The sequence below is a fragment of the Giraffa tippelskirchi genome, chromosome 3 (genome assembly GCF_054371585.1).
Source record: "Giraffa tippelskirchi isolate mGirTip1 chromosome 3, T2T-mGirTip1v1.2.pri, whole genome shotgun sequence".
NCBI classification, from domain to species: domain Eukaryota; kingdom Metazoa; phylum Chordata; class Mammalia; order Artiodactyla; family Giraffidae; genus Giraffa; species Giraffa tippelskirchi.
In genome coordinates this window covers 191216314-191495726 of record NC_137277.1, presented here as the reverse complement: position 1 = coordinate 191495726, position 279413 = coordinate 191216314, and the positions used below count along the sequence as shown (strand labels likewise).

The following is a 279413-nucleotide window of genomic DNA, read 5'->3' as shown; positions in this document are numbered from 1 at the left end:
AGGAGGAAAACCATCCTCGGGCTGATTAGGGTGCTCTAGGAGGACAGAGGGACACCAGCGTCAAGTGGAAACTGCCCAAGTTCACTGTGAAAGGCAAGAACAAGCCGGAGCACCATTTCTCCACAAACATGAGGGGCCCGGGTGGCCAGCGCGTGCAGACCCCGTGAGTTCCGGGCCCCTGCACTAATGCTCTCGGGTGCTGGACCGGGCCCGGTACCCACCATGGACTCAGGACACCCCCTGTGGCTCGTCCCCCCCCCGCCCCACGGTGATGAGTCTGCTCACGGGACACGTCTTTGTTCTGGGGCCTGGTCAGATGCACAGCTTTTACAATCCTTCTCTGCCCGCAGGGTCAAGAGAGGGGACGTTTTCAGAAACACAAGTGAAATTCAGCAAAAAGATGAGAAATAAAGGCACCTGAAGTTGGGGACCCCGGAGCAGGCGACTGCACCCAGCGCTGGGGACGGTGAGCGTGAGGAGGGTTCTGGGGGAGACAGACCTTGGTGCCCACCAGGAGAAAATGAAAACCGTGGCACTGCCATTGTGTCACCAAGAAACTATAAAGTTTAAATTTGGGCCAGACACACTGCTTAGCTTTTTTTCAACAGAATTACAAAATTAGCAGAGTGCAGGGAAGACAACAGATGTTAATGTATTTGGACTTCGGTACAGCCGCTCATGAAATTGCAAAAAATGGTTCAAACAGCCCAAAATAAAAATGCAGTCATATGGACTCAAAGCTAGCCAAAGGGCCAGAAACAAAGGGTGAGGACAAATGCCAACACCCCCAGCAGAAAGAAGAGTCCCAGAGCCAGCTGAGGGCATGGAGGAAGCAGAGCTGAAGGCAGAGCCTGCACGGAGGGTCTGGAAGAGGAGGCCCCCTGCAGGGGACCCTGAAATGGGAGGGAGGCGGAAAGCAGCGACAGCTGCCCCAGCACCCAGGCCAGGGCGCCCAGATGACTTTGGGAGAGTCAACTCAACTGTCTGGGCAGGCGGGGAAGCAGCTGAGGGACAGCACTGCAGAGGCTCGGGCTGGCGTGCCCGCGCGCGGGTGAACGCTGGCGGCGCCTAGAGCGGCAGGCACAGAGGTCTGCGTCACACCGCGCTGGGTGCTGAGGGACCGCACGCCTGACATGGAACAGGACTCAGCTCTAGGCCCCTCGATATCAGAAAGCCACAGGTTCAGTCAGAACGTTCAGGAGAGGGCTGCTTAAAGAGGGTTCCAAGAAAGCAGGGGCGAAGTGTTCAGAGCCAGGCAGGAGGGCAGAGACAAGGGGCGAGCGCCGGGGGCGGCGGGAAGAGAGGAGCACACGGCCCCGGGGGCAGGTGAGGGGCGGAGGAAGCAAGCCCCCGGGGGCCCCGCTCCGGGAGTCGCCGCGACCCCGAGGTACTCACCCCAGCTCCACAGCTTCCCTTCCGTGGTGATGAGGAGGCTGTGGGCGGCGCAGGATCCCGACACCACCGTCCGCACCCGGACCCCGGACAGGCACCCATACCTGTGGGGCCCCCACAAGTTCTGACCAAGGTTGCGGTAAGCAGCTGTGAGGAGTGAAGGACCACCGTCAGACAGCCCCGGAGCGCGGACGACGGGAGAGCCACCCTGAGGTCACCCGCCCCTCCCCGCCCAAGGACCCCCTCGGGGGCTTCGGGGCGGCCATCGGGACAGGGCACCCGGCTCACTGGGGACAGCCGCTGCTGAGTGCCCCGCGCTGGCGGCCAGACGAGTGCCCTCCCGCGGCCCCCGGCGGGCGAGGGCCGCCCCAGAAACGCGGGTGGCAGACCCGGGTCTCCCTGAGCCTGCTGGCCGCCTCCTGGGGGTGGGGAGGCCCGGCCGCTGAAGGCACTCCTGGGGTTAGCCCTGAGCCTGCCCACTTTGCCGCCTCTTCCTCCAGGGGCCGCGTGCGGACCGGGCCACCACCCCCAGCTTCACGCTCGGCTGTGCTCCCGGAAGGCCCCTCCCTGCCCCCTGCTCGTTCCCCACACCTCAGGTCACGCGTACCCTGCTCTGAGAAGCCCTCCCGGCCCACTGGCCCCTTTTAACCCGTCCCTTTCTGCGCCCCAGGGGCCTGTGAGTCCGGTCAGACGGACCCCACTGCCCTTTCCTGCCTCCCTGCCCTGAGGGTCTCCCATGAGCTGCTCTAGTCACAAGGCCCCCTTCACAGCCCCACTTCACCTTATTAGTGGACAGGGTGTGGCCAACTTTTGGCTTAATTCTCTCAACTTGAGGCTCTCAAAGACAGAAAAACGAGCTCGTTTCTAGGCCTGTGGTGACTTCTATGAAATACTAGCTGCTGCCAAACCAACTGTGTCAGAATGACCTGGATGCAGAACTGACTGAAAGGTCAACTTCGCCATCCAGCACCTGGCTCCTGGGGGCGAGTCTTGACCTGCCCAGTCAGTCCCCACCCCGAGGCGCCCTGCCAGCAGAGGGTGCCAGGCACGGCCTCATATAGTCACACGGGGCCTGGGGCAACTCACTCCGTCCTCCTGCCTGGAGAATCCCCGGACAGAGGGGCGGGACAGGCCGCGGTCCATGGAACCGCAGGGAGTCGGACACGACTGTGCAGCCAGCTTTCCCTTTCAGGGCGCGTGGCGTGGCGTGTGTGCGCTCAGTCTGACTCTGTGACCCTGTGCGCTACAGCCCACCGGGCTCCTCTGTCCATGGGATTTTCCAGGAAAGCAATACTGCAGTGGGTTGCCATTTCCTTCTCCAGGGGAGTCACACGGGGAGGGTCCCACAAAGGTGGGAAGTTCCGCAGCACGACTCAGGACCCCTTGGGCTTCTCCACCTGAAAACACTGCTCTCCTACTGAAAGGTGAGAGAAGACCCAGCAACTTACTGGGTAAAAGCAAATCAGAAACGACAGCCTTCGCACCTATGTTGAGGGCTGCTCATCATGGCAGCCTGAGTGCTGGGCGCCACGTCTATGGACCACACAGTGCCGGGGGCACCACGGCTGACCCAACGGCCCAAAACGGACCCCTCACGGTTGACACAAGATCTGATTGCCAGAGCGTCTTCCCTGTCTGAGCTCCATAAATGTCAGAGGCCAAGATGTCATCAGTTCATGAGAGGCAGAAATTCTCAGGCCCCCCAAGGAAGCTTCAGAGGAATCCTAGTCAAATGAAAGGAACAGCAACAGTCCCCGGCGAGTGGGCCAAGCTGGGGCCCCCTAGTGCCCGGGGCCCGGGCCCAGTCAGAGGTGGAGCACGCCATCCCCGTGTTGTCTTGAAAAAGGAGGAAGCGGCTGACCGTATGAGGTCCAGTGATGCGTACCCGAGGGCGGATGGGCTCTGGAGGGAAGGCCGCTTTGAGGGTGGGGGCAGTGGGAAAGGCTGGGGCAGGCAGGGAGATCCTCCTTCCCTTGAGGTTTGGCACGGGCAGGAAACCTAATTCTCCCTCCCTTCCCTTCATGTTTACTGGAAAGGTCATGGCGGCCGAAAGACACGGAAAGACTTAAAAAATTTTTTTGTTTCATTACATAAAATTACATTCAGAGGGAGAAACATCTGGGAAGCAAAGGCAGGCCTCGGAGAAGACAAAAAGGCACTCTTAGAGTGAGGCCAAGCAGGGCGCTATTCCTTCACCCAGACGCTGCCCTGCTCCGCCATGGGCTCCCCTGTGGAACCTACTTCCTGCTCAGGGCCCTGAGCGTCTCTGGTAGCAAACACGGACCTCTCATTTAAAGAGCAGCTTCGAGAAACAATGCAACACCTGCGCCAGAGCTGGCAGGGGGACTGATGCTATCACGCCCCGGGAAAGGTGCCAGGTGCCACCAGCCGCCAGGCAGCTCGGGCCCAGACAGCTGGGTGCTGGCCCCAACAGGAAAGTGGCTCAAACCCATTTCTAACTCAGCTGGACCCTGAGTGCCACCAAAGCCCCCGCCTGCTGTTTTCATGGACTAAGACCATCTCCGATGCCTGCCCTGAGGCCCCAGGGAGTGTCAGTGTGCAAACATTTGTTCACTAGGCAATGCTGGAAAGTACTTTGGGAATCTTTCCAAGTGAAATCAAGAAGCCATAAGACGTGGCAAAGCGCCAGCATCACTCCTCTTGGATGGGCTGGTATTCTCCCCAAGGAAATACACCACCTTTCAAAAAACATTTGGGGACCAAGATACTTCTAGGGACCTCTCCACTCTCCCAACTCCAGGTTGTTCCTTGCTCTGTCAAACCCAAACCTGTTCCTGCAACCATCTGGTAGTTTCCAAGGAAACATGAACTCTTCTGAAATGTCTATCAAGTTTGACATTTGACACGTGACCCATGTTGAGGACGCTTTGACATTCCACAGCACCAGCCTCTCCATTTTAATGAAGCTAAGTGACATGGAAAGAAAAATGGGAAAAAAGTGTCAATGCTTATTTGAGGCTAATATTTACATTTTTGTTTATCTCAAGGAAATTATCAAAACTACAGTTGTGCCCGAGTGCGAGTCCTGCTGAAGACGTGGGGTCAAAGCCAGTCCCATTGCTAGAGCGGCTGTGTGGCCCTGGGCAAATCACCTGGCCTCTCTGAGCCCCTCTGTGAGCAGAATACCTACCTGGCGGGCGGTCACACAGTCACACTGGGCACCAAGCGCGCGGGGGGCACGCACTCAGTCACAGCAGCTTCTAGTTTCAGACGCGGTTTCGCATACCTTGTTGTTTAGGCACTTCTTTTCGACCAATCAAGTCCCAGTTGGTTGCCCCAAAAATCAAAAGCTGCCCTTTGCACTTAGACCCTTCAAGTTTCTACAGAGAGAGAGAAAGGGGGAAAAATTAGCTTGCAATGATGCTTCTAGCTTCCCAAATCTGTCCAATGACAGCAGGAAACAAGATAATAATAATAATGCAACATTAATGCTTGCCCCCAGAGGTCTGAACCGCGGACAGACACAGGGCTCTGGCACGGCCGTCACTTTCCAAGTGGAGACTGATGAGCACCCAGCAGCGATCAGTCGCGCCCAGGCTCGGCGTTATCCTCTGATTTCCCTTTCAAATATCTTTGGCCAAACACTGCAGAAGAAGCCAAAGGACATTCACCCTCTTGGCTCTGCAGACTGCCACACAGGGATCTGCAAGAGGTCTGCCACGTCACGCAGGGAGCGTGTTAGAACCACTGTCCTTGGGGCCAAAGCGGCATCTCCCCGACACTGGCACAGCTGGCTGCACATGGACCTGCAGCCCTTGGGGCCCGAGCGCTCTCCCCATCCTCCCTGGGCGTGGCCCTCGCCGCAGGAGCTTTCTGCGGGGAAAGCAAACAGCAGCACCCTGGGTTCACGGCCCCACCGGGGGGAGGAAGAGCGGGGTCGGGGAGCGCTGGGCGGGTTTGACAGGCGGCCTCCCACAGGCCCGTCCTCACTGCCAGCCGAGAGCCAGGGGACTGCGGGGCCAGCACACCTCCGTCCCAAGGGCCAGACGTGCTCGCTGTCAGGGGAGCATGTGCCACCCGAAAAGGCTACTGTCCAGTTTCAGGTGGGATTTGCTCTGTGCTCGGCCCAGGACACTGGTTAAGGCCAACCGTTCGTCAGAGTCCCTTCTGAGTCTCTACTCGGCTCCACACAGGCCAGGGGACCAGTTACTTCCTGTTCTGCTTTCATCCTTCACACCGTCATCGTCCCAGGGCGTTAAAGGCAAAGGGGTTTTCCTTCAGTTTAGAGAAGTGTTCTTGGAAGGCTTTGAGAAAAAACAGACCAAACAGCTGCAAGTCCAGTCATCTAATCCCTAAGCGGTGACTGCCCTGGCGAGACATCCTGGCAGCCCAGCGTGTGTGTGGCTCGGCGGGGGGGGGGGGGTTGGGGGGGGGATTCCACTTCTTGGGGAACTCTGTGACCAAAACCTGACGTCACAGGCAGCCCCCCTCCCCCCCGCTCCCATCATGCTTGCTGGCCTGGCCATGTCAGGGCTGGAGGCAGGCGCTCCATCTGCAGTCTGTGTGCAAAGGGCCATGAAGCAGCCAGGGCTGGAGAGCGACTCTGCCACATTTAAATTATTCAAAGAATGACCTTAATCGGGGTAGTCCACCCTGAAGCACCCAGACTCCGATTACTTGAATGGGAGCCAAGTTTCCCCTGGTTATCTCCCCTTCTTTGTTTAATTGGCAGGCCTGGCTGGAACATTCTACAGGTCTACTGCAGGAGACCAACAGCATCAGGGGACTGTCAAACTCCCAGTGGATGGAGCAGCCCTGGGTCTCCACCTACATTATCAACTTGCTCTCCACTGTTCCTCAGGTCCGTATGGAGGGGCATCAGAGACTCAGGATGAACCTAAGCACCATGGAATGAGCTATCAGACCAGACCAGAACAGTGGAGAGAAGATACCGGAACTGACCATGACCCCCTAGGTGGGCAGAGACCGTTAGACCGCTCCATGCCACGACACACTCAGCACACTAACAGGTCGCCAGTGCTGGCGGCCGCGGGGGGACCCGCAGCCCACCTGAACTAGCTGCCATCACCCTGGGCACAAGTGTCTCCCATGGCCCGGAGATGCCAGCACCTGCACGAGTGGTCAGGGGCTTGTGGGCACCAGCCCACTGAGCCAGCTGAGCGCTTACACAAACCCCCAAGCCTCCGGGGACACAAGGTGCTCTGTGAGAAACCGTGACGAACTGGTGACCCGAGTCTCCTCCAGCGACAGTGGTCTGGGAAGGATGGTAAGCAGCACCTCATCCGGGTTCTTAATGCCACGGGCCTCACTCCCTCACATATGAGACGTTATATCATCTACCTAACTCTCTGCTGTAGGCTGCCTATCTTTATTTCTCTATTAATTCAATTCTTCTCTCCACCTGACATGAAATAAGAAATTCAAGTAAGGACTGGAACTCCTCTAACATCCCTTAAAGATCACAGCCCAGGTCCCGCTTTGCCAGAGCTGAACCTGCGCACTGGTGGGAGACCCCAGATGCGGGAGGGCTCCATGCAGGGCACCCCAGGGATGGCTGCCAGGGCTGTGAGCCCCAGAGGCTCCCAGGCTGCCCAGGTGTAACCCGCCTTCACCGCAGGGCCGAGACTGGTTTTTAGATGACATCAGCAGCCATGCTGCCAGGGTCTACAGATCATGTGGTAGAAAACCTAGGAGAACAGTCTCCCAGCAGGATGGGTGAAATTTTGCAGGCCGTGGAAGAACAGCCATGGCAGACGCACGTACTGAACTTCTTCAGTCAACAAAATGGGGTTTCTGGTCCAAAGCGATGTTCACTGCCCAAGTGCAAGAAGCCTGTTTTCAGGACCGAGAGTCAGCCTTGCACTGAGAAAGCTCCGCTCCCGGCAGGGGAAGACCATTCACAGAGGCCAGCAACAACTCCCTAGTGGGCCAGCAACTAAAACAGGCTCCAAGCTCAGTTTTCAGTTGCATTTATCTGGTCCTTTCAGACGAGACAGAGTTGTCTCAGGGTCCACAAAACCTGAGCAACCCGACACTGAAGAACTACAAAGACCTGGACCGCTCGCGACACTCACCTGTCTTCCAGGAGTCAGCCAAGGCTGCTCATTCTACCTACAGGGCTGTGAAGTTCACAGGGAATCCAGGCTGCGCCGACCCCGGAGGATCGGAGAATGCTCATCTGATACAACCACGTAGAAACCTGAGGTCCTTGGAGAGAGCATTTTCCGAGACTGAAATCCTAAGAATGTTTTATACAAACACACAGCTTCTCCTCAAGGCGACTCTGTCCCTCAACCATGCAAGTATTTGGGGTTTATCTTTCACAGGCCCAACATATGCAGCTTTGAGTTAACTGAAGGCAACATGGGCTTCGCACAACTCCTGGCAGCTGCCCTCACGCAAACCTCTTTCCAACAGCCCTGGAAGGCAGCGAGGCTTGTGAAAATCTCAGTAAAAAGCCTCTTTCTGAAACAAGCTGAGGACGGTCATTGGCTTGCAGAAGCAGTCAGGATTCCCAGGACTGCTTCCCGGGTGCTTGCCCTGGAGTCCGGGAACACCCAAGAGGGCCGTGCCCACCTAGGGCAAGGCACCAGGAATGCAATGGGGCAGCCTGGCCCTGGCCTTGACCTTGGACCAACCGATGCTAAAAGGAACCAAGGCTGAGCTGTGAAGCACTGAGGAGCATCCCTCGTCGGACCCTCAGTCTCCTGCGTGCCCTGAGCTGAGGACAGGGTGCTGGCCAGCTCACTGCACGCGCTCTCCCCGTGACTGCCTCCTGGGGTCAGTCTCAGCAGCAGGGCAAGAACCCTTTCCTTCGGCATAACTAAACCCACTGCTCTGAAATGCCCTCTGGAAACACTGGAGAGACCCTGCAGCAGCTGGCCTTTCTTTTCAGTTCCCTCTGGGCTGGAGGGAAAGCGTCCCGAGTCCCGCAGAGAGGACCGCGTTTGCTAAAAGAAGCAGTCCCCGTGCTCCTTCTCTCAACACACCACCCTGGGCTGGCCCCAACCCGAGGTGACACGTTTCAGCCACACAGGCTCCTTTACATCACCCTCCTCCACCATCCAACACACTGATCCTTCCCACGAGATGGCCCCTACAGAGCATCTCTAACAATTTGCAGAGGTGTTAAGGATGACATCAGGAGAAAAAACCCCTGAGCCCAGTGGAAATCCAGCTCCATGTGATCTTGGGCCAGGCCCTCAGACTCTGTGCCTCGATTTTCTCACCTATAAAGTGGACCTAAAAGGGCACCGTTGTTAACCATTTAAATACTGCCTGAGCTTCCTGGGGGAAAGCACGCTGCTTGGGGCTGAGAAAAGGATCCCTCCAGACGGGGACTCTATACCGCAAGTGCAGGTTCGCACTATTTGGAGTTATCTGAGCATCTGCGGAAAGCTTTGACCCGCTCCCTAAAAACATGTCCCCCTTGACACTAGATTAAGACCTCTGGCTCCGCAGGGGTTTGCAGGCCTATGGACTGGTCACAACCTTAACTAAGACTGGAAGGTCCAACTCGAACGAGCAAATTAAAGCCCATTCAGGCCACGGGAGGTGGGGGAGAACCCTGCGCAGAGCCCACACGGAGCGCCTGGGCCCTCGGACCACAAGCGGCGAACAAAGCTCAGACACCTCTGGGGGTGGGGGGTCCCGTCCCCGACCTCCGGGAGGGGCCGGCCTCTCCGGAGCATGCGCCCTCGCGCCAGGGCCCGGAGCCCGCCACCCCCGCCGGCCCGGCGGCGCGAGACCGCGCGGGGCTGCACGGGGCATGCGCCGCGGCCGCCAGGCCCCGCCCCCCCGGAGCGCCGGAGCCGAGGCGGCGGGAACCTCAAAGCCCCGGCGAGGATCGCCGCGCCCCGGGCGCGCCGGCGGGCCCCCCTCCACCGCAGCACCCGGGCGGCCGGGCGGCCGCGGGGGCCCGGGGACGGCCGAGGGCGCGCATCTCCGCGCCCGGCGCCCCGCGCGCGCCTCCGCGCCTCCGGCCGGAGACAACTTGCATAAGTCCCCTTCCCGGCGCGGGGGAGGCGGAGGGCGTCCGCGGGCGCGGCGCCGGGGGCGGGGCCCTGACCCCCGCGGGCGGGCTCCGGCCGCCCCTCCCCCGCGGGCCCGGGGCGCGCGCCCCAACGGCCAACGGCCGCGCGGTCGGGTAGGCCCCGGCCCGCGCCCTTTTGTTGCGCGGCGGCGGCGATGATTCAGCCCGCGGCCTGCGCCGGCCCCGCCGCCCCCGGCCGGGACGCGCGGTGACGCGCCGCGGCCCCCGCCCGCCGCCCCCAGGCCCGGCCCCGCACTCACGACGCGCTCCTTGGTGTGCTCGGGCTCCGTGATGACCGCGGCCGCGCCGCCGGCCTTGGTCGCCGCGGGCCGCGCCGCGCGCTTGCCCCCGCCGGGGGCCCCGTCGAGCTCCAGGCCGTCCTCGTCCCCGCTGCTGCCCCCGCCGCTGCTGCTGCTGCAGCGCTCCGGCCGCTCGCGCTTCCTGCCGGCCGGGCCGCCGCGCTTCCTGGGCCCCGCACGGGCCGTGCCGTTGCCCGAGCTCGGCTCCTCCCAGGCCGCCGCCGCCTTCTTCCTGGGCATGGTCGCGCTGGAGGAGACACGGGGCAGCGGCGCACAATGGACGGGTTATAAACCGCGCGGGGGGAGGGGAGCCAGCCGAGCCCGCGGCCTCCACTTCCTCCCCTGCCCGCCCCGAAGTGGCGGCCGCGGGGCGGGCGGAGAGGGGGCGAGCCCGGAGGAAATCGCGCCGCCTCCGGGGAATCCCGCACGGGAGCCCAGGTCCCCGACTGCAATCCGCCAAGGAAAGAACAAACAAATGGGAGGCCCCCAAGGCCCATCCTCAAGTTAGCTTTGCCCACATCGCATCCTAATTGCAGCCCGGTGCCTAAAAAAGTAATGGGAGAGAAAAAGGGAGTCTCTGGTCCACCAGGTTTTCATTACAGAAGGCTTCGGGGCACTTCGGGGGTCCCCTTCCGGCACCGGGGGGGTGAAGGAGCTTACCCCCCCCCCCGGCTGCACCACCTGCTGCTTTTGTCTCCGCACCCCCCTCCCCAAGCCCACTCAAATGACTTCTCTCCACCGCGCGCCCGAGTCCCCAATTCCGCTCCAGCCAGGGGGTTCCGACCCGGCCCTAAGGAGCCGAATCCCTCGGGGGGTGCTGTCCCCCGCGGAGAAGTGAGGGGCGGCGCGAATCAAGCCGGCCCCCAGCCCCGAACACCTGCTCGCAGACACGCAAAATAAGAACTTTCACGGTGCTCTCCTGTCTCCCAGCCCCTCCCGGGCGTGCGGCTCGGCCGGTCCCCCGACCCGGCTGCCGAGCCGGCTCCGCCGCTACCTTCCCCAGCGTCCCCGCGCCTCAGCCCTGTCTGCCCTTCTTCTTCTTTTTTTTATTGATTTTGAACAATGGGATCTCTGTCTGTCTCCGATTAAACCACGTGGATCCGCCTTCCTTCCCCTTCTTATTCATTCAATTCCCCCACTCCTTCCCCATTTTTTTTTTTTACCATTTCTCCTCTTTTAAAAAAAAAGAGGGAGGAGGGAAAAAAAAACAACAGCAAACTTTCCCAGACGCCGCGAGCTGACCGCTGTCGGTCTCACCGTCAGCCCCTACCTGCTCAGAGTGATGGAACCGGAGAGAGGAAGGAGGAGGAGCGGCGAAAAGGCGAACCGGAGGGCGCTCTTTCCCCCCGGCCCGGAGAGGGCTCCAGCCCACTCTCCAGACACACTTAAAATGTAAATACGGGCTTCCAGAACAAATGCTACAACACAAAACAGAAACACATGTGCGGCCGGGCGGCAAGCGAGCGCGGCGGGGCGGGCGGCGCGGGGCCCGGGGCGCGCGCGCCCCCTGCCGGCCGGCGGACCCGGCGGCCCACCCGCGCCTGCGCCCGGCCCCCGCCGCCCGGCCCCGCCCCGGCCCCGCCCCTGCCCCGCCCCCGCCCCGCCCCCGCCGCCCGGCCCCGCCCCTGCCCCGCCTGCGCCCGGCCCCCGCCGCCCGGCACCGCCCCCACCCGCCCCGCCCCCCGCCCCGCCCCCGCCGCCCGGCACCGCCCCCCGCTCCTGCGCGCTTCGTGGCGGCGCCGCGTGCCCCACGCATCACACATTACTTTGGGGGTTAGGCGAGTGTTGGACTGTTCTTCCCGGGCACGTCTAGACAGGTCACCTGAGGACGCGCGCTGGAAAATAGTTACTTTTGTTACGAATCCGCCAACAAGGGACGTGCCCTAATTGAGTGATTGGAACGAAAGATGAATACAGTTTGAATAATTTTCTCCAGCGCCAAGAGAAGTTGTATATTTTACTTGCCTATGAATGTGCCCCACTATGTAGCAAGATGCTGTTAACATGGTCGAGTTACATACATAAATGTTTCCTGTATTAGCGAATTAAGGAGTAAAAATTTGGAGGCCAAGGAGGCACTGGAATTCCTGATGGAAAATTTTCACTTAGAGACCAATGCTTCCCGAGGCCCCGGTACACGCAAGACCCGCAGTGCGAGGCGCAGGAGGCTCCAAGGCTGAGAACTAGGGTTCTGCCCTGGTGGGATGGACGGTGTAACGGGAAAGATAAAACAAGTGCTTGCAAGGATGTGATGTGGTTCAAGACACGCTATCCCGAATTATGCCACCTTGGCATACTGAATAAACTGAAGAAAAGATTAGAAAACAGCAAAAATCAGAAGGTCATGCTGACCTTCTTCCCAAAAACCAATCATAAAACCCTCAGGTGAGAGATGCCCTTCACATTCCAGGACAGGAACATCCTTATCTCTGAAGACAAAGGGAAACTCAGAAGAATCTTGATAAACAAGACTTGCTAAATTGCCTCCAGTTTACTACACTTAACACTTAACCTCACACCGGTTCACCTCTCCCATTCCTCGAGACTGTCTGCTCTTCATCACACCTAGCAGTAAAATACACAGCTCTGTTTCTTTGGGACTTCATTTCCTTATGAAGTCTCCTGTGCCACATAAAACTTAGGTTAAAATAAGTCTGTATGCGTTTTTCCTGTTGATCTGTCTTTGTCAGCAAAATTTTCAAACCCAGCCAGGGACCAGGTGGAGGAAAGATTTTCTCTCCCCTCCATAAGCGTTGCAAAGTGATACTTATGTAGGACTGTCCTGGCAAGGGAATCCATCCTATTCTGGGTCAGGGAAGGCATCCCTGTAGCGAGATCACCTGAGCTGAGTTACTGACAAGGTGGGTAAGACTCACCAGATGAACAGGGGTAGGAAGACTTCCAGGGCAGGCGGAGGGGACAGTAGACACAAAAGCCTAGGGACCTTGGGGCTTCACTGGGACGATGGCTAAGACTCGGCGTTCCCAATGCAGAGGGCCCAGGTTCGATCCCTGGTCAGGGAACTAGACCTCATATCAGTTCAGTTCAGTTCAGTCGCTCAGTCGTGTCCAACTCTTTGCGACCCCATGAACTGCAGCAGGCCAGGCCTCCCTGTCCGTCACCAACTCCTGGAGTCCACCCAAACCCATGTCCATTGAGTTGGTGATGCCATCCAGCCATCTCATCCTCTGTCGTCCCCTTCTCCTCCTCAATCTTTCCCAGCACCAGGGTCTTTACAATGAGTCAGCTCTTCGCATCAGGTGGCCAAAGTATTGGAGTTTCAGCTTCAGCATCAGTCCCTCCAGTGAACACCCAGGACTGATCTCCTTTAGAATGGACTGGTTGGATCTCCTTGAAGTCCAAGGGACTCTCAAGAGTTTTCTCCAACACCACAGTTCAAAAGCATCAATTCTTCACTGCTCAGCTTGTATAGTCCAACTCTCACATCCATACATGACCACTGGAAAAACCATAGCCTTGACTAGACGGACCTTTGTTGACAAAGTAATGTCTCTGCTTTTCAATATGCTGTCTAGGTTGATCATAACTTTCCTTCCAAGGAGTAAGCGTCTTTTAATTTCATGGCTGCAGTCACCATCTGCAGTGATTTTGGAGCCCAGAAAAAGTCAGCCACTGTTTCCCCATCTATTTGCCATGAAGTGATGGGACTGGATGCCATGATCTTAGTTTTCTGAATGTTGAGCTTTAAGCCAGCTTTTTCACTCTCCTCTTTCACTTTCATCAAGAGGCTCTTTAGTTCTTCTTCACTTTCTGCCATAAGGGTGGTGTCATCTGCATATCTGAGGTTATTGATATTTCTCCCGGCAATCTTGATTCCAACTTGTGCTTCTTCCATCCCAGCGTTTCTCATGATGTACTCTGCATATAAGTTTCAAATCCTGAAAGATGATGCTGTGAAAATGCTGCAATCAATATGCCAGTAAATTTGGAAAACTCAGCAGTGGCCACAGGACTGGAAAAGGTCAGTTTTTATTCCAATCCCAAAGAAAGGAAATGCCAAAGAATGCTCAAACTACTGCATGATTGCGCTCATCTCACACACTGGTAAAGTGATGCTTAAAATTCTCCAAGCCAGACTTCAGCAATACGTGAACCGTGAACTTCCAGATGTTCAAGCTGGTTTTAGAAAAGGCAGAGGAACCAGAGATCAAATTGCCAACATCTGCTGGATCATCGAAAAAGCAAAAGAGTTCCAGAAAAATATCTATTTCTGCTTTATTGACTATGCCAAAGCCTTTGACTGTGTGGATCACAACAAACTATGGAAAATTCTGAAAGAGATGGGAATACCAGACCACCTGACCTGCCTCTTGAGAAACTTGTATGCAGGTCAGGAAGCAACAGCTAGAACTGAACCTGGAACAACAGACTGGTTCCAAATAGGAAAAGGAGTCCGTCAAGGCTGTATGTTGTCACCCTGCTTATTTAACTTATATGTAGATCCCCCATGCCACAACAAATAAATACTTTTAAAAGGTCTAGGGATCTTGAGAGACATGCCTCCTGGGCATCCCGTGGGATTGGTGTGTGTGTTGGTCACTCTGTCGAGTCCAGCTCTTTGCAACCCCATGGACTGTAGCCTACCAGGCTCCTCTGTCCATGGAATTCTCAAGCAGTGGGTTGCCATTCCCTCCTCCAGGGGATCTTTCCAACCCAGGGATCAAACTCGGGTCTCCTGCATTGCAGGGGGATTCCTTACCATCTGAGCCACCAGGAGCGCTTACAGGGTTGGTAGAGAAGAACAGTGTGGTTTGAACTGAAGAGACAGGCAACTGCTAGTTCGTGTAGAGCCTGGTTGCCACATTAAGGGTTGCCTTTTGCTAGAAGGTCTTGTTACCTCATTCTGGGAACAGGAGGAAAAAGGCTTGCTTTCCTCCTACTGGTCCGCCTTTCCACATTTTGATTTCAATATCACTCAGTCTCCTACAATGATTTTTACCTGATTTCTTTTTCCTTAAGCATTCTGCACAAGGAAATTCCTATTTTAGGCAACTTCCTGAAGATGGCTAGAGTACTAGAATTCTTTGCAGTCAATTCATTTCCTAACCATTATTGCAAGAAGCAGGATTCAGGAGGCAACACATGTTTAAAGGAAGACAGAAAAAGCAAGAGGCCTAAACCTAAAGTATTTGATCAGACTCAAAAGTCTGTGTGTCCAGGAAGCCAAGACCATTTATGTAAAAGAACTTGGGAAATAAGAAATCACTGGTGCATTTCAGAGATTTTCAGAAAGGTCAAGACAGGCCGTAGAAGCACCCTTTGAAAGCCTGTTCTTAATAGTCACGCCTTTAAAAAGATTTAGGAGATTAAACCCTGATATTTTGATACAAAACATAAGCAGAGCCAACCAGACAAGAATTTCGCCTGAATGTGCCATCGAGGCCCCTCCAAGAAACGGCTTGCCAGTGCTCGCCAGGCGGAGGTGGGTGGGTGTGTGGTTATCTGCCCAACAACCTGTGTGGCCAATTAGGAGCAGTACAGACAGTACCTTTAGATGTCAGCCAGCGAGTCTTTTTCTTTTTTCTATTTCTCCATTATAAAGCTTTTTGCCGGCTCGAAAGACACCGGCGTCAGAAACACTGATGCAATGAGACGCTAATATCAGATGGCATCATTCAATCCTAGGTGTGGTGCCCCTGAAACTGGTTTTTCTTGAGGTTGTGCTGCTGTAGAAAAGCGCTTTGGGTAGAACACCCGGGAACTGGCCCTACTTGTCAGATGGCAGAAGTAATTTTTGCAACTACATGCCTCAGTCCCACACCAGTCTTCTCCCGGGGGAGCCGGCACGGCTTTCCTCATGGGTGAGCTGCTGGCAGTCATCAGGTAGGTGTGGCATGCTGTGGCTTATGCAACGAATGTCACCCAGGGAGCTGCACCTACCAGACAGGCTGGAATGACAATGCCACCTCCGAGATGGGCTCTGATTGGATCTCACTTGAATGGAGCCACTTCTCTGGGAACAGACCAGCTTGGTGCAAAACTGGAAGAGGAGAAAGGAGAGAAGACGGCTAAGGTTTCTCAGGCATTTGTTTGGTGGCTGGTAGTGCGTTGTAAGCACTGCATGCACAGAACCTCAGACGTGTGGGTTCCACCTTCCAGCCTGCCATCACCAGGACCCAAGGCGGACTCGCCGAGTGTTCGTAAAGTCATACCTCAAGTGAGACTAGGCTACGATTGAGGCCCCTCCCCAAACTGGAATGCTATCCTGCTGGGAGACTGACTTTCTGGCCCAGTGTCTGTAAAACTGATCAGCGTTCCTGGGCTGAGCAACGATGCTACTGCCCACTGAGAAATCCATCTCTGTGCGGTTGGGTTAGGCTAAGATAACACAGGGCTTCCCTGGTGGCTCGGATGGTAAAGCGTCTGCCCACAATGTGGGAGACCTGGGTTCGATACCTGGGTTGGGAAGATGCCCTGGAGAAGGAAATACAACTTGGATCTTTACCATCCAACATGGGAACCATACTGGGAAAGTGACCGGTGCAAACTGAGATGCACTGTCGGTGTACTTACCCTGAATTTCTAAGTCTTAGGACAACATCAAAGAGCATGAAATCTCTCATTGCTAATTTTATTGTATCGATCCCATGTTGAAGTGGTAATAGTTTTGACCTTTAGGTAAATGTAGTATTAAAAGGAACATCACCTGTTTCCTTTTCATCTCTTCAGTGTGGGCAGCACAAATGTTTAAATTAACCTTTTTGAAATTCCGTGGTTCCTCTTTTATTTCTATTGGAGAACACTACCTTTGAAAGCATAACTGGAGGACTCCCCTGGCAGTCCCTCGGTGAAGACGTCTGCTGCAGGAGTGGGATCGGCCCCTGACCCGGGAGCTGAGATCCCCCACGACGTGTGATGTGGCGGAAAAACAAACAGACAAAACACAGCCTGGAAACCAGCAATCCGCCCTGGACCTGGCACTTTCTGCCTCTGTTCTCTAGCTTCCTTCCCCATCAGTAAAATGGCAAGAAAGGGTCTGGGCTAAACTGAGGGGGTATTCCTTCTAGATTAAATGTTCTCAGATTCTGAGAACAATGGTTGCTGGGGGGTCCCTGTCATACTGTTTGGAAAGATGTTTTCTAGGAGGGGAAGATCTTTTAAGCCTTTTCTCCCATTAAGCCATGAAATTTTAGAATCCAAATGGTCTTTAAATATTATCATTGGATCTTTAAGCTCCCCAGTCTGTAAGCTTCTCCTGGACTAGTCTTATGATTCATTCATCTTTGTTTCTCCAGCAACCACCCAGGGCAGCCTGGCATGTAGTCAGCCATCCATATACGTTTGTTGACCTATGTAATATTCAGATGAAGAACCAAAGCCTAGAGAAGGCACGGAGACTCCCTCAGGCCACACAGCTGGCTGGGAGGAGAGTCAGGAAGAATTCAGGCCTCTTGAATCAGTTTGGGAAACACTCGGTGTGGTCCCTGGAGCAGCAGCAGCTGATTCACTCCGGCGTTTGTTAGAAACAGAGAATCTCAGGCCTCAGCCCTACTGACTCTGAACCTGCATTTCTGTTAAGATCCCCCCGGCGGCTTGTATGCATCTTAAAGTATGAAAAGTGCTGCTTGAAGTCACGTCACCTTCCTCAAGGAAAGCCTCCCTGTCTATGCCCTGCGGAAGCGGTTCAAAGTCTATCTCCAGACACTTCCCTAGTGGTGCAGAGGCTGAGACTCCATGCTTCCAACGTAGGGGGCCTGGGCTCGATCCCCTGTCAGGGAAATAGATCCCACATGCAGCAACCAAAGATCCTGCTTGTCACAACGAAGGTTGAATATCCTGCGTGCTACAACTAAGACCTGGCACAGCCAAATAAACACATAAATAAATAAAAACGTCCCCTGAGAGGATAGGATGTTATTACTGTGCTCCGTAGTGCGCGTGTCTTCGTCACAAAGTCGTGTCCGACTCTTTGCGACCCCTCTGTCCATGGGATTCCTTAAGCAAGAACACTGGAGTGGGTTGCCATTCCCTTCTCCAGCTATGCCCTATACTCGAGTCTATTACTAGAGAATAGAATGCTAGTCATCAAGACTCCATGCTGGCTAATGAAGACTGAGACTTAAGGACATTCAAGTAATAGTGACTGAGCCTCTGCTGTGTCCAGTACCTGGAGTCAATGCACCTGCTTTTCTTCCTGAGAGTTTGAGGGGGTCACGATCTTATAGCACCTCAAGGAAGAAGTTACCCTTCACATGATCCCACTATCCCTGCTTTCATATAAGAGAGTCCAAGAGAAACTTGAAATCCAACCAGGTACACCTTGGGAGTTCAATCTAATTTTTCAAATCCAGGAAAAACAAGATCAGAATCAATTGCGTCAATGTCTGTATGTTGTTTGTATCTTCCAGTCGCTCCCTTCTCCGCTTCCGCAATGATGCTTACAATTCAAGGTGCATTCCCAGCCTGTGATAGAACTCCAGTTTGCAGAATTGGTCTCTAATCAATAGCTCTCCAGTCATTTTTTAAGACTATCCCTCATCCAAGCTTGCAAATAAAAGCCGTCTACTGCAGAGATTCCATTTTTCTTCGGCCATGGGCAGGATGGATATATGGCTTTGAGATTAGAAGCAGAGGCAAAAGAACAAACAGTTTGCAGGCCTTACAGATGTTTGCCTGGTGTCTATCGTGTAATGGAGCCAAGAAGCCAGGCGACTTTCTGGTGCGGTCAAGAAACAGTTTGAATGGCCAAGATAAACCGGGGCTTTGGGATCAGCTACAGAACTGGGTCATGTGCCTGGAAGGTTCGTGATAAAGCCAGAAGGTGTTCAGCCTGATGAATGTGTCAGGTGGCCCTGCTGGCCGGAACCACTGCGTTTCAGGCCATGTCGTGTCGTCCCGAACTATGAAAACCCTTTGGAAAATGAGCAAACCGAGCTAACAGGGACGCCTCTGAGCCAGCTCCCTGGACTGTCTGATTCTGCCTTCACTGGGTGGACTCAGTTGGCCGGAGGGAAGGTGGTCAGTGCTGTTGTTCAGTCACTAAGTTGTGTCCGACTCTCTGTGACCCCATGGGCTGCAGCCTGTCAGGCTCCTTCGTCCATGGGATTTCCCAGGCAAGAATAGTAGAGTGGGTTGCCATCTTCCAAACCCTGAGGTCGAACCCGTGTCTCCGGCATTGCAGGCAGATTCTTTACCGCTGAGCCCCTAAGGCGAATAGGTCTTAAATTGAACCAAGCCCTGGCATTTGTTGAACACCTATGTACAAGAGGTTGTTCTACATAGAAGAAAGCCTGTTTAATCCTTGTGACATCCGTGCAGCCTGGCTTCTACTGTAGGGCCCTGTGTGGAGACCCCTGTACGAGTTTGTTAAGGCTGCTGCAACAAAGCGCAATGATCTGGGGGGTGGGTGGTGATTACACCACAGAAGTTTGTTTTCTCCCGATTCTGGAGGCTGGAGGTCTGACATTAGGGTGCTGGTTTCTCCGGAGGCCTCTCTCCTCGGCGTGTAGACGGCCCTTCTCCCTGTGTTCACCCATGTCTTCCCTCTGTGCATGTCTGTGCCCTAATCTCCTCTTCTTATAAGGAGACTGGACATCCTGGATTAGGGTCCACCCTGGTGACCCCATTTTAACGTAATTACCTCCTTAAAGAACCCATCACCACATACAATCAGATTCTGAGGTACTTGGGGTTAGGACTTTAGCATCAGAATTTTCAGAGGGTGGAAGGGAGACAATTCATCCCCTAACAGTCCCATTTTACAGATAAAGAAACTAAGGCCAAGTGGTGAAGTCACATGGTCATGGTCTCGCCGGTGGAAGTGGAGATGCCAAGATTTCAACCCAAGCAAGCGCCTCCCAACCCTCGCTTCCTTGTCTGTCGACAGACCCAGCCCTGGGATCTGGCTGCAGGCAACTGCTGAGAGCCCCAGGCCCCTCCGCGGGTGGAGAACAAAGCTCACGAGAGGGGAGAGGCCTCTGGGCAGGCTGTAGGTCCAGCAGACACGCTCCCCGGCGGCGCGCGTGGAAAACGAGTGATGGAGCCGGTTCCGGCCCCTCCCGGTCTCTCTCCGGGGCCCCGGCTGCCAACCATCCTGCCCGGCCCCTCCCCGGAGTGACTCATGGAAGGGCTTCTGAAGCTGAAGGGCTGCTCCCAGGGCAGGGAACCCGGGCAGCAGGGGACACTGTGGCTTTAGGGTGATGGGAGATGCTGCTCCTAAAGCCATCCAGTCTCCTGGACCCTCCCTGCTGAGGCTTGCCAGGAAGCCACCTGATCAGGCCTTCTGGTCATCAAGCCACCCTTCCCGTCTCAGTTTCGGGTTGTGCGGTCCTTAGAGCAGCTTAGCTGAGGGCCTTCTCTTTGCTTTAACTTGGAATCTAGTTGATTGGCAATGTTGTGTTAACATCTGGTGTACAGCAAAGTGATTCAGTTACACACACACACACATATTCTTTTTCATTGTATGTTCTTATGGGATATTTAATATAGTTTCCTGTACTGCATAGTAGGACCTTGTTTGTTTAAACCAAGCACTTTCTTTTCATTTCTCTGATTTGTGGCTGTGCTGAGGCTCTCTCTAGTCACGGGCCCAGGCCTCTCACTGCAGTGGCTTCTCTTGTGGAGCACGGGCTCTGGGGCGCAGGCCTCAGTGGTTGTGGGTCGCGGAGTTAATTGCTCCGCGGCATGTGGGATCTTCCCAGATCGGGGATCAAACCCGTGTCCCCTGCATTGGCAAGTGGATTCGTAACCACTAGACCACCAGGGAAGCCGCTCCTTCATTTTCTTAAACACCTCTTCTTCCTAATGGATGATGAGTTTATGTGCTCCGTCGTGTCCGGCTCTTTGTGACCCCATGGACTGACCCTATGGACCCCATAGACTCTCTGTCTATGGGGTTCTCCAGGCAAGAACACTGGAGTGGGTTGCCATTTCCTTCTCCAGGGGATCTTCCCGACCCAGGGATCAAACCTGTGTCTCCTGTGTCTTCTGCGTTACAGGTGGATTCTTTACTCGCTGAACCATTGGGGAGGCCCAGTCTTCTTCCTGTTAATTATAGACCCCTTCTGTTAATTATGACCCCTTCTTAATTTCTTATCTTGCTATCTCCACAGGGCTCTCACTTGGGCTCCGACCAGGGATAGAATTCAGGCCTCAGCAGTGAAAGCGCCAAGGCCCAACAACTGGACCGCCAGGGGACTGCTCACTAATGTTCAGAGGCTGGAGACAGAAGGGCCGTCTTTGGAATGAACAGCAATAGCACACTCCGACCTGTGGGTTTTGAGTCTCAAGCAGAGGCAGCATCTTGAAAGATAATCTCTCCTATGGGCAGCCAGCGGTGACACGGGGCTGGCTGCTGCTGGAGCGCAGCCTCTACCCCAGGGCTGCACAGGCTGGCACGTCTTCAGTGTGGACAGAGTGCCTGCTGTGTGCTGGTCCCGCCTCAGACCAGGAGTGTGACCACCCTGGTCAGACAGGATGTCATCACCCTGTCATGACCTTAGATGGGGTCCCTCCACGGACCCCCAACCACCAACACGGAGGCGCACGGCCACTGCCAACACCAAGGCGGGGGCCACAAGCCTTGGCTTCCTCTCTTCACTCGGCAGCTCAGGCAGTAGGAGCAGCTTGTGCAAAGGCCCTGGGGTAGGAGTGCAGTCTGCTCCTCTGGGCAAAGTGGAGAAGGAGGAAGAGGATGACTGTAGACCAAGTGCTCTCAGGGTGCCTGTGAGATGTGCCCCGTGGAGCTGCAGCGGTTATCTCTGCAATGGGCGTGAGGGCAACTGCGGCCCGAGGCTCAGGGTGCTCAGCTAACTTCTAAGGGACTGGCTGGGACTCTGCGATTCTGAAACCCACATCCTTGATGCCACCCCTCACTGCCCTTCAACCCTGGGACCTGGGCCTCTTCTCAGAATTTGCCTCAGTGGTGTCAGGCCTGGGCTGTGGGCAACCCTCCTGGACCCCAGGTATCCTCACTGCAAAACAGAGGGATGGCTCTGGGCTCCGTGAACGTGCCTGTGGACATACCCACAGACACACGCCGTGGACGTGGTCCGTGGATGCCCAGCACACACAGGCACCATGGCTGTGCACCCAGAGGTTTTGGCTGGGACACTGATGAACATTTTTAAAAATACCAATTGCTGCCCATTTATTTCAGTGCATATTAGAAATATGTATATGTGTGTTTAACTAGCAAGTAAATCCATGTTTTCAATAATAAATGATAATTTCCTTTTCAAAATGATTCATTTCAGTTTAAAATAGGTGCTTATTTAAAGAGACAGATTTAATCAGGTGTTACGTGCCCTGTGGGGGTGCTCAGTCACTGCAGTCGTGTCCGAGTCTGTGTGACCCCGTGGACTGTAGCCCTCCAGGCTCCTCTGTCCACGCGTGGCGTTCTCCAGGCAAGAATCCTGGAGTGGGTTGCCGTTTCCTTCTCCGGGGCATCTTCCCGACCCAGGGGGTCGAGCCCTCACTGCAGGTGGGTTCTTTACCGCTGAGCCACTGGGTGAGCCCCCAGGTGTTCCATAGACCTTGCAAAGATGGGGAAGATGGTTCACATACAGCCTTGGCCTGAGAGACCCGGATCCGCTGCTCTGACACCTCTCCCAGCTCTGACGGTCTCAGGTCTATGATGGACCAGACTCTGACGGTCTAGAACAATCCACCGTGAAAGGGGACGTGGGTAGCGGACAAGAATGCAGGCTTATTCAGGTGAACACGCGGGATCACGCAGGCCTGGACCTGAGCCATGAAGCACTTCTTGGCTTTGAACGTGTGACCAGGTGTGCAGCCTGTCATCGAGAGCCAGCCTGATTATGGGGTTTAGGAAGCAGGAAGCTGGCCTGAAGGAGGCTGAGCCTGGCCTGTCGAGTCTTGTGTGCATGTGGGAAATAGCATCATTCCCGTGTCCATCAGAAGAGAAGCCTTTTCCAGCTGGAGGCCAGCCCCCTCCTTTGAGGAATGAGAAAACGAAGGGGCTAAGACCCAGGGGAGCTGAGCCGTCCGGAGTCCGGGCTGGAGGATGGACGCCGCGGTGACTCCCAGTGCTCTACCAGGAGCCACCCTGACCCCTAAACCACTCATGACTTTTTATCTCCTGGGTAGTTTAAATAACTATCATTATGTGCACGGTTTTCAAGAGCGCGCTTCTTCCCAAACCTCTTAAATTGCCCGGGTCGTGGGCTGATTCCCCTTCCCTGCCTTGGGGGGAAGGAAGGAGTTTGGCTGGACACAGGCCTGTCCCCCTCCACGCCCAGTGCTCTGTGTCTAAAACAGGGCGCTGGGGACCTCTGGGTGACCAGTCTGGCTGGAAAGGGATTTCCAGTGACCTGCAGGGCAGCAGTGAGCACATGTGACTCCAAGAGGGACTAGGGGTTGGACGGGGTGAGAGACCATGTGGGAGAAGATGGAGAACTCCGACTTCAGAAGTGGCCTGTCCGGGTTCAAATCCCAGCTCTGCCAATGGCTGTGTGATCTCGGACAAGTTAAGTAACCTCTCTGTGCCTCTCTTCCCTCCTCTCCAAGTGGAAATGATGACACGGAAGCTACCGTGGATCCACATTTGGTGGCCTAAGTGACCCAGTCTTAGGATGGCGCTGGCAAATGCTGTCGGGTTGCTATTTTCCTAGACCTTAGGAGGGTGGCCTCGAGACCCACAGGGCCCGACTTGTACCGTGACCCCGGGCCCCTTGCTATACTCCCCTGGATCTCCGTTATCTCAGGGATAAAATCAGGGTGATGAAGCTGAGCCTATTCCTGGGGTTCTCAGGCAGCCAGGACTTGAGCCCAGAGACTGGCCCAGAGGGAGCCCCCGAGAAAGAGGAACTCGTGTGAGGCGAGGCTCTGGCCCATGCATCACTGGCACCCTGTTGCCTCGCAGTTGGTGCTCAGGATGGCCCTCAAGTGTGAATGTCCTGGGTGTGTGGGCGAGAGGGGCCGCAGAGGAGTCCCGGGGGAGGAGCCCAGGCTCGGGGGGCTGGGAGCTCTGGGTCTGAGTCTCCCAGAGCCAGGGAGAGCCCTGCTCCCCCAGCCCCTCTCTACTCAGCGTGTGTTGTTGTTGTTCAGCTGCTCAGTTGTGTCCGACTCTTTGCAATCCCATGGACCGCTGCCCGCCGGGCTCCTCTGTCCCTGGCATTTCCCAGGCAGGAACACTGCAGTGGGTTGCCGTTTCCTTCTCCAGGGATCTTCCTGACCCAGGGATCGAACCCGCGTCTCTTGCATTGCAGACAGATTCTTAACCACTGATGCGTCAGGGAAGCCCAGTCAGAGCATATTCCTTTTTATAATAACAACAAATCAGTTGGGTCCTTGCTAAGTACCGGGTACTTCACAGGAGTGCAGTGAACCCTTACAAACTCTTGGGATGGTTCCATGCTGCAGAGGGAGACAAGAAGCCTAGAGGCAATGCAAACTGCTTGAGGTTACACAGCAAGTTAACAGTGGAGCTGGGATTTCAACTCAATTCTGAGTGGCCCCTGAGCCTGGGTATGTATGTATGTATTTGCTTTTTATTAGGAAATAAATCATTATAGCTCCACAGGAAAGAACCTGCCTACCCAATAAAAGGAGACGTAAGAGACACTGGTTCGATCCCTGGGTTGGAAAGATCCCCTGGAGAAGGTAATGGCAACTCACTCCAGTGTTCTTGCCTGGGAAATCCTATGGACAGAGAAGCCTGGTGGGCTACAGTCCATGGGGTTGCAAAGAGTCGGACACGACTGAGCAACTAAGCACACATTTATTTATTTGCTCTTCATTGTGAAATCATGATAGCTTCACAGGAAGTTGCCAAATAGTATAGAGTGGCCCTGTGTACCCTTCACCCAGTTTTCCCCGATGGTTACATTTTACGCAACTGTGATACAATATCAAAACCAGGAAATTGACATTGTTACATACACATATTGTACAGTTCTGTGCCAGCTTATATCCTTGGGTAGAATTGTGTAACCACCACAGCAGTCAAGATAGGAAACTGCCTCAGAATCAAAAGATCCCCTGTGTCAACCTTTTTGGCCATACCCACATCCCGCCTACCTGCCAGCCCTGATCTGTTCTCCACCTGTATAATTTTGTTCCTTCAAGAGGTTATGTGTTTTCTGAAAGATCTTACAGAAAACCCCGAACAAACCTTTTGCCCAGTGAGTGGAATCATTCACTTTGAAGCTGACATTTTTACTCACGCACCCCCTTGACATTTCATTCAAACTGCCCGGTGCATCAGCAGTTTGTTCCTCTTTTTTACTGAGTTGTACCCCACGGTACAGATGCCCCGAATCAACCAAATAAAGGACATTCTGCTGATTGCCAGTTTGGGGCTATTACAAATAAAAGTGCTATAAACATTTGTATAAAGGTTTTTGTGTAGACATAAGTTTTTGCTTCTCTGGGATAAATGCCTGGGAGTGTAATTGCTGCATCGTAAGGTAAGAGTATTTTGGTTTTTTTTTTTTAAAAAGAAACCACCAAACTCTTTTCCCGAGCACTGTACCATTTGACATTCCAGCTAGCCATGTCTGAGAGCCCGTTTCCCCACGCCGTCACAGCGTTTGTCCTTGTCACTGTCTTTGTTTTTAATTGAAAACTATCTTTCTTATTTTAGCTGTTCTAGTAGGAAGAAGGTGGTGACGCCCATAGGAATCTTCTTTTATGTTTCCCTAATCGCTAGTGACCTCAACCATATTTTCATGCTTATTTGCCATTTGTAAACCCTCTTCAGAAATGTCTTTTGGGAATTCCCTGATGATCCAGTTGTTAAGACTTCGCCGCAGGCCCAGATTCGATCCCCGGTTGGAAGACTAAAATCCTGCATGGCCAAAAAGAAAAAAACAACAACCCAGAAATGTCTCTTGCCCATTTTCTAATTGGATTTTTTTCTGTTGAGTTTTGAGAGGCTTTTCCCACCCCCCCCCCCCCCCCAGCTATGAGTCCTTTGTCAGGTCTGCGGTTTACAAATATTTTCTCATTTTGATGAAGTACAGTTTATCAATCTTTTTCTTTCATGGATTTTGCCGAGGACGTTAGTCTTGGGTCTGAAAGACAGTCATCTATGCTTCTTTTAAAAGTTTTATAGCTTAATGTTTTACCTTTAAGTCTGTAATCCATTTTGAGTTAATTTTTGCATGTTTTTTTAAATTTATTTTTTTATTGAAGTATAGTTGATTTACAATGTTGTGTTAATTTCTGTACAGCAAAATATTTGCACGTTTTTATATAAGGTGTGCAATTTAGGTCAAGTTCATGGCTTCAAGGTCATTTGTTGAAAATGACATCTTTTTTTCTAACCTTTTTTAAAATTGAAGTTGTTTCATCCCTACCCTTTCCAGCGTGGATTTTAAAAAAACCACAACACTCCACCACCTCCTGCCTGTATTTTGATCCCTGCAGGATTTTGTTTGAAGAAAAGAGAGCGCTGCTAAAATAATTTGAAAACGATTAAACAAGAAGATGCCAATGTTCTCCTGACTCTAATTACCTAATTAGTTAGTTCTAAGCTAACAAGTCTTGGGTCATGCATGAAGTTCAGCAGGAAAAGGGATTCCTGGGTTCCTGGCCTCTCCGGTCTGGGGCCTCTCTCCCTAGAAAAGCATGTTCTCTGCCTGGAGGTTCATTAGTGGGACAAAGGACATCCCTGGCCTGGGGCAAGAGGCAAGCAGCCCCGAGGAGAAGAGCAGTTAAGAGCTGCAACTTCAGCTGCGGGGGCGGAAGGAGATCAAGGGAGGAGCCAGCCTTGAGAACTGGGGTGTGGGGCTTCACAGCGAGAACCTAAATACTTGCCTCCGCCCACCAGCTCTTTCAAGCTGGAGACAATTCCAGCCACTCAGGGCAAGAGGTGAAGCATCACCGCCTCAACGGGCACGAATTTGAGCAAAGCCCAGGAGACGGAAGGGCGGGGAAACCGGGCGTGCTGGAGTCCCTGCGGCCTCACCGAGTGGGACACGACTCAGCGACTGAAGAGGGAGACCCTATTGGAGGCAGCAGCATTTACAGAGAGCCAGAGGGGCGTGTGGGACCACATCCTTCCGCATCCCCTCTCCCCAAATACATGGGATGTTCCAGGGTTAGCCTCATACCAGGAACAGTCCAGACTCCCCTGATAGCTGATATCTCTCCCATTCCTTCTCTGCCATCCCTACCAACTGCAATGAGATCTTGAAGGTTGCTGGTCAGAATCTCTTGGTTTCAACCAGTAAAAGGCAGCTAAAAACCATAAACTCGGAAGGCCCCTGTTCCCATCAGTAGGATGCTTTCAAGTTTGCCAGGCATGTTGATCTTCTGTCTTGGATCTCACCAGCATCTGGTGGGGGGATTTGTCACAGGTTATTATGCCCGGTTTAGAGAAGGGAAAGCTGAGGCTGGGAAAGGTCAAGTTAACTTTTCTGTCCACTAGGCCAGAAGCTTGGAGAGGGAGGGCTCAGGCCTGCCTTTCTCCCTGCTGGGTCCGCAGGTCTAAGCACAGCTTCCAGAACCTGGTCAGTTCAGTTCAGTTCAGTCGCTCAGTCGTGTCCGACTCTCTGCGACCCCATGAATTGCAGCACGCCAGGCCTCTCTGTCCATCACCAACTCCCGGAGTCTACCCAAACCCATGTTCATCGAGTCGGTGATGCCATCCAACCATCTCATCCTCTGTCGTCCCCTTCTCCTCCCGCCCCCAATCCTTCCCAGCATTAGGGTCTTTTCCAATGAGTCAACCCTTCGCATGAGGTGGCCAAAGTATTGGAGCTTCAGCTTCAACATCAAACCTTCCAATGAACACCCAGGATTGATCTCTTTTAGGATGGATTGATTGGATCTCCTTGCAGTCCAAGGGACTCTCAAGAGTCTTCTCCAACACCACAGTTCAAAAGCATCAATTCTGCGGCACTCAGCTTTCTTCACCGTCCAACTCTCACATCCATACATGACCACTGAACCTGGTAGCCATTCAGTAAATACTGTGCAGATGAACACAGCAATGCCCAAGGTGATAAAGCTAATCAGAAAAGCAGCAGAGCTTGGATAACAGTCCTGGAGGTTCTCTTTTTGCAACAAGATCCAGCCAATAACAAGAGACAGGAAGGAGTTGGTGAGAAATGGTCCAAGACCTTCAGAAAAAGGAAAAGCACTGGGAGAGATCAAACTCAACCTGGGAGTTAGGAACTGGTTCTACCTCTGAACCCCAGGTAAGCAAAGTATTATCCCCTTCCCTGGAGGATTTTGCTCTGTTCATTGGTAGATCTGTGTTTAAAAAATTCTATTCAATTACTACTTTAGAATTTGTAAACCAACACTAAAGCATTTGTGAAAATCTATCTTCCCTCATCATATAAGTACCCACATAGGGTCCCCAAGTGTGCCTCTTTGCTCACAAAGCCGAAAATACTTACAATCTGGGCCTTTACAAAAAAGAGTTTACCAACCCCAACTGCAGAGAAACCTGAGCTTAACGCAAATGTTGGAGGAGCTGGGAGAGCACCCAGGTGAAAGAATGAGGACGTGGTGACAGATTCGTGTCCCCGGGCAGGGGAGGGTGCTGTGCCGGGGGAGGGGGGCTTCTCGAAGGAGTGGGCACAGCCGTGCTGTTTCCCCCAAGAGCCTGTCCCGGAGAAAGCTCCAGGTCCAAGGTGGCATCAGTGACACTAAATAAAGCCTATGGTACCAGACCTAGACTTCCTACCTGGTCAAGCTGCAGTTTCAACCTTTCCCAGAAAGGTAACCTTCATCCCCCACCCTGGGATGTTCCAGTCAGCCCGCTGAGGTCCCCTGTCCTGGGGGACCTCTCCGCCCCCCGGGGGAAGAGGCATCTTCTTGATGAAACCCCTGCCCCTCCCTCCCTCCACCCCGGAAGCCGTCCTGGCCTGAAATGAAGCCCTGCTCTCCTCTTGAGGCACCGATAGTTCCCTCGCTCCGCCCTTCTTCCCGTAAAAGCCTAGTATTTGTTTGCTGCCCCGAGTGGCCTTCTAGATGCTGGATGAGCCACTGCCCCATGCAGGAATCCTTGACCAAAGCCAATTAGGTCTTCAGATTTACTCGGCTGAACTTTTTTTAACAGCGCTTTCACAGTGGCTGTCACCTACAAAGTCCCCATCACGCACGTTCCACAGACTCCTGACCTGCAGGGCTGTGTTGTCAGGATCCTGCTTTCCTGCCAGGAGACTGAGACTGAGCAAGTTCTCACAGCCAGTGAGAGGCAGAGCCAGGATCCCGCGATGGTTAATTTAATGTGTCAGCCTGACTGGGCTCAGGGATGCGCAGATAGCTGGTGAAAACATTACTTCTAGGTGTGGTTGTGAGCTTGTTTCTGGGAAAGATTAGCGTTTGAATTGATAGACTGTGAAAAGTGCCCTCAGCCTGGTGAATGGCTGTCGTCCAGACCCTCGAGTGCTGAACAGAACAAAAGGGCAAACGGCTGTCTCTGCAGGAGTGGGGACCGCTCAGCTTCTTCCTGCCTCCGTCGTTAGCACCTCTGCTTCAGACTCAAACCCAGACTTACACAGTTGCCCCCACTCAGGCCTTTGGGTTTGTTAGTCACCGGTTGTGTCCGACTCTCTGTGACCCCCAAGGACCGTAGCCCATCAGGCTCCTCTGTGCACGGAATTCTCCAGGCAAGGATACTGCAGTGGGTTGCCATTTCCTTCTCCAGGGGATCTTCCTGACCCAGGGATTGAGCCTGGCACTCTCCAGCTGCTTTCACGAGCCTCCAGCCTGCAGACAGCAGGTGGGACTTCTCAGCCTCCAGAACCAAATGAGCCAGTTGTGTACAATAAATCTCTGTATTTTATGTCTGTATGTCCTATTGGTTCTGATTCTCTGGAGAACCCCAATACAGATTCGAACACAAGACTGACCAGTCTCACTCCTGGACTCCAGGCTGTCTCTCGGAGGTGGGTCTGGGCCTTCCTGCCACCGTCTCCCCGCCGAGTTCTGCAGAAAACTTCTCGGGTGCTTGTGCTGTGCTCAGCGCCATTCTGAGTCCTTCGAACTCCTTCCCACCCTTCCAGGGTCACGCTTTTCCAGAAGCCGTCTCTGATTTACCAGAAACGATGGTGATCGTGGTGATGATGACGACACGACAGGCCTTGTCTTCTCATGTAAATATTTTTGCATGTATTACTCACAACAGCCTTTGTGACTTGGTGCTATTGTTACCGACCTTGGTTTACAGATCGCCCAGAGAGGCCATGTGAGTGCCCCGAAGTTAAGCGTCTAGTGATATAGGGTCGGGACACAGGTCGCACTGGTTCAGAGTCACTGATCTCAACTACACCCTCCACTGCTTCTGGAAAACAACGAACAATTTCTCACGTGTGTGTTCGCAAGTTTCAAAGCCTATCAGGTGCTTCACAAATTCTGTGACATCATCTTCAGCACAGTCCGAGGAGCAGGTCTTATCATCGTCCCCCCTGTGGTTTTTCTGATGCTCAGAGAGCTGAACAGAGTTTTCAGAAGTCACACAACAATTTCAGCAGAGGGAATCCCCTGGCGGTCCAGGGGCTGGGACCCCGCACCTTGGTCCTCCTAAGGGCCTGGTGAAACCTCCCTGGGAGAGTTGCCCAGGTGTGCTGCGTCCCAGGGAGTCCTCCACCCTCCGGACAGTGGGTCCCCGGTTTGCCACCTCCTCTGCAGCCAATCAGCTTCCCCGAAGCCACTGCCTTCCTCCCACCCAGCTCAGCCCAGGACACCTTAGGTCCTGGGAACCGGGAGGACCATGGGTTTGGGCGTGAAAATGAAGAGGAGAAGCCTTAGGAAAGGCACCCAGTTCAAACTTGCTTTGCTGGGCCCGGCCCTCAACCCAGGGTACCATGGGCTGGCGGGCATTCCCAGCTTTCCAGCTGTCGGCTTGGCCATGCCAGGGGCCAAGAAGCATGCTTCAGGCAAAATACCGCCTGCGAGAGTGGGCTTCCTAGGTTCCTCTGGGGGATACACGTAAGGCCTGTACCAGGGGCAGCAGCTCAGGCTCAGAAAGGCCTGGGGGACCTCCCCCTCTCAGGAGTCAAGCTGAAATAAGAACCTCAACCGGAAACACAGACTTCCTTCAATCCTTACTATGCCTTGCACTAGAGAACGGCTCCTTTCCAAACCATTTCATGCATGTGTTAAAAACAAGTTCTGAATCAATGACTAAACAAAATCGCAGACCTTGTTTGCACTTAGAATTATTGTTTCAGGCGTATTCCCAGAAGGAGAATTACTGGGGCAGAGGGCATACCTATTTTTAAGTCTCCTGATGCAGACTGCTCCCCGAAAGAACAGCAACGCTGCAGACCCGGCCAGAGCAGCATGGGTTCCTGGCATCACCACTGACTGTGAGCTCCGTGCCCCGGTCGCGTCCGACTCTCTGTGACCCGTGGACTGGAGCCGCCAGGCCCCTCTGTCCATGGGACTCTCCAGGCAAGAGGACTGGAGTGGGTTGCCATGCCCTCCTCCCCCACCCAGAGATCTAACCCAACTCTCCTGCATTGGCAGGTGAGTTCTTTACCACTAGCGCCACCTGGAAAGCCCCGTCATCACTGGTAGATGCACTTTAAATTCCTAACACCAAATACTCGGCACAAGGGAATACCAGACCACCTGACCTGCCTCCTGAGAAACCTGGATGCAGGTCAAGAATCAACAGTTAGAACCAGACATGGAGCAACGGACTGGTTCCGAATCGGGAAAGGAGTACGTCAAGGCTGTATGTTGTCACCCTGCTTATTTGACTTCTATGCAGAGTACATCATGAGAAATGCCGCGCTGAATGACCCACAAGCTAGGATCAAGATTGCCGGGAGAAATATCAATAACCTCAGATATGCAGATGACACCACACTTATGGCAGAAAGTGAAGAAGAACTAAAGAGCCTCTTGATGAAAGTGAAAGAGGAGAGTGAAAAAGTTGGCTTAAAGCTCAACGTTCAGAAAACTAAGATCATGGCATCTGGTCCCATCATTTCACGGCAAATAGATGGGGAAACAATGGAAACAGTGACAGATTTTCTTTTCTTGTTCTCCAAAATCACTGCAGATGGTGACTCCAGCCATGAAATTAAAAGACACTTACTCCTTGGAAGAAAAGTTATGACCAACCTAGACAGCATATTAAAAAGCAGAGACATTACTCTGCCAACAAAGGTCCATCTAGTCAAAGCTATGGTTTTTCCAGTAGTCATGTATGGATGTGAGAGCTGGACTATAAAGAAAGCTGAGCACCGAAGAATTGATGCTTTTGAACTGTGGTGTTGGAGAAGACTCTTGAGAGTCCCTTGGACTGCAAGGAGATCCAACCAGTCAATCCTAGAGGAAAACAGTCCTGAATATTCATTGGAAGGACTGATGCTGAAGCTGAAACTCCAATACTTTGGCCACCTGATGTGGACTGACTCATTGGAAAAGACCCTGATGCTGGAAAAAGATTGAGGGCAGGAGGAGAATGGGACGACAGAGGATGAGATGGTTGGATGGCATCACCAACTTGATGGACATGAGTTTGAGTAAGCTCTGGGAGTCGGTGATGGACAGGGAGGCCTGGCATGCTGCGGTCCATGGGTTCACAAAGACTCGAACATGACTGAGCGACTGAACTGAGCTGAAAGGGCAGACATGTGGCCCTTAGCACATGCCGTATAAAGGTTTTGATGCTTCTGCACATTTTAACTTGGTTATTTAAGGCTCATAATGGTCTTATGAAGTCAATGGTCTTTTTATCCCCGTTTCACAGATGAGGAAGCTGAGGCACCAAGGTCGGAGGCTTGGCCAGGGAGAATGCCCCTCTGGCGCTTCCAGACATTTCTGCTGCCCCAAAGGCAGGCCCTCGGGGCTCCGCCCAGGTCCCGACTGCTGTGTGGTGTTTGGGGAACTGACCCCAGGAAGAAGGGAAGTGGTGAAGGGCAGGGGCCCCTCTTGTGAGCCTCTCTCCTCTCTCGGTGCTGCCTGTGGGTCAGTCCTGAAGCTGCCGCCGCAGCTGCCCTGTCCAGTCATCCGGGTGCTCCCAACGGGAGGGCTTGTGGGGCACCAGCTCCGCCATCACAGCCACCGTGGGGCTCACCTCGTGTCCAGGATGCTGTCTTTCCGCAGTTAGAAGTCTTAGATGGTGGTTACACACACACATAAAACGTAACATTGACCATTTTCATCATTTTATTTTTTAAGAAATGTTTTGTTTTCCTGGGCCTCAACGAGCCACTTGTGGGATCTTGGTTTCCCAACCAGGGACTGAACGCAGGCCCTCCTCGGAAATGAGAGTGGGGGGTTCTAATCACCAGACAGCTAAGGAGTCCCTCCTTTAGCCACTTTAAACTGTTCGGAGCAGCAGCGTCACGTACATTCACACTGTTGTGTAGCCAGCACCACCTCCCATCTCCCCAACTTTCGCATCTTCCCAAACCGAAACTCCAAACCGTAAAACAGTAACTCCCCATCCTCCACCCCCAGGAAGGGCCATCTTCCTTCTGCATTCTGTCTCCGCAGCTTTGACTACCCTAGGACTCTCACATAAGTGGACGTGATGGACAAAAAAAAAGTCATTTTAAAATAGGAATACAAAGATCACTGAAGCAAAGTAGCAAGTACAGGAAAGAAGGAAGAAGAGATGATCTAATGACCCATCTCTCTGTAAATTTTTTTCCATTTACAGAAGCACTTCCTGGGAACCATCAAAGCCAACTGCTATTGTAAGTCAACTATACTTTAAAAGAAGAACAACAAAATTGCTGTATTTCATGGCAAGGGGCTCTAGCAAGCTGAAGGTGATGAAAGATCAAAGGGATTTCCAGCGGCTAAGACTCCGTGCTTCCACTGCAGGGGACTCGGTTTCGACTCCTGGTCAGGGAACTAAGATCTGGCAAGCCAAGCAGTACAAGCAAAAAAAGGGAAAAAAAAAAAAGATCATGAACTTGGCGTGGCCTGAGACCAGACTCAGTGGACTTAATTGAAGACATTTTCCCGACCTGTGAACGGTGAAACTTTTTTTCTTTCAGTTTTATGGAGATGTAATTGACCTACATGGGCTTCCCCGATAGCTCAGTTGGTAAAGAATCCGCCTGCAATGCAGCCCGGTTCAATTTCTGGGTCAGGAAGATCCCCTGGAGAAGGGATAGGCTGCCCACTCCAGTATTCTTGGGCTTCCCTTGTGGCTCAGCTGGTAGAGAATCCACCTGCAATGCAGGAGACCTGGGTTCTATCCCTGAGTTGGGAAGATCCCCTGGAGAAGGGTTCCCCACTCCAGTATTCTGGCCTGGAGTGTTCCATGGACTGTACAGTCCGTGGGGTTGCAGAGTCGGACACGACTGACTCTCACTTCACTTCATGGTTGACACAAGCGCTGGGTAAGTTTAAGGTGCGCAGTGTCATGATTGACTCACATCCGTGGGACTTACTTTAACCAACCAGCTACAGACCCAGCGCCTCGCTTGGGCCTCTCCATGGTGGTGGGTTTCCACAGTTCTCCCGTGAAACACTGCGAAGCCCCTTTCTAGCACTGAAAGCCCCTGACTTCACATTCAGGAGCCCATACGATGTGTCTCTCCGCTGCCCTGTCTTCCCCTGCCCGGCCAGCTAGTAACTCAGCCAGGCGATGATCCCTGAAATCTGGGCCCAGCTCTTGGGTGTTGAGCCAATAGACACAGCCAAGCCAAAAATCGGGAGAAAGAAGGATTTACTCCTCAGAGCAAGTAAGAAGAACCCCGGGGGTCTCTCCCAGAGCAGTGTCTCCCCAAACAGCGAATTTGGGGACGTTTTAAGCTAAGGGCAGATGCCTATACTGAGCGGGCTTGAGGAGAGAATTCAGCATAGAATTGGGGCAAAGGTCGACAGAGTCCAGGCTCAGTTGGTTGAAGTCAGGAGCATCAGCGGCCTCGTTCCATCCTCTACCTGGGTTGGGGCCTTAGTTCCCGCAGAACTCGACCGTGTATTATTAAGTGGGGCTTCCCTGGTGGTCCAGTGGTTAAGACTCCACTCTTCCACTGCAAGGGGCATGCCTCTGATCCCCGGCTGGGGAAATAGCATCTAACAGGCTGCTTGATAAGGTCAAAAAAAAAAACAGAAAAGGTGTGTTATTATGTAAATCCCTTGAGGAGTCAGGACCCTACTCCAAGGCTGCACTATTGTTTCTTGACTGCACCTCCCTTCTTCCTGCATTTTCTCCTTTGAGAATTCTAATTACTGAGATGGGTTACTGGGCTAGCATGGTGGAATGGCTTAGGCCAAAATGGGTTCTCTTGTGTCAAGAAAGTCTTTCCTGGTTCTCTTTATCCATGGAATCCCCTACCTCACCTTCTTACTGTAATGCTTTCCCTCTGAAAGCCTTTATTTTTAAAAGCTTAGAGACAGCCATTTTGGCTGATTTTGTCGTGGTGATGACCTGGAGGATGGATCAAGGAGCAGTGGCTAAACCTCAAATTCTCATTGCTCCGGGGCCGGGCCCTCAGAAAGCAATTTAGTTCCTGCCCAGGAGGGATCTAAATGCTAAACACAGATGGACGAGGGGCCCAGAAAGGAAGCCGGCAAACAAAGGCCAGCTGTTTTGAGAAATCATCATAACCAAAGCTACCTTTCTTGTGTTTTTTCTAGGAAATGTTGAGTACTTAGCACACATTATTTTATTGGAATAAGGCATTGTTCCTTCGAGAGACTGAAGCTCAGAGAGGTGAATTGATTAACTTAAGCTCACAAATGGTAAAGCAGAGAAAATGATGATAATGATGATAACTATTATGGATGGAGCAGTTACTAGGTGCTGGGCTAAGTTTTATGTACTTATATGTATGTGTGTCTGCGAAGTCGTTTCAGTCATATCCGACTCTTTGTGACCCCATGGACTGCAGCCCACCAGGCTCCGCTGTCCATGGGATTCTCCAGGCAAGAATACTGGAGTGGGTAGCCATGTCCTCCTCTTGGGGTTCCTTCCCAACCCAGGGATCGAACCGAGGTCTCCCACTTTGCAGGCGGGTTCTTACCGTCTGAGCCACCAGGGAAGCTATATGCATGCATGTATCTGTATATGGCATGTGCATGCATGCATGCGCGTACTCAATTGTATCTGACTCTTTGCAATCCCATGGGCTGTGGCCCGCCAGGCTCCTCTGTCCCCGGAATTTCCCAGGCAAGAGTACTGGAGTGGGTTGCCGTTTTCTTCTCCAAAGGATCTTCCTGACCCAAGAATCGAACACAAATCTCTTGCATCTCTTGCACTGGCAGGATTCTTTACCACCTGCACCAGCTGGGAAGCCCCATATGTGGGCGTAATTTGATACAATTCTGTGTTTCTGCTCCCTTTGCCATCAGATCATCCTGCTGCAGAGCTGGGCCTGTGGCTGACTGGCCCAGGGCAGTCCAGAGAGGGCAGGACTCCCCAGAGCCCAGTGGCCAGCCTCCAGGAAGGGCAAGCCTGAGCTTGGGTGGTGAGCTCCGTGTTCCTGGAGGCATGCAATCTGAGAGTGGGGGCTTCTGCTGGAAGGGTGATCAGAGCCTATGTGCCTCTGCTTTCGGATGTCCTTCCCTCCCACCCCCTGGTCTTCATGGCGGGTGAATGGGTATCCATCCACCCAAGAGGGGCTCCACGCTGCCTCTCCCACACCCTGGGTCTACACCTGATGGGGAGGCTCATGAGGTGGGAGAGATTTTTATCATCGTCCTCCTGTTACAGAGGATGAAACGGAGAAGCAGGGAGGCCCTCTCTCAAAGCAGCCTGGGTGACCCTGGGCAGAGCCAGGACTTGACCCTAGGTCCTCCACACCACCTGTAGTTAACCTTTGGCTCACCCTGACCCCTGACCTCTTTGCTGAGTCTAAAGCCTTCCCTCTTCCCAGCCACTCTGTACTTGTATAACACTATCCATTTTTTTGTTTATATATATATATATATATATATATATATATATATTTTTAAATCTATTTATTTATTTGGCTGCCTTGGGTCTTAGTTGCCGCACTCAGGATCTCCCTTGCATCTTGCAGGATCTTTGCTTGTGGCCCACAGACTCTCTAGTTGTGGTGGGCGGGCTTAGATTGCTCTGCAGCATGTGAGATCTTCGTTCCCTAACCAGGGATCGAACCCTCGTCCCCCGCATTGTGAGGGACCACTGGACCACTGGGGAAGTCCCAACACTGGCCGTTTGTTCTGGGCAGACGTGAGTGCTCATCTCAGTCTGGAGCTGGGATGGGGGCCTTTGGGATTTGGCTCCTACCCCTGAGAACCTCGGGTCCTCCGTGACTCCACCAGGGACGGCCCCTCCCTCCCTGTGGCAGAGAGACGTTCTCTGGACAAAGCCTGAGAGACGGTGCCCGGCTCCTCGCAGGCATTTGTAGGTTTGGCCACAATCTCCACGCGTTCAGGATGGTGGGGAAAAAAGGCCCCATATGTGAATTTTACACCTGCTCTCTCTTTTTAAGAGCAGTTTCAGCATCTTTTGGAAACTGCTTTTTCTACCTTCCAGTTCACTCAGGGCAGCTGGGAGGTTAACCCTTTGCTCTCCCCTCCCTCTCTTCCTCAGATGGAATCCTTCCCTCCCTCCCCTGCTTGTTTCCTTAAGACTCTCTCCACCAAGGGGACGCTTATGTGCAGTGAAAGGCATCGATGCTAAGGTACAGTCTGATCAATTTAAAAAAATTTTTTAATTGGAGGCTAATTGCTTTACCATGTTGTGTTGGCTTCCACTGGACAGCAGCGTGAATCATCTACGTGTTAGTCGCTCAGTTGTGTGCGGCTCTTTGTGACCCCATGGACTGTAGCCCACCAGGTTCCTCTGTCTAGGAAAGTCTCCAGGCAAGATTACTGGAGTGGGGAGCCGTTCCCGTCTCCAGGTGATCTTCCCGACCCAGGGATCGAACCTGGGCCTCCTGCATGGCAGGTGGATTCTTGACTGTCTGAGGCACCAGGGAGGCCCCCAGTCATCCGCAAGTACACATGAACACCCTCTCTCGAGCCCCCCTCCACTGCCCGCTACCAGTCTGATCAGTTTTGACAAACGTATATGACAATGTAGGTCTCACCCTTGTCAAGATATGGACCATGCCAGTCACTCCAGAAATTCCCTTTGGTCCCTTCTCTCCTTCATGAACCCTGGAGGAGAACTCTTACCAGACGCCTGGCCAAACACCTGGGTGGCTCAGTGCCTGGTCCTGGGCTGGGCGCCTGTTCTCCAGAGTCCTGGGGCGAGGGTCCCCCAGCATTAACCTTCACAGAGCTGCCTGGATTCAGAGTGGGGACCCAGGTAAGGAGAGGCTATCGTGAGATACAGAAACAGCCCAGCAGAGGGCTTTGCTGCCAAGGGGCAGGTGCCTGGAAGAGGCCCGCAGCCTAACCCCTCAGGAGTGCGTGAGCCTGCATGTGTAAACCTGGCCGCTACAACGCCCGCGGCTGAAGAGAAGGACCGCCCTGCTGCCGCTGCTGCCAAGTCGCTTCAGTTGTGCCCGACTCTGTGCGACCCCACAGACGGCAGCCCACCAGGCTCCCCTGTCCCTGGGATTCTCCAGGCAAGAACACTGGAGTGGGTGCCATTTCCTTCTCCAATGCATGAAAGTGAAAAGTGAAAGTGAAGTCGCTCAGTCGTGTCCGACTCTTAGTGACCCCATGGACTGCAGCCTACCAGGCTCCTCCGTCCCTGGGATTCTCCAGGCAAGAGTACTGGGGTGGGGTGCGATTGCCTTCCCCAAGGACTGCCCTGGATGCAGTTAAAAACTGTGAGGAGGATGAATCAAAACTATTGCAGTAGGGATGTCCCTGGGGGTCCAGTGGCTACGACTCCGAGCTCCCAACGCAGGGAGCCCAGGTTCCAGCCCTGGTCAGGGAACTAGACCCCAAATGCCACATTGAAGATGCTGGAGCAGGCAAATAAATAAATATTAGAAGCAATGATGGCAATTGGGGAGAAACTATTGCAATATGGAGAGAGACTGAACCTGACTCTGAATACATCACGATGGGGTGGGGGGGGAGGGGAGGGGAGGGGCTTTCAGGGAGGGATTTATAGCCGATGGATGGGTGAGGCCGGTGAATCATCTTTCTTTAACAGTGACCCCTACCAGGAGGGGGAGGCTCACCTGACTCACTCAGGACTTTTATTTGCCCCTGGCCCAGGAGCATTTCCACAAACGGGAGAGGAAGTGGCCCTACATGTAAATTATTTTTGGGGGGAAGTTGGGAGGTAGAGATGGGGGAGGGGACAGTGGAAGACAAAATTAAAATGTAAGCAATGTTCAGAGTTGAGGTGAATATCTGAGAATTAACTTGATCTTCTGAAGGGGAGCAGAATATCCTACCCCCAAATATGACATTTAGGCATATTGATTATTTTGAATTAAACTTATTTGAGAAACAGCCAGTGCAAGAAGGACGCCCTGCCTTTCTTGGTCCCTGAAAGCAGGAGATACATCTCCCAGGTGAAGTCTGCTCCCTCTGCGAGGAGGGTCGACGGTGGCATCGTATCTCAGGAGGGAGTTCAGGGCTTAGAAGGCCGTATAAACAAACCTTGTGGACTTCCCTGGTGGCTGAGTGGCAAAGAATCTACCTGCAGTGTAGGAGAGGCAGGTTCGATCCCTGGGTTGGAAAGATCCCCTGGAAGAGGGCACGGCATCCCACTCCAGTATTCTTGCCTGGAGAATCCCATGGACAGAGGAGCCTGGCGGGCTGCAGTTCACAGGGTCGCAAAGAGTCGGACACGACTGAAGGGACTGAGTGTGCACGCATGAACGAACCTTGTTACTTCATCACTAATTTACCAGCCCAAGCCCGAGCTTCTGTGTCTTGTCCATTGTTCACAAGTTGTTTCTTTGTCTAAAGGTATAGAGGCTTCCTGCTTTGGTCACTGCTTTGAGTCTCATACTTTTATGAGTTCCTGTACATATGGAATTAAATTTGTTTTTCTCCTGTTCATCTGTCTTATGTCAATTTAATTTTTAGACCAGCCAAAGAACCTAGGAGGGAAGAAAGGAAAAGTTTCCCTCCCTACACTTGCTTTCCTTCCCTTCTTCTGAAGTACCACCTGTTGGAAGTATTCCTTTGACCATGATTTATTGAACCCCGGGCCACGCACTGTTCCTGGCACCAAGGATACAACAGTGGCCGATGCAGACACAGACCCTGTCCTCCGCGGGCTTCCGTCATATCGTGGGGAGATGGACAGTATACAGGGCTTCCCTGGTGGCTCAGTGGTAAAGAATCCACCTGCAAAATCCTGCCAATTGCAGGAGACATGGGTTTGATCCCTGGGTCAGGAAGATCCCCCTGGAGAAGGAAACGGCAACCCACCCCAGTATTCTTGCCTGGAAAACCGCACGGACAGAGGAGCCTGGGGGGCTACAGTCCACGGGGTCACACAGAGTCGGATATGACTTAATGACTAAACAACAATAGACAGTAAGCAAGATAAAGATGTGAACTGTGACCTGTGTTAGGGAAGGATGCCAGTTAGGGGAAGGGGAGAAACAGTGCCAAGTTGGAAGGTTTATACTGCAGACGGGGCTGGGCAGGGATGATCTCACGGGGAAGGAGACGTCCTGGCTATGGAGCCAGCCAGGCAACAGGAGGGTGCCTGTGGGAAAACACTGGAAAAGGGAAAAGGAGGCGCAAAGGCCCTGAGGCGGGCGCACCTGCTGTGTTGAGGACCCACAGTCAAGTAGGCTGGTGTTGCAGGAAGGGGGGCCCCCTTCCAGGGCCGGAGAGTGGGCTCGTACATACTGCAGCCCGCCAGGCTCCTCTGTCCATGGGATTCTCCAGGCAAGAATACTGGAGTGGGTAGCCGTTCCCTTCTCCAGGGGTTCTTCCTGACCCAGGGATCCAACCCGGATTTCCTGCATTGCAGGCAGACTCTTTACCGTCTGAGCCTCCAGGGAAGCCCGAGAGATGTAGGCAGGTCATCTAGGGCTTCAGCTTGTCCTCTCAGTGACAGGGCAGCTCTTGGAGCACCGAGCAGAGGAGGGACGTGCTTCTCTTTTTCAGTGGATCCCTTTGTATGTTGAGGAAGGGCTGCAAAGGTCCGTCTAGTCAAAGCTATGGTTTTTCCCGGAGTCATCTATGGATGTGAGAGTTGGACCATAAAGAAGGCTGAGTGCCAAAGAATTGATGCTTTTGAACTGTGGTGTTGGAGAAGACTCTTGAGAGTCCCTTGGACTGCAAGGAGATCCAACCAGTCCATCCTAAAGGAGATCAGGCCTGTGTGTTCATTGGAAGGACAGATGCTGAAGTTCCAATACTTTGGCCTCCTATCCGAAGAGCCGACTCATTAGAAAAGTCCCTGATGCTGGGAAAGATTGAAGGCAGGAGGAGAAGGGGATGACAGGATGAGATGGTCGGATGGCATCACTCAGTGGACCCAGTGGACATGAATCTGAGCAAACTCTGGGAGACAGTGGCGTGCTGCAGTCCATGGGGCACTGAGTGGGAGGTACAAAGGGGTACTCAGAGTCGGACACGACCGAGAGACAGGACGACATCAAGGGGGCTGCAGGGAGATCAGTTAGGAGACCGATGTGGAATCTCAGGGAGGACTGTGCGCAGGGAAGGTGGAGAGACATGGGCGCGTGAGATGCTGTTGGAAGGTGACGCCATTTGGGCTCACCGACTACGGGGTGCGGGGGAAGAACAAAAGGATGTCACTGGAAACACGGAGTCACTGTCATCAAAGGGCGGGGGGAGGCCCACTTGGTAGAAGCAGGTTGAAGCGGTGGGGGGCGGTGAGGGGAGCAGACTGGAAGGGGGGCGCCTCCTGGGAGCTCAGGTTGGGACCTGCTGATGTGAGATGCTGTTGGACACCAAGTGGAGAGGTTGAACAGGCAGCTGGCTCTCAATCCGGGGTTGGGAAGAGGCTTAGAGGTATAAACATGTGAGTCATAGCTTCGGCGTAGGCACACTATTTAAAGCCTTGAAATTACGTAGGAGCTTCAAAGGAGTAAAACCTCGGATAATAGCATTGGAAAGCCTCTCAAAGTTCTGCCCATCTGAGGCTCGAGTTTCACAAGGAAAAAAGTGGAGCCCAGAGAGGCGAGGTTCCTGGCCTAAGGTCACACAGCGAGCTGATGGTGAAGTTAGGGATAAGACCTTGGTTCCTTGACTGCTAAGCAGAGCCCTTTTCCTATACCCAGTTTGTCATTGCACGTTGTCTGATGGAAAAGGTTCCCAGCCTCCAACACTTTGCCGTTTCACTTCATGGCAAAGCTCATGAGGTCATCAGAGAGCTGAGATGCTAAGATGCCCCCTGACAGCCACCTGGCAAGTGGGGGATGAAGGGCTTCTGCCTCCTGGTCCAGTGCCCCCTTCTGTGCCGCGTCCTCCAGGAAGCCAGCTGTCTCTCATGCCTGGACCATCCCTGGATCCTCTTTGTCTTGCTTATCTTACCTCGCACTGGGTTCCGGGTCTTTGTCATTTCATATCCGTTTAGTGTTGACAAAGGTTCCGTCCTTGGCCAAGCTCTGCTCAGGTCCCTCTGAATCGTCTTGTCGAGTGGGCTCTGACTTTGGGCTTCCACGTCTGTCTCTGCTTGTCCTGCTTTCTCAAGAATCCTGCCAGGTTAGTTCAGCCAGAATGTCCCCCGATACTTGGTCACCCTCTAGAGCTGATTGGGTTCCTTCTCCTCCACCTCCTCCTGGTGATGTCCGATCACCCTGACCTGCCTTCAGCAGGAATCCTGCCAGGTCTGTGTCATATTATGATTTATAATAACAAATATACATTAGGTTTTTCTCCTGTTTCTGGCACAGAGCTCTAAAACCCTGGTCATTTCTTATAAAAGAGCCATGGGGGCATCTTTTGTTATAATATTTACTTTTGTTAGTTCCTAAAATATTGAGTAGCTCCAAAGGAATAAACCCTGGAGAAGGAAATGCAACCCACTCCAATATTCTTGCCTGGAGAATCCCATGGACAGAGGAGCCCGGTGGGCTACAGTCCACGAGGTCGCACGAGTCAGACACGACTGAGCGGCTAAACCACCACCAGAGGGATAAAGGTGAAGTGGAAGTCTTCTGTTGCTCATAACAAGCTCCTTTCAACCATACCTGACGTGATGTTAATAAGGTGACGTTTGGAAAGCCCCTGAGGATGGGGCTGGTTGCCAGGGACACCAGCCAAGGTTAGGAGGGCAGAGCTTCCAGGCCCACCTCTCAACTTCCCTCCTGGGTACGGAAGGGGAGCGATTCGGGAGGCTGGGTTCAGTTACTAATGGCCAGTGGTTGAATCAATCATGCGTATGTCATGCAGCCTCCATAAAAATCTAAGAGGATGAGGTTCAGAGAACTGGGTTGGTGAACACAGGAAGGTGCTGGAACCATGGTGCCCCCTCCTCACATATCTCGCTTTCTGCATCTCTTCCACTGGGCTGTTCCTGACCTGTATCCTTTTATAACAAATCATCAAGCTCCGGGAGTTGGTGATGGACAGGGAAGCTTGGCGTGCTGCAGTCCATGGGGTCGCAAAGAGTCAGACACGACTGAGCGACTGAGTAACATAATAAAAAAGGCATTTAGTAAGTAAAGTGTTTTCCTGAGTTCTGTGAGCCATTCTAGCCAATTAAATCCAACCTAGGGAGGGGGTCGTGGTAATCTCTGAGTTATAGTCTGTGGCTCAGAAGCACAGGCACCAACCTGAACTTCAGTTAGTGTCTGAAGTGTGTGTGAGTAGCTTCGTGGGACTGAGCCCTTACCCTGTGGGATCTGATGCAAATTCTAGGTGACCAGTGTCAGGATGCAGTTGAATCAGTGGACGTGAAGCTGGTGTTGCTGGTGTTGGAGAATTGTGTGGTTTGGGATCCTCCCCCCCACTCCTAACACACACTCACACCCCACATTTGGAGACAGGGTACAGAAGTGTTCAGAGTATTGTGTGTGGTTGGGGGGTGGGAGGGTGGGGGTGTCAAGGAAAACAACAGTGTGTCTTTTCTTTATAGTCCTGAATCCCCCCAAGCCCTGCTTCCTCTTAGGAATTTTCTATCCTCGGAGCCCCCCGCCCCGCCTTGGCTGTACGTCCTCACCTCTCCTGGCTGTGCTCTCAGTCCAGAGTTGGGCGAGTCCTCCCTCGCTGCAGGTGGTCCCGCCACCTGTTACAATTGTTTAGTCACTAAGTCGTGTCTGACTCTCTTGTGACCCCAGGGACTGTAGCTGCCAGGCTCCTCTGCCCATGGGATTTCCCAGGCAGGGATACTGGAGTGGGTTGCCATTTCTTTCTCCAGGGGATCTTCCCACCCAGGGACTGGACCCAGATCTCTTGCATCTCCTGCAATGGCAGGCGGACTCCTCACCACCGAGCCGCCAGGGAAGCCCTGTATCGCAAGAGCCCCGGAAAATCAGCCCGTCTGCCCTGCAGCAGCTGCTCTGCAAATGTTTCCTGTGACAGGAGGAGCCGTCTTGTAGGAAGGGCGTCTGTGATGATCTTCTTGCAGGAATAACCCCCCAGGGCAGGACTCTGGTGGGTGATCATGTTTGTAAACTGCACGAGGCCTAGCCCAGCACCAGGGATGCGTAAGTGGCCCCGTGAAGATCCAGAAGGCCGAACTGCCCGATCCTGCGGTCCACATTCCTGCTTTTGGGGTGACATGTCTGTAGCCACTGGTGAAGGAGGACGTGCCCAGTAGCCTTCCCTGTCCCTCAGGCCAAGGTTTGGTGTGAGCATAGGAATTTTGGGGGTATTTTTAAAAATTGAAGTGTAATTAATGTATAATTTTATGTTAGTTTCTAGCGTACAGCAAAGTGGTTCAGTTATATATATACATATACATATATTCTTCTTCATTATAGTTTACAGTAGACGTTGCATGCCGTTCCCTGTGCCATGCGGTAGGACCTGCTTGTTTATCTATTGTATATAGCAGTGTGGTAGGTGAGCGGTGTATCTCCTTACCCCGAACTGCTAATTTATCCCTCGCTCACCCCCTTTCCCCTCCGGTGACCATAAGCTTGTTTTCTATGTTTGTGAGTCTGTCTCTGTTTTATGAATAGGTTCATTTCTGTCGTATTTTAGATTCCACACATAAGGAATATCATATGGTGTCCGTCTTGCTCTGTCCGACTGGCTTCACTCAGTGTGATAATCTCTAGGTCCATCCATGCTGCTGCAAATGGCATAATTTCATTTTTTTTTTAATGGCTGAATAGTATTCCTCATCTGTAGGAAGGCATGGCAACCCCCTCCAGTGTTCCTGCCTGGAGAATCCCATGGACGGAGGAGCCTGGTGGGCCACAGTCCCTGGGGTCACAGAGTCAGACACCACTGAGCGACCAAGCACATGCTATGTGCACATTATATGCATATATTAGACTATCTATCACCTATCTCCCTCCTCTTCACCTATCGATGGGCATTTAGATTGCTTCCATGTCTTGGCTACTGGCCGCTGTGCACACTGAGGTCATGCATCTTTTTGAATGAGAGCTTTTTCCAGATATAGAGCATAGGAACTTTTGCCTCTCGTGGTGAACAAACCCAGATAAGCTTCCCCCCCTCAGCACCACGCCCTTTGCTAAAGAGTTTTCCTCCCCACTTAGCTCCTGTGGTTTGTCATCCTCCTCGGGTCCATGAGGAGCTCTTACTCACGTGCTTGGGCCGATGCAGGGGGTTTGCAGACACTGCTGACATCTGGGCCGGGCAAGGTTTGTCGTGGGGACGGTCCTGTGCGTTGCGGACACTGAGCCGCATCTCTGGGTTCCGCCTGCTAGATGCCAGTAGCACCTGCTCTCAGTTATGACGACCGAACTCGTCTCCAGACTCCGCCAGCTGTTCCCTGAGAGTAAAATCCTCCACTTGAGAGCCCCAGAGTTACTGGAAAGAATTGTTTTCAGCTGTGGGAGCAGGAAGAGGGCTGGCGTGGGGCCCCTCCAAGGGGAGGTGACCAGACCCAGATGTATCGCTCTGATCGTCACACTGCAGCTCACTTGACGGCCATGTGTTTTGTATCTAGAGGGGCCCTCAGAGACTGTTTCCCATTGTCTTGGAGGTACTGACAGATACTGAGAATGACCAGGCTCCTCCGCGCAGTGAAAGGTGATGACATGTGCGGGATGTCTCGATTAGTGAGAAGAAAGGGCCACTTCCTCAAAGGGAAGGGGAAGAAGGGGGAGCCTGGGGCCTGATCCTGGCCCAGCTCTGGACGGCTGTGCGCCTTCAGGAGAGTCACCTAACCTCTCTGAGCTGCGAGAATCAAGTGCACCCAGGGATGAGAGGTGCCCAGAAGAGTGAATAGTCCGCGTTGGTCTGCCCAATACATGCAGATTTTCCATTTTAACTCTGAACAATGCTACGCGTGGTGGCCAGATTTCCTAATGGCTTTGTGATGTTGAACTCGGTAAAACGGAAACCAGACGCAAGGGTCCTCTACCCAGTGTTAGATGTGAGGGCAAATGAACGTTCGGTAATTGTGCAGTGTGGGCAGCAGTGGAGCCAGGACCTGCCTCTTTCCAGGAAGGAGAAGAATCGAAGCACCAGAAGAGAGCCGGAGAGCTCGTTCAGTGACTCCATGGTTCGCGCTCAGCTGACTCAAATGTTCTTAGAAAATTTGACGTTTTCTTAAAAACATCGGGAGAGATGAAAGAAACACAGATGCACAGGGCAGCTGTTAAAGAAAGGCTTGACAGCTCAATTCCCTGTCCTTTGTTAGCAGTGCCGGCCCACTGAGCCCACCTGGCCCCGTGCAAACCCCTAGTAAACAAGCCTATGTAATTATGCTGGAATGGGGCTGGAAATCGCACCCAGGTTTGCAGGAGGCACAATGACCATAGAAAGAGTGGAAGTTACTTTGAACAGGACCAAAGAGAAAATAACAGGTTCAGTTCAGTTCAGTTCAGTCGCTCAGTCGTGTCCAACTCTTTGCGACCCCATGAACCGTAGCACACCAGGCCTCCCTGTCCATCACCAACTCCCAGAGTCCACCCAAACCCACGTCCATCGACTCGGTGATGCCATCCAGACATCTCCTCCTCTGTCGTCCCCTTCTCCTCCTGCCCCCCATCCTTCCCAGCATTAGGGTCTTTTCCAATGAGTCAGCTCTTCGAACTTGACTAATATCGACTGAGAAAAGTGAGCCCAACCTACTGAATGATTGGTCATCCAGGGAGGCAATGGCAACCCACTCCAGTATTCTTGCCTGGAGAATCCCAGGAACAGAGGAGCCTGGGGGGCTACAGTCCATGGGGTCGAACAGAATTGGACACGACTGAAGTCACAGCACAGGGCTGATCAATTTGAGGCTCTTTTCTTTTTGGGCTCTGATTGGATGGTTGAGAATTTGCTTCTGGAGAGTCCTGGATTTGAAGATGTGAAAGAGCCTGATTCTCTCCCTCCACGGCTTTCTTTCTCCCTCCTTCCCTTCTGCCTTCCTTTCCTTTTAAAAAAAATTTTATTTGTTTATTTGGCTGCTCTGTGTTTAAGTTGCAGCATGTGGGGCCCAGTTCCCTGACCAGGGATCGAACCTGGGCCCCCTGCATTGGGAGTTCGGAGTCTCAGCCACCAGACCTCCAGGGAAGTCCCTATCCCTCCTTCCTTCATTCCATATTTATTCCTCCATCCATCCACCCAGTGGTACTAACCTGGCAAAACCCTAAGTAGTTAAATGCAACCCTAGTTGCTCCCACCCCAGCTCCATGAGTGAGATGAAACTTAAATCACCTGGATTCCCAGGACACAATTTACATTAAAAAATTGAAATGTAGTTGATTTATAAGGTTGTGTTAGGCTTAGGTGTACAGCAAAGTGATCCATATATATTTGCTGTTTTTCAGTTGACAAGTCGTGTCCAACTCTTTGTGACTGCACAGACCGCAGCACGCCAGGCCTCCCTGTCCATCACCAACTCCCAGAGCTTGCTCAAACTCACGTCCATTGAGTCGCTGATGCCATCCAACCATCTCATCCTCTGTCGTCCCCTTCTCTCCCGCCTTCAATCTTTCCCAGCATCAGGGTCTTTTCCAATGAATCAGCTCTTCCCATCAAGTGGGCAAAGTATTGGAGCTCCAGCTTCAGTATCAGTCATTTCAGTGAATATTCAGGGTTGATTTCCTTTAGGATGGACGGATTGGATCTCCTTGCATCCAAGGGACGCTCAACAGTCTTCTCCAGCATCACAATTTGAAAGCATCAGTTCTTCGGTGCTTAGCCTTCTTTATGATCCAACTCATATATATGTACGGAGAAGGCAATGGCACCCCACTCCAGTACTCTTGCCTGGAGAATCCCACGGATGGAGGAGCCTGGTAGGCTACAGTCCATGGGGTTGCTAAGAGTCAGACACGACTGAGCGACCTCACTTTCACTTTTCCCTTTCGTGCACTGGAGAAGGAAATGGCAACCCACTCCAGTGTTCTTGCCTGTTGAATCCTAGGGACGGCGGAGCCTGGTGGGCTGCCGTCTATGGGGTCGCACAGAGTCAGACACAACTGAAGCGACTTAGCAGCAGCAACAGCATATATATGTATATGTATTCTTTTCTTTTTTCAGATTCTTTTCCTATATAGATTATTACAATGTATTGAGTGTAGTTCCCTGTGCTGTGTAGTGGGTCCTTGTTGTTTATTTCATACGTAGTAGTGTGTATCTGTTAATCCCAATCACCTAATTTGTCCCTCACTGCTCCCTGTCATCTTTGATAATCACACGTTTGTTTCCTGTGTCTGTGAGTCTATTTCTGCTCCGTGAATTAGCTCATCTGCCTTGTTATTATCGGTATCACTGCTGCTGTTATTCTGGCTGCGCCGCACGGACTTGCGGGCTCTTGGCTCCCTGACCGAGGATTGAACCTGCTCCTTGGCAGTGAAAGCATGGAGTCCTGAATACTGAGCCGCCAGGGAATTTCCTGTATTATTTTTTAGATTCCACATATAGTGATATCGAACGACACTTGTCTTTGACCTATTTCACCTCGTACGATAATCTCTAGATCCGTCCATGTTGCTGCAAACGGGATTATTTCTTTTTTTATGGCTGAATAGTATTCCATTGTGTAAACTCATCTATCCGTGGACATTTAGGTTGCTTCCATGTCTTGGCCATTGTAAATAGCACAATTTATATTTTAATATAAGAATTATTTGAATCACTGTCAATTTTCTACAGTTTGCAGAGCTGTAAGTTACTTTAAAGACTAAGGAAGGTTGTGGGCAGCTGGTCAGGACACCTGTCACATTTCAAAGTCTTTCACAAGTTCCTCTGTGCTCCTTGGGTCTCCCCTCTTTCCTGCCCTCTTGGTCTCTGTGGTCCAGGCACAGTCTCCCTGCTGCCCTCAGGACTCTGCCCTCTGGTCCCGCCCCCCTGGAGCGGGCTGGCCTGAGACTCCGCAGAGCTCTGCAGACCTCGTCCCTCTCAGGCCTTGCCCGGGGGTCACCTTCTCAGGGAGGGCCCCCCCGGCCCCTCCCCTGCTTTATTTCCCCTTCTAGCACGTACTGCAAATGGTGGAATTCTGTCTCCTCCGCTGCACATCTGTTGAATGGAAAATTAGAGTGACTACCAGGTCCCAGGTACTAGGAATTATTTTTAGAGTCATAAGTCTTAAGTCATAAGATTTAAGATCTTTTCAGCACTGTGTCATTATTTTTTTAAAAGCTGAGTTTCTTACTTGAAATAGAATTAATTTACAATATTGTGTTGGTTTCAGGTATACATCAAAGTAATTCAGTTTTATATATTTATTTATATATATGCACTTTTCAGATTATTTTCCATTATGGGTTACATTACAGGATATTGAATGTAGTTCCTTGTGCTGTTCAATAAATCCTTGCTGCTTCTGTGTTTTATGTATAGAAGTTTGTATTTGTTAATTCCACACTCCTAATTCGTCTGTCTTCACCTCTCTTTCCCCTTTGGTTACCGTAAGCTTGTCTTCTACGTCGGTGTGTCTGTTTCTGTCTTGTGGGTAAGTTCATTCGTATTAATTTTTAGATTCTACCTATATGATATCATATGGTATTCACCCTTCTCTGTCTGACTCACTTCACTTAGTATGATAATCTCGAGGTTTATCTGTGTTGCTGTAAATGGCAGCATTTCCTTCTTTTTATCGCCAACCTTCTAACATATATATATATGCACATGTATGCACGTGTGTGTGTGTATATGTGTGTGCTAGTCTCTCAGTCACGTCTGACTCTCTGCTTCTCCATGGACTGTAGCCTACCAGGCTCCTCCGTCCACAGGATTCTCCAGGCAAGAATTCTGGAGTGGGTTGCCATGCCCTGCTGCAGGGGATCTTCCCAAGCCAGAGATCGAACCGGGGTCTCCCGCATTGCGGGAGGATTTTTTACTGTCTGAGCCACCAGGGAAGCCATCACCACATCTTCTTAAACCAATTATCTGTTGATGGGCACTTGGTTGTTTTCACTTCTTGACTATTGCAGAGTGCTGCTGTGGACACCTGGGGCGGCACCCCCGCTGCTTTAAGGTCAAGGAGACCGAGCACAGGCAGGAGAGAGACCGGGGCCGGGGCCGCGGCGGCGGGAGAGAGACCGGGGCCGGGGCCGCGGCGGCGGGAGAGAGACCGGGGCCGGGGCCGCGGCGGCGGGCAGAGAGACCGGGTCCGGGGCCGCGGCGGCGGGAGAGAGACCGGGTCCGGGCCACGGCGGCGGGAGAGAGACCGGGGCCGGGCCACGGCGGCGGGAGAGAGACCGGGTCAGGGCCACGGCAGCGGGTGTCGTGATGCAGGCGCAGGCGGGCAGAGAGACCGGGTCAGGGCCGCGGCAGCGGGTGTCGTGATGCAGGCGCAGGCGGGCAGAGAGACCGGGTCGGGGCCGCGGCGGCGGGAGAGAGACCGGGTCGGGGCCGCGGCGGCGGGAGAGAGACCGGGGCCGGGGCCGCGGCGGCGGGAGAGAGACCGGGGCCGGGGCCGCGGCGGCGGGAGAGAGACCGGGTCGGGGCCGCGGCGGCGGGAGAGAGACCGGGTCGGGGCCGCGGCGGCGGGAGAGAGACCGGGGCCGGGGCCGCGGCGGCGGGAGAGAGACCGGGGCCGGGGCCGCGGCGGCGGGAGAGAGACCGGGTCGGGGCCGCGGCGGCGGGAGAGAGACCGGGTCGGGGCCGCGGCGGTCGGGGTCGTGATGAAGACCACGTTCCAGACCAGCTGCTGGCCTCAGTCCTTGCGGTGTCACACCGGACCACCGCCCTTCACCTCCCCGACAGTCTCCTCTCCACTAGAATGGGCGTGCTGCTGCGGCTGGCGCTTGCCGGAAGCATGTGGGTGAGCTGCCCTGCCCAGCAATACTGAGCAGCAGATGTCAGCGTGTTAGGAACCCACAAAACCGTGACACAAAGCCACGTGGCCCTCAAACCTGTGCAGACAGCGTGCCTTCTCTGGGCTCGCCTGGTTTTGAAGGGAAAGAGAAATGCAGCAGGGATTGCCCATCCTCAGGGACTGCTTAGAGCAGCGGTACTCAAATCTTAGCATCACTTGCGGTGGCTGGGGTGGGGTGGGGGGAACCTTATTCGATAATCTGCTTTTCTAGCAAGTTCCCAGGTGGCAAGGTGCTACCAGCTCCCCCGGCTCATAGACCAGTACGACTTCTCTTTCTCCACAGGGTTAATGGTCTCCTGCAAACTTGTGGCTTCACTTCCGCCTGCTCAGCCCAGCTCCCGGCCCCTCCACGCGCCCCCGCACCTCAGTCTGGCCTGGGATTTCCTCTTCTGTCCTTACGTACATTTCCATGTGTGGTTCTCATCTTTCTGGCCTCACTAATACCTTATCATTCTGTAAGATAACAGCTCGGATAACATTTTTAGTTTTTTTAAGAAAAATTGTGGGCAAGGTGGCCTGTGCCAATTGCCCTGGCCAATTAGACCTAAATTGTTTTGGCCTCCTGAATCAGGCTACCCCATTGCTCTATTCAGATCACTTCCTTCAGGAAGCCTTCCAGGGCTGCTCAGACCCAGCAGGTGTTTCTTCTGAGCTGTCTGCTTACCACTCTCATCAACGGGCCGTTTCCTCTGAGGGGACTGTGGATCATGCATTGTCAGGGCAAGAAGATGCATCCCCAGTCCTCTCGGCATTCTTTTCATTTCAACCAGCAGAGGGCGGCTCAGTACCACAATTCTACCCAGCTGGGTTCAGCCTTAGGGGTGAATAACCCAGATCTTCCTGTCCTCAGGAGGCCTTGAGGCAAAGGGGAGGCGGTGAGATGACCTGGTTATCTTATCTGTAGTTAAGTGCTGGGACTTGGGTCCAGGCATTTCTAGCAGTTTGAGCTTGGGCTTTGTGACTCGCCCACCTGACCCTCAATTTTCTCTCTGTAAATCGGCTATAATAATGCCCCATGGAAGTTTCTGAACGTTGAATAGATTGGTCACATGAATTGCTTAACCCAGAGCCTGAATCAGGTTTAGCATGCGCATGGGTGACCGTGGACTAGTGATTGCACCTCAGTTTCCTCATCTGTAAAGTGGGGATAATTTAAACTACTTCCTTATAGACTACCTGCTCAGTTCCCTTTATTATTGTTATTATTTGATAATGATGATGATCAAGCCTCAATATTGACCTGTTCCATTGTTGCTGGTTGTGGGTCCAGATTAAAGATTGTTCCACCCACTTTCCTGGCTCCTCCTGCTCGCCCTGAGCTGTTTCTCCTGGTGGGGGCAAGGTCAGCACCCCAACTCTTCCTGGGGAGGGTCTACTGAGTTCCTGGTATGAGCTGGGGCGCCTGTTGGCATCTGGAAACTAGGATTCCCTGAACGTGGCTGCAGCTCAGACAGGAGTGGGAGTCCGGGGTACTCCCAGGGCGCCCTCACACCCACCCGACAGAAACCGCACTGGCCCTGGGTCCTGAACAGGCCCTGCTCTCTGTGATGGGCCGGGGGATGGGAGCAGGCAGCCGGGGGGCCAGTGGCTGGGTCAGATCTGCAGCCAGCGTGGGAGGCAGGGGCAGCCTGGACCACCACTCTCTTTCTCCATCCACATGGGGATGATAAGCCCCGTCTTCTCTCTTCCTTGCAGGGCAGGCTGGCGGAGCAACACCCTTATCCAGATGTGGGGGGAAAGCCCACATTCTAGAGACAGATGGCGTGGCTTTGAACCCTGGCTCCAGTGAGCCGTGTGACACTGAGCCAGCGACTTTGACTCTCTGGATCTCGATTTCCTCACAGTGGAGCTGGGAGGATGGAAGAGGTTATGTTCGTGTTGTATGTGTTTGTTTTGCTCTTGCTTTTGTTATTACTTTAGAAACCACGTGTACTCCTGTATAATCTTCAGTTAAAGAGTACAAGGCCATATTCCCCAGGCCAGCGCCTGGACACTAGTGGTGTCCACCGCCCTTTGTTTACATGATTTCACTGAATCCTCACAGCAACATCATCGTCCCAATTTACACATGAGAAGACTGAGGCTCCAGGAGCTGGAGTGACTTGTTGAAGATCCACGTGTGCAGGACCAGCTGACCCAGGGATAGGGGAGAGGGCCTGAGGCCTGAGCACAGTGCCTCCCTGGGGCTGGTCCAGCCCTTGATACGGTCCTGCCTGTGCTGCTCAGGGCAGTGCTCAGCACCCAGGGGCGCCGTCCACCGGGCAGACCCCTCTGGTGAAGCCTGGCCCCCAGGGCTGTCCCTCTGACTGACACAGCAGCGGCTGACCACTGACTTCTGGGAGGAAAGCTCTGTAGCTGGTAATGATCCATACATGCCCATCCCTGGCCTCTTGGGAACTGGTTCCCCTCAAGCCTTTGGCTTCGGTCCCCCCTCTGCCTTGCTTTCCATTTCTACAACATCTTGAGTGTGCCCCAGCTGTTTGTGCTGTGAATTTAATTCCCAGAATGGCCTTGAGCTTGACAGAAGAGAGGCACAATAGGAATCTAATAAATGCATGGGTGGCCAAGCAAATAGATGTAATTGAGTTGTGCCACTGAACCTCTTAGGAGGGGGTAAGATCCTTAGAATACTGTTCGAGGGCCTGAGCTGGAAAGGGAGAAGGCTCAAGTTCAGCACTTGATTTGAGCTGAGATTAGAGGTAAGATGGGCTCCCTGGTAGCTCAGATGGTGAAGAATCCGCCTGCAACGCAGGAGACCTAGATTCGATCCCTGGGTCGGGAAGATCCCCTGGAGAAGGGAATGGCTACCCACTCCGGTATTCTTGCCTGGAGAATCCCATGGACAGAGGGGCCTGGCGGGCTACAAAGAGTCAGACACGGCTGAGCAACTTTCAGTTTCCCTCAGTTTAGAGACAGGATGGCATAATGTCGAAGTACCAGGCCTGCATTCAAATCCTGGCCCATGAGGGCCACCACGCTTTGATTCCCCGTTGGCGTGGATCTAGTTTACACTCCTGGTCTTAACCTACGGAGAGTGAGGGCGTGTGGCTGCCGAGCCGGGGACTCAAGAGGCCTTGCCCCCGCGTGTCCTCTCTCTCGGACCTCTGTAACCTCCACCTGAGACCAGCATACGCTGGAGGCTGGGGCCGTGGAGAGCGGCCCAAGAAAGGCTGCCCTAGAACGGAAGACAGCAGATGCAGGAGCAAGTCAAGTCTAGCTGAGATCAAGCTTGGTCCCGGCCGGGAGAGCCACACAGCTGACCACCGACGGGGGCTTGTCGTTACAAGCCGCCGAGCTGGGGTTGGTTTGTGGCGCAGTGACAGGTTACTGTCGTGATCAGACTGCTTGCTCTCCCTGAGCCTCAGTTTCTGCCTTTGTGAGATGGAACAATAACCTTCTGTGCTCCAGAGGAACGATGGGGGGCGGGGGAGGGGTATGAAATGCACATAAAGCGGTGAGCACAGTGCCCGGTGTGGCAAGGGCCCTGGAGTGAGCTCAGCTGCACTGCAGGGGCTTACTTCCCTGGCGGTCCAGTGGTGAAGACTCTGCACTTCCGACACAGGGGACACAGGTTCGACCCCTGGTCAGGGGGACAAGCATCCCACCTGCTGTGCAGCAAGAGGCCAAAAAAAACCAGACAAAACAAGCAACCTCCAGATCCCAGCGACTGAAAACAGCAAAGCTCCGCCTTTTGCTGCTCGTTGATGGCCCGTGGGCTGGGGCTTGGGGCATCTTGGCGGTGCGGAGACCTGGGCTGCTGACGTCCCCGTCCTGAGTGGCATGGCGCCGGGACTCGGAGTCTCACGCTGGTGACGGAGCGCTCAGCCCAGAAGTGACGTGCGGGGCGCTCACAGCTCCCGGGCCCCACCCACCCAGGGGTCAGGAAGCGATCCTTCTTACCAGAAGGAGAGAGCCGGAAATATTGGCTGAACCAAGGTCGTCAATGACAGCTATTGTTTCCTGCTCTTCAAGGCCAGGGAGTGAAAAAGTCAAAACAATAAGAGAAGCGATGCTAACAGCAGCTCTGTTTACTGAGAGCCCCCTGCACGCCAGGCAGTGTGAGAGGCCGCTAACACGGGTCATCAAGGCGCATTTGCACGATGGAGCACGCGGCTCCAGGAGCTACACAGCCGGCCTGGTGCTCCAGGTTGGTGGCGGAGCCTGAGTCCAGACCCAGGACTCTAAAGCTCACCGTCTTTCTAGCAGACTGTGTGACCCCTTTTCAAAGTCCCCAGAGGTTGACCAAGGGGCGTTTGAAAGAATGCCCAGAGGCAAGGCAAGGGCCAGACCAGGCTTCCATAAACAGGGCCGGCCAGGCAAGGCTGTCCCTGACCTCCCACCAGTTCCCACCAGAAACCCAGACGCCGTCTGTTTCTGCACTTTGGTTCCCCCTGCCCCTCCTGGCCTCGCAGCTCATTGTCTCTCTGAGGAATCCCAGATGAGCCCCGCTCAGGACTTTCTTACCCATCAGACTGGAGGCAGGCTCTTCCCCTTTGCAGAGCCGTTTGTAACAACTGTCCTCAGTCACCACACTTGTGCTGTTCACCCATGGATGGCGACTGCTTCATGAGCGTTTTCTTACGGAAACCTCTCTGCAGCCCTCTGCTATCAGCTCCATTTTACACAAGTGGGAGCAGAAGCTCAGAGAGGTTAAGTGTCCTGTCCGAGGTCACACAGCCGGTGAGGAACCGCAGGCCAGGCAGTCTGTCCACACACCCTCATCCTTTTGTTTTTGTGACTGTGCTGGGGTCTTTGCTGCGTGCGTGGGGCTTCTCCAGTCGGGTGTGAGGGCTCTAGAGCTTTGGGCTCAGTAGCCGTGACGTCCTGGCTTAGTGCTTCAAGGCATGTGGGATCTTAGTTCCCTGAGCAGGGATCGCACCCTTATCTCCTGCATTGGAAGGCATGTTCTTAACCTCTAGACCCCAGGGAAGCCCTCCGACATCCTCACTTTTAACCACTAAGAGGGCTTTAACATCCCTGAACTCATCTTCCCCCAAACACACACAGCCCCCAAAACTTCATGGTATAATGCAACTGTTTTGTGATGCTAACAGGCTCAGGGACTTGGACAAGGTACAACAGGGAGAGTGTGTCTCTGCCCTGTGGTGTCTGGGGCCTCGGCTGAAAGACCTAAAGCCTGGGCTGACTCAAGAGCTGGGCCTGGCAGCTGATCCCAGCTGTGGCTGAGACCTGGGTTGTTGACTCCGGACCTCATTGTGAGCCTGGGGCTTCCTCACATCATGGCAGACCTTTGGTCATTGGTGTCTCACGTGGTAGTTTCAGGGGCGAGTGGGAGCTAACAGGACTGAGGGCACGCACCTCTTCTGAGCTGGCAGAATCACTTCTGCTGCATTCTGCTGGCTGCACAAGGCTGCCCAGATTCAGGCACAGACCCCATCTCTCCACGAGAGGAGAGTCAGAGAACTTGTGGACATGTTTACAAACTCCATGTGGACGGCATCGATACCCGGGCATGCCCCCCCAGGCCATGGAAAGCTGGGACACTGTGTGTGGAACCCTGACGGGACAATGCAGAGACTCAGGTTAGCGCTGACCTCCAGCAGCCCATCACTGCCTCTTGGCAAAAAAAAAAAAATTTTTTTTTCCTATTGATTTATTTAGGCTGTGCTGGATCTCAGTTGGCGCACACGGGCTTTTCTAGTCGTGGCGCAAGTGCTTAGTCTCAGTATGTGAGGCCTTAATTCCTTGCACAGGGATTGGACCCTGGACCCCTGCACTGGGACCGCAGCGTCTCAGTCACTGGTCAGCAGGGGAAGCCCCTTGGCGGGTGTCTGGGGTGTCCTGGCCCTGGAGGACACGCTCCTGGTGGCCAGCAGGGGGCGCCCAGCAGCCCTTGGCGTCCCCAGGTTAGCAGAGGGCAGCAGAGGGTGCCTCTCTGGACACCTGCCTCCACTGCCCAGCAGGGAGCCCTCGAGGGGACCCCAGCTGTGTCCACCCCTCCCTACAGACTCCAAATAGGCTGTCGCTGGTTTTTCTTTGCTTCTCACCGGCTGCGCCAGCTCCACGAACCCCCTGGGGCCTCACCCTAGGCAGGGCTCCAGCACTGGCTTTGCAGCCTGGCGGGTCGTGAGCTCGGACAAACCACGCCCCTGGTCTGGACGTTGGGCTTCCCCAGAGGCGAGACCGAGGGGGCTGGGCTCCGTCACCCTGTGGTTTCTAGGACTCCAAGGAGCACCTGCATTTCTTAGGTGAAAGCCCCCCTCCCCAGACTCCTGCAAGCTCCTTGGGGACAGATTGTGTCGTCTTGACTCCCGGCGAGGCACTATCCCAGGCTTCAGTCTTCTCATCTGGAAAATGGGGATGTTAATGACGCCTGCCTCAGGGAGTCACTGGGAGGTAGACAGGCACCTTAGTAGGTGGTCACTGACAGCTTCCTGACTTCTTTCATTCCTGCAAGAAGGGCCCAAGGAGGCGGATTCATGAGTCACAAGTCCCCTTGGGTCTCCTGGGGGCTTGGGGAGAGTGTGGATGGTTGAGTGCTGGCTGTCACAGCGGCTGGACACAGGGTTCCAGGAGCAAGCCTCCTGAGACTGCCTTCCAGTGGCTCCAAGAGGGATCTGAGTGAGGTCGCTGAGAATACCTCTTGTCTTTACAAAATGACTTACCCTCCCAGGCCTGTACCCAAGGCCCCCCTGTGTGGGCATCATCTTGGATTGCAGGTGGGCATCAGGCCTAGGCCCACAGGATACACTGAGGTCCAGGGAAAAGACTGGGGACCTCTGCTAGGAGCAGTAACAGCCAACCTTCCCGGGAATGGGCACCTACGATGCACCGAGAAGCCCACCCTCCAAGTGTGAAGGGCATCGCCATTTGTGGGGGGTGAGGAAGCCCTCCCTGCCTTCACGGCTCTGCCAGACGCGAGCCCCGAGTCCCTGGGTCTCCTGGAAATTCCTGCCTGCCCCCCCACCCCACCCACTGCCCACCCCCGGAGGCTGGGCCTTGCTCATCCTCCGTCTCTCCTTCCTGCCCGCCACAAACCTCTCCACGTCCCCAGGCAGGGCCAGGGCAGCCCCAAGGGTCACGTCTTCTCTTCATCGGCAGCTGACGTTTGCCTGCAGAGTGGAGCTAAGTGTCACGAGACTCCAGCTGAGAATCTTTCTTGGTAACACAGGTCACTTATCTTTTCTCACCATTCTTTCCTCCCAGGTTTGGGCTGTGACCCCGAGGTCTGTCTGCAGGTCTTTGAAGACACAGCCGGGAGAAATATCAAGAACCTCAGATATGCAGATGACACCACCCTTATGGCAGAAAGTGAAGAAGAACTAAAGAGCCTCTTGATGAAAGTGAAAGAGGAGAGTGAAAACGTTGGCTTAAGGCTCAACATTCAGAAAACAAAGATCATGGCATCCAGTCCCATCACTTCATGGCAAATAGATGGGGAAACAGTGGAAACAGTGGCTGACTTTTTTTTTCTGGGCTCCAAAATCACTGCAGATGGTGATTGCAGCCATGAAATTAAAAGACGCTTACTCCTTGGAAGGAAAGTTATGACCAACCTAGACAGCATATTGAAAAGCAGAGACATTACTTTGTCAACAAAGGTCCGTCTAGTCAAGGCTATGGTTTTTCCAGTGGTCATGTATCGATGTGAGAGTTGGTCCATAAAGAAAGCTGAGCGTCAAAGAATTGATGATTTTGAACTGTGGTGTTGGAGAAGTCTCTTGAGAGTCCCTTGGACTGCAAGGAGATCCAGCCAGTCTTTCCTAAAGGAGATCAGTCCTGGGTGTTCATTGGTAGGACTGATGCTGAATCTGAAACTCCAATACTTTGGCCACCTGATGCGAAGAGCTGACTCATTGGAAAAGACCCTGATGCTGGGAAAGATTGAGGGCAGGAGGAGAAGGGGGTGACAGAGGATGAGATGGTTGGATGGCATCACTGACTCGATGGACATGGGTTTGGGTGGACTCCGGGAGTTGGTGATGGACAGGGAAGCCTGGCATGCTGCGGTTCATGGGGTCGCAAACAGTCAGACACGACTGAGCAACTGAACTGAACTGAAGACACAGCATTGGTTCTTTTTCTTTGGCTGCACCAGCTCCCAGTTGCAGCAGGCGGGGTCTAGTTCCCTGACTAGGGATCACACCCAGCCCCCTCCACTGGGAGCTCAGACTTGTAGCCACTGGACCACCAGGGAAGTCTCGCGGCCTCAGCTTTTGAAAACACAGCCTGTGGCAGCCATCCAGACCCAGGGGCTTCAGAGACAGCGGGGAGAGGGAGGCCTTGGGAGGTGGAGTTGCCTGGAGGGACCACTCTTCAGGGAATCGGCCATTAGACTTTTCAGGACTCGGGGGAACCTTGCCTTGGGTGCAGCCTGGTGACCTGATGTCACTGGCTTGTGGGCTGAGTGCTGTGTGACACTGCGGGCACCAAACAGGCTGTGTGACGGCACCCCTGGGGGGGACCCTGGCGGCTCAGCCCTTCTGTGGCCCCCTTGCCTTACCCGTCCTCTGTACCTGGGCAGCCCCTTCAGTTTCCCTGGGCTGGACCTCTTACCTTGCCTGTCTCCTGCAGTAGTGAGGGGCTGGATCCTCCTTTCTGGGCCCAGACAGTTGAAGAGACGGCCACAATTGGCAGTGCCACCAGCTTTCTGATCCGGCAGAATGCCACCACCTGGATGCCACTGTCCAGACCCCAGCCTGGGATGGACCTCTCATGGGCTGGCATTTGCCAAGTCAGGCCCAGACTGAACAAAACTGAAGCTTCAATCCCAACTCTGCCTCTCTCTCTCTGTGTGATCGCAGGCAACACTCAAATCTTTCTGAACCTCAATGTTCTCATCTGCAAACTGGAAAGTAACACTAACAAACCTATAAGAAGCCATGGGGGTGAATCCTGGCACAGTGCTGGGGGTGGGGCAGGCGTTTAGCAGTTGCCAGGTGTTAGGTCTGACCCTGCAGCGCTGCCGTAAGGGGACACCCTCCGCTTGTGTCCTACCTGGAGCCTCCCGCCTTCTTGTCAGCGTCGATGGGGCAGCTGAAAGCCTGAACTCCAAGGAGAGAAGTTTAATCTAGTACATGCATTTTTAATGAATTGACCTGAGATTTTCAGTAAGTCTGTTTAACTGACACATAAGAATCATCTGGGGCTTCCCAGGTGGCAGCAGTGGTAAGAACCCACCTTCCAATGCAGGAAATGTAAGGAATGCGGGTTCGATCCCTGGGTGGGGAAGATGCCCTGGAGAAGGAAATGGCAACCCACTCCAGTATTCTTGCCTGGAGAATCCCATGGACAGAGGAGCCTGGCGGGCTACAGTTCATGGGGTCACAAAGAGTCAGACATGACTGAGCGACTAACACACACACGCACACACAAACACACACACACACACAAATGCACACACACATATGCATACTCTTTTTCATATTCTTTTCTCTTGTAGGTTATTACAAAATGTTGAGTATAGTCCCCTTTGCTATATAGTAGGTCCTTTTTGTTTAAATATTTTGTATACAGTCGTGTGTATATATTGATCCCAAATCCCTCGTCTACCCTCCCTTCTCCCCCTTGGGTAACTCTAAGCGCGTTTTCTGTTTCTGTGAGTCTCCTTCTTTGTAAGTAAGTCAATGTGTATCTATTTTCTTTTTAGATTCCACATGTAAGTGACATCGTATGACATTTGTCTTTTTCAGTCTGGCTTACTTCACTGAGTATGATAATCTCCAGGTCACTTTCTCAGATTTCTTACATTTATTTTTCATTCACTCAATGTTACTTAAACCCCTGGGATGTGCCAGGCTCTAGGCTGGCTGCTGAGGGTGCTGGTAAACCAGACAGGTGGGCTCCTATGTTCATGGAGTTTCTAACAGAGTGGAGAGCACAGATAAAATCTGAGCAAACACAAATACGTTACGTATTAATAGTTACAAGTTGCATAAGTTCCCTGGATGGAACAAACTCCTTTGCTTATTAAAGCTTAAATAATCCAAAGGTAAGTTTCAGCCTAGCCCATGGAAAGTTTTCCTGGGGTATTGCAATAAAAATGTTAATAAGCACGACAGCGTCCATAGACATCAGTGGCTTGGTAAGGTTAAGTATGTCAGTGAGGGCTTTACATAAATGAGCTCATTCCCTCCTTACGACCGCCCTCCTAGTTGCGTCTCATTATCCCCATTTTACAGAGGAGCAGGCAGAAGTCGAGGGGTCCAGTGACTTGCCCCAGGTCGCAGGACTTGCTGAGGAAGCTGGATTCCAACTTGGGCTTGTCTGACCCATGCCTGCTGTAATTATAGATTCACCCGTGTGGGGCTGGCTGGGACTTGGGCTATGGTTTGTCTTGTTGGTAAGCCTGGGCAGGGAGCTTTAACGCTCTGTGGCTGGAGGGCTGGGAGAGCGACAGGCGAGAACTGACTGCTGGGGCCTGTCCCCTTCCTCGAGGATGAGCTGGGAGAGGGGACCACAGCGCAGTGAGACCTGGGGTGCGGTTGCTAATGTCCAGGCTCGGTCCAGAGACTTGTCTCTCTCTGGTTTTTGGCCCTACTATGTGGCTTGTGGGATCTTAGTTCCCCGACCAGGGACCGAACACATACTGCCTGCGTGGGAAGTGCAGAGTTTTTGTTTTTTTAATTGGAACTGCACTGGTCTTTGCTGCTGGGCACGGGCTTTCTCTAGCTGTGGGCAGAGGCTGATCTCCAGTTGCAGAGCACAGGCTTCTCACTGCAGTGGCTTCTCTTGTTGCAGAGCTCGGGGGTCTAGGGCCCACGGGCTCCGCAGTTGTGGCCCATGGGCTTAGCTGTTCTGTGGCATGTGGGGTCTTCCTAAACCAGGGATCAGACCGTGTCCCCTGCATTACCAGGTGGATTCTTAACCACGGGACCACCAGGGAAGCCCAGAAGTGCAGTCTTAACCCCTGGATCACCAGGGAAGTCCCAGAGGCTTGTCTCTTAACAAATGGGAGTAAATGATGTCCGTTTCCGAGATGCACCATCCCTCCCTCCTGGAAAAGCACCCCGGCCTCAAATCTGTTTGCAACACCTGGGTGGAGATCATGGGGTTGGGAGAGGGAGCCCCAGCGCTGCCCCCATGCAGCCCCTGATGGCTAGTCTGTCTCACGACCTTGACCTTTCACCCTTTCAAGGCTGTGGGCAAGTGGTTTAGGTGGATCGGGAGCCAGTATAGAGGAACCCAGGCTCAGAACCTGGACTCCCCACTTCTAGTCCACTCTGCCCTCCACAGCACCAGTCCTGTTCCCCTCATGGATGAGAGCCTGGGCCGTGGATATGAAAACAAACCTAGATTGAAATTCCAGCACTCCCCTTTCTAGTTGTGTGACTTTTGGCAAGTTGCTTCACTTTTCTGAGCCTCAGTTTCCTTATCTTTCAGATGGGCATATAAGATCTGCCTCTCAAGCTGTTTGAGAGATTAAATAAGATGATTTATGTAAGAGTATTTCATCCAGGTCCTGGTTGGCTATGTAGTCTTAGACAAGGGGCATAAAATTGAATCCTATTCCTCTGGGAACATGGGGTGTTGGCATCTCCCCACCTGATGCAGAGTCTGCAGAACAGAGCATGATCCACAAATGTTCTTTCTCTGACTTTGTTTTAACTTGTGAGTGCTTCTCTCAGCGCTAGTGGTAAAGAATGTGCCTGACAACGCAGGAGATGTAAGAGACGTGGGTTCGATCCCCGGGTGGGGAAGATCCCCCGGAGGAAGGAATGGCAACCGACTCCGGTTTCCTGCCAGGAGAGTCCCATGGACAGAGGCGCCTGGTGGGCTACAGTTCACGGGGTCACAGAGTCGGACACGACTGAGCGACTTAGCAGGCACACGAGTGCTTACCCCTGTAGGAGATAAGAGACTACTGTCTCTTCAAAGCGGTCGCCGGTCAAAAGGCTCTTCAGGGAACTCAGCTGTTGGAAATGCCCCAGAACCTGCGACATCACTTTGGACATGCTAGGCAGAAGCACATTCATCCTCTAAGGGTGGGTCTGGTGTTTGGAATTAGCAAGGAATCTTTTGGACCCAAGACTGCTGACTTTGGGTGGAGATTTGAACTGGGAAATGCTGACAAGGGAAAACTAGAATTAAAATGCAGGGCGCGGGGGGAGGGTGGAGGGTGGAGAAAAAAATTCTATCAGGGAGGGCTGTGGATCTAATTTAAGCAGTTTTAAAATAAATGTGTGGAGGATGGTTCTATGATGGGTCAGGAAGACATGCTTGGGGTATGGAGGCCTTTTTGGGGGCTGACCTTGAGCAGAGGATGACGCCCCCCCAGAAGTAACTGTCCCCTGATACTTGACTAAGATCCTTTCATCTGCAGGTACAGAGCCCTGCCAGAGTGCGCTTAAGCAAAAAAGGAACATATATTCTGAGAATTCACGGGTGTCTTAGAAACCCAGAGAGCCTGGCCTTATGGCAGCTGACCCCAGGAACTGGACAGGGGCTGGGAACCCAGGCAGCACTGCCTGTCTCTGCTCCCACGGTCTCTCTCTGTTTTGAGACTATGGTGAAATATGTGTAACATGGGGCTTCCCAGGAGGCTCAGTGATGAAGAATCTCCCAGGAGGCTCAGTGGTGAAGAATTCGCCTGCTGATGCAGGAGCCGCAGAAGATGTGGATTCCATCTGTGGGTTGGGAAGATCCCCTGGAGGAGAAAATGGCAACCCACTCCAGTGTTTTTCCTGGGATAATCCCATGAACAGAGGAGGCTGGTGGAGTCCATGGGGTCATAAAGCGTCAGACGCGACTGAGCAGCTGAGCGTGCACACCAGTGTGGGTAACTTACAGCCCGTTTTTGTAACCATTTTGAAGTGTGCAATTTAATGGCCTCAGGTGTGCTTACAACGTTGTGCGGCCATTACCACCATCCATCCCCAGAATGATTTTTATCACCCCTGACGGGAGCTCGGCACCCGTGAAGAGCAGCTCTCCATGCGGCCCTCCATCCCCTGGGGACTGCCGTTCTATTTGCCTCTTTCCGATCCTTCATAGAAGTGGTCCCATAATCATATGACCCTTTGTGTCTGGCTTACTTCACTTAGCACAACGTGTTTGAAGTTCATCTACTTTGTAGCGTGTGGCAGAATTTCACTCCTTTTTAAGGCCGAATAATACGCCTTTGTATGGACGGACCACATTTTGTTTATTCACCCACCCGTCTGTGGGCATCTGGTGGTCTCGGCTTTTTGGCTGTTGAGAGTAACACCAAGAGCATTGTCTCATCTCTGCTCCCCTCCCTGCATCTGGGACTGGGTTTCTCAGTGTCGCTGGGCACGTGGCAGAGGGTGGCTGCCCTGCAGCATGTGAGTTGAAAGTGCTCAGTTCCAGCCACCAGGAGAAACCCGGTTCCAAATTTCCGAGGCAGAGGCTGGGAGTGTTGGATGTGTGCGCCGTGGGGTACATGGTGAGCATCTGAACCCATCCTTGGGGGTGGGGAATGGTTGTGAGAAAGGAAGTGGGAGTTGCTGGGGGCGGGGCAACTGCCCCTTCAATGAGGAGCTCAGCCGGAACACCCAGAGATGGGAACGTCCCCCCTCTGATGGACCCACCTGGGATTCAAAGGTCCAAAGACTTGGAAAGACACGACGGCAGTGTCTGCATGCTGTGTGTCAGCTGGCTTATTGTTTGTGGGGGTCTCTGTGAGTGATCCTGGACCCTGGTTAGGCTGCCGCCTTGACCTGGCCTGGGGACCTGCTTGCCTTGGAGGCCCGTTGGCTGTAGGTGTGGGAGGAGGGAGTCTCATGCATCTTCTCTGGGGCCGGTGGTCCCTGATCCAGCCCTAACTCCACTTCAGCATCCTCACTCATCCTTCAGCCCCTCTGTAGAGCGACTTGTACCTTTTCCAACTTCTGTTTTGTGAATAGGAACCACTGACTAGTTGACATGGGGGCACATCTCTTGAAGGGTGGCTCGGCAGTAAAGAATCCACGTGCAATGCAGAAGATGCAGGAGACCTGGGTTTGATCCCTGGGGGGGGAAGACCCCCTGGAGGGGGACATGGCTATCCACTCCAGTGTTCTTGCCTGGAGAATCCCATGGACAGAGGAGCCTGGTGGGCTACAGTCCATGGAGTCACAAAGAGTTGGACACGGCTGAAGTGACTGAGCACGCACTCGCGCACATCTCTCGATATGAAACCTCAGTTTTCCTAGCAACACCGTGGCTAATAACAGTGGTCTTTATTCTTTCGATGTTGGTGCAGGTGTCACAGGAAACTGATGACTACAGGACAGGGGTGCTCCACCCGGGCAACTGGCCCCCCCGAGGGCAGCTGGTAACATCTGGAGTTACTTTTGGTTGGCACACCTGGAGGGAGTGGGTACCACCAGCATCAGAGGAGCTGCTAAAGTTTCTGCAGAGCACAGGATGGCCCCGCAACAAAGAGTCAGCTGGTCCAACACGTTGGCCTTGCCAAGGCTGGGAAATGCTGCTTTAGAGCCACGAAGGTCCGTCCATGCAGCAAAGCCTTTTTAAATATTTGTCTCACTTATTTATTAGGCTGCGCTGCGTCTTAGCTGTGGCACTCAGGATCTTTAGTTGTGGCGTGCACAGTCTTGGGCTTCCCTGGTGGCTCAGACGGTAAAGAATCCACTGCAGTGCAGGAGACCTGGGTTCGATCCCTGGGTTGGGACGAGCCCCTGGAGGAGGGCATGGCAACTCACTCCAGTGATCTTGCCTGGAGAATCCTATGGACAGAGGAGCCTGGTGGGCTACAGTTCACAGGGTCGCACAGAATCGGATACGACTGAGTGGTAACACTTTCATTTTGCACAGTCCTACTTGCAGCCTGTGGAACCCTGACTGGGGATGGAACCCAGGCGCCCTACCTTGGGAGCACAGAGTCTTAGCCACTGGACAACCAGGGAAGTCCCTGCAAGCCTTTCTGAGCATCTTTCGGTGCCGAGCTTTGACTGGGGGAGGAGGGAGGTTGGTGAGGCTGTAAGAACGGGAAGGACCCCGCCCCTCCCTACCGTAGGGGGGCAGAGGGTCTGGCAGGTAGTGGGCACTTAGAGTCTGATTTTAGCCTCAGTTGGTGGAAAGCTTGGCATGGGGCTGTTCAGAGCCTGCACAGATGACGGCGCAGACTAGGGGTAAAAGGCTCGATGGGGCAGGGGGTCTTTGGAACACTGATCAGCGAATAAATCAGCTGCTGTGGGTGAGCACAGCTCATGTTGGAAACAGGTGCTTCCAAATGCTGCCCTGCAGCCTCACCTAGCGTTGCCTAGGTAGCCGGTTACCATGTGGATGGCAGAAAGCAGACCTTCCCGAACTTCTTGGGGGACCAGCAGTTTGGGAAAAAGAAGTGGAGGTGGATTCATTGAGTTTTTTTCTGGACTCATGGCTTTTCGTCAGCTAATATTCAGCCCCTCCTCGGCCACTGGGCCTTAGAGATGGGCTGGGAGAGGAGGGGCCAGAGAAGACCCCCAGAGAGCAGGGGAGGGAGTTAGTTCCAGAAGATGGGCGTGTCGGGGGGGGCGGTCAGGTTTTCAGACAAAAACACCGGAAGCAGCCCTGGCCTCTCCCATCCTCCGTGACCCTTGGTGCCACCATTTCTGGGGGATGAGGCCCCCCAGCTTGTGGGTGAAGGCAGTGCCCTCTGGGGTGGGGCTCCGGGGCTGAGGGCACAGCCGCCCGGTGGGGCAGCCTCTCCCGGGCCAGTGCTGAGGGAATGTGCTGGAATGGAGGCAAAGGGCATGTAGGAGACGGTGCCTCCTGTGACCCCAGATCCAGGATCAGGCCCTCCCAGCCCTGGCCAGGCCCTCCGGCAGGGAGACCCCTCCTCTTTTGCACGTCTGTGGTGGAGGGGTCTTGCCTTTTGCTCACACTTTAAATCCTAATAATAATAAGGAAGCTCTAACCGTAGAGGCTTCCCGCTGGGCGCTTTCATTCTGTATTAGTCCCCTTCCCACCTTACAGCTGGCTCCTGCTGGAGCCAGGACACGAACCCAGGCCGGCTGACTCTGGTCCAGAGGTTGGCAGCCTCCCAGGTGGGAGTCCAGTGAACCAGGCCTGTTTATTCTGTCCCATGGGGCAGGATTTTTGATCCTTCTTGGGTTTGCTGAGCCTTTTGTGCCCCAAGCCCCTGTGCTCTCCAGAGGCTTCTGCTTCCGTCAGCCCATGATTCAAGATGTTCATCTAGGGATTTCCCTAGTGGGGAAGGACTCCACGCTCCCAATGCAGGGGGCCCTGAGTTCGATCCCCGGTCAGGGAACTAGGTCCCACATGCCTCAGCTAAGACGCGGCCCAACCAAATAAATAAATAAATAAGTAAATAAAATAGTCCATCTACTGTGCTCCGCACGTGACCTTGGACAACCGACTGATCTCTCACAAGCGTGTCTCCCTCTCTGTAAGAGGGCAGACGCTTTTGTGAGGTTCACAGGAAATTATTCATGGAGGGGATAAAACATTTAAGAGCAAAACCCAGGGTTTTTGTTACCATCCTCTTCATCATCTAAGGCAGGAATCAGCGAACTTTCTCTGCAAGGCCAGATGGCAGCTCTTTTTGGCTTTGCAGACCCTGCTGTCTCTGTCACCACCCCCTGTTTGCCTTTGTGTCTCCCAGGCAGCCATGGACAATAAGCCAATGTGCACGCCCGTGTTTCAATAAAACTTTATTTACAAAAACAGGCGAAGGGCTGGATTTGGCCCAGGGTAGTTTGCCCACCCCTGATCTAAGACCCTGGACCCTTGATTGTCAGTGTCCTGCAGCAGAAGGTGGAGCAAGGTCCAGGTCAGGCTTGGAGTGAAGTGCAAGCTCTCCATGAACATGTCACGGGCAGGGGCTGATCTCCTTTGAGACCCCCTTCCTGGAATCTCAGGAGCACACAGTGGGGGCAGAGTGCTTGTGGTTAGGTGGCCTTTCCCTCGATGACCAGATACTCATGCTGTTCATCAGCTCAGCAGATGTCTGACTAAAACCTGGGAAGTGATTAACACGGACAGTGAGAGCGCAACCAGGGCCAGCCCTGAGCGTCCATCCTGCTTCCGGAGAATTCATCCCTGGCTGGTCGCTGTGTAGTCTATCACCTTGCAGCTGGGACTCTAGAGCCTCCATTCCTACAGAGTTTCATTTAATTCTCATGAGCATGCTGCCATATCAGGACTATGACGACTGTTCCAATTGACCAAGGGGGAAACAGGCTTGAGAGACAAGGCTGCACAGCTGGAGCGGGTGGGGATTCAAACCTGAAATGCTTCGACTTCAAAGTCCTGCTGGTTCTGCACACGTCTGTGGCCTGTGCCCCTTTCCGAGCACGCACACCACTGCCAGGGCCGGCCCTTCTGCTCAGAGCCCCCTTTCAGAGGCAGCCCCCGCTCTGCTCACGCCCTGCCTCCCTTCTCTTCCTGGCAGCTTCCTGGTCCTCCCAGCCATGCCCAGCCCTGTCCTGCCCTGCCCGGCCTGACTCAGTCTAGCCCTTCCTTGTGGGCTGCCAGGGGCCGCCTCTCGTCCTCCCACACGCCCGCCCGGCAGGTCTGGCAGGTGAGTGAGTCACGCCCCGCGCAGGGAGCTGGCAGACGTGACCCCTGGGTGCTTGCCAGTCCAGCCAGCCTCTGCGACGGACGAGACCCTTCCCTGCCACCGGGGCCTGCCCCCATCACCCGCGGGCCCTCCTTCCTCGGTCGGAACTGGGCTGCACAGAATCCAGGTCAGGCTTTCGGGCTGTAAGCATCTCTGTCCCTTGCTGAGTAGGAGGAGGACGCTCTGGAGGTCAGTGGGGGTGGGCTTCGGTCTCTGTTGCTGTTGACACCCCTGGGCTCCGGGCTCGGGGACACCCCGCTCCCTGGCAGGTGGCAGCGGGGCTGAGAATGCCTGGTGCTGGACTCAGGGAGGAGGACTCTGCTGAGGGCCTCAGTGGACGTGACCCTGACCCTCGTGGTCAGGTTGGGGGGAAGCCCGGCCCACGTGTGCGCAGTGGGAACCTTCCCCAGCTCCCTCCTTGGGGTCACGGAGTGGGACCCTTGCAGCTGGATCCGACCCAGTTCAAAGGCATCAACTGCCTGCTGGGTAAACTGGGGTCGGAGGGGCGGCAGTGACTCCAGGCCACACTGTGGGTCGGTGGCGGCGTAGGGGCCGGATGCCTGAACGGCCAGGGCTGCCCCCGCCCCGGGCAGTGCCTGCCCCTCTGTCTGCGCCCCGGCCTCCGCTAGCCCTCTGCAGCCTCTCCCGCCTCGTCCCATCCTGGCCGCCTTAGCAGGGAGCAAGGGGTGATTTCGTGAACTCACAGTTGGAAGCCTTTTAAAGGTCACCCCGGGCGGCCTGGCACTGGGTCTCTGACAGGTGGCCGTTTAGCCCCCGCTTGATGATCTCCGGCGGTGGAGAGCTCACCGCCTTTGGAGGTGGCCTTTCATCTGTGTGGCCGCTGTCCGGCGAGGGCTGAGATCCTGCTTGCTGGGCTCTTCTTTGTGCCAGACGCTTTGCTGAGGGAGTGTGTTACATGGATGAGCTCATTTCATCTTCCCAGCACCCCATGAGGTAAGTTTTATTATTATCATCCATGTTTATAGCTGAGGAAACAGGCACAGAGAGGTTAACTCACTCAAGGTTTCCAGCTTGAACAGCTGAGATTTGAAGCCAGACAGGCCTAGTTCTAGAACCCAGCTGAGTCCTCAGCTCCATCACTTGGCCGCTGCCAAGTGATGAGGAGGCTTCTCAGGGTGGGCGTCCGCTGAGCAGGCATGGGGAGACTGAGGTTCGGCCTGGGGGCTTCAGATGACTGTGGTCTCCCTGGCTGACCTCTCGGGGAGGGGCAAGGCTCAGAGAAGTGAGGTGACCTACTTGAAGGCTCAGACATGGCGGAGAGTCAGACCCTCCCCCCGACTTCAACAGAGCATACGCCTCCCCAAGCCAGCCCCTCCACCGGGGGGCTTTTCCTCCAGAAGATCCTGGTATGTCTGAGTGAGCCTGCCTCCCTGGCTTGTGGCCCTGAACCAGCGTCTCCTGAGGCTCATTCGGGGAACAGCCCTCTCTTCCATCTCCCTGAGTGCTGAGCTCCTCTGGGATCAATGCCACCAGCCCTCCCAGCCAGGTCTCCTCAGTCACTGGGACTTTAGGGGCTTCAGGGGGTGATCCGCCCAGCCCCATTCACATCCCCATCACCTAGAAGGTGAGGAGAGTCCCTGGTGTCTCCTTTCAGGGCTGGGACAGTCACACGGGTAAGAGGTCCCCAGGGTAAGTCCTTCCTGTCCTCTCCTCCTGGTCATAATAATAATGGTAACAGCAGTATTGACTACTGGTCCTGCCACCGCGGCTCCATTTCCGTTTATCTGACACCTAGCATATGCTAAGCTCTGAGTCAGGTAGCCTCGATGTCATAGCTTGTTCAGGTCTGAAAACCCCCATCTGACAGATGAGGAAGCCAAGGCTCAGGGAGGGGAAGTCGCCTGGCCAGGGCCGCACCGCTGACTGCTGACCAATGGCACTGAAGTCAAGAGCAGAAAGTAGGAGGCCCTCATCAGCCGAAGTTGCTGAGTTCACCCGGCAGCCAGGGCCAGGGTCTGGCATGGTCGACTTCAGATTTCAAGCTTCTCCTACGTGGCGCCTCTGGGCTGGGCTGCGCTGTGGCGGAGCTTGAGAGCCATGGGTTCCGGTCGCGTTCTGCTTCTGAACAGTACAGGGCCTGGGGCAAGCCACCCAGCCTCTGGGGGCAGGAGCTGGTCATTTCTCTCCCGCGATGTCACTGAGCACGGCGGATTGCAGTCACGGCTGAGAAAGCCTTACGAACCCGGACGCAGGGAGTTCCTTGGTTGCCTAGTGGTTAGGATTCTGGGCTTTTATTGCCCCGGGCCCGGTTCAGTCCCTGCTCAGGGTACTAAGATCCCTCAAGCTGCACGGCGCGGCCATAAACAAAGAAACAAAACAAAAAAGCAAATCTTGACCCAATACACACGCAGAGAGTGAGTGTGAGGAGAGGTGGTCACCAGAGCAGCGTCTCCCGGCCCCTCTGTGCCTGGGGAATTCTTGACACCGAGTCCCCACAGCCACCTCGGGAGGCAGGACACAGGCCCGGCTCTACAGCAGGGGAGCTGAGACTCAGAGACGCGAAGTCACAGGACCAGCAGGCGAGGAAGCAGGGCTTTGTCCCCAGAAGTGAACCCCCCATCACGATGAGAGACAGCTCCTTGGGGAGGGGGATCTCCCAGGGTGCCCAGGCCTGGAGCGGTGAGCGGGTTTAGAGACACCAGCCCTTTGGTCTCATGGAGATCAGACTCACAGGAGCGGGTCCCGGGAGCTTAGGGGGTGGGTCCAGGTGGGCAGGCGGGCAGGGGAGGTGATGCTGAGTGAGATGGATCCCTGCTCAGGCCTCTCCCGTCTGGCTCTTTGGCAGAATGAGGGGGACCGCCCTCCCCCATCCTTCCTGCTCTCAGGGACAGAGGTGGCCCTTGTTTCAAGGGGACAGGAACGCAGGGAGCTCTCCTGAGCTGTCCGGACCTGCCCTACAGGGAGCCCTGATTCGGCCTCCAGGCCCAACTCAGTCCCTGCAGAGCCGGGAGGGGGGCCGTGGAGTTGGGTTGCCTTCAGCCCACTTCCTTCCTCCCCACCTTTCCCTGCCCTCTGGTTCTCCTCCTGAGCAGTGTCGTCATTACATCTGATAAGCAGCCCTCCATCCTAACCGATAAGAGGGATTCCAAGGCCCTGGCTTGTTTGAGACCGCCTAGGGTGGGGGGGCACCCAGGCTAGGAGCCACGAGGCAGCCACTGCACCCACTCCGCTCATCAGGCCCAGAGCTGCCTTGAGCAAAGCCTTTGCCCTCTCTGGACCTCAGTTTCCCCGTCAGTGAAAGGAGGGGTTTGGCTTGGAACATCCCAAAGGGCCCTGCCAGCTCGGAAAGGCTCTGACTTGCTTGAACGGGGGGCTTCGAGGGGCCGTCCAAGCTCCCTGCCAGCTCTCCCTCGGCTCTGCATGGTCCAGGGAGCACGTGGATGTGGGGGACCGTTCACATCTGATTCAAGGAGGACCCGAATGCGTGTGTGCGTGCTAAGTCGCTTCAGGCTGTGTCTGCCCCTTTGTGACCCCATGGACTGCAGCACGCCAGGCTTCCCTGTCCCTCACTGTCTCCTGGAATTTCTCAAACTCATGTCCATTGAGTCGGTGATACTATCCAACCATCTCATCCTCTGCCACCCCCTTCTCCTCCTGCCCTCAATCTTTCTCAGCATCAGGATCTTTCGCAAGGAGTTGGCTCTTCCCATCAGGTTGGTTATATGTATACATAAGCCGATTCACTTTATTGTGCAGCAGAAACTAGCCCAACATTGTGAAGCAATTACGTGTGCCGTGCTTGTTCGCTCAGTCATGTCCAGCTCTTTGCCACCCCGTGGACTGTAGCTGACCAGGCTCCTCTGTGCATGGAATTCTCCAGGCAAGAATCCTCCTCTGGGGATCTTCCCCACCCAGGCATCGAACCTGCATCTCTCTCCTCTTGCATTGGCAGGCGGGTTCTTTACCACCAGCACCAGCTGGGAAGCCCACCGGGGGCCGGAGTGCACGCCATCGAAACCCTCTCCCACTCTGTCCAACTGAATTTTTCCAATTAACCCAGGGTACCAATGTTTGACCACAGGGGAGAGGCTGCCTGAGGCTCTTCCCATCTTGTTGTTTGTAGAAAAAGTCTGCCCTTTGGGGTGAGAAATTGAGTTCAAATCCTAGCTCTGTCCCTCCTGATGGTGTGACCTTGGGTGAGCTGCACGGTCTGTTATTGCATCTGAAGAGAAAGATGATAATACTGAACTCACTGAGGCCTTGAGAGGGCTACGAGTTCTCCCAGGTGGAGCACTTGACCCAGTGAATAGCAGATGCTCACTAAAAGGGAGGGCGCGTTTGTGGCATCAGAGCCATCTGGTCCCTCGTGGCTCCAGAATGACAGGCCGCCCAGGGCGCTGTCCGGGATCTCAATCCACATGCCCTACAGACGAGCAGGTGTCTCCAGGGGTGGCAGCGTGATAAGGCCCTAGTTCTGGTCTTCCTCTTCCTCCTTTTTTTAAAATATGTATCTGTCATTGGAGTAGAATTGCTTTGTTGCCTTTTCGTAATGCTCAGGGTGTTCTCACGGCGAGAGTGTTGGAGTGATCTGCCATCTCCACCCCCAGTAGACTGTGGCTTTGTCAGAGCTCTTCACTGTGACCGGTCCGTCCACGCACAGCATGGCTCATAGCTTCACTGAGTTATGCAAGCTCTTTCACCACGACAAAGCTGTGATCCTTGAAGGGGTCATGAAAGGTAAGAAAGGCTATGACAAACCTTGAGAGTGTATTAAAAAGTAGAGACCTCACTTTGCCAACGAAGGTCCATAGAGTCGAAGCTACCTTTTTTCCAGTAGTCATGAATGGGTGTGAGAGATGGATCATAAACAAGGCTGAGAACCAAAGAATTGATGCTTTTGAACTGTGGTGTTGGAGAAGACTCTTGAGAGTCCCTTGGACTGCAAGGAGATCCAACCAGTCCATCCTAAAGGAGATCAATCCTCGGTGTTCATTGGAAGGACTGGTGCTGAAGCTGACACTCCAATACTTTGGCCACCTGATGCGAAGAACTGACTCATTGGAAAAGACTCTGATGCTGGGAAAGATTGAAGGCGGGAGGAGAAGGGGACGACAGAGGATGAGATGGTTGGATGGCATCACCGACTCAATAGACATGAGTTTGGGTGGACTCCGGGAGATAGTGGAGGACAGAGAAGCCTGGTGTACTGAATCCAGGGAGTTGCAAAGAGTCAGACACGACTTAGTGACTGAACGACCACATAATTGTTTACAATGTTGTGTTAGTTGCTGCTGTACAACAAAGTGAATCAGCCACATGCATGCATACATCCCCTCCCTCTCGAGCCTCCCTCCCAGCCTCCCTGCTCTGGGTCAGCACAGAGCACCAAGCTGAGCTCCCTGTACTTACAGCAGCTCCCCACTAGCTGCCTATTTTACACACGGTCAATGCCACTTTCCAGTTCATCCCACCCTCCCCTTCCCCATTGTGTTCCTCTTCCTCTTTCTTAAAGCTGCTCTGGAAACTACAAAACTGCGCAATAGCGGGGAGGGGGCAGCCTGCTGCACCCCTACCTCACCCCACACACGGCTGACTCAACGACTGATCAGAATTCACAAGGTGTGCGGACCTGTGGGTCAGGGTGAGATCTCCGTTAACTAGAGAGCAAGCCACCTACAGCTCAAGGCTCCCCAAGGGGCTCCCGAATTCTGAAGGCAGCACCAGGGCGAGGGTTCCGGCTGCCTTCACTCAGACCCCTGGGTCTGGCCCAGCCCTGGAGCCACAGGGCGGGCAGCTCACTGCAGGGGGCGCACTGCATGGCGGCCCGATGCAGAGACACGGGTCTGGGGATGGAGCAGATGAAATTTCCTGGCCGTGGGTGGCTTCTGGGAAAGGGGGAACGTGCCTGATCAGTTCAGATAGTCGCTCAGTCATGTCCAACTCTGCAAGCCCATGGACTGCAGCACGCCAGGCTTCCCTGGCTGTTATCTCAAAACTCATTATCGAAAAGACATTTTTTTCCCCTTCCCCTAAAGATCAGCATATTCTTTTCCGCTTTTCCTGGAATCCTGGCTAGGGGATTTTCCAGTTAGCAGAAAAACCACATCCACCTTCCTCCTGCTTCACTGAGTGGGTGAGTGGCTGGAAGTGGAGGAGTTATTGTCCACTAGTTCTTTAACCGCACTCATCCCTCCATTGTCCATCCATCCAAAGACTCCTTACTCAGTGTCTCTCTGTGCCAGACACTGCATTCTGGAGATACAACTCTGCAAAACAGACATCCTACCCTTAGGGAGATGATGGTATGGCAGGGGTGACAGACAGTTTAGAGAATTCAAGACCTGGGGTGCTATGGCCTATCTGTTCATCAGCTTCCCTATCTGTTGCATGGGATGATAGTAGTCCCTGCCTCCTGGTATTACTGTGGCGCTCTGGTGAGATGATACATGTAAAGAGCTGGCCCAGTGCCTGGCATGGAGTAAGATGCTCAGTAAGCGTTAATCGTGAGAACGAAGCTCATGAGCGTGATGAAGGCGATGATGACTAAGCTCATGGAAAACAGTGCCTGGCACTCACACGAGCAACCGTGTACATCCGTGAGCTGTTCTAGGCAGGCTGGCTTTCCTTGGCAGCAGCAGCAGGTAATAGGGGAATGGTAAGCAAGGGCAGGACCCAAGCCAGCTTCTCAGGGTGGGGCAGCCCATGAGTTAGTCTTCTCAACAAAGGAGCCATAAATGCTGGCCATGCCATCCAGCGGCAGGGGGTGGGGTCTGAGGGCTTCTCCGGGAGCTTGAGCCAGTGCAATTGCCTGTCTGGTTGGTTCAGTTAGGAGTTGCTTGTGAAGCACCTTAGGGTGAAATCAGCCATGAGACCAGGAGCTGGAGACTGCCTCTGCAGGGCTGGGGCAGACTGTCTGGAGAGTTCCCAGAAGCTGAAAGGGGCAGGGCAGCCAGGGCAGCAGAGGTGGGGATGAACCCCAGCGCTAAGGGCTCAGCGGGGGGGAGGGAGGGGGGACTGTGGATGCCGTCCCAGGGGACAGCCAGAGACGGTCAGGGGGTCCCAGGGGCCCCCACGGGACTGACAGGGGCTGAGGATGGCAGTCTTGCTCACCGCTGTGCCCCGAGCTCCCGGAACAGCGGCTGGAAAATCCTGGGCACCTAACTGGGGAGCATGAGTCGGATGCACGCTGTATGATCAGGCCACCCATGATGGCTGCTGTCTTGCTCCCCGTGCACCCCTGGCTTGGTCCGTCCCTGCTTCTCCTGCGCCCTACTCGCATGGCCGGCTTTTCCTCTCACTCCCAGAGCCTGATCTGCCCGTGTCTACCTCCTTGGGCCCTGGCCCCAGTCAGTGGCTGCTCTAATCTTCAGGTCAGAACATCTCCACCACAGCTTAACAAAGACACCGAGGCTCAGAAAGGGGGAAATGCCCCTGACAAAGGGGCACGAGGGGCGCGATCCTCTGCTGGTTTCCGGGTCATCGATGAGCCATCCTGACATCAGTCCCCCCATAACTAGGAAGCTCTCCCTCCCAGTCCCGGGAGCGGGGCTGCAGCAGGTACCGCCTGCTGTCAGCCGCACACAGTGGGGTGTTGCTCCAGGATCTCGCTCCGGACATCTGAGATCGCCCATCTGTTAAGCCCTTAATGTTTGTCTCTGACTCTGGGCTCTTACTCTGGTCTTGAGGCTGGGCTGGTACAGGGCCTGCCAGCCTGTGGGGTGCAGCCCAGCACACGCCATGACTCTGTTGGGATGGCCTGGTTTAACCACCAAGCGGGTGTGCCCATAGGAAGCAGTGATCCTGGAACCCGCAGAAGTGGGTCAAACCCTAGCACCCTACTTACCAGCTCTGTGGGGCCATGAACAAGGCATTTCCCTTTCCGAGCCTCAGTTTCTTCATCAGCAAAACAAGAATTGCAGTATCAGCCTTGAGGGCTGTTGGGTAGACAGGAGATGGTGAAGGGATTTAGAAGTGACATCTATTGTCATCTTCCATGCATCTGGGGCGACACTCAGCGTTGTGAGTCAGGACTGTGGGACTGGGCTGGTGGGGATGGAGAGTCTGCTGAACCCCACATGATGGAGTTCTGGGGAGGTGTGGAGGCTGGAGTCAGATAGACCTAGAAGCCATTGCTTGCTTGCTGTGTGATCTTAGGTGGCTTGCCTACCTTTCTGTGCCTAAGTTCCTCATGTGAAAAAAAGAGGATCTTGAAAGCAGCCATTCTAGAGAGTTCCTGCAAGATTAAATGGGGTCATATGTGAAGGGCACAGGGCCTGGCATAGCCATCAGTAAAGGGGGATTTCCTGCTCTGTAAGGGGAGCTAGCTTTATCACCGGTGGCATCGGGGGGGAGTGGGGTGAAGGGGCTTTGCGAGCGTGAATGTGAGGCCCAGTGAGGGACTCTGGCTTCACCTGAGGGAGGGGCTGGCCCCTCCCTGACGTGTTGGGGATCCCAGCCCGCTCTGTCTCTGCTGATAGATGGGTAGGTGAACACAGCCATCCTGTGAAGGCTCTGAGGTCCCAGAAGACGTCCGTTTCCAGGCGAAACCCTGAGAAACGCATTGGACTTCATCTCTTGGGGGATCTTAACCCGAGCCCACAGGGAATGGGGCAAGGAGGATATTCTGAATTTAAACCCCAGCTCCCCACTCTGCCACGGTGTGGCCCTGGGCGAGTCACTTAGCCTCTCTGGGTCGATGTCTGTATTCACAGAACCGGACAGAGCCACCTTCCTTGCAGGTTCCCTGGAGGCTGAGCACACAGTGGGTTCTCTGTAAAGGGGAGTGATTTGTGCAGGCTCCACGGAGGGCGAGGGAGTAGACGTTAATGAACGCTGGGGCTGGTCCAAAAATCCAGTCTATGAAACTCCTGCCTGCAGCTTCTGTTGCATTGCTAATGGGAGTTTATGTGAAGGACACATCGGGATAAGGGCCCATTGTTCCAAGTGGGGATGGTTTTATGACTCTTAGAAAGCGTCTTTCATCTGGGAGACCAGGGAGCTTATGGAACCTCCCAGCCCTGGGCGGTGAAACTGGGGGATGCTGAAGGTTTCTGGGGCCGGTGCCAGGCTGCAGCCACGGTCAGGCCCTCCTGCTGGCGCGGGCCGAGGCCTCCCCGGAGTGTCACCGCGGCGTCAGGCTGCCAGCTGCTGCGCCTCCCTTTGCCCAGGCCCGGGACCGTCTCTCCTGGAGGCCTTCTGTCTGGCCCTCAGTCCACGGCCCGGTCTGCTTGGCAAGGCTGGAGGCTCACAGTTCTGCGGGTTCCCTCTCTGCTCCCTCCGTCAGTGGCCGGTGCCACAGCCTCTTCATCCGTGTGGCAGCTTCTAGAAGAGGCCTTGGACTCTGCTGTCAGCTGACCAGCAACGCTTCCTGCCTGGGAGGCTTGCCTGGCACCCTGAGCCCTGGGTAGAGGCAGTAACCTGATGCCAGGAAGCAAAGACCTTGCCTCTCTGTCCTTTCTGACTCCTTGGCCAGGGGCCAAGCAGAGAAACCCAACCTCCCCTTGGCTCAGCAGACAGCCCCAAGCGCTCTGCCTACTTCTCCCCTGCGGAGACTGCAGATACCAGGGCGGGTGGATGACGCTGCCTGCCTAGCTTAGAGCGGGTGGGCACATGGGGTCTGTGGGGTCTGGACTGACGGGCAGAGGGTCTTTATGAGTTTGTAGGTGCCTTTGATGGCCTGGGCTGGCACTTCCCCCTTTGTCTTTTCCCTTTCACGCGATGAAGAAAGGCTAGAGCTGGATGTTTAGCTATGCGAGTGGTCCCAGAATCCCCGCTCATCCTGCAGCAAGACAGTGGCCACAGGCAGTGGGCACCAGCCTCCTCTTATGATCGGACTAAAAATCCACTCAGGTAAGTGCAAGCAGAGTGTGTGTGGGGGTCTCTGTAATGACCCAACAGTCACTCGGATGAACATTCAAGGCTAGGGCAGAATATCAGTGTGCCTCCGTTTCCTCATCTGTAAACCAGGGATAAAAGTACCTGCTTTATAGGGTTGCTGTGAGGATGAAATGAGTTAATACCTGTTACTCGATTAAACAGAGGCCATAGAGAGTGTTATGGAAGTTTGCTATTACTGTTGCTGCTATTTTTGCTAGGGCTGGATGATCTCTGTCTCCCTGTCTTTTTCTCCAACTTTACTCTTTTTTTGGCTTTCCTATGGCATTTCTGGTCTCCCAGAAGCTCAGCTTGAACTTGGCTGTGGTTTGTCGCAGCGTGAATGCCGGCCCTGGCTCTGCCCCGTCTTTCAGGCTCAGCGCCCCGTGGTCATTTGCCTGTTAGAAACTCCTGGGTGAAATGAGCTGATTGGCCCAGTTTTGGTCAGCTGTTGGCCCTTTGGTCCAATCGGGTGCTCTGGGAAGGAGGGGGCTGTCCCGGCACGTGGATGCACATGTGTCCTGGCACATCGAATCCAGCCTCTTCAGAGGCTGAGTTGTAAATTTTTATGTGAGTTGTAAATGTTTGGCAGGAATATCATGAAGTCATGGTGTGTCTTTTTCACTGAATCACATCAGGAGCCTCATGACGTCCAAATCTCCCCAGGCTGGTCATGTTAACCCAACCTGACCACGGGGTGAGGGGGTGTCTGCCAAGTTTCTCTGCCGTGAACTGGCTCTTTCCCCCTTTGCTGTTAATAAATATTTCATGGGAAAGTACTCTGAGTATGCAAATAGCATCCCCAGCTTTCACTTTATTCATTTACTTATTACATCAGTGTGGACTCTTGGTTTCCTATTGTATTTAGTAGAATATGAATCCTTACAATCATTATTTATTTCGATGCTCAAATTGCCCTTGGTTTGGCTAGTGGAGGTCCGTCTAGTCAAGGCTATGGTTTTTCCAGTGGTCATGTATGGATGTGAGAGTTGAACTGTAAAGAAGGCTGAGGGCCAAAGCATTGATACTTTGGAACTGTGGTGCTGGAGAAGACTCTTGAGAGTCCCTTGGACTGCAAGGAGATCCAACCAGGCCATCCTAAAGGAAATCAGTCCTGAATGTTCATTGGAAGGACTGATGCTGAAGCTGAAGCCCCAATACTTTGGCCACCTGATGCAAAGAACTGACTCACTGGAAAAGACCCTGATGCTGGGAAAGATTGAAGGCAGGAGGAGAAGGGGACGACAGAGGATGAGATGGTTGGATGGCATCACAGACTTGATGGACATGAGTTTGAGTAAACTCCAGGAGCTGGTGATGGACAGGGAGGCTGGCGTGCTGTGGTCCATGGGGTCGCAGAGAGTCAGACACGACTGAGCGGCTGAGCTGACTGACCGCACGGAGCTCGATGGGGCCTCTTTTGAGTTGGTTTCTGTGTCCTTTTGCTGTGTTTCCATCACTTGTTGAGCAATTTATTAATTTCTGGCCCAACAATATGTTTCAGGCACAGCTTGTTCTTCCCCTGGAATCAGTCATCTCTCCAAGGAGCTTTGTCTCTTTTAGCAGAGAGTGGTATTTAGAATCCATGACCTGGCTGCAAAGTGTGTTCGTTGGGACTGGGTATCCCTGCTCCCAGGCTGTTTCAGGGTACAGAGCTCTGAACTCACATCAAAATCTCCAATTCCAGTCTAACACCACAGAATTCATTCTACCTTTTTCCCTTTTCATATTTGTCATTCCTTTAAACAGGGTTTGAAGTTTGAACTCTTGACTACCACTACACTAGGCTGTCTCTCATCTCTCATCAAAAATATCTTATGATATATGATAAGTATGCTTATGATACTATGGTATCAAATAGCATATGTATCTAATGCTGTCAGTGAGATGTTGAAAAATCTGTTAGACTGTGTTAGATTGATCCTTCAAAATCCTACGGGATTCAGTTCAGTTCAGTTCAGTCACTCAGTCGTGTCTGACTCTTTGCGACCCCATGGACTGCAGCACGCCAGGCCTCCCTGTCCATCACCAACTCCTGGAGCTTATTCAAACTCATGTCCATCAAGTCAGTGATGCCATCCGTCCTCTGTCATCCCCTTCTCCTCCCGCCTTCAATCTTTCCCAGCATCAGGGTCTTTTCCAACGAGACAGCTCTTCGCATGAGGTGGCCAAAGTATTGGAGTTTCAGATTCAGCATCAGTCCTTCCAATGAATATTCAGGACTGATTTCCTTTAGGATGGCCTGGTTGGATCTCCTTGCAGTCCAAGGGACTCTCAAGAGTCTTCTCCAACACGACAGTTCAAAAGCATCAATTATTCAGCGCTCAGCTTCCTTTATAGTCCAAGTCTCACATCCATACATAACTACTGGAAAAACCATAGCTGTGACTAGATGGACCTTTGTTGGCAGAGTCATGTCTCTGCTTTCTGATATGCTGTCTAGGTTGGTCATAACTTTTCTTCCAAGGAGCAAGCATGTTTTAATTTCATGGCTGGAGTTACCATCTGCAGTGAGTTTGGAGCCCAAGAATATAAAGTCTCTTACTGTTTCCATTGTTTCCTCATGTATTTGCCACGAAGTGTTGGGACCAGATACCATGATCTTAGTTTTTTGAATATTGAGTTTAAGTCAGCTTTTTCACTCTCCTCTTTCACTTTCATCAAGAGGCTCTTTAGTTCCTTTTCGCTTTCTGCCATAAAGGTGGTGTCATCTGCATAGCTGAGGTTATTGATATTTCTCCTGACAATCTTGATTCCAGCTTGTGCTTCATCCAGCCTGGCATTTTGCATGATGTACTCTGCATATAAGTTAAATAAGCAGGGTGACAGTATACAGCCTTGACGTACTCCTTTCTCTATTTGGAACCAGTCTGTTGTTCCCTGTCCATTTCTAACTGTTGCTTCTTGACCTGCATATAGATTTTTCAGGAAGCAGGTCGGGTGGTCTGGTATTCCCACCTCTTTAAGAATTTTTTTACCCCCATTTTTTTAAGATAGAAGGGGACAAAAGGATTATTGTGCTTTTACAGGCACTGAGACTGGCTGGAAGAGGCTGAGGGTCCTATGGAGAATGTGGGGGCAGCGCCCCATACTGTCTGTGTCCAGCCCCCTGGACGTGGGTGTCCATCACCCTCAGTGGTTGTTTTGGGAGAACTACATCCCTAAGAAAAAGGGCTGTTCAGACTGTCCTCTCTTACACCAAGGGCCATACAGTGGTAGCTCAGAAAAGTCGTTTCCTTCTCTGTCTCTACCTGAGCGCCCAGAACCGCCTCCAGCTGCGGCTTTGCCTTTGACTTCAGCATGCGTGCGTGCTCAGTCGCTTCAGTCGTGTCCGACTCTTTGTGACCCCCTGACTGTAGCCCACCAGGCTCCTCTGTCCTTGGGGTTCTCCAGGCAAGAATACTGGAGTGGGTTGCCATGCCCTCCTGCAGGGGATCTTCCCAACCCAGGGATCGAAGCAGCGTCTCTCACATGTCCTGCACTGGCAGGCGTGTTCTTTACCACTAACGCCACCTGGGAAGTCCAACCTCAGGTTGTTTCCCCACAAATGCAGGTCTTGCGCTGTAAGGAACCTAGAAGGCGGTGAGGGGACGGCTCATGGCATCCCAGCTCCCTTCAGAATGTCTGTCCTACTGAACAGGGACAGCAGTGTTATGGAAAGAGGTTTCATTTTGGTAAAACAGACCCCATCGTCCTCATTCATAATCAAAATGTGATCCAGCATCTCTTAGAGAAGAGTCTGTTTGTGATTGGTTTGATGACACCGGAAATAAGAACTAGTTGCTTTACCCATGCTTTCCATTTATACTGCCTGTGCAAGGGTGGTATCTAGGCTTGGGAAGTCCACTTTCCCATCTACCCACTTCCTTTCTGATCTGCTATGAGGCTGGGCTGATGGCGGTGGGGCTGGCTGGGAGGCAGAGGCAGGAGCCCTGGGTTCTCATCCTCACTCTGTCATCAGTCTGCTAAGCAACCGTGGCCAGGTCACTGAGCTTCTCTGGACGACGGGAGACACCCCTGGGCCCTCGGCCTCCCCCTCGCCGGCCGGCAGTGGAGCCCGGGGGGAACAGAGTCCCAGTCCCGTCCAGACGTATCACTCACGATGATGCTTACACAATGGATCCCGCACCACCAGAATGCTCGGCGAGTGTGAAATTCTGGTTAATTGAATGTTCTGGGACATGGAAACAGTCCCAGAAATACTTTTTGTTCCTTTTGTGGCTATTGAAAGCCATTTGCTCATCTATTTAGCAAATATTTGTCTCGTGCCTCTGCTCCATCAGGCTCCGTCCCAGGGGTTGGGGATCCCAGCGTGAGTGAGAAAGCAGAGTCCCCGTTCCCGAGGACTCACAGGCCAGGTGAGGACGTGGGGCAAGTCCCGCACAAAACACTGCAGAAGGGTGGTCGGGGGGAGACTGTAGGGTGCTCTGGGAGCCTGGGAGCCCCGACTCGGGGCACTGGAGAACTGATCCTTGAGAGCGTGTGATCGATGTGGGGAGCATCCAAAAGCCACAATGTCTTGGGGGGGGTGGTGGTGCGGTGTGGAACAGTAATGGCATTCCAGGCAGAAGGAACAAAGGCAAAGGCCCAGTGCAATGCTTTGCACCTTCGTTTATGCTGTGGAGCTCGGCATGTGCAGTTGGGCAGGTGAGAGAGAAGGGGTGTGTGCGTGTCAGAGCAGGGTGACGAAGACAGCAAGAATGCAGGAGGATTGGCCTGGGTTGTGCCTCCCTGGTGGCTCAGGGGTAAAGAATCTGCCTGCGGTGCAGACCCAAGTTCAATCTCTGGGTGGGGAAGATCCCCTGGAGAAGGAAATGGCAACCCACTCCAGCATCCTTGCCTGGAAAATCCCATGGACAGCTTGGTGGGCTGCAGTCCAGGGGGTCGCAAAGAGTCGGGCACATCTGAGCAGCTACTTCTGGGGCCTGGCCTGGCCTGGAAGGTGAGGGCTGCGGGCTGATTCATTCTCGGGTATGTGTTTCCGTGATGTGATTTTCTTCTCATATAACTAGAATGTAGAGAGAAAATGAAATGAAACCACTAATTGACAGAGGGGTCAAGGTCAAATGGGCGACACAGGCCTGGGGGGGGGGGTGGCGACAAGTGGAAGGACACAGCTCTTTCTACGGGGCCACGGCCCTCTGGGGCCTACAGAGTGTGGCCCTGGGGCTGGGCATCACCAGATCTTCAGATGTGTTAAGAGAAGCCAGCAATCTGGCAACTTATGGGAAATCTCTCAATTGTTAAATGTTGATAGCTAATTAACAACAATAACAAAATCACTGTGGGCAAAACAAAATGCTTCTGTAGGCTCCATTTGTTCTACGAGCTGGTAGATTGCAATGCTGGATCCAGAGGGTTCTATTGATAAGGGTCTGAGGGTGCTCCCTTGGCGGGCTCCTAATCTCTGCTGGGTTTTGGGGACACAGTGGGAGCCTGAGGTATGGCCTCCACCCCCAAGCTTGGATCATAGCTTCTCTCAAGACAGTTCAACTGCCCCAGAGACAGTTCAAGTCAGTACCTGCCCAGAATCAACGAACAGAAACAAAAGTGCTAATTGAAGCATCTACCCAGAGGGTGAAGCACTGTAGAGCTCAGTGGGAGAGGTGGTTGGGGAACAGGGGCCACGTGGAGAGGCGTCCTGGAGATGCTGGGCCTTCTGTTAGATCTGGGAAGAGGGCAGGCTTCAGTGCAGCCAAACATGGGACAGGCATTCCAGACCAGAGGACTCAAGAGGGCTCAGGCCCAGGAGGGAAACAAGCTAGCCGGGGAGGGGGCTGGAATAGGTCTGAACGGTTGTGGATGCAGGTCCAGGGACTTGCACTGGTTCTTTCTGTGCCAGCAGCATCCAAATGTCTAAATTCTGGTCCAGGGCTTAATACCATGAGCTCTGAGGTCCCCTGATAGACACCTGAAGATGTTCTTGCCGCTTTTCTGGCGTTCCGGACACCTTCCTCCGTTGTTTATTTGTCCCTGGAATGGACAATCCAGAAGTGTGGGGGCCTTGCCTGTTTTGCTCCATGATGTCTCCTGTGTGCCTAGAATGATGTCTGGAAACATAATGGTGTTAGTTGCTCAGTTGTGTCCAACTCTTTGCGACGTCATGGACTGCAGCCTGCCAGGCTCCTCTGTGCATGGAATTTTCCAGGCGAGAACACTGGAGTGGGTAGCCATTCCCTTCTCCAGGGGATCTTCCTGACCCAGGGTCTCCTGCATCTCAGGTGCATTCTTTACCATCTGAGCTACCAGGGAAGCCCAGAACATAGTAAATGCTCAACAAATATTAACTGGCTACACACTCTGAGCCCAGTGTTGCCCTAGGCCTGGGGGGTTAGGATGACTCTATGAACAACTCTTATGACAAGCTCTATGGGGTCTATGTTCTCATGTGGAGATGGACAATAAACAAGCAACCCCAACAATGAATAAGATGATTTCAGAGAGCGTGCACTGGTGTGGCTTGTCTTGCTGGACTGCAGAGGCCTGTTATCCGTGTCGCCTCCTTGTTGAGGGGGCAGAGCCGGGGTCTCTCTGGTTCCTTGCTTCATTCCTAGCCCCAAAGACTGGTGCCTGCCAAACAGGGAGTAGTTATAAGAAAAAAAAATGGTGTTTTTTTTTTTTTCTGGTTGTTTGAGTGAATGAACACAGGCCAACACAGACTCCAGCCTGCATAACACCTGTGCCCTTTGGAGGCTGCAAAACTCATCATTATCAACCCAAATAATTGCTGATAAGCCTGAGTGTGAACGTCTTTGCAAATAGGGAGGTAGGGGGGCAGTGTTTAACAACAACAGGGATAATCTTAATTAATAGCATGATAACTGTAATTAATTGCATCATATCCGGAGGCTTCTTTGGATTTCTGAGCGGGAGTAACTAGTGTTTGGCAGCTTTGGGAGCTGGAAGGGAGGGGTGTGCTAGGATCTAGGGTCTACCACTTCCATGCTGGGTGGGCTTTGCCGAGTCACAGCTCTGAGCAGCTCTTTTCTCATCAGGAAAATGGAGCCACGCGGCAGGCTGGCTGTTAAGCTGAGAGCCCTCACTGCCTGCAGCTGCCAGGATTGTGGTCCTGAGGCTGTCATCGGAAACCAGCGTGCAGGGCTGGTCGGAGCCTCGGGAGGCCCCTCTGCTGCTGAGACTGGGTGGGGGCCATCGCAGGTCTGACTTTTCCTCTGGGGCCAAGCCAGGCATCCTCACCCCTCGGGGGAGAGCCCCGGCAGACTCCTGGAAGCGGAGGAGAAGCAAGCATGGGAGGCCTGGGAGGGCGAGGGGCCGCGCGGCAGGCGGGGAAGGAGCGTGTGGGCCGGGGGGTCCTGTGTGGCCCGGAGGCCTCTGCGGCGCCCGGCCCCCGCCCGGCCCGCAGGGGTTAAGCGGTGACCTCAGCCGCGCCGGGCGGGGGTCGGGGCGGCGCCGCGCGCGGGGCAGCGGCGGCGGGGAGCCGGGCGGCGTGACCTCGCGGCGGCCCTCGGCGGCCCTCGGCGGCGCGGGGCGGGGCCGGCCCGGCCATGGGCGCCCGCGGCCGCCGGGCAGCTGAGGCGCGGCCGCCGGCGCCTTTGTGAGCGGCGCGGACAACAAAGGCCGAGCGGTGAGTGCGGCCCGCGGCGGGCGGGGGGCTCCGCGATCCGCGCCGGCCTCGGGGAGCCTCCTCCGTGCGTCCGGGCGCGTCTCTGGGGGAGGGTCCCGAGCCGGGTCTCCTGTCCGCGTCTGTAGGTCTGTCCTGTGTCCTGGAGGGACGGCCTCACCCGCGTGTGCTCCCTCCACCGCGGGCTCTGCGTTCCCCGGGTGTCCCGGCCCTCTTCACAACCCGCGTGGGCCTTTGTGCATCAGCGTGGGCGTGTGTGTGAGCCTGTGTGTGTCTGTGTGCGTGTGTGAGAGTGTGTGTCTATGTGTGTGTGTCTGTGTATGTGTGTGTCTGTGTGTGTGTGAGCCTGTGTGTGTCTATATGTGTGTGTGTGTGTGTCTGTGTGCGTGTGTGAGTGTGTGTGTCTGTGTGTGTGTCTGTGTGTGTGAGCCTATATGTGTGTGTCTGTGTGTGTGAGCCTATATGTGTGTGTGTCTCTGTGTGCGTGTGTGAGTGTGTGTCTATGTGTGTGTCTGTATGTGTGTGTGAGAATGTGTGTCTATGTGTGTGTATGTGTGTGAGCATGTGTGTGTCTATGTGTGTGTCTGTGTGCATGTGTGAGAGTGTCTGTGTGTGTCTGTGTGCGTGTGTGAGTGTGTGTCTATGTGTGTGTGTCTGTGTATGTGTGTGTCTGTGTGTGTCTGTATGTGTGTGTGAGCCTGTGTGTGTCTATATGTGTGTGTGTCTCTGTGTGTGTGCGTCTGTGTGTGTGTATGTGTGTGTGAGCGTGTGTGTATGTGTGTGTGTCTGTGTGCGTGTGTGAGCGTGTGTGTCTATGTGTGTGTATGTGTGTGTGAGCCTGTGTGTGTCTATATGTGTGTGTGTCTCTGCGTCTATGTGTGTGTGTATGTGTGTGTGAGCGTGTGTGTATGTGTGTGTGTGTGCGTGTGTGTCTCTGTGTGTGTGCGTCTATGTGTGTATGTGTGTGTGAGCCTGTGTGTGTCTATATGTGTGTGTGTCTCTGCGTCTATGTGTGTGTGAGCGTGTGTGTATGTGTGTGTGTGTCTGTGTGCGTGTGTCTCTGTATGTGTGCATCTGTGTGTGTGTATGTGTGTGTGAGCGTGTGTGTGTTTATATGTGTGTGTGTCTCTGTGTGTGTGCGTGTGTGTCTCTGTGTGTGTGCGTCTATGTGTGTGTGAGCATGTGTGTGTATGTGTGTGTGTCTGTGTGCGTGTGTGAGTGTGTGTGTCTATGTGTGTGTCTGTGTGAGCCTATATGTGTGTGTGTGTCTCTGTGTGCGTGTGTCTGTGTGCGTGTGTGAGAGTGTGTGTCTATGTGTGTGTATGTGTGTGAGCATGTGTGTGTCTATGTGTGTGTGTCTGTGTGCATGTGTGAGAGTGTCTGTGTGTGTGTCTGTGTGTGTCTGTGTGCGTGTGTGAGAGTGTGTGTGTGTGTGTATGTGTGTGTCTGTGCGTGTGTGAGAGTGTGTCTGTGTGTGTGTCTGTATGTGTGTGTGAGCATGTGTGTGTGTATGTGTGTGTGTCTATGTGTATGTGTGTATCGTGTGTGTGTCGTGTGTGTCTGTGTGTATCGTGTGTGTGTCTGTGTGTGTCGTGTGTGTGTGTATATCTCTGTGTCTGTGTGTGTCTGTGTGTGTCTCTGTGTGCGTCTCTGTGTGTGTCTGTCTGTGTGTGTGTGTTTCTGTGTGTGTTTCTGTGTGTGTGTCTCTGTGTGTGTCTGTCTGTGTGTGTGTTTCTGTGTCTGTGTATGTGTCTTTGTGTGCGTCTCTGTGTGTGTCTGTCTGTGTGTGTGTTTCTGTGGGTGTTTCTGTGTGTGTGTCTCTGTGTGTGTCTGTGTGTGTCTCTGTGTGTGTTTCTGTGTCTGTGTGTGTCACTGTGTGTGTCTGTCTGTGTGTGTGTCTGTGTGTGTGTGTTTCTGTGTGTGTGTGTCTGTCTGTCTGTGTGTGTCTGTCTGTGTCTGTGTGTGGCAGGCTCCGTGGGGACAGCTGGGCTGTCCACCCAGCGCTTCCCTCCCTTTGGTTCACGTGGGCCTTTAGGTCCTGCTGTCCCTGTGGTTCAGCTCCTCGCACGCTGACCCGCGGACCGAGGGTCCCCGGGATTAGGAGGGGTCAGGGAGCGCTCTTCTTGCTCTGCTCTGGGCTGGCCTCTCCCACCCTGGAGCCCTGCCTGGAGGCGGAGCAGGGCGGCCTCCGGGAGGAGGAGGGTGTGGGAGGCAGGCGAGGACACCCCGGGCCGCGGGGAGGCCCCGGGCCCAGAGCGCAGTCGGGCCTGGACTCTGCTGGAGGCACGCGGCCCAGCCTCCCGCGCCCCCGCCGGTCTCCGAGTGGGAGGCCGCCCCTGATGCAGCGGAGCCCGGGGGCAGTGCTTCCTCCCTGTCCCAGGCGGGGATCCCAGGCAAGGGGTCAGGAAGCCCCCTTCAGCGTGAGCGCCCGAGGACCCTGCCAGGCAGGGGGTTGGTGGGGAGGGGTCCTGGGCGCCGGGACTGGCTCAGAGCCCTCGGCCTCGCCCGGGGCTTCCGTCAGGGGCGTCGTGCCTCTCTCCGGCCGCAGCCCTCTGCTGCTCCCCAGACGCGGGGACCGAGGGCAGGCTGTGCGGCTCCCTGCCCTCTCACCCTTCTCTGCGGGCCCCACCGCGGGGCCCTGAGCCGCGGCGTCCCCCGCCCCTCTGTCTGTCCTCCCAGCATGGTGCCCCAAAGCGCCCAGGCTATGGGGATGTAAACCCCACAGGAGGGCCAGGTCTGGAACCCTCCAAGCCCCGTGTGACAGGGTGAAAGCCTCTCAGGAGGGGCTCCAAACCCTTCCTGTGGCACGCGAGCCTGGGGGGGGGGGGCGCGTCTCTCTCACTCCGCCGCCTCTCTGGCCGTCCCATCGGGGCTGCCCGGCTCCTTCCGGTCAGAGGGCCTCTGCCCCAGCGGTCCCCATTCCCCAGAAAGCGGGGCCCGTTCTCCCCCTCTTCAGGTCTCACTCAGGGTCCTCCTCCTCTCTGGGCAGCAGAATTGCTGTTGGTGATGCTCGTAGAGCCCTCGCCGTGGTCGGAGTGGGTTTTTACCCCCTGCCCCCGCCCCCAGTGCACCTGTAAGTCGAGAGCAGGGACCGTGTCTGTCCTGATCCCCAGGCCTGACGCACAGTAGGTGCTCACTAAGTCGGTGCTGATCACGTGGATGACCAGGAACTACTGGTTCCTACATTGTGCTCTTTCTCAGCTCAGCTTTGAAGGAGTTTGGGGATTCCACTTGGACTTCCTGGGGCCCAGGTACCAGGTTCATTTAAGAGGAAGGCCCGCTGGGCTTCTCTGGTGGCCCAGATGGTAAAGAATCTGCTTGCATTCGAGAGAGCGAGCGGGGTTGGATCCCTGGGCTGGGAAGACCCCCTGGAGAAGGGAAAGGCAACCCCCTCCAGTGTTCTTGCCTGGAGAATCTCCATGGACAGAGGCTACGGTCCGCGGGGTCGCAAAGAGTCAGACACGACTGAGCGACTAACACTGTTATTTAAATAAATAGTAAACCAACAGATAAATTAATAGATCTTTATGGAGTCTGGTATGTGCCAAGTGCTGGGCTAGCTGGTGCACATAGGTCTTCCTTTAAACAGTGGGAAGGAGCAGAGTGGAAAGAATATAATGTTAGGTAAGTTTTGAAAAGATAAAGTGGGTGATATATACCATGTTTATGCGTATGATAATAGTAGCTTAGATCTATATTGCTCTTTCCACGTACATTCTCTGTTTCTACAACCGCTCCGATAAGTAGGCAGTGAAGGTGGCTTGTACCCATTTTACAGGTGAGAAGATGAAGCTCAGCACTTAAGTGACTGCTGAAGGTCACAGGAAGGACTCCAGCCGGGTCTTCCTGGCCGCCCAGGCCTTGCTTGCTTCTGCAAGCCTGTCCTTAGTACCCCTGGATTCCCACCTGCTGGCTTTGCCCTCAAGACCGGGAAAGGCAGGCAGACTCGTCAACGGGGAGGGGGCTCCCGCCCAGGCCCAGCTCAGCTCCTTCCTTGCATGTGTCCCAGAGAGCTCCTTGGTTTCTCTTTGCCTTGATGGAGGGCGTTAGTGTCACTTTCTGCTGGAGGCCTAGTCGGATGAGCCCCCCAGAGTGCCCTGTCCTCGTGCGGCCTGTGCCTGGCCCCGGGCGGTGCTGTGCTGGGGTCAGTTTGTACCGAGGTGTGAGAGCTGATTGCTAAAGTTTACACATTTTGTGAGCTGGGCTGTTAACATGCAAGTTTATAGTATATGGTGAAATGGCTGTGGTGTATAAATTTATACTAAAATTGTACTGAAAACAAGGGTAATAAATACTCAAACTATAGTACTTCCTCATTTCAGTTTCTCACTATTACCTCTGTGTTTCTGGTTATTTGTATATTTTGTATGTATGTATGTTTCTCTCTCTCTCTCTCTCTCTATATATATATACATATGCAAATCTCCCTCAATTTATGATGGGTCCTGATAAACCCATCGTCCGTTGAAAATTGCAGTCGAGGGAATTCCCTGCTGACCCAGTGATTAGGACCTGGTACTTTCACAGCTAGGACCCAGGTTCCATCCCTGGTCAGGGAACTAGGATCCTACAAGCCACATGGCTTGGCCAATAAATAAATACAACATTAAATGAGAATATCATAAGTCAAAAATGCATTTAATACACCTAACCTACATTATATCAGCCTCACCTACCTTAAACAGGCTCAGAACACTCCTATTAGCCTACAGTTGGGCAAAATCACCTAACAAAAAGCCTGTTTTATAATAGAGTGTTGACTATCTCATGCAGTTTATTGAACTCTGTACTGAAAGTGAAAAGCAGAATGGCTGTCTGGGTGCAGAGTGGTGGTGAGCATATGGGCTGTTTACCCTGGAGATTACCGGTCTGGCCTGGAGCGGAGGCGCGCTGCCCTGCCCTGCGCCATGAGAGAGTGTTGTCCTGCACACACCGCCAGCCTGGGAAAAGATCCAGACTCAGAATTCCAAGTGCAGTTTCCACTGAATGCGTAGTGCTTTGACACCATCGTAAGGTTGAAAAATTGTAAATGGAGCCTTCGTCAGTGGGGGCTGTAACGTCCACCTGGCCGCTGCCACCCGTCTCTTCGCAGCTCTGGGTTCAGTGGTGCACCTTGTAGCTTGAAATTGGCCACAGTGGGAGAATTGGGTGCAGCAGTAAAGAATCCGCCTGCCAGTGCAAGACACGCAAGACAGACCCCCGGGTTCGATCTCTGGATCAGGAAGATTCCCTCCGTGTAGGAAATGGCAACCTATCCAGGATTTTTGCCTGGAGAATTTAGGCGAAGAGTCAGACGCGACTGGGTGACTGAGCACATAAGAGTATTTACAGCCCAGAAACGGGGAAACCCTGAAAATCCAGCCACCCCTTCTTCCCCCTCCGGAGAACCAGCGGTGAGACCACCACCAGCACACCATGGGGGTCTGGCAGTGGGCTCCCTGGGCATGGCCCCTCCCTGGAGCAGGCATTCTGACACGACAGCACTCCAGGGCTGGCGGCCCTCAGGGTCCTCACGGGAGCAGCTCGCCTGGGGCGGGGCTGCGATGGCAGGGTTGCACCGAGTAAGTGGCCCTCAGCTGAGCCTTGCACTTCAGACTCCGAGCGCTTACCTTCCCAGGCACGTGGGATACGGATATGTTTCAGTTAATTGAGAGCCTGCTTGGCCCCTGATGGGAAAACGACACTCAAGATGGCCCAGGTATTTGGGAGGCCAAGCGGCTGGGGCGCCCGAGGAGAGGCTGTGGCCAAGGTGAATAGCTCGGGGCTGGTGAAGGTGTCGTGGCCGGGACGCGGGTGGCTGGTGCTGCCTGGGGCTGGCTTCGGCAGCAGTGGGCAGGACGCATCCGTGCGGATTCAGGGGCACAGCAGAGTCGGACTGTCGAGTGGGCAGACTGTAGCTCTCGGACAGTCTGAAAGCCCTGGTTGGGAGAGGGGTGTGTGCCCAGCTGCATACAGGAGGGTGTGCAGAGTGTGGCAGAGAGTGGGTGGGGAGAGGCAGCGGTCTGGGTGGAAGGAACAGCAAAGGCTCAGAGGCACGAGGTATCGGAAGCTGAGTCTGGCTCAGGAGTCCGCAGGGCTTGCGACAGAGCAGGGCAAGTCCTGGAGCTTTCTCAAGTCTGAGCACGCAGCGTCACCTGGGAACCTGCAAAGGAAGCCTGCCAAACCTCTCCTTCCGGGGCATCGCACTCCATGGGTCACCCGCTCCCCTCAAAATCTTTAATTTGGGAGGTGGTTTCTTGTTATCCCGTAAACTTGCTGCTACCAAGCATCTGTGGTTGGTGGACTCTTAAAAAAAGATTTCCATTTTAATATCAGGCCAAAAAAAGACAGAATTGGGAACGTGTGTCTGCTTCCTTCTCTTCACCCCAAAGATAAAAGTAATGGTTATTTAGATTATTCAGTGCCTTTTTTTTTTTTTTGGTTTCAACTTGTGGCATTGTGGGATCTTATTCATAGTTCCCTGACCAGGGATTGAACCCAGGCCTCCTGCACTGGGAGCACAGAGGCTTAACCACCGGACCCCCAGGGAAGTCCTGGTTTTTCAGTGCTCTTGATTACCTCTGCTGCTCCTGCCCTTCATTTGGGCAGATAATTAGGAGCTTGTTTTTTAAAGACAACTCAAGCTTATATTTCATGGAAGACATTTTTCATGCATCGATTCATTTAACTCCCGTGCTGATCTTGCAGGTGGGTACTGTTACCCATCTTGTATGTGAGGAAGTGTGTTAGTTGCTCAGTCGTGTCTGACTCTTTGCGACCCCATGGCCTGTAGCCCGCCAGGCTCCTGTGTCTGTGGGATTTTTCAGGCAAGAACACTGGAGCGGGTAGTCGTTCCCTTCTCCAGGGAATCCTCCCAAACCAAGGATGAAACCCAGGTCTCCTGCATTGCAGATTCTTTACCGTCTGAGCCACCAGGGGAGCCCCATAGACGAGGAAGCTGAGTCTTAGGAAGGCGGAGTGCCTTTCCCAAGGCCGCAGCCTAAGTGGCAGAATCCACACCAGGTGGGCCCTGGGCTCCTGCTACAGTCCTGCTCTGTTCCGTGTTCCTTCTCCCTTTGAAGAAGGGAGGGAGAGAAGACGGACACGCGTCTGGAATCTCGACACACCCTGCCCTTCATTGGAAGGGGATGTGTGTTTTCTCACCCGCATGGCTGTGTTCATCAGCCTGTAGTTTAGGGTCAAGGCCTAGAATAGAACTCGGCGCTCACACGGATCGCTAGGCCTGCGTCTGGAAAGAGCGGATAGTACTGACTGGTGTTTCGGAGCGCGCTGACGGTCACAGCTCAGGCTGACGTGTGGCAGGCTTGTCGGCAGACACAGGGCTCAAGGGGCTCGTTTAGTCCTCGGCCACCCTGGCGAGGGGCCTGTGCCATCAGCTCTCCTTTACAGCTCAGGTGGGTTATCTCGCCTGCCCAGAGGACCGGACGCTGCGTGGCTTATCCTGGCCCTGCTTGCCCCAGAGCCCCGGCCCTCAGCTCTGTACCCTGGAGCCATGCCACCTGTTTCGGGGCCTGGCCTGGCTGCGCCCCCGACGGCCCCTTGCAGAGGGCACACACACGGTGGGGACTCAGGGCAGGTGATGGGTCGCTCGGCCAGAAGTACAGGTTGTGCCCACCCCGGGTCAGAGCCTGGCGCTGAGCCACGGGCTTCACCTTTCCCTGCCCTGCTGGCCGTGAGGGACCCTTCTGCCAAGAGGCTCATCTCGCCACCAGCCTGCGGGAGGGCCGCCTCGGTCCCGGCCCCGCCCACCGCCTTCGTGCGGGGATGGTCCAGGTCTGGGGCAGGGCAGGTGGCTGGGGTTGACCCCTGTCCACGGCTGCGCTTGCGGCCTGAGGCGGGGCGGCCTTTCTGGGGCTGAACCCCCTTCTCCCTGAGAGCCTGGCCTCCACAGGACCCCCTCCAGCGGCTCCTGATCAGGGTGTGTCCCCGAGTCCAGCCCTGAGCACGAGGCGGGAGGCTCGTTACTGCCCTCTCTGCACTGTTTGAAGTGGGCAGGCTTGGCACGAGCTTTAAAAATGTGGGCTTTTTATCCAATTTCCCTAGGAAAACAATGGTTTAAATTAAGTAGAGGAATAACAGTCTTTGGAAATTGAAGAATATTCCTGAACCCAGACATTACTCAGAACCTTTGCATTTCTTTTAAAATCAGGGTTTATTTTACTTTTAAATTATGCATGTATTATGTGACCATTGAAGAAAACTTGGCGAGTTCAGGGAGAAGACGTTTAAAATCCCCCTTTGTCGCACCACCTGAAGATAGCCTCTCTCAGCCCCGCAGTGTGTAACCTCCACTCACTCAGCGGCTCATCTGCTCGGCGGGCGGGCACCTCTTCAGGACCCACAAAGGGTCTGTGCTGGGCCCGGGAGCAGGTGCAGGGCGGTGGCGCCCTACTCCTTCCCAGGCCTCTTTCTCTGCCGCACCTGTATCGGCCCCTCTCTCTCTGTTTCCTCGTCTGTAAGGTGGGGTCATACACGCACGCTGCTCAGGACGGTACCTGGCCCCCACAGGAGCCTGGCAGGGTTGCCTGTTACCACAGTGAGCAGCCTTGCCCCTGTGGGCCCTTTGTGACGGCAGGGAGACAAAAGCCAGACGAATCAAAGACGGTAACAGCGTAAACTGCGTGTCACGGAACTAGTCCTGCGAAGGAAACAACCTAATGCGATAGGAGGGGAATAATGGGGTGGGAGTGGGGTTGGCAGGGTGGGCGAGAGGGGGTGTATGTGGGGTTAGTGGTGCAGAATCTGTCAGCTCGAGGTGGTCAGGGGGCTGCTCTGAGGGGAGGCATTTAAGCTGAGTCTTTTTTAGTTCCCGGATCAGGGATAGAACCGTGCCCCTTGCATTGGGAGTTTGGAGTCTTAACCACTGGACCCCCAGGGAAGTCCCCAAGCTGAGTCTTGAATGACAAGGGGACCCCTCCCCCTCCCCCTCCCACCGCACAGAGCAGAGAGGAGTGTTCCAGGCAGGGGCACAGCAGATGCAAAGGTCCTGAGGCCAGAATGATCCGCTGTTTGCAGCAGCTGAGGGGAGGGAGCAGTGTGAGAGGCTGTGGAGGGCCCTTCGGATCACAGCAGGTTAGGATGGTTAATCCAGGTGCAATAGGAAGCCGTTGGCAGTTTCTCTTTAGTTACCCATGAATACTTAATTAATGAAACATGATCTCCAAGATTTCAGCTATTAATAGTTCTGGAAAGAAGTTTACCTTTTTTCCGATAATTTATTCAGAAATAAACTGAGTGCCTATGACATGGAAGCACTGGAGTGGGTGCTGGGGGGTGAGGGCCTCGCGCATGGATGGGAAAGGGGAAGCCTTGCCCGCAGGTGACCGTGTGCCCGCAGCCATCCCTCCAGCCCTCCACGGCCCGCTGGAGCCTCATGGGCTCCAACGTACCTCGGGGAAGGGCCCTCTGGCTGCAGAAGAGAACCGGCTTGGGGGCCAGGTGGACTTGGTGAAGGGTGAGTGTGGCCGGGGTGCGCTTGGAGGCCACGGAGCTGAAGAGCAGTGGTTGCATTCGGAAGGTTGCTTATCAGAAGAAGAGTCAGCTGGGATTGCTGGCGGACTGGTCACGGGGTGAGGGAAAGAGAGGAATCAAGAGGAGTCAAGACTTCTGGAATCTTCTTTTGAGTGTCCAGGTGGGTGGTGATGTCATTTAGAAAAGGTGGTTCAGAGGAGGCTGGAAGCTTAGCTTTGGAGAATCCAGTTGGGGTCAGATGTGAGAGGCTGGCTTAGAAGTTCAGGAGCGACGTGGGGGCCCCTTGGTGGATTTCTTTCGCATATAGACGGTGCAGGCGGGACCACGCAGGGGTCAGGGGGATCCCAGAGGCTGGGGAGAGGCTGCTGGGCTCTCTGAGAAGGGAGAGTGGGGTGCCCGGGAAGCCGGCACGACGCCCGGGACCGCCACAGCGCAGAGCTGGTGGTCTCCGGGGCTGCAGGCTGTTGAGAGTGCAAGTCAGACCAGACGGAAGCACAGAGGCAGTGTGCGCCTTTGTTGTAAGAGCACCTCTGGAAGACCGAGGGGCTGGAGTCTGAAGTGGGAGTGGCTGAGGGGCCAGGAGGGGCCCCAGAGCGACAGCACGGAGATGCTGGGCAAGTGAAGAGCAGAGCGGGTGGGAAAAGACGTCCCGGGGGCGGGAAGTGGGGAGATCCAAGGGAGTGGCTTGTGCCGGGGGCCAGGACTGCTTCAGGAGGGGGCGAGACGGAGCGGGGCAGCTACAGGGCTTCTTCTTCTTTAGCTTTTTGGCTTCGCCCTGAAGCATGTGGGGTCTCAGTTCTCCAACCAGGGATCAAACCAGGTCGTGAATTAGAAGGTGCAGCCTCATCCACTGGACCGCCAAGGACGTCCCCAGGACCCTGTTCTTCAGGCAAACAAGAGAGGGTGGGCCCCGCTGTGATGAAGTGGGGGTGGTGGGTGAGGCGTGGGGCCCTTGATGAGAGTTCGGTTCAGTTCAGTTCAGTTCAGTTCAGTCGCTCAGTCGTGTCCGACTCTTTGCTACCCCATGGGCTGCCGCGAGCCAGGCCTCCCTGTCTATCACCAGCTCCCGGAGTTTACTCAAACTCACGTCCATTGAGTCGGTGATGCCATCCAACCATCTCATCCTCTGTCGTCCCCTTCTGCTCCTGCCTTCAATCTTTCCCAGCATCAGGGTCTTTTCCAATGAGTCAGCTCTTCGCATCAGGTGGCCAAAGTATTGGAGTTTCAGCTTCAGCATCAGTCTTTCCAATGAACACCCAGGACTGATCTCCTTTAGGATGGATTGATTGGATCTCCTTGCAGTCCAAGGGCCTCTCAAGAGTCTTCTCCAACACCACAGTTCCAAAGCATCAATTCTTCGGTGCTCAGCTTTCTTTATAGTCCAGCTCTCACATCCATACATGACCACTGGAAAAACTATAGCCTTGACTAGATGGACCTGTGTTGGCAAAGTAATGTCTCTGCTTTTTAATATGCTGTCTAGGTTGGTCATAGTTTTCTTCCAAGGAGCAAGTGTCTTTTAATTTAATGGCTGAGGTCACTCACTACCTGCAGTGATTCTGGAGCCCAAGAAAATAAAGTCTCACTGTTTCCACTGTTGCCCCATCTATTTCCCATGAAGTGATGGGACCAGATGCCATGATCTTAGTTTTCTGAATGTTGAGCTTTAAGCCAACTTTTTCACTCTCCTCTTTCACTTTCATCAAGAAGCTCTTTAGTTCTTCTTCACTTTCTGCCATAAGGGTGGTGTCATCTGCATATCTGAGGTTATTGATATTTCTCCCGGCAATCTTGATTCCAGCTTGTGCTTCCTCCAGCCCAGCGTTTCTCATGATGTACTCTGCATATAAGTTAAATAAGCAGGGTGACAATATACAGCCTTGATGTACTCCTTTCCTGATTTGGAACCAGTCTGTTGTTCCATGTCCAGTTCTAACTGTTGCTTCTTGACCTGCGTACAGATTTCTCATGAGGCAGGTCAGGTGGTCTGGTATTCCATCTCTTTCAGGATTTACACAGTTTTCCGCCCAGCTCCCTGATGGGACCAGGGATGCTTTTTGGAAATGGGAGAAGATGGGGTAGATTTGGATTGTACAGAAGGAAGGTTGGAGACAGTCCCAATGGACAGCCTCATGTTTCCCAATGAAACCTTGAGTGGAGGGTGGTGAGGAAAGGGCCCACCAGGACAGGGAGGGTGATAATGGGGAGGGTAAGGGCCCCCCGGACAGGTCATTCTGCAGCCGCTAAAGGAACAGGCAGAGATGGCTGGGTCCCCACAATGATGGAAGCAGCCTCTGACCCCCGTTGTGTGGAGAGAAGGGAGCAGAGAGGTCATCAGTTGGCCTGAGATGGCTCAGTGGGGCTGACTCCGCGGGGTTCGTGATCTCCAGGGCACTGGGCGGCTGGGTCGCAGGACACGGGTGGCAGATGAGGGCAGTGTCTGAGCCGGTCTGGAGGGTGGTATCCAGGCGCTCGGAGGACCCTGTGGCAGAAGCTCAGTGCCCCTGTCATGCCTGCCTCCCACTTGCCTTCCCCAGAGGTCAAGTGCCAGGAGCCCCCTCTTCCTGCCAGACCCTGAACTCCGTGTTCTGGGGGGATTGACTCCCCAAGTCCTCACCATGGGTGAGCTGAGGTGCTGTTCCTGAGCTCACTCTTCAGGGGGAGGGGGAGAGGCCCGAGAGGTGAGCTGCCCCCTGGCAGGCCCGCACCAGCCACCCAGGGGTGAGGGCACGCGGCCAGCGAGTCGGCGGCCTCCCCCAGGGCTGCCCGTTTGCAGAGGAGGACGCCAGAGCTCACGGGTCTGTTAACTTGTGTTCATTTGCTTGTCCTCGCGCTCCTCCCTGCCTGGTGCATATGTATCGGACACTTACTAGGAACTGGGTACTGGGCTCGGAGCTAGAGATGAGTGAGATACAGTGACCGCGTGTCTGGGGTGGGTGTGGGGACAGGAAGGTAAATGAGGCGGGGCGGGGGGGACGCCTGACCCTGCAGAGGTGCTCAGGGAAGTTTCCCAGGGGGCGCTTGGCGGAGCAGGGAGTTGGTGCAGGGAGAGGGAGGTGGCCCAGGTGTGGGCAGAGGCTGGGTGAGCACACTGTCCTGCCCTGCCTGGCAGAGATGTGGCCCGGGACTCCGCCTGAGAACCATCCGTCCTTCTAGGAGCTCACAGTTTATCTTGACCACGGGAGCCGTCCAGGAGTTTCAGTCTGGGGAGGGACATGATTAGTGTGCTCAGAACTTTCTGTCCTGGGTGGAGACTGAGTTGGAAAGGACAGGAGAGATCAGGGAGACCTTTGGAGGCTGTCATAGGCGCTCTGACTCCTGGGTCATTCTTCGAACTCTGCTGCCTCCTCCGTGCTTCCCAAACTCTGCTCACTAGGTTCCTGAGACTCAGAGAGGTTAAGCAACTTGCCTGAGGTCACACAGCATGACAGGGCACCCAGGTACTGGTTCCTCAAGTGAAACAACCAGAGTCTCAAGGGTGGAAGCAGGTGGTGAGTAACTCCCAGAGACAGGCTCACCGGAGTTCCCGGGGACCATCACCATCTGCAGGTCCCATCGTGCCTTTTCTCAGAGGATGGGTGGCGCCTCTGGGGGCGGGGGAGGAGCTGGGTCACTGCTGGGAGCTGGGAATCCCCATGTTTAAGCAGTTTCCTGGGGCATTGGCTTCCTCCCCAGTGAGTGATTGGAAAACTCTGGGGCTGGGCCGGGTCATGTGAGGCCTGTGAGGGCGGCCGTCTCCGAGGCAGGGGGTGGGGGCGCGGCTGTGTTTTACTGATGCCAGGCAGAGGCCTCCTCCTGGGGGCGGGGAGACATGGGGAGGAGTTCCCAGGGCCCCATCACTTGGGGCGGCTGTCTCGGCTCTCTAGAGTCTTGCTTTAACCCACCTGTGAGGCAGGGATGATATTAAATGTGCTTCCAAGGGTGTGAAAAAAAAAAGCAGTGTTTGCTGAATGTTCCAGGCAGTACGCATTATCTTCTTTCAGTTCTTTGTGGCAATCTTTTCAGGTTTGTAGGGTTATTAAATTCTCCATTTTACAGATGGGACAGCTGAAGATCAGAGAGGGTAAGTGATTTGCTCAAAGTCACACAACTCCAAGTGACAGAACTTAAACCTTGATTGATCTGCCTGACTCGGGAGCCTTCCCTCGAAACCCCTCTGGGCCCCTTCAGACTTCCTTGGCAAATCACCTGATAGAGTCTTGTGGTGCTTCTGCTTTCTGGCCATCCCACTTTGAGGGCACCCCAAATCTGGTCCAGCCCCTTAAGTTTTATCACAAAGCCTCGGAACCCCAGTGGCCCCAAGCCCCTTGCTCATCATTGCATCAGCTTCCCAGGTGGCTCAGTGGTAAAGAATCCGCCTGCCAATGCAGGATACGTGGGTCCGATGGGGAAGATCCCCTGTTGAAGGAAATGGCAACCCACTCCAGTATTCTTGCCTGGGAAATCCCGTGGACAGAGGAGCCTGGCGGGCTACAGTCCAGGGGGGTCACAGAGTCAGACATGCCTGAGCTGCTAAACAGCGGCATCATTTCACAGCCACTTGGGGGCAGCATTCCAGAGACTCTGACCTGCTCTCTTTCGGCCCAGGCCCCAGGAAGAGCCCTGGACTGGGAGCCCAGCACCTGGCTTCTAATCCCACCCTTCCTCAAACCAGCCAGGAGAGCTCCGACAACACGTCATCCTGCCCCTAACTTCACACTAAGTCTCAGTTTTCTCTTCTGCGAAATGGGCAGATGGAGAATCTGCTGCTGCTGCTGCTAAGTCGCTTCAGTTGTGTCCGACTCTGTGCGACCCCATAGACGGCAGCCCACCAGGCTCCGCCGTCCCTGGGATTCTCCAGGCAAGAACACTGGAGTGGGTTGCCATTTCCTTCTCCAGCACATGAAAGGGAAAAGTGAAAGTGAAGTCGCTCAGTCGTGTCCGACTCTTAGCGACCCCATGGACTGTAGCCTACCAGGCTCCTCCGTCCATGGGATTTTCCAGCCAAGAGTATGGAGTGGGGTGCCATTGCCTTCTCCAATGGAGAATCTAGGGTATCTAATAATCGACGAGGATGAGATTTCTGGTTTGCGGGAGTCTGCAAGGATCAGATGTTTTTCACTTTTTTCTATTTCCCATCCTGTGTCCCTTGAGGGGAAGGGGGAGGTTGAACTGAGAAAACCACTCAGGGAGCCTTATAGTTAGATAGCAGCTTATGGTGTGAGCACTGATGGGGTGCCGCTGTGTGCCCGGCCCAGGGCAGGCCGCTTTGTGTACAACTGAATGGCAAGCACCCTGATAACAGGCAGGGAGGTATTTCTGGCTGCACTGCAGATGGGAAAACTGAGGTCTAAAGAGGCTGGCCAGCTTTCCCGAGGGCCACGCCATGGTTACCTGTATGTGAGGGCTGGACTTAAATGCCCAGGCGCAGCGCTGAGGGTCTGTGTGGGATCGTTTTGCCTCTCAGCCCATCATATGGAGCTTTGGGCAAAACCCGTCCTCTGGGCCCCACCCCTTCCAGCCACCCTGGAGCAGCGGTGATGGGGGCGCGATCTGCAAACACTCGCTGGATGAGTCACAGTGAAGATGTTGAAGGGACCACGGCCGGGAGAGCAAAACCGTGCTTAGCCCACTGTTGGCCAGAGCTCGGCCTCACTGGCAGCCCAGCCCTAGAGCGCAGGCTTCGACTGTTTAGAGTCCAGGGGGAGCTGGGGGGAAGTGGGGGCTGAGGGTAGGACAGTGGGGTTTAGGACTGGAAGGGCCTCCTGGGATTTTCTAGTCCCAGCTCCTGGTTTTGCATACGGGACATCTTAGTCTGGAGAAGGGCAGTGTGATCTGCCCCAGGTCCCAAGAACAGCAGAGGAGTGGGGAGCTGGATTCTCAGCCTCGCCTCCTGGCCGGGCTCACAGGGATGAGTTCCTGCCCAGCCCCTCCCCCTGCCCCCCACCAGCCTCCCATCAGAAGATCAAGAGCAAGAACAATGATAGTAAATGAGAGGAATCATTTTTTAGAGGATTTCTGCTGCAGTTCCCTCTTTCTTAATTAATATATAATTGCTTTGCAGTGTTGTGTTAGTTCCTGCTGCCCAACAGTGTGAGTCAGCTGCACGCATACGCGCATCCCTCAGCCTTGAGCCTGCCTCCCACCGCCCGTCCTGCCCCCAGGCCACCCCGGAGCAGCGAGCTGAGCCCCCTGTGTCGCACAGCAGCCTCCCACTGTCTGGCTGTCTTACACGGGGCAGTGTGTGTGTGCCCGTCTCCCCGTTCATCGCAGCCTCCCCTTCCCTCGCCGTGTCTGCAGTCTGTCCTCTTGTCTTCCTGAGAGGGTGCCCTGCGGACCCTCGAGGCGGGCTGCAGGCTCGTCCCCCCGCCCCCCCCGGCCTGTAATCCTCTCGGCCTCCACGTTTCTTCATCTGTGTCGTGATTTAAGCAGACGCTGAAGTTGAGAACTTTGATTTCTACTCTGGTGCTTCATGGTCTGACCACTGAACCCTTTGTTGTTTTGCGGTGAGAATCTATCAGCATATTTCAGGACGCAGGTGTCCCCCAGAGCACTTGGGCAGACTGAGAAACACTGATGGTGGTGGTTCCCCGGGACGGTTCAAACTCAGGCACTGTTTGGGGGGCCGCCTTACTGAGCTGTGATAACGAGCCCCTCTCCAGTCTCCCCGGGACCCACACCAGACTGTTTCTGCTCCTGCCTTTCCCTGAGGCCCCCTCCTCCCTGGAGCCCGAGGTGCTTTATCACCATCCGGAGACGGCAGGAGTCTTCCAAGTAAAGCCACACGGTGTTCCAGGGGCTGCACAACTGGCTGAGGTGCCCAGGCCGGCAGCTGCTGCCCGGCTCACCCGGGAGCAGGCTCGGAGGAGGGGAGGCAGGCGGCCTGGCTGTGGGGGAGACTGCAGCAAGGCCCCCTGGCTGCTGGGCTGGCTCCGCCCTTGCTCTTTGCCGACCGTGGACGAGACGCAGGCCTCCCGGGCTCAGGTCCCACATCTGTATGATCCGAGGCTGGGTGTACTGCTTTGTTGGTCCCCTTTAGAGCTGATGTTCTGGGGAGCGGGCACATTTGCTTTTTGGTTTTTTTGACCACGTGGCATGCAGGATAGCGCCCTGACCAGGGATCGAACCTGTGTCCCCTGCAGTGGAAGCATGGATTCTTAACCACTGGACCACCAGGGAAGTCCGTAGGAATGGGCACATTTGGTACCTTTTGGCCTCATGCCTTCCCTTACTGGGTTCTTGGAATCATCATCCAAGATGCCCTGGTTTTCTCTTTTTGACTGCGCCATGCGGCTTGCAGGATCTTGCTTCCTGGATCAGGGATTGAACCTGGGCCCAGAGTCCTAACCGCGAGGCCACAGGGAACTCCTCAGATGTGCAGATGCGAACTTTTCTCTCTCAGGAGGTTAGATGTGCTTGAAGGTGCCAGACGCAAGCAGGTGCCCTGAGCACCCTGGGGACCGGGAGTCAGTAATTCTCATCCACTCGAGCCACCTTCGCCCCGACAGCCTGCAGAGAGTGCCGATTCTCGAGTCTTACCCCAGGAGACTGCAAGCTTGGACCTTAGAATCTGCATTTTAAAAAGTCCCCCTCTCATTCAGGTTGTTCTGAAGTCAGTAGTTCAGGGGCCACACTTTGAAAAAGGCTTAGGAGAGTGACAACCTGCCAGGCTTGCTGACGGCTCCGCGTGACCCTGTCCTGTGTTGCCCCCTTCCTTGGTCACAGCCTTCGGTAGCCAGCTACTCTGCTTCCTACAGGCTGGCATTTCCCAAGCCTGGCCATTATCAGAATCTCCAGGAAGCTTTTGAACAAAATGCGAATTCTTGAGTCTCACCCGTAGTGATTCTAAACCAGCAGATCTTGGCTGCGATGGGAAGTCACCATGTTTACAAAGCTCTCCAGGTCTTTTTTTTCAGTTGTTTCTCGTTCTCTGATGCTGTAGTCTAGGCCCGGGGAAGGCATTGAGGACATAACTGTTAGGTCAGACGCAGTCTTGGACATTACATCACGTGTGCTACAGCCTGGTGCAGGGGACAGAGTGATCACATAGGGATGTCCAGCCAATGGGGAAACGTGTCTAGAAAATGACTGGGTCAGACTAAGTACCTGGGCAGAGCTGGTTGTTGTTGCTCAGTCGCTCAGTTGTGTCTGACTCTTTGCGACCCCGTGGACTGCAGCACGCCAGGCTTCCCTGTCCTTCACTATCCCCCAGAGCTTGCTCAAACTCATGTCCACTGAGTCGATGATGCCATCCAACCATCTCTTCCTCTGGCCTTCCGGGTAAACTCCAGATTGAAGTAGAGCCCTGAGACCAGTGGCCTTGGGTCACTACTTGTGGACTCCTGTCATTTTTCATTCATTTATCATTTTATCTACCCATCCACCCATCCATGTATTCATCCATCCATCCATCCATAGATCTGCTAATCCACCCGTTTATTTATCCATCTGTCCGTCACTCTTGAATCTCTACCATGTGCTGAGGGCTGCACTGGGCACTGGAAAGACAGACATGGAAAGCATGGTCTCTGCCCGCAAGGAGCTCACTGTCTGCTGGGGGAGTCAGGAAACAGAGCAAATGATTCCAGTCTGGAGTGTTAGTCTCTCAGAGGGGTGAGTGGCTGGCTCTCCCAGTGGGCTTCTTGGAAGATCTCCCTGAAGTTGGCTTGTGTTAAGGTTCAAAATGTAGATGGGAGGGTCCCAGGCGGATGACATAGGGCACGGCTTCCAGACCGAGAAAGGGTCGGGGGAGGCGGGTCAGTCTCACAGCCGCAACGACATCCTTGGTCCCGGCCTCCCCTCCACAGGCCCGCACCGGTTTCTGGGGTCTTTTGGAAATGGATCATCATCTGACGGGCTTGGAGCCTTCAGAGCTGGCTGCTGCAGGCGGGAGTTCTCGCTGGTCTGTAGGGCTCATGGGAGGGACCTTCCTTCCCCTGCCAGCCTGGGTCTGGGGGCCTGGAGGGATTGGGGTCCAACACCCCTCCTGGCCTCGGCTCCCTCCTCCTCCCACTTCACTTCCCTGCTTGGTTTGACTTCTCAGGGCTGAGTGATTCGGGCAGGCCTGATGCCCTAGAAGATTTGGGTCATAAGCAGGTGAATATTAACCACGAAATCTACTCCCGGGGAAAACCTGTTTGGGCTGGCTGCCTGGAGGACTGCCAGGTTCTGAGCTCCCGCCCGCCGACGGGCCGGGCGGGATGGGCGAGCACCCTGCGGTGCGAGAAAGGGCACGTGCTCCGTTCCCCGTGACCGTGACCGCGTTTGCCTGACACTCCTGTCCCGTGGTCAGCAGCAGCGGTGTCTGGTTCACAATGGGGAAGAAACCGAGGCTTGGCACAGACAGGAGGCCTGCCTGGGTTTGCACGGCCGGGGGTGCCTGGAGCTGGGCTGGGAGGGTCTCCCGGCAAAGCCGTGCTTTCTCTACACTGGGCCCCTGGCGGTTTCTCTGCTCTTCCGGGGGCCACGCCAAGGTATTGAGGTTTGCTCCCTGGCTCCTCTGAGCCGGGGCCTCAGCGTCTCCTTTTGCCAGGTGGGGGCAGGCTGGCGTGGGATCCCTGGCAGGACTGGGCCCAGGACACGTGCACGCAGGGATTCTGCGGTAGGATCCCAGGGAGCTCTTCCTCTTTGCAACATACAGAGCTCTCCGGGGCCCTGGGTGGGGCTGTGGGATTAACCGCCCGGCCAATTACGCAAGCGTTCTCCTGAGGTCCCTGTATAAGGGGAACACCCAGGGCCCCCCATCCCTGTCCTCCAGGAGCTGACCCACGACTAGGAATGAGGACGTAGGATTAGGGGTTTGGGGCCTGGTCTTGCTAGCTGTGTGGGTTCAGGCAGTGCCTTGTCTGGCTTAGCTTCCACGGCTCCCTCTGAAAGATGGGAACCATGCCTCGTGCCTCATCGGGCCATTGTGAAGGGGGTGAGACTGTTCCCAGAGCTCCTGGTATAAAGTCGGTGCTCAGCTGCCCACCCTCGTCAGGCCCTCAGGGGGTAGTCTCTCAGGCTGAGAGTGACCCGCCGGTCTGAAAGGGGCTTCCCAGCGATGCCCACAGCCCCAGAGCATGGGGTTGTCCTGCAGGAATCGGGGATGGGGTGGAAGAGGGGTCCACTCCCCAGCGGGACGGGGGGATGTGGGTCAAGCTTTGTCCAGGAGGGAGCGGAAGGCTGCCTTTGGCTTGGCCCTCCCCCCTCAGCCCCAGCCCTGTGGGCAGTGGCAGCCCCAGACCCTTGGCCCTTTTCCCAGACCAAGACAGTCAGAAGTGTGGGAGAGGAAGTGACTTGTCCAGCACTGGTGGGAGTTGGTGGCAGAGCCTGCCTGACCCCTCACCCGAGGCCCACAGGTCCTGACGCTGCTCCATCAGTTGCTGGGGCCTCGGCCCCCCAGCCTGCCCCGGAGCCAGCTGTGACCCGGATATTCTGGGCCGCATGACTCACAGGCTGGCCCTGCCTCCGCCAGCACGCTTCGGGTGTTCCTTTCTTTACTTTTCCTTAATAAGGTCTCCCGTGGTGCTCCCTGTGCTTTCTCGGGGCCTGGAGGGGCGGTGGCTTTTGCCCCAGGATACATGTCCGGGGTGGGTGCTGCTGGGCGGCACGGGCTCAAACCTGAGGGCGTTCGGAGGGTGGCGGGCAGAGGCTCTCTGCTCTCTGACTGCCTGATTCGGGCAGGTCACTGTGCTTCTCTGAGCCCCCGCTCTCTGGCTTGGTTCAGTCCCACCCACATTTATTGAACCCCTGTTAGCTGCCAGGTCTGGCGCTGGGCCTTTCGGGTAGAGCAGCGAGCAGACTCAGCTGCTGTCCCCTGGGAGCCTCGAGAGAGAGCGGCCCGTCCCATGGGGACCCGGCTGGTCCATCCCAAAGCGCATGTGAAGCCCCACACCCGGCTCCTGGTTGTACTAGAAGCTCAGCAATCCAGTGAGTCTAAGTTTGAGTCCCTGCTAGTGAGAGCAGTTGCCGGGCTTCCCTGTCAATTCCTGTCACTTGGATTTCACGCTTGTGAGCAGGAAAGCGCAGGACCTAATTCTGGAGGGATGGCCTTGATCGTCCATGCGCGTGAGCAGTGTGAGTCAGTGTCCGGGGGAGCTGAGCCTGCCATGTTCCCCTGTGTGCCCTGACCTTGGTGAGGAGGACGTACGACTCAGGTCATATCCCAGGTCGTTCATCCCCTGGCGTGTAGTGGGCACCCAAGAAGTGTTTGCTGAGCTAAAGAGGGGGACGGTGGCGGCCTGGAACACCTCCTAGCGATGGACACTTGGAAGGAGGGCCAGCTTATGAGCGTCCATGCAGCAGGGAGGAGCCTTGTCCTGGGAAACTCCGCAGGGCGGAATGAGGGCAGGTTTGGACCTTTCTGATGGGAGACCACCCTGGTGGCTCAGACTGTAAAGAGTCTGCCTGCAATGTGGGAGATCCGGGCTCGATCCCTGGGTTGGGAAGGTCCCCTGGAGCAGGAAATGGCTACCCACTGCAGCATTCTTGCCTGGACAGAGGAGCCTGGTAGGGCTACAGCCCGTGGGGTCACGAAGCGTCGGGCACACCTGGGCGACTAGCGCACTAACACGTGTTGGGAGACAGTGAGTCTTCTGCCGAAGGAGGAATCCAGACACGAGCACGTGGTGTGGGACGGCGGCTCGGTGGGCAGCGCGGTGCTGGGCTCAGTAGGTCCATCAGGCAAGGAGGCTTTTTCTTTTTCGTTCACTGTTGTATCCCAAGCACCTAGAACGGTACTTGGCTCACAGGGGTGCTCAGCATGAATTGATTGATTGAATGAATGAATGAGTGTATTACCTAATTGGTTCTCAGGGGTGTCATTATACCCAGTTTGCAGATGAGTAAACTGAGGCTTACGGAGGTCAAGTCACAGGTTTGCTGGGTGGTGGCGTCGGGGTTTGGAGTCAGGGCTGCCTGGTTTCCAGGCTTGTGCTCTGACCCACCCATCTGCTGGCATCCTCAAGAAGGAATTACTGCCTGGCTGGCAGGTTGTATTTTAGTCCTCACAGATCCCCCTCTTCTGAGAGTGACTGATTGTGGAAAAACACAAGATGCTTGACTGAGAGCCAGTGGCGGAACGGGCGCTGCGAATCGCAGCAGGTCACCCAGCCTGCTCTGATCGGCGGGCGCCCTGTAAGGAGGCGGGTTGGGGGGAGTGGACGCTGCCTGCCCCGGGGGGGTCCTGCCAGGCTCGGCCTGATGTCTGGTGGCCCTCCCCACAGCAGAGGGGAGGGCGCTGGCTGGTACCCAGCAGGCACAGTGGGGCCTGAGTCTCGGCCGTCCCTGCCTGGGGGCCTGCTCCAGGGCTGGGCTGGGGGCTGAAGGGGTGAGGGTGGATCCCTGGTCTCTTGGGAACCTGCCTGTCCTCAGCCCCAGGAGATTCTGGCTGAGGACGCCCCGCGAGACTTACCGTGTTTGCGTCCCGCTGCCTCGGGAGGGGCCCCCTCATTGAGGCTCTGCTGGGACAGCGTGTCTAGACCCCTCGCCGGGGCCCTGGCTGGAGCACTGTGTCCACCGGTCCCCCAGCTTCTCCTCTTGATGTGCTGCCCCTGGGCCCCCGTCCCACCAGCGCCCCCCGAGTGGGGTCCTCCCGGTCCCAGCCGCTCACCTGAGTGCTTCCCAGACAGCATGGCAGCCCAGTGCAGGGTGGCTGCGCGAGGCTGAGGGACGAAGGTGGGACTGTCACAGGGGTTCCAGGCACAGCCCTGCAACCAAGTGGCCTGGGATCCAACCCCAGCTCCCCCTTGTGTTGGCCGCGTGACCTTGAGCCCTTTTCTTACCCTCTCTGTGCCTCTGTTTCCCAGTCTGTAAAATGGGAGTGATAATAATTCCTCTCTTGAAAGGTTGTTATAAAGATTGACGTGATCATAGGAGTGAAGGGCTTGGAATCGGTCTGGGCCCTTAGTAGGAATAATTGCATGTTATGTGTTGTGATGCTGATTTTGGTACTGGCTCCTTGATGTCACTGGGCCTAGTGCCTGGGCCCTGGATTCCAGCCGCTCGGTTCTGCCTTCAGGGATGAGTTCCTGGGCCAGGTCTCTGGGGAGAGGTGAGTCAGGGCCGCGGAGGGGCCCCTGACTCCCACTGGAAGCCCCCTTTCCACCTCCCTCCCTCCTTCCCTCCTGCTCCCTGCTCCAAGGCGTGCAGAGATGAACTGTATGTGCTTTTGTTCACTGTTTCAAGGAGCATCAACCCCCTATCTGTGTTCAGGGACACTCCCAGGAGTTCCCCAGGCCCCCAGGTCTCCCCTGCCGAAGCCCCCCGCCTACTTTCGACCGTGGATGCCCATTCAGTTCACCTTCCCCTGCTAGACTGCGAGCTTTGAGGGCTTGGGGCTGTGTCCATCTTTCTTAGCACTGAGCCAGTCCAGTGGGGCCGTGCCTGCACCCAGCTCACGGAAGGTGCTTGGTGAATAAGCCATGTGCTCAGCTGGGGGGTCAGAGGGGAGGGGGCCTCGCCCCTGGCCTGGGACAGCTCTCTGTCTGGTGGTTTGTTTGTGAAATCGGAGGTGGCTGCTAGGTGCCAGAAGCAGTGCTGGGTGCTGAGCCCGGGAGGGATGAGCCGTGGTCCTCTCTTTGAAGAGGCTGCCCTCTCTCCCCGCTTCCTGCCCCTCTGCCCACTTCCCGTATTCCGGATGCCATGCCAGGTGGTGGAGGCCCACGGAGAAGCAGGTCATGGTCTCTGTCCCCAGTCTCTGCTCCGAGATCCATGAAAACAGTGCAGGTCCTTTAGAGACTTGGAGCCTCGTATTATCTGCCATGGAAACTGGTGGCGGTGATTTTGGTCTCTGCGTCCCTGTGACTGATGACAGTAAGGCAACCCTGAATTAACAGGCCGGGGTCTGCTCTGATCTTCAGAGGGCTTGACCAGATGCCCCGTGACCAGGGTTTTCTGCTTTGGCCCTGTCGACGCCTGAGCCGGACGAGTCTCTGTTGCGGGGGCTGGGCTGCGCGGAGATCCCTGGCCTCTGCCCCCTGCATGCCACTCACCTCCCCCTCCCTCCCAGCTGTGACAACAAAAATGCCGCGAGATGTTGCCACATGTCCCTGGGGGGCAAAGTCACCCTGTGGAGAACCACTGCCTTAGCTGGATCCGTAAAACTGTAATTGTGTAAGCCAAACGGAATGGAAAATTTGAAATCCAATACTGCCTCCCTCCAAAAAAAGCAAAAAAGATAAAAAAAAGCGCCCACAACATCCTGTATTCCTTGGGTTTGGCTTAAAACCCAAACATCCGTTGGGAGGTGGGAGGGCCCTTGGAGGCTGGAGCAGTTGTGTGCCTCGGCCCAGGGGCGGAGCCTCTGGCGAAATGAACGGGGCCAACGCCAGGCCCGCGTCCTCTTGTTCTGAGCAGCTACAACGTAGGGCAGGTCGTCCAGTGACCACGTGGAGCCCATGGGACCAGCATCAGTCCTTGGAGGGCTGAGTCGGAATGTTGGACTGTGCCCTCAGTCTCAGTTAGGCCCTGGTGCTCTCCTCTGCCCCTTAGCGCATGTGTATGCGTCCGTACACCCTGCACACCCTGGTGTGTAAGCGTGTATGCGTGCGTGCGTGTCAGTTGCTCAGTCGTCTCCAACTCTTTGCGACCCCACGGACTATATCCCGCCAGGCTCCTCTGTCCATGGGATTATTCAGGCAAGAATACTGGAGTGGGTTGCCATTTTCCTCCTCCAGGGGATCTTTTCCACTTAGGGGTCGAACCTGCGTCTCTTGGGTCTCCCGCATTGCAGGCAGATTCTTTGGCTGCTGAGCCATCAGGAAAGCCCATAACGATGTATGGATTTGTGTGATTGTTTAGCCTCTGCCTGCCTGTGGGGCTGTGGACTTCAGGGAGGCAGGAACCGAATCCCCAGAACTTTACATGGTACCTGGCATGCGGTAGTGCTCAGTCAATTTTTGTGGAATGATTAAGAGATATTGTTGGATGGATCCAGAGAGATAAAGACTGGCTTTCCTGGGAACCTTCCTGGTGGTCCAGTAGTTAAGAATCTGCCCCCCAGTGCAGGGGTTGTTAGGGAACTCAGATCCCACCTGCCTCAGGGCGACTAAATCACAGCAAAGACCAGCTGGGCTAAAAAAAAAAAAGGCGTGGCTTTCCCACCCTTCCCGTGAATGCTGTTAGGTCCCCAGAGAGGGTGTGGGGCCTGGAGCCAGGTCTAACGTGGTACACGTGTAGAAGGTGGGCCCTTCATCACTCACTTCCTGGCTTGCATCCTCATGGGAAAGGAGATGCTGTCTCTGCTCCTGACCGAGACCTTGGCCACAGGACAGACCTCAGGTGAACCTGGTGAGGCGTCCACCCCGCCCCCCGAGGCCAGAGTGGCGTTGTGGAGCTCCTGTTCGGTGTGCTGGCTGCAAGCAGGGAGGAGAGCCCTGGATCCTGCCTGTCCAGGTCCGTCTCTTCCCACAGGTCAGTGGAGGATGCTCCTGATACAGTGCCAAGTGACAGCCACGGGCAGGCGGGCGGGGGACTCACTGTGAGCTGGTTGCCTGGAGGGGGCTTGCTCTCCCTGAGTTTAGCACTTGGGTTCAAGCAAGGACAGCACCCTGATATCTGCAGCTCTCTGCAGGCCGAGTCTCCGGCCGGGGTGCTTTGCATAAGGGCTCCTCCGCAGTGGGCTGCGAGGCCGCCCCGGCCCGCGACCACAGCGTTTAGGCAGCTGGACTGTCTCCCTGGCGTCAGTGGTCACCGTGTTTCACCCCAACTAAGCAAACTCAGCGCCGCTGTTTCTTTTGGGGTCCTCTCCTTTCCTAACTATGACCCCCCTTTCTGGAATCTTGGCCTGTTATTTGGCTGTGCCTGCTCTTGGTTGCAGCACACAGGGTCTTGGCTGAAACGCGCAGGATCTTCACTGCAATGCACAGAATCTGGTTCCCTGACTGGGAACGTGACTGGCCCCCTGCACTGTGAGCAGAGCCTTTCTTAAGCACTGGACCCCTGGGGAGGTCCCTGGGACCTTGACTTTAAAAGGGGAGGAGGCAGGTGGAAACTTTGTGGTGCCGAGTGTGAGCCTCAGGGCCGGGCCAGGCGGTCCCTGAGCCCGTCCGTGGGCAGCCCTGGCCCTCAGTGGGGGCCTTGCATGGTTAGATACTACGAGAGGGGCTGCCCCTTCTCACCTGGCTCTCACTAACCCAGGAAGGCTCCCGAGGACAGTGATGGGGAGGGCCCAGGGACCACTCAGCTCTGCCTGGGACACACTCCCCCCTTCTTGTAGATGGGGCTGCTGTCCAGTTAGAGGGAGGTGCTCATTCATTTATTCAACAAACATTTGTTGAGTACCTACTGAATTCCAGGCTCTCATCAAGGCATTTTATGTGAATTATTATCTCATTTAAAGTTAAAGTGTTAGTCGCTCAGTCGTGTCTGACTTTTCAATCCCATGGACTGTAGCCTGCCCGGCTCCTCTCTCCATGGGATTTTCCAGGCAAGAATACTGCAGTGGGTAGCCATGCCCTTCTCCAGGCGATCTTCCTGACCCAGGGATTGAACCCGGGTCTCCTGCATTGCAGCCGGATACTTTACTGTCTGAGCCACCAGGGATATCTCATTTAATCCTTATAAAAACTGTTTGCAGTGGGGGTTTTTAGAGTTTTCCTATGGAAGAGGGAACCAGGGATCAGAACAGTGAAATAACATCTTTGTGTCATGGTGAGGAAGTGAAGAGCCAGTCACTGTCCTCAGAACCACACCTGGGACTTCCCGGGCGGTACAGTGGATCGGACTCTGCCAATGCAGGGGACACAGGTTCGATCCTGGTCTGGGAAGATCCCTCCTGCTGCCTGTGTACCGCCACTGTTAGCTGAGTGAGTACTACTGTTAGTGCCATTAACTACTGAGCTTGAGCTCCAGAGCCCTCAAGCAGCAACTGCTGAGCCCTTGCAACGAGAAGCCCCTGCGGTGAGAAGCCTGTGCAGTGAAGAGCAGCCCCACTCAGGGCAGCTAGAGCAAGTCTGTGCCAGCAGCGAAGACCCGGAGCAACCGAAAATAAAGAAAAATAGAAACAGCACTTGCGGCCTGATTGCAGCAAAAAGGGGCTCCCAGAGGACACCCTACAGGGCCAGAGGTCGCCTCAGGGTGGGAGCGCCTTGGGTGCAAGGTGCCTCGTTCCCTCTGGGCAGCAGCGGCTCGGAGCTCATGGCGCCTGTGCGGGTTCCGTGCCAAGGGCAGAAGGGCAGTGATGGGGCACAGGCGTCCTCTGTGTGATGGGCTACAGGCGGCGTCTGAGTTACCCCGCCCTCCAGGAGTCCAGTCACGGGTCTGCTGAGCACCGGCACAGCTGTGCTCAAAGCTGGTCACGAAAGAGGACTCGTGTTTGGGACGGTCCCCGTGGGGTCAGAGTCTGGGCCTTGAGTCCATCCCAGGACAGCAGGCTTCAGGGCGAATCTGTTTCATGGTTGAAGCCACTGCCTTTCCCAGCCCAGCCTCCTCTGCTTTCCGCCCTGAGCCCCAGGCAGCACCTCTGGGAGGCCTGACGTTCACTGCAAAGGTGTGGGAAAGACGTGGCTGGATGTCTCCACCTGGGGCTTCATCACGGTTCGGCCTCTGATGACCTTCTTGACCGCGGACGGATCTCTTTACGTCCCTGAACCTCAGTTTCCTCCTCTGTAAAATGGGCTGATTCCATCCCTCGTGGGTGCCCTGCCCCCTTTGGAGCTTGGTGGGAGGATGGGGTTTTCTGTGCCTCCCTGACAGATGCGGAGGACAGGGAGCTCCTAGAATCTTCCCTGGGGGAGGCTGTGGCACGTAGTTAAGGAGGTGGCTTGAATCTGAAGTGCTGGGCCTCTGGGTCCCCTGGAGCTCCGCACGGGACATTTCAGGAGACCCCAGATGCTGCCCAGACAGCTTGCCTCGCCTTGCTGGGGTGGGCTGAGCTATTTTTAGCTCCGAGTTCTGCACGGGTTATTTCTTCCTGCCCAGAGCTCTCTATGGGACAAAGTGACAGCCTCTTCCCTGAGGGAGGCGGAGCTTCGGTCAGAAGAAGAGGCTGGAGCCAGAGTGGACCCCTGTGGGCCTCGACCGGGAGGCTGCCTGCACTAGGGCAGACTGCCCGTGGGGACTGTGTGGCCCTTCCCAGGAGAGCCAGGCGGGTGCCAGGGCCCCTCATCTGCCCGCCGGAGTGGCTGAGGGCTGCAGCCACTGCGGCCTCAGGGTCCTGTCCCCTCTCTCGGCCACGTGCACCAGACTCACCGGAGCAAGAACTTGGTCTTTGGGAGCGAGTTTGTAGCAATAGTCCCTCCCACCCCACCCCTCGTCCGATCACCGCCTGGCGCGGGCCCCGCGCCTCTTCCCAGATGGGTTTCGGGGAGCTGCCTCCTGCCCGGCTTGGCCCCGAGTCTGTCTATGCAGTTCTCCTGGGAGGGGCCGTCCTGGCTGAGGCTGGTTGCGGGTGGGCCTGGCGTAGGGGTCCCCCGGGGCTCGGCCGCCTCCTCCCCGCCCCTGAGGGTGGAGGTGGAGCTGGCCTCGGGGCTGGCGTGGACCGGCCTTGCCTCACTCGCTGAGCGAGTGTGTGTCGAGGTCCGCTGTGTGTCAGGCGCTGCTCCAGGGCTGTGGATGGAGCGGTGGATGTAAACGATGATGTCCACGTTCTGGTCCAGTGTAGACGCCTGGAGGCGTTAAATACCGTGAAGACGGGAGAGCAGAGGCAGAGGAAGCATGTGCTGTTTCAGAAGAGGGTGCTTGGAGGGGGCTCTGACGGTGGCCTTGGAGCAGAGCCCCAAGGAGCCGCAGGAGTTGTCCATGAGCACAACCGGGGAAGTGTTTCAGGCAGAGGGACCAGCCGGCGCAGGGCTTCTCTGGTGGTCCAGGGGTTAAGGATCCGCCTGCCGATGCAGGAGACGCGGGTTCGATCCCTGGACCGGGAAGAGCCCATGTGCCGCAGGGCAGCACAGCCCGTGCCGCACCATGTTGAGCCTGTGCTCTGGAGCCCGGGACGGCAGCTGCTGAGCCCGCACACCCTAGAGCCCGTGCTGCGCGGCAGAAGCCCCCCCAGTGAGCAGCCCGCACACTGCAGGGAAGAGATCCAGGCAGCAGTGCAGACCCGGCACAGCCAGAACAAGCAAACAAAGCAGTCAGTGCGAAGGCACGAGGTGGGGCACGAGGTGGGGCGTTTGAGAGCCTGCACGGCGTCCTGGTGACTCTGAAAAGCTACGGAGAGAGGTAGGATTTCAAGTCAGGGAGGGAGAGGAGGGACTCTTCAGGTGGGGTCTTGTAGGCCAAGGAGAACCCCAGTCTCCACTCTGAATGAGTGGGCATTTGAGGGTTTGAGCAGAGGAGCAACTTGGCTGCTGGTTGAGAAGAGTGTGTAGGGCGAGGGGTGGAGGGGAAGCAGGAGACCCGTCAGGAGGCTATGCTGATGGCCCCCGAGGTGGTGGCGCTTTGGATGGGGTGCTGGAAGGGGAGGTGGCCAGAAGTGGTCAGATTCTGGACGCGTCAGGAAGGCAGAGCCACCGAGGTTGGCGGATGGGTGGCACGTGGGTGTGAGAGAGAGAGGAGCCAGGGATGGGCCCGCGGGGTCAGCCTGCGCCCTCGGCAGGCTGGAACTGCCCCCGGGTGAGGTGGGATGCTGGGAGGAGGGAGAGCGGCACTCAGGAGCTGGGTGAGGTGTCCAGTTCAAGATGCCCTGTAGACCATGGAACGCTGAGCAGGTGCGCTTCTGGGCAGAAGTCTGGAGCTCCTGGGGAGGTCAAGCTGGCAGTGTGACCGCAGAGATGGTCTTAAAAACCACAGAAATGGGAATTTCCTGGTGGCCCAGTGGCTAAGGCTCCACGCGGCCCAGTATCTGGAGGTCCTTGGCCATTTCTGCAGCTTGGGCTGTCCGTCCTTCTGCCACATCCAGCTATGTCAGATTGGAGTCAGAGAGAGTCAGACTGGAGGCCTGGATCCAGGCCCCCCCACTTCCTCATCCCACCTCGTGTTTCCGGGTGACTTTGGAAAAGTTGCTTCCCCAGTCTGAACCTCAGCTTCCCCATCTATGGAAAGGAGGCAATGAGGCTGCCTTTTGGGCTTCCCTGGTGGCTCAGCTGGTAAAAAATCCGCCTGCAGTGGGGGAGACCGGGTTCGATCCCTGGGTCAGGAAGATCCCCTGGAGAAGGGAAAGGCTACCCACTCCAGTATTCTGGCCTGGAGAAGTCCATAGACTGTATAGTCCATGGGGTCGCAAAGAGTCAGATATGATTGAGCGGCTTTCACTTTTCACTTTTCACTTTTTCCAGCCTGAAAATGCTCTGCTGATGGTGTGAGTGTTCTAGAGCCACACTGGCACTAAACTGCCCAAGAGGTGGGCTTAGGATGGGGAAACTGAGGCGCGGAAAGGTGAAAGGGTGGTGCAGAGTCCATGCTGTACTCTGCTGGCTTCCAAGTGTGTGTGCTGGGGCCCGATCGCATGGGCCACCCAGGATGTGACCAAGGGTGCAGAACGCTCCGATCAGCAGTTTTTCACCTGACCCTTTAGGCTGGGGCCTCCTGCCTGGACTGGCTTGCTGGGGACGAAGGGGTTAATGTGCCGGAGGCGGGGGGTTGGGGTGGGGCAGGAGGAGGAGGGAGAGAAAGAAGGGGAGAAAGAAGGGGAGGGGCTGTTCTGGGGGCAGCAGCTCCTCCAAGCTGGCTCTGGTTTCCTAGCAACAGCCCCCACGAGTGCCTGCCGCCAGGGGCCCGGTGGGATCCTCTGCCCGGTGGCCTCCTTTGGGTGGCTGTGGAGGGGGACTGCCCCCCACCGGTCCTGCCTGGGGATCCTGGACCCGGGGCACGCCCAGGAGGTCAGTGTGGGGAGAGGGGACGCTCACTTGGGGCAAGGACAGGGCCTCCATTGTCGGAGGCTCAGCCACTGGCCAGCCTCACCCCTGCCCGCGGCAGGAAGCCCATTGAGTGGCCTGGCGCCCCGTGGGCAGGGAGAGGAGCTGGCGCTGTTGTGCCTCCAGCACTTGAGGCTCCCGCCCCGTCGCCCCCGCCCTCAGCCACAGTCCGTCCACATGACGCCCGGTCCGCGCTGCCATCCTGTGAGAGCCGCTCTCCCCGCCCGCAGCCCAGGGACTCGGCTCAGAGCATCTGTCTCTCTGCCCCCTTTGCCTCGTCTGTTGTGGGAACCCAGTTGGGCAGACGCTGAAATGTTAAGCAGGGCGTCTGGTGCACAGCAGTGCTCAGGAGACACCCATGACGACCACTTCCAAGGCGATCACTGTGTGATCTCATGGATGGTGAGGGTCCCGGAGGTCAGGGCGGGCGTTCTTGTGGATGGGCAGCCTGGCCTCAGTGAAGCGATTGGCAGAATGGGGCAGCGCTGTCCTCCAGGAGCGGTGGGTGCCCTGGGAAGGGAACTGAGGTCCATTAAGGCCTCACAGGCACTGTCTCCTCCTGCACCAGCATCTGATGGGTGATGGGGAGCAGAGGGTGAGTGCCTTCCCAGGTCTAGCTGGGAGGGCGAGCTGCAGGTTCAGCGTCTGGAGCTGTCCTCTGCAGCCCCAGCGGAGCGTGGCCCACGCGGCTTTTCGCGTTCTGTCCAGGCTCTGAGCCCCGGACGTGTCCTTCTCGCTGTCGCTCCGCCTGCGTTTTCTCGGCTGAGCCCCTCGTGTCTCCAGAGCCCCCGTGAACCGGCGCCCTCCACAGTCTGCAGCTGGGGGGCAGTTTGCGCCTTCCTGCTGGCCCTGGTCCTTCTGGGCGGACGACCCCTGGGGCAGCTGAGGTCGCCAGCCGGGCCCGTGGCCCCCTCCCGTGGCCGGGACACCCCAGCCCCCCGGGCTCCTCGGCGAGGTGCCCTTGGCAGATGCAGGTCCTTGGCTCGGTTCAGTGAGTGCGTCTCCGCGGTGGCCTGTTTGTGGGTCCCCCTGAAGCCCCTGAAATGAAAGGAAGCAGCCAGCCTAGGGAGGCAGACAGTTCCGACGGGGGCGGTAGGCATCCCAGGGTCGCCTGTGCTCCTTGAAAATAGGCTTTCTCCGGCTGCACACGTGAGCTCCCAATTCAGGGTTGTGAGCCGGAGCACAGGGCTTGGCGTTTTCTGGCCGCACTACGCGGCCAGTGGGGGCCTGGTTCCCTGACCCTCGGCCCCTGCCTTTGAAGCGTGGAGTCTTAACTGCCCGACCACCAGGGAAGTGCCCGCCACAACAGGTCTTTTTTATTTCATTTAGAAAGTTACTTTTGGCCATGCTGGTCTCCGTTGCCGTGTGCGGGCCTTCTCCGGTCATGGTGGCCGGGGGCTCCTCACTGCGGGGCCCAGGCGTCTCCTTGCCATGGCTTCTCTGGTCGTGGCGCACGGACTCCGGGGCGTGTGGCTGCAGCAGGAGCCCCCCCCCGTCCCCCCCGTCTCACCTCCGTCCAGCACTTTCTTCCTGGCTTCCAGGAGATGGACACGGTGCCTCTGAGGCCAGAGCTGGCGGGGAGGCCGGGGCCAGAGCCTGGTCCTTGACTGGCTCGGTAGGACGGGCTGGCGTCTCCCCTTCCTCTGGTGAGTCTGCAGCCTCACCCCCCTCTGCCTGCTGCGCCCCTGCCCACCTGCCCCTCCCCAGCTGCACTCCCCCTCCAGCGTCCAGCCTTCCCGGTCCTCACCCTCCTGGCCTGATTGGTGACGATCAGAGAGGCTTGCTTGTGTATTTCTCTCGGCCTCATTCGGGCGAGTGGATGGCGCCAGTCACTGGAGTGGGAGGTGGGAAGTGGTCCAGTGCTACAGAACCCGCCTGCCAGTGCAGGACACGTTAGAGACTCGGGTTCGACCCCTGGGTCGGGAAGAGCCCCTGGAGGAGGGCATGGCAGCCCCCTCCAGTATTCCTGCCCGGAGAACCCCGTGGACGGAGGAGCCTGGTGGGCTACAGTCCACGGGGCTGCAGAGTCGGACACGACTAAGCGACTGAGCACGCATGGCCAGGTTCAAGAGCCAGTGAGCAGGGCCAGGTGCCTGCAGCCTGGAGGGCGACTTCCTGCTGGGCCTCTGGGCTAGATGGACCTTGACCTCTAGAGGAAGGACAGACTGACAAGGGTTTGCTTGAATTAGAGCCTGGAAGGCACCTGCTGTGGCGAGCAGGGCTGCTGGGGGTGGACGCAAGTGGGGATCTGGCTGCACTTCAGGGTCCCGGTTGCTGAACTTGACCTGCTTGGCGGGCACAGCCAGAGCTGGGCTGGTCCTTTGGTCTCTCTTTTCCTGAATGCGCTTGAGAAATGCTGCCTGGGGGCTGCTCTGGCAGGCCAGTGGCTAAGACTCCGAGTTCCCAATGCAGGGGGCCCAGGTTCAATTCCTGGTCAGGGAGCTGGCTCCCACATGCCCAAACTAAAGATCCTGCGTGCTGCAACAGAGGCCTGGTGCAGCCAAATAAAATGTTAACAAATAAAAATAAATATTAAAGAAGCACAACGTGCTTCTGGCCATTCTGTGCAGCATCACCAGAAAGAGCCGTGTTTAGGAGGGTCTGCCTGCCTGTCCAGTGCTGGCGGTCGTTTTTAGAGACAGAGATGACCCCCAAGAGAAGAGAGTCTGCTCTAACCCCACCACCCACGTGGAGGGCTGTGAACGTCACCGTGACCACAGTGGCCAGGTGCGCCGGGAGCTCCACCCGCAGGCACCGCAGCTCTGGGTTCAGGAGCACAGGGTCTCCATGGGGTGTGCCGGGGGAGAGGGTGGACTGTAACAGCTGCACGTGGCGGAGCCGGGCTGTGAACTCTGATCTACCACCTGCTTCCAGCCTTTCCACGCCATCTTGCAGCTACTGTCTGCTCCGACCTGTGATGTTTAGCCTTTTTAAAAATGAGAATGCTTGGGACGTCCCTGGCAGCCCAGTGGTTAAGACTTCGGCTTCCACGGTGGTGGTTGTGGGTCTGATCCCTGGTCGGGGAGGTCAGAGCCCGGATGCTCATAGCCAAAAAAACCAAAACATGAAAGAGAAGCAATATCGTAACAAATTCAATGGACTTTAAAAATGGTCCTCATCAAAAAAAATTTTAATGAGAATGCTTATCTTCATCTTCCCTCCTTATAATGCTCACTGTAGAAGAGCTCGGAAATTCAGAAAAATGGAAAGAAAGTGGAAAGAAGAGGCTGTGGAGCCCTGCCACCCTAGCGGGCACCGTTCATACCCCTCTGTGCGTCTCCTTCTGTCCTTCCCCTCCGTGCATGTTAGGAGCCCAGTGGGGATCCCCGGATGTAGGCGATCCGAGCCTTGGTCTTCAGTTGACTTCCCTCCCCAGCCACATGGCCTCTTCTGCCAGAGACCACCCCGGCAGGAAGGTTCTGGGTCGCTTTTCAGAGAGAGGCTCATTTTAGGGGCATCACAGCACATTTCTCCTGGCTCAGCCTCCCACCCTGAAGGTTCCAGGCCACGTGCAGCTCAGGGGACACCTTTAAAAAAACTAAACAAGGAAGAAGCCAAGCAACCCCACCTGCTTCTTCCACACGTTCACACCGACGCCCGGCTCCTGGCCCTGCCAGCCTGTGGTGTCCCTGGGCGGGGGCTGTCCTGCCCACTTTACGGAGACGTAGGCCGAAGCCCTGGGAGGCCAAGGGGAGGCCTGGGGTCCCACCGCGCGGAGGAGGCGGAACCCAACCTATGGGTCTGGCTTTGCCCAGGTGCCCGCAGCTTGAAGCCCTTGGGTTCCCCCACGAGCCTCCTCCAGATCTCTTATGCTCCTGGGATGCGGGATCCAGATGCACGGTCCTAGTCACTGGTCCCGTTTTGGCAGTGACATCAAGGACAAGCATCTTGGCACCAACCGAGCCTACCAGGGTTCTGAGGCTGATCTCGGGTGCTGCTGGGAGTCCCGTGGGCCAGGTCCCAGGGCTGTAGCTGTATAGATGAGGACACTGAGGCTCAGCTCACCTGCCAGTGGGGAAGAGACTTCCAGCCTGGGTCCCAAGGCGGAGCTTGGTCATCACAGCCTGTGCCCTGGATGCTAATGACCGCCGAAGAACGGTGTGTCCCAAGGACCCTTCCAAGGGTGTTACCTGTATTTACTCTTAATTTTCTTGAGAACCCCGTGAAGTCGGTCCTTTTTAATCCCCATTTTGCAGATGAATAAACTGAGGCCCAGAGGTGGTGTTAAATAGCTCATCTGGGTATGATAGCCGCTGAGCAGTGGGGTCCAGGCAGTATCAGGTAGCCTTGAACTCTGCCGACTGCTGTGCCAGGAGGTCTCCCGCAGGGCCCCTGGCTGCTCTGAGCCAGCCCTCCTCACTCACTCACCCTGAGCCCTGGCACACACATGTGCAGATGATCGCCACAGGCCTCTGGGTGTGCCGGGGGCTTGCTGGCGTGTGCCCTTGCCCGGGGAAGAGGGAAGTGAAAATAGATGTCTGTTTGGCTACTCGAGTTAGTCATTGCGCCTTGGGCTGCGTGCTAGGTCGCTTCAGTCGTGTCCGACTGTTTGCGACCTTATAGACGGTGGCCCACCAGGGTTCTCTGTCCATGGACTTTCCCAGGCAAGAATACTGGAGTGGGTTGCCATTTCCTTCTCCAGGGCATCTTCCCGACCCAGGGATCGAGCCCACATCTCTTAAATCTTCCCCAACCCTCTGCTGAGAATTTTCAGCGTGGCACTGATAGACGCAGTCACGCACTTTGTGGAGAGCAGTTGGCTTTTAATCAGAATGGAAAGTGCAATTCTCTGACCCAGCCCATCCCGCCTAGGAGGGTGCCCCACAGGTTCACGCATCCATGGCTCAAGGCCAAGTGTATGGAGGACGGTTTATAGCATCGATGCCTGGAAACAACCTCGGTGTCCACTCAGGGATTATGTAAATCATGGTAGATACCCTCCCCCGGTGCTCTGCAGGCATGAAAAACAGGAGACTGATTTCTATGTACTGTGCTGTTCTGGAATGATCTTGGAGGTTCTCCAGCAGAAACCGTGGCCGCTAGGACTTCCCGGGTGACGCAGTGGTTGCGTCTGCCCTCCCCCTGCGGGGGTTGTGGGTTCGATCCCTGGTTGGGGGCCTCCTGATAGGTCCCCACATACTGCACACGGCCAAAAAGGAGGGGCTGCTGAGTGAAGTCAGTCCGACGGGGAAAGACGAATAGGTGATGTCACTCATACGTGAAATCTTAAAACATTGACACAAGTGAATTTTTTTACAAAACAGACGTAGACAGCAAACTTACGATTATCAAAGGGGAAAGCAGGGGTGTACGGATAGATTAGGAGTTTGAGATTGACACTACTGTGTATAAAACGGGCTTCCCCAGTGGCTCAGTGGTAAAGAGTCCGCCTGCAATGCAGAAGACAATGCAGGAGACGCCGGTTCGATCTCTGGGTCAGGAAGATCCCCTGGAGGAGGAAATGGCTACCCACTCCAGTACTCTTGCCTGGAGAATCCCATGGACAGAGGAGCCTGGCAGTTTACAGTCCATGGGATCGCCAAGAGTCAGACCCCACTGAATTGACTTAGCATGCACGCACGTGTATTAAATACATAAACAATCTGTATAGCATACATAAATATACATACATAAACAATACATACATAAACACACATAATACATACATAAACACACATACATAAACAATCTGTATAGCATACATAAACATACATACATAAACATACATAATACATACATAAACATACATACATAAACAATCTGTATAACACAGGGAACCATTCAATATATTGTAAAAACCTATAATGGAAAAGAATCTGAAAAAGAATAGATATGTGTGTGTATGTACACACACACACACACACACGACTGAGCCCCTTTGCTGGACACTGGGACACTGTAAATCACCATGTGTGTGCTAAGTCACTTCAGTCATGTCCGACTCTTTGCGACCCTATGGACGGTAGCCTACCAGGCTTCTCTGTCCACGGACTTTCCCAGACAAGAGCACTGGAGTGGGTTGCCATTTTCTCCCCCAGGGGATCTTCCCGACCCAGGGATCGAGCCCACATCTCTTAAGTCTCCTGCATCAGCAGGCGGGTTCTTTACCGATAGTGCCACCTGGGAGGCTGTAAATAAACTGTACTTCAATTTAAAAAAAGTGGTTGTACCACAGGGTACACAGTGCTTCCTTCTGTGAAAAGCAGGGCGCAGGTTCAGATGGACAGGCTGGTGCATGCACGGCATAGTTCCGGAAGGATTCACAGAAGCGTGTGAGAGCGGTCACTCCTGGGGAACCTGAGAGACTGGCTTCTCATCGTGCCTTCATTGTACCTTCTCTGTGTTGTTCGGACCTGGAGAGGCAGTGGAGCCCGGTGGTTGTATGATGAGCACACGGAGGCCCACGGCCGGGTTCGTGCCCTGGCTCTGCCGGTCACGGGCTGCGTGATCTTGGCCACTTTACTTAACCACTCTGGGCCTCGTTGTCATAATTTGGATGAATAGATATGAATATTTGTAAAGCGCTCACAATAAGGCCTGAGGTATCGTAGGCACTGCATAGATGTTTGCTGTTATTAATCAATTGCTATTTACATGCATTCTATTTTTATTTAGGAAGCCAGCTAATAATATAAACAGAGGCTTTAGGATTGGAAAGGAAAGCAGGCAGGCAGCCAGTCTGCGGCAGGCACTGACTGGAAAGGAGGGCCTGGAGCTTTCCTTCCAGGGTTGATCCCCTCCTCTACAGGGACGTCCAGACGAAGCGCCCCCGGCTCAGACTCAGGGGTGCAGACAGGGAGTGGGGAGAGCTCGGCCGGCTCAGAGTCAGGGGCGCAGACAGGGAGTGGGGAGAGCTCGGCCGGCTCAGAGTCAGGGGCGCAGACAGGGAGTGGGGAGAGCTCGGCCGGCTCAGAGTCAGGGGCGCAGACAGGGAGTGGGGAGAGCTCGGCGGGGCGCACCTGGCGAGGTTGCTCCAGGGCCCGGGAAGCCCAGTGCAGGCTCCGGCGGCTCTGTCGTGGGCTCCTCCACCACGAGGCCTGGAGGTACTGCCCCCCGCCTCCGAGTATTTGGGACTCCGCCCCGATCTGGAGCCATCCGCCTCCACGAAGCCCCTTCCTTCCTTCACACCCCTGTGCCTGCCGGCCAAGCTCGGGGGCAGCGCGGGGGGAGACAGAGAGAGAGTGGGCGGCCTTCGGTGGGGCCCGCAGGGCGCGGGTGGACCCAGGGTGCCCGTGGTGACCGGGCAGCCAGGAGCAGGAAGCGTCCGGCCGCGCCCGTGACCCTTCAGGCTGATCCGGCTTCTGGAACGCGAGGGCTGAGTGTGATCCCGGGTCCGAGGCTGGAGCTCCCCTGTCAGCCAGAGGGGCCACCTGCTTGCCCAGCTCGGAGGCGCGGGCTGGGTAGAGGGAGGCCTGGGCCGGCAGGGCCTCCCGGGCAGGTGGGTGGCCGTCCTGCAGCTGCTGGTCTCTCCGCGGGTTAATGATTCACCACGCTCATGCCGTCCTGGGCTCCCAAAGCTGCTGGGAAATGGGCTGAGAGTGGCCGGCTGACGTGCGCCCGTCGGTTGCGAGCCAGTGACCCCTCTCTGTGGCTGGAACTTTGGCCTTGAACGCCCTCTAATCAGATTCCTGGCCTTCTTTTCACAGGAGAGCGGCTGGATAGTGCTGGTCTGAGTTGCGCCCCGTCTGATGGCTTCCTCCCGTCCTCCGCAGGCTGCCGTAGGTATGGTACCCCAGGGTCCTCTCGTCCTGCGTCCCGCCCAGGGCCTCTGGCCTTGGGTGTGAATCTGGCCCCGCTGGCTGTTAGCTGGGTGCCCTTGGGCCAGGGACCTCTGCAACAGGGAAATAATAGGAAGTGGGCTCTGGGCGGAGGTTGGAGACTCTTCCCCTGTCCACCTGAGGGCCCCTGGGGAGATGAGCAGAACCCCTGGGACTGCAGCGTCCTCGGGGGTAAAACTAAGAGCTGAGAATAGGAGGTAGGGGCTGGTGGGGGCTGCCCATCCATCTCCATCTGCTGAGGTTCCAAAGCCGGGCCGTCTAGCCGTGCTGGGGTGGCCAGAGTCAGCAAAAAAAAAAAAAAGGAAAAATACACACTTATGCTGAAAAAAAATTTTTAATAGAACTTCAGTTTGATGTCCTGTAGTTTTACGTGGCGATCCTAACAGTGGGGCCCCGGACACTGCTGGTAGGTCTGGACCCCGGAGGAGCTGGGCTCGAGGCCGCCTGTCCCGCTGGGCCCAGCTTCCGGTCCTCTCGTTCTTCCGGGGGGGGGGGGCGACGGCAGAATGGCGACGAACACGGGCTTCTGGCGCCCTGGGCCCAGCCGAGGGGCTTGGTGTGTCTGGCTGTCTCGTCGCCCACAAGCACGGCGTCAGTGATGACAGCCTCTCCCCTGTGATCGCAGGCTTTAGGTACAGGGGGGCCCGGCATGTGCTAGCCGATGGCTCAGTGCCTGGGGAATGTTATCACTGGGGCGTTGGCAGGACCAGCTGCCCGCGCTCCGCTCTGAGCCCTGGCCGAGCCCAGGAGGAGTCGCTTCCCCCTTGAACCTCCGTGTCCTTCTCCGGAGGGTGGGGGACTAGGACGGCGGACCCGCCCCCCGATAGCGTGGGCTAGCCTCCCGGGGCCCGGCCCCCGGACTCGCTGGGGGCTCACTGGGGTTGACAGCGTGGGCTGGCTTCCTGGGTCCCGGCCCCCGGACTCGCTGGGGGCTCACTGGGGTTGGCTCTCTGGAGAAGGAGAATGTCCAGGAACGTCACAGGCGTGTGTGGCTCCCTCCAGTCCTGCCATCTGTCTGGGTGGGGAGAGCTCACTTCAGCCCTCAGTTACCCAGGGATGGGCCGTCTGACTTTCCCTTCTGATAAGGCGCCACGGCTAATTGCCTGGGTCTCAGGACCCTGGGAGCAGAGGCTGCGGAAAGGGCATTTCCTGATTCATGCCCGTGGCTTTGGGTTCCAGGATGTCCCCCGCCCCGTCATCGGCACCCTGCACACACCCTTTCTCCTCCACACCAAGGGGCCAGACATGCCAACTGAAAGCAGAATTACTTTATGATGAAATCAATTCGGTTTCCTTAAGCAAACATTTGGTGGGTGTATCTGATGTTGCAGGCTGATATCTGGTTGAAGCAGGCTCTTGGCCATGCTTTCCTATTCTCTGAGAGCTCTGCACCGTCCTCCCAGATGAACTCAAACCCCCCAGCCCCCCGCAGCCACGTTCTCGCCCCGTCGTCCTCGCCCGCGCCTTCGCTTGCACTGGGCCGCTCGCTGTTGTTCTCGGCTCCTGCTGTGGCCCCGGCCACCCCCCAACCTGAGCCTGTCAGGCCCTTGCTCCCCCTTTCAGGCCCTGCACAGGGGCAGCCTGGTGCCAAAGCCGCGCCCCAGGCCCTGGCAAGCTCAAGCCCCCTCCTCTCCGTAGCACTGGCTCAGTCTTTGGGGTTTTACGTCTTTCTCTGGTCAGACCCGCCTGCCTCACCCTGCAGTGAACTCCTTGACATCGAGGGACCATGTCTGACTTTTGTTTCAGTCTTCTGGCCCAGGGGCTCCTGGGAACAGTTCACTGGATACTGTACAATCTATTTGATCCGATCAGTCCATCCTACAGGAAATCAGTCCTGAATATTCATTGGAAGGACTGATGCTGAAGCTGAAGCTCCAATACTTTGGCCACCTGATGCGAAGAACTTGACTCACCTGACGCTGGGAAGGATTGGGGGCAGGAGGAGAAGGGGACGACAGAGGAGGAGATGGTTGGATGGCATCACCGACTCGATGGACATGAGTTTGAGTAAACTCTGGGAGTTGGTGATGGACAGGGAGGCCTGGCGTGCTGCAGTCCATGGGGTCGCAAAGAGTCGGACACGACTGAGCGACTGAACTGAACTGACCTGAACTGATAGATTGCTGGGCTAACTGAAGCTATTTGTTTTCTTTTTTTTAATTTTTGAAATTTGGTATTTATCTGGCCGCATCGGGTCTCAGTTGCGGCCCGCGGGTTCTCTGCCGTGTCAGGCGGGAGCTTCTCTGTGACACACGGACCTCCAGTTGTGGCTCATTGTGTGGCTCATTGTGTGGCTTAGTTGCTCTGCAGCGTGTGAGAACTTCGTCCCCTGACCAGTTCCCTCCGTCTACTGCATGTGGTGTGGACCCTGAGGGAAGTCCTGCTGTTTTCACTCTTAGCTGGCTCAGTAAAGAATCTGCCTGCCAATGCAGGAGACCCAGGAGATGCCGCTTCCATCCCTGGGTCGGGAAGATCCCCTGGAGGAGGGCATGGCAACCCTCTCCAGGATTCTTCCCTGGAGAATCTCTTGGACAGAGGAGCCTGGGGGGCCACAGTCCATGGGGTCACAAAGAGTCGGACACACCTTAGCAACTGAACAACAACAAAGAGAGAAAATACAAAAGTAACCTAAGTCCCCGGACACAGCCTGGGGGCTGGGTCGCCTGGGGCTGGGCCTGGTCTGTGGATGGGGAGGCGGTCTCCATCCCACCTGGGGTCAGGGCCTGGGCTGTTTGACTCAAAGCGATAATAATAGTCATCACGATAATGACTGGGGCTTCCCCAACGGCTCAGTGAGTAAAGAATCTGCCTGCAATGCAGGAGACACAGGAGATGCGGGTTTGATCCCTGAGTCAGGAAGATCCCCTGGAGGAGGAAATGGCAACTCACTCCAGTATTCTTGCCTGGAGAATCCCACGGCAGAGGAGCCTGGAGGGCCACAGTCCAGAGAGTCGCACAGACTCAGACATGACCGAGTGACTGAACACAATCATAATGATAACGATACAAAGACAGTGATGATAAATAGAATCGTCATCGTAAGAGCAGCTCACATTTAGCCTGCGAGCCCTCGCCTCCCAGGGGTGCTTTAGTGTGCCGGCTCAGTCCGCCCTCCCAGTGCTCCGTAAGCCAGTGTACAGGAGAGCTGGGGCCTGAACCCGGGCTGGTCACTGCCGTGATGCAGGCCGCGTGCATGGGGGCCCTCCCCGCCGTCCACCCCGCAGACGCAAGTGGGCGGGACCGTGGGCTCTGAAGTGTCCCTGGTCAGGACAGGTCTGCCGGGTGGCCCAGAAAGAGTAGTGGGCAGGGACGTCGTGGCCACTTATTCCAGGATTTTTAAAAGTAACTTTTTCTCTTTATTTATTTTCGGCTCTGCTGGATCTTCACGGCTGTGCGGGCTCCCTCGAGTTGAGGCGAGCCGAGGCCACTCCCTAGTTTTGGCGTGTGGGCATCTCATTTGTTTTTTTAAACTTTATTTATTGCTGTATTTACGGCTGTGCTGGTCTTCCCCACTGTGCGGGCTCTTCTCTAGTTGCGGTACACAGGCTTCTCCCTGTAGTGGCTTCTCTTCTTGCGGAGCACGGGCCCTATCGGGCGTCAGTAGTTGCGGGTGTAGAGGCTGCGTTGCTCTGTGGCATCTTCCCAGGCCAGTGATCGAGCCCTTGTCCCCCGCATTGGCAGGTGGAATCTCAACCCCTGGACCCCCGGAGTCTCAACCCCTGGACCCCCGGAGATGTCCTGGGCTCCCCGCCCCCGTGGCTTCTCTGGCTGTGGAGCGCCGGCTCTAGGGCGCGCAGATGTCAGTAGCTGCTGTGCGGGGACTAGTAATTGTGGCTCCCGGCTCCAGAGCTCAGGCTCAGCAGCTGTGGCTCCCGGGCTCAGGTGCCCCACGGCATGTGGGATCTTCCTGCACCAGGGATTGAACCCGTGTCTCCTGCACTGGCAGGCAGATTCTGTATCACTAAGCCACCAGGAGGCCATATTCCAGTATTTTTAAAAATCGTTTGAAACTGCAACCCATAGACCTGCCAATAGGAGCGTATGTGTATGTTCAACAAATCCTTATTCTGTGCCCGTCGTGTGCTGGGCACAGTACCAGATGCTGGAAATATGATAGTGAGTGAGACAGACTGAGCACTGCCCTCGGGAGGCTCGCGTTCTAGTAGAAGAGACAGACAGGAAGACAGAGAAACCACACAGCCTGCCACGTGCTGAGAGGGGCCGCAGGGGTAAGTAAAGCAGGCAAGGCGCCTCGGGAGCCCAGGTGTCACGGTGGGCAGTTCTCGTCCCCGCAGCCGCAGCCTCGGTGGGAGGTGACAGGTGGTAAATAGACCTGGAGGCCCTGAGGGCGGGAGACGCTCCCTGGGGAAAGTGCAGCCTGGACCCCAGGGCTGAGGTGCAATGGTCCCGAGGCAGCAGCAGAGTGGACACTTGGCGTGGTCCAGCAAGGACAGCCGTGCGGCTGGGGAGTGAGCGGGGGAGAGCTGCAGGAGGGTCTGCGCCACACGCTGTGTGTGTGAGTGTGCTGCATGTATAAATCCAGAACGGGAGGGTTGGCAGCAACATCAGAAGTAATACCACGTGTGAATTTGTTCATACCGTGGCGGTGGCTGGGTCGTCAAGTCATGTCTGACTCTTGCTGCCCGACACACGGTAGCCCGCCAGACTCCTCTGTCCATGGGGTTCTCTCAGCAAGAACAGTGGTGTAGGTTTGTCATTTCCTTCTGCAGGGATCTTTCCAACCCAGGGATCGAACTCAGGTCTCTTGTGCTCAGGCGAGTCTCCTGCATTGCAGGTGGATTCTTTACTGACTGAGCCACCAGGGAAGCCTATTAGTATTATAAAATTTTAAAAAATATCTTCAGTAAGCAATTCATAATGCAGAAAGCTTCCCAGGAGCCCCCTAATTGATTTTATGACCCACCAGTGGGTTGAGAACCATTTGAAGATTACTAATCTGGCCTCTGATGCAGCCTCTGGATTTCCTCTTGAATTCATCATCACGGGGCCAAGAGTGCAGGGGCTCAAGAGAGACTTCCAGGAGGCCACTGGGCTGAGTGGAGAGTGGGAACCAAGGCAGATCAGGGTTCAAACCTGGCTCCCCACTTTCAGCTGGATGACTGGGTGCTTCGCCTCACCGCGAGAAATGTCTGTGGCCTCGTGTAAAGCGGGGGTGGTTGCGAGGCTTAGGCAAGAGTCATGTGGGCTCATCACAGGCCCTGAGTGTCTACTTCTCCAAGTCTGGGGGAGGAGCTTGTGCTCCTGGCCACGTCACCGCCCGGAGGAGTCCACCCCGATGGCCTGGGCCTTAGGGTCCCCAGAGCTCCCAGGAGCAGGGGCTGCCCCCCCGCCTCATGGGCCTTGTTTTGGTTGCCACCCCCTAGGAGTCGAGGAGGGTGGCTGAGCCCCAGCTTTCTACCGTGTTCACACAGCTGAGGAAGGGGCTGCTGCTTTTTTTACCTGTAAGATTTTTTTTGATGTGGACCTTTTTTCAAAATGTTTTTATTGAATTTGTTACAATCTTGCTTCTACATTTTTATGTCCCCCCCACCTTTGGTCACATGGCATGTAGCGTATTAGCTCCCTGAGCAGGCTGTGAACCCACACCTCCTGCATTAGAAGGCAGAGTCCTAGCCACTGGACCACCAGGGAAGTCCCAGAAGGGGCTTCTGGAATTCCATACTCTCGCACCTAAAATGTTCTGCTCTGGAACCCCCCCAGTCACTGTGGATTTTTCGAGTTTTCTGGTCAGAGAGACTACCAGAATCAGGTACGCCCATCTGTCCATCCGCTGGTCTGTCCAGTTGCCTCTCTGCTCCATCCACCTCCCCACCCACGTGTTATCCAGGCATCTATGGACAATCCTGTTCTCAAGGATCTCCGGCTGGGAGGGGACAGAAATTACAACAACAGGTGTCATTGTGGAACACATACTGGGCAGTATGCCAAGAGCTACGTCTACTCGAGCCGTTCTCCACTGGGGGCTGTTTCGTCCCCCAGGGGACATCTGGTTGGCAGTGTCTGCAGACACTTTTGGTTGTCACAGCAGGAGAGCAGAGGCTGGGGAGGCCGATACACCTCCTGTAGGGGCCCCAACACACAGACCTCGCAGCCTGGATACGAGGCTGAGAAACCCTGACCTACCTCCCGGGTCACATTCACGTCAGCTCTATAAGGTAGGTGCCCTTTCATCCTCTGATTTACGGGGGAAGAGACTAGGGTTCAGGGAGGTGAAAGGCACTCAGACAGGACCCGGCAGGCCCAAAGCTCATGCCCTGAGCTGTGTGACAGGAGCTATGACCGATCTGCTCGGGGCAGCCCAGGGAGGGGTGATCAGCTTTAGACTTAAGACCAGCCGCGCTGTCCTTGGGCGTTAGAGTGGGTGTGGACGAGGTAGCTTGTTGTTGTTCAGTCACCAAGTTGTGTCCGAGGTTTGCATGAGCCAGGGAGATGGGCTAAATGAGCACTTGAGGTTCTGTTTAGGTTCAGATTCTAGGAAAGAAGTCTTCCAAGGAAGAAGACTGGGAGACCTCAGCCAGATGAAGTGGGTAAGAAGGCGAGGGCTTGTGAGGCCCTTTAGGACGGAGAGTCCGTTTCTTCATCCGTTTAATGAAAGTTTCTGAGTTATATCTGTTAGTTGCTCAGTCGAGTCCGACTCTTTGTGACCCCATGGATGCTAGCCCGCCAGGCTTCTCTGTCCATGGGATTCTCCAGCAGGAATACTGGAGTGGGTTTGCCATTTCCTTCTTCCAGGGATCTTCCTGACCCAGGGATCAAACCTGGGTCTCCCGCACTGCAGGCAGATTCTTTACCATCTGAGCCACCTGGGAAGCCCCAAATTCTACTTGTTGACTAAGAAAAAGTGCACAACCTAAAAATTGAGAATTATGTTTCACTCGGAGGACTTACTGAGGACTTACGCCCTGGAGGCCCCTCTCTGGTAGCTCTGAGGATCTGAAGCTGACAGGGAGGAGCCAGGACACAGGGGAGTTTTTGCAGCAAAGACCAGGAAGTGAGACCCTCAAAAGATCACTGTTCAAGAAAAGCAGACCCCTCACGTTAATGGATTTAGCACCTTTCAGTGTGTGGGAGCTGCAAGAGGCTAGGCTTGTTGACGTCATTTCTTCGGCGTGCACTTCAGCTCTCTGCAGCCTGTCCTTTCCCCCGAGTCCCCTCGGCGCCATCGGGGGGGCCGCATGTCTGATGCCCTGATGGCCGTCATAGCCTTTGTTTACTGACTTGGCTGCTGACGGTTTGTCTGCATACCCCAGGCCGGGACCTGTCCCCTTCAGGGGGGCAGAGCAAATTGTTACGCATGTTACAGGAGCAGATGAAGAAAACAGAAGGCAAAGATGGAGAAGCGATGGGGGCAGAGGGCTGTCCCTGCCTGAGTCGAGCTTGGAGGGACGATGAGGCAGACCTGGCCCCGAAGGGGGTCTCCCAGGAGAGAGAAGCAGGCTGTGAGGCCGGGAAGCCCTCCAGGCTGGGAGCGCGGGGCCCCAGCCCCGCCCCAGCCAGTCTGCCCTGGTACCCAAAACTGGCTGTCTTCAGGCTCCAGACAGTTCCAGACAGCTGCTCCCTGCCCCGTGCATGCAAAACACAGCTTAGGGTGCCCATCGAGCCTGGATGTGCTCATTTGCACGTATGCAAAATGTACAGACGGAAACACACACGTGGAAATACACACAAGGGTGTGTGTCCTCCCCTGCCCCATGCAGATGCATTTATAAAACCCCCTGGCTTACAAAAGAGGGAAATAGAAAACAAGAAAGTCAAAGGCTTCCTTGCATTCGAACCCAGACGCACTCACCTCGGAAGCTTGTTCCTGCCCTCCGCCGACTGCCCGTTTGTTTAGAGCCCCAACCCAACCCCTGGCCCCTCAGGGCTCAGGAGGGCCCCCTGGCCCAGGCGTGGGTTTAATCTCGTCCCTGGGACCTGGCTTCGTGCCTTCACTTGGACCCCAGCTGCTCCTCACTTGCAGCTGTCTCTCTGGACCAAACGCGGAGACCCTGCCGCGGAGACCCTGCCGCGGGCTAACTCCTCCTTCCTTCCAGGAGATCGGCCGCTTCCCAGAGGCCCAGGCCCCTCCCCCGAGGCGGAAGATGACCCTGGCGAGGCCTTTGAGTTTGACGACAGCGACGATGACGGGGACGCCAATGCCGGCCCGGGCGTCCCAGGCGCCGTGCTGGAGACGGAGGCAGACACACCCCTGATCCACTTGGACTCCGCCCCCGTCGCCGGTAAGGTGCTCTTGGGAGCCCGATGTCTTCACGGCTCAGGGTCTGCAGGACTCCAGGGCGCTCAGGGCCGCCTGGACACTTCCGGCTCCCCGTGATGCCTCGTGCTGTCCCCAGGATTCAGGGACCGCAGAGAGACTGTCGGGCAGGAGCTGCCTCCCATCGCCTCCCTCGGGCCCTGGAGATCCCTAGGAAGCCTGCAGCGTCTGGTGCGAAGCGACTGGGGGCAGTCACCACCCAGGGCTTGTCTCCCCAAATCCCCCCGCCCCGCAGCTCCTTCCAGGGAATCACCCCAGCCGGAGCAGCCTCCTCCCAGAACCCTGTGGGCGGGAAGGCCCCATAAGACCTCTGTCATCAGGAGGGACTGGGGACCAGACCAGCAGGAACCTCCTGCAGGCTTGGGGGCAAGGGGTTCCTTGGGGAGCTGAGGGTGGGGCAGGCGAGAGCCGGCAGGGCAACCGGTTCTGGTAGGAGGTGGGCCGTGAGCCACGGGGTGGGGTGGGGGCTGGCAGGGCAGGCAGGGGAGCTTAATGACAGTGTGGGGCTGGGGAGGCTGTGGACGGGGCGGGGTGCGCTGAGTCCCTTGGGCTGCCGGCCTGATGGACGCTCCTGTTCACCTCCCGCAGACCTAGAGCCGGAGCCAGAGCCCGCACGGCCCCAGACACAGTAAGTGAGCCTCCTTCCTTTGCTGGGCGGGAGGTGTGACAAGGGGTGGAGCTGCCGCCACGGGGGTGCAGGGCACCCTTTGGCTAAGGACTTCCTGGGCTGGAGGGAAGAGGTCAGTCCGTGAATCGTGTTACTTTTTCCCTTACTTTCCCCAGGTCTTTGCCCCACACCCTGGCTCTGTCCCTCGCCAGCCGTGTGGCTGGAAGGAGTCACAGAAACATCCAGAGTCAGGCTGCGTGTGTCAGGCGCTCAGTTGTGTCCAGTTCTTTGGGGGCCCTGTGGACTGTAACCCACCAGGCTCCTCTGTCCTTGGGACTCTCCAAGCAAGAATACTGGAGTGGGTTGCCATGCCCTCCTCCAGGGGATTTTTCCCTACCCGGGGATCAGACCCCGGTCTGCTGCATTGCAGGCAGATTCTTTACCAACTGAGCCATCAGGGAAGCCCCAAAAGTCAGACTGTTCGTATGCAATATGGAAACAATGAAGTGTCCCTTCCACTGGGTTGTGGCCGGGAATTAACAGCTCTCTGGTGTCACCCGCTGTTGTGGTCTTTGCCATCGCTGTTTATTCTGCTCCCTTTCCTGTGACTGTTGTTGGGGACTCTGCCCTTCCCCGCCTGGGAGCCTGTCTGATGCAGGGCGGCCTAGTGGCTAGAAGTCTGGGTGTTACATCATCCTCTGGGCCCAGCACTGGCCACAGTCCTTGTGTGAGGCTCTGTCTTCCAGGCCTTGGTCTTCTCATCTGTAAAGTGGGCCCTTGCTGCCTCCATAGGAGAATGAAGAACCGCTGGGTCAGACACGTGGCGACACCGCAGGCACCGAATCCAGGCAGTGTCACCGCTGCTCCGTCTGTGGTCGTGGCAAGTTGGACGGTGCATTTGGGGGTTGGGGGCCATGCAACCCAAGGCCTCTGAGAGCTCTGCTCATGGCTGCTCACTACCTGGCTTTGGGGACCTGGGTGTTTATAGAGGCCTTTTCCCTGGTGGCTCAGGTGGTAAAGAATCTGCCTGAAATGCGGGAGACCTGGGTTCAATCCCTGGGTCAGAAAGATGCCCTGGAGAAGGAAATGGCAACCCACTCCAGTGTTCTTGCCTGGAGAACGCCATGGACAGAGGAGCCTGGTGGGCTACAGTCCATGGGGTTGCAAAGGATGGGACACAGCTGAGTGCCTTTCACTTTCACTTCTAAGGAAAGCTTCAGCGGTGGATCTAGACCCTGTGGTTGACAGCCCGGGCACCTGAGACCCCGAGTTTAAATGCTGGTTGCCTGGGTTGGGAGGTGGGATGATCTGAGCCTCCTTTTGTCTTGGACTGAGCTGGACCTGGGGGGCTGACTCTCGGGCAGGCCGCTTTGATTTCCTGGAGCTGCTGCACCCGGGGGGCTCGTTCTCAGGCAGGTGTTGCCTACCTGGAGATGAGGGTTGTGGCCCTGGGCCCCTGGAGCCAAGGCAGAGTCCTGGATTCAAATTCAAGCCCGGGACCCCTTGTCTGTGCTCATCTGCCTGTTGGAGCAGGTGGACCCCGGGAGGGTTTCTGCTGGGCCTGCCCCTGTGTGACTCATTATGGCAAGAAGCAGGGCCAGGCTCTCCTCCCTGACTGGGGACCTGAAATGCCTCAGTGCCTGTGCACTGGGCTGGGCAGTCCCGGCCTGGGTGATCTCCCAGGGCTTATGTCCCTCCAGGGTGGGCCAGGCGTGAAGCCACCTGGAGACTCCACCTGGGCAGGGATACAGACGCGTGCAGGTGGGATGCGGGAAACAGGGACACTGACGGGGGCCGGGGGGTCTGGGCTGAGCGTAAATTCACCAGCGGAGAGAGGAGAGGGGTCTGTCTACACAAGGAAGCCACTGAGCGGGCCCGTGTGTGTGTGTGTGTGTGTGTGAGAGAGAGAGAGAGAGAGAGAGAGAGAGAGAGAGGGAAGCGGTGTGGGCAGCCAGCCAGGGCTCCCCTCCCGGGGTCTGGCTCTTGGCTTTCTCAGGCCACCCTCATTCCCTGGTCTCTGGGTCAGGATGCGGCAGCCCAGCCTGGCCCTGCCCACTCTCTGTGTGTCCTGGAGGCTGGGTGACAGCGGCCAGAGGGCGTGTCTGGCCGGCGCTGGCCCCGCACAGAGGCCTGGTTGCGGCGGCCCCGGAGCTGGCGCTGTCTATGTCGAGATGGCCCAGCGCGGGTCACTGGGTTCTGGGCAGAAGCCCAGCCTCTGCTTTACCCACCGCCTGCCCTCCACCTGCTCCCGGAGTCAGCCCAGCCCCGTGAACACCAGCTCCTGGAGCTTCCAGCCCTCACTGAGCCCTTCGCCAGCTAGGTGGCTTTGGGCTGCCTGTGAAGCTCTCTGAGCCCCAGTTTCTGCCTCTGTAAAGTGGAAATGGCATCCGCCTTGAAGCGTCCTGAGGAATAAGGGGCTGGTGGGGGGAAGCACTCAATACCCACACCGTGTTTGCTCCTGCCTCCTCCTGACCAGCCTGGATGTTCCCAGTGACATAGGCCAGGGCGGGTGCAGAGACCGTGTACCCCGTGCCTCTGACTCCTGGGCTGGGCCTGCACCGCCAACAGCTGTGGTGGTGCCAGTGGTTAAAGACCCCACCTGCCAGTGCAGGAGACGTAAGAGACACAGGTTCGATCCCTGGGTTGGGAAGATCCCCCAGAGGAGGGCGTGGCAACCCACTCCAGTATTCTGGCCTGGAGAATCCCATGGACAGGGGCCTGGCAGGCTACAGTCCACGGGGTCACAAAGAGTCAGACGCGACTGAAGGGACTTAGCACGCATGTGAATAAGCATCACTTTGAGATCCCTCACTGGGGCAAACATTCATGGCCCCGTGGAATGTTGACATCATTGGGAGTCCTGAGACTTCCAGTCCAGCCCCTTCGCTTTGCAGGGCGGGCCTGCCCCCAGGCACCCAAGGAGACTCCTCCTGCAGAGTCTCTGTGCTGCTCCCAGCGTCGCTCCCTCCCTTCCGGGTCTCCGTTTACTTAAGTTCCAGCTCCTTCTCCGGATGGTGAATTTCCACCCTGGTGTCCTCTGGGAGAAGAGCCAGTCCAGATTGCTTTCCTTCTCCTTGTTGTCTGAGAGAAAGCGGGAAAAAAGTCTTGATTTTCTTTCTTTTTTTTAAAAAAAATTTACCCCAACCTAGTCACTAAGCAAACATTGCTTTGAAAAAAACAGAACTCCCAAGTGGAGGACATTTCACCTCTTTTCACTGCGTTTCCTTCATGGTCCCTGCCCCGAGGCTTGGAAATGGCCTTGGGCTCTGCCTGGCTGCCTACCTGCCCTCCAGAGACGGAGACGTGAGGGCTGCCTGACTCCTGAGCCATTAGAGTCACTGCCCACATCGGCGGAGCTGCTGCCTCAAGGCGACTTCCCTTCCCACGCTGGGGAGGGAGGCAGGCAGGACCACCCCTCACCTTCTGCATCCCAGGCCAGGCGGGAGCTCAGTGTGTGAAGTGAGGCCTGGAGTCTGGGGTTCGAGGGCCCAGGAGCTTGGTTCTGAGCTGCACGGAGCTGGCTTCAAGTCTCATCTGTTACTCACCAGCTGTGTGTCACCGGGAAAGCTGTTTTCTGAAAGCTTTTTCTTTATCAGTAAAACAGGGCTGATAAATCAGCTCAGTTCAGTCGCTCAGTCATGTCCGAGTCTTTGCGACCCCATGAACCGCAGCACGCCAGGCCTCCCTGTCCATCACCAACTCCTGGAGTTTACCCAAACCCATGTCCATCGAGTCGGTGATGCCATCCAACCATCTCATCCTCTGTCGTCCCCTTCTCCTCCTGCCCCCAATCCTTCCCAGCATTAGGGTCTTTTCCAATGAGTCAACTCTTTGCATGAGGTGACCAAAGTATTGGAGTTTCAGCTTCAACATCAGTCCTTCCAATGAACACCCAGGACTGATCTCCTTTAGGATGGGCTGGTTGGATCTCCTTGCAGTCCAAGGGACTCTCAAGAGTCTTTTCCAACACCACAGTTCAAAAGCATCAATTCTTCGGCACTCAGCTTTCTTCACCGTCCAACTCTCACATCCATACATGACCACTGGAAAAACCATAGCCTTGACTAGACGGATCTTTGTTGGCACAGTAATGTCTCTGTTTTTAAATATGCTATCTAGGTTGGTCATAACTTTCCTTCCAAGGAGTAAGCGTCTTTTAATTTCATGGCTGCAGTCACCATCAGCAGTGATTTTGGAGCCCCCCAAAAATAAACTCAGCCACTGTTTCCACTGTTTCGCCAACTATTTCCCATGAAGTGATGGGACCAGATGCCATGATCTTAGTTTTCTGAACGTTGAGCTTTAAGCCAAGTTTTTCACTGTCCTCTCTCACTTTCATCAAGAGGCTCTTTAGTTCTTCTTCACTTTCTGCCATAAGAATGGTGTCATCCGCATATCTGAGGTTATTGATATTTCTCCCAGCAATCTTGATTCCAGCTTGTGTTTCTTCCAGCCCAGCGTTTCTCATGTTGTACTCTGCATATAAGTTAAATAAGCAGGGTGACAATATACAGCCTTGACGGACTCCTTTTCCTATTTGGAACCAGTCTGTTGTTCCATGTCCAGTTCTAACTGTTGCTTCCTGACCTGCATACAGGTTTCTCAAGAGACAGGTCAGATGGTCTGGTATTCCCATCTCTTTCAGAATTTTCCACAGTTTATTGTGATCCACACAGTCAAAGGCTTTGGCATAGTCAATAAAGCAGAAATAGATGTTTTTCTGGAACTCTCTCGCTTTTTCGATGATCCAGCGGATATTGGCAATTTGATCTCTGGTTCCTCTGCCTTTTCTAAAACCAGCTTGAACATCTGGAAGTTCACGGTTCATGTATTGCTGAAGCCTGGCTTGTTGAATTCTGAGCATTACTTTACTATCGTGTGAGATGAGTGCAATTGTGCGGTAGTTTGAGCATTCTTTGGCATTGCAAAAGGTAAATCAGTACCTGGGGATAATTCCGTGAGGTGAACATAAACCAACGTTTATCTGGTGCCGTATCCTCCTGGCCCGTGTTGGCTGCTCCGCATGGGTTTGCTGCCGTTCTTCTGGGTCCTCGTCTGAATGTGGCGTCAGGGGAACTCGCTGGGGCCTGCCCTCAAGGAGTCAGTAGCCCTGGGACTGATCCATCTCCCTGACCGTGTTGCAGAGGATCACCGCCGGGCTGGCTGGGCCTGTGTCATGAGGACGCCCGAGGCCGCTGGGGGGCCGCTGGGTCCATCTCTGGTTTGAGGCCTGCGGACTTCTGGTCCCTTCACCTGGAGGGGGGCGTTGCCTGCTGGAGGCGGCCAGGCTGATAGGGGAAGCAGAGTTGAGGGCATTGATGCCAGTGTGCTGTGCCAAGGCCCCTGGGGCGATTTCAGGGTGGGGCTCCCCGCCCCTCAGTCCAGGGGCGAGGACGGCTGGGACCGCGCCCATCCTTCAGAGTGCCCAGCGGGCTGCGGCCGCGTTCTCTTTCCGCAGCGGGCCGTGCTGTCAGAAGAGAGCAGCAGCAGCAGCGGCTGATGATAGTGGTGATGATGGTGACTGTTTACTGCGTGCCAGGCACCAAGCTGAACGCCCAGTCCCATTACGTCTCCCTTCTCCAGGAAGTGCCAGTTTGTTACCCTTTCTCAGGTGGGGAGATCTAGGCTCAGGGAAGCTGGGCTCTGTCCCCTGGGAGTCAGACAGACCTGGGATTGCGGATAGACTGTGCCTGTTCATTCGCCAGGGCTTTTCTGAGCCGAGGCCAGCTGTTTGACCATCACGCTGCCCCCAAGGATACACTGGCGGCTCCGGGTCCAAGCTCAGGACCCCAGACCTTGGTTCATGCTGGGGGACGTGGCCAGCTCCATATGGACAACCCCCTTCAGTGTGTGTTTACTGGGGGGTAAGAGCTCTGCCTCTTGTGAGAGCTGACTTGACCTCTCTGAGCTCTTGGGGGAGTAGTTTTATGCTGTCACTGGAATGATGCACAGGCCCCATCTGGGGAGCCAGGCAGAGTGGCCTCGACCCTGCCTGTGTGCTCCTGTGCAGGGCCCCTTCCTTGAGACGGAAACAGAGGCCAGCAGCCCCCTCCCCTCTGGCCCACGAGGGTCTTGTGATGGTCGAAGGTGGGGGGTGTCTCTCCGCAGCAGGGTGGCTCCGTGGGGACGGCGTTCTTCGCGGTGGGGGTGTTCTGTTTGCTGCTCTGTCCCCACGGCTGAGCGCGGAGCCAGTCCAGGGCGGGTGCGTGGTGCCAGCTGCCTCCCCGAGCCGCGCTCTGAGTTTCGTGTCTCCTGTGTGCGATCTCGTCTCCCGGGGACGCTGCCCCAGGCGGCAGGGCCACTCGTGGTGCCCATTTGGCATGTCGGGAACTGAGGCTTAGAGCACTGAAGCGGTTTGCCCGTGATGTGGCCGAGCTGGTCAGTAGCGGGGCTGGAGCCTGTCTGACTCCAGAGCCATCTGTCAGTGGGAGCTCGCCGGGTCGGCCTTTCCGGTGCACTTTGAACCCCGTGACCTCACGGCCGCCATGAGCGCCCAGTACAGGTCGCTGGCTCCCTGTTTTCCTGGACACAGGCCGCCTCTCACCACTGAGCCCTCTGGATTTGTTTGCTTTTCTTGCCCAGTCGCTGCCATCCCCACGGCCCCCCACGGCCTTGGCATTTCCTGTTGGCTCCCTGCCTGGCTGCAGGGACTCTCAGTGGCTCCGGGAGGTCCCTGTCCTGCCCCTTCCTGGCTTATCCAGACAAGATGGACTGTGTTGCCCATGGGCTGGCATCACCTGGGTGGGCCCAGTGGGATCACGAGGATTCCCATGCGGGGGGCGGGGCAGGGTCAGAGAGGGATCTAAAGAGGCTGTGTGTTGGCTTTGAAGACAAGGAGGGGCCACGAGGCAGGGCTGCTCCAGAGGCTGGAAGGAGACGAGGGGGCAGGTTCCCCCAAGAGCCCCCGAGGAGCCGGCCCCGCCAACACCTTGCTTTTGCCCCAGTGAAACGCTCTGTGGGCGCCTGACCTTTTCGGCTGCAAGATAATGCATCGGTGTTGTGTGAAGTCACTCAGTTTGTGGTCACTTGTCACAGCCGCAGTAGGAGAGTAACACAGCAGCCCTGGAAAGAGGGACTTATTGTGGGTCCCCTTGTGCAGCCCCAGAGAGGTGCCCTCACAGCTCCAGGAGCTTGAGCGGCCGGTGGTGGCGCTGGTTCACAGCTGGGGGGCACGGGGCGGGCAGGGGCTCTGCTCGTCCTCCGAAGCCCCCTGCCCCCCAGGTCAGCCCTTCAGCTCCGTCCTCCACCCCTCCAGCCTGCATCTCTGTACTGAGTGCCTGCCCGTGCCAGGCACTGTGGCGACCGAGGCGGATAGTGCCTGCCCTCAGGGGGCTGATGGGCGGTGCCTGGGCGCGTTTACCAGCTCTGGAGCCGGGTGATAATGGCCTGCACGTCTTCGGCATGTATTACTCACCGGGCCCTGTTCTAAGAGACTCGCCCGCCTCCATTAACCCTAAGACACTCTGGCGGGGGCTCTGTCATCCCGGCTTTATAGGTGCAGAGAACACACGTCGTCAGCCTGAGGTCACGGAGCCGGAAGGAGGCAGAGCCTGGGTGGCACGCCATCGGCTTCCAGACCCTTCCAGCGTCTAGCTGTGCGCGCTCGTCTCCCGCGGGGATCTGGTTTCGATCCCACCCGCCCTCCACATCGCGGTCGTTTGTTGTCTGATCTGCCTGACCTTCCGTGTGGCCCCTGTGACGCGGAGGCTGGATGGGGCGTGAGGACCAGACGCTGTGTGAGCGAGCTGCTTACCTGACTCAGCGTCTCCGAAGGGTGCGGGTCTGTCCGGGGCAGCCCTCCAGGCCGCACGGGACGCCGCACCGGCCAACCCGGGGCTCAGTGTTCCCTGCGACGTTTTCCCCTTCTCTTTCTTTCTCAATTTCTTTTTTTGGTAATAGTCGTGCATATTTATTATAGAAAAGTTGAAAGTACAGAAAATGAATACTAAGAGCAACCTGTAATTCCACCATCGTGTGTTCCTGCTCAGCCTCTTTGCTTTGTATATAAAGTGCGTGCACACACACACACACACACACACATTTTATGGAACCATGGTTTTACTGCAGTATTACACGTGCTGGTTCCCAGCTCACCTTTTGACCTAATTACAGAGGCCGAGCATTTTCCCACGGGAAGCTGTATTCAGCACCCCACAAGGCTCTTGGCTTGCTAGGGGAGCTCTGTCTCTCCGGGGTGTGACCTCAGAGCGGACGTCAGGGAGGGGGTGCGTGCACCCCGGAGCAGAAGACCAGGGTCTGGGCGGTGGGACCAGGGCCCAGTGTCGAGAAGGTTCCCTGAGGGTCTTGGCGCTCACCCCCACTGAGGGCTGTGTGACGGATACTGGGTCGGGGCCCTCCTCCGACTTCCCTGGGGGTTCTGCCCTGCTCATTCCGCGAGTGGATTTGTGACTGTTTGGGGGGTGGCACGGGACAGGTGGGCCCAGCACCCTTCCGTGTGTGAGGAGTGGCCGGGCTGCCGTATGAAGAGGTGGACGCGTGCAGGGACCCCACGACTGGAAGGGGTGGGGGGGGAGGGGGAAGGGAAGTGGTGTCCTGGGTGTGTGGGGGGACTTATCCTTGCCAGACCCTCTGCCAACAGTTTTACAGGCCTTCTTCATCTACTCCTTCTTGGAACCCTAAAAGGGAGGTATTGCTGCCCCATTTCACAGATGTGGAAACCGAGGCACAGAGACGCACCAAGTACTGGACATGCGTTATCTCCCTCAGTCCTCATGGGAAGCACAGCAGTTCCACCCCGCCGCGCGGCAGCTCCAGGATGTTAAGCCACTGTCCTAGTCCCCAGCCACGCAGCAGAGCTGCGATCTTATCCCAGGGCTGTTGGCTCTGCAACGTATGTCTCTTCCCCCTTAAGTCTGTAGCACCCCAGTTCTCAACGCTGTCTGCACATTGGAGCCAGCAGGAAGCTTTAAACATGCAGATACCTGGGCCCCTCTGGGCCGATGGGACAGAAGCGCGGGGGTGGGGCCCTGAGTCTGCATCTCAGAGGGGCTTCCGGGGGACTGCAGTGAGAGCTCTGGGAGCCTTCTGCCCAGGGGATTTCCAGGGGCCTCCCGGCTTTAAAGTGCTACACGAACTAGAAAATGGCCAGGGCTGAAATCCGGCAGCAGGCTTCATCCGGGCCTGCTGGGTTTTGCCTTCCTTCTGTGTCTCTTGGATTTCGGGCCAGTGGAAGTGGTGCTGCTGGAGGGGCGTTTCTCCAGGGGGCGATGCCGGGAGTCAGGCCACGTCGGGCGAGCCCCACCGCTGCAGGCCTCACCGCCGCCTGCTGCAGACTGGGTTTGCTCCAGGCCTTATAAGGCTCATGTCATTCTGGTCCTTTCGATTCCCAAAGGTGGAGTTCTTTCCTCTTTCCCATTTTTCATACATACCTTGTCCTGAAAAAGGCCTCAGGAGTACTGTGTGTGTGTGGCTACATGCATGTTTGTGCCCAGCCAGCCAGGATCCTCAGATTGTCCTGGTCTTGGGGGTCTTCTCCCTGACAACTCACCTTGTGTAGCCTCTGGGAAGGAACCCCGGGAATCTGCTGAGCAACTGGGCCCAGCAGCAGCGGGGCTGGAGGCACTGCCATTCTCCGTGTGGGGCTTGCTGTCCTTGAAATAGGATGGGAGGGACCTCCCTGGTGGTCCAGTGGGTAAGACTCCACGCTCCGAATGCAGGGGGCCTGGCTTCCACCCCTGGTCAGGGAGCTAGAGCCCCATGCCACAACTAAAGCTCTTGAACGCCCTGTGCTCCAACTGAGACCCGCTGCAGCCACACAGATTTTAAAAATAATAAATAAATCAACAAAATAGGCTGGGGGGGCGGGGGCATCTGTCATCACCGAGTGTCCCCCGAGCGAAGGGGCTGACGGAACGGGGCGACCAGGACAAAGCAGGTCCCTGCTGTCACAGGACACTCACTCCCCTCCTCCCCGGCTTGTCCCTGGAGAGAGAGGAGGTGGGTTCAGAAGGTGCCTTGAGCTCCGCGGTGGCCTCCTAAATCTGAACGCTGCCATGGGGGCCTGGGAGACCGCTCTTAGCCGTTCCGCCTCCTCTCTTCCGCCCAGCCCCTCCTCCTCCGCTCCTCTCTGTGGACTTGGCTGCTCTCCTTGGCCTGCAGGTGACAGCGGCCTCACCTTGAAAGCCGGTGTCATCTTAATGGCTGGCCTTTCTGCACCTGCAAGCTGAGAAGCATTAGACAGCATTAGACGTGCAGGAAGCTCAGATAAGGGCGAGATAATTGGCCTCTTACTGCTTTTTTATGGCTCTTTTATTACCCGAAACCTTTGGGGAGGCCCCAGGAGGAGTGTTTGCCCGCAGGGAGAATTAGATTTTCCTGCCAGGCAGCAGCGGAGAGGGGCTGGACCTGGGTGGGCGCAGGGTGGGTGGGGCATGGCCATGGCAGGCAGCCAGAAGGGCCAGGGTGGGAGGAGGCCCCCAGCCTCATTTCCTGCCCTGCCCACTGCTTCCCTCACCTGGGGGTCTCTTCCCTTCCCCCGCCTGGGGTCGAGGACAAGACTTTGCAGGTAAATGGCAGCTCTGGCGCTTGCTGGTCAGGTGATTTGGGGCAAGGTAATTGTCTATTCCGAAGCTCACTTTTCTCATCTGTAAGATGGTCATAATAAGACACGCACTTGTTCTCAAGCGTTCTGCAGAGCCCTGGGTGCAGAGAAGATACCCCAACGTGCAGGGCAAGGGGGGTGGTGGTCTGTAGCCAAGCATGGGAAGGCCTGTCCACCCACGGGCACCGGCCTCTTCCCTCCTTAGGGGCACCCGGTCTCTCTGCTTCCCTCGGCCGTGGGGACAGTCAGGGTGGGCGTGAGGGTGACTGTCGGACCCCCGCTTCCCAACTCAGGAAGCCAGGACAGGTGCCCTGGCAGCTGCTCAACAGATGCACGAGCCCAGACCAACATCCCTAGTCGGGCCAGTGGCTTAGACCTACGCTGTCCTGTTTGGAGGCTACTAATCACATATAGCTATTTAAATTACTTAAAATGAAATAAAATGAAAAAATAAGTTCACTGTGTTGTGGTAAAATGTGCAAAACAGGGGCTCATATTTTCAACCCAACCGTGGCTTTCAGTGTCATAAGATATTTTCAGATCCATTCTCAAGTTGTCTGACTTCAACCCCAAATACCCACATCCGTTCTCGATGTCACCTTTCACAGTTACCCAGGGCCTTCTCCCGTGTCCTCTGGTGCAGACGCGCCTCAGCCTTGGTGCTGGGCGTCACGGTTTCTCTAGGACGAAGATTTGCACTTGTGTCTCTGACTCCATGTCTATGCTGAGCGCTCTTTCACTCTCTCCTTTTGAAAACACGCGTGGGAGAGTAGTCAAGCGAGGTTCAGTGACCTTGTGACACAGTGAACCTGTGCTGTCGATGAAGGTCTGAATGCAGATTCCCTCCTTCCACGTGGTCCGGTGGGAAGAACGCAGACTCTGCAGACGGACAGCCCAGGCTGCAGGTCCCGGCTCCCTCGGATGAGCCGAGTGGCTTTGGGTAGAGTCATCAAGACTTTGAGAGGCTCAGTTTTCCCATCTTAGAGCGAGGACCACACTGCCTGCCTCACATGCATTCCTGTGAAACGAAAGATGCGAATGTAGGTAAAGCACAGCAAGCAGCACCCAGCGTGAGCTTCCAAGAGCCGCCGACCAGCATGGTTACCCTCTCAAAGCAACCTTTTTTTAAAGTTCTTACTTTGTATTCGGGTATAGACAGTTAACAATGTTGTGATAGTTTCAGGTGAATAGCGAAGGGATTCAGTCATACATATATCCCTTCTCCCCCAAACTCCCCTCCCATCCAGGCTGCCACATAACATTGGGCAGAGCTCCTTGTGCTATAGAGTAGGACATTGCTGGTTGTCCATTTTAAATACAGCCGTGTGTACAGGTCCATCCCAAACTCCCTAAGTACCCCTTCCCCTTCATCTTTCCCCCTGGCAACCATAAGTTCATTCTCTAAGTCTGTGAGTCTCTTTCTGTCAAAACAAACTTTCAGACCAAACTCTCATGTTGACATCAGCTGGAATGCTTTGGTTCCGTCTGAGCTTATCTGAGTTGCTGGACGCAGCGCTTTGAGACCGTCTCCAGGTTAAGAAGGTGGTGACTCAGGACTGTTGTTAGGGACCAGGCCTCAGGTGACTCCCTCCAGACCAGCTCTGTCCCATCTTGACCTTAATTTCCTGCTGACATTACCCCAGGACTGGAACGTGCCCCTCACCCCCAGGGCAACTCTGCTCACTTCTGGCAGGAAACCTGGGGTTGAGATGCTTCTCCAATAGTGCCGGGGCTTAGGCCTGCGCCATCCTGTTCGGGGGCCGCTAGCCACATGTGGCTACTTAAAGTTACCTAAAGCGAAGTAAAATGAACAATTGAGTTCCTTAGCCACACGAGCTCCACCAGCCGCCTTCCAGGTGCCCCGTAGCCACGAGTGGCTCGCCGGGCAGCAGAGCTGTGGTGTGTCCCCATCGTCACAGCCGTCTGTGCTCTGTCACCTGAGACGCGGTCCTGAGGGCCCAGCTTTGGGACTCGGCAAGCTGGCTTCACCGTCTGACTCTGCCACTCACGGGCCCTGTGTTCCTGGGCAGGTTCCTCTGCTGTCCCCTGCAGAGCAGGAAGGATGCCAGGATCTGCCTGAGAGTCACTGGGAAGGCGAGGCCAAGGGTGCCCACAGAAGGAGCTCCACACCTGACTCCTCCCCCCTCCCCCTCCCCCTCCCCTCCCCTCCCCTCTCCCTCCTCCCTCCCATCTCCCTCCTCCCCCTCCCTCCTCCCCTCCCCCTCCCTCCTCCCCTCTCCCTCCTTCCCCTCCCTCCTCTCTTCCCCCTCCTCCTGCCCTCTTCCTCCTCCCCTTCCCAGCTCCCCCACCTACTCCTACCTTCTGGGTGACAGATGTGGCTTTTTTTTTTTTGAGCATGGGCTTTATTTTATTATTAAAAAATATTTATTTACTTTTGGCTGTGTCGGGTCCTAACTGGCCCACAGGCTGTTTTTTGTGGCACAAAGCTTCTCTCTAGTTGGGGTGTGCCAGCTCCGTGGTTGTGGCCCATGGGCTTAGTTGCTCCTGGGCATGAGGGATCTTAGTTCCCCGACCAGGGATCGAACTTGTGTCCCCTGTACTAGTAAGTGGATTCTTAATCCACTGAGCCACCAGGGAAGTCCCTTGAGCTTGGGCTTTAAAAAAAAAACCCAAACAAACGCTTTCCACCCTGGGATAGTTTTGGATTTACAGAGACGCTGTGAAGGTAGCAGGCAGAGCTCCATATACCCCCGCACCGTTTCCCCCACGGCTGACATCCCACACGACCACGGGGTATTTGTCAAAACCAAGCAATCAGCGTCGGTACGTCAGCACTCCCCGCACTTCTGACTGTCTCTGAACCTCACCCGTTTCTCTGCCTGTGCTCCTCTCCTGTCCCGGGAGCCCGTGCAGGGCCCACGGCGTCTCTGTCCCGGGAGCCCGTGCAGGGCCCGCGGCGTCCAGTTGTCATTTACCCCGCTCTGGTCTGTGAGTCGCTGTTTTGTTTTTCACGGTCTTGAGAGAGTTGAGGCGTACTGGGCAGGTGTTTTATAGACATGTCCCCCAGCCTGGGTTTGTTGGTGTGTTTCTCATGATTCGCCTGGGGTTGTGGGCTTGGGGGTCAGAGCCCCACGGGGGTGAGCGCCCTGTCGTGTCCCATCTGGGGACACAAGACCTGGGTGGTGTCACTGGGGACGCTCCCTTGACTGCTTGGTTACCGTGGGGTCTGCTCCTCCCCGCCGCGTGCCCTTGGCCTCTCTGCTCCCAGGAAGCGCATCTCTGGTCCAGCCAACCCTCCAGTGTGTGTGGGGATGAAGCCCTGCTTTCTGTGCACAATCCTTTGAAACTTTGCAGGTCCTTGTCGTTCAGATGCAGCACCCCCTACCCCCAGTCACATCCTCTGTTTTGTATGTGGAGACTGGGGACGTGGAGATTCCCCCCGGGTCTGCCCTGGACGGGGAGAGTCAGGGTGCCCTGGCCTGGAGCACATCTGATCCTTGTCAGTTATCATGGTGGATTTACATTTGACCTTTATGCTCTTGTAAAGCAGCAGGTAGGCTTCACAGTGCCTTCTAAAGGTGAGGACGCCAAGAGGGGAAGGGGCTTGTCCATGGCCAACCCAGCTGCGGCCTCCCCAGCCCTTCTGACTCCCTGCCTTGGGGGTGAGTGGCCCTGTCACCTGGTGAGGAGCTGCCCGAGGCTTCGAGGAGCCAGCTGTCCTGCCCTCCTGGCTCACGGCCCTGTTTCTCGGCCTGCAGGAGGCCGGCTGCCGTGAGCAATGGGGACGCCGTGGACGCAGCTTTCTCCGAGGTCCAGCACTCCAGCTGGAGGCGGAAGAGTTCCCGTCGCAGTAAGTCCCCTGCCCCCTACCCTGTCCCCCAGGTCTCAGCCCCAGGAGGCTGGTGCCAGGAGGGCCCCCCTTCTCTAGGCCGAGGGAACTGCTGTGGGCTCACGCTTCCCGAGGGACTGTCCTCGCTACGTGGGCTTGGTGGCGGCTCTGAGGCAGACCAGCCACTGCCCATCCTTGAGACTTGCCCCTTTTGCCACCCTGGAGCCGTGGTCCAGGAGTAGATCACACATCCAGCTGTTCATCTGTCCCCCACACCCCCCCAGAGCTCCTACAGGTCGATCTGGGTGATGGGTGTTCACCGGTGCCCAAGTTGAGGGGGTCCCTCTGGCAGCAGTACCAGACACACGGGTGGGTGCTTACGGTGCAGAGGGCGCGTGCCAGGAGGAGGGTGGGAGCTGAGAGAGCCCACGAGGCCCGAGGCAGAGCGCGGAGGAGCAGGCGTCAGGGCCAGAGCATCCAGGCCGAGGGCGAGGGGACGCCTGGCCCCGGGGAAGCAGTGAGCCTTGCTGTGGCGGAGGGGAGGGTCTAGGGGTGAGCAGGGCCCGTGAGGCTGCATCTCCCCAGGTCCTCTCAGGGTGTGGGGGGGGGCCTTGGAGGCCCTGCTTTCCTGAAGGTGCCAGGGAGACAGCCGTGCGGCCACGTCTGCATTTCAGTCGCATCGCTGATACTCTGGGAGAAGGTAGTGGGCTGGACACTGTCCTGGGGAGGCAGGCGACGGCTGGAGCTAGGGACCTGGAGAGAGGTGGGCAGGCCTGAGGGCCACTTGGGAGGCAGAATCTGTGTTGGTGGGGAGGGGGCGGTGAGGGTCCTACAGGGCTTTGGGCGCCCTGCGACCGCAGGAGGCAACACAGGAGGGAGGAACTTCAGAGTCCATCTGGTCCTCTGTTCCTGGAAGGCCTGTGGGGTGAGGACAAGCCCCCCCGCAGGGGTGGGGGCTGGTTTTCCAAAGCCTCTCTCTGCAGGGCTGCACGTCCCTAAAGAGGGCAGAGGCTGGGCACACCATTTTAGAGGGCAAGACCTCTGTAAATATTCTGTTTCGGGAGCTACTAACATGGGCAGGGTGTATGCTCTGCCCTGCTCAGAGTCCACCCAGCAAAGTGTTAGGGGAATAGCATGCTCGTTTGCTGATTTTTTTTTAACCAGTCAGGACCCCACTGGCTGAGTTTTGGGGGACTGTCCTTAACCCCACTCTCCAAACCCCATCCCCCGCTCCCTGCCATCCCCTGTACTCAGGGTGGCTGCCTTGCCCTACGCCACCGCTGGGTAGCAGGTGACTCCTTTGGGGCAGTCCTGGGGGCCTGGGCGGCTGAAGAGGCTTCCGGGGCCCGGGCCCCGGGGCTGGGTCTGTTTCAGGCTCTCTGCAGGTGCCATCAGCCAGGTGCGCAGGCCTGCGGAAGCAGACGGGGCTTCCGCGGCCTCTGGGAGGGCTCCTTGGAGGGCTGGGCGCGGGAAGAGGCAGCTGCCCCAGTCTTCCGAGAGCAGTGGCCGGCGGGGGTTCCCCAGGGGCCAGGCTGTAGGCTGCAGGCCCGGCCGGGCCGCGGGGACGCGGGCGGGCGGAGCGAGCTGCCGGCTGGTGCAGTCCTGATGTCAGTCTGGCGGCCGCCTCCCGCCGGGCGCCACAACCTCATTCGTGCTCCCTGCCTGTCCTTCTCTCCCAGTCGAGCGGTTTACTTTCCCCGCCCTGGAAGAAGATGTGATTTACGACGACGTCCCCTGCGAGAACCTGGACGCCCAGCAGCCCGGTAAAGCCCGGACTGAGTTGGGGACGGAGGGCGGAGGCGGGGCCTGGCGAGGGTCTCCTCGTGCACTTCCTCCCCGGCCCCACCCGGCGCATGGCCCCTCCTCCCTGCTTTTAAAAACCGCTGCAGTCAAACCGGGAGCGTGGGAGACGGCTGAGGGCAGGCCGCTGGGGCTGGGGCGGGGCTAGTCCTGCATGGGGCGGGGTTGGGGGAGTGGGAGACGGCAGATGGCCGGCCTGGGGCGGGGCTAGGGCCGCAGGGGGCGGGGCTAGGGCTTCACGGGGCGGGGTTGGGGCTGCATGGGCGGGGCCACGGCTTCGTGGGGCGGGGTTGGGGCTGCATGGGCGGGGCTAGGGCTTCGTGGGGACGGGGTTAGAGCTGCATGGGGCGGGGCTAGGGCTGCATGGGGCGGGGTTGGGGCTGCGTGGGGCGGGGTTGGGGCTGCATGGGGCGGGGCTAGGGCTTCACGGGGCGGGGTTGGGGCTTCGTGGGGACGGGGTTAGAGCTGCATGGTGCGGGGCTAGGGCTGCATGGGGCGGGGTTGGGGCTGCGTGGGGCGGGGTTGGGGCTGCATGGGGCGGGGTTAGGGCGTTAAGGGGCGGGGTTAGGGCTTCATAGGGCAATGTTAAGACTTCAAGGAGGCGGGGTTAGGGCTTCCTGGGGGCAGGGTTAGGGCTCCATGGGTGCGAGATAGAGTTTCCAGGGGAATATTGGGGCTTCAAGGGGTGGGGTTTGGGCTTCTCTGGCAGGGGGTTGCTGAGCTGTGGATCTCTGACTGCGTTCGACTCTTTTGCGACCCCATGGGACTGCGTCCGACTCTTTTGCGACCCCATGGACTGTAGCCCGTCAGGCTCTTCTGTCCAGGAGATTTTCTAAGCAAGAGTACTGGAGTGGGTTGCCCTTCCTTCTCCAGGGGATTTTCCAGACCCAGGGATCGAACCCGTGGCTCCTGCCATATTTCCAGCATTGCAGGTAGATTCTTTACCACTGAGCCACTGGGTTCTGTGGATCCCCAGGCAAGTCATTCACTTCTCTGGGTTTCTATTCCTCCTGAAAATGGGTTAATAGTTCAGACATCCCAGGGCTGTTGGGAATGCTGTTGTTAAAGCTGAATGCAGCAGAGAAAGCCTGGGAAAGCCTGGGCCCTGCTCTGGAGACAGGCCCTTGGTGGGCCGGGAAGCTGGGGAGATTGTGGCCACAGAGGGTGCACAGGGCAGAGGAGGGTCAGTCCTGCTGGCTCAGGCCCGCATGCTCACCTAGCTAGAGGGAGGACTACCCAGGGAGGAGTGGTGTTTAATATCCATTCACCGTAAGAGCCGTCTTTTCTTGAACACGCCGGCGGCGCTTCATGGTTTGTCTCATGTAATTTGCTTTGAAACTTTGCCTTAGGCTGTGTGTGTGTGCGCACGCGTGCGCTCAGTCACTCTTTGAGACCTCACGGACTGCAAACCGCCAGGCTCCTCTGTCTGTGAAATTTTCCAGGCGAGGATACTGGAGGGAGTTGCTATTTCTTACTCCAGGGGATCTTCCTGACTCAGGGATCGAACCCGTATCTCTTGCATATCCTGCATTGGCAGGTGGATTCTTTACCACTGCACCACCTGGCAAGCCCCTTGACTTAGGGTATTACTTCCTTATTCTTCAGAGGAGGAAGCTATAGAGGCAGGGCTGGGATTTGAATCTGGCTCATTCTGACTCCAAGTCCAGTGCTCTGTCCCTGCACTCCAAAGGATTTGGGTGGCCTTTTATGACAGATGAAGCACAGCTGCTCCCCCTGTTCAATCAACCTGAGGGATCGGTCGGGTAGGGCCTATGGCTCCAGCTGACAGTCACATCAGAGAGGTTAAGCCACCAGCCCCATATCACACAGCCAGAATTGGGATAGACATCTGTTTGGTCGTGCTTTTTCTATGACACGATTCTGCCTGTCTTCAAGGGCTCCCCATCTCAAGCCCCTGCATTTGAGGAGCTCCTAGACTGACAGGGCAACCATAACCATGCTGGGGCAGCATATGGTGCAAGAGGAGAGCCGCACAGACAACAAGACAAGGCCCAGGGGTCCCCGCAGGCACACTCCTGACGCCCGTCCCAGGAGCCTGGAGGCTGGGCTTGTGATCCATGCATCCATTTCGCAAGCACATCCCTGGAGGAGCCCAGAACCCTTTCCTGCTTGTAGCTCTCTCGGATCTGGAAGAGTGGGAAGGGGTGGCTATATGAAGGTCCCAGAGCCGGGAGATTTGAGTGGCCTGAGGCCATTATTTGGCCCCTTTGGGCTGTTCTCCCACCTGAATTCAATCAAGCCAGTCATTACTTGGTCACAGTCTTCACTGGGCACCCCTGTGTGGGGATATGGCATGTACTGCGGTTTACTCTGAGATGGGCAGGAACAGGTGGCCTAGAGCCAGCTCCAAGCCTGCAAACCGAGGACCGGGGCCCCTGCCCAGGGACACCCGCTCTCTCGAGAGGCTGCGGCTGGCCCTCAGCAGGTGCACCCCACAATGAACGCTCTTGTTGGGAGCGTCATACCTGCCAAGGCCCAGCACTGCCCTGTGTGGCCTGTGGGCTCCATGGGCCCTCCCCGGGGAGGGTGTCCACTGCGGTGCAGACCACACAGGCCAGGGGACATACAACCCTGGGTTCTTACCTGGGCGCTGCCATTGATTCTGGCACAGGGTTCTGTGCTTTGGGCATTGGCTTCCTCATATGAAATCGGAATATCATCCTGACCTTGTAGCATTTTGGGGAGGGCCGCACCACAGAACTTCTGTTTCATCTCTCTTGCCGCATTCAATGCATCTATAAAGTCGGGCAGAACTAGCTTCCTCCTTGGGTTGTAGTGAGGATACCACGAGGGGGTTGATGTAGAGCCCTGAGCGGGTGGTGGTAAGTGCTTTGAAACAGAGGCCGTGATCTTGAGCGTTAGTGAAGCCCGAGGCACCGGCCGGGGCTGGAGACCACTGTGAGGCCCCTGAAGACTCAGGAATTTGGTGACTGTGTCTCCACTGGAGAGCCCGGGGATGGTGAGCATGGCCTCTGTGGAAGGCAGCACGGTGGGTGCATGGCGCCCCCTTCCCGCTCACTGCCGGACTTTGGGCTCCGTTTGTCTCATTTATCTGAGAGGAGGAGGTGGTAGTTTCCGGCCCCAAGGACTGCTGGGAGAACCTAGCATGTAGTTGTACCCGGCCAGGGCCAGAAGCAAAGGGAAGTGGATGCCACGAGGTTCTTGCTCCGGGGTGCCCCAAGAACCGAGCTCTGCCCCTTGGGTCATGGGTTGTGGAGCCTCTGCTGCAGTAATGGGACAGTCACCCCAGGAAAGGTCACAACCTGGTCTCCAGCCGCTCTATTCCCTGGAGACATTCGTCACTATTATCTTTTGCTGAAAAAATAACTATGCTTCCCTCCTGATCCTGGGACCAGAGTCTCCAGCTAAGCCCAGTGTGTCTGTTCTGCTCTTTGGCTGACAATCACTCCAGACCCCTCACCCCCAGCTTCCCTCTGTGGGGAGGTGGAGGCTTGGAGTCAGTGCAGAGACACTCAAGCCCACCCAGAGCCCCCACGAGTAAGGACCAGCTGCTGTTTGCTGAGTGCCTGCCGCGTACCAGGCTCTTGGCTAAGGGCTTTTCATCCATGTTTTTTATTTCCTTCACCTTTCAGCTTATTATAATCCCCATTTTGCAGAGACAGCTCTGAAAACCAAAGTTCTCAGCTCTTCAGTATGTGCGGTTTCTGAGCAGATATTTTTATTTTAAACCCATCCTAGTGCCATATTTCTTTTGAGCTGACAGCAAGCATTTTCACCTTCGTGCAGTTTTTGGAGTCTGGTCTCACTTTTATGAGGCTGCGGTTTAGTTATTCTCCAGGTAACAGCCCAGGACGTGAACCCCCATCACTGAACTGGAGGCTAGGCTGGGACCCTGGGTTCTGGGCCCAGGAAAGTCAAACCCGAGTTTACAGGGACCACAGAGGGCCCAGCCCTGATGGCGCCTGTCCCTCCGGCCAGAGGACTCCCAGGTCTCTGTCCCCGTGTCCTGTGAGTCGGTGGAAGAAGAGGGAACACTCCTGAACGCTGGGCCAGGCGCGCCCCCTACTGGACCGTCCTGGAGCCTCACGGGGAGCTCAGACCTGGGGCTAGGGACCCCAGGCATTCAATGGTCCAGATCATCTCCACTGCCCGCGCCCCCCACCAAGGGTGCTGAGGCCGGAGCTGAGGGCCTGAGTCAGGACTGGATGCCTGGTCTCCTCTTTTCCACTAAAAAATGCCAAAGAGGCCCAGAATGAGCACTCAGATCCTGGAAAGGTGATGCCAATAGGGGGAAGAAATTTATTTTTTTAACTTTCATTTTCTATTGGAGCATAGTTGATTAACAACGTTGTGTTAGTTTCAAGTGTGAAGCAAAGTGATTCAGTTATACATACATGTGTTATCTGTTCTTTTCCCATTTAGGTTATTAAAAAGTGTTGAGCAGAGTTCTCTGTGCTATAGGGCTTCCCAGGTGACTCAGCGGTAAAGAATCTGCCTGCAATACAGGAGACGCAGGTTCAATCGCTGGGTTGGGAAGATCCCCTGGAGAAGGAAAAGGCAACCCACTCCTAGTTTTCTTGCCTGGGAAATCTCATGGACAGAGGAGCCTGGCGGACCCCATAGTCCATGGGGTCTCAAAGAGTCGGACACGATGTAGGGACGGAGCACAGACGTCTCTGCTGTACAGGAGGCCCGTGTTGCTTGTCTGTTTTAAATATAGCCGGGGGTGCACGTTCCAGACTGCCAGGGTGTCTCCCCCACCAGGAGGACGTTGTTGAGCCTGTCGTGTGCCAGGCGCATTTCTCCTGCTTCTCCGCATTTTTCACGTCCTCCTCACTGTGGGGTGGGTGTCGTGTTCTCCCTGCCCCCCAGCACCCGCCTGCCCATCCAGGTTCAGAAACTGGGTCTGGTGGGCTTGGCCTCAGGACGTTGCTCACCAGCCCGTCTCTTGGCCAGCAGAGGCGCAGAGGAACCAGCCCTGCGAGGATGCGCGCCAGGACAGGGCGCCCCGGGAGCCGGAGGACCTAGGCTGGAGCTCCAGTGAGTTCGAGAGCTACAGTGAGGACTCGGGCGAGGAGGCCAAGCCAGAGGCAGAACCCACCAAGCACCGAGTGTCCTTCCAGCCCAAGGTGAAGGGAGGGGGCAGCTGCCACTCCAGCCCCGGGCCCCCGAGAGCCGGGTGGTGCGGGCCAGGGCTGAGACTCGTAGCTCAGCCTCAGTGACTCCCAGGAATGTGTGGTGAGAGAGGGAGCAGTGACCCTGGTGTCCTGAGACAGGAGACGACCCACCCGTGTTGCTGGTTGGCCACGGCGCACGCCCTCCCTAGAATGGGCGAGGTTAGTGCCCGGCGTGAGTGCCGCCCCGGCTCCGTCCGTGCCTGCGGCAGCCCCGGCACCAGATGAGGATGCTCAGAGACTCAGATACGGCTTCAGAATCCTGCTCATCATGGTGCTCGGGCAGCCTGACGGATGGCTGAGAGGTGACATGTGCGCTAGTGGTGAAGAGCCCGTCTGCCAGTGCAGGAGACACAAGAGACGTGGGTTCTACCCTGGGTGGGGAAGATCCCCTGGAGGAGGGTGTGGCAGCCCACTCAGTGTTCTTGCCTGGAGAATCCCAGGGACAGAGGAGCCTGGTGGTGTACAGTCTATGGGGTTGCACAGAGTTGGACACGACTGAAGTGACTTAGCACACATGTGGATCAGTTCAACTCTGCTTCTCAGATCAGTCCTAGACCCCACAGCCCTCTGCCCTGGGGAGGTGACCAAGCGGGCTAAGACAGAGCCACCAGAAGGCTTCTTTTCCAAAGCCCCTCCAAGTGCCATCCATGCGTTGGTAGCTTCTGGTGTTTCCTCCTGGAATGTAGTTCATTCTGCTGACTTCGCGGAAGGAGCCACGGAAGCCGAGAGGACGGCTTGCCTGGTCCCTCCTCTCCTGTGACAGCCTTGCCGTCCTGTGGATGGACTGTCTTGTCCCCCCTCCCCTGTGGATGGACTGTCTGGTCCCCCCTCTCCTGTGACAGCCTTGCCGTCCTGTTTGCTCTGTGCTGTTGTCGTCCGGTCCCCAGGTCGTGTCTGACCCTCTGTGACCCCATGGACTGGCTGCAGCCTGCCAGGCTCCTCGTTCTATAGAAGCCACCAACGGGCAGACCCTGTCCATGCTGAGATCTGGGATTTAGTGGGAGCCGCTTCTTTGAGACAGGCCTGCCCGACCAGAGGTGACTGGGTCCCTCTCAGGTTCCTTTTCGAAAAGACTCAGGTGGGCAAGTGAGCCGAGGTGTTAGTGGGTCTTGCCTACAGGAAGGGCAGAGAATAGGCAGGGGCCTCAGGCCTGGGCTAGATGATGGGGGCCGTCCAACTCCACATTTTTCTGAGTGCCTCCCGGCACTTTCTCAGTTTGGGGGTCCCCTGGGGGGGAGGGGTGCAGGCCAAAGCAGCACCCACACCTAGGAGTCTTCAGACAGACTTTGCTGAGACGAAGAGGGCGCCCCGGTCCTCGGGAAGCCAGGGCCGGAGCGGGTGTCCCCTGAGCCCCGGTCTCCTCTTGGCCGGTCCCCACGGCAGGGCCACAGAAAACGGCCTTGACCTCTTGCTAACAAAAAAGTTAAGCATCTCTGACACGTCTTAGGGTGCGGGTGGGGGCCCCGGGGGACAGGAAGACCCAACCCAGGCTCAGGGAAACCTTGTGGTTTAGGAGGAGATACCAAGTATGAAACAGTTTGTCAAAAATGAAGAAAAACAGGCCTTTCTGTGAACATGAGCCTGTGTTCCTACGGCTGCCTGCCCGACGCAGGTGGGATTGATGGGCCTGATCACAGGAGGCTTCCAAGAGAGGCGGCTGGGAGCTGGGGTGCAGGAGCCAGAAGAGAAGGGGGTCCCTGGTGGGAGGAACGGCCCAGACGAGAGCCGGGGAACAGGCCCCTTCCTGCTTCTGTCCTTGCAAGGTTGTGAAGCCACCGCACCCTCAGGGGAGCCCCTTGAGAGGAGGGTGGGCCCTATGTGCCCAGCGCGGCTCTGGGGAGTGTGGGCAGGTGGGACTCCAGGCCTGGCCCAGCCCTTCTCCTCAGCCTCTGGCTGTCCCTCCGAGTCCCCTGTGGCCCCCTCTCCGGGCAGGAGGCGGGGGACGTGGAGTTTGGCCTCTCCCGTGGGCACCCCCAGGCTTGCATGAGCATAAGGATCACGGGGGCAGGTGGTTGAACTTGCAGACGCTGGGGCCTCACTCCCAGGTCCAGGGTTGGATGGGGCCTGGCAATTTGCTTTTTAACAGCCCTGGGTCCCCAGGGGCGGCCGGGGGCCCACAGAGCACTCTGAGAAATGCTGGGAGAGCCCTCAGCTTGGCCTGGCCCCAGGTGGGTCCCGGGGGACCGCCTGTGGACCTGTGTCCCGTACACCCTCAAGCTCTTCCTCAGCAGACAGACAGTGTGGCAGCATTCTTGGAATTTCTCACCACGAGGACTTCTTCCCTGGCCTCGGGCCTGGCCCACCTGCTCCCTGAAGAGCAGGTCCCTGCGGATGGTGGAGGGGTTTTCCTCTGATACCCACCTCTGCCTGGGAGCCGCCCCCCACCCTGATCTCCTCCTGAGCTGCTGGGTCGCATCAGGTCCCATGCCTTGCACTGCGGCTGCTGCACGTCTTGGGCGCCCCCTCTGCTTGCCTGCATGCTGTGCGCTCTGGGGCCTCAGACAGCAGAGATGGGCTGTGTTGGGTCCTGTCCTTGGAGACTGACGGGCCTGGAACCCTGTGTACCCTGTGCAGCTGTGAAAGAACCAGGGGAGCCCCTCCTGTAGGGGTCTGGCCAGGCCAACCCTCCGTGGGCAGACTGTTGCCAAAGAGCATGACAGGGTCTGCAGAGGCAACCCTCAGAAGCCCCTGACCCAGACCTAAGTGGGAGCCTGGTCCGGATTCATGAGGGCCCACTGGCCCCCGCCCACGGTCAGGGGGAGGTGCCTTTTCCAGCTGTGAAATGAGCTGCCCTGAACGTTTCTCTGACTGTGGCTTCTTCATAATTAAGGTGACTGTGGTCTGGCTGGCAGAAGCCTGGGCAGCAGAGCCAGCTGGGAGGTCAGCTGCTGACCCCGATCTGGCCGCTGCAGTTGGCCTAGTCCTTCTGACCCTCGGGGTCAGAGAGGTGGAGGCCCAGGGCGTTCATGATTGTGTCACGTCAATCTTTTTTACAGATGAAATAGGACTCCAGTTTTTTGGGAGTCTGAGTAACTCTCAGGATTTTCCCTGTCCCACTACTTCTTTGCATATCAATAACGAACCTTTGCCCAGTGTGGTACAGCTTACGGAGCAGTTTCATTTATTGTTCCCGAGACCTCAGAGTGGTGGGTATCATTTGCTTTAAGAGTCTCATTAAAATAGAGTCTCATTTTGTTAGGATCAGAGAACTTAAGTGACAGAAACTCAGAGAGGTTAAATGATGTGGTGAAGGCCACATGCTTGTAAGTGGTAGAACCCCAACTCAACATCACATCGGGTTGGAAAGAAAATACTGTGTCCATCCATCCATCCATCCATCCATCTGTCCATCTGTCCATCCAACCAACTGTCCATCCGTTGAACAAATATTGGGCGTTAGTATTTGAAAGACAGTCCAATAATACCAGCTTCCATTTTTCTGAACACTAAGCTCTAGGTTCTGCCTGCTTTGTCCGTTTAACCTTCTTAATGATACTATGAGGTGGTTACTGTGGCCACTTTACCTGTGAGGAAGCTGTCACTCAGAGAGGTAGAGACTCTGCAGCTGGTAAGCAGGGAACAGAGATTTGAAAGTAGCCTCCCTGCCTCTAAGCTCGTGCTTTCGGTCCCTCTACTTGTCTGCTTTTCTATAACTAGTTCCGGTCTTGGTCTTCTCTGTACTTTGCCAAATGCCACCCTTGCTCCTGTAGTTCATGCATTTGAGTGGCTGTCTGTTCGTGCATCCATCTGTCCACCTCCCCAGATGATATGAAGCCAGTCAGCCCTCTGTCCTTCCATCCAGTCGCCCGCCCCTCCCTCCGCGATCTGTTCCCTCCTCTGCTTGTCCACCCTTCCTCCAAGTGACGGGCTCCAGCCAGTTCGTCCTGGCTCATGAGAACCCGAGAACCAAATGCGCGCATCCCTTCCCGGCCTCACGCTCAGTGACGTCACATCAGTAGCCTGAAACTGTCCATGGCGAGCGTGTTTGCACCACAGAAATACGACAAAGCAGGGCGCTTTTTCCTGGAGAGCCACTGGTTGACTGTTTACCAGCATAGCATTGCTTCCATGCACTCACTAATCCATCCACGATTTTATTCATTTATGACTGTCTGTTCATCCCTCTACCCATTTGCCCAGCTGTGGAATCATCCAACTGAACGTATCCACTTGCTCTCACACCCATCCATTCATCTGTCCATCCACTCATCCGTGAGCCTGTTCATCTACCATCTGTCTGTTGCCCACCCAGCCAGCCACCCCTCTCTGCACGCACCCATCTTTCTGTGCATTTGCCCACCCATCCAGCCACCTACCACCCTTCCATCTCAGAAACTTACCAAGAACTTCCTATGTCAAGAGCCCCACGCTGGGCCCCCAGGATGGGGAGATGACGGAGACACAGCCCTTGTCCTCTGAGTGCTGGGAAGGGGCCTGGGCCGTTCCTCTCCCCTCCCGCCCCCAGCTCCCGAGCCCTGGCCCCCAGCTGGCTGGCGTGTCGGGTTGGATGCTGCTGGAGCTGGACCCAGGCCCCCACGCCGCCTGCCCCGAGCTGTCTCTCCGCTGCCTCACCCGAGTCTCCTTTCTCCTCTGTCGCTGTGTCTGGTCTGCTGCCTGCCCTGCCCCTCACCTGCTCCTTCTGCTTGCCGCCTGGGGCTCCAGCTTTCTCCAGACCTGACTAGGCTAAAGGAGAGATGCGTCAGGACTAAGAGAGACATCTTGGCTCTGAAAGTTGGGGGGAGAGACATGCAGGAGCTGAAGCACAAGTACGATCGTAAGGTACCGTCTGCCTGTCCCTCCTCGTCCCGGGGGCGCCCGGCGGGGGCCGCAGAGGGTGGGGTGCCTCGAGCCCCGGCCCCGTTGGCGCCTCCACCGGTTGCCTTGGCTGACGCCGCCGGCTGGCTTGCTGCTGTCCACGTCCTCGCCTTTCTTTCTCCCCACCCTTCAGCGACCCCTTATCCGTCTATGGGCATTCCTGGGTGGGCTCTCAAACTTCAGGGCCCTCAGAATCCCCTGAGTGCTTTGAAAAACACACATTCCTGAGCTCCACCCACAAAGCCTGATTCTGCCGATCCGGGCCAAGGCCCGGGAATCTGCAAGTGGGATGACTGTGGCTAGGTGGGTCTGGGTCACACCTTGAAAAGTATGACTGTTGGTGATGTTTAACATTCCTCTCCCTCTGAGCCGTTCAGAGAGCTCCGGGGTTAGGAGGCCAGAGCAGAAACCTCAGCGCCGCTTCTTTAGCTGGGACTCCTGCTTCAGCGTAAGGGTGATGCTACAGACAGCAGTGGATTCACCTCATTGAGCACCTACTGCGCGCCATGAGCTCTGCAGGCCTGGATTTGAGTCCCTTGCTCACTGTGTGGTCCTGGGCGGGCCTCTTGACCTCTCTGAGCTCCGGTTTCCTTGCCCGTGAGATGGTGGCAGTAACCGTGCCGGCCCCCAGGGGCGGGAGCTCAGATCAGTCAGGTGCTCAGTGCTGCGCTGGGCACCGCCTCAGAGCTCAGAGCATGTTGACTGAGGTTACGTGTGTGTCTGACCGTTTTCTCCGCGGGCGCCTGGGAGGCCGCCGTCTTACCGCTGTCATTTAGCGTTAGTGAGGCCGGTGAGTGGCTGGTGGTCGGTCACAGCAGCGGTCAGCAGCTGAGCTGGGACTCGAGCCTGGGTCTGTAGGAATCAGAGCCTGCTCGCCCTCCGTCCTGCGGCCCAGCCCATTCCTCAGAACCGGAGGCGTCTCTGGAGAAGGAGGAGAGGCGCTTTAAAGTTTGCAGGTCCCCTATTCGGAGCCCCTCTGAGAGCCTGTGCTAGGGGCGGGGGCAGGTGTGGCTTCTCAGGGAGCCTCGGCCCAGAGGGCGGCAGAGAGCCTGTGGAGGGCAGTGTGCGGGCCAGGGTGCTCTCCCGGGCCGGCCCGTCCTCAGCGCCGTGAGATGGCACTGGCAGGGTGACCCAGCGATGCCTCCTGCGTGTTTGCCTGTTGCTCTTTTTTTTGCCCAGGAAGGGCTTCTGATGGTTCCTCCAAAGACCACATTAGGGGTTCCTAGGGCAGCCCCCCGATGGCTCTGCTGAGACAGGAACTGGGTTCCAGGACCAAGGCCTCCATCTGGGAGTCATGACCCCTCAGAGGAGGATGGGCATCTCTGTGCGGTTTCTGGGATCAGCGTCTGTCTCTCTCGTTAGATACTCACAGGCACGTGTGGTACCCCCACCCATCTCTTCAAAAGGCCGAGAATCGCTGCTCTAGAATCGAACCATTTAGGTGCAGGGAGGGGCCTGAGAGCTTCCCTTCGCTCCCCAACCCCACTCTGCCCCGACTGGCTGTTGCTTATTTCCAGAAAGTCAGCTTGTTCTGAAAGCCTGCAGCCTCAGCGCCCACTGGGTGTTCAGCAAGCCTTCCTGGCCCAGACCCTCGAGAAGTGCCAGGGCCCCTACAGTGAGCACCAGGAGGTGGTTTGGAGGATGGTGATAGTGAGGGCAGAGAAGAGGGACTCCCAGATGAGTGCTCCCCACGTTCAACAGAGAGCTTCAGGGAGGATGGGATTTCCTAGAACTACACTGTCCATTATGACGGCCACGTGGCTCTTCACATTTAAGTTAATTAAAATTAAATATCACCAGGACTTGAGGTCCTCCGTTGCACCAGCCAGCTCTTAAGTGCCCAGTAGTGACGTGTGGCTGGCAGCTGCCTTGTTGGGCAGTGCGGTTGCCTTGCAGAAACTTTCAGCACTGGCCGGGCGTTGGGGAAGGCCTCGCTGGGGGGCGAGGTGACCAGGCTGAGGGGACAAGGCGGTGGGTTAGGGGACTGCAGCTCTGTGTGCAGGGGAGGCTGCCACTCCCGTCCTGGGCCTGCGCCCGAGGGTCCTGCCTGCCTGGGGAAGCTGTGCCCGGCTCTGTGGCGCCCAGCCTCCCCGGTTCCCAGGCAGAGGCTCAGCAGAAGCGTGGCTGTCCGGGGGGGTTGCCCTCAGTGGGATGGAGGGAGTCCCTGCAGTCCTAGTTACCCCTGAAGGGAGCTCGGGCACTTGTGCCGCCCGTTTCCTGCCGGCGAGCTCGCCTGCAGCGTGTCCGTTCAGTCCTCAGGCCCTGGCGGGCCTCAGGGAGGAAAGTGAGGCTCAGGGAGGTTGAGTGTCTCGTGCAGGGTCGGGCGGCCGGGGGGCGGCAGGGCTGGAACTTGAACCAGGCCTAGGACTCCAGGCCTCGAGGCTTTTCCCCAGCGTCGCACCATGTCCTTAACTGGACCCCCAGCGGAAGAAGCTGGGTTAGGAACTCCTCTTGCTCTAAGAGGGTGACCCCAGGGAGGTCCCCCACGACGTGAGCCCCTTCCCTGGAGGCCTCGGGTGGCTCCGCCCTTGGCCTCAGCTGCCAGCGCCCTGGGAGGGGGTGGGCTCTGGGCTCCCTGTGCGTGTAGCCCGGGCCGGTGGTCGTGGGTGGCGGGTGTCCCAAGGCCTCCCCCTGCATCCCTGACGAGCCCCTCTGCCTCTGCCCAGATGACCCAGCTCATGAAGGCGGCCAAGAGCGGGACCAAGGACGGGCTGGAGAAGACGCGGATCGCCGTCATGCGCAAAGTGTCTTTTCTGCACAGAAAGGACGTCCTCGGTGAGGTGCCGGGGGCAGGCTGGGCGGCAGGGATGCGGGGTGAGGTCGCCGGGTGTCTGGGCTCCTCTGACGGTGGGGCCAGGGCCTGGTCCCCACAGGCGCTGGCTTGTGTCCCAGGCTCCGGCAGGCGGGCCCGCCTCTCCTGGGGACCTTGGGCCTCTCCCTTCAGCGTTCCTGCCCTGGGCCTTCTGCCTCTCACACTCACCTGGCCTCATCATTGCTTTTTTTTTCAATATTTATTATTTGGCTCAGCTGGGTCTCAGCTGCGGCACGAGCGATCCTCGTTGACGAGTGATCCTCGTTGACTCGTACGAGGCCTTCCTTGGGGCAAACTGGATCTTTTTTTAGTTGCAGCTCGTGGGAGCTTTAGTTGGGACTTGCAGGACCTAGTTCCCTGCCCAGAGATCGAGCCCTGGCCCCGGCCTTGGGAGCACAATCTCTTAACCGCTGAACCCCCATCTTTGAATGTGCCCGTTTGCCCCTGCCTTGACCCACTCTCCCATCTCTTCTCCAGCCAGCATTTATGAGGGCCTGCTAAGTGCCAGCGGAGAAGGCAATGGCACCCCACTCCAGTACTCTTGCCTGGAAAATCCCATGGACGGAGGAGCCTGGTAGGCTACAGTCCATGGGATCGCTAAGAGTCAGACACGACTGAGTGACTTCACTTTCACTTTTCCCTTTCATGCGCTGGAGAAGGAAATGGCAACCCACTCCAGTATTCTTGCCTGGAGAATCCTAGGGACAGCGGAGCCTGGTGAGCTGCCGTCCATGGGGTCGCACAGAGTCGGACACGACTGAAGCGACTTAGCAGCAGCTAAGTGCCAGGCTCCGTGCCGAGCGCAGGGAAGCTGTTAGATGCGTTGCCTCCAGGAGCACCTGGTACAGTGCGGGAGGCAGGCGTGTCAACAGGAGATGACCAGCTGCTCAGTGGGGAACCGTGGCGGGAGTGTGGGAGTGAAAGATCGGGGCTGGGAGCAGAGGAGAAGGAGACCCAGGTCCCTCAGGCAGGGGCACAGGGTGGGGATGGGCGCTCCTGGCCGAGGAGCTGGCGTGGCCGACGCTCCGGAGGTGGGGAGGACGAGACGTTCAAGAAGTCAGCGTTTGTGGAGTGTCTGTTGGGGTGCCAGGCACTCTCTAAGAGCTTTACGATGTCTCATTAAATCTTTATAAACACCAAACCGGGGCAGAGGGCTGTCTTGTTCCCACCTGGACGCAAGGGAACAGACACAGAGTGGGTGAGTGTCTCGCTTGGGGACACACAGCCGTGGAGGAGACGGAAGAGGCTTCCTCTGGCTGGAGTCAGTCCAGGATGAGGGCTCAGGGCCCCGTGAGCACAGGCGTCCACGCCAGGGAGGACGGTGAGGCTCCGCACCCTCTTGAAATCTGTGCACCTGAGCCTCCCTGTGCCTCGGTTTCCTCGTCTGTACGTTGGGGCTAATTGGGCCTGTGTCTCGGGGGACCTCGGGGGGATGACTGAGCACAGGGGAAGAACCCAGCACAGCTGCTCGCCCCGTGTGGCAGGCCTTCTTCCCAGCGGAGCTGCAGATAGCAGGTGTTTGGTGCTGGGACAGCGTCTCGGTGTCCTGGCTGCCACCCTGGTGCCACGGCCTCCTGGCTGCGTGACCTTGCCCGGTCCTTCCCCTCATCTGTGAAATGGACTTCATCCTGCCACGGCATGTGCTTGACTGCAAGCTGTGAGGGGAGACTCGGCCCCGATCAGGGAGGGAACGCTGGGCCGGGGAGCCCTTCCACACCGGAGTGGCCTGGAGCCGGGATGGGGCGCGCAGGCTGGCTGGCCAGAACGGTCCCTGGTCGCCCTCCCCATCCAGGGGCCCTCCCCACCCCGCCTGCAAGCCCGGAGCCTTTCCTAAAGTGACCCTCCCACCAGAGGCGTTATTAATAGCCGCGGCCGGCTCGAATCACCGGCCAAGAATGTTCCCCCGGGGCGCGTGGGGGAAGAGGAAGCCACGAGCCGGGAGGCCAGGCTGGGTGCGGGGCCGGGCCCAGGGGGCCATGTGGGCTGGGCAGGGGGCCCTCCCCCGCGCCCACCCCCCAGTGGCCGGGCGTGGCCCGTCCTCCTCCTCCTCCTCTGTCTCCTGCTCAGGTAAGGCCGCTGCCTGCCCGCCCCAGGCGCCTTTCCTCCCGCTCCCCCTGCGCCCGCCTCCTGCCGCCCCAGCTGCTGACCCGGCTCTCAGGGCCGCAGGCCGCAGGGCCCCGTGTCCCTGGGCCCGTGTCCGCCGCCCGTGGGCCCATGCTCCTGACCTGCCCACCTCCTCTCCGCCCGGGCCTCTGTCTGTCCGGCTCTGCCCTTTGAGAGCCGCCCCCACTCACGTCTGCGTCCCCAGCTGGACTGCAGCTGAGCCTTTTCCCTTTTGGATCTTTTTTTTAGGGGGAAAGATGAAAACACAGAGCCAAACGGCTTGTTCTCAGGGCTCCCTCTTCCCTCTTTGCGGCGTCCAGAAGAAAACTATTTTTAGTGCCTAGTGATGGGGACATGGGCGGCCTGGCCTTTGGCAGGCAGAAGCGGGCGGGTCTGAGCAGGGACAGGGACTCAGCAGAATGGGTCCTGAGAGCTGATCCCCTGTGGCTTTCTCCCCGCTCGCTCCATGCCCCCTGACCTCTGTGTCCAGGTGGGCTGTTCCCCAGAGGATGCGAGGAGGGCTGCACCCTCCGAGCCCCTCCGAGGAGCTGCTCCTCCCTGGGCCCTGGTCTGCGGAGGGGGCGGCTCCAGCTCCTGGAGTCTGAGTGGGGGTGTCCTTCTCGCCCGGCACGCGTCACCAGCCCACCTCCCTTTCCAGGTGACTCGGAGGAGGAGGACATGGGTCTCCTGGAGGTCAGCGTTTCGGACATCAAACCCCCAGCCCCGGAGCTGGGCCCCATGCCGGACGGCCTGACCCCGCAGCAGGTCTGTGGGGGCGCAGGTGTCCTCGGGGTGGGACGGCGGGTCCCAGCCTGCTGCCCGGGGCAGCAAACGCATCGAGCGACTGGCTGGGTTGGCGTTGGCAGCACATCCTGGCGTTGCACCCCTTTTGAAAATGAGAGATTCGGCCACACCTCTTGTCTTGGGAGCCCGTCTGCCTCCTTCCTTCCCTCTTTGTCCTGCTGGGGCCCTGGCAGCATCGGGGCGGTGGCCCCCGGCCTCCTTCCCGGTGCAGTGAGTCACCGTCAGAGCTCAGAGCCAGGCGGGACCCCAGCCTGCCACCCCAGAAGCCGGGCTTCCCCTTTCTGGTGTCAGCCGAGTCTGCTTCCTCGGAAGCCTCTTGCATTTCTTGGAGCAGCGATGTTAGTTGCTCTAGGCCAGTGGCCCTCAATGGAGGTGATTTTTGCCCCCCAAGGGACGTTTGGCCATGTCCGGTGATGCTTTGGTGCTCACAGCTGGAGGTGGGGGCCCCTGGAATCTACTGCATAGATGCCAGGGGTGCTGCTGGCCGCCCGCAGTGCACAGGACCGCCCCTCACATCAGCAGGCGGAGGCCGAGGGCTGCTCTGGGCATCCCTGGGGACTGGGAGTCCTGGACAGAGCGTCTGTTCGCGGGGCAGCTTGAAGGGCGGTGGCCTGGCTTGTCACACAGCCAGGGGGGCACAGTCAGGCCCAGGCCAGGCAGGGTTGGGGGAAGAGAGGCACAGGGTGCCCCAGCACGGGGAGGGAGGAGGCAGATGGTGGTGGTGGGAGCCTGGACTGCCGCCCTCAGGACAGCTTGGGGGCACAGTGGGGATCAGTCACCCTTCTGGCCCCGGGCCAAGGTGGGCAGGCTCCCCTCTCAGACACCTCTCACCTACAACACCTTTCATAAGCTCTGTCCCAGGTTTGCTGCACAATGGGGTCACCTGGGAGGCTTTAAAAGGCCCCGCTAGCCAGGTGGCCCCCCAGAGCAGTTCACTCAGAGTGCCCGGGGTGGAAGCCACGTGACCCTAGTGTGCAGCAGAGGCTCCCCGCCCCTGTGTGCTGCTGTGTCCACGTGAGGGCTTCCTGGGTGGGTGCCGGTTGGGCCGCCCCTGGGGGAGGCTTATTTAGGCTGAGAGGGGGAGAGAGGGCAAGGGAAGGGCTGGCGTGTTTAGCCTGAAGCAGAGTCTACTTGAGCGGGGTGGGGTGGACACCCTCAGGACTGTCTCATGGGAGAGGGATCGGTTAAGGATCGGATCTGTAAGTGGCGGGAGCTGAGATTTCAGCGCCATCTAAGAGAGAACGCTCTACGCGGGTGGTCGAGAGATGGAGGGGGCCGCCCGTCCCGTGGAGGAGCGTGGTGGTTCCCCAGCCCTGGACGGCCGTGCGGAGGCCAGGCAGGACCCTGCAGTCCCCGCGTCCCCAGACCTCATGCTGCTGTCTGGGGAGCACGAGCATCTGTCTGGGGTGGGCAGGGGCTCTGGGGGGTGATGCCAGCCTGCCAGGCTCCAGTGGTCCAGGAGTGGCTCTGGGCGAGACGTGTTCCTGCTGCCCCACTGGCTGTCGTGACACCTCTCCCCCCGTGCCCCGCCCGCAGCCGGTGCCTGCCCGGGCACTGTTGGCACCGGTGCTGACCATGCTCTCTGCCTGAGCAGGTGGTCCGGAGGCACATCCTCGGCTCCATCGTGCAGAGCGAGGGCAGCTACGTGGACTCTCTGAAGCGGGTCCTCCAGGTACGACTCCAGGGGCTTCAGGAGCCCCGCGAGGGGCACATTACAAGGAGTGTTTGGGGGCTGTGGGCATTTTTCAAGGGAAGGCGCCAAAGGCCAGTGTTTCTATGGGGACAGCAGGACCTCCGGATGGGGGACCCCGAGAATTCCAGGTGCCTCGGTGCTCACAGGATGACTGGGTCTTCTGAAACGATGTTGAGGTTCAGCGAGATGAGGTCTGTCCCGTGGGCCTGAGAGTGAAAAGCGAAGGGCGCTCAGTCGTGTCTGACTCTTTGTGACCCTGTGGACTGTAGCCCCCCAGTCTCCTCTATTCATGGGATTCTCCAGGCAAGGATACTGGAGTGGGTGGCCATGCCCTCCTCCAGGGGATTGTCCTGATCCAGAGATCTAACTCAGGTCTCCTGCACTGCAGGCAGATTCTTTACCATCTCAGCCCCCAGGCCTGGACCTGAGAGGGTGTGGTCCCTCTGGTGCCTGGAAGAGATCCTGTTTCCTCACCTCTCTGGGATCCCCGGGGTGGGGCCACAGCTCCCCATCCTCTCGTAGCTCCTGGGGTGGGGTGTCCGGCTCACCTCCTCCCTTGCCCTCAGATTGCCCAGGAACTGCTGTGTAGATCCTTGCATGAGCAAGGTGTGCTGGCCCGGTCTGTTTGGTTTACATTCCTCGAACAGTGACTCTTCGGGGATGTTGTGGGCTGTCTGTAAGGCCCCCCGGGAGGGGCATTGTTGGGGTGGGAGAATGCTCAGAACACTCTCGCTTCCCCTGCCGAGTTTGGATCCACAGTGGAGGGGCCCAGACCCCGGGCAGGTGGAGACAGGATACCCCGTGTTTCTGACAAAGCCGGCTGGAGACCGTGGCTCTGGGTCTCGCTGTGACATCGCTGCCACTGGTCCGTCAGGCAGACCGGCTCAGCTGTGGGCAGAGCCGATCAGGGCCAGCCCCTGGGGCCTGACTCCATGGCGCGCCCTGCAGGCAGGCGTCTCCCCCAAACCCAGCTTCCCACCGAAGTCACAGGGGTGGGCTGTGGACGGGCGGAAGGCTCAGGAGTGCTTCGTTCACGGAGACCCTTCCAGGCTGCGTGAGCAGCGCGGGCTGAGTGCTCCTGGCGAAGGGCCGGAGCTCTGCTGGGCCTCGCCCGCGGCGGGGGGCTGGGGGGAGCCCCCGAGGGCGGTGGGGGGCGGGGCAGCGGCCGGCCTCGCTCACCGCCTGCCCGCCGGAAACAGGATTACCGCAACCCCCTGATGGAGATGGAGCCCAAGGCGCTGAGCGCGCGCAAGTGCCGGGCGGTGTTCTTCCGCGTCAAGGAGATCCTGCACTGCCACTCCATGTTCCAGATCGCCCTGTCCTCTCGTGTGGCCGAGTGGGACTCCACCGAGAAGATCGGCGACCTCTTCGTGGCTTCGGTAGGTGTCCCCAAGCCCCCTCCCCCGGCCTCCTGCCTCTGCCTGCTCCGCGTGGCCACGCCAGCAGGGTCAGAGTGTAGCGGCGGCCGAGTCGGCCTGGCCTGAGCCGGGGAGGGCGCGACCCCGTGCCGCGTGTCCTTGCTCACTGCTTGCCCCCAGGGCGCTGGCCCATCTCAAGTCCCCCCGCCGAGCGCTCACACCGAGCAGGGCCCGGCCCGGGCCCCGGAGGACCCCGAGGGGCGTCAGCGCCAGCCCGCTGGGTCGTGCTCCAGGAGATCTGCCTGTTCCCAGCGCCCCCTGCAAACTCGGGCTCTCTCTGGGCTCAGCCCCCCATCTGGGGAAGGAGGGGATTGTTGGTTTTTGAAACGGACGTCTGTGGGCCCCAGAGAGATGCCTGGGGTGAGAGAGGGTCAGGTTAGCAGAGCGCGCTTTGATCTGTCTTGGGTAACTGGGTTAAAACGCAAGAAGTATTGTTGGGAGAACCCAGCGCCCTGGTCAGCGTGTCGGTGGGCTCAGCCGGGAGCACCGTCCTCGGTGGCGGGGCGTGGGGTGGGGGTGTGCCTGAAGCACAGGGCCGCCGGCTCCCTTCGCCCGCGGCCCAGCTGCCCCGGGCACCCCTGCTTCCACCCTGTGACCTGGCGTCTGCGCCTCTTGGCGCCCTGTCCGCTGCCCTCACTGGGTGACAGGTCACCTAACCTCCAGGCTAGCCGAGACCCCCCGGCAGGGAGGGCGGGGGTGCTGCCCGCCTGCCCCCTCGCCTGGATGTGACCCTCCCGGGCTGCGCCCACGCCCCTTTCAGTTCTCCAAGTCCATGGTGCTAGACGTGTACAGTGACTACGTGAACAACTTCACCAACGCCATGTCCATCATCAAGAAGGCCTGTCTCACCAAGCCTGCCTTCCTCGAGTTCCTCAAGGTGGGCCCGAGGGCAGCCTGGGGCCCCTCCCAACGGAGCCCCAGCCGTGGGGGTCAGGGAGGCTTCCCAGGAGTGGGGGGGGGGGTGCTGCCCATCCTTTCTCTGGTCCAGACCCCTGTCTCCTTTCTTCTGGGGCATCCTCAGTCCCACGGGAGATGAGCCTCTCCTCCGCGCCGCTAAAGGGGTGATCGAGAATTAGAGGGTCCGTAAGCCACTTGGGATCTGGAGCTTTGACAGGAAGAAGGGGGGCCGTGACATCTTGCTGATGGGGGCTGGGCTTGGGTGGATCATCAGGTGGGACTCAGCGCTGGGGATCATGTGGAGAAGCCGTGGGGCCATGTCCCCACCCGCCTCTCCTTGGTGCACAATCATAATTCAGACAGAGACCCTGCCCAGCAGAGGGCACAGGTGGGCCAGGACCCGCAGCCTCAGAAGACACACCCACAGTCCAGATCCCGGAGGGTCAGGGGGCTTTCTCAATGGGGTGCCGTCTGACGTGGGTCCTGGGGGGATGGTGGGGTTGAAACAGAGGGAGACAGGAGAGTGTGTTCCAGGTACAAGGGTGGGGGGCAAAGGTCGGAGACAAGTCCAGCTGGACCCTGGGTGCGGGGTGCCCGAGAGAGAGGTGCAGAGCAGCTGAGTTCAGTTTGGGTAGGTCCAGGCCTCAGGCCCAGGGCCTGGGACGTCATAGTGCAGGCAGTGGGGGGCTGCTGAAGCTTTGGGTGGACGCAGATGGAAGCAGAGGCCGGTGGGGACGTCCCTGGGTTGCAGGGGCCGAGGTGTCAAGGCGGCAGATGTGTGGGTGGCGTGGTGGAGACAAAAGCAAGACCCAGTACAGTGAGAAGCCCCGTGCCCACCCTGGCCTGGCCTGGGCCCATTCACCTTACTTTATATGGAGGGAAAGGGGGTCTCAGCTACTTCCAGAGGCCTGGCCTCTTGAACAAATGGCTGAAGGTCCTAGTTATTATGCCTTTAGCCCAGAGACATTAACGCGGTGCTCCAGGCCCTAAGGGTGCAGGGCTGTGCAGGGGGCTCTGTGCTGGCAGGGACTCCTGGCTGCGGAACCAGGGGCCTCCCCGGCTCTTCTCTCGGGCCCGAGGCTGACCAGCGTCCCGGGGAGAGGAGCCCGGGTTGGCACAACTGTGCCCCGGGTGACGGGCTCGCGCGCGGATGCTCAGTGAGTGACCGCCTCGCCCCCAACAGCGGCGCCAGGTGTGCAGCCCGGACCGCGTCACGCTCTACGGGCTGATGGTGAAGCCCATCCAGAGGTTCCCGCAGTTCATCCTCCTGCTTCAGGTACCGCAGCGGGTTCTGGTGGCCGCCGCCCGCAGGGTGCAGCCTGGGCTGGTGTGCCGGTGGGGTCGGGGTGGGAGGCCTGGCTCTCCCGTGTCACCCACAGCCCTTGCGTAGGCCGTGCAGGGCGGGCAGGGTCTCGGCCCCCAGCCCTGCCTTCCTCGCCCCCGGGTGGAGCCCAGGAGTGTGACAGCGCCCTTTCCCTCCCCGGGTGGGAACCAGCTAACGGTGCTGACAGTCGCCCACGACGGTGGGGGGCATGTGGAGCCCCAGTGCCCTCGGGGCCCCTGGCAGGGAGCACAGGCCCCGTGTGGGCTTTGGTCTTGGTGCTCCAGGCTTCCCGAGGGAGCATCAGCCCCCACTGTGGGTCCCAAGAGCTTGGGACAGCCCCCCTGACTGTCGGGGGTCCTCGGTCAGGAGGTGAGCCCCCTGAGGGCCCCAGCAGCGTCTTTCCTCTGTCCTCAGAGCGCACAGCTGCAGGAGTGGGTCTCGTCTCAGCCCACTCTCCATCAGTGAGTCAGGGCCAGGTACCTCCAGTCACGTGACTTCATGTTCTCACGCGGTGGCTGCTTCTCGAGGCCTTGCTCCCTGTCAGCCCCCAGCTCCCCGGGCTCCCGGCCGGGTCCTTGTCCGGCCGGGTCTCCGTGGGGAAGGTGGAGGCTGAGGCTGCGGCCCCAGCCAGTGGAGGATCTGCTGGACAGGGGTCTCAGTCCTGGCTCCCCCTGGGCCCCCACAGGACATGCTGAAGAACACGCCCAGGGGCCACCCGGACAGGCTGTCACTGCAGCTGGCCCTCACGGAGCTGGAGACACTGGCCGAGAAGCTCAATGAGCAGAAGCGGCTGGCCGACCAGGTGGCAGAGATCCAGCAGCTGACCAAGAGTGTCAGCGACCGCAGCAGCCTCAACAAGGTGGGTGCTGGCCCCCCGCCCGCCGCCCCTGCCGCCCCGCCACTCGGCACCTCCAGGTGGCCGAGACGGGTAGCTCCGTGCTCCTCTGGGGTCTGCAGACCTTACCTTGACCGTAAGTGTCTTTTTTTCCCTTTATTTATTCTGACGGTGCTGGGTGGTCTGTGTTGCTGCGTGGGCTTTCTCTGCTTGCGGCGTGGAGTCATCTCCTGTTTCAGAGCACGGGCTCTTGGGTGCATGGGTTCAGTGGTCCCGCGGCCTGTGGGATCTTCCCAGACCAGGGGTCAAACCCGTGTCCCAGTGGCTTCTTAGCCCCTGGACCTCCAGGGAAGTCCTGAGGAGCAGTCTTGACTGGATCCCCTCCTGCCCACCCCAACATTAGTTACCACTCATGCCTTTTGAGGATAAAAGCTGATTTTATTTAGCAGTAGAATTGCCAGTAAAGACGCCAGAAATGATAGCCTAGTATTATGTTTAAACAAGTGGGCCATTGAGTCTGAGTCTGGGTTTGAATCCGGATTTTGCCACTGGTGTATACTGTGGGGACACACCTAACTCTCTGAACCTCAGTTGCTTCCTCTGAAACCTTGCTCTGAAAGGAGTTTGACAGCGCCTGACCCTCGGGGCTTCTGCAAGGCCAAGGAGATCACTGGCAAAGTGGCAGACCCAGAGACCTTAATGCAAGGTGGCTGTTGTCATTATTAGTATTATTTGTTAAGGAGAAAGACCAAAAAAAAAAAAAAAAAAAAATCCATGCCGTATTTTGAGATTGCAACTTAAAAACATTCTAGCTAAAAAAAAAAAAAATCTTAACTTTCAAATGAGCCTATTGGAGAACCCTGTTTTTTGAATTATTATTGATCTATTTTATTTTTGGCTTTGATGGGTATTCTTTGCTTTTTTGTGGGTTTTTTTAAATTTGCAGCGAGCAGGGGCTACTCTTCGTTGTGATGCATGGGGTCTCATTGTGGGGGCTGCTCTTGTGGGGCACAGGCTCTGGGCTTTTGGACTTCGGTAGTGGCAGCTCACAGGCTCAGCAGTTGTGGCTCGTGGGCCCTGGGACATGCAGGCTGCAGTAGCTGTGGTTCGAGGGCTCCGTAGTTGTGGCTCGTGGGCCCTGGGACACAAAGCGTCAGTAGTTGTGGTTCGAGGGCTCAGTGTTGCGGCTCGTGGCTCTAGAATGCGGCGCTCAGCAGCTGTGGTGTGCAGGCTTAGATGCTCCGAGGCATGTGGAGTCCTCCTGGACCAGGGATCAAACCTGTGTCCCCTGCATTGGTAGGTGGATTCTTATCCACTGTCACACTAGGAAGGTCCGTAGAGAACCCTGTTTATAAAACACAAAGTTGGTGCAAGAGAATCGGTCACCTCCCAGAGTCACCTGTCCGTGAACCTCAGTCCTGTGTCTCCTTAGCCCCTTGTGACACACACAGCTTGCAGCTGCACCCACATCTGGGAGGTCCCCCACCCTGGGCTCCGCCCCCTTTCACTCAGTAGAGGGTGAGATTTGGCCCTGATGGTTTGCGGGGAGGCGACCACGCCCCAGGACACTTGGCAAGAACAAGAGTTGTTCTCTGGGGAAGGGACATCGTGGAGGGTCACAGGAAGGTGTTCAGATCATCTGGGGGAGAAACGGGGAGCCTCCTGGCTCTGTGCCCCCAAAAGCAGAACTAAGGCCGGCGCCTAAGGTCAGTGGGCTTCCAGCCACAAGGGGAGGAACTTGCTAATGTTTGTGGAGCGTCACCGTGAGTGCCGTGCCCTCCCCCGTGGCCCGCGGCGCTCTCTGACCTGCACTGTCATCTCTGATCTGTCCTGCAGGCCCGCGGAGCAGGGCCGGGACAAGATATCCTAAGGTTCAGGGTCCTGCATCTTAGGACGGTCCCACCTCAGGCCAACTTCAGGCTGCACGCGCGTGCTCAGCTCACACAGGACTTTTAAGAAGGTGAAATTGGCTGCCAGCATCTAGAAACGGAGAAGCGTCCCACAAAATTTAGACTCGTTCCTCTTCTGGAAGGGTTGGAGGAGCCGGCATCCTGGCCCACCTTCCCACGTGGGGCCGGTCACCTGAGCAGCGGCTGCCCACGCCCATCAGTCCCCATGCGGGGCTTTCCCCCGAGGCTGCCTGCTGGCAGCTGGGTTTGCTTAACCCGTCCCAGGAGGATGGAGCTGGGAGGAACAGATGGGGCAGGAGCGGAGCCCCCGACCCAGGGGAGCCTTGTCCAGGATTGACCTCGGGGGGGGCGTCCCTCCTCCCCACCCCCGGGCGGGGCTCCCCCAGCCCCCTAATTTGGAATGCCTCTCAGGAAGGCGGCCCCGGCGCAGTCACAGCCGCCGCACGGGCGTCTGATGGTCTTGATGCTCGAGAGGTGTCTTCTGTCTCCTCTTCTATGACCGTGAGGGTTTCTCTTGCTTTGGCTCACACACCTGTGAGGTCACTCGGGAGAAGAAACCCCTTCTCCTTACACGTGCTCGGGAAGGAGCTGTGCTCCCCTCTCCTCTGTCCGCTGGGGGGACACCCAGGCCGCAGGAGCGGTGGTCTCTGGCTGGAGGTCAGGGAGACCTGTCTGGTGTTGGGAGACGGACTGACAGCCCCGAGCCCGTGTCCCACCCATCCCGTGGATGCGTACAGGATGGTGGCGGTGGCTGCACGCCGCGCTTCCCCGGCCAGGGGAGCTGGTCCCCAGAGTGGTCCCGGCTGGCCCCGAGGCCAGCGCTGTGACTGCCCTCTCACCGCCCGTCCTCCCGAGAGAAGTGGAAATGAAACCGGGTGTGCCCAGAGCGGAACCGTGTCGGCTGTTTCAAAATGTGCCTGCTCAGGACCTGGCTGCAGGGGGCTGTTTGTGCAACATCCGAGTTTTCTTCTGTCCTTTTTCCATCTGCTTCAGTGTCAGGAGGGTGGTTGCCAGGAGGCCGGGGACTTTCCTGTCCCCGTTCCGGGTCACGGCACACGTGGCCGTCTTTTCCAGGGCCTGTGGTCTTCAGGGTCCCAGCTGTGTTTTCACAAGCCGGTGGTCAGTTGTGAGGTGGGGGAGCCCAGCCTTCGCTGTTGGGGGGGACCCTGGGGGGCCCTGAGGTTCCTGTGTGTGCGTGCGTTGGGAGCCATGGGCCTTCCCTGACTCCTCTCAGCCCCAGCCCGGAGCTGCCTCGTGCTGGGGACACTGCGTGTGGCCCGGCTCCAGCCTGCCCTGATGCTCGGCCAGCACGGGGTCTCGGCAGGCCGCTTGACCTCGGGGATCTCTGCCCCCTCATCTGGGAATGGGGGCCTTGGGGCCCTCGAGCTGGTGAAAGGAGAGGTGGGTTCTCGAGTGGCATGTGGAGCTGCTCAGGGTTCCGTGCTGCCCGGAGAGACGTGATTTTTCAGCGGATGGCAGGGCATTCTATCCAGGAGAGGAGTGACCTGCCCTTTTCCTTGCGAGGATGGGGAGGACGGGGGTGGCTGTTATCAGGATGAACTTGGCTGAATACTCTTCTTCCCCCGCAAAATCCCTTCTTTGTAAAGGCATGTTTTCCGTGGGTCCCTGGCTCTGATGGTGGTCCTGTGCTGGCTGGTGTCCAGCCCGAGATGGGCACGACGCCTGCCCGGAGGCTTGAAGGTCTTCAGCCTGGTCAGCATGGTCAGAGGGCTGCCTCGCTGACCAGCAGACCCCTCCCAGCCCCGCACGAGGCCTTCCCTGAGGCCCATGGCAGACACAGGTCAACAGGTCAGGGTGAGGAGCGGGACCTGCCTTCGGGCCAAGAGTCTGCCTGCTTGAGGCCGTGTGAGCAGTGGGGACAAGGGCTGTCTGCGGGGTGTCCCACCGTGGGGCCAGCTCCCTGGGCGTCACGCAGGGCAGGCACTCAGAGGGGCCCTGCATTTGGGTTAACGCTCTGCCATCGTTGTCCTGAAGTCGTTAATAATTCTGAGTGGACCCCATGTCTTCCTCCCGTCTGCGGCTCTGCAGGTCATGTAGCCAGAGTCACGCGTTTCCTTGGCGACGTGAGCTTTGGTGCCGTCACCCACGTGACAGCCCAGGAGGCCGAGGTGTGGGCAAGCGGCCCGGCACCTGCCAGAGGGCTCCACGGCGTGCCTCGGGGCCTGGGTCAGCGCATGGCTTTGTGCCCCGGAGCTGCGCTGCCGGCACGGACAGAGGGGGGCTGGCAGTCACTGCCTCTGGTCCCCAGGGATGGAGGACGTGGTCCCTCTCACCCCCACCCCTCCCGGTCGCGGTCCCCTTTGGGCGTGGAAGGACCGTCCTGGGTATTTGGCGCAGTGATGTCTGCGGAGCAGCCCGTGAGCGATGCTGGCGTTGACCTTGCCGCGTCTCCTCCCCTAGCTTCTGACCTCGGGCCAGCGGCAGCTGCTCCTGTGTGAGACGCTGACGGAGACTGTGTACGGTGACCGCGGGCAGCTGATCAAGTCCAAGGAGCGCAGGGTCTTCCTGCTCAACGACATGCTGGTCTGTGCCAACATCAACTTCAAGTAAGTGGGCCTGGCCGCTACCCCGCCCCCGGGGACCCCTCCCTTCGCGTCCCCATCCGTCCCAGCTGGGGTCCTGTGTGATCCCAGCTGAGGTCTCCGACTGTCTGACTTCCTCTTTGCCCCTCTTTGCCTGCTGGAATCCTGGTCCCCAGAGCTAGGAGGCGCCTGCAGAGGTCACTGAGGGCCTGCAGCTGGCCACGGCACAGAGTGGGCTCTTCTGGAACTCTGTCCTCAGGACAAAACAGCCTCCTAGTTTTGACCACTTTGAAATCCAAGAGGGTCTTCCCTGTGTCCAGCCCAAATCCCAAATCCCTGCTGTAGCATCGTCATTATTATTATTATTATTTTTGGCTGCGCCATGCAGCATGCGCGGTCTTAGTTCCCCGGACCAGGAATCGACCCTGTGCCCCCTGGGCTGGGAGCCGGGAGTCTTAACTACTGGACTGCTAGGGAAGTCCCCCAAGTCCCTGCCGTTTTCCTCCAGCCAGATCGCAGTGTTTTTAGCAGGAGGCTTTGCCTTTTTCCTCCACTCCCTGCCGGAGCCTGGTTTCCTGGCTCTGGGTCAGAGGTTGTAGAAATGCCTGGGGCCAGGCCGCTGGGCCTGGCTGGAGTTGGGACTGGAGTTAAAGCCCTGCAGTGGGGCGAGGGCCATGCCTGAGGCCTGAGTCTGCAGACTCGTGGCCCCAGAGTTGCAGTAGCCCTCCGGAAATCTTATGTCTGGCTCCTCTGGGGAATTCACAGAAAGATTGAGACATCCAACTTCTCTTGAAAATGGAAGATCCCATGTTCTGCGCGCACACTGCCCAGGACCACATGGGCCTGCGGGGCTGTGTGAGCCCTCTACTGGGCCTCCCAGCTGACCCAGGTCACCCCCATCTGCTGCTCGGTCCTTTGGGAGTCGGGGATTGTGACCCTTGACCCCGTGAAGGCCAGCGGGACCTTTCCAGCCAGACTCTTAGCCCTGCCAGTGGAGGAGAACCTCATTCCTCACTGTCTGGAAGGGCTTTCAAAAATTCTGGAAGCAACAGATGGCAACAATACCCCAGACCCGCGAGGAAAGAGTCACCCACAGTCAGGTGTTAACCCTGCCTGGCTCTCCCACACGCTCAGCCTCCGCCCCCTCATCCGGCCGTCTGATTGTCCTTCAGATGTTTACTGAACCCTTACTTCATGCCAGTTCACAGGTCTGGGCGGGACCCAGCCCTGGTCGGGGCCTCAGGCCAGGAAGCCTCTGACCCAGATCAGTGCGGCCCTGCTGACGACTGACTCTTCCATGCACTCACTCAGTCACTCATGCAACCACTGTGTTTTTTTTATTTTTTTGACTGCACCGTGTGCCATGAGGAATCTTACTTCCCTGACCGGGGATTGAGCCTGAGCCCCCTGCATTGACAGCATGGAGTTTTAACCACTGGACTGCCAGGGATGTCCCCGAGCTCTTTAATTAAGTCCTGTTTGCATCCTGGGCTCCATGCAGGTGCCAGGGATCTGACCCTCTCTGCCCTCCTGTTGCTTGGAGCCTCCAGGGTGTGAACGTGTGATGGGGGTGTTGAAAAGTGAAAGCGTTATTTGCTCGGTCTTGTCCGACTCTTTGTGACCCCCGTGGCCTGTAGCTTGCCAGGCTCCTCTGTCCATGGGAGTCTCCAGGCAAGAATACTGGAGTGGGGAGCCATGCCCTTCTCCATGGGATCTTCTAGACCCAGGGATCCAACCGGGATCTCCTGCGTAGCAGGTGGGTTCTTTACCATCTGAGCCACCAGGGAAGCTGATGAGGGTGTTAGTGGCCCACTTTTGGGGGATCATTTTGGGTAACTTGGGGTGAGTCACGTGACCTGTCTTGAGCATTAGTATCCTTTTCTGAAATAAGGTAGGCTTCCTAGCAGCGCCGCGGTGGGAATAGGGGGTGATGGAAGGCTAGTGTCTGGCCTAGGGAGAAAGCCCTCCACGTGGCCCTCCTCTGCCCTCACGTGGCCCAGCCTGGCGGCCGGCCCCCAGGGGGTCTCAACGCCTGCAGAAATCACTCAGTAACAGTAACAACCCTTCTTGTCTTTTTCCTCAGGCCTGCCAACCACAGGTAGGGGCTCCGAGGCTCGGGGTGGGCGTGCGCCTCTGGGGCTGGCCTGGATATCCCGATGCTTGCGCCTCCCCTCGCTGCCTGCTCCACCGCTCGGTTTGGCCCGAGGGCTTGTGCTGGGCTGCGAGGTGCCTGGCTGAGCTGACGTGCGGAGGACGGCTCTGGGCTGACCCTGGGGCGGGCGCGGCGGGCTCTCCAGGGCCGTGTCCTCTCTCCCTCGCAGGGGCCAGCTGGAGATCAGCAGCTTGGTGCCCCTGGGGCCCAAGTACGTGGTGAAGTGGAACACGGCGCTACCGCAGGTACAGGTGGTGGAGCTGGGCCAGGAGGGCGGCTCCCACGACAAGGACAACGCGCTCATCCAGAACGCCGGCGCCAGGAAGGCCTCGGCCACGGGCCAGGCCCAGAGTGAGTCCCCGCCCTCCCCGCCCGGGGCTGCCCGCCTGGGCTCGGACCCCCGGCCCGTGGGCACTTGGCCCTGAGACACGCACCGTGTCCCCACCTGAGTGTGCAAATGCACCCCCCTGCAGTCAGCCTCCACCCCAGCCCTGTACACCCTCACGTGCATGCACACACGTGCACATACATGTACACACAGGCGTACACACGCAGTGACCTTGGATCTGAAAGCATGACCTCTAGGGCCTGCCTGGCCATTGCCTGCCTCCCTGTGGGGCCGCAGTTTGCCCGTCTGTTCTGTGAGGGCCCGGGTGGCCTGTCCCCGAAACCCCCCGACCTCAGGCCCAGGGTGGCCTGGCTCTGCCCGCATCCCCCTTCCCCGTCCTGACCGTCCCCTCAGACTCTGTCCGATGACGGGGACACTGAGAACTCGGGGTGACTGGCTCCCCCGTCCACCTGCTTCCTCCGTCTCCTGCTGCTGCAGGATCTCCTGGCTGCCCGGCCCCGAGTGCCCCTGCCTGTCCTGTGCGCCACCCTCCCCGGGCCGACTCTTCCAAGTGCACCTCAGAGCCCTGTGTCACCCTGCACCCGAAATGCACTGGTGGCTTCCCGCTGCCCTGGGCTGAAGCCCAGTGTCCTCACTGAGGCCCGCACGCCTGTCCTGGGGGTCCACCCGCCCCCTCCTGCCCTGGCCTCGATGGCCCTGGGAGGCCGAGTGCCCTCCTGCCCCAGAGCCTTCTCCTGGCCTCTGCCCTTTTCCGCCTGTTCTGCTGTCCGGTTTTTGTCTAGCTCAGGTGACAGTTCCTCCGAGAAGCCTTCCCGATTCCTTCGGGCCGCCCAGGTGCAGGTCCTGTGCTCTCAAGGCCCGGTTGTGTTCTCACCTTTACGGTGATGCTCTGATTGCCGTCTCGTCTCGGCCCCAGGTGTGACTGTGGCCCTCCGCCTGGGTGTGTGGTGGGTGTTAACACACGTGTGCCGAGTGAACACCTGAGGCAACTGCGGAGCAGCAGGAGGCCCGTGCCTCTCGGCCTCCCCACCAGCCCTGTCTCGCCCTAACCCTGGGGGTGCCTCTGAGGCAGGGGCTCGCCGCACACTCTCGCCCTCGGGGGGCTGTATCAGTTTCAGCCGCTGGGTCCGCCTCCCCAGGCCTGGGAGGCAGGCAGTGGGGGCTGTTCTGCGTTCCTGGCTGTGTGTTCACAGAAGTCCCCGGGAGGGGCTTCCGGCCCGCCTGCCCCCCCAGAGGCACCTCCAGCCCAGGTTCTGCTCCACTTTCCCGGGACCACTCAGACTTCTGCTCTGGGACCCCTCCTTCAGCCATTGGTTTATCTGTGACCGCATTTCTCAAAGTAGAGGGCTAGGGTGCCAGATCCCCTTCAAAGAGGAGAGAAGAAATCTTAGTTGAGCCCCAGTTGGCCTTGGATGAGTTTTTATTATATTGTTATTTAAATAAGTGCAGATCTAAGACTAGGTATAATATTAATAAACTTCCTATGCTTATATCCCTTGAGCAACCATAACATCTAAACAGAATCACAAGCGGAATAGAAATGAAGCTACCAAACAATAAAATTCAAGTTAGCAGCATTAATGGAACATGATGGATGATGTCTTTTGCTGGAGTGAAGTCACTCTCAGTATGCAAGTGATTCTCTTACAGGGCAGGTTCCTTTGACCTCTCTGCGCCTGTACCATGAGGTACCTCGGGCTGGTCCCCATTTCCCTCTAGCTCACCCCGCTGGGGTCACTGCAGAGCCCCTCTCTGCCCTCATTTGGTATGAGCCTGTCTCTTACCGCCCACGCCCACCTTGGTCCATGTTCGTTGCCTGGTGGCCAGCACGTGGCTGCAAAGTCAGGAAGCCCTCACACTGGGCAGCGGGGTGTGGATTTCTCCTTTCCTTCCTTTCTTTTTTTTTTTTGGTCGCACCATGAGGAACATGGGATCTTAGTTCCCCGACCAGGGATTGAAGCCATGCCCCCTGCAGTGGAAGCACAGATTCTTAACCCCCAGACTGCCAGGGAAGCTCAGGATATGGCTTTACAGTCATATCCAGGTGACTGAGGACGTGCACCTGTTTGTTAGATGATCATCTGGATGAAAATCCAGATTAAGTGCCGCCACCCTTCCCTAGGACTCCATGAGACCTCAGCTTAAGTAGCCACGGTGTGGAGAATGCAGCCCTGGAGAATGCAGCCCGGATTTCCTAGCCTCGCATTCAGAGGCCGCCCCGGCCGACCCTGCTGGGCCCTCCTGCTGTTTCTCGCTGCCCTCCCGCAGGCCCTCCCCACTGCAGTTGTATCATTCTCAGAGACCTGGGTGCTGTCACCCCCATCCCATCTCTGTCCCATCGCCCGGATACCTTCCTCTCTAGCACCTCCCACCATCTTCTTAATTGACTCCTCCCCCACCCCACCGGGCTTCCCAGGTGGCGCTAGTGGTAAAGAACCCGCCTGCCAATGCAGGAGACTCAAGAGACACAGGTTCCATCCTTGGGTCGGGAAGATTCACCTGGAGGAGGAAATGGCAGCCCACTCCAGTATTCTTGCCTGGAGAGTCCCATGGACAGAGGGGCCTGGCGGGCTACAGTCCACAGGGTCACAGAGTCGGATGCGACTGAAGTGACCCAGCACGCGTGGGACTCCGACCGGGTCACCTGCTGCACGAAGACCGAGGCCCTGTGTCTCATGTGCAGCTTTCGCTCCAACACGTCCAGTAGGCCCTGCCGCAGAGCAGGCCTTTAGAGCACCTTTGGGCTGCTGACCGTTCACAGGCTCCCTCGGCACGGCTGCTTCCCTCTGAGGCGCTGCTCACCGTCCTCCTGGCACAGCTGGCTCTCAGTCTTCTGGTCTCCTGTGACCCTCTGCATAGACCGAGCGTGGCCAGACCCTAGGTGCTAGGCTTTCCCCGATTGGATTGTCCCCGCCAGTAGATGAGAGGCTGGTGACGTTCCTCCCGCATCTCTAGTGCCCCATCCCCAGGGCGGCAGCTCCTCCTCTGTTTTAAGAGGTGTTTCTTTTATGTGTGGCTTTGTTGCCCCCTGCGGGCTTTCTCTCCTTGCCTGAGCCGGGCTCCTCTCTGGCTGCGGAGCGCGGGCTCTCGAGCGTCGGCTCTGTAGCCGTGGCACACGGGCTCGGTTGTCCCGCGGCTCATGGGATCCTCCCGGGTCTCCTGCACTGGCCGGCGGACTCTCGGCCGCTGAGCCCCCAGGGAGGCCTGGCAGCCCTTCGCCGCTGCAGTGAGCATCTGCTGGGGTTTCTGTTGGTGCCTTCTCCACCCACGGGGTCTCTCTCTGCCCAGATAAGGTGTACCTCGGGCCCCCGCGCCTCTTCCAGGAGCTTCAGGACCTGCAGAAGGACCTGGCCGTGGTGGAGCAGATCACCCTCCTCATCAGCACGCTGCACGGCACCTACCAGGTACCCAGCACCGGCCTGGGCAGGGCGCACGGGCCAGCTCCCCTCTTCTGGGTGCCCGGTGTACCCTGGCCTCAGGGCCCCCAGCAGCAGTGCCAGGTGGCGCCCCTGTGGCTCCTGGGAGTCCCGTGTGTGGTCTGAGGTTCGGGCGGAAGCTTTGGTTCCGGTTGAGCAGGGCCCAGCTGTGGGCGTCTTTTTGTTGTGTTCTGTACAGAGTCTGGTTTGTCCCGCAGTGCCTTCCCAAGCCTCATCTCAGGCTAGGAGGGTGTGTCCCTTTCAAAGGAGGGGTGCTGGGGAGGCTCGGAACCAAGGCCTGACGCCCGGGGAGTGGCCGACCGCCCGGACCCCCGCTCTGCTCCCCCCGTGGGCCCCGACTGCCGTGGAGTCGTCGAGGGTGGCTCTCGGGGACAGCGGGCTGTGTGCTGACGCCCTTGGCTCCCGCGCCCTAGAACCTCAACATGACGGTGGCTCAGGACTGGTGCCTGGCCCTGCAGCGGCTCATGCGGGTGAAGGAGGAGGAGATCCATTCAGCCAACAAGTGCCGCCTGCGGCTCCTGCTTCCTGGGAAGCCCGACAAGTGAGAGGAGGGGCCCTGGAGGGGCATCGGATCTGTCCTGCTCGTGGCTGGGAGGGGCTGGGCGTGGGCGCGGCGGGGGTGGGCATGGGTATGCACGTGCTGTGGGCTGGGCCCAGGGTAGCGTTTGGCACAGAGCAGGTGCTCGTGGTCGAATGGATGAATGAATGAATGAAGAAAGGACCCGTTCACACCCGGGGGGAGCCCATCCTCTGTTAGGCTGTGCGGACACTGCCAGAGGTTGGTCGGCCATGCCATCCCCTGGGACCAGGTGCCCCCAGCCTCCCCCACATGCCCGCCCAGGAGCTGGTGCTCTGTAGACCCACACCTGTTCCACAGGCGTTTGTGGACTTGATGCAGAGATGGAGAGCGAGCCGTGTGGTCCCCACTCTGCAGATGGGGAGGGCGAGGCTCAGACGTAGGAGGCAGGGCCAGGTTCTCAGGGTCCTCACTCTGAGGCCTAGGCCGGGCGGTGAGCGGTCAGAGCCCAGTTTGTGACCAGCTGGGTCTGTTGCACAGAGTCAGACATGACTGAATGCACGCACGCGTGTGCGCGGGGGCAGGTGGGGAGTCTTATAGGCACCGTGGCTGCAGGGCAGGGGGATTGGTGCCCCGGGGTGGGGTCCTGAACCTGCGCGTGGTCCTCCCGCTGGCTCCTGGTGCCCTGCTGAGCCGCCCTGTCCCCGCTCCATGCCTCCTCCTCCCCGGGCCCACCCGCCTCTCCGGGCTGGGGTGGACCGCAGGGGTGAGACAAGCTCAGAAACAGTGAAGGGGCCCTGCCGCTCCGAGGTGAGGTGACAGGGACAGCAGAGACCTCTGCCCCCCAAGCCTGCACACACCTCCGTTCAGTCCTGCCTTCATCCATTCGTGTATTGTTCAGCGGACATTTGCTGAGCAGCTGTCCTGTGTCAAGGGCCAGGAACAGGCCCGAGCCAGAGGCTCTGGGCCAGGCGTGTGCGGGCGGCTGGTGAGGCCTGCGGAAGGCTGACCACGTCGGGCCCGGGGGGGCCTCTTGAGTTGCAGCCTGCAGAGGCCCAGACCCCGGTGGCCTTGCTGGGCCCCTGGGCTGGGCTGCGAGGCCGTGGCCTTGTCGCTCTAGGGACCTACCTGTCCCTGCGGCTGTGGTGGGTGGAGGAACTCTTTCCCCAAGGGACTGAGGCTTTGCCAGGCCACCAGCCTCTCTGGCCGTGCTTCGATGCTCTGCACAGACCGCGCTCCATCTCCAGGGCTGGTGGGGACGGTAGAGGGGCTGGGGGCCTCCCCGGGGAGCCGGGCCCCATTCCAGTACTCATGCCCTGCTCTCTCACTGAAGGTCCGGCCGCCCCATCAGCTTCATGGTGGTCTTCATCACTCCCAACCCCCTGAGCAAGATCTCTTGGGTCAACAGGTTGCACTTGGCCAAGATCGGACTCCGTGAGTAAAGCCCTAGGGTCAGGGGTGGACAGGGGGAGGTTTGGGGTGTGTATATGTGTGGGTATGATGGGTGCGTTCAGTCTCGGGGGCCAGGGAGGCTTCTGAGTGAAGGGAGGTGATGTAGGGGAGAAACAGCTGGGGCCAGAGGCCATGCTTAGTGACCTTGGACATGTCACTTCCCCACTTGGAGCCTCAGTTTCCCCATCTGTAGAACGGTGGGAGTTGATGGAAAGTTAGTTGGTGGTTGCCTGGGGTCTGGAAGAGGAGAGACTGGCGAGTCACCCCTAAGGGGTTTTTTTGGTGAGAATAATGAAAATGTTCTCAAACTAGAGAGTGGTGATGGTTGCCCAACTGAGCGACTATACCAGAAACCAGTGAAGTGCACTCTTTATTTAAGGGGTGGATTCTATGGTAGCTGAATTATATCTCAATAAAACTGTTGTGAAAAGAATGATGCAGGTTAGACTAAACTGCTTCTCAACCAGAGGCCTCTTTATAATTCTTTTCTCCTGTGCTGTGCGGTGCTCAGTCATGTCCGACTCTGTGACCCCACTCACTGTGGTCCTCCAGGCCCCTCCGTCCCTGGGATTCTCCAGGCCAGAACACTGGAGTGGGGACCCCACTCACTGTGGTCCTCCAGGCCCCTCCGTCCCTGGGATTCTCCAGGCCAGAACACTGGAGTGGGGACCCCACTCACTGTGGTCCTCCAGGCCCCTCCGTCCCTGGGATTCTCCAGGCCAGAACACTGGAGTGGGGACCCCACTCACTGTGGTCCTCCAGGCCCCTCCGTCCCTGGGATTCTCCAGGCCAGAACACTGGAGTGGGGACCCCACTCACTGTGGTCCTCCAGGCCCCTCCGTCCCTGGGATTCTCCAGGCCAGAATACTAGAGTGGGTTGCCATGCCCTCCTCCAGGGGATCTTCCAGACCCAGGGATCGAACTGAGGTCTTCCGCATTGCGGGCAGATTCTTTACTGTCTGAGCCACTAGGGTCTTTTCTCCTATGCATCGCCTATGAAATAATGGACATTTCTATTTATAAAATGTTTCCTATGCGGCAAGCATTTTCCTAAGCATTTTACACATATCTCTTTCATTTCACATTCATAGTAACACCAAGAGGTAAGTCTACTGTGAACCCCTTTGTACGGTTGAGATTCTGAGGCCCAGAGGTGCAGTGACTTGCCGGAGCTCACGCAGCAGAAAGGGGTTCAGCACCTGGGCAGTTGGCCCTAGAGCCCACTCTTAGTTCCTGTTCAGTCTGCTTCCTCAAGTTGGTGAGCTTCTGTCTGCCAAAGCACGTTCATTAAGCTATAGCACTTTATTTGTGCTTTTTTTGAATTGACAAAAGGCCTGGTTTGTTGCCGATCGGAACCTTATTGTCTGTGACATGTTAGAATTTCCTTTTGCTGATTCCAGTCAATAGCAGTGATTTTGGAGGTTTTGTTGTATTTTATTTTGTTTTTGTTTCTGGTGTGATCTTTTTCGAGATAAGTATTCAATATATATCTCCAATCGATTTTAAAACGTTTCTGGAAAGGAGCCAGGACCTTTGTCAATGGCTTTCATCAATTAAAAAAAGTATTGAGTCTCTGCAGTTATTTGAGGACATGAGGTGGTTGGATGGCATCACTGATTCAACAAACATGGGTTTGAGCAAGCTCCCAGAGCTGGTGATGGGCAGGGAGGCCTGGCGTGCTGCCGTCCATGGGGTCGCAAAGAGTGGGACACGACTGAGCAAATGAACAACAACGCAGGAATTTTAGGCACGCGCAGGGGGCAAGAACAACGGAGAAGCAGAGGTTCACTGTTCTCAAGGAAGTTACAGTTTTCAGGAGGCAGGCAGAGGTTTCCATGAGGAGCAAATGGACAGGGAGGGGCTGGAGCGGCGAGGCGCGTGGAGCCGCCGCGTGACTGCACGGAGCCTGGGCCTGGACTGGTCAGGTTGGGCTCTGCAGAGGTGACGTCCGGAGCTGGGCGGGGTCTCGGTCCAGTGAGCCAGGCTGTACAGCAAGTGCAAAGGGCCTGAGGTGGCCAGAGCTGGTGCATAGCGGGGTGTGAGGGGAGGCCGATGGAAGTGGGGAGCGGGTTTACTGGAAAGCCAGGGTGAGGTGTACGGAGTTCGTCTGGAAGCGTGGGGGCTTGGTTGCCATGCTGAGAGCCGAGGGCGGTGTGACGTGATTAACGTTTAAGTGGATCGTCTGGCTGCTGTGGGGAGGAGGCGTTGGGTGTTGGGGGGCGTTGGAGGGGGCATGAGGGGATGTGGAGGGGGCATTGGGTGTTGGGGGGGCGTGAGGGGGTGTGGAGGGGGTGTTGGGTGTTGGGGGGCGTTGGAGGGGGCGTGAGGGGGTGTGGAGGGGGTGTTGGGTGTTGGGGGGCGTTGGAGGGGGCGTGAGGGGGTGTGGAGGGGGCATTGGGTGTTGGCGTGAGGGGGTATGAGGGGGTGTGGAGGGGGCGTTGGGTGTTGGCGTGGAGGGGTGCGGAGGGGGCATGTGGGGCGTGGAGGGGGCGTTGGGTGTTGGGGGGGCGTGGGGGACGTGGAGGGGGCGTTGGGGGCGCTGAGGGGCGGAGGGGGCATTGGGTGTTGGGGGCGTGGAGGGGGTGTGAGGAGGTGTGAGGGGGTGTGGAGAGGGCGTTGGGGGCACAGAGGGGATGTGGTGGAGGCATTGAGGGACTGGGAGGGGCGTTGGGTGGAGGGGGTGTTGGGGGCGCTGAGGGGTGGAGAGGGCATTGGGGGGCGCGGGAGGTTGGGGAGGGAACAGGGAGGAGGCCTGGGCTTGGAGGAGCTGGGTCGGGGCCTCCGGGGTCTGGTGCTGATCCGCAGGGGCCTCCGCGGGTTGTTCTTGGGACCAGGAGGCCTGCGGACGGTGGAGGAGGGGTTTTAAGCCGAGGGCGGCGGGGTTTCTGGCAGAGGTGGCCTGCCTGCTGGGCGTCGGCCGTGAGCTCCGCTCTCCCCGCCTGCCCGCGGGGGAGGTGTCCAGGGCCTGAGCCCGGTGTGTGGACCTGCGCCCGTCTCCCATCTGAAGCTCAGATGCTTTGCCGAGGGGGCCTCGGTACTGGCGGGAGAGGACCTCACTGATGTGAGTGGCTCCCTTCTCCGCAGCCCGTGAAGACGCTCGGCTTCCTTATCTCCACCCGGTTTCACTGCAGCAAAAGTTTTAATGGAAAGAGAGTCATTTGAAATCTTATTTGAATGCCTGGGTTCCCCTGGGGCTTGAATAATTTGGTTCTTTTATTTTGCCAGTTTGTTTATCTGCGGTGCCTGGTGTGGGGGGTGGGGTGGGAACAATATGAGCCTGTTAGAAATAGAATATGTTAAAAACATTTATTCACCAAGGATGTCATTCCTTTAATCCTTTCCCCTGTATCTCCTCTCTCCCTGAGTCCAGTGTGCCGAGATCATAATCCTCCCCAGACTGAGCGCAGAGGGCTGGGCAGGGGCCGCTGCGAACTGGGATCGGGGGTCAGTTCTACCCTTTGGAAAGGCAGGGGTCCTGGGGATCTGGGGACCCCATTTACATCCCAGTGTGGCCACCGCTGTGCCCTGCGGCCTGAGGAAGGCAGGCTGTCTCCCCTAACCCGGCCTAGCGTCCCCTGGGCCTCTTGCTGTGCGTTGCGGGGTCTGAGCACCATGTGAAGCGGAGCCAGACTGTGGGGGTCCAGTTCCCAGCTCTGCAGCCTGCCAGCTCCGTGATCTCGGACAGACGACGTCACCCCTGCGTGCCTGGGATTCTCCATCAGAGAATGGGGATGTTCCAAGGGTACCATGTGAGCGTAGGGGAGATGGTGCCTGGAAGGGGCAGCTGCCAGGAAAGGGGTGTCTGCATCTCCCGGGTGAGTGCGGAGGGGGCCAGGACGCCCTCCCCCTCTCTGCCAGTTAGTCTCCGTTCACTAAGGCACTAAAGGCGCGGGACAAGGTTTGTAGGAGGCCCCAGGGGTGGGGGCGGGGAAAGGACAGATTGGGGCTTCTGGCTCTCCCTTCCTGTCCCCCAGCCCCTGCGGCTCTAAACGCTGCATCCGTGGCCCAGGGACCCCTGCGGCCTCTCCCGGTCCGGCCTTCCTTGTTCCCACCCCTGGAGGACCTGGGCCGGGCAGACCCCAGGCCAATCCCACGATCAGAGAAAGAGGTCCTTGCTGGGCCCGGCCTGAGGGCTCTCCCCGCTGCCTCTGACTTGATTAGCTTTCCAGACTTCGGTCGTAACCGGTGCTCCGCTTCACAACGGGTCCAATCACAGAGCCCTGTGCGTGGCCCTGGCCGTGGGCTGAGTGCCTTCTGGCCCTCGTCTCTCATCTCCATTAACCCTCAGCTGTCAGAGGGCGGCGCCAGGACCTGCCCAAGCGCTCAGCTGGAAACAGCGGGTCTGCTCTGCAGGAGGGCCAAGGGTACTGGCCCTGAAGCCCCTCTCGGGTTCACCCCAGCCGGGTGACCACGGCCCCTGCCTGGCCTCCCTGGACCCCAGAGTCTCTCTGCAGGGGCAAGGTGTCCGGACAAGACATGCGCAGGGATGCCCGTGGCTGTGGTCTGCAGTGTCTGTGTGGGGTGGGCAGGGGTGACAGGGGCCTTGGGTTTAGGGCGTAGAGCAGGGCAGGCCGGGCTGTCTGCTGGGGCCGCCTTGAGGGTGAGAGTGCAGGGCTGGGGCTGACGGTGGGGAGTGGGAGGCAGGCGGGGCTGGAGACGCTGGGCAGGGCCGGCCGGGGTGGGGGGCTTGGCCCGGGGGCAGGGGGTGGTCCGACCTCAAGCGTAGTAGCTGGCATCCTCTTCACCACGAGGACAGTGATTGTAATGGGTTCTATTTCTGTTTTTAAAAATAATGGTTTAAAAAATTATTTCTTTGGCCGCGTCGGGTCTTGATTGAGCGGGCAGGCTTCTCTCTAGTTGTGGCGCATGGAGGTTGGTGGTTGCGGCAGGTGGGCCTCGCTGCCCTGCGGGATGTGGGATCCCAGTTCTCTGACCAAGGTTCGGATCTCTGTCCCCTGCATTGCGAGGTAGATTCTTCCCCACTGGGCCCCCAGGGAAGTCCCTGGGTTCTGTTTCTGGAGTGTCTGGTGAGCACTGGATATTAGTGAATAATCTTCCCACTGCTCACAACAGCTCTTAACAGTTGGAATTATTTCCCCCATTTTCCAGACGAGGCCACAGGCTCAGAGAGGTGACGTGTGCGGCTCTGAGCCACGCAGCGCTCTGCTGGCAGAGTCAGCCTCCTGCGGCCCGCAGGCAGTCCCGAGGGCTCGGGGGTGTGGACAGGGACGGGGACCCCGGAATTGGGTGGGTGCTGGCGGGCACAGCTGATGTTAAATAAGCCTCCACTTAATGGCAGCTGGAAATTGTGGCTTTGCCTTCAGCGCCAGTTCTTAATGTCACTTACCCCAAGCGGGAGGCGGCCTTCTGATCTGGCCTCAGCCGCCCCGGTTTGTGATGGGAACGATGGCCGTGGCAGATGGGGAACAACAGCCCACTTTTCTGTTAACGTTCCCAGTCGCAGGCAGGGAAGGCACCATCTGGAAGGAGAAGGTCGGATCATTAAGGGAAGAGACAGGATAAGTTGCCAGGACTCGATGGGCTGTGAGTGCGTGGAGGGGAGGCCGGAGCTCGGGGCGACGCGGTGATGGGGGAGCGGACGCGTCCGCTCACGGAGCTCCGGGCGAGCAGGTGGGCTCGGACCGCTCCCCCAGGCCCCTGCCGCGGAGGCGAGGGTCTGCATGAGTGTAAGCGCCTTGGGTCTGCGTGGCTGTCAGCTCCGTGAAAGCAGGGCCAGACTCTGCAGCCTCGCCCGTCTTACTCACCCCCCGGGGCTTTGTCTAAGCGGGAGGCCGCGTCCCCAGGGCGGGTGGGCTGTCTGGCAGGGTGCCTCCGGGGGCTAGTTTCTCGGCTCCTGAGCCCTGTCTTTGGCTCTGAGCTCGCCTGCTGGCTGTGGGAGGGTGCGTGGGACAGAGCCCTGGAAACTGTAGCGTGCGGTGCACACGGCCGTCCTGTTACCGAGGGGCGCGTCCTGGGCTCAGGGTGCCCTTTCCTTGGTGGCCTCCCCTCCCCAGCGGCGGGAACCAGGGCGGGGTCGCCCAGGCTTGCTCAGGGAAGGAGCTCTTTGCCCAGAGGCTCCGCTGCTCGAGGGGTTGGGGCAGGCGCCGGAGCCTCTGCTGGAGCTGGAGCTGGTTGTTCGCGAATCCGCGCATTTGTGAACATCCTCACCTTCGCAAAGAGCCTCGGCCCCTGCCCCCTCGTCCCAGCACACAGACACCACCTTTCTCTGGTGGAAATGACAGTTTTAAAGCCCCTTTACTGCGTGTGATTGACATAGAGAGAACCATGCATATTTCATGCCTGCAGCTGGGTGAGTTCAGAGGTAAGTGTACCTCATGAACTCCATCGCCACTGTCTGCGCCCTACACAAGTGCGTCCTCTGCACCCTCCCCTCCTGCCCTCTCCTTATTGGTTATTTGTGGGTGTGTGATAGGAACACTTAGCATACGACTGTCCTCTAAGCAAATGTTAGGGCACAGTGCACGCCCGGGTGCTTCATCGTGTCCAACTCTGTGCAGCCCCATGGACTGTAGCCCGCCAGGCTCCTCTGTCCATGGGACTCTCCAGGAGAGAGCACCGCAGTGGGTTACCATGCCCTCCTCCAGGGGATCTTCCCCACCCAGGAATTGAACTCAGATCCCAGGAGATCCTGCATTGACAGGCGAGTTCTTTACCGCTAGCACCAGCTGGGAAGCCCAAAGCACATAATACAGAACTGTTAACCATAGGCTGTGCAGACAATCTCTGAGATTTATTCATCTTGTGAAAACAAAGCTGCATGGCCTTCCCAGTTGGCTATATTTCTCCAGTGCTTGCTCTGTGCCGAGCGGGGCTGGGGGAGGTGACTGCTCTTGGAGGCCATCATCCTGATTGGACTAACCCAGAAAATGGGGCTCAGGGAAGAAGCTCCGCTCAGGCCACACAGGGGACGCGACCCCGCTGCGCATGCAGCGTTGTATGAAGGATGGGGTGGAGCAGAGGAGGTGTGGTGGGAGGCTGGTGGACACATGAGGACGTGAAACACACGTGTGTGTGCATTCACGCATATATACATGTGTACTTGTGCGCCCGTGCAGACACGCGCACACACAGGAAAAAAGACGCAAACCTATTAATAGACGAGCCAGACCTTGTGGGCAGGGCCATCGTGCACACCCTCAGGGCTGGGACAGAGAGCGATGGAGGTGGGGGAGTGGGCGATGGTCAGCTGAGGCCTTTCCGAGAAGGCGGGGCTCAGCCTCAGCGAGGAGCGAGGCGCGGAGCCGGCCCTGGAGAGGGCGGAGGGCAGAGGGCCGCCCTCCTGCGGGCTCATCCCGTTTCAGCCGCCGAGGACCGGGTAGCACAGTGGAGCCTGCTGCCCCAGGGTGAGGCCGACAGGGAAGGAGGGTCCTCGCAGCTCTTCCGGAACAGTCTGGATTTTATTGCAGGTGGACCAGGACCCGACTGAAGGGGGAACCGCGGGGCCTGGGAGGGGCTCAGCCGGATGGCGCTGGCTGCCGTGGGGAGGGCTGGCTGAGGGGGCAGCAGTGAGCGTCCAGCCGGCGGGGTCAGCACGTGGGCGGGCTCCGGGGCCCCCCGCGGAGCACTCGGTCCCCAGTTTCTAACAGGCCCTCCCACCCCCTCCTCTCGCGCAGGGGAGGAGAACCAGCCGGGCTGGCTGTGTCCGGATGAAGACAGGCAGGGCAGAGCCCCGTTCTGGTGCCCGCTCCTGGCCTGCTGCGTCCCCGCCTTCTCCTCCAGGGGCCACGGCCTGCAGGTGAGTGCACACAGGGGCGGCCAGAGCGCCCGGGGGGCCCAGGGCAGGGAGGCCTGCCACCCGCCCCAGCTTCTCCACGTCGGGTCCACGGGGTGGCTCTTGGGGTTGGCATTCCCACCAGAGAAGGGGACAGACGGCCTCTGTGGGTCAGGGACCCGACAGTTCTGTCGTTCTGAGCTAACAGACACCAGCGATCTGTCAGCTGGTGGCATGACGCCCGCTCAGCAGACAGACTGGAACTCAGCCGAGAGGCTGTGCCACGGTTGGGAGGTTTCACCTCTTACGACGTTGTGAGTGTGCAGCTCCGGGGCCCGCCTCGTGGGAGCCGCAGCCGTGTCTGCTGGGGGAGGCCGGCTGCCCACCTCTCAGCGGAGGCAAGCTCAGCACTCTGGTGGGTGTGTGCTGGGTCCTTCCTTCAGGGGCATGGAGATCAGGCCTGACAGAGAGAGCGTCTCCCCTCTTGGCGCTGAGGGAGGCCGGTACCCTCACTGGGCCTTCGGACTTGTCAGGGAGCTGCCTGGGGGAGGAAGGGGCCCCCGCCGGAGCCCCCCACGCTGGCTGTGAGTCCCGGCTCCGCACGGCCCAGCTGTGTGGGACGCCAGGATCGCTGCTCGCTCTTGGTGTTGCAGCCACGTCCTCAGCGCGTGACCTGGGGTGGTCACACTGCCCCCTTGGTGGGGTTATGGTGAAAGTTAAACGATCTGATTCTTGTCGGATGCTTTTGTCTGCTGCGTACCATGCCCTCGGAGTTCAAGGACTGGAGGCGTATGTATGTCTGAGGACGTTTTGGTCCCCAGGAGGGAAAGTCACTGGTGTGGTGGTTTGGGGGGCTTTCCGATGGCCTGATTGCTGAGGTGGTAGGAGATTCTTCTTGGACTTGGGCTCCATCTGAGCTGTAGGCCTGTCCCTGGAGGGTGACAGAGGGGCAAGGGGAAGGCTCAGGGCAAACCCATTTCCCCCTTTAGGCTGAGGTTCCATGAGCGGCCTGCCAGGGGAGAGGGGCTCGGGCAGTGAGTGGGTTGCTGCCCACTCCAGGCAGCTTTAATATACAAGTGTCTTGGGGACTGAGGGCTGCAGCCCAGAGCTGCAGAGGCAGGCTTGCTTGGGCCTCAGTGCACCAGGCAAGTGGCCTCAGTCCTGGCTGTCACCCTCCATCAGCCAGGATTACCGTGGGTGGGTCCCTGTGCCCTAACTCTGGGCCTCAGTTGCTCGTCTGGGACAGCCCCTCCCCCACAGTGTTGTTCAGCTGATGGAGTTACTGCCCGGGAAGTGCTAACGTGTCCCACCAGAAGCCCTCCTGACCAGTGACCGCTGCTGGGTGCCCAGCCCCTGCCAAGGGCGTTACGTCCACCATCTCTAGTCAGGTTGCTGCTGAGATGCCAGGGTCCCCATGACCACGAGGACCTGGTCTGTGGAGTCACCTAGCTGGTAGCACTTCCCAGGTGGCACTAGTGGTAGAGAACCCTCCTGCCAGTGCAGGAAACTTCAGAGACATGGGTCGGATCCCTGGGTCGGGAAGATGCCCTGGAGGAGGGCATGGCAACCCACTCCAGTCCTCTTGCCTGGAGAATCCCCATGGACAGAGGAGCCTGGCGGGCTGCAGCCCACGGGGTCACAGAGAGCCGGACGTGACTGAGCGACCGAGCGTGTGCTGGTAGCAGCTGAGCTGGGACTGGAGCCCGCTGACTGCACCTGGAGCCCACCGACTGTGCCCGGAGCCTGCCGACTGCGCCTGGAGCCCGCTGACTGCGCCCAGAGCCCGCTGACTGCGCCTGGAGCCAGCCTATGCTCTCCTCTGCTCCGCGCGGGGCTCCTTGGTCCTCGGAAGTCAGCTTCCCGTCACCGACACCCCTTCTGGGTCCAGAGCCCGGCCCGTTCAAGGAGCCTTTGAGTCTTTGCCCCCGTCTCGGGCCCAGGCTCTGCTGACTGGCTGACGTCTGGCCCACTGGGGTTGCCATGGAAACACTGGAGCCAAGCTGCGGTTGCCCTCCACCCCCAATCTGAGAGGAGAGGAGCAGGAAGGGCCAGGCACTCCGCGGGCTATGGTCCCCCAAGAGACGGGGTGATGGGGGCAGGGCCTGAGGGTGCCTGGGAGACCGGGTGTGCGGTCCTGAGCTCCCGGCCCGGTAGACGCTGTCCCCCGGGGGCCACGGCCTCTGGCGTGGCAGCCTGGCCTCTGGGTAGAGTTTTAACCGAAAAAGAGCAGCGGGCTGGGGTTCACGACTGAATTCCAGCCCTGACTCCAGTGTGACCTTCTATGTGACCTTGAGGCAGTCACGCCCCCCGCCCACCAAGTTCATGTCTGCCAGCCGCTCAGCAAGGGGGCTGCGGGAGGTGACCCCTTTGGGTTCCCTCACCTGTGGCCCTTCCAGACTTCCTCGTCAGATCACCTCAGTGGGGCCGGACGACCAGGCCGCGGGTGCCAGCAGAGGGCAGCACCTGCCTGCTCCAAGGCCCGTGGTGGCCGCATCCTCTCGGGGGCACCTCCGCCCTCCCCAGCCAGCCCCCTCTTTGGTCTGGCTGGAGTTTCCAGCAAGGCCCCTGAAAGGGCCAGGCCCTCCCCTCACACTGCCATCCTGGCCAGAGACATGGACGGCAGATTTAGTTCAGGAAAAGGCCCGAGGGCCACTGGTGTGGGGTTGGGTCCGCTGATGCAGAGGAGTGAGCAGCTGGTGGTCCTCAGTGACAGCCCCTCTGGTCCTGGCGGGGTCGGCCGAGGAGGGGGGGCTCTGTCGACCTGGGACCCCGCTCCGTCGTGCTTCTCTGGGGGACAAGGAAGGCCAAGGGTCATGGTGCGCGCCGCCTCCGTGGCCTCGGGCAGTTGCTTGTCTTCTGTGGACCTCGTCTTCCCCACGTATGAAATGTGAGCGGTGCACGACCGTGGTTTTCAATGAAGCCCAGTTTGGAAATCCCTCTGTTGGCCCAGAGTTTCATTCAGGCTCCAGAAGGTTCCAGGAGGGCGGAGGTCACCTGTGAGTGCCGGGGGGCTGCCTGGGAGGGACTTGCCCCTTGCTGGCCCCACCCTCAGGGGCTCGCTGGGCCTGAGGGGACTCAGAACCGCAGGTGTAACGGCCCCTCGGACGGACGGTGCAAACCCGGGTCGTGCCGTCAGACGTCAGCGTCTTCAGCGCCTCAATGCCCACCCCTGTGTGTACCGTCTGTCTCTGCAGCTCGGGGCCCTGGTCCACAGTCCCGTCAGCTGTCCTCTGCTGGGCTTCTCTGCTGTCAGCACCTCCCTCCCACAGGGCTACCTCTGGGTGAGTAACCCCTACGTCCAGCCAGGGCCTCGGGCCTCGGGGCACAAGCAGGAAGGGAGGCTCCTGGGGGGTGCTGGAGAAAGCGGCCAGCCCGTGGACCCACCCAGCGAGGTCTTCCTGGGCACTTCCGCGGCAGGTTCTGTGCTCAGAGCTGGCAGGTGCGGCCTCACCAGGGACAACAGAAAGCCAGGGGACCGATAAGAGAGTAGTATTCTCGCAACTGGCCTTGGTGCCGTGACGGAAATGAACGTAGCCGTGCGGAGTGTCTGGATGGCGGGTCTTCCCCCCGGGGGCCAGGAGGCAGGGCTGCCCATCTCTCTCAGAGATCCCGGCCCACCATTCTGCACTGGGTTCCGCAGAGCCTGCCTGACTCACATCGGTGCTGTGCCCCCCATGTGGCCCGTAGTGCAGACTGTGGCCTCCCGTAGGTTTCCTGAGCTTCCAGCCTCACCACCCCTCCGGTCAGTCTCTGGGCATTCAGGCAGGGAAACTCTGGCTCACCCTTCAGGGTCCAACCCAACTGCCCCTTCGGAGGGTGATTTCTTCTTCGCAACATGTTTCTCCAGTGTCTAGTTTATGATGTATCTCCCCGTCCATTATCCTTCCATCCATCCATTAATCTTCATCCATCCACCCATCTATCTGTTATCCTTCCATCTATCCATCCATCCACCCAGCCTTATAATCATCTGTCCATCTCCGCATCCATCCGTCCATCCATCCGTCCATCCACCCAGCCTTATAATCATCTGTCCATCCCCGCATCCATCCGTCCATCCGTCATCCGTCCATCCACCCAGCCTTATAATCATCTGTCCATCTCCGCATCCATCCGTCCATCCGTCATCCGTCCATCCACCCAGCCTTATAATCATCTGTCCATCTCCGCATCCATCCGTCCATCCGTCATCCATCCATCCATCCCTCCATCCATTCAGCAAGGATATAATGAGTATCTGCCATGTGCTAAATGCAGAGGTAAAACTGAAGGAGACAGGGCAGAGTTGCTTGAAATTTACCTTAAAGATAAGGAAATAGAAAGCTGGCTGTGTACCTGGTCCACCTTAGCTCTTTTCCTGGTTTTCTTTGGCCCCTGAATCTAACTTGTTGCCCTGGCAGCTGGGAACAGGTGACCTTCAGTGACAGCAGGACCCCTGTGGCAGGAGAGGGCATGTTTCTCTTGGTGCCTAACCCTCGTGACAAGTAGGCGCCCGGGGTGGGTCGCCGGGGGCAGGGGCCGCGTCTGCGCCCGCTCACGAGGCGCTCACCTGACGGCCTCTCGGTCTCTGCCGTAGGTTGGAGGCGGGCAGGAGGGCGTGGGGGGCCAGGTGGAGATCTTCTCCCTGAACCGGCCCTCGCCCCGCACGGTCAAGTCCTTCCCACTGGCGGCCCCCGTGCTCTGCATGGAGTACATCCCAGAGGAGGGGGGCAGCGGAGACGGGGACGAGGGCTGCCCCGCTGCTGACGCCTCGGCTGGGGTGCACCCCACCATCTGCCTCGGGCTGCAGGACGGCAGGTGAGGGGCCCGGGCCCCTGGTTGGGAGCAGGAGCTGGGGGCCAGGAGCAGGAAGTGGGGGCCCAGAGCGGGAAGTGGGGAGCGGGAGTGGGAAGCGGGGGTACGGAGCGGGAAATGGGGGCCAGGACACCCAGCCAGCATTGGGAGCTGCTCACGCTTCACCAGGACACTTCAGGGGCTGCTCCGGGCCAGCTGGCTTCCTCCCGGCAGTGTGGGTCCACGGGCGACGCTGGCTTCGGTGTCGGGCAGAGCTGGGTTTGGGTCTTCTACTGCCTTGTGCTGTGTGACCGCTCTGTGAAGTGGTGTTACATCCCCCACACGTGGGGCTGCTGTGAGAGCCCGCCAAGACGTGGGACACGTGAAGACTTCGGGTCCCTTTGCTGTCACTGCCCGCGTGCACCCGTCTGTGGCCTCAGGTAGCCTTGCAGGGCAGGTGATGAGACCTGCTGGCAGAGGGGCCTTCCCCCTTGAAAGACCCGCCTGGAGCTGGTGAGTCAGCGAAGACTTCCTTGCAGCAGGGGCCGCCCCTGCCAGAGCTTGGCCTGCTGGAAGGCCCAGCCATGTGGATGGAGGGTGACTGTTCATCCCGCTGACTGACTGTGAAGAGGGCCCTGAGGGGGCCGCACGCCCACGTCCTCGTGTCTGCAGGCTCCTCACGCCTGTCGTCGAGTCGGGGTGTCAGGCACCCCCGCAGTGTGCTGCTGCCTCGGCCGGAGCCGGGAGCCTTGCAGTGGCCCCTGTTTCCGCAGGAGCAGCTGGGGGAGGAGCTGAAAGCTGATACACGTAGAACCAGCTTGGAGACATCAGAGGCTCCATGCTGTCCGGGTCTGGGTTCACGGAACCCAGGGGCCTGGTGAACACGTTTTGCTTTTAAGGAGATCAAATTCAAACTACATAGAATTTATCATTTTGGCCATTTAAAGTCACGCAACTCAGTGGTTTCCAGTACATGCATGATGGGTAGCCATCACCACTACTTAGTTCTGTAACATTCTCGTCACATCCCCCCAAATCTCTGTATCCCTTCCCATGCCCTGCCCAGCCCCTGGGAACCACTAACGTGTTCCCGTCCATTGGTCTGGATTTGTCTCTTCCGCCCACTTCACATGCACGGACTCACGCAGTATGCGGCCCTTTGTGCCTGGCTTCTCTCGTTCCCCATAACGTTTTCAGGGTCCATCCAGGTAGTCCGCACGCTGGGGCTCTGCTCCTTGGTACAGCTGTGAGTAGGCATCACGGCCCCATCTTCAGAGAAGACTGAGGCTCAGTGGTCCAGGCCGGCCGGCCGGAGGGGGACAGTCGGCTGGACTTGACTTCAGATGTGACCCTGAAAACCGTGCTCCCAGCCCCCCAGCTGTGCTGTGTCCAGAGCCCCATCTTCTACGGGCTCCGTCCCCTTAGGCCGCCCACGGAGAAGTCTGAGCCGTGGCCTGGCCACACAGCAGGAGGCAGGCTGAGCTGGTGGGAGGTGGGGCTGGGGGCTGGAGGCCTCTCGCCAGGAGGCCGGGGGCGCTGGGTGAGTCTCCACCTCTCCCTGCAGCGTCCTGCTTTACAGCAGCGTGGACACGGGCACCCAGTGCCTGGCGGCCTGCCGGAGCCCGGGCCTGCAGCCTGTACTCTGCCTGCGACACAGCCCCTTCCACCTGTTCGCCGGCCTGCAGGATGGCACCCTCGCCGCCTACCCTCGGACCAGCGGTAAGGATGCGGAGCTGCCCTGGGCCCTGGCCAAGCGCCAGACCCAGGACCAGAGAGGCTGTGGGAGGCAGACCAAGGAGGCAGCTCAGCAAAGAGTCCAGGAATCAAGGTGCTGGAGAGACTGGAGGTCCCTGATCCCCATTGGGGTCCCCAAAGGGACGGGGTGCTCACTGTCATACAGACAGCTCAGTCCATTGGCAGGAGACTCTGCTGTGTAGGAACAGGGTCTCTGGGCTCAGAGAGCCCTGGCTTCACATCTGGGCTCTGCCCTGATGACTGCGGTGTCCATGGGTGAGCAGTTGCTCCTCTGTGCCTCAGTTTCCTCATCTGTAAAATGAGGATAATGGTAACACCCGCTGCTCATAGGTACAGGTGGGGGTAAGCATTTCAGTGAAGGCAAAGCTTAGCGCCCGGCACAGTCGGTGTCCAGTGGGGTCAGGCATTTTGGTCTTCACTGTTTGATCGAGCCATCGATGGCACAGACGATGATGTCTGGAGGGAGGGCGGACAGCGTTTGAGCTGCTGTGCTCCAGGACAGGGTGAAGCGGCGCATTCTTTTAATTCTCACCACGACCCTCGAGAATGGCCTCCTCCTTACGGACACTGATGCTGAGGTGCAGGAAGGGATGCGAGTGCCGTGGTCCCTGTCCGTCGTGCCTCGTTCAGCTCCCAGTCCATGGTCAAGAGCGGGGGGTGGAGGGGAGCAAGTCCAAGACCAGCGCCCCCAGAGGCTGCCGAGCCGAGCCTCAGCCTTCCTGCCCCCGCCCCCCGCCCCTGATTGCTGCGTCATCACAGCCCGTCGCAGGTTATAAGCAGATATTTGTACCGAGCTTTTTTGTTTGTTTGTTTTTTACCACTTGGCACTGTGTTGGTATTTTAAATTAGCTTTTGATAAGGCGTTTATAGTTTTTAATTAAAGGGGGTAGAGGGAGGGGAGGCGGTCCCTCTCGCCGTCAGACACGCCGTGTGTGTGAATGTCAGTCCGGGCTCAGATCTTCGGTGATCTACACCGGGGCTTCTGGAGGGATGGCCACCCTCTGGCTCCCGCGGGGGTCTGGAAGCCCGGCCCGGCCCGCTCTGCGCCGCCCCAACCCCCAGATGGGCTGCCTTGGGCCCTTTCCCTCTTGGTTCCTGACTCTTCAGTTTGGGAGCGCGGGTTGGGAGGAGGTGGGCAGGGTGTATCCGTGTGCCGGGGCTCCATGACCAAGTACGCAGACCGATGGTTTCAGCAGCCTAATTTACTGACTGCTGTTCTGAAGACTGGAAGTCTGAGAGCAGGGTGTTGGCAGGGCCGTGCTCTCCCCGGAAGGCGCTGGGGAAGGGTCTGTTCCAGGCCTCTCTCCCAGTTTCAGGTGGTTCCTTGGCTTGTGGCACCATAACCCCCATCTTCACGTGGGGCTCTCTTTGGGGGAGCCCTTGTCCAGAGAACCCCTTGGAATCAGACCCCCACCCTCCTCCAGCGTGACCTGATCTTAACCAATTCTATCAGCAACCCTACCAGCAAACAAGGTCATGTGCTGAGGTGCTAGGGGTTGAGGCGTCAGTGAATGAATTTGGGGGACACAATTCAACCCATAGAGGGTTGGGGTCTAACCACTGACTTTCAGCTTGAGGTTTCTCAGAACCAAAAGAGCCACTGGAGACCGTTGGACCCAACACCCTCATTTTCTGGGTGGGTAGGGACTCCCTGGAGCCCCATGGGTGAGCCAAGACCTGAACCTAAGCGTCCTCCTCCCAGGACTGGAGTCCTCTCCAGCTTTAAGGGGGCTTTGGCTGCTCTGGGCAGAGTGAGGTGCCATCTGGCCTGGAATAGGAAGTTGAGGTGCTCCGGGAGCCGTCCTGCCTTGCAAACATCTGTCCACCAGATGTTTACTGAGCACCCACTAGGCCCGTGGATATGGTGGTCAGCAAACTGGATGGGAGTGAAGGAAGGAAGGAAGCTTACAGCTTCCCTCACAGCTTATAGAGGGAGACAAGACAGGTTTATAGATGAGTCGAGCGAACAGGCAGGAAGCTGACGGTTATACATGGCGCTGGTGGTCCTAAGGGGAAGTGCAGGGTGTCGGGTGAGAGTCTGGCCCTCTGTGCCCGGGGTGGGCTGGTTGGCGAAGGCCTCGCTGAGGGACGGGACCCTGAAGCTGAGACTGAAGAGAAGTGGCCAGCAGCTGAGAGATGTTTGTGAGGATTCTAGGGTTACCAGGCCACCTGGAGTCCGGGGCTGTCAGAGCTGGAGGGGCCTCGGAGTCCAAGCAGTGTGGCCCTGGCAGCCAGTCTGCTGCCCTCAGGATCTCTGCTTATCTGCATTCATTCCTTCCTTCCTTCATTCACTCATTCAGCAAGTATACGCTCAGGGCCCATGGGGTGCCAGGTGAGCCCATCCCTGTCCATCCTGTGTTTGGGCACAGCTGCCTGGATGCCTCCTGTCCATTTCCCCTACTCCTGGTCTGCCTCTGAGCAGAGACAGGGACTTGACCAGGCCTGGTGGGGCTGCAGGAATGTCCCTGGTTAGACGCTGGGGACGGGGGCCACAGTTGCCCCCTGGAGGAGCCAGGACGGGATGGGTGAGGGATGGGCTGAGGGGTCAGGCTGTTGGGATCGGGTCCCCACTGTGAGAGACTGGACCTGCTGCTGCTTCTGCTCTCGGGGCCTCAGTTTCCTCACCTGTAAAGTGGGCGCGAATTCAATCCCTGCACACAGGGCGGCTGTGAGGGCCGGGGACAGCCAGTCGCAGGTGCTCAGCACGGAGGTGGGGACAGACTCGTGTCTCTCCCTTTCCACCATCATCATTTCTGTTGCGATGACTCCTGGGGCATTGGCTGCCCTTTGGGTTCCCTCGACCTCAGTGACTTTCTCTCTGTGTCCTCCCTTCTGGCTCCAGACCCCCGAGGACCCTGCTGGGCTTTCTGCCCTGCAGCCCGCAGCGGGGGGGACTCCTGCTTCTTGAAGGTGCCTTTGCTGTGACAGGGCCTTGGTCTCCGTTCACCAGGCGTGAGCGCGGGTCCAGGCCCAGACGGATGGGCTGTCGTGCCGGGGTGGGTGAGACTTTGGAGGTGTGCGTGCCTGTTCTGGAACTGTGTACAGACAGCCGTTGGAGGGCAGGGAGAGCGGGGAGGGGTGGACCCCCCTGCAGGCTTGGTGTGGGCAGGGCACTGGCCCTGCCCAGAGCGCCCGCTGATCCCGACTGAAGTCTTAGACTTGCGGCCTGTGGAGGCTGGGAAGAATCTTAAGAGGCCAGAAGTCCAGGGTGAGAGGGTGATCTGCTTGTGACATCTGTCACCCCGTTGACCACCAGGGGTGAAAGTGAAGGTGAAAGTTGCTCAGTCGTGTCTGACTCTTTGTGACCCCATAGACTATACAGTCCATGGAATTCTCCAGGCCAGAACACTGGAGTGAGGAGCCTTTCCCTTCTCCAGGGGATCTTCCCAACCCAGGGATCGAACCCAGGTCTCCCGCATTGCAGGCGGATTCTTTACCGGCTGAGCCACCGGGGACGCCCCAGGGAACTGAGACAAATCAGGGAGGCATCAGGGTTGATTCAGCAGAATTCCGTCCCCTTGGGGTACAGGCGGGAAATGGAGTCCCAGCGAGGGAAAGCCTCTTGTTCAGGGTCCTACATGGGCCCCTGAATCAAGGAATTCCTGTCCTGTGTTCTTTGCGACATAATGATATTGGTATTATTAAGTCTTTTTTTTTTTAGAAGCATTTTTAATTGGAGGATTAATTAAATTGGAAGCTTTACAACGTTGTGTTGGTTTCTGCCAGACAACACCGTGAACCAGCTGTAAATACATGTATGTTCCCTCCCTCTCGAACCTGCCTGCTGTTATCACGTTTCTGTCCTGAAGCCAGGCCTCTTAGGAGACACCCAGCAAGTGGAGGGGTGGTCAGGACACGTGTGGCCCTCAGGGGTATCAGACCCCTACCCCTACCCCAGGCGCGCTGTCCCGGGAGGGCAGAGGCATGAGGCCTCGGGGGGCTGCCCTGCTCCCAGGGCAGAGCGCGCGTGTCCGCTCTCGGGGTTCCAGCGTCCCTGACCGCTGCCTTCCTAACCCGCGGGGGTCTCAGCCCCGACCTTGGCCCGAGTGGCGGGCGTTCTGGCTTCTGGCCGCTGGGGGGCGCTCGGAGCCCTGCCTTTCTGTGGCTCTGGTTTCCTGGTGGGGGTCACGGTCTGTGGTGGAGGCCCCGTCGCCTGTGGTCCCTCTTCCCTCCTGGACTCCAGCCCTGGGCCCAGACATCTTTGGAAACTCTTGGAACCTGAGCCCCGGCCCTGGCTGGCCGGCGCACCCCCGGGCTCCCCGGGTCCCTGCCGTCGCGTGAGTCCAGTGAGGTCCTTGCTTGCGCAGGCGGCCACCTGGAGGCAAGTGAGCCAACGGCCAGAGCTGACGCGCGGCCGGCCCTGCCCAGCCGGTGGTCTGGGCTGGTTCTTTCAGCCCCGCGTCTCAGTTTTCTCGGTTGTAAAACAGGGAAAAGAATAGAATCTTCCACGCAGGCTGGTGAGAGTTAAGGAAAGAATTCATGGAAAGAGTGCCCGGCACGCTCACGAGTAGCAGAGTGTGGTGACAGCTGTCCACGCTCTCCCTGTGCTAAACTCAGCCCGTGTTTCCTTTGAGCCCGGCCGCATCTGCGAGGCGTGGGCATGCTCATCACGCCCACTTTGCAGCCCAGGAAACTGAGGTTCCGAGCGGTGGCGTCACCTGTCCAAGTACGCGCAGAGATTGAGAGGCTGCAGCCAGGACTCCGGCCCAGCCTGCTTCCCGCGTTCACGGGCTGGGAAGAACCGGACATGTGCTGCTTGGGCAGGGGTGATGGTGTGTGTGTGTGTGCGTGTGTTTCCTGACTCAGCTGAGCTAGGAGTCTTCCAAGTTTAAGGGCTGCTGAAGGGGAGAGGAGGACCCATTTCACAGAAGGGGAGGATGTGGTGGTGGTAGGGAATCTGCTCTGCTGCCCAGGGGCTCCTCTGTGGACAGTGGTGCCCGTCATGCCGCCCAGCAGCAGGCTCGGAGGGATGGCCTGTGCCAGGGTCACCGTGCACCCCTTCCATGCACTCCTGCAGGAGGGTTGGGGGGGCTGGGCGCTGACACCCAGCAGCAGGCTCTGTCCTCCCTCCCTCCACTGCCCACCCCTCAGGGGTGGGCCCCACTTCCTGCTCAACCCTCCTGGCCCACCTGGCACCCTGGCAGGACGGGACAGCCACGGGGGTTCTGTGAGGCATCAGGTGTGACTTCAGAGAAAAGCCCGTCTCAGTGGACATGGCTTGCACGCCAGGGGAAATCCTTGGTCTGTTCTTGGGTGAGCTGAGCATCCCTGGGTGGGCAGGGGAGAGCTTCATTCCACACTGGGCCAGGTCCCTTCATCTGCCCATCTTCAGGGATTGTGGGCTGGGGGCCGATGGCCTCTGAGGACTTCTTCCTTCCATACCTGGGGTGGTGGCATCTCTGGAGGAGGAAGGTCATCGGAGATCTCAGTAGAGGTGACAGAGCGCCTTGGAGTGGGTGAGAAGGTCTGTGAGAAGCCAGGACAGTCTCAGTGACTTACGGAGTCTGAAAAGTCCTTGGAGACAGTCTTGTTGGTGGCACCCTACCCATTGTCCAGATAGGCATACTGAGGCCTTGAGAAGGGGAGAGAGGCACTCAAGGTCCGTAGTGAGCTGCTAGAAGAACCAAGGCCGGGACACTTCCCACCATGTCATGCTGCCTTCTTGGCAGGGCTCTCTGGATGCTGCCTCTTCTGGGAAGCCTCCCTGGTTTCTTGGCAGGGCTGTGTGAATGCTGCCTCTTCTGGGAAGCCTCCCTGGTTTCATGACAGGGCTGTCTGGATGCTGCCTCTTCCAGGAAGTCTCCCTGGATTTCCCCTGTGCAGAGTTGGTTCCTTCTGTCTTAACGGTTCTCAAGGCCCTCTGTGCATGCCTGGCCACTTGGGCTTAGCACTTTGTGTGGTAACTGCTGATTAACCTTTTGGTCTCGCCGGCCAGTGGGGGTTTTCTTGAGGGCAGGGTGTGTGTCTGATTTATTTCTGCCTCCGCAGCCCTGAGCACAGGGCCTGGCGTGGAGTTGGTGGGGACTTGGTGTGCATGTGGGGTGAAAGCACGGGAGAGGGGAGAGGAGGAGGGGGGAGTGGGGAGCACCGCAGATGGGAGCAGAGGCTGAGGGGGGGCGGGAGGAGCCTGGACCTGGACTGGGCCCCTCTGTGGGCCTGGTTCCCGAGGGTTGGGGAGCTCTGACCTGTTTGCTGCCCCCCACCCCCCCACTGACCTGCTGGTTTCCTCTCCCTGCAGGAAGCATCCCCTGGGACCTGGAGAGCCCGCCAGCGTGCCTGCCTGTGGGGCCAGGGCCCGTCCGCGCCCTGCTGAGCCTGGAGGAGGCCGTGTGGGCCAGCTGTGGGCCCCGGGTGACCGTCCTGGATGCCACCAGCTTGCAGACTCAGGTACCGGCCCTGCCTCGAAGCTCATGGCCCCAGGGGGCCGTCTCCAGGCATCCTCTCCGCTGACCCATCTCACACCCTGCCAGGCACTGCCCTGGGCTCCCGGGGGCATCTCGGGGTCGTCAGGGTTTCCTGGGCCACATGGGGTCTGGGATCCCCGCTGGGCTGCCCCCTGCCCCCCGACACGTTCCGACAGGGCTGCCGAGAGGGGAAGTGTCCCCACCCCGCTGGGCAGTGGTCTCACTTCTCTGTTGTGTCTGCTGCTCCCCGGGGAGCTGGGGCTGGGATCCCTGTGCTCCCAGGGGTAGCCCGGACCCGGCTGTGGTGAGGGGGCAGCCGGTGTGGATGCCAGCTCTCAGGGCACCGGGCTCTTTAGCCAGTGTGGACCCCACAGGGAAGGGGCGCTCGGCCCCAGCTCGGCCGCTGTGATGCGGGCCTTGTCTCGGGGGTTCTTCCTGGCTCAGCCCGGACCCTCTCCTGTCAGTGCCCAATAGCCGTGCCCACCCCCTTTGCCACAGCCCAGGCTCCATCCTACATGGTATTTTGGTGACGATCCCTGTTACCTGATTTGCTTGGATTACCAGCTTGGCCACCAGGCCCGGGGGGAGCCTAAGCCTGAGCCTGACCCTGCTGCCTTCCCGCAAGGACCTTCTTTCCTCACCTACTTGGTCCTGCCCCAGCTTACTCAGCAGCCAGGCAGTCTGGACTGGATCCTGGATGACAGGTCCTGGTTTGGCAAATGGAGTCCTGAGCCCAGGGAGATGAGGGTGAGCCCCGAGACCCGGGGCAGAGCCTCAGGGCCCCACTGCTAACTCACCGTCTCTGTTGAAGCTTGAGGTTCAGCCTTCGCTCCGTGCCTTCCAGGCTCAGCCTTCCAGTCCTGGCCCTCATCTTCTGGGGCCTTGGGGGCCTTGTCTGAGCACAAGTTTTCCTGCCCCTTCCCCGGGGTCCCTTCGCCTCTGTGTGAGATGATGCTCGGGAGCCCCAGTCCTGGCCAGGGCCAGGGAGGTGTTTGGTTAGCGGCTCTTCTGGGCGCTGGAGAGGGAGGCGGGGGTGGGTTCTGCCTGCAGCACCTTGGACAGCGGCGAGAGGCTGCATTGTGGGCGGAACCAGAGGATTTGGGTGTGGAGCTGCCGTTGGTTTCTGAGAAGTGGGTGGGGGACTCACGGTGAAACCTGGCCTGCCCTCCCCTTTAGGGGCTGCTTGAACAGGCCCCCACCTTAGGCTTGCACCGTGGCACCAGGGGCCTTTGACCTCACTGCTGGGGCGGGCCTGGCAGAGGGGGCGGGCTCTGGGAGAGGCCTACCGGGAGGACACTGTGTTGCCCCTCCTCTGCTTCTGGGTTTCCTGGTGTTCCTTCTCCCTGGCGGATGGGTGGGAACAGGGAGCCCTGACTAGCTGCGGCCCCAGACCCCGTTCCCAGCCCTGCCCCGTCACTGCCTTCAGGGGCCTCTCACCTCCTCGACCTTCTGGGAGGAAGATGACCAGGGGAGCTGGCTCCCCAGGGCGCTCGGGGTCAGTGACCGGCCTGGGTCTCAAGGCATTTGGGAAGAAGGAGGCTGAGAACCCCCTGCTGTCCCCGTGCCAGGCCCAGCGTCTTCCTGGGTTTCTCCTGGGCCTGCAGAAACGGCACCCACTCCAGTGTTCTTGCCTGGAGAATCCCAGGGACAGGGGAGCCAGGTGGGCTGCCGTCTGTGGGGTCACACAGGGTTGGACACGACTGAAGCAACTTAGCAGCAGCAGCAGCAGGGGCCCAACTTAGGGCAGTGGTGGAGGGGAGGAGGCGCGGCCTGCCCCTGCGGGCCTCCAGTCTGGTGGGGAGGAGCCAGCCCTGCTCCTAGAGGCCTCTAGTCTGACGGGGGAGACACGGCCCAGCCCCGCCCTGGGGGCCCTCCAGCTTTCGGGAGGAGACCCAGCCCTGCCTTCTGTTCTCCATATGGGAAAAATGAGCCCCGAAACGTGAAGAAGCTGAGATGGGGGTGAGGATGGGGTGGGAAGGCGCAGGCGTTCAGAGCCCCGTTGGCCGGTGGCCATTCCCAGCACCGCCAGCAGGACAAAGGGAGGGAGAAGGCGGCCGGGGAAGGTGGGGGCAGGATGTGGGCTGAGAGCCGTCTGCAGGGAAGGGTCTTCCCAGGAAGGATCCAGAGGCTGGAGGACCCTGAGACCACAGGCCTGCGGGAGCAGAGTGGCTGCTGGTTGTTGGGGCTGGAGTGTAGGACAGCGCCTGGGGACTGGGGACCGCGGTGCCCCTACACGGTCCTTCCCAGCCCCTGAGGCTTCTGGGAGCGGGGGTTGGGAGGCGGCGTCACAGGCAGGGGCTCTGCTCTCATCCCCGCCATGCCCACCCCGGGCCTGCTGGGCACCCCACTCCCTGGGAGGCATGAGGCTTGTCAGCAGCCTGCGTTAGACGGGAGCCCCGCTCTGTCCCCGCGAGGCTGTGCACCCTCGGACAAGGCCCCGAGCCCTCCTGGACCTCAGTCACCTTCTCTGTGAAATGGGATGAAATCGTCCTGTGCAGAGTTACAGGAGGACTGGGTGGGAAGGTTGATGTAAAGGGCTGTTTCGCGCAGACCTGGCACATACTAAGTGCTGGATGGGCCTTGTTAGTGTTGTAACTGCCTAGCTTGCATCCTTCTTGCCGGATGTGTGGTTTGTTGGGGAAGTCAGCCGCTCCCTTGGAGTCACCAGTGTTGGTAGGGTGGGGTGTGTGTCCGCATCGCGGGTCTTCCATCCCCACGCTTCACTGGCTGGAAGGCCCCCTTCTGCCGACAGCCGTCCGAGGAGCTTGAGACAGATGGACTGAAGGAAAGACAGGGCCCAGGCGTGACCCTGCCCGCCCTCACCGGATCCCACCCCTCCCTCGCCAGCGGCCGGAGTGTTCTGCCCAGCCCCGTAGCTCGGCTCTGGCTGCCGTCCCCAGGACAGAGGGGCCACAAGGCTCCAGTGTGAGTCTGCAGTGATTTCAGATTGGTTTGGACCACCCACTTTTAAGGGGATCAGTGTGGCCGTTGGCCAGCTCTGCATACATGGGGGACATCGGGCGGGCCCTGGGTGGGGGAGGAATGGAGGAAGGGGCGGCTGAGGAGGCCCCGCGGCAGGGCGAGAGGGAGCCTGGACATGGAAGTTTGTGCGGGCGCGGGGCGCGCGGTTCGCCTTCAGCACACAGCGTCCTCCGCACAGTAAGGAGGAGACCGCCATGCGTGTTTCATAGAGCCTCGCTCCGCCGCCGCTCGAAGGGGAGCCCACCCACCTCCGCGCCGGGGCTCCGGGACGGCCATCTGGCTGCTGCTAGTGACCGCCCGACCCAGCCGGGGGCTCCGTGCACCGGCCAGAGGACTGGCCTCCGGGCCAGCCTGCCATCCAGACTGCCCTGGTCCCTGAGGCTCAGGCACGTCCTCACCGCGGGGCACACCTCTGCTCTGAGGGGCGACGTGTCAGACCCTCCCCCAGAACCAGGAGCCCCGTGGGGGCTGGAGATCCTCCACGCCAGGGGACCCGGGAGGGTCCTGGCGGCCCCAGATGTGGTTGCCCGGCTCTGGCCCGAATGTGAAGACATGGGGGCTTCATTCAGAGATTTTGTCAACACTGAGGCGCTTTGTGCAGTTTCTCCACCACCAGGAAGTAAAATAATAACCAACACACACTGAGTGCTTAGCACGGACCCGGCCTGGGGTTAAGCGTTTTACATGCCTTCGCCCACTTAATCCTCACACCACCCCGTGAGGTGAGTACTTGTATTATTCGTACTTTACCGGTAAGGAAACAGAGGCCCAGCGAGGTTCAGTGATTGCCCAAAGTCACACAGGCAGAAGGAGGCCGAGGTGGGATGGGAGCCCGGGCGTCCGACTCTGAGTCTGCTCTGAAGCCCCGGGTCAGCTGCGGGGGGCAGAGGGGCGGCCTTCCTGGGCCGCACCGTCCCCACAGTCTGTGCCGTGTGTAAGGCAGAGGTATCCGTTTAAGTACTGCGTTGGCCAAAAAGTTCGTTTGGGTTTTTCTGTAACCTCTTAACTGCTTTTTCCACCAACACATCCTTCTGGGCCAAGGATGTACCCTGTTCATTTCCTGGCGTCTGTCTGGCTCCGTAGCAGGTGCTCCGAGTCAGCAGTCACGGAAGACGGATAGAAGGTGTCCTGACTGGCAGGCCTTAGCGCAGAGAGAGGGCTGGAGGGGTGGGCTGGAGGGAGACCTCGTTTCAGGTCTTCAGGAGCTCAGAGCAGGCCCAGGGTGGTCAACGCCGGCCCAGGAAGAGGAGGCCCGGGGAGGAGAGAGGGATTCCAGACCAGTGAGAGGGGCGGGGCAGGGGAGGTCTGGGTGGGACCGGGGAGCAGGCCTGATGGACCCGGGGGCTTGGAGGCGGGGCGGGGGAGGGCGCGGCTCAGGCAGGCCTGGCCTTGGGGGGTGGGCACTCCTGGGAGCGGCCCTGGGCTGCCGTCCCCGTTAGGCCCGCTGGCCTCCGCGGCCACCCTGACCCTGCAGAGCCAGTGCCCGGCCTGTCTCTGGGCTTGCCACTCGCCCCCCAACTGCTTGTTCAGCCCCTTGATCCCCACGGAGGCCTCGGCGAGGCCTGTTAAATAATAATGTAGCTCACCAGGGCCTGTGTCAACACCGCATCCTCCATGTTCATTATCTCAATTGCCACCTTCAAAGTCTAATCCAGTCGTTGGGAGTTCATTTTAACTGATCGCTGGAGGGGACGCTGGCTGTGGGATGACGGTTGCATCTTAATTAAAAACAAAGAATGGGGACAGGAGGCCTGAAGCTCGTGGGGCGCCCACCGCCGAGCCTGTGTGGTCGGGGCACCGGGGCAGGGCGGGGGCCCCCCTCACCCCAGCTCAGGGGAAGGTGGCAGTCGAGATGGGCGGGGGCGCTGGAGCGGGGGCTGAGCTGTGAGTATGTTTCCTGCTGGGCCGCTTGTATGGAGGGGGACGCCCACTGGAGGGCGGGGGTCTCTGACCTCGCTCCCAGCTCCGCTGGCCCCTCTGCCGCCCTCTGAATGAGCCAGGCTCCTTCCCCCTGCCAGGCCTCTGCCTCCACTCTTCTCCTGCCTGGAGCAGGAACGCCATGCCTGCGGGCTCCTTCCCGTCCCCCAGCCTCAGCTCGGCGGCCACCTCCTGGGTGGGCCCTGCCCAATCTCCACCCTGGCCAGGGTCTGGACATGTCAGCGGCTTCACTGTCCTCAGGGGATTGGTCACAGTCTGCAGTTGTCTCCTAGATGGCTGTTGTCTCTCTGCACCCACCGAGCGGTGAACAGATGAAAACAGGGCAGGGCCTGGTCTTTTTTTATTTTTTATTTTTATTCGCAGGATCTTAGTTCCCTGATCAGGGATAGAACACATGCCTGCTGCATTGGGAGCGCAGAGTCCTAGGCACTGGGACCCCAGGAAAGTCCCATGGCCTGTCTTGTCCACCAGAGCTCCCCAGGGCTGGGTGCCGCACCAGCGTCTCAGTCAGTGCTGGTGGGAGTTTGCAAAACCACCCCCCGACCCAGGGCAGGTCGACAGGGCAGCTGCCCGCTGCCTTACATGTTCTTTTGGGGCCAAATGTTGAAAATATGGGTGAGAGGAGGCTTGGGGCTCTGGGGCCAGTTGGGAAAGCACCCTGGGAGGAGTTGGGCCTTGGAGGAAGTGGCCTCCCTCTGGGGAAGGCCACACTGGACGAGGCGGGAAGGAACCTGGGGAAGGGACTGGGCGGAGGGTCTGGAGGCGGGGACGGCTGTGTCCCTTCGACCTGCCCCTGTGCCAGCCAGCCTTGGCAGCTCCCCTTCTTCCCAGTCCCTCCTGGGTGCCATTGCAGCAAAAGAGGCCTGGGGTCGAGGCTCCCCCAGCCCTGCCTGCAAAGTGCTGGAACACAGGGCATGTTGTGCCCGGTTGGGCCCTGGGCCTGGCTCCTGCAGGGCTCTCGTGAGTGTTGATGGGGGCAGTCTCCCATTAGGCTCCGACCCCCCCACCCCCATAAGCCTGTCTGGACCTCCTCGTCCCCCCCCTTTCGTGTGCACTGGGTCACACCTTGTGACCTGCGGCCGCAGCACCAGCAGTGGGCCCCTCTCCCCCACAGCGCCTGACTTTTGGGGGACAGTCAGTGGGAGCTTAACCGGATGGAGACCCCGTGGGACAGGCCCACGTCTGGTAGGCTCCCACTGCCCGCCCCCCTCCACGTTCCTGGGGCTGGGAGCAGGCTGACATCACTCAGGTGAAGGGTTGTGAAAACAGCAGGCATTTCCTTTCCTTTTTTTAACTTCTTTTGGCCGTGCCACGTGGCCTGTGGGATCTTCCCCAGCTGGGGTTGTACCTACGCCCCTGCCTTGGAAGCACAGTCTGAGCCACTGGATGCCAGGGCGCCCAGGCGGAGGGCGTCTCTTAGGGAAGTAGGCTCCGTCTGGGGCGGGTCTGAGGGCATGGGTGGGCCGGACAGTCGGCCAGCTGCAGAGCTCCGCCCTGACCACGGAAGGCGCTTCCCCACGTGCATGCTGTCCGCACTCCGGCCTCCCCGGGGGCCCAGCGCTGCCTGTCTGCTTCCCCGGCACCTGGGTGCTGGCTGCTGGTACCAAGGCACGCCAGCAAAGAAACTTCTCTGGCTTCCTGGACACCAGCACCCGCCAGACTTCCCCCTGCCCATCCCCACACCCACCCACCTTCCCCACCCTTGATTTTCACGTTTACTGCCCAAACTTAGTTTGCATGTATTAGCTGTTGTAAATCTATCATAACAGTGCGACGCAGCATGAATAATGCATCACTGGGCTGTATTAGTTTTCTGTCTCCTATCTTATTTATGACATGAAACGAGTGGGAATTTGCAAAAGCGAAATTCAGGCGCAGGGCGTTTTGGGTAATGGTGTGCAAATTGGCGTGAGGGGCGGAAAGATTCACTAAGCCCACGGGTGTCCAGGGGGCCTCGAGGCCTGGACCCCTGGTGTTCAGGACGCTCAGGCTTTTGGGTCAGGGTCATGTTACTCTACAGAGTTGTCTCAGTTCAGCAGTTTTAATTGTTTTTTTTTAAATGTGTTTGTCATCGTTTATTGTTGTCATCCTGTTCTTTTTCCTTTAATTAAAAGTTGGCAGGTGAAACTTAAGAAATCGATTTTCTAAAGGTTGTGGGCACGTCCCCAGAGGCTCTAACACGAACAAGCTCCAAAGGAATGCAAGTGTTTCCTAGCAGCATGAAGGACTGAGGTTAGATGCTCAGAGGGACTTCCTTTCAGGACGCTTATGGAGAATGGAGTGTGGGCCTGGGCCTGGGCCTGGAGACCCTGCCCTGTGGGGGCTTCCTTCCTAGGAGGGCATCGAGGGGTCAGAAGGGGCGCCCGGCCGTGGCTGTGGCCTCTGCCCTCGGGTCTGGGGCTGTGGGGACCCACCTTGAGGATGCTGGGCGGGGCTCGGGGGGCTTAGGGGCCAGGGTCTGGCTCCCCTTCTTCTCACCAAGATCGCAGGGCTTTCTTCTAACAGTCTGTCTCCCCTTGTCCTGAAAGATTTAGGTTGAGGGAAGAATTTCATGGTTTAAAAAATGTAGTTTGAAGCTGTTGGCCAAGGGAACAGGTTCTAGGAAACCGCGGAGGGAGAAAAGGGAGACGGTGGAGGCAAGGCAGGATGGGGCGGCGATGATGGCGGGAGGGGCAGAGGGTGGCAGTGGGGTGGACGGCGGTTCTCTGCCCTCTGAGCCCTGTCCCCCAGCATCTCTGGCTGCCAGAGGCTGTCCCCCGGTCCCCAGAGGTTATTCTCCCCCCTGAGCCCTGCTGCATAATTAGGGGAGGAGACAGCGTAGCAGCGGTTATCCAGTCCCCTGGGATTTGGGGAAGACACGGTCAGCCGGGGATGGACCCACGGGATGCCAGGCCTCGGGCTGGGCCTTCGTACAGTGGGTATGGGACGCTTGGGCAGGAGGGATCACCCGGGAGAGATTAGGCTGGTGCCCGGTGTTGAGCGTGCATACGGTTGGCTGTGTGTTGGCCTTAGCAAACCTGGCTGTGGGGCTGCGGGAGGATCTGCCCAGTGGGAACCTTGAGACGCATTGCCTGCTGCCCCTGCTGTGGTCTCAGTAGGCTTAGACGGTGGGTCAGTGTGGATTCAGGAGCCAGGCTGGCTTGTTCCAGCCCCTGACTCCACGACCGATTGCCTCAGTTTCCCCACCTCTAAAATGGGGAGAATTATAGACCCTGCCTCACGACTCGGCATCGAGATGCACATAAAACTCCCAAGTCCTGCCCGGTGAGGCGTCAGCACGGGGCGGGGAGGGTGTCAGCCTTTGTTTTGTGGAGACTGCAGGACCTCCTCAGGGTCACAGGGACCCCCCAGGAGGTGGGGGGGTCCTGACCCGAGGGTCGAACCCGCATCTCCTGCACTTTCCTGCATTGTGGGCGGACTCTCCACCCGCCGAGCCGCTCAGGAAGCTCTGGTCCCCTGGCCCCCCAGTCGGCCCCTTGGGACGGGTCCGGCTTTGCCTCGGTCACGGTGCACCCTGACCTCTCAGGTGGCCCCCACGTCCAGGGTGTGGGTCTGCGCCTGGTCTGAGGCAGGACCCTCCCCGGGGCCTCGCCCCGCGTGGGAGGGCGGGATGCTGCCTGGCAGGGCCGGCTCACCTTCTCTGCCGAGCCCGGGGCCCCGGGGCCCAGGCTGTCCTGAGCGGGGTCCCCGTGGGTGCTGAGCGCGTGCCTGTGAAGGGGGCCTGGACTAGCGCCGTGTGGGCTTGGGCAGGGTGGGCGGGTGCAGTGCCACCCGCCCCTCGGAGCTGGGATCAAAGCCAGGCCTCCATGGCGGACCTTTCTGGAACACAGCTTCCTCACACCTCGCCCTGCTCCGGCCTGAGCACCCTGGCTCCCTCTGCCCCGGCCGCTCCAGCCCCTCAGCTCCAGACTCCACGCCCGACCCTGGGCTCCGGCAGCGGCCCACCCTCATGGGCCGGCCCCCTGTGAGGCTGTGGTGAGGGGGTCCCCTCCCGCTCCCCGTGGGTTAAGGCTGATGGAGTCTCACCCAGAGGCTGGTCCAGGCTCTCAGTGAGGAGGCGCCCACGGAACCTTTGCAGTGGTTGTCCGATTGAGTTCCGCCCAGTCGCATCCCGCTCTTTGTGACGCACTGGTCACCTCAGTGCCTCCCTTCTCACTGTGAGGAAACTAGGGCAGCAGGAGGTGGAGCTGGGCCCCGGACCCGAGGGCCTGGTCCTGCGCCCCTGGCCTCACCGCGTCTCGCAGGCAGGAGACAGTGACAGACACGCTCCGGCCGCGGCGACGTCCCAGCGGAGGCGGGTCAGGCTGTGTGCTCAGCCCCGCTGCCTCCAGGACGGTGGCTCCTCCTCTGAGTCCTGGTGTGGCCTCCCCGTCTGACCGTCTGACCGGAGGCTCTGCGGTCCCACCTCCCCTCGGGCGGCGAGGGCGCCCAGACGTGCCAGGTGCCAACTGCATATGTGGCGTCTTCTGCTCGGTCTTCACCTGGTCCCCAGCTCCCTCCTCTACGCTGCGCCCACTGGCTTCTATAATTGAAGAGAACAAAAGGAAATTAAATAGGACTAATGAGCAGAATGTCGGTAGCTCCTGCTCTGAGACGTTTTCTAGCCAAATGCACAGGTGGATTTCAGCTCGGGTTAGTGGTGTTTGGTTTGTTTGGTTTTGTTCATTACCGCTGTTGTTTATTTTCTCGTTTTCACTGTGATTTGTCACAGGACGTTGACGTTGAGTTTTGTTTATAAAGACAGAGCGTTGGTATGGCGGCGGCGGGACAGGCCTCCCTGCTGATGGCACTTCCCGTGGGCCCCGCTCTCGCGTGGCCGTGGTGGCAAAGGGAGTCTGCACCCGCCTCCTTGTGTACTCAGTGATGAAGGCACTTGTTGCAGGAATTTTTAACTTTGGAGGGTGAGTGGCTTACAGACTCTTTGGAGATGTTGGCAAAAACTATTGATCATCTTTCTAGAAAAATGTACCAAACACACCAAATTTCTGCCCAGTCAATTCAAAAACAGCTTGTTGAAGACAGGTTTGGGACTGGCTATAGGTCTTGGGGCAGGGATGTTGTCCATCAGTCTATCCCTTCTAGGTTCCCTGGGTGGCTCTGAGCCAGAAGTCTCTTGTTACAGAAGAATGGCCTCATCCCCACTTTACAGATGAGTAAACTGAGGCCCAGAGGCTTTAACGGACTTGCTGGTAAAAGGCAGAGGTGGAGGCACGTCTTAAGCCTCCCTCCCAGCACATGATCCTTGGTCTTGACCAGGTCAGGTTCCGGAGGCAGAGTGTTAAGCTTTGGACGGAGCCCCCCAAAGGTGTCTGTCCATGGAGGTCAGGTGTATGCTCTGGAGTCCTGTAAATGGGTAACCAACTGTCCCATTTTGTCCAGACAAGGAGTTAGACTCCCAGTGCTACAACTGGGGCCTCTCTGGGCAAACTAGGGTGAGTGTGGCACCCTAAGTTGGAATCCTGGCTTTCCCCCCAGATTTTCCAAGTGCTGCACCTCTGTGAATGGCACTCAGCCTCTCCATTTGTTTTTTCAGCTGTGAAGTGCTGGGCGGCATCAGGCAGATCGGGGAAGGGCGTTGTGTGCTAATGCACACAGTGCAGCGGCTCGGACGGGACCTCTGGTCTCAGTCCCCGGCGGCCCTGGCTGGCTGAGTTGACCCCACAGCTTTCTCAGAGCCTCAGACCTGCCTGTTAGGAGAGGCTGGCGGGTGGGGACCTCCTCCCAGGTTTTGGGGGCACGGAGCGGAGGCAGAGTTGGGGAGGTGCTGGTGAGTTCTGTGGGTGGTCTCTGGGCCCATGACCCAACCTCCTAGGCGATTGGGGACCGGGAGGCAAGGGCCCCTTCAGGCCCACGCCCTGCGGGGCGCTCGGCAGGAGGGTGTCGGGGGCACGCCCGCCCCACGCCCCCGCTCTGCCCCTGCCCGGCGGGTTGTCTGGGCTCACCCTGTCCCCTCCTGGGTTCTTTCCCTCTTCTTTCATGAAGACCTCCGGGAAGATGAAATACTCCGCATGGCATGGACAAGGCCTGGTATACAGTAGGCGCTCAGTGGGCAGTAGCTTTGCCGGCCTCCTGCTGTTTCCTCCGAAGCTTCCGGCCCCCAGAGGCCCCAGCCCCCCTTCCCGGCTCTGCGGCGTGATCTCAGCCCTAACGACTGGGAGTGCTGAGCTGCTCACCCTGGGAATTGACGGAAACAGGCGCAGCCGTGTCACCTGGAGGCGCATAAATCGTGCAGGATGCGGTTGGGCTGTGTCAGCCCTGTCTGGGGTGGGATCGCTCACCTGAGACCCTCCGAGCAGCGGTCTGCAGCGGGACCGCCCTGTGGCCGCAGGGAGAGGGCGAGGGGCCCAGGCCCCGTGGGCGGCCGCGCGACCCCGGCTTCGTCCCCGCTGCCTGCCAGCTCCTTGCCGCAGCCCCAGGCGTGGGGCGCTCACGGCCCGCCGGCCGTGTCCCGTGAACCACCCGGCACCCAAGGCAGGTCCTCCCAGCTCCATGACAATCGAGAAAGGAGCCGCGAGGCAGCCCCAGGCCCTTCCCTCCAGCTGCCAGCCTTTTTTTTTTTAATAACTCCCCCCACCCCCCCACAGCTTTTATTTTTCAATTTTTATCAGAGAATAATTGCTTTACAATATCGTGCTGACTCCTGCCACACAGCAACATGAATCAGCCTCGGTGGTACACTTGTCCCCGTCGTCTGGAACCTCCTCCCCCACCTCCCACATCACCCCACTCCTCCAGGTGGTCCCAGCGCTGGGCTCAGCACCCCCGCCCCGTCACACGGCAAACTCCCGCTGGCCGCCTCGTTTACGTGCGGCAGCGTGTGTGTTCCCACGTCTCAATACGCTTCACCCTCTCCTTTCACCGCTGTGTCCACAAGTCCATTCTCTATGTCTGCGTCTCCTCTGCCGCCCTGCAAATAGTTTCATCAGTACCATCTTTCTAGATCCCATACACATGCATTGACACGCATCATTTGTCTTTCTCTTTCTGACGCGTGTACCCCATATCATACACAAACACACACGCTGTTTGGGGCTAAATCCTTTAGAAGCCACTTGCAGACGTCTTTACCCTTCACACTGAATACTTCAGCTGGGCCCTCTTACCTAACTTCAAAAGCTTTATCGTGCCCAGAAGTTCACATCAGTCTACCGTCCAGGGACCCATTTCCCCAGTTTGTCCCCCAAGTACCTTTCATGGCCACTCCCCCTCGCCGCCTCCAGCACCCAGCTGGGAATCACATGTTGCATCTGATGGTGGTATTTCTTTTGCCTCCTTTTATTTTTAAAATAACTTTCTGTGTTTATTTACTTTTGGCTGCACTGGATCTTCGTTGCTGTGTGTGGGCTTTTCTCTAGTTGTGGGGGCGGGGGTGCGGCGGTGGGCGGGCATCTCATCACGGCGGCGTCTCTGGTTGCTGACCGCGGGCTCTGGGGCGCTGGCTCGGTAGTTGAGGCTCCCGGGCTTCAGAGCACAGGCTCAGTAGTTGAGGCTCACGGGCTTGGTTGCTCTGAAGCATGTGGGACCTTCCCGAATCAAGGATCGAACCTGTGTCTCCTGCATCGGCAGGCGGAGTCTTCACTCCTGAGCCACCAGGGAAGCCCTCCCCTCCTTTTAATCTAGGATAACTCCCCGCCTTTTTCTGGGTGTGGGGTCTCCACGAGAGTGACTTTTCTGAGAAGTCCAAGCCGGTGTCTCGTCCCACCAGCTGGAGTTGCCCCACTCTTCTGTCCTGATGAAGTGGGGGCGTCTGGCCCGATTCGGTGCAGGGCTTTCCTGTCACATTGCTAGGAGGCAGGGAGGGTGTAGGCTGGTCCCATCCTTGGTCGCTTGGTTAAGGTGGGCTCTGCCAGCCCTCCCGGTCACCAAGTTACCAGCTTCCCTTTGAAGTTACTGTGGGTAATTCTTGCAAAAATGGGAGAATATCCTGTTCCTCAGCGAATTTTCACTGCAAACTTTTATTTAAAGAGGATTGTCCTTCACCCCCACGTAACTATCCTCCTAGACTACCACTTCAAATGCACCGATTATTTTTAAGGCCCAGTGAGCTATCACCAGGACCACTGTTGCTATTTTTGATGCTCAGATGGTCTCAGATTCGGCCATAAGGAGCCCCTTGGGCTGGCTCCTGGCTCCTTTGGATGCTTCCCATCACTCTTTGGTCACCCCCTGGCTTTCTGCCTCCGGAGACGCTCTTCGCTCACCTGGCACTTCCCCTGCCCCAAGCACTGTTTCTCCAGGGCGCCCCGCATGCCTCCCTTTCATGTGGGATGGTATTTAGAAACCCAGAAGGGGTGTGCTCACTGCTGTTGGGGTGTCATTGCTTCCAGACACTGTCAGCGCACAGGGCCGGGGAGAAAACTCTCAGGTTCATACTGATACCTCTGACTCAAACCCAAGGTCACAGAGCTCTCCTGCCGCCTCTCACGCTACACTTGACTCTTGCTGTTTACCCCCTCTCTCTCTGTCTGTGTCGTTTAGTTGAGTCCGACTTTTTGTGACCCCTTGGACTGTAGCCCGCCAGGCTCCTCTGTCCATGGGATTCTCCAGGCAAGAACACTGGAGTGGGTTGCCGTTCCTCCTTCAGGGGATCTTCCCGACCCAGGGATCGAACCCGCATCTCTTGCATCTCCTGCACTGGCAGGCAGGTTCTTTGCCACTGCCGCCAGCTGGGCAGCTCTGCTGTTTACCCTGGCTCCTAATATAAAGTCACACCACATAGTTTCAGAATCAGTGTGCCAGTTCCATCACCACCACCACCAAGCCTACTTAGTAGAATTCAGGGTTTCTTTGTGGATCTTCTTGTCCTTAAACAAGGACTGATGTTGTGTAGTCAGAGGGCCGAGTTCCCAACCTACTTGAATGGATTCTTTTCTGTGTGGGTGTGACCATGTTCCAATAAAAGTAGATTCACCAAAACAGGTGTCAGGCTGGTATGGCCCGAGGGCCGCTGTGTGCAGACTTCTGATCCAGACTCATCCTAACAGAGCAGCTCCCAGTGCCAGGGAGGCAGCCAGTAAATAGCCTGGAACCTAGGGGCCCCGTGGGCAGGAAGCGCTGGGCCTCCTGGGGCTCAGAGAGGGGCATGACTGGGCTGGTTGCACAGTTGGGCCAGGGACCTTCTTCAGGGACAACGGGGGTAGAGGCCTCTTAGACAGTAAGGTAGCGCCCCACTTCTGGGCCCCCCAGACTGGCCAGGAATTGGAGGAGGGGTCCAGAGGTGAGAATGGGGAGCCACGGCCCAGAATCAGGGTGCCAGGTGGGTAGTGTTTCATCCAGCCTTGGATGATGGCCTGGCTGCCTCCCGGGCAAGGATTTCTGAGCTCCTGTCTCCAAACACCCCATGTTTGGGAAACAAAATGAGATGCATGCTTCCCAGCACTGAGCCGCTGCTCCCACCCAGGGTTGCTGCACTCAGCACCCTCAGCCCCCTGGGGACCCACGAGGCCAGGGTGCCACCCATCCCTGCCCCATGTGCCCAGGAGGCCCAGCCGGTGCACCCAGACCTAGCTTCCCCCAGCAGGCTCCTGGTGAGGGGAGGGGTCCTGGGCAGGGCAGAGATGACTGAGGAGTGAGGGGCTGGGGCTGGAGCTGCCGGTGCTCATACCCATCTCTGCCCTCACCCCCCGCCCCCGCCCTGCCTCGCCATTGGACTTGGCAGGTTTGCACAGGCCTCGGGCAAAGCCCTTTGGGCCTGGAGACAGACTTGTTACGCCTCTGGAGAAATGAGCCTGGATTTCCGCTGCTGACTTCTCTTTTAATTAGATTCCGACAGCAGCATGCAGGGCTGACTGGCTGCAAAGTTGGGGCAGCTTTCCGTGGGCCCAGGTCTCTCTGTGCTTGCAGTGCAGTCTGGCTTTTTCGCAGTCAGGAAATGCTTCTGACCTCCTTGAGGAGCCAGGCAGGAATCTTGCAGCACACGTGTGAGCACGCACACACCTTCCTGTTGTGCCGGTGTGTCAGTGTGTGCATGCCGGTTTCTGGAGGAGTCTGCAGACAGAGCCCACTGGCGGCCCCTTCCGTCCCGCTGCCCTGTCCGTCCGTCGGCTGCCCCTCTAGGTGGCACTGTGGCTCTGGCTGCAGGGTCTAATCTGCGATGGCGCTCCTGGTGCCTCAGCCGGCGGAGGGGGTGTCCTGTTGGAACCATGTGCTCCGCCTGGGTCTGGGCCTTCAGGAAAGCTGAGTGCAGGCTGCTGCAGGAAGATAACCCCCGACCCCACCACCGAAAGGGGTTCCTTCTTTGAAGAGGAGCTCCTCTAGAGAAAGGAGCTTCCGGCCAGCGCTGCCGGGGCTGAGTGAGAGGCCAGAGACGTGGACGTTCCCCTCCTTGCCCTCAAGAACATCCGTTGGACGAAGGAGGCTGTATTAAGAACTGGGTTTGTGCTAAACCCTCCTTCACCCAGAAGTCCCTATAACCCTTATAACAACCTCCACCTACAAATGGGGAGATGGAGGCCCCAGCTGGGGAAGTTACTGAGGAAATAAGATTTAACAGCAGGTCTGATTCCACGCCCATGTTCTAGCCAACATCTCCTGGAGTCGTGGGCTTCCACCCAAGATCTGTTCTTTATAGGGAAAAAAAAAGGAAAAAACAGAAAGGAGGAAGGTCACCAGGTTCTGCCCTGGAATAATCCTCACTGTGCAGGCTTCACCTCTCCTGCCCCGCCCCCTCCCCCCTCTCCCCTCCCCCCTCTTCCCCTCTCCCGCCCCTTCCCCTCCCCTCCCCTCCCCTCCCCCCTCCCCTCCCCCCTCCCCTCCCCCTCTCCCCTTCTCCTCCCCCCCACCTCTTCCCCTCCCCTCCCCTGGTTTTGGAGATGGCCTCTTTTGTTTCTTTTTGTAATAACTGCTATGACATTCATGCTTTTCTATGTTTATCACCCAGTCTCTGTAAACGATAACATGATATTGAGTAGATGTACGGTCCACTGGGTGGATTTGCCAGAGTTACCTGACTGTCCCTAGTGGTCGGGCATCTGTCTAGTCTGCTGTGCTGGGGGTTTTTGTTTAAGTAACAACTCAGTATCGTAGCTGGATTTCAAGCATCCATCCATTTGCTCTTTGATCAAATTTTACCGTGTGCTGAGCTCTCTGCCGGGCACGCTGAAGGGCCTGAGGCTCAGTGTCTGTCCTTGGAGTCCATGGGCCAGCGTGGGAGAGAGCCAAGCGTGGCCAGAGTGGAATACATGGCGCCAGGCTGGAAGATGGCAGGCAGAAGGCCAGGGCCAGGGCGCCCGGGTGGGCCTCGTGGAGGCCAAGTCTTCAGGTGCGGAAAAGCTGTTCCAGGAGGGCAGGCCGGCCATCGTGAGGGCAGTGATGTGGCTGCAGAGTGCGTCTGAGCAGCCTTCGGGCCCGGGCTTTGGTTGGACAGGGAAGGTGGGGGTTAGGGCAGAGCTGGGCCTGAAATGCTGAGCCAGGGAACTTGGACTTTCTCCTGAACTGGATGGGAAGCTGGGCGTTTATCTCCTTGCTCTGTAAGAGTTATCTTTTTAAGATAAAAATTTTATATGCACCTGTAAAAAAAAAATCTAATAGCATGGAAAGGTCGATCTGGAAATGCCCTTCCCACCCGCCATCTCCCCATCTCCAGTCCTGCTTCCTGAAATACTTTCAGCTGTCCTGTTTTTAAACCATCAGGTACTTCCCTTGTGACTCTTAATTGTCTGCGCCACTGTTTCTGGATTTACCAAGTTTTGGACACGTGTCTTGTCTCCCTGCGGTGAAGATGAGGTGCCGGCTCTCACCACCCGCCTCCCTCCCCAGCAGTTCCGCTCTGTTGGTGCCTTTGTTCTTGTTGTTGTTCAGTTGCTCACTTGTGTCCGACTCTTTGTGACCCCACGGACTGCAGCACACCAGGTCTCCCCGTCTTTCAGCATCTCCTGGAGTTTGCTGAAACTCATGTCCATCGAGTCAGTGATGCCGTCCAACCACCTCATCCTCTGTCGTCCCCTCTCCTCCCACCTTCAATCTTTCCCAGCACCAGGGTCCTTTCCAATGAGTTGGCTCTTCACATCAGGTGGCCAAAGTATTGAAGCTTCAGCTTCAATCCTTCCAATGAATATTGAGGGTTGATTTCCTTTAGGATGGACTGGTTGGATCTCCTTGCTGTCCAACGGACTCTCAAGAGTCTTTTCCAGCGTCACAGTTAGAAGGCATCAATTCTTCCTTCTGTGCCTTTGTACCTTTGGATCATGTGCGTCAGCTGCCGGTCCCCTTCCGTACACCTGCCGCCCCGTCCTTCCCTTGTGTCACGGTAGAGCCTGGTGTGCGCTTGTCTTTCTCTGTTCCTCCTTCAGTGCTCTCACGCGAGCTGGGCCACCTCAGAAGTATTGACTCCCCAGGGATCCACAGACACAACACACCTGGGTCCCCCCGCCAGTTGTTAAGTGTTTACCAGCACGTGGGCGTGGGGCTCCCGAGTCCCCCCGCTCTGACCTGGGCGCGGGGCTCCCGAGTCCCCCCACTCTGACCCGGGCGTGGGGCTCCCCAGTCCTCCCCTCTGACCCGGGCGCGGGGCTCCCGAGTCCCCCCGCTCTGACCCGGGCACGGGGTTCCCGAGTCCTACCCTTTGACCCGGGCGCGGGGCTCCCGAGTCCCCCCACTCTGACCCGGGTTCAGGGTTGGGTGAGCCTGGCCCAGGGCTCCCAAGTCCCCCTGCTCTGACCTGGGTTCGGGGTTGGGTGAGCCTGGCCCAGGGCTCCCAAGTCCCCCCGCTCTGACCTGGGTTCGGGGTTGGGTGAGCGTGGCCTGGGGCTTCTGGGGTCCCCCTGCTCTGACCCAGGTTCGGGGTTGGGTGAGCTTGGCCTGGGGCTTCTGGAGTCCCCCTGCTCTGACCCGGGTTTGGGGTTGGGTGAGCTTGGCCCGGGGCTCCCAAGTCCCCCCGCTCTGACCTGGGTTCGGAGTTGGGTGAGCCTGGCCCAGGGCTCCCAAGTCCCCCCGCTCTGACCTGGGTTCGGGGTTGGGTGAGCCTGGCCCAGGGCTCCCAAGTCCCGTCCCTCTGACCCGGGCACCGGGCTCCCGAGTCCCCCCACTCTGACCCGGGTTCAGGGTTGGGTGAGCTTGGCCCGGGGCTTCTGGGGTCCCCCCGCTCTGACCCAAGTTCGGGGTTGGGTGAGCTTGGCCCGGGGCTTCTGGGGTCCCCCCGCTCTGACCCGGCTTCGGGGTTGGGTGAGCTTGGCCCGGGGCTTCTGGGGTCCCCCCGCTCTGACCCAAGTTCGGGGTTGGGTGAGCTTGGCCCGGGGCTTCTGAGGTCCCCCTGCTCTGACCCGGGTTTGGGCGGAGGCGGGTGAGCTTGGCCCCCAGAGGAGCGGCCGGCCCGTCACGGACAGCCCTCCTCCTGCGCTGCAGCAGAGCTTCGAGGCGCACCAGGACGAAGCCGTGAGCGTGACCCACATGGTGAAGGCAGGCAGCGGCGTCTGGATGGCCTTCTCCTCCGGCTCCTCCATCCGCCTCTTCCACACCGAGACACTGGAGCATCTGCAGGAGATCAACATCGCCACCAGGACCACCTTCCTGCTGCCAGGTGAGACCCTGCCGTCCCAGGCGGGGGCTGCGGACGGGGGAGCAGGCACAGGGGAAGCGGCTTCCAAGCCGGGCCAGCTCGTCTCGTGAGCCCTCGAGGCAGCCTTTGGTCGGCCTTGAGAACCGGGCCCCCCAGAGGAAGCAGCTGGCTGAGGGTTCGAACCCAGGCCTGCCCTCCGGAAGCCCTTCTGGCCGTCCCCGAGGCACAGCAGGCCGGGGCCCCCGTGGAGGCAGGCTCCAAGCTTGGGGACTCCCGTGAGTCAGGTTGTGAACAGGCCACGTTGGGCAGGAGGTTGGGCCCACCTGTACCTGCCACTCCTCCAACCCAATTCTGCCTCAAATCCCCTTCAGAATAAGCAAAGGGAAAGAGAGAAGGCCAAATATGGACCTCTTTCCTTAGAGGTCTGTAAAGAAAGGCAGGTGTCCCTCTGAATTTGCCATCAGGTTCTGGGTCAAGGGGAGGGTGAAGGCCCTGGACATCCTCTGCTTGGGGCTGGTGCTTCCTCCTGCAGGGCTGTTTGTGGGACCCACGGAAAGGGTTACCTCTGGGCGCACCTGGCACCCTGCCCCCTGCCCAGAGTCTGCCGAGGCCTCCGTGGAAGTGGCCACAGGCCTCGCCGTTAGTGCTGAGCCCTGTGAGCTGTGCTGGGAGCCAGGACAGACATATGCTCAGGGCCCATCGCTGCCCCCAGCCGGCTTGAGAGCAGCCCTCAGGGCCAGCAGGCCTCAGCTTGACTTGCCCCCGAGCTTCCACCAGACAGACTGACCCGGAGCTGGTCTGGGAGGTTGCAGGCTGGGCTGGGGCAGCAGGGGGAAGGACCCCAGGGCCAGGGAAACAGCAGGCGTGGCGGGCTGGCCCGGGAGCTGATGGTGACAAGGACTCTGCAGATGGCCACCGCAGAGGCCGGGAGTGGCCTGTGCTGAGCCGGGGGCCAGATCTCCCTGCCCGATGAGGCTGGGCAGAGGGCAGTCAACGCCAGCCAGCACCTCAGAGGCCACAGCGGCCTCTGTTCCACCCCAGAGGCCGGATCCCTAACTCCACACAGGGTGCCCAGCGATCACCCTGGCTCCTGCTTCCCCTCAGCCAGTCTCACGGCCAGTCCTCGAGTCCAGACTGGTGGCCGTAGCAGGGGATGGTTACCAACAACACGATCAACAGCGACAGCGACTGTACCAAGTGGCTGCACTCTGCCAGGAGCCCTGCAGTGAGCTGGGCGCTGAGGGCTTTACGTAATCGGGACCTTACTGTCCCCATTTTACAGATGCAGAAACTGAGGTTTGTTCGGCAGGGTAAAGTGGCTATCCCGTGGCTGCACAGCCAGAGACAGGACCGGGAGTCACGTCAGGTTGGACTCAGTTCAGAGCCTCGCCACCTGTAACAGGGGAAGAGGTGGTTGCAGAGGTGGTCAGGGTTCCGGCTCGGCCACTGTGGGCTCATAGCAGGTCTGTCTGCCTTCCGGAGCCTCTGGTCCCTCTGTGGAGTGGGCAGTGGTTCCTGACTCCAGGTAAATACTGGGTCATCCCTGAGGAAAACAAACGCCTTCCTAACCTGCCCCCAGAGTGTGGGGTGAGGGCTTGGGGGGCGTTTGCTATGGGCCCTCCCGCCCTTCCTCCTTTCCTTTTTCTATTTTTTAGCTTCAGTTTCATTGTCTCTCATAGTGTTTAGCCATTATATGAGGTAAACCTATTTTAATTACAGTAAAAATTTCTCAGTATCACAGAAATATTTCCACATTTGTGCTGATAGCTAAATTATTTCACGTTAGTGGAACAATGGGAAAAAATGGATAACCTTATGGGCCTTTTTCATCTTCTCAATAAAGTCTGGGCGGGTGGAGCAAAGTAGAGAAAGAGTCAAGTTAGTCCAGCGGTCGGGGGCAGGCTTTGTGGACTGACCTGCTGCAGGCAGAAAACCAGCAGCTCCTACAGCACAACTGCCACCTGCCTGTGGGTTTAAAACGCGTCTTCAAGTCCAGTGACTGACTTGTTCCTTAGCAGTTACAGTTACCCTTAAAAAAGAACTTCCCTGGTGGCTCAGACGGTAGAAAATGTGTCTGCAATGCAGGAGACCCAGTTTCCATCCCGAGGTCAGGAAGGTCTCTTGGAGAAGGGAATGGCAACCCACTCCAGTATTCTTGCTGGGAAGTCCCATGGACAGAAAAGCCTGACTGGCTACAGTCCGTGGGGTCGCGGTGAGGCGGACACGACTGAGCGACTAACACGCTTTCAACACACTTAAAGAAGAAAGGGCGATCGTGATCATGAGGATGATTGCAGGACAGGTAACCGGAGTCCCCGGAGGTTAAACGACCGGCTTCAGGTCACTCTGCTAAGGGACCCAGAGCCAGGACCTGGGTCACAGCCGTCTCACGGGCTAACCGGGCGGCCTCCCACTTCTCCAGCTTCTGTTTCCCCATCTGTACGACGAGGGCCTGAGATCGGAGCTGAGCTCGTGGGGCCAGATAAGAGCCCAGAGTCAGACAGGCCCCGCCAGAATCCTGCCTTTGCCAGCTTCCAGCTGCGTGACCAGGCGCTCCAGCCCCACCTCTCAGGGCAGCCGCGGGTCTTCACCTGAGACGGTGAGGACAGCGCCCCAGGGTCCCTGGGAGTTACTGCCCTGGGCCTCCCCCCGGGCCTGACCTTTCCTAACACTGGGAGCTGCAGGTGTCACAGCCCCAGGTCCTGCCGGCCGAGAGGCCCCAAGCCCAAGAGGAGCCAGCCCTGGGGGAAGGGGGCCTTCAGATCCACCCCACACTGTGTCCTGACGGAGGAACCGAGCAGGATTCTTAAATTCTTTATTAGAGATATTTTAAAAAGGCTTTTAGGGAATTTTTTTCTTCCCCCACGCCACCAAATGAAATAATCGCATAATTACTAATGAATTTGTTCCTCCTCTAAGTGTGGATTTTTTTAAGGGCGTGTTAAAAATTCATCGCACTGCCTTCCTGGCACCCTTTCCTCCATTCGCCTCCCCGACTGGTATTAATGCAGTTTTGAACCTAAACTCCCTCCTCCTCTTAACTAGACAGGTCATTAATAAAATGTTCTCCGAGAGCCTGAGCTTTTTAAAGTTGTATATCTCCAGATAGATGGCTTGGGTGAGTTGAGCACTGCCGCATTAAGTCTCTGTGATAAAATATTTATCCACCATTAGACTTTTTCTTCCCCCCTTTCGGACTGTTTGTGAAGTGCCTCACTCTTTTCCTCGAGGCAAAGCGGGAGGAGGAAGGGCCCGGAACCCGGTCTGCAGATGAAGTCATTTCTCCATTCCGGCGCCTCTTGCGGTTGCTCTCCACCTCCCTCTCATTTGCCGGGTTTCTGTGGTCCGGGGGTCTCAGGGGAGGGAAGGGCATCAGGAGATGGTCCCTTGCTGGTCCTGAGGTCCCTGGGGCCCTGGAGAAGGAGGGGAGGCGTGTAGGATGTAGGAGGCATGTAGGATGGGGACATCTGCCACTGCTCCTCCTCTTGGCTTTGACTATTTTTGTGGATTTCTGGCTCTAATGGAGCTGAACTTAAAACATTCGAGTCTAGGTCCTTTTAATAATCACATTTTCCTAATAGCCTCCACTTATTGATTGTATATTGTGGGCTAAGAGCTGTGCTCAACTGTGTGTATAGTGTGTGGGTATGTGTGTGTGTATTTATACATACACAGTGTGTATTATATACACATATAAAATTTCTAATAATCATAAAATTGAGCAGGGGATGTTTGCTGGGTGATGGCAGAAAGCGGCCTGTGGCTCCGCGCAGCTGGTAGGAGGCGTCGGCGCCCACACCCTTGCTCACGTCTCTGCCCTCAGTCGTTCAGCCTGTCACTTAATCACAGGTCCTTTTAACAAGTATTTACTGAGCTGCACTCGATTTACACTATTATAGAAGTCGCAGGTGTGCAACGTAGCGATGCCCAGTTTTGACAGGTCGTGGGCCTTCCACAGGTACTGTGAAATACTGCCTCTATTCCGTGAGCTGTGCAGTATATCCTTGCAGTGTACTTACTTGATTCCCAGCACTTCGCACCTTCCAATCGCCCACCTCTCTCCCGCCGCTCCCGCCTTCCCTCTCCCCACTGGTAACCACTAGTCTGTTCGCTGGATCTGAGTTTGCAGATCCTCTTCAGGTGTCTGCCAGGAGCCAGGGTATTTGATCAGCGAGGTGGGGAATCAATTTTGACACACAGATAAGCTGCCTGCCCTCAGGAAGCTTATATCTGGGGAGGCAAACAGTACATGAGCAGAGAGAACACAGAGGAATTACAGAGCTTGAGCCACGGAGAGAAGACGGGGCGGGCGCGCAGCCCGGGCCTCCTGTGCTTCCTGAGTCCCGAGGGCTGGGGCGCCTGCTGTCGGACGTCCTAGGAGCCGGTCCTGGTGGTGGGGGGCCCACACTCTCCGAATTGATGCGGGTGCAGAGAAGACTCCCAGCTCCCCCCGGCGCACCAGCTTCCTTCCCCCGCTCTGGTTTGCATTTGCACATGGAATCAACACTACTAATGTGACCTGTGGGACCTGCATCCTACCGCTGGACTCCTACCTCCCACTGCCTGCCGACAGCTCCACTCGGGTGTCTAATGTGCGTCTCAGACAGCATCCAGTCCTGAACTTGGACGTCCACCCCAGCCTGCTCCTCGCCCATCTCAGTCTGCAGCACTGCCTTGCACCCGGCTGCTGGACACGGAAGACCTGGGAGCTGTCCTTCCTTCCCTCCCCTCCCTGCAGTCTGTCAGCAGGCCTGTCTGCAACGTGTTGGTTCTCGCCGCCTCCCTGTCACCACCGCGCCCCGGATGCCATCATCCCTGCCTCGCTCGTGTCTCTGCTCGTTGCACCCCACCCCGTCCTCCATCACGTTGCAGCCAAAAGGCTTCTCTAAAATCAGGGTGCGCTGCCCCCCCCCCGCTCACACCCGCCAGCCGCTCCTCGTCGTGCCGTGTGAACAGTCCCCGCCCTCCTTGGCCCGGTCACCCTCCTGCCTGCCCTTGGCCATCTCGGCCATCACGCGGTGCCTGGTCCCCGTGCCGCGCCGGCTCCGCCCTCCGCAGAGCCGCTGGCTCATTCCCATCACCGGGCCTTTGCACGTGCCGTCTCCAGGAAGACCCTTGGGTCTTGGTGTGGCTGCCTCCCCCTTGTCATCAGATCTGGTCTCCCGGCTCCTGCCCCCCCACCCTCCCAGGAAGCAGGGTGAGGCACGAAACCCGAGGCTCCTCCTGCCTGCTGTCTGCCTCGTCCCCCCGGGGATCTCTGCCTGGCGTCCTCATTCCTTGTTTGTGTTTCCCCTTCCTCCTCCCCCTCCCAGGGCTCCATTAATAGGGGTGTGTGTGTGTGTGTGTGCGCGTGTGCACACGTGTGTGTGCACGTGTAAGCGTGCGTGCACGTGCGCGTGTGTAAGTGCGTGCACGCACATGTGTGCGCATGTGCACATGTGCATGTGTGTGCGCGCACGCATGTGTGTGTGTGTTGCCCAGTTGTGTCTGACTCTTTGCGACCCCATGGACTGTAGCCCACCAGGCTCCTCTTGTCCATGGAATTCTCCAGACAAGCATACTGGAGTGGGGAGCCATTCCCTTCTCCAGGGGCTCTTCTTGACTCTGGGATCGAATCCAGGTCTTCTGCATTGCGAGCAGATTCTCTACTGTCTGAGCCACCAGGGAAGCCCCCATTATTATGGTAGCTTCCATTAAGATTAAAGTGAAGTGAAGTTACAGACTCAGCCCCTCAGTGCCACTAGCCACGTTTCAAGTGTGAGTCGCCACATGTGACTGATGGCTACCAAACTGGGCAGCGTGGCAGAGAACATTTTCATTGTCATAGAAAGTTCCAGAATGTTTGCTCCTCAGGAACAGCACTTTGTGCGCGGGCTTCCCCCTCTGTCTTGAGCACCACGTGCAGTGTCCCCCACAACAGTAGGTCCTGGGGATGTGCCGGGGTGCTGAGTGAGCAGGTGGGTGAAGGTATCAGACCAGTGTGTCAGGTAATGCTGTGTGAACCCCAAGTTAGTAAGCCCTCCTTCTGGGGTCACTGTGCACCGGTCTGCTCTGAGACTCTGCAGAGGAAGCCCATACACATACAGGTGTGGAACGCACGCAGTTTGCTCCAGAGAGGCAGGGACTCCGTGGAAGCCAAAAGGTTAAGATTCCGAGCTTCCGGTGCCGGGGCCGCAGGTTCAATCCCTGGTCAGGGAACCGAGGCCCCCACTTGCCGTGAGGCATGGCCAGTGTGAAAGCATTAGGCTGTAAATGCAACAGACTCAAGCTCTGCTCCTCTCCCACCGCCCCCTGCCCCGCACTCACCAGCTGGGTGACCTCTTTGGACCTTAATATTCTCTTCTGGAAAATGGGCACAGCATCCAGGTCATGCTCACCTCTCAGCTGTTGTAAGGCTTGTATCGGGCTAGGACAGGGGTGTGAGGTGCTTTGGAAACTGCAAGGCAGTATTTCTCACAGAGTGGCCCCGGGGCCAGCAGCCTGGGTGTCACCTGGGAACCTGCTGGAAATGCGGGCTGCTCTGCCCCTCGGGGTTGGCCCCGTGGGCGTCGGCCCTCCTGCTGGTGCTGACGCGAGCCCAGCTCGAGAGTGCCCTGTCTCAAGCATCTCTTCTCGTGTTGCGGCGTGACTTGGGATTTGAGGAGACCAGGTCTGTCAGTGGGCAGAAGGATCCCGGCCGGGGGTGAGACAGCCCTTTGGGATAGCAGGCCTGGGCTCCCAGCGCCTCCCTCACACCCCTTCCCGCTGCCTGGAATTGTCAGCTGCAGAGCAGCAGAGATGGTGGCCGGCACCCACCTGCGCGTGCCCCGTGCCAGGCTCTGGATTACGTGATTCACAGCCATTGGCTCATTTACTCCTCAGGATGAGGTTGTGAAACATCATCATTGTTGCCCCGTGCACGTGAAGGCACCCGGGCACAGAGGGGTTTTGTTTCTGGCCCTGGGACGTGGAGCCAAGAGGCAGTGGAGCTGGGATTTGGACCCGGTGCCTGAGCCTGGCACCCTGCTCTCAGCTTGGGGCTGTGTGGCCCACACTGCATCTCCCCCCATGATGGGCACAGGGACCCACCTTCCCCTGGTCACTGCTCCCCCTCAAAGGCAGAGCCAGCCTGGTGGGTGACGACAAGAACTGGTCTGCAAGTCTGGACCGGCGTCAGAAACACGCTAGTTCCTGGCTCTGGGAGCCCATTCACCGTGGGGTCCAGGGATTGCAGCTGGGCCCCTGCCAGAGGAAGGCCCGTGCAGGCAAGATGTCAAGGCCGGGCTGGAACCCACAGGGCTGCCAGCTCGCCCAGACCCCTCCCCGCACATCCCTTCTGCATTGTCTCCTTCACCCTCAACCCACACCTCCCCAGGCCTCTACTCCCCAGCTGGCCAGTTATGTCCCTGGCATGGGCGGCCCCTCAGCCTGCACCTCGTGCCAGGTGAGCTGGCCACTGCATCGAGAGCTGACGTGGGCCAGCACTGTGGCATTCTCTCATTGATTCCTCAAGGCAGCCCCGCTTTACCCAGGAGGAAACTGAGGCTGGGTGGGTGGGGTGCTCAGCTGGGGGGCCCAGGCCCAGACGCCAGCCAGGTCAGCCTCCCAAGCCCCACTCCTTAATCCCAAGGCCGTCCGGCTTCTCGCTTGTCTCAGGAGAGCAGCCCCGGGGAGCCATTCTCGCAGCTTTGGGGGCCCCTGCGCCGCCACCCCCCGAGAGGACCTGCTGCTCATGCTGGCTTCTCCCTCGCAGGCCAGAAGCACCTGTGTGTCACCAGCCTGCTGATCTGCCAGGGTCTGCTCTGGGTGGGCACCGACCAGGGCGTCATCGTGCTGCTGCCCGTGCCTCGGCTGGAAGGCATCCCTAAGATCACAGGTGGGACCCGGGAGTCAGCTGCACGTGGCCGGGGGAGGGTGGGTCTGTGCCCAGATGCGCGTGCTCTCTTCTCATCTGGGGACAGGGGTCCGTTCCCGTGTCCTCTGTCACTGTTGGTGACACGGTGGCTCAGTGGAATTAAATCACCTTGGCCCTGCAGTCTCCTTGCAGGTCTTTCTGAGACTGAACTACTTCATCTGGCACTAAGCATAGGAGGCACCTTGGCCAGATGGTTTGAGGATTGGCCGAGACACCCGACTAACAGCAGAGGTTCTGCTGGCCTTCTCCTGCTCTGCCGCCACAGCAGCTTCCACGTGTCCCAGCTCCAGGGACAGAAATAACTGAGGGCTCACAGGGTCAGAGGTCCATGTGCAACTGTGTTTGCCTGGGTTAGAGGAGGGGCCGCCCTGACGTGGTGCAGGGATCTAGGGTCAGGGAAGACCCCAGAGCTCTGGGCCCCGTCTCTGCCTCCGCCCTGAGTGATGGATGATGAAGTGGCCTCTTCTGGCCGCTGCAGGAGGGCAGGGCTGAGTGGAGTGGGAGGGAGATGCCCCGAGGGAGACCAACCCCAGGCAGACCACAAGCCTCTCTGCCAGAGAAGACCCTCTTCCTAAACTACAGGACTTACTGCTTTCCTGGTCTCATCACTACGTCATTTTTCTCATCCTGGGATCCGTCCTGGGGTTGCAGGGATGTGCTGGGCAGAGACCCTGCCCCCACATACTGAAAGTCTGGTGGGGTGGTGTAGCCAGGGCAGCAGGTGCTATGATGGCAGGCGTCCTGGGGTCAGCGGAGCACACAGACAGGAGTGATCATCTCTCATGGGTGAAGGCGAGAAGGGAGCCCTGTGGAGGAGCTGAGCTGGGCCTCAAGGCTAAGTTGTCAAGTCAGGCAGATGTGAAAGGCTCTCTGGGTGGAGGCGACGGCTTGGGCAAAGGCATGGAGACGTGAGGGGGGCCCAGGCAGGGAGCTGCAGGTGCTTCCACACCAAGGTTCCCCACATGGTTTACGGTCACTTGTGCCCCCTGCTCCACTCTTCAAAGGAAGTACCCTGGAGCATGGCAAGCACTCCTCCAGACCCATGGCCTTCCGGGAAGCTGCCAATGTAAATTGCAGTAACCAAAATAAGCCAAAAATGAAACCCAGGAAGTTCTCCAAGAGACTCCATTCAGTTCAGTTCAGTTGCTCAGTCCTGTCTCTTTGCGACCCCATAGACTGCAGCATGCCAGGCCTCCCTGTCCATCACCAACTCCCAGAGCTTACTCAAATTCGTGTCCATTGAGTCGGTGATGCCATCCAACCATCTCGTCCTCTGTCATCCCCTTCTCAACCAGACTCAATGGGTCTTTAAAACTCTGGGCCTTTGGGCCCCTTCTCTCTGCCCTCTTCCTGCAGGGAAAGGCATGGTCTCGCTCAACGGGCACTGTGGGCCCGTGGCCTTCCTGGCCGTGGCCACCAGCATCTTGGCCCCCGATATCCTGCGGAGCGACCAGGAGGAGGCTGAGGGGCAGCAGGCCGAGGAGGACAAGCCGGACGGGCCAGCTCCCGAGCCGGCACCCATGCCTGCGAGCCACGTGGGCGGGGAGCTGATTCGCAAGAAGGGCATCCTCCTGCAGTACCGCCTGCGCTCCACCTCCCACCTCCCCGGCCCGCTGCTGTCCGTGCGGGAGCCGGAGCCCACGGATGGCTCGGCCCTGGAGCATAGCGAGGAGGACGGCTCCATCTATGAGATGGTGGATGACCCCGACGTCTGGGTACGCAGCCGGCCCTGTGCCCGCGACGCCCACCGCAAGGAGATCTGCTCCGTGGCCATCATCTCCGGAGGGCGCGGCTACCGCAACTTCGGCAGCGCCGCAGGCAGCCCCGGGAAGCTGGCCCCGTGCGGGGAGACGGACAGCACCCTCCTCATCTGGCAGGTGCCCTTGACGCTGTAGCCCCGCCCAGGCCTCGCCGTAGCCCCGCCCAGTTCACGCCGTAGCCCCGCCCACGCCTCGCAGTAGCCACGCCCAGGCCACGCGGTGGCAGGCCTGGCTGCAGCCTGCCCGGCTCTCGGCCTGCCGTGCGCCCTTCCTACAGTCCAGGGTCCCTTGGGAGCACTGCGTGGCCTCGCCTTCCAGGGGCCTGCACGAGGTCGCAAGGATGGGCCTGGAACTCCGTCTTCTACCTGAGCGGAGCATAGGGAAACCTCTTCGTTTTTAAGAAAAAAAAAAATTCAGAGTGTTTAGGGGAGTGGTTTGGGTTTGGGGAGACGGAGGACACCTCCGGAGGAGATGGCCTTCTTTTTAAAAGCAAAAAACAAAACAAAACACAAAACCTCACAACTGCCTGGCAAGCCCAGCACCTCTTGTCTGGGCCCGAGGGGCACTCAAGGGCGGCCGCACGACCCTCCTGGAAGGGTGCGTGCGTGTGAGTGTATGAGAGCGTGTGGGCTGGTGTGTGAGTGTATATAAATACGTATATATGGTGTATATTATATGTGTATAAATGAAGTTTGTACATATTGGAGCTCTGGGAGATGCTGGAATAAAAGGCAAGGATAACATCAGTACTTGGGTTGCAGGTTGTTTTTTAATTTTGTTTTGTTTGAGATGTGATAACCTAGACAGCATATTAAAAAGCAGAAATATCACTTTGCGCACAAAGGTCCATATAGTCAAAGCTATGTTTCTCCCAGTAATCATGTATGGATGTGAGAGTTGGACCATAAAGAAGGTTGAGGACCGACGAATTGATGGTTTTGAACTGTGTGTTGGAGAAGACTCTTGAGAGTCCCTTGGACTGCAAGGAGATCAAACCAGTCAATCCTAAAGGAAATTAACCCTGAATATTCATTGGAAGGTCTGATGCTGAAGCTGAAGTTCCAGTCCTTTGGCCACCTGATGCAAAGAGTCGACTCACTGGAAAAGACCCTGATGCTGGGAAAGATTGAGGGCAAGAGAAGGGGGCAACAGAGGATGAGATGATTGGGTGGTATCATTGACTCAATGCATATGAGTCTGAGCAAGCTCTGGAGATATGGGAGACAGAGGAGCCTGGTGCGCTGCAGTCCATGGGGTCTCAAAGGACCGGACACGACTCGGTGACTAGACAACAGCAAAGGACGAGGCAGAGCAGCCGCCACTGCCCCAGGATGTTCTGGAAGCAGCAGGAAGGCTCGAGGCCCGGCGGCGCGAGGACGGGCCCCAGAACTGTGCTGTCTGGAGCGGTCGCAATGGCCTCGTGTAGCTACTTTGTAATTCATTAAAATGAAATACCGCAGATTTTATTTTATTTTTCAGCCCCATTAGCCACATTTCTAGTGTGACTTGAGGTGCCGCACACACGAGGTTTTATGCCGACCGCCTTCGACAGCACAGATGTGACTGTTTTCATCACCCCAGAAAGTCCTCTCCTGCTAGAGAGGGACTCTCGGGAGCTTCTCTTCTGAATGTTTCTGGAAGAAAAGACTGGGCCCCAGCTCTGGAATGGTGTGGGGGCACAGGCCTTGGCATCTACTGGGAAAGCCTGCGAAGGAGAAAAGGCCTGGAGGGCTTCACTGTGCGGGGGGTTGGGGGTCTGGGGCTGTTGCTATGGGCAACAGGGCTCTGAAGGGGGGGGCCTGAGACCCCGAGGATGTGAGGGAGGGTGAGGTGAGTTCCAGGGGGTGGGAGCACAGCCCACACCGAGGGTGGGATTGGCAGCTGAGGCCCTGGTTCAATCTCCACCCTTGGGTTTCTAGAGCTGCCTGCAGAAAAAAATAAAAACCCAACCCAACCCACCACCCAGAAGGGAAGGGTTCTTGCTGCCCACCTGCTCATGCACCTCCCTGTCGTCTGCCTGGGTGTCTGTGCTCCCCTCCATGCTTAACGGTGGCAGCGCTGGCATGCAGGGAGGAGGGAAGCCAAGGGGGCAGGCAGACCTCCCGAGATGGAGTCACACGGCTTGATGAGTGTCTATGGGATGCTCTGGGAACCCAGGGTAAGAGCCTCCAAGGAGGGGACATTTCAGCCGGGTCCTGGCCAGCTGGTGGGATCTCGCCCACTGGGGGAGTCATTCCCTCGTCCACTCCTTTCACACGCCCCTCGAACCCTGCAGGACTCAGGCCCCGGGCTGGTTGCTGGAGCCACAGAGGTGAGCAGGTCTACGGCCATCACCGTCCTCAGGAAAGGCATGTGGACAGGGAGGGCAGGTGGGGGTGCCCGTGCGCCAGGGCGGAGGGAGGTCAGGGTGCTGGGAGGAGCACGGGAGGCCCTCCCGTGGCAGCGGGCTGCGTGGGGGTGGTTTGATTCCTGGAGGGTGAGTGTTCAGTGTGGGTCTCAGGGAGTGGAAGGGGGAGCTGTGTCTGCAGGAACCCTGACCCTGGACACTGACCAGCTGCATCCGATCCAGACGCACCCACCCTCTCCGGGCCTCAGTTTCCCATTTTCTATCAAAGGGAGGCTCATTCCCGTCCTGCCCGCCTCTAAAGGGAGCGGAGGGTCCTTTCTAAGCACAAATGGGATAAAGTTCAGGTCTTCCTCTCGTTGCTCATGTAAATAACTGAATGCCCTGTCTGGGTGGGGCTCTCAGGGGAAGCTGGACAGGACTTTTCCTGGGACAATAACTGTAGGTAGGGTTTGCCTGGGGCGATGGACAAGTCGGCAGCCGCGGATCCGACAGGCCTGTGTTCACATCCAGCTCTGCCAAAGCCTTGCTGTGTTTCTTTCAGAGCATCCCTTCACCTCATCTCTAAAATGGGGACGATAAGACGCTGCAGGAGTGCAGAAGACGAGTGGTTTTGATAACACTCATTTCCAAGAACCCCATGGAAAGCGCTGGAGAGACCCTCCCCCGGCAGCTCTGCGGTGATTCCTGGTGATTCCTTGTGTCGTCCCACTCAGCCTTGCTCCGAACAATCTGAGGCCGAGACTGTTCACATTAAGACGTCCCTCCTCGTGTGCGGGAGGTAGTGTCTGAGAGCTCTGCGGTTCTGTCAGATCCCAGCCCCGCAGCACGCTAAGCAGAAGGGGACCCGGGAGATGTGGTGGGGCCCGTGAAATCCGTCACCAAGCAATTGACTGACTCTGCTACTGTAGTCAAATTATCATATCAGTCAACAGCTCATCTCGCAAGCCTCTGACGACAGAGCGACGGGATCGGGGGAGTCGGAAGCGGCTCCCGAGATGCGAGGAGAGCGTGCCTCGCATAGGAGAGGAGACCCTCGCTTTAGATACTGATCAGAGTAATAATAACCACAAGCACCCGGGGTGCCCCAGCTCATTTCATCCTCACAGCTGCGCTCTGAGAAGCTATTCTGTTTGCCTCGTTTTGCAGGTAAGGGATCTGAGGCACAGGGAAGTTAGGCAGCTTCCCAGAAAGTGTCAAGGCCAAAGACTGAGGCCTGTCTGCCGCCAGAGCTGGACTCTGAGTCATCAGGCGACTCTGCCCCCAAAAGCAAAACTTGGGAGAGAGAGTTCCAACTGTGCTTTCCCCACTTACTAGCTGTGTGACGTCAGGCATGTGCCTTAACCTCTCTGTGTCCCAGCAACGGGGTAGTAACCAACCCCTGCCCTGAGAACCCGGTGCCTTTCATTCAGTATTTATTGAAAACTCCCTCTTCCCTGACAGCTCAGTGGGTAAAGAATCCGCCTGCAATACAGCAGACCCTGATTTAATTCCTGGGTCGGGAAGATCCGCTGGAGAAGGGATAAGCTACCCACTTTAGTATTCTTGGGCTTCCCTGCGGCTCAGCTGGTAAAGAATCCACCTGCAATTGAGGGAGACCTGGGTTCGATCCCTGGGTTGGGAAGATCCCCTGGAGAAGGGAAAGGCTGCCCACTCCAGTATTCTGGCCTGGAGAATTCCATGGACTGTATAGTCCATGGGGTCACAAAGAGTCGGACACGACTAAGCGACTTTCACTTTCGCGTTCATGTGCCAGGACCTGCATTGAGGTGGACACTGGGCAGACTGGTGAACCAGCACTGCTCACGCATGCCCCCCTCCCCATTCTGTGGGGGATGCAGACGGAACAGAAGATGAATAAGTAAAATGTGTCAGGTGGTGTCTGTGCTCCGGAGGGAAATGACCTGGCGGGGGTGGGGGTGGAGTCCTGGGGAGGACACTGTGATGTTAAGCAGGGTGGCTGGGGAGGCCTCACTGAGCAAAGAGCCAGAGGCGGGGCACACACAAGGCCGCAGAGCATTCTGGGTGGAGGGAACACCACGTGCAAAGTGCGGTGAGCCGCAGGAGCGGAGGGAGGGGGCTCCTGGGAGGTGGTCATGCGTTACTAGGTCAGACTGTGGGGGTCCTTCCCTTTTCTTGGTGACATGGGGAGTCACGGGAGGGTTTTGAGCAAAGAACTGATGGCCTGGCTTTGTAACAATCTCCTGGTTGCTAAGTGGAGGAAAATGCGTGGGGGCAGGGGTGGAAGTGTGGGGGCCAGGAGACCACCCGGGAAGCTGTTGCCGCAATCTAGGTGCTGGTGGCCCGGACCACAGTGGGTGTGGTTGAGGCAAGGGGCGGTGGTCAGGGTGGGTGGGTTCTGATGCTGGAGCATCCGATGAGCAGACACAGCTTCAGGACAAGCCCCTCATCAGGACATAGCTAGGAGCTGGACCCTCTCCCAGCTGGGATTCTGTGCAGCTGCTGATCCAGGAACCCAGGCTGCTGGCAGACTGCTCCCTGCTGGGCACCCCAGCCTGTGGTCCTTCCCCATATACTCAAGGACTCTCACCACCTGGGCCATCGCAGACCCGCGGGCTGAGACCCTCCCCTGCCCTGCTCTCAGCAGCACTCTCCTGCCCTGGTGGGCATGTCAAGGACGCAGACCTCTGACCTCTGACCTCTGCCCACGGCTCTGTCTCCCTGCACCTCCCTGGCTTTCTCCTGCATGTGCGAGGCCCAGGGTGTGGATGGGGAGTGAGTTTCCCACCCCAGGAGCCCAGGTAGTGTCCATCCTCAGGCTTGTTCCCTTTGGTCGGCCCTGTTTCCGACGTGCCGATTGAAATGGGATTTCGGGACAGGAGAGAACAGTGCTGTGGCCCGTGGGAGCCTCTGGGCTCAGACAAGGAGCTTTGATCTCGATTAATAAAAGGAAGTGGTTCATCTCGAGTTTCCCCAGAAGCAGATCCTGAGACGAGGATTTTGATTCCAGTCGGGGACACTGAGGGGGACATGAGACAGGGACAGAAGTCAGAGCTTCAGAGTTGCCCCGGCTGCGGGGTGAGGATGCCCGGCATTTATCCCCACCTCTCACCAGTAGTGTCCTGGGTGGACGCTGCTCCCAGAGCCATTCATCCCGGCCCTCCGGCCTGCCTCACTGCTTAGCCAGAGAGAGGGTCCTGGGCTGAGCATCCCCCTTCCCCCCAGGAGAGTGTGCACAGCCCAGTAGAGTGGCTGTGGCTTTTACAGCTTTAAAATGTTTAGTCTAAGTCGTGTTCAATACTTTTGCAGCCCCGTGGGCTGTAGCCCTCCAGTCTCCTCTGTCCATGGATTTTCCGGCAAGAATCCTGGGCTGGGCGCCATTTCCCCCTCCAGGGTGTCCGCAGTACAAGGATCGAGCCCGTGTCTCTTGCACTGGCAGGTGGGTTCTTTACCCCTGAGCCACCAGGGAAGCCCACGTGAAAGCCCTCTATTCACACAGACAAGCGAGGGACCCGCCCTATTGTTCCTCCGGGGGTCGCAGAACCTCTGAAACGTGCTTTCTTCAGGCTGCCATGCATGTGCACGCATGCTCATGTGGGTGGGGTTCATACAAGGTCAGCTTCTGCCACAGAACACGGGGACGTTAACAACACCTACCCCACCAGTCTGATGGGTGAGGCAGAGCCAGCCCGGAACGTTCCCAGTCTGATGGAGGACCCACAGCCCCTCTCACCTAGTTCTTTGCGGGAGCTGCTAGTCCGATGGGGAGACATGGGCCTGCCCTAGGGGTCCCCAGATCTGATGGGGGACACCCAGCCCAGCTCCCGGGGACCTGCCAGTGTGATGGGAAGATACAGTTTCTCCCCAGGAGGAGACCCTAGTCTGAAGCGGGCATCCATTCCCGCCCTTGGAGGATTCCCCAGTCGGATGGTGGAGATGCTGGGCCTGAAGTGGGAGCTGATCCCTTGCCCTTGGTGAGCTCCCCGCCTCTGACGGGGGAGGCAGGACCCTCAACGGTGAAGAGATCTGATGACAAGACCCACAACAGAAACTTTTTCACAACACAGACCTGATTACAGAGCTGCTGACCTGCTCTCAACTCCTCATTTACACTTTCCTGGGAAAATGGCAAATAGCAAGAATGTGTAAATTGAGAAAGGTTAATATAATTACCTGAGCTCTTTCTTGTCATCTTTTCATATCAACAGAAATCACAAACCTTTCCTGGGGAGAAGCTTGGCCATGATGGACCGTCTCCCCGAGGCAGGCAGCTGGCTTCTCTGCAGGAAGCAGAATCTTGCAGATGCCACGTTCTGGAAGCCAGCCCTGATAGATGGCTGGGCCATGTGGTGGAGGGCGCTGGGCCTCGAGGCAGGAGATGTGGGTTCAGGTTTGGGCTCTGTTACCATTCTGCGTGTGACTGGAAGGTCCCCACGTCTGTGAGCTCGAGTCCTGCCCAGTATGAATCTAGAGGCACTGATCACAAGTCCAGACACCGTGTTAAGTACATTATAACCTTGATGGCAAGGGGATGTCCTCCCCTCTCAAGGACGTTCTGTTATTATCCCTACTTTACAGATGAGAAAACTGAGGCTCAGCGAGGTGATGTCACTTGTCCAGGGTCAAGCAGCACAGAAGACGATCCTAGGGTGTGACCTTAATAGTTGATTTGTCATTCAGTCACTAGGTCGTGTCCAACTCTTTGTGACCACGTGGACTGCAACACACCAGGCAGTTTGAGCTTGCTCAAACTCATGTCCATCGAGTCGGTGATGCCGCCCAACCATCTCATCCTCTGTCGTCCCCTTCTCCTCCTGCCTTCAGTCTTTCCCAGCATCAGGGACTTTTCCAGTGAGTTGGGGCTTCGCATCAGGTGGCCAAAGTATTGGAGCTTCATCTTCGGCATCAGTCCTTCCAGTGAATATCCAGGACTGATCTCCTTCAGGATGGGCTGGTTGGATCTCCTGGCAGTCCAAGGGGCTCTCCAGAGCCTTCCCCAGCACCACAGTTGGAAAGCCTTAATACCCACACCCTGCCACCCTGTCTCCGCCCTCTCCCTCTGCCCCCGAGGACAGAGGTGTGAGAGCAGGGCCCAGATGGCAATGCGGCCACAGGACGTTTGCGGGCCTTTTGCTTCAGTTTCCTCTTCTGGAGTGTGGGGTTAGTAAGAGCACTGGCTGCGTCAGCTGATTTGAAGATAATGACTTGATTCATGCAAAGCACTCTGAGTAGCCCCTGGCCCATGGTGAGCCCTCATTGACTGGATTGTTATCCTCTCACACAGGAGCCTTGCCAGGCATCTGTATTTGAGACGCTCCTCTTTAGAGCGTTAAATGCCCAGGCATGTCATGCTCCCTTAGCACCTCTCTTCGAGACGCAGAGCTCAGAGAACCCAGCAGTGTCTGCATAAAGTTCTGTCGGTTCTATTGTCTTAGTTACAACAGACCCTGGTGCTCACACCAAACATTTTGGGAAAACACTGTAAGAGCAAAGTGTGGTGAACACGGTACCGACAGACATCCTACTGTGAGCCGTTTAAGGGGTCCAGAAACTAGTTTGGGGCTGCAAGGAGATCAAACCAGTCCATCCTAAAGGAAATGAACCCTGAATATTCATTGGAAGGACTGATGCTGAAGTCCCAATACTTTAGCCCCCTGATGCAAAAAGTGAACTCATTGGAAAAGACCCTGATGCTAGGAAAGATTGAGAGCAGGAGGAGAAGAGGGCAGCAGAGGATGAGATGGTTGGATGGCATCACCGACTCAATGGACATGAGTTTGAGCCAGCTCCAGGAGGTAGTGAAGGACAGGGAAGCCTGGTGTGTTGCAATCCATGGGGTCACAAAGAGTTGGACATGACTTGGTGACTGAGTAACAACAAGTTTGCGGAAAACATACCTGTGTTTGAGCAAGCAGTACCCAGGAGTTGGTTTTGTTCAGGGCTGGGCACCAGGCTGTGGGCGGGGCTCCAGAGCAGATACAGTCCCTGCCTTCCTGAAGCTGAGCCCCCAGCCTCACGGACAACACAGGTGTGAAATGAGAAGGTCTGTGGAGGCCAACACGTAGGGAAGAGGATGCTCCACACCTGTGAGACGCCGGCAGGAAGGCCTGTTTCTCCTGTTGTGAGATGGGGATAATGGTTCCTTTTCCCCGGCTGCTGTCAGGAGTGAAGGAGCCATTGTGGAACGTGCTCAGCACAGGGCCTGCCCACTCAGTGGCAGCTTTTCTCTCTTTATTTATTTATTTTTGGCTGCACCGTGAGGCATGCAGGGTCTTAGTTCCCTGATAACCAGGGATCAATCCTGTGCCCCTTGCATTGGGAGCCCGGAGTTTTAACCACTGGACCTCCAGGGAAGTCCTGGTGGTCACTCTTTTTAATAGAATGATATTAACAATGGGCCCGATCAGTAGTGAGCATGTAGGTATATGTGGGCAGGAAGATGGGACTGGGGGGCATCCCCTTCCTGTGGGGGGAGATCTTGGGAGCCCAGCTTCAGGGGAACTGGGCACCACTGTGAAGCTGGATGCTGTTGGCAAGCCCAGGGCTGGGGGCTTCTGGTTCCAAGGGTTGAGAGGGGTGGTCTGTGACCCAGGGTGATCAGGGATCCCTCAGCTCCATTCCAGAAGGCCTCCAGGGTTCTTTGAGCCTGAACCTAACTGACTGACAGACATGATCTTTTCCCTGTGTTAATTCTGCTAAATTAGGTGACCAGGCCTTTTTCTTTGGCAAATCCAGGGACACACAATTGCATGCTATTTTGCATAAATCAGGGACTATTTGCATATATTTGCATATTCCTCTGGATATGAGGTTCAAGAGGCCCAACTCAATGTGCGTGAAATGAAATAAGTATGTCGAGTTCAACCTCTCTGAGTTGACCTGAACCCCACAGGCAGGGATGGAGGAGCTGAGAGGGGCCAGGGCCCTCCTGGGTGTATCAGATCAAGGAAGAACCCTGGGGCCAGCTCTTTGCAAGGATGCTCAGGACTGAGGCGGGGAGGAGGGCTTTGAGCACCTGGGTACAAAGAAGCTGACTCAACTGAGGTGAAACTGCAGGGCAGGTGTCCTTGGGATGCAGTATGGACCCTGGAACAGGCTGTAACCCCTCTAATAGGGCTTCATTACTAAGCACTTACTTTGTGCCAGGTGCTGTATTAGCTTCTCTACAGGAGTCCGTTTTCTCATTACAGCTGAATGAGGTAAGTTATTCTCAACCCCATTTTAGAGATGAGGAGACTGAGGTACAGAGAGCTGAAGGGACCTGTTCAAGGCTACAGGTCTCTGGAGACCCTGGACTCTAACACAGGCCAGTTTGGTTCCACAGCCTTTCTTTTCTGATGAGGAAGAATGAGAAACCCAACCACTGGCATCTCAGAGTGCCCCCCTTGGAGCCCTCAATCATCTCTTTCCCGGGCAAGGCCCTCTCCTCCCTTTTCCCCATGTCTCACTGGACTGCTTAGTGGGGAAAGAACTGTAGGGGCACCTGTGCCTTTAGCACCACTTGGTTTCCATGGCAGCAGCCTCCATCTCCCACGGGGAGGGAGTGGTTGGGTAGCTCCCCCGAGGGAAGGAATACCAGGCCCAGCCCCTGGCATCAGACCTGGCACCAAGCAGGGCCTCCGTGAATACTTCTGGAGTTAATTCACAGCTGAGTGGACACGGGGGGCATACCTACCGTCACTGTTTGCCCAGCCCTCTGGGAATGGGCTACCCTCCGGGGACGGGTTACCCTCGGGGGATGGGTTACCTTTGGGGGATGGGTTACCCTCTGGAGACGGGTTACCCTCGGGGGACGGGTTACCCTCCGGGGATGGGTTACCCTCGGGGGACGGGTTATCCTACGGAGATGGGTTACCCTCCAGGGATGAGTTACCCCCCGGGGATGGGTTGAAGATGCTCAAGATTCTCTGTCACTGCCCCCGTTGAGACGCTTCTTTACCTTCCTCTGAAATCTGAGTCTGTCTTTCTACTCAACAGTGGAGTATGATGGATGTGACGCTCTGCCGGTTCTGGGCCTGATAGCTTCTTCTTTCATGCTTTTGGGAGCCCTGAGCTCCCCTGTGGAAAGTCCAGCTACCCTGACGGAGAGACAGCTGGGAAGACCCACAGAGTCAGAGAGGATCTGAGAGAGTCCCGTTGATGATGCCACGCACGCAGGGGAGCTGTCCTGGGCCCTGTGGCCGGGTCAAGTCTCCAGATGATGACAGATCCAGATGTTGCAGTTTCAAGCAGAAGACCCACGGAACTGAGCCCAGTCAGCCCACAGAATCATGGCCGATCATCACAAAGGATGTTGTTCTACGATGCTAATCGCTGGGGCAGTTCGTTTTGTGTAACCACACGCCTCCTCCCCTTCTGGCAATAGAAGCACCCTTGGTGACGCCCTTCCACCTGCTCACCTCGGGGTGGTACCAACCCTATTGATGCCTTGTTCCTTCAGTCCCGGGAAGGCCCGGTCAACCTCATATTAGACCACATGGCGATAGTGATTGGTTCAGAGATGGCATGTGACCCTAGGTGGACCAATCAGGACCCTTCCTGGGGTTGATGTGTTGATGCAGGGTGAGAGAAGCTATGTCTTATGCATTTGCTGAACTGGATGAGGTGAACCCAGAAGCTGTCTGTGGTCCTGTTCCCCACCTGCCTCCTCATGGCAGCTGGAGGTGGGTCGAATCCAGCTGCGGTCTGAGAGGACAGCAAAGGCGGTGCAGTGACATCGCTGGGCCAGCTCTCTCTCTGGACTTTCTAGTTTCATGAATTACATGTTCTTTCACCTTTAAACTGGTTTGAGGTGGTTGCTGTCACTTGAACCGATGGGACGCATCACGCTGACTCCATTTCTTGGCTTTAAAATGGCTTGGGCAGCGTTGTTCTGTCTCAGAGGCTCCATCCGCACGGGGAAGGGAGGAAAAGGTGAACTGTTCTGTCCAGGGCCCTGGTGCTGGGCGCTCTGCCGAGCGCTCACCCCTGCCCGCAGGGGAGGTGGCCCCTGGCCATTCGGCAGGGTGGGGGCAGCTCGCAGGCCGAGTGGCAGACCCCCCACCCATGTCGTCATGTGGCAGCTCTGCTCCGGGCAGAGCAAGGCGGAGACCAGGCGGGGAGGAGGGGGGAGGTGAGGGAGTCCCATTAATTTTTCCAGCCTTAAATCAATTTAGTGGGAGCCTCTGATGACTCTGATTTCGTTTTTCACTCTCACCGTCACAATTATCCGCTGATATTACCGGCAGCTCAAGCTTGAAATGGAACAGCAGAGTGAGGCTGTCAGGAAGGGGGCGGGGCCAGACCGCACCGATTATCTAATATTTTGCTAATTAGACACTCAATGCGTCTCTCTCATTTACAGCAAGGGGGAAAAAAGACCTCGCACAATCGTTGTTATTCTTCTTTGCTGGTCAGCAATTATCACGTACCCTAGCTTGGGGATTTTACCTCCCAAGGAGAACCTCCGTTTCCCAGATCCTTCGTCCCCACAAAGCTGCATCCTGTGTAATCAGGGAGCTCCTGAAGTCCACCTTTAGTCCTTCTTGCTGCTCTGAGGAGACACTGCAGGTGGCCCTGATGTGCTCAGCCCCCATGGGGTGACATGGTGTTGGACGCAGGCTGCATGGTGAGAAGCTTCAGGCATCTCCAAACCTAAGAGCAGGTGGTTCAGAGGAGCACCCGTGGGAGGAACTGGACTGGAACGTTGTTCAGTCTGTCTAGTCAAAGCTACGGTCTTTCCAGTGGTCACGTATGGATGTGAGAGCTGGACAATAAAGAAGGCAGAGCGCCAAAGAATTGATGCTTTTGAACTGTGGTGTTGGAGAAGACTCTTGAGAGTCCCTTGGACTGCAAGGAGATCCAACCAGTCTATCTTAAAGGAAATCAACCCTGAATATTTATTGGAAGGACTAACGCTGAAGCTGAAGCTCCAATACTTTGGCCACCTGATGGAATGAGTCGACTCATCGGAAAAGACCCTTATGCTGGGAAAGATTGAAGGCAAGAGGAGAAGAGGGTGACAGAAGATGAGATGGTTGGATGGCATCATCGATTCAATGGACATGAACTTGGGCAAACTTCGGGAGATGGTGATGGACAGGGAGGCCTGGTGTGCTGCAGTCCATGGGGTCGTGAAGAATTGGACTTGACTTGGCAACTGAACAACAACAACAAATTGCTCAGGGTCAGAAACCTTCCTTCCCCTTTACAGATGGAGAAGGGGCACAGAGAGGGGGTGTGACCGAGCTAAGGAGCCACAGAAAGTCCCAGCAGGGCTGTACCTGGACCCTGGGTCTCCTGAGCCCCAGTCCGCTAGGCTTTCCACTCACTGCATATGGCCAGTGTGAACGCAAGGCTGTCAAAGTCTCCTGTGCAACTGACGATTGGTTAGAAGGAAACCGTGGTCAGCGATTGTGATCGTGGATAGCCCACCTGTCCGCAGGCTCGCACGTCCACACAGCCGCCCCTCTTTAGCACAGGGGGTGGTGGGAAGAGCTTAGATTTGAGGTCAGAAAAACCAGGTTCAAATCCTGCATCTACCACTGACCAGCTGTGTGATGTTGACCAGATTCTTGAACCCTTCGAATCCCAAAGGGAACAGAAAGCCCGGAGTGAGAGAGGTCTCTTGAAAATCAGGAGTCCCCCACTCATCCAACAGGACCATTTTCCAAATGGACACACAGGGTGAGGAACAGAGCTTCACTGTTTTATTTCAGTAATAATAGTAACTGCTACTCTATACTAAGGACCCATCGTGTACTCTAAAGGAAGGGGAAGTGAAGTCGCTCAGTGGTGTCTGACTCTTTGTGACCCCGTGGACTGTAGCCTGCCAGCTCCTCTTTCCATGGGATTTTCCAGGCAAGAATACAGGAGGGGGTTGCCATTTCCTCCTACAGGGGATCTTTCTGATCCAGGGATCAAACCCAGGTCTCCCGCATTGCAGGCAGATGCTTTACCATCTGAGCCACCAGGGAAGCAAATCGCTCAGTTGTGTCCAACTCTTTGAAACCTCATGGACCATAACAGTCTGTGGAATTCTCCAGGCCAGAATACCGGAGTGGGCATCCTTTCCCTTCTCCAGGGGATCTTCCCAACCCCAGAATCGAACCGGGGTCTCCTGCGTTGCAGGCGGCTATCAGGAACGTGCCTGTCCTCTAGGCACTATGAAATGCTTTATGTGCATCTCATTTAACTGGTGCTAGCAAGTGGGATCGGAGAAGGCAGTGGCACCCCACTCCAGTACTCTTGCCTGGAAAATCCCATGGACGGAGGAGCCTGGTAGGCTACAGTCCATGAGGTCGCGAAGAGTCGGACACGACTGAGCAACTTCACTTTCACTTTTCCCTTTCATGCACTAGAGAAGGAAATGGCCACCCACTCCAGTATTCTTGCCTGGAGAATCCCAGAGATGGAGGAGCCTGGTGGGCTGCCGTCTATGGGGTCGCACAGAGTCGGACACGACTGAAGTGACTTAGCAGCAGCAGCAAGTGGGATTACCATGTCTATTTTACAGTGGAGAAGACTGAGGCTCTCAGAGGTCAGGTAGCTTGACTCCTGTGGCACAGGACAAAGCAAGGCTTGTTTCCAAAGCCCTTTAGGACAAGAACGTTCCACCAGGTCCTCCAGCCTAAGCAGGATGCAATGTGTGGCGGTGAGGGGGGTGGGGGGGCACCGAGGGGGGGACAGCGTGCCCTGGAGGCACCGGCCACAAGCCCCCTGACCTGGGCCTCGATCCTGATCCTAGAGCTCAGGGCAGCGGCTCTCAGAGGCATGGTCAGCTCTGCTCTGCTGAACTTCACTGTCTTCATCAAAGTAATTTATGCGAACCACTGTGCCCACCTAATTAAGACATTTCCCAGGGCCCTGCGCTGGCTACTTAAGGATGTGGGGGCAGCTGGCCTCATGTTCAGAGAGTCCTGGGGTGTCAGGGGAGGGGCGTCAGGGCCTGACCCAGTGGCGGTGGGGCTCCCGCTCTGCCACGGGCTGGGGCTGGGAGGGACCGGCCCCGTGGTGGCCGCCACTCCCGGCGGGACTCCGGGACGTCTCGGGCCGCGGGTATGCTGTGCTCTGCAGCGCCGAGTCCTTCGGAGCTAACTGGTAAGTGATGAGGTGAGACCTTTTGTGCCCATGATGGCTCAGCCCTGCAGCAGAATGCCCCCAGTTTGGTTAATGAACTTCTTTTCTGTTTGGAAATGAGATTTGTAACATGGGAAGGGAGGGCAGGCAAGGGAGGCCGGGGAAGTGCTCTAGATGAGCGAGGATTCCGCGCTGAGCGGGCAGGTGTGGTGGCTGGGGGAAGTGCTGTTCCTTAGGAGGTGATGGATGGATGGGGTGGGGAGGAAAACTCAGGGATGGCATCCTGGTTTCAGGTTTGGGCAAGTGGACAGAGAATGGTCAGTCCTGCCAATGCACTCATTCATTTACCGATTCATTCACCGATTTATCCAACACACACTCACTCACACACACACATTGCTCACCTATTTGCCAAGTCCTGGGAACCAGGTATTGGAAATAAAGCTACCGAACAGAATAGACCAAAAATGTCTGTCCTCACAGAGCCAACATTCTAGTAAGATTCAGTCTGAAACTCTTGAGCCATTTAGAATCATAAAACCTGGAGTCTTGGGTCCACTGAATCTTAAAATCAGAGACTCTTCACTATAATTCCTTTATGTGAGCACTGACTTCACGTAACATCTCACTCAGTCCTTGCAGTGACCCTGAGAGGTGAGTTCTAGGGTTGGTAGCCCCATTTTACAGATGGTGCCACTGAGCCTTAGAGTGTTTCAAAAAACAGCTGCTAAATGGCTGAAGCCAGAGTGGACCGACGCCTCCCCTCTGCTGTGCCTCTGATGTTACACGTTGCGGTACCTGCCGACGGGCGGGTCTGAGCGTCCAGAGCATTCTCTGCTCCTCGGAGCGTCCTGAACGAGGCAGCCTCCCTGGGCTCCACGCTTGTTCTTGTCCTGATCCCCAGCCCCCAGGACCCTCCTCCCCTGCTCAGCCCCAGCTTCTCTGTCCCCAGTTGACCGGCTGCTTCTCTTCCTGTCTCAGCCAGACTCTGGAGCACCCCCCCCCCCAGCCCCCACTCTTTGCCTTCCCCGTTGCTCCCAACCCACTGGGTCTGCCTGTGGTGACTGCAGAGCAGTCTTGGATCACAGGAAGGAAGGAGTGATAATGAGAAAGCAGCGGTGATTGCTAGTGCTATTGAGGCTTGCTCCGTGCCAGGCCCTGCCTCATTTGACCTTCCCAACGTTGTTAATCCCCTCCGGTAGATGCTGTCGCTACTTCCATCCTGCAGACCAGAAACGAGGCCCCGGGGCACACAGCTAGAGGCAAGGGAAGAGCCTGGAGGCCTGCTGATGGAGTGTGTGTGTGCGCGCACGCGTGTGCGCTAACTCTATGTGACCCCCATGGACTATACTCCTCCAGGCTCCTCTGTCTGTGGGATTCTCCAGGCAAGAATACTGGAGTGGGTTGCCATGCCCTCCTCCAGGGGATCTTCCCAACCCAGGGATCGAACTCGGATCTCTTATGTCTCCTGCATTGGCAGTTGGGTTCTTTACCACTAGCGCCACCCAGGAAGCCTCACCTTGGCTGATCATTTCAGACATGATGATTACAAGCAAGCAAACAGCAGCAACCAGCAGTCACGGCCACTTTGCCCCTTCCTTCGATCCCAGAATGAACACTGCTGAAAGCTGCCTCCTCCGCGCTCAGCACCAGCCCTGCCCCCAGCCGTGATGTCAGTGTGGCTCCCCCTGGGATCCCGTCTGATTTGCCTTTAAGTTTTACAACCTTGTTTATGCAACTCAAGGCCCGTGCATTAAAGACCACATGCTCCACTGAACATTTATGGCTGAGACGGCTCTCAGCGTGTGCAGATGGGGTCGGGGGGGTCTTCTACCTCCTGGAATTCTTCTCCTGGCTGACTCGCTAAATCTTTCTGTTGGGCATCACTTGGTTCAACCGTTCCCCTACACCGACCATGCAGCTTGTGTCTGGGCACTGTGTTAAGAGTGGGTGTGGGGACTTCCCTGGTGGTCTCTATGCTTCCAATCCAGGGGGCACGGGTTTGATTCCCGGGCTTCCCAGGTTTCGCTAGTGGTAAAGAATTTGATCCCTGGGTCAGGAAGATCCCCTGGAGGAGGAAATGGCAACCCACTTCTGTATTTTTGCCTGGGGAATCCCATGGACAGAGGAGCCTGGTGGGCTACAGTCCACAGGGTTGCAAAGAGTCGGACACGACGGCAGTGACCGCAGCTTGGGTGACTAAGATCCCACAAGGCTTGGCGAGGATTTCGGTGGAAGGAGTGAGAGGCAGGCCAGGATGGGGATGGCTGGGGGCCACCAAGACACTGTGTGTTTGCAGGCAAAGCCCCTTGGAGGGCCGTCTACCTGACCCCGTTGCAGAGCAGGGGGCTCTGGGGTCCAAGTTACACCTTAGAGTTGGTCCTGGCTGGCGACCTGTCAGTCACCGGCCAAGGGTTAGCCTCCGGCAGGCAGAGGCCCGGGCAGCTCCAGGGCCTGTAGACCTGAGCGAAGCAGCCCATTCTCTGGAGGAGAGCGGTGGCACAGGTCCTGGGGGGCAGGGTTGGCGAGCGGGCTCGCGGAAGCCCCGGAGGGGCCACAGGGGCTGTGCGGACGAGCTCACGAGCAGGGGCAGAGGACAGTCTGGCAGATACCCGGTGACGCTGTGGTGGCTGATGGAAGCCACGCAGGGCTGTGAGCGCGCGGAGCGTGCCTGCTGCCACACTGCGGGCCGTCCTGTCTCCTGACCCCCGACAGTTCTCCGGGGCAGACGCTGCTGTTATTATCCTGCTTTCACAGGTGAGGCCATGGAGGCACAGAGAGGTGGTGCCATTTACCTGGAGGCACACAGCTGGTCAGGGCAGAGCCGAAGCTTACCAGCGCCTACGCTTAAAAACAAAAAAAGGTTCTGGGCTTCACGGAAGCTCATACGAAGAGCCATTAACCTGGGTAGAAAGTCAGGGAAGTCTTCCTGGAGGAAGGCGTTCCTGGTGTCAACTTCTTGGGCCCTGTTTTTTCCGTTGGTTGGGCATTCAGCAGCTATCCGCTGAGCTCATGAGGGTGCTGCTGCAAGCCCCAGAGGACCACCGAGGACTCGACTGGGGGAAATGATCCCAAGGGAGAGGACACTCCCAACCCTGGGAAGACGAGGGGCAGGAAGGGTGTCCCTGGAGCCTCACCTGAGGAGGGGAGGGATTCGCAGGCCTGCTGTGTGGACAGGGGTGGGGATCAAGGCTTGTGCTGCTTCTGCACGGGGAGAGAACCCACGTCACTGAGTCCACCTGAAGTGCGGGGAGCCACCCTCGGAACAGCCCTGGCGCGTGGCTTTAGCATGTTCCGTTTCAGAGGGGAAGACGGAGGCTCAGAGGGGCCGCCGGGCGCGGGGCGGGGTGGGGCACCGTGCCTGGCAGAGGGCAGAGGAAGGAGCAGAAAGCGAGGCGTCGTCCAGAGGCGCTGGGGGCTGCGGAGGTGGGTCCCCTGTTGACCCAAGGTGCTTACAAATTGTCCTCTGCCTCCATCAGACTCAGAGGAGAGTGTCTGGCCTCCGTGTTTCCTGAGCACCTGAGAAGCTCCGGCCCCTCCTTAGACACCGAAGTCCTGCAGGGAGGTGCCTGCCGCCTCCTTTTGGCCGTGGAAGCGCAGAGTCTGGGGTCACCCTTGGAGGACTGGGGATGGGGACACGCCTGGCTTCCAACATCTCCACGGCCTCCTGCACTCAGTGACCGGGGCCTGCTGTGGTCCTCTGAGAGCCTCAGTGTCCTCATCTGCACAATGGGCATCCTAAGCCTCTCAGACCTCGTCGGGGGTCAGGGCTTCCTATCTCAGGCCCGAGAGACAGGTGTGGGAGCTGAACACTCACCAGTTTGGCGGAGGCAGCCCTGGGCAAGGCCCGTGAGGGGGAGGAAAGCAGGCCCTCCGCCTGCCCATGTCTCTTGGTTCGGACCCGAGAGGGAGGCTCCTGGCACTGGGAAGAGCCCAGGCTGCCAGTCCACCGGCCTCCCCAGCCCAGCTTCGGACTTCTGGTGAGCCACTGAGCCACCCTCCCTGAGCCTGGGTTTCTCCAGAGTTCAGGTTCTGTCACCAGGGCTGTTGCAATCCTTAATTCCTGTGTCTGAGGGGGAGGGAGTTTCCCTGACCCTCCACTTCTGTTTCTTTTCTGGAACTTTCCAGGCCCTTCCAGGCCTTCTGTCAGCCATTGCCCTCTCCATGCATTCCGTCTGTACAAGGGCAGGGGGTCTGAGTGAGCTGCCTTGAGGGGAAGCAGGGAGGGCCCAGGAACAAGGTGCTCACCCCCGAGTTCCCTCCACACGAGTCTTCTGGGCCCTTTGCTCTTCCCTAGGCCCCCCATTTTTCTTAAGCTGCAGCAACCATCTAGGATTCTATATATACATATATATAATATATATACATATAAATGTATATCAGTTCAGTTGCTTAGTCGTGTCCGACTCTTTGCGACCCCATGAACCTCAGCGTGCCAGGCCTCCCTGTCCATCTCCAACTCCTGGAGTCTGATCAAACTCATGCCCATCAAGTGGGTGATGCCATCCAACCATTTCATCCTCTGTCGTCCCCTTCTCCTCCTGCCCTCAATCTTTCCCAGCATCAGGGTCTTTTCTAATGAGTCAGCTCTTCACATCAGGTGGCCAAAGTATTGGAAGTTTCAGCTTCAACATCAGTCCTTCCAATGAACACCCAGGACTGATCTCCTTTAGGATGGACTGGTTGGATCTCCTTGCAGTCCAAGGGACTCTCAAGAGTCTCCTCCAACACTGCAGTTCACAAGCATCAATTCTTCAGCGCTCAGCTTTCTTTATAGTCCAACTCTCACATCCATACATGACCACTGGAAAAACCATAGCTTTGACTACACTGACCTTTGTTGGCAAAGTAAAGTCTCTGCTTTTTAATACGCTGTCTAGGTTGGTCATAACTTTTCTTCCAAGGAGTAAGCGTCTTTTAATTTCATGGCTGCAGTCACCATCTGCAGTGATTTTGGAGCCCAGAAAAATAAAGTCAGCCACGGTCTCCACTGTTTCTCCATCTATTTGCCATGAAGTGATGGGACCGGGTGGCACGATCTTTGTTTTCTCAACGCTGAGCTTTAAGCCGACTCTGTTTATCTATGTGGATATAAATACGTGGTAACAGTGCGGCAACACTAGTGAATGCTGACACTCGCCTCCAAGCCCACGGTCCCGGCTACTCTGGGCCGCCTTCGTCTCTTCCCCCAGCCGGGTGTGTCCCAGGCTCACAGAGGCCCCTCAGCATCACAAACACCAACTCCGAGACTTGCGGAGGGAGCACGGCCCTGGCAGCGCACAGATCCAAGTTCAGATGCCGGTTTCTCTGTGGCCCCAGGCCTTCGGCTTCCACCCGTCCCCGCCCGTCACCGTGGCAGCCCTCAGATTCCTCACCTGCTGAAGCGGGAAGGTCGATGGCCTGGAGGACGGGCTTGGGCCCACGGCCCTCTTCGCCCGCCTCAGCAGAGTGCAGGGGGGAGTCCTGGCCCCTGCCTGCAGGGAGCTTGCCTCCGGGCTCAAGTAGGTAAAAGACGACATGCCACCAACAGTCCCGCGATGGGCGATGGTTCGGGCTGTCGCAGTAGATGCATGAAGCCGCGCAAACCACCCCCTCTGCCAAGGAGCTCAGTGTCAAGCCTGGGAGACAGGCGTCAAGAGTAAGATCCGTTTCAGAGACAGCAGTTCTGTCAGCAAATAAGGACCATTTGTTGGGCTGGGCTGAGACCCGTAAAGTGCTTTATCGGATTTTATTATGCTTCTCATAAAAACCCACGAAGTACCCCCAGGAGGGCAGCCGCTTGCTCTCAGGGTCACGCAGCAGAGACTCTGTTCTCGGCCTCTGTCCCCCTGAGTGCGCTCTCTGTCAAAGCAGCCAGTGTCCCTGCACTGTCCCTTGAGCTGCCAGGGACAGAAAACCTAACTCAAAATAGGGAATTCAGTGGCTTACATAACTAAGAGAAGAGGCAGGCCTGCTTCGGGCCAGGATCGATCCAGCTCCTAGACGCCGTTCGGTGCGCAGGGCCACCGCTGCGCTTCCCTGTCTTCGGGCCAGGATTGACCCAGCTGCTGATGTCGCTTGGCATGCGCAGGGCCACCGGTGCCCTTCCCTGTCTTCGGCCAGGATTGACCCAGCTTCCCTGTCTTCGGGCCAGGATTGACCCAGCTGCTGACGTCGCTTGGCACGCGCAGGGCCACCGGTGCCCTTCCCTGTCTTCGTTTCTTGGCTCTGCTTCCTCAGCATCGCATCATTTTCAGCAGGCCTGACCCTCCGGCCTCTAGGATGGTCACCAGCCGATTCCCCCTTCACATCTGAGAGTAAACAAGAGTCCAAGTCACTCAATAGCTCAGCCCAGGTCCCAGAATCTGGCCCGTGGTTAGCTAGACGTGGGTTATGTGCCCATTCTTGTACCAGTCACTGTGGTCGGTGGAGCCCTCCTGCGGACAAATCACACGGGCAGGAAATTTAGGGCAATGAGAGGAAGAGAGAAGAGGACGGCAAACCATAAATAAGCATCCATACCTCTGACCAGAAAGGCCTTCTACCCATTTAACGGATGAGGGGACTGAGGGTCAGAGCAGCCACGCACCTGGATGCTGCTCTCTGATGGGGGAGGGAGCCTTTCCAGGAGGGGAGAGCCCACCCACCACTGTGGGCGTCCCACATAAAAAATTCTGTGCACACACGCGTGCTTAACAAGGGTTTTGTTTTCCTAACACTTCCCACTTTCCTAAAACCCACAGTCGCACCTCACTCTAGCAACCAAAGAATGCAAATAGAAAACAGCCAGACTCTCATTTTTTGGCTCAACAAATTGGCACAGGTGGACAAAATAATGATCCTTGACGCTGGGGCGTGTGGAGTGAGGCAGGCTGTTTATCCCTGGCTGGTCTGGGCTTTCTGGGAAAGAGTGCATCCAGGTTGTGTTAAGAGCCTGTAGCAGTTGGTAGCCTCCGACTCCCACCAATTTTATTTCCGGGAATCCGTCCTGAAATGATGTGGACCCTTCAGTGAAGAGACACAGAGTTGCCCAGGGCTGCACCAGGCAGGGACCCCGAGGGGCACCACGCTCTCAGCTGCAGGGCTGTGCCAGGCGGGGACCCCGAGGAGCACTGCGCTCTCAGCTGCTCCGCTGCTGATTGCAACGTGCAGAGAACCACAGCCGTCCTTGTTGCTCTAACCCTGAGCTTCATTTCTGTTTCAACATTCCATTCTGACCAGGGACACAAGCCTAATCTCTGTGGCTCAGCCTCCCTACTCCCCGCTGCCTCTTTCCCTCCTTGGGATGCTCTTGGTCTTGTGTGATTGTTAGTTCTTGAGGCATTTAAGCACGGCCTGTCCCCTCTGTTCCTCCCCCTGCCTGTGTGTGTGGGGACGTTCTCCTTCTGGATGTGAGGACCTGACAGACAGCAGGCTCAGACCCTGTGCCTGGACCCCACAGGCAAACATCTCTTCTGCGCTCTTTCTGGGCTACGCAGGCGCTTGGACAGTGGCAGGTGCGTGCTCCTTGCCTTCGCTTCCTGAGCCTTTATAGAGTTTCCGCCAGACTCGAGCATCCTCCTGCTCTCTCAGATACCCTTGTGCTCAGCCCAGGGATTCCTGAGCTGGTCTGGGGTGGGAATCCCTGCTCTTATGCCTTTCTGCTTTCTTCCCCATCTTCTGCCTTATGTCAGAAACCAAGACAGCGCAGTTGCTTAGACAAGGTGTGGGGTGGGGCAGAGATGCTGGTACATGAAGGAGGATTCTGGGGTAATCTCGGTTCAAACTCCAAATAAGAACAGCTAATATTGGGAACTCTCTTGTGGTTCAGCAGTTAGCACTCCGTGGTCTTAATGCCAAGGGGCTGAATTTGATCTCTGGCTGGGAAACTAAGATCCACAAGCTGTGGTGCAGCCAAACAAAGCAAAACAAATAAACACAAACAAAAAAACAGCTAATATTTATTGAGCATTTAAAGCGTCTGCCTACAATGCAGGAGACCTGGGTTTGATCCCTGGGTCGGGAAGATCCCCTGGAAAAGGAAATGGCACCCCACTCCAGTACTCTTGCCTGGAAAATTCCATGGACGGAGGAACCTGGTAGGCTACAGTCCATGGGGTCCCAAAGAGTCAGACATGACTGAGCGACTTCACTTTCACTCCTCACTATGTGCCAGACCCTATTCTAACCGATTTACATGTATCAGCTTACTGTGTGTGCTAAGTCGCTTCAGTCATCTCTGACCCTTTGCAACCCCATGGACTGTAGCCCGCCAGGCTCCTCTGTTCGTGGGATTTCCAGGCAAGGATACTGGAGTGGGCTGCCATGCCCTCCTCCAGGGGATCTTCCTGACCCAGGGATAGAGTCTGCCTTTCTTCCGTCTGTCTCCTGCAACGGCAGGCAGGCTCTTCACCACTAGCACCGCCTGGGAGGCCCCATCAGCTCATTAATCTGTCTTAAAACCAGCTCTGCTTGTTGAAGAGACTGAGGCTCAGACTGGACTCTTTACGCCCAAGATCACATGGCTGGAGAGAGGACAGCGCTCTGAACCCAGGCAGTTCAGTTTCAAACCTCCTGCTCCCAGTCATTCCTTCCGTGACCAGCACGGACTGGGTGGGGCTGTTGGTGCAGAAAGAGGGGCCGAGCTGCTTTGGGAGCTCAGGGCCGGTTAAGGAGGGGAGGGAGGTTCAGGGTCAGCCCCTCTCCTCCGCCTCCTGCTGGTACCAGCAGCCCTTCCGTGGGCAGGGCTGAGCTCCCCGGTGGCAGGTACACGAGCCGGTGTCCCGCTGTGGTGACCACGCCTGGGCCCCTCCGCCTTGACCTCATGACCTCAGCTCTGCTGAGGGAGTCACCGGGTGGCCGCCTCTTGAGGCTTCCTGCAGTGGGTGCATTTTGCACAAGAGCCTTGGAGGCTAGATCCTTCTGTGGTGGCCTGGGAGACCCAGCCTCCCTCCTCCACATTCAGTCCTGCCCAAGCGGGGGGTGTTCTGAGCACCTACTGTGTACTCCCTCTATATATGTATACACGCTGTCTCAGTGGACCTCACGTTGGCCCTGTGTTACAAGTCACCTTTTCCAGTTGTGGAAACTCAGGCTCAGAGAGGTGGCGTCGCTTACCTCGGGTCACACAGACAGTTAGGGGGCAGCTTGGGGTTGAACCCCAGCTGGCGTAAGCTCATCCACTCCATCAGGGATGTGAATAGGAGGAGTGGCCCCTGCCCTAGAGCTCTAGTCCCGGCCAGGCCCTGGAGGGGCAGAGCCAGGGTTGGGGATACTATGGGACTAAGGACCACTGGGCGGAAGCGTGGGCTCCGTGAGTGCCAAGCTGAGGAACCTGTGTGCCGTCATCTGAGGCATCCAGACGGTTCAGCCTTCGTCGGAACCTCCTGTGGGGGTTCTTTCAAAGGGACCACGTGAGCGAGAAGGGACAGTGACGGGGTAAATCTGCTTCGGCTGTCAGGCGATGGGCTCTGCAATCACACAGGGTCCAGCTGAAATCTCAGCTCTGCCTGCTAGCAGCTGTGGGGTTTGGGACAAATCCCTTGTGCTCTCCGAGTCTAGGACTTCACATTTAGAGAAGGGGTATAATGACGCCTTCCCTGGCTCTGCTGAGATCAAAATGTACAAAGTCCGCACATAAACTTAGCCAAAATCATTGAGTGTTTTCCATGTACTTGGCACCATCCTAACCCTTCACACCCTTAACTTCATTGGATCCTCACTACAACCCAATGGAAATATGACAGACTTTATTTTCTTGGATTCCAAACTCACTGGGGACAGTGATCGCGTCATGAAGTTAAAAGACGCTTGCTCCTTAAAAGAATTAAGCCACGACCAACCTAGACGGCTCATTAAAAGCAGAGACGTCACTTTGCTGGCAAAGGGCCATCCAGTCAAAGCTGCAGTCTTCCCAGTGGTCATGTATGGGTGTGAGAGCTGGACTATAAAGAAAGCTGAGCGCCAAAGAATTGATGCTTTCGAACTATGGTGTTGGAGAAGACTCTTGAGAGTCCCTGGACAGTGAGGAGATCAAACCAGTCCATCCTAAAGGAAATCAGTCCTGAATATTCATTGGAAGGACTGATGCTGAAGCTGAAGCTCCAGTACATTGGCCGCCTGATGCGAAGAGCTGACTCATTGGAAAAGACCCTGATGCTGGGAAAGATTGAAGAGGGGAGAAGAGGGTGAGAGAGGATGAGATGGTTGGATGGCATCACCGACTCAATGGACATGGGTTTGAGCAAGCTCCAGGAGATAATGAAGGATAGGGAAGCCTGGTGTGTTGCAGTCCGTGGGGTTGCAAAGAGTTGGACACGACTGAGCGACTGAACTACACCCCAATGCGGGGGTGGGGGGAGGCTCAGAGAGGTGAACCAGCTGCCTGAAGCCACGCAGCACGGCCTGGGGCTCAACTGGCCTGTCTGCCTTGAGTGCCCACGGCTCCCCCGCCTTCTCTTTCTCTGCCCCTTTCACGTTAGGGCTGGAGCCTGGTACTTCTGATGCTGTGGTGCCTCCTGCAGAAGTTGGCTCAGGGTTTTGCAGGAATCCTCCATGAGCTTCCTCGTACTCCTGGTGAGTGCGGGCCGCTGGGGGTGAGGGCGTGGGTCCTCCTGTCTCTTCCTGAGACCTAACAACCGCTTGCCTCCAACCGTTCTTCCCTCTCCTCCTCCCCCGGGCCTGTGAAATCTTGCCTCAGGGACAGTGACGCTCTCCAGGAACATCGCTGGGGCTCCCGGCTCAGCTCCCCGCTTCCTGCAGCCACGAGGTGGCTGGTGGTGGGCCCTGGGGTCACCCCAGCAGACCCCCCCCAAAGCCTTCCAAACAGCACCAACGGGCTCATCACTGCAGAGACTTGTCTCTTGGAGCATCTGTCCCAGCTTGGGCCCCCACCCAGAAAGCAGACTCAGAGACGAGGCTGGGTGCAGGCAGTTTGTTTGGGGTCTAATCCCGGGGCCAGGGGAGCAGAATACAGACAGAGGCGAGCGTCATCAGGCTGGCTTCTGGCACACTGGGGGGCCAGGGTTCTGCCTTGCTGGAACCTTCTGAGGGGACTTGGGAAACCCTTCTCTGGGGGACAGAGGGAAACATTTCCCCACTGGCTCCAGTCCCCAGGGGTTTGGGCTCCCCCACACGGTTGGTCGTGTATGTGGATCCCGCTGCAGCTTCAGAAGAGGGGCCAGAAGTGGGAGACTGGCACCCTGGGTGCCATGAAGTGCCCTCTGGGTGAGGTTGCTGGAGTGGTGGCTGGAGAAGGGGTGGGATTGGGGGTGGGTGGATGGACCTGTGGAGCTACGAGGGAGGCGTCCACCACCAGCATCTCGGCCTGCCTGGTCATTCCAGCTGCTCTCCCTGAACCCTCGGGGACCCAGATGTACCCCGCTCTGCCGACGGTCTGGAGCTAACAAACTCAGCCAGGCCCCTGTTGCACTGGGTCTTTCTGAATGCACACCTGCTCTGTCCCGGGCCCTGTGTTAAGCACAGATGAGCTGAGCCTCACAGTTCTCTGCGGGAGGCTCTGTACTCTTCCCGTTTGACGGTGGGGAGGAGATGGAGGCCCAGCGGGGTGAAGTCAGGTGCCCCGGGTCACACAGCTGGACGGAGTGGGGCTGGGCCGGGCAGTCAGAGGCCCTGCTTCCGCAGCTGGCCTGCCCGCCCTGCGCTCCTGCCTCGTCTGCATCTCCCGTCACTGGGGCCAGACACCTAGTGGGAGGCGATAATAGACTGTTGGGGGGGGGCGAGGAAGGCCCTGGTGGGAAGGAGGTGAGAAAGGGGTGGACAGGGAAGTCGGCAGGTGGGGCCCGTCGGCGGGGGGGGCCCTGTCCGCTCTCAGCCCTGGCACGCCTCCCTCATCATGCAGCCCCCCATCTCCTCTCCCCACCGCCCCCTGTGCCCCACCCTCAGCCCCTGAGACTCCCAGAAGGGCCTTCGTGACGCCCTAGTCCAGGCTGTCGAGGTCCCTTGAAAGGAGTGAAGTCCTTTGTTGAAATGACATCTTACAAGACTTGCAGCACATCAAGCAGATGAAAGGAGTCTAGTCTGGGGCTGGCTGGAGGTCAGGGCCAGAGCTCCATTTTCTCTCCCCTACCTTTGAAATGGCCAGTGCTAAAGAACCCACCTGCCAATGCAGGAGATGTAAGAGATGCGGGTTCCATCCCTGGGTCGGGAAGATGCCCTGGAGGACGGCACGGCTACCCACTCCAGGATTCTTGCCTGGAGAATCCTAGGGACAGGGGAGCCTGGAGGGCTACAGCCCATGGGGTCCCAAAAGGTCAGACACGACTGAAGTGACTTAGCATGAACCTTCGAAATGCCTCTGAGACCATTCCAGGGAACCCTGGGGTCCCAAGAAATCCCCTTTGAAAGCCCCTACTTTTATCCACAACCTCCTAGAGGAGATGGGGAGGAGGCCCAGGGAGGCCCCCTGACAGGCTCAAGGTCCCCCGGGGGGTCAGACGCAGAAGCAAGGCCGTGGTGGCATGGCCATAGCAACCAGGGCTGTTTGCTAAGGAGACCATGGAGGCAAGGCCTTAGGATCCAGGGGAGTGTGTCCCTGGTGTCCTCTGTGCTGCCTGGGGCTCCGCATTGTCAAGTTCCCCTTGCAAACACCACGTGTGCCCCTGGGGCAGTGGTGAACTGCGGAGGCTCCTGCTTCCAAATCCTTACCGTCAGAGCGGGCCTCAGCACTCCCGGCCTCCCCCGCCCGCTCTCCAGGCTGAGATAAGGGGCGTTATCTGCTCCTGGAGCTGCAGACGTAATGAATGGTGTCTGCCGATGAGCCCGTGTTCCCTGAATCTCCTTGAAGAAAAGACGCAGAAATAGCTCAGCAGGCTCTGAATGCCCCAAGACCCGACTGCCCTGGGGACGTGAAGACCCCGGCACGGAGGCCCGGGAGGACCCCTGCCTTTCCTGGGCCCTGTTCTCGTGGGGAGCCCCCAGGGAGCCCCCGAGGTGACGCAGGGTGACCTGGGTCACCAACAGGCAGGAGGAGTGCCTGGGGTCTAGCTGGCCTCCGTCTGGCTGTGCTGAGCATCCCTAAGTCTCTGTGCCTCTCTGAGCCTCAGTTTCCCGGTCTGCACCTGAAGCCGGGGGCCTAGGTCTCCTCTAGCGCCTCAGTAGCCAGGCAGCCTCTATCACCGAAACACGTGCTGCCCTGGACCCCCGAGGCAGGCAAAGCCCGTGGGCTCCTGGCCCGGTCTGTGGGCCCAGGGAGCAGCTGCGCTCTCTAGCGCCCCCGCCATCCGCAGTGGCTCCCACCGGGCTCCCTGCCCAGAGGACCAGCTCCAAGGATGCCTGTCCTTTGTCAGCAGAGCTGCCTTGCCCAGCAAAGGGCTCTCATCTCTGTGAGCAGGACTTCCCGCCACATCAGCAGAAACTTCTGGCTGGGAAGAAACGGGCTTCTAACTCCGGAGGGAGCCTCCAGAGAGCCCAGCCTCTGGCCTCTGGACTGTCAGGGCTGAGTGAGCTGGTGCGGTTCAGGGGTTAAGGGTAAAACAGACCCGGCCGTGAATTCTGACTCTGCCACTTACTTTCTGTATGACCTGGGACTCAATTCTCAATTTCCCTAAATGGATTATGGGGCTTAATAATATTAATAGTACCTAATTCAGCAACAGGAAATGTTCAAGAAATAAACAGCAAGTATATAAGATATGGCACACTGCTTGGCACGTGGTAAAAACTCTATTGAGATAAACTGACTGTATCACCAACCTCCTCGTACCTCTATCCTTTGCAGTAAGATCCCGCAGCTGATCTTACTCAGGCAGAGTCTAGCTCCCCACCCCTAGTGCCTGGTCCAGCCTTGTGATCGCTGTGACCAGGTGGAAATGCGGCTGGAGCCATGCTGAACCAGTTCCAAGGCTGGGTCTTGTACATTTCCGCTTGTTTGCCTTTGCACTTCTGCTTGGTCAGGAGAACACACCCAGGCTAGCCTGTTAAAGGGTGAGAGACATGTGGAGAGGAGCTGAGTTGCCCTGGTTGATTAACCACCAGCCAACTAAACCCCAGACACAGGAGTCCAGTCCAAACCAGAGCCTCTCAACTGACCCAGAGACTCAGGAGCTAAATAAATCCTTGTTTTAAGCCACTGAATTTTTATGGCTGTTATGCAGCTTTGCTATGACCTAGATGACTGGTGTTGGAGAAGACTCTTGAGAGTCCCTTGGACAGCAAGGAGATCCAACCAGTCCATCCTAAAGGAGATCAGTCCTGGGTGTCCATTGGAAGGACTGATGCTGAAGCTGAAACTCCAATACTTTGGCCACCTGATGCGAAGAACTGACTCATTGGAAAAGACCCTGATGCTGGGAAAGATTGAAGGCAGGAGGAGAAGGGGACGACAGATGATGAGATGGTTGGATGGCATCACCGATTCAATGGACATGAGTTTGAGTAAGCTCTGGGAGCTGGTGATGGACAGGGAGGCCTAGCGTGCTGTGGTCCATGGGGTCGCAAAGAGTCGGACATGACTGAGTGATTAAGCTGTTTGAGATGGCTGATACAGACGTTTATGTTGTTAAACTTTGGGTATCAGGATACAGCCCTAGCACAAACTTGCTGTGTGGCCTTGGAGAAGTCACACCTGTCTCAGCTGTCACTCCTCTTTGCTAAATGGCAGTAATAACACGCAGGGCTTTTGTGACGACAACTGTGGCTAAGCTGCTGGAGTCCGGCCGAGGTTTGAGCACCACCTCTACCGCTCTTTGAATGCCTAACTTTGAAGTGTCGCTTGATATGTCCGAGCCTCACGTCCTTTACTTATTGGGTAATAGAACTATCTCAGAAGGACTGTTGTGAAGACTGTCGCTCATACTGAAGGCCAAGTCCGGTGCTGGGCACGTGTTTCAGTCATCCATTCGCTACATAACAAAACACTCTTAAACTTGCAGGTTTAAAACAAAAATTGTTTGCTGCTTATTTTGACTCTGTGAGTTGATGGGTTAGTTTTTTTGCTCCATCTGTTTTTGGTAGGGTGTCTGGGTGTGCGAGAGGAGGCATGTTAATGGGAGGTATGACTTTTTTGTGCTAAAAGGGTGAGTAAAAGTGAAAGTTGCTCAGTCGTGTCTGACTCTGCGACCCCATGGACTATATCATCCATGGAATTCTCAAGGCCAGAACGCTGGAGTGGGGAGCCTTTCCCTTCTCCAGGGGATCTTCCCAACCCAGGGATCGAACCCAGGTCTCCCGCATTGTGGGTGGATTCTTTACCAGCTGAGCCACAGGGAAGCCCAAGAATACTGGATTGGGCAGCCTATCCCTTCTCCAGCAGATCTTCCCAACCCAGGAATTGAACCGCGGTCTCCTGCATTGTAGGTGGATTCTTTACCAACTGAGCTGTGAAGGAAGCCCCTAAAACTGGAGAGTCCCAAGGAAAAACTGAGATCGTCACTATTTTTGCCTGGGTCACTCATGTGGCTACAGTTGGCGATGGGCTCGCCTGGGCCGGGCTGTCCAAGGTGGCATCACTTGGGTGGTTGGTTGGCGGTTGGTGCTGGCTGTGGGCTGGCAGGCAGGGGTGCAGAGTGGTGCCACTGTGCTGGTCTGTTGCCAGCTTCTTGGGTGGTTTGGGTTGTTGCTGTGATTCTTACTGATATAATGAAAGACCTGGATGGATGATCTCCCAGGGCCCTCCCTCCAAGCCTCTGTGCTCTGTGATCCAGGAGGATAAATGACTTGCCCAGGGCCACCCAGGGAGGTGGGGGCAGAGCCAGATACATCACAGGCCTCACACAAGCAGCGCTATTGATAAAGCAATCAGTAACTGAGAAATGACAGAAGCGTGAAATGTACATCTGAGCATTGGTTAAGAGCTTTGAACGTGGCAGGACCATCCCAGGGGGCAGGCTGTTCTCTGCCTGAATTGTTGCAGACAGTGAAGTGCTGGGAGAAGAGTTAGAGGGGCCTGGGGGCAGCGTGGGTGACGGTCACACAGACCCTCTAGCCCCCGTCCCATGACTTGCAGAGGCCCTGCTGGAGGGGCTGTGTTTTCAAACTAAGGCTGAGGGTGTGTTTCGAACCGAGGCTCCGAGAAGTCAAGGCGCTTGCCCAAAGCCACACAGCTAGCACACAGCCAAGCAGGGGTGCAAACCAGGACTGACTGCTTGCAAAGCCCAGCTTCCAGGCTGCCTTCAGACTTCCTACTGGAGCTTTTCTCTGGGAGGCGTGGTCAGGAAAGGTGGCCGGTGGTCAGATGAGCAACAGCCTCCTGCTTCTGCTCTGGAGGAAGGGGAAGGAGATACTGACATGAAATAGGGTCACTGGGAGCATAACCGGTGGGTCTATGGGTTAGAAAATCTCATTTCCTCCACTTTCTGACCCCAAAGCCCTTCTGACAGGCAGCCTGGCAGGTGGTTAAGGTCAGACTTTGGATTGGGTTGAGCTGGACTTTGAGGCTCAGCCAAGTCCCTGAATGGCTCTGGGGTTCAGGCAAGGCCTGTACAGTCCCTGGTCCTCGGTTTCCCCAGAGAAAACCTGCGCCCTGCGCCCAGTGCCCGGCTCCCAGAATCCCTCTGTGATGTTCTGGCATGCTGCACTGAAATCCCGCTGTCCTACCTGGCAGTGGCCGAAGGGACAGGATGACAGACGACCTCTTAAGGCATCTTTCCGACAGGGTTCTCCCCGCAAAGCCCAGCAAAGCAGGTGCAGACATGCCTGCTTCCCCACCCCTCCAACCCCGGGGCACCAGGGCACGATCGAAAAGGAAATGTGAGCCAAACCGATCAGTCGGCTGGTGGCGCCAGTTGCTGATTTATTCCTGGGAAGGGCCCCGCGTCCCCTGAAACGGTGACCTCTATTAATGTTGACGTGTTCAAAAGCTGCAAATTGGGATGCAGCGTGCCTCCCCGGTCCTTTTAAAGAACCCGCTGTTAAGTTTCAAAGACCCTGGCGGAGTGTGAGGAGTGTCTGGGAATGCAATTCCTCCAGGAGGAATATTCCATCAAACGCCTGCGTGATAAATGGGTACCCGAGTCACGGCAGACACTCACCTCAGACGAGCTGCCCAGTGCGGAGACTTCACTCGCAGGGATGAAAGGAGATTCATTCCAAACGGAATGCCTGAACAAACAGCCGGCGCCGGCGTGCCTCTCTGCCGCTCTGTCCTTTGCTGCAGACCCAGTTCCTCCAGCCCCACCAGAGCCAGTCTGGGCTGGAGGAAGGCCAGCTCCTTGCCAGGAAGCCACATAGACAACCAACCCCACAGAGGTAGGAAGAAGCCTCTGTGTGCCCAGGACATGCTGGGTGCTGTGCATAAGCAGTCTCATGGGTGCCCATCTGTGGCCGGGCGGGGTTATTAACTCCATCCTGCTTAAGAAAATGAGGCCTGGAGAGTTTGGGGCACTTGCCTAAGGTCTCACGGCCCAGGAGCCAGGACTTTGACTTGGAGATGGTTCTCTTTGTAGTAGTTAGCACTGGAAGAACGCTTGAAGGGGGCTTCCCAGGTGGTGCTGGTGGTCAAGAACCTGCCTGTCAACGCAGGAGAGCTAAGAGACGTGGTTTTGACCCCTGGAACAGGAAGATCCCCTGGAGAAGGAAATGGCAGCCCACTCCAGTATTATTGCCTGGAGAGTCCCATGGACAGAGGGGCCTGGTGGGCTACAGTCCATGGGGTCACACAGAGTCAGACACGACTGAAGCAACTTCGCAAGCACGCACACACGAATCCTTACGGAGGTCCCAACGATGGCATTTTATAGCGTGAGGCCCCGAATGGGGTCATGGCTAGCCCAGGGTCACGTGGCCAGTTTAGTAGAGAGGGATTTTCGAGTGATGAAAGGAAGTGCAGGTCTTGGGCTGCCATTGGCATTTACTCCAGTTCAGTCAGTTTCCTCCTTCGTCCTTTTCCCACCCAGACCAAGGGGAAGGCCGGGCCGGGGGCAGGAGCGATGGTGACAGCTGAAACCTCGGTGTGCTGCAGCGAGCGCCCAGGTCACACAGCCAGCCTGGGCGGCACAGGGGCTGCGCTGAGTCCCTTCCACGCCAACCTCAGGCCTGTGGGTGGACAATCGGCTGTAGGAAGGCAGCCTGGAGCCTAGGTGGCCTTCAGCTCTGCGGCTTCCGGCTGAGCTCATGCAGCTTCCGGAGGATCCAGGGCTGTTCAGAGCCTTCCCGGAGCCCAGGACGACAGCCTCCTCCTCTGGATACCTGCTCCCCACCCACACCCAGCACCGACAGCAGGACCAAAACTGACTCTAACAGCTTTCAATGCTTGCACCCCCTACTGCTCACGGAAGAACACCGTGACCCCTCCCCCGGCCTCTGCCCGGCTCCTTCCTGCCCCTGCCCCTTTCCCCCTTTCTCCCTCCTGCTGTCCCTCCGACCACAGCACTCTCCCCTCTCTCCCTAGCGCTCGCCTCTAGGGCTCCGCAGAGGGCTCGCCCCTCCCTGCAGACTAGCCTGGGCGTGCGTCCCTCCGGGGGCTCCTGCGGCTCCTGGGCTCTCCGAGTCCGCATCACCGAGATCGCATCACCGAGCACCGACTCCCTCTGGCAGGTCTGTTTCCGAGACTGGGCCGTGAACCCCTGGGAGGGCAGGGCTGACGTCACTCACGTTCCTGGCTCCAGGGCCCGGCAGGCGGCTGGTGCTCCCTAAAGAGCAGAGTAACTGAATGGAGTTTGCGGGCTGCCATGCCATCCACCCCTCAACTTGCCGTTGTCCCTGGGATGTGGGCACTACTCAGAGAGAGAGAGAGAGAGAGAGAGAGAGAGAGAGAGAGTGTGTGTGTGTGTGTGTGTGTGTGTGCGCGCGTGCAGGGGGTTTAGCTCCCAGCTGCTCCTTTGGGAAAAGGTCCCGGAGTCACGGCTCAGGCCTGAGGGTCCTGTGGGTGCCCCCCCACCCCCCGGAGTCCCACTGCAAGGAGTAGCCTGTGGGGCCCAACTAGGGTCAGGGCCTGGTCCCCACGGCCTCCATTTATCACACCTCCCAGGTCCCCATCAATCCCGCTCCTAACATGCCCAAGGATTAATCTTCCTTGGCCTGGCCGGATCGATTTCTATCTTAAAGGCACCAGCCTCCCTTCAGAGCCATCAAATGAGCATTTTGTGGAGGTGGTTATTTAAAAAACAGCGCTTTCATGCTGTTCTTGACTCAGAAATACTGCAGGCTTCCGTTCACTGACCCTGGGCACAAGGCGGGGCTGTGCCTCCTGCTCCGAACGCCTCCGTCTCTCAGGCGTGTCTGGCTCTTTGCGGTCCCATGGCAGACTGTAGCCTACCAGGCTCCTCTGTCCATGGAGTTTTCCAGGCAAGAGTGCTGGAGTGTGTTTCCATGTCCTTCTCCAGGGGACCTTCCCAACCCAGAAATCGAACCCACATCTCCTGCGTTGGCAGGCGGGGTCTTTACCACTGCGCCACCTGGGAAGTCCCCCTGCTCCATACGGATTATCTCATTTAATCTCTTGATAACTGTTTGAGACGGGTTATTATGATCCCTGCTCAGATGAAGACATGGAGGCGCAGGCTGGTGGGGTAGCGTGCCTAGGGGGCAGAGCTGGGACTGGAATCCCGTTCATCTACACATGCTGGGTTCATATGCATAATGGGGACCTAACCCAGCTGGGGCGAACCCCACCCCCCGCAGCCTCCTGCAACGCCCAGGGATTGGGGTGTCCCTGAGACGCCCTGCTGCCTGCTGTGTCCCGGCTGCCTCAGCTCCAGGCCCCTCCCATCCTTCCCGTAGCCTCCAGCCAGCTTGACTGCAATTAAGGACGTAACAACCGAACACGGCTGGACCGGTGAATTAATAACCGACTCTGGGGCCGCCGCTCACCCTGGCCGGGGCTGCAGGCCGTGCTCAGATCTCCCTTCTTAGACCAGAGGGCTCAGTGATCTTGCCTGCTGGCTGCTCCCAGGCCCCGCCCCCAGTGGTGGCCGCGGGTGCCTGACCACTGCCCGGGATCTCCCCAAAGCCCAGGGCTGCTCTGCAGAGCCGCTCCCCTGAGTGGCTGGTTTGAAGTCTCAGGGCTGGATGGGCTCCAGGGGCCACTGGGCGCATTCCTCTGTCAGCATGCCGGCGGGGACCCCGTTCCCCGGGAAGGGCTGGCTCTCCGTCCAGGTTTGTTGGGGTGGAGGTTGTGAGTCTGTGCAAGGGCCGCCGTCAGGCTGCAGGCTCACACCTGCAGGCTCACACCCTGCACTGGGCCCGGCACTGGACATAGTGAGCGCATGAGACGGCTGCCGCCCAGGACCCTCTGTGGCAGCTGGCTCATTGTCCTCCCCGTTGTGATGAAAGAGAAGGTCTCATCCACCAGTGGAACTGCGAGGGCTCTTGTCTTGCAGGTTGCAGAGAAGAGAGGCTGATGTTCCTCGCTTCCGCCCCCCCAGAAGTTGCTCCTGCTCAGCTGACTTTGGCTGGTTCATTTGCCACAGAGGGGAGACCCTTGTCATTGTGAAGAAAATCAAGTGATGCAAATGATGTAGGAGGGAGAGAAACAGCTAAACCATGCAGTGTGGATCCAGCCCCAAGGGCTCTTCTGGGTGGCGCGATGCATGGATCTTGTGAAACTCGGATTCTGCTACGAGAAAGTCAGAGTCTTTGGATGAAGGAATTTGATTTTGCTGAGCCCACTTCCTCTCTGCGAACTCTGAACTGTAGCAGCAGTATGTACCTCATGGTCTGTGTAGTCAAAACTTGTAGTTTTCCCAGTAGTCATGTATGAATGTGAGAGTTGGGCCATGAAAAAGACCGAGTGTCAAAGAATTGATGCTTTCAAACTGTGGTGCTGCAGAAGACTCTCGAGAGTCCCTAAACAGCAAGGAGATCAAGCCGTCATTCCTAAAGTAAATCAATCCTCAATATTCATTGGAAGGACGGATGCCGAAGCTGAAGCTCCAATACTTTGGCCACCTAATGTGAAGAGCCCACTCACTGGCAAAGATCCTGAGGTTGGGAAAGATTGAAGGCGGGAGAAGGGAGCGACAGAGGATGCGGTGGTTAGGTGGCATCATCGACTCAACGGATGTGAGTGTGAGCAAACGCCGGGAGATAGTGAAGGACAGGGAAGCCTGGCGTGCCGCAGTCCCTGGGGTCGCAAAGAGGCAGACACGACTGAGCGACTGCATGACATGGCTAAGACACAGAGGGATCCGTCTGTGTGAATGCCTAGCACAGGACCTGGCCCAGAGTTAGGGTTGTGAAAGTGTTTATGGTCGCTGTTTTATTTTATCTTCATGTGAGACTCCTCTGAGAGGTCATCAGAAAACTGAGGGTCAGAGAAGGGAAGTCACTTGTCCAGGGTCACAGGGCTGTAAAGGGAGAGCTGGGCTTTAAGCCTCAAAATCCTCCCTCCCGAGCGGAGACTGTCCTTTTTAGAGGGTAAGGGCCAGAGCTTGGTTCTCCCCTGAGTCCTTGACCCCTCATGTGACCTGGGGCAAGTCACGTCACCTCTTTGAGCCTCAGTTGTTCCATCTTTAAGATGGTCATATTACTTCTGTTGAGTGAAGGCCAACAGCTGGACTGGATGGACTGGATTAGACCGGAAGCCTGCAAGGGGCCTCATTCTGATCCAGGCTCATTCTGTCCTTTGAAAGATGTGGTCACTGAACCCCGGAGAAGAGGAGAGAGCTTCCAGGATCACACAGTATTTGGGATGGAGCCAGGCTCAGACGTTTCCAGCCTCTAGGGCCAGCAGTCAAGGGGTGGCCTCGGGGGGCCTCTCTCCCACTGAATCCTCTGGATCCTCCCCAGAGGGCAGGGGGGTAACCCACCTCTGGGCCGCAGGCTCTCTGCTCCTTGCCTCTCCGTCTTCTGCCTCTTCTGATGGGCCGTGCCCTGCAGAGCTATGGTTCCACAGTCTGAGGCTTCACCTTCCCTGTCCCCACCCAGGGCTGGAATGGACATGCCCCAGAGAAACCAACATTCTGATCGGAGTGTTATTCAGACGGTGGACCGAGGAGAAGTCTTGCAGCTTCACCAGGCAGCCACTCAACCCCCCTCCACCCCATTAGGAGCCTATCAACAACTTGGGGGACAAAAGAGGAGGCATTTTTTGGAAGCTGCAGAACCCGCATTGCCCTCTCCTTCAAGTCTCTGGGGCTGGAGGAAAGAGCCAGGAAATAGGCCCTGCTTGGCAAATAGGGTGGGAAGGAAGGGGCTCCCGCAGGACACGGAGAAGCAGCCTGGAAGTAAATAGGCACTGCCAGACCGCCTGCTGAAGGGGGATTGGAATTCCATCTTGGGAGATTAACGCGCCTCCTGCTGGTCTCCAACTCTTGATATTGGATTGCTGATACCCCAGAAAGTTAATGTCCCAGGAGCACTGATATTTAAGGATCACTGGAGCCATAATCTTGGGGAATTGTGATTGCAGGACTGTTAATCACCGAGAAGGCAGTTACTTGGAACGTCCCGGATGACCATCCCAGAACATCCATCCTCCCAGAGTATTGATTCCTTGTGCTGTTGGTGTCCTGGAAGCAATCCTTCCTCATCCTCAGGCCCCTGGCCGCCTGGTTTTCCTGGGAGATCATTCCAGGCTTGATGGAGACACTGAGGGATTTTTCTCCCCAGAGGAGTTTTGGAGAAATGCTTCTAGACTTTAAGCAGCGGTCCCCAACCTTTTTGGCACCAGGGACTGGTTTTGTGGAAGACAAGTTTTCCATGGATGGTGGGGCAATGGTTTCAGGATGACTCAAGCGCATTACGTTTACTGTACACGTAATTTCTATTACTCTCACCTCAGCTCCACCGCGGAGCGTCAGGCACTGGTCCTGGAGGTTGGGCCCCCTGTTCTAGAGCACGGCTCTCTCCCTGGCATCACCTGGAGGGCTTCTCAAGGCACACACTGCTGGGGCCCCTTCAGAGCTGCAGATTGGGCAGGTCTGGGGTGCAAGAGCTTACATTTCTAACAAGTTCCCCGATGCCATTGATGTTGCTGGTCCCAGGGACCACACTGCGAAAGCTTCTGTCCTAGAACTTAGATACTAAGTTTTTAACTCTGGCTGCATTTTATTTCATTCATTTATTATTAAAAATTTCTTTTTTTTGGTTGAAGTATAGTTTTTTTTTTAGGCTTCAAAGTACTTTATTTTTTTTTAAACTGAAATATAGTTGATTTACAATGTTGTGTTAATTTCTGCTGTACAGAAAAGTGATTCAGTTATACATATATCTACATACATTCTTTTTCATATTCTTTTCCACTATAGTTTATCATGACACTGAACATAGTTTCCTGTGCTATATGGTAGGACCTTGTCATTTATCCGTGTGATATATAATAGTTTGCATCTGCTGATCCCTACCTCCCACTCCATCTGTCTCCCAAGCCCCCACCCCTTGGCAACCACAAGTCTGTTTGTAAGTCTGTTTCATAGATAGGTTCATTTGTGTCATATTTTAGGTTCCACAAAGAGTGATATCGTATAGTATTTGTCTTTTTCTTACTTCATTTAGTATGATAATGTCTAGTTGCATCCATGTTGCTGCAATAGCTTTATTTCATTCATTTTCATGGCTGAGCAGTATTCCATTGTGCATATGTACCACATCTTTATCCATTCCTCTGTCAGTGGACGTTTAGGCTGTCTTCATGTCTTGGGTATTGTGAATAGTGCTGCTATGAACATAAGGGTACATGTATCTTTTTGAATTATAGTTTTGTCTGGATATGTGTCTGGCTGCATTTTAGAATCAATCACTGGTGAAGATTTTAAACTGTTGTCCTACTCTGAGAAATTGATTTAATTTATCTAGGATGGAGCTAGTAATTCAAAAAGGTCTCTAGGTGATTCCAGGGTGTGGTCAAGAGCTGAGAACCACTGGGCTCAGCAAGCTTGGGATGGGATGAAGAAATAGCAGCTGTGTCCTGTTAGAGCTTCTGAGAGGGGAGAGGCGAAGACATACACTGGGGCTTTGGAGGAGAACCTTGGGCTTAGCTCCCAGAAGGGGTGCCCCCAGACTCAAGGCCCAGGCAGCCCAGGACCCTCTTCTTAGAGCTACTGAGACGGCTTCTCCCGGGTCTGGTACCGTGAGGGGGTCTGTTTGTTCACTCAGCCATATTCAGTAGACGTGTATTTGGCGACTACTATGAGCACGCTTAGAGACCCTGGGGTATACAGCTGCGAGCGAAATAGACAGACATCCCTGCCCTCATGAAGCTCAGGTTTGAGTTCATAGCACTGATGCTGCCCAAAGTGGTCCAGAGGCACCCTGGCATCTGAGCATCTCTTCATTCATACTCATGGCTGGCAAAATGATGGAGCCTAGAGCCTAGGGCAGGCAGTGAGGTCAGGGCTGGTTACAGGCCGATGGAGGAAGCTCTCAGTACACCCCCGGGGTAGATTCTTCCAAACCTGGCCAAGAAGGGAGTCAAACCGTCTTCTGGGTTCTATTTGCTGTCAGCAGACCTTGCTTCAGCTTTCAGGTGACCGATATCTTGACACCATCCAGTCCACCCCTCTGCCTGCAGAGAAGGTGACGGCAGGTCTTCCCCCGGGGCGTGCCCCACGTGGGTGGGTCTGGAGCCCCCCTCTCTCATGTCTTTGTCCTCTTCCTTCTTCGGTTCTGTCCCCCTCTCTTACTCTCTCTCCGTCTCAATCTTCTGTTTTCGCCCACTTCTTTCTGCTTATCTCTCTCCATTTCCCCTTTGTTGGCCCATTTCCATCCTTCCAGGCACACTCAGACCCCTGACCACCCTGGGACTTCTGGAAGCATCTCTCGTGATTGGCTCCCTCTTCTCTGGCCACATCCGTTTCCTGTTGATGAACATGTTCTAAGCCCGAAGCTCCATGAGTCCCCTTGGGAAGCCTGACTTGTTTCCCTTCCTCTGCCAATGGATGCAAACCCCCCTCCCTGGCCAGGGCCCACAGAGCAGACGCCAGCATCCTGCCTGTCTCCCTCCCCACAGACCTGGAGCAGGTGGGGGTTACTCAACAGTCAGACTCCCCGTTGAGGGGCTTCCGATCTTGGTTGGGTCAGGAAGCCCAGCCGTCAAGATTAGTTAGGGAAGCAACACTGATTCATTCTCTGAGACGAGAATTCAATGAACTTTTATGGGCCGCCTGTGATGTTTCAGGCACTGAGATAGAGTGAGAAATAAATCACAGTCCTACCCTAAGGAGTCAACTGAGTGATGCTGAAAGTGCGTTCATCGACCCTGCATTCCTTCCTTGTTCATTTGTTCACTCATCCATCCGTTCACCCACTCGATAAACGGCGACCACCTTCTGCATCACAGACACAGGGGGATACGGAGGGGATAGAGAAAGAGACGCGAGACAGCCTCTGCCGTCAAAATCACCCCCAGTGGGGAAGACGGACAAGCTCACAGACAGTTCAGGGCCCTGAGCTCCGCGCTGTCATCAGACCTCCTCTTCAGCCCGTCTGCTGGGGGCTGCGTGGCCTGGGCTGCGACGGTCACCGCAGGCCTGGCTCGGGGACGGGGCGGGGTTTCCCTGACGCTGCTCGGCAGGCCTCTGAGGTCCTGACGCGCTGCTGGGTCCACCTGAGCTGGGTCAGGGGGTGCAGCCCAGAGCCTGCTGTAGAGTGTGCCCCTTAATACCTCGATGGCGTTGGGCATGAGAATGAAAACCGTCTGCCACGGGGAAGTGGAGGAAATAATTTCCCAGCAAGGAAATTGCTGAATATTTAGGACCGGGAGCAGACCGTTTAGAGGGGGAAATGAATTCCTCCGGCTTCCTCTGGCTGAGATAAATCAGCCCAGATGCTCTTGCGCTTTCATTTACCCCTGCGGAACGGGTCTGGGTGGGCGTTCATGCCATGTGGAGGTAATCGTTCTCCCAGAAGCGGTAACAATTGCTTTCAGAGCCATCAGTTCCCTCCTGATGCTGGTGAGGCCGACCCTATCGGTCAGCCCCTGCCTGTGTACGTTGCCAGGTCCTGGAGGCCAGGAAGGGCAGAAGCGGGGTAATGCCATCTTCCCTCCTCATGGTGGAGATCTTGTTTTTTGGTGGGGCATCGAGGAGGAGCCAAGCCTTGGTCAGTGACAGTGGGAGACCCAACAGAGTGATGGGGTAGGGCCGAGGGCCTGAGCCCCAGGGCAGGGGGACTGGGGGTGCCGGTCTTTCAGTTAGACTTAAGGAGGGACTTGCCCTGTCAGAGGGTAGCTGTGGCATTGCTCTCCTTGGGTGATTGGTCAGAGCAGAGGAGGCCCTCATCTTGGGGGAGGGACTGAGTAGCCTCTGAATCCCAAACGACACAGGATTCTGTAACACCCAGATTATCAGCCTATGAGCGTTGGTAATCTTGCCTTGACACTGGGCACAGACTAACATTTTCTTCACAAAGTTATGTTCTTCTAGACCAGAGTTTGGTCAACTTTTTCTCTAAGGGCCAAAGAGTAAGTGTTTTCCTTTTGGTGGGCCACACAAATTTCTGCAGTAATTACTTAACTCTATGGTTGTAGGGTTAAAGGGGCTGTGCTGTTGTTCAGTCGCTCAGTTGTGTCCGACTCTTTGCGACCCCACGGACCGCAGCATGCCAGGCCTCCCTGTCCATCACCAGCTCCCGGAGTTTACTCAAACTCACGTCCATTGAGTCGGTGATGCCATCCAACCATCTCATCCTCTGTCGTCCCCTTCTCCTCCTGCCTTCAATCTTTCCCAGCATCAGGGTCTTTTCCAATGAGTCAGGTCTTTGCATCAGGTGGCCAAAGAGGCTGTAGACAATATGTAAATGAATAGGTGTGGCTGTGTTCCAATAAAACTTTATTTATAAAAACATGCGGCAGGCTGGATTGGGCCCCCTGCCTTAGTTTACCGACTCCTGTTCTAGACTTGACTGTCAAACTAAGACTGAACCAGGAGTTTCTGGCTTGTGTCTATTTTTGAAACAGCTTTATTTCATTTTCCTGATTAGAAAAGCAATGTTTGCTTATAGTAAAAAATTAATATAGAAGGTGAAAGTCGTTGGTAACCCTCCCCCTTGTCAAAGACACCGGCTGTTCACAGTTTAATGTCTGTATATATTTTTGTCCTAACACCATATTCTTTTTAAAGGTCATTTTGTACAGACCATATTTACTGAGGCTGTTATAGTTCGAATCCCAAGTTGACTGTAGCTGAAAAGAAAATGGGAAATGGCGGCTGGGAAATGAAGCTCGGGGTGATAGCAGATGAACCGGGTGGCCTTTCCTTCCTGGGAGCTTCCCTCCCAGGGAGCGGCCTGGTGGCCCTGGGGTGCGGCTGGTGCCAGCTGAGGGGCGGAGGGCGGGCAGGGAAGTGCGGGGAGGGAGCCGGTCCCCCGGGAGTCAGGTGTCCTTAGGAAGAACGTGCTGAAGCCAGCAGCGGGGCGGCACTCTGACCCACCGTTGATGGTTGATGGGGGCGTTCTTGGCAGCGGGAAGGGGAGTCCTGAGTCACACGGGGCTTGGCTGCCCCGAGGGGCTCTCCCAGCTTGGGGCACCAGGAGGGGCTGACCTGCCCACTCCCAGAGGAGCAGGAACGCCCTTTTCAGAAAACCCCAGGAACACAGGGGGAGGGCGCTTCTTACCGCCACCTACCCTTTGCCTTGAGCAAAATGCATTGAATCAGTGGAAAAGTGGGGAGGGGGGGCAACGAGGTAGAGAGAAATCTAGTCTCAGAAGAAAGCTCCCACTGCCCGCAGGACTCCCAGGCTCCCTGGCAGTGGGCGCATAGGGAGCCTGGCACCCCTCGTGGGTTCTTAATGCCGTCTGTGCCCTGAGACGGGAGCCAAAGGTCCCAGACATCGGCTTTCCTGTGGTCTCCGTTCCATGCAGGAGGAAGCGGAGAAGAAGGGAGGAGGAGGGGATGCCCCCGGGCCAGCTGCGTGTCTCCAGGTCGGGCAGGGAGGAGGCCGGGCACTGCTCCCTGGAGGCCGGGCTCATGCCCACCGTCCCACTTGGTTCCCCGAATCTTGGCCCCCGATCACGTGTTTCCAGCCACGGGAGCTCTGGGATCACACGCAGTCTGATCTGGGAACATGGAGGTGTGCCGTGGGTTCCTGGAGGAGTCCGGGTAGCCTGCCAGTTATAAGAACAGGGTCACCGAGGCCTGGGTTTAAGGCCCACCTTTGTCACTTCCTCACTGGAAGCAAGGTTAACTCTCTTTGCACTTCAGCTTTTCATCTGTAAAATGGGTGTGTTAGTAGCATCCTAACAATCACATGAGATTGTAAAGTGCCTGCCCCAGTGAAGGCTATGGGAGTCATCTTTTATTCTTTTGATAAAATGTAATTAAGGCCATCAGTAGAATCTTGTACTAAATCTGAGGCTGATAGAAGGTCTGGAGAAAACAACTAGGAGTGGTCAGTCAGTTATTTCTTTTCCCTCTAGAATCCAAGAGTCTTAATGACTAAGTTGGACTGCAGACTCCTAAGCCAAGAACCTTGACTGGCTAGTTCACAGCAGTGTCTGTAATGCCCAGCGGGGGCCTGGGGCCTAGTGGGCACTTATAAGCAGTTGTGGGAAGATGAATACATGCCCGGGGAGGGGAGGTCAGAGGCGGAGGAGCTGAGAGGTGATCCGCTAGGACTCTGCCTCCCCTCTGGCCTCTGGCCTGAGACCCGGCTTCTTGCCTCTCTTTCCCCTGCAGTTTTCTCCATCACCGTGTGGTGCCACAGATGAATTTCAGGTTGGTTGGATCCAATTTGGCTCCTGAGCTACAAAAAATAAAAGAACTATAATTAAAAAGCAATAACAACAATGGAACAGAAGTTCAGCTATCAGAGTTGATTTTTCTCAGAAGTTGATGACGGGGAAACTAGCACAGCCTCACGTGGCTCTGGAAGCTGCACCAGGCGGGGAGCAGGCAGGGTGGGTCCCGCCTCCCAAGCACGGGCGGTTCCGGGAGGGATGTGAGGCTGGCTCGCTCTGCTCCCCGCCAGGCATCTGCACCTCGGACCAATCTTACGTCCCTCGCGACCAGGCTGACCTTTGTCCCTCTGTCTTCTGCAATGTCAGCTCTCCGGTCAGCCTTCTGCAGCCCTGTCCTGGGCTCTATCGTTCACTGCAGTTCTCTGCCCCTGACTCCTTCTCCTGCAGCAAGGCTCCCCACCCGCTCCGTGGCACCCTCGGAGAGCACAGATCCAGCAGCGTGAAGCTGGAAAGGCCCTGAGGAACAGGGGCTCCCGCCCTGCAGGAGAGCTGACGATCACAGTCACTGCTCACTTACCATATGCCCACGTCTCCTTCTCCTCATGACTGCAGAGTAGGTCCTGTCACGGCCCCACTTTTATAGATGGAGAAACTGAGGCTTAGGGAGGTGAAGCGCCTTGTCCAAGGGTAGCAGCCAGGTAGGGGTTAAGCTGGAGAAGACTGTGCTAAATATTGTGCTGCATGACAGCTGGAAATACGAAAACAGGCAAGGCAAAGGCCTGTGACTTCAAGATGTTCACAATCAGGGCAAGCCTTGAACAAGGTTGGCTGGTTGGCAGAGTGGATGGGTGAGCGGCTGGCTGGAGAGATGAATGAATGGATGGGTGAATGAGTAGATGAACGGACGGGGGGACAGACCGACGAATGGACAGAAAGCCACATTTGGGGACATAGGAAAGCAGGCAATGAAGAGAGGCTGCCCAGAAGATCTCTTTGGGCTTAATTTGATGGGTAACCAGTGAGCAGTTCCCACTGGCCCCGACATTAACCTGCTGTATGTCCTCAGTGGTACATTCAACGTCTCCGAGCTTAGTAATCTCGTTTGTGAAATGAGGGCTCGATCGCCACAATCTCTAAACTCCCACTGGACTCCAAACTCCTCTGATTTTCTAAGTCTCTCATCTCTGGAGTTGTGAGACGCATGCTCATACTTGAAAGCAGAGGTAATTGTGTGGGTGCGGCGATGGACGAAATTTGAATTCTGACTTGCTGAAATTCTCAAAGAACAGCAATTAAAAGCTGGCAGCTGAGAGTTAGACACAGGTTTCTTTTGTTCATGTCCATAAATACTGTTTTTTCTTAACTAAGAGGCAGCATTTACGAATCAGGCAATTTTTCAATTTCCCTTGGTAAACTGAACGGTAGGGCAACACAGGCTCCTACTCCTTGAGTAAGTCAGTGGTAAAGAGCCGGCTTTGCCCTGAGTCAGGAGGAGTTCAAGTCCCAGTGCTGACCTCTTCTAGCTGTGAGTCTTTGAGGGAAGTTACTCAAACTCTATGCCTCAGTTTCCTTATCTGTAAAATGGGGATGATGACAGCACTTACCCCAAGCTTTGCCCTGAGTCAAAAGAAGTTCAAATCCCACTGCCAATCTTTTCTAGCTGTGAGTCTTTGAGAGAAGTTACTCAAACTCTGTGCCTCAGTTTCCTTATCTGTAAAATGGGGATGATGATAGCACTTACTTTATTGGGTCATTGTGAGGACTAGATAAATTAGCACATGTTGAGATTTAGAATAGTGCCTGGAACTCAGTGAGGGCTGTGTCAATACTGCATTTTCTTATTGTGATTTTTTTTCCCCAGGGGTATTAGCCTGCTTCAGTTCAGTTCAGTTCAGTCGCTCAGTCGTGTCCGACTCTTTGCGATCCCATGAATCGAAGCACGCCAGGCCTCCCTGTCCATCACCAATTCCCTGAGTCCACCCAAACCCATGTCCATTGAGTCGATGATGCCATCCAACCATCTCATCCTCTGTCGTCCCCTTCTCCTCCTGTCCTCAATCTTTCCCAGCATCAGGGTCTTTTCCAATGAGTCAGCTCTTCACATCAGGTGGCCAAAGTATTGGAGTTTCAGCTTCAACATCAGTCCTTCCAATGAACACCCAGGACTGATTTCCTTTAGGATGGACAGGTTGGATCACCTAGCTGCCAAAACCAAATACCACGAACTGGGTGGCCTACACAACCCATTTTCTCACAGTTCTGGAGGCTGGAAGTCCAAGACCAGGGTGCTGGCAGGGTTGGTTTCTCCCTGCTGTTTCCTCACATGGCCTTTCCGCTGTACACAGGCATCTCTGGTGTGTCCTCCTTCTTGCAATCAGTAGGATTAGGACCCACACTTAAGACTTCATTTAATCTTAGTTACTTCCTTAAAGGCCCTATTTCCAAATATAGTCACACTGGGGGTTAGTGCTTCAACTCAGGGGACACAGTTCAGTCCAAAAGACCGTGGTGAAGCATCAGCCCAACAGCAGCTGCTTCCTCAGACAGGATTTTTTTTTTTCTATTTACAACAGTCCCAGTTAGGGTGACTACACTTTGTGGCTGGGCTTTCCAGGTGGTGGAGTGGTAAGCAATCCGCCTGCGGGTTTGATCCCTGGGTTGGGAAGATCCCCTGGAGGAGGAAATGGCAACCCACTCCAGTATTCTTGACTGGAAATCCCACAGACAGAGGAGTCTGGTGGGCTACAGTCCATGGGGTCGCCAAGAGATGGACACGACTTAGCGACTTCATGATTTGCTTATGATGGCATCTGGTCCCATAACTTCATGGCAGATAGATGTGGAAACAGTGGCTGACTTTATTGTTCTGGGCTCCAAAATCCCTGCAGATGGTGATTGCAGCCATGAAATTAAAAGACGCTTACTCCTTGGAAGGAAAGTTATGACCAACCTAGACAGCATATTAAAAAGCAGAGACATTACTTTGCCAACAAAGGTCCGTGTAGTCAAGGCTATGGTTTTTCCAGTGGTCACGTATGGATGTGAGAGTTGGACTATAAAGAAAGCTGAGTGCTGAAGAATTGATGCTTTTGAACTTCGGTGTTGGAGGAGACTCTTGAGAGTCCCTTGAACAGCAAGGAGATCCAACCAGTCCATCCTAAAGGAAGTCAGTCCTGGGTGTTCATTGGAAGGACTGATGTTGAAGCTGAAACTCCAATACTTTGGCCACCTGATGCGAAAAACTGACTCATTTGAAAAGACCCTGATACTGGGAAAGATTGAAGGCAGGAGGAGAAGGGGACGACAGAGGATGAGATGGTTGGATGGCATCATCGACTCAATGCACATGGGTTTGGGTGGACTCTGGGAGTTGGTGATGGACAGGGAGGCCTGGTGTGCTGCGGTTCATGGGGTTGCAAAGAGTAAGACACGACTGAGCGACTGAACTGAACTGAACTGGGGCGTTCCTGGGACTCCAGTCTTTCAGTTTTAAAACGAGGCAAAACCCAGTGTGAGCTGGACACTCAAGTCCTCATCACAGTCCACTTCTTTCATTTATCCACCTGCCTGGCCCTTGAATGTTGACCTTGCCTTGGAGCCACGCCTGGTCCTAGGAAGGCTGGTAAGAGATGAGGAAGAAGAGTGCCCTGGGCTTCAAGGCGGGGAGAGGGGGGAGCCCCGGGCTCTGCGGGAGCCCGGGCTGGCGATGGTTAAAGCTGCCCCGGGAGAGAACACCCAGCAGACACCCAGCGAAGGAAGCAGACGAAGGATTATCACGATTAATGTTATTTCAAAGGCTTAATTCCCCGCCCCCTCTCTCAGACATGTTTGTGTGCTGTTGTGCCGAGGGCTCTTTCTTGATTCTGGACGTCCTTTCCCCCAGAGTAATTTGGAACAAGGTCGCTGTTCAGCAGGCGGGCCTCCTTCCCTCTCATCTACCTGCTGGCGGCCCTGCCAGGTGGAGGGGCTGGGAGCTGGCAAGAGGCAGACCGACGGAGGAGGCGCAGGACTGGTCCTGACGCTTTCAGGGCTAGGCACTCTCTGGCTGTAACCTAACTTCAGCTCACCCGGACAGACGGTCTTTGGTCCCAAGGGGTCGAAGTGGGAGAGGTCTGCGGTGAGGATCAAGACCTGTATTCTGGCTCTAGCCTTTGTTGGGCTTCCCTGGCGGCTCAGCTGGAAAAGAATCCGCCTGCAATGTGGGAGACCTAGGTTCTAACCCTGGGTTGGGAAGATGCCCTGGAGGAGGGCATGGCAACCCACTCCAGTGTTCTTGCCTGGAGAATCCCCATGGACAGAGGAGCCTGGAGGGCTACAGTCCATGGGGTCGCAAAAAGTCGGACACGACTGAGTGACTAAGCACCCTTGTTGGCTGGGAGATTTTCCAGGTCTCAGTTTTCTTACCTGCAAAGTAGGGACAAGGATGGTATGTCCCCTTCTGGATGGTTGTGTTAGCTGTTGATTCTGAGAAATTCAAGCACTCCTCAACTTCGGCTGTGCACACTGACCCCCTGGAGTGGGTGAGCGAGGCAACCTCTGAATTTCTTATAAGCGTTCAAGTGTTGCATGCTGCTAGCCCATGGAGCACATTTTGAATGACGAAGGTTGTGAAGATGAAATGAAATGTAGGTTCCTAGCATCGTAGGAAGTGCTCGAAGGATGTACTACTTATCACCATCATATCATCACAACCATCAGTATCATTGCTTCATCTTTATCATCTTTACCACCATCGCCATCATGGACTTCATGGGTTGGCGTCATCACTGGAGCTTGTCTATGCCTTCTCTTGCTCCCATTCTCCAGAGGAGGTAATTGAGACCCAGAGCTGGTTTGAGACTTATGCCGCCAATTTTATTCAGAAGAGAAG

General features: G+C 57.0%; 3 protein-coding genes across 44 annotated transcripts in view; 1 reads left to right on the top strand and 2 right to left on the bottom strand.

Annotated features, from left to right (window-relative positions):
- The window catches only part of RCC2 (regulator of chromosome condensation 2), a 24557-nt gene extending 13406 nt beyond the window's left edge, over positions 1-11151 (bottom strand). The window contains exons 1-4 of one of the 3 annotated variants that reach the window (XM_081580895.1): positions 10976-11151; positions 9667-9952; positions 4640-4733; positions 1396-1539 (exon numbers count right to left, since the gene is read on the bottom strand). In XM_081580895.1, coding sequence (XP_081437021.1) covers positions 1396-1539; positions 4640-4733; positions 9667-9945 — 517 coding nt within the window. In that variant the 5' untranslated portion in view covers positions 9946-9952; positions 10976-11151. Of the gene's footprint in view, positions 1-1395; positions 1540-4639; positions 4734-9666; positions 9953-10305; positions 10404-10699; positions 10802-10975 lie in introns of those variants that run through there. The other 2 variants (XM_081580896.1, XM_081580897.1) reach the window with 2 other exon arrangements.
- Positions 11152-77334: 66183 nt separating this feature from the next.
- ARHGEF10L (Rho guanine nucleotide exchange factor 10 like) lies at positions 77335-232459 on the top strand. Of its 40 annotated transcripts, none has more exons than XM_081580906.1 (29): positions 77364-78119; positions 123596-123671; positions 131782-131967; positions 132591-132630; positions 146890-146981; positions 148640-148723; positions 153702-153871; positions 158582-158698; positions 161401-161509; positions 164308-164414; positions 166048-166125; positions 167346-167525; positions 168325-168441; positions 169645-169737; positions 170471-170644; positions 174952-175097; positions 177157-177171; positions 177395-177576; positions 180863-180978; positions 181425-181552; positions 182862-182962; positions 190615-190736; positions 193907-193993; positions 195289-195509; positions 197050-197204; positions 203479-203627; positions 221909-222080; positions 229792-229914; positions 231310-232459. In XM_081580906.1, exons 2-29 carry the CDS (start codon positions 123638-123640, stop codon positions 231846-231848), a joined length of 3837 nt encoding a protein of 1278 aa, XP_081437032.1. In that variant the 5' UTR covers positions 77364-78119; positions 123596-123637; the 3' UTR covers positions 231849-232459. The 40 variants fall into 40 exon arrangements, with proteins under 40 accessions (XP_081437052.1, XP_081437047.1, XP_081437059.1 ...); XM_081580905.1 differs by having other exon boundaries at positions 221906-222080; XM_081580926.1 differs by lacking the exon at positions 158582-158698 and having other exon boundaries at positions 77335-78119; positions 153699-153871.
- Positions 184765-191647, bottom strand: LOC145542336 (uncharacterized). The gene is made up of 3 exons (XM_081580948.1): positions 191014-191647; positions 188328-188460; positions 184765-186105 (listed from the first exon to the last, which is right to left on the bottom strand). Exon 3 carries the CDS (start codon positions 185979-185981, stop codon positions 185052-185054), a length of 930 nt encoding a protein of 309 aa, XP_081437074.1. The 5' UTR covers positions 185982-186105; positions 188328-188460; positions 191014-191647; the 3' UTR covers positions 184765-185051.
- Positions 232460-279413: the final 46954 nt, after the last annotated feature.

What these genes read in the sequence shown, in the direction of transcription:
- ARHGEF10L (XM_081580903.1), top strand. Translation starts at nt 123,638, where the DNA reads ATGGCTTCCTCCCGTCCTCCGCAGGCTGCCGTAG. An exon ending in CCTTCCTCGAGTTCCTCAAG is followed by an intron (nt 168,442 to 169,644) that starts GTGGGCCCGAGG and finishes CGCCCCCAACAG; the next exon opens with CGGCGCCAGGTGTGCAGCCC. An exon ending in CCACCAGCTTGCAGACTCAG is followed by an intron (nt 203,628 to 221,905) that starts GTACCGGCCCTG and finishes CCTGCGCTGCAG; the next exon opens with CAGAGCTTCGAGGCGCACCA.
- LOC145542336 (XM_081580948.1), bottom strand. Translation starts at nt 185,981, where the DNA reads ATGGGAGACGGGCGCAGGTCCACACACCGGGCTCAGGCCCTGGACACC.